Source organism: Haliotis cracherodii, unplaced genomic scaffold (genome assembly GCF_022045235.1).
Source record: "Haliotis cracherodii isolate W230 unplaced genomic scaffold, xgHalCrac1.p SCAF_6, whole genome shotgun sequence".
In the NCBI taxonomy this organism is placed as follows: Eukaryota; Metazoa; Mollusca; class Gastropoda; order Lepetellida; family Haliotidae; genus Haliotis; species Haliotis cracherodii.
This window is the reverse complement of record NW_027266319.1, coordinates 51,977,750-52,214,465: the sequence shown is the minus strand read 5'-3', so window position 1 is coordinate 52,214,465 and position 236,716 is coordinate 51,977,750. Positions and strand designations below refer to the sequence as shown.

Genomic DNA, 236,716 nt, shown 5'->3' with positions numbered 1-236,716 from the left:
GTTTGTAACATGATACTTGCTATGTTTTATCAAACGACATGCAATCTTATGTTATTGATTTCAGATGGCGGGGTTGCTGCAGAAACAAAAAATATTGAATTTAAAATTACGAAAGGCATCACTTCTAGAGTGTCGGTGTTTTCCCAGCATTGGAAGGCTTTAAGCACAGCGTGTTGTAACGTCGTTGCCATGGTGTCTCGCGCATGTGGGTACATAGGTACTTTGTATGCATAGACACCGGGTTATTTCCACACAAAAACAATGTATCAAATTGAAATATCAGTTTCAGACGTTAAACTCATGCGGTGGTAATAGATATATAACGTTTCCTTGGCGCCATCAGGAAACAACACATGTATGGCGTTCGTGCTATAAATTGGACTACACTCCCTGTGAGGAATCTGCTCAACAGGGATACGACATAAAGTGTTAACATTTATGATGCGGTAGATTTGGATGGGAGTTCGCCATGGTAGATGTTGAGGAAATGGTAGAATAGGGGTAGGAATTGGTTTATTTTGAATCAATGGTAGAATTGGAGTAAATCATGATAGCTATTGAAGATGTTATGGTGGAATTTGAGGATGTGGTAGATCCTGAAGGTGCTATAGTAGAATTGGAGGGTAGGGTAGATATTAAGGTACTATGGTAGAAATGGAGGATATGGTAGATATTGAAGGTGCTATAGTAGAATTTGAGGGTATGGTAGATATTGAAGGTGCTATTGTAGAAATGGAGGATATGGTAGATATTGCAGGTGCTATAGTAGAAATGGAGAATATGATAGATATTGAAGGTGCTATTGTAGAAATGGAGGATATGGTAGATATTGCAGGTGCTATAGTAGAATTGGAGGGTATGGTAGATATTGAAGGTGCTATGGTAGAATTGGAGGATATGGTAGAAATTGAATGTGCTATGGTAAAATTGGAGGGTAAGGTAACTACTGAAGGTCCTATGGTACAATTGAAGATAGTAGATATTGCAGTGCTATGGTAGAATTGGTGGGTTTGGTAGATCCTGAAGGTGCTATGGTAGAATTGGAGGATATGGTAGATATTGAAGGTGCTGTGGTAGAATTGGAGGATATGGTAGATGTTGAAGGTGTTGTGGTAGAATTGGATGATACGGTAGATATTGAAGGTGCTATGGTAGAATAGGAGGATATGTTAGATATTGAAGGTGCTGTGGTAGAATTTGAGGGTACGGTAGATATTGAAGATGCTATGGTAGAATTGGAGAATATGATAGATATTGGAGGTGCTATGGTAGAATTGGGGGATACGGTAGATATTGCAGGTGCTATAGTAGAATTGTAGGGTATGGTAGATATTGAAGGTGCTATGGTAGAATTGGAGGATATGGTAGAAATTGAATGTGCTATGGTAAAATTGGAGGGTAAGGTAGCTACTGAAGGTGCTATGGTACAATTGAAGATAGTAGATATTGCAGGTGCTATGGTAGAATTGTTGGGTTTGGTAGATCCTGAAGGTGCTATGGTAGAATTGGAGGATATGGTAGATATTGAAGATAATATGGTAGAATTGGAGGATATGGTGGATATTGAAGGTGCTGTGGTAGAATTGGAGGATATGGTAGATGTTGAAGGTGCTGTGGTAGAATTGGATGATACGGTAGATATTGAAGGTGCTATGGTATAATTGGAGAGGATGGTAGATATTATAGGTGCTATGGTAGAATAGGAGGATATGTTAGATATTGAAGGTGCTGTGGTAGAATTGGAGGATACGGTAGATATTGGAGGTGAAGGTGCTGTGGTAGAATTGGAGGTTAATGTAGATATTGAAGGTGCTATGGTAGAATTGGAGGATATGGTAGATATTGAAGGTGCTATGATAGAATTGGAGGATATGGTAGATATTGAAGGTGATATGGTAGAATTGGAAAGTATTGTAGATATTATAGGTGCTTTGGTAAAATTGGAGGATATGGTAGATATTGAAGGTGCTGTGGTAGAATTTCAGGGTACGGTACATATTGAAGATGCTATGGTAGAATTGGAGGATACGGTAGATATTGAAGGTGCTAGAATGGTAGATGTTGAAGATAATATCTTAGAATTGGTGGGTATGGTAGATCCTGAAGGTGCTTTGGTAGAATTGCAGGATATGGTAGATATTGAAGGTGCTATGGAAGAATTGGAGGGTATGGTAGATCCTGAAGGTGCTGTGGTAGAATTGGATGATAGCAGATATTAATGATAGATATTGACTATGCCAATGTGGGGAATGCTTTAACAACTAGGCTACCCGACCGCCCCAGCAGATTAAGCCATGGCAGAATTGGAGTCACTCATGCAGATTTGGAGACAGCCGTGGTAGATAGTACACACACACTGGCACTATCAGGAACTACGAGGAGCTCCCTGGGGAGTGTCGCGATATCTAGAACGTCATGACTCAACGACATGGAGCTGAATTCGAGAACGACATGCTTAACGATAGAGTTTCTGGACGACCATGGCAGGTTACATCACAAGTAATATGGAAATTCCATTTGAATGCGCACATGTGCTTCATAACTGAAGACATATTGAATGATCAACCCTTTCATGTTGTGATGAGGCAACGACAAACGATTTTTACCGACAGTTACCATGGCAAGATTAATATTAATACATTAAAGCATCCAGTCGTCTTTTCTCCTTACAGCTACTGTTAATTCTACTTCTCTGTCTCTCTCTATCTGATTATGATAACAATTGCATCGAAATAAACAAGATTTAGAAACCTCCCAATCAGCGAAGCTAAGTCAACCAAATAGAAATATCAATCCCGTAACCTTGTTACAGAATTCTTCTAATCTGTTCCACGCCAATCATTTTACCAATAAACTAAATCAGGAAATATTCCTTATAAATTCGGTTTTAGTGGGATTCGCTGAAATCCCTCCAACAGCGTATCAAAGGCCACTGTTCTCAGTAATGAGAATTTCCATCCCACACGTTAAACATGTAACTGGCCGCGTGTTGAACAATTGGATTACATTGATTTCATATGGTCCACTGCTGATTGTATTGATTGCTTGTAATTGTACCATTTGAGCCAGCAATCTGTATCAAGCGACGTCGAGATACTTGGAGATGGGAAATTGGTTTCCACTTAATAAATATACACCTTGAAAATATTAAAGTATCGCTTACTATATATTTCCATATCACATAGATAGTTTTGATAACGCATCCTTTTGTTATTTTTCTGATGAAACACATCAGTGTTTTGGTTAGAAGTGACATGCTCACATAGAAATAAAGAAATATATATTTCAGTTGATGACATCTTTTGTCTTTTTTGGCATCCTTTCAACTGCTTCGTCTTGTTTGGGTACGGGTGGCCCAGTCGTCTAAGGCGCCGCAATTGCGCCGCTCGTACACGTCCGAAACCTATGATTTTGGGTTGGAATCCCGGTTCGCCCCGATTATGTTTCTAGGTTTGCCAGCACCATACCCGTCCTCGGGGGTTTCAACAAAGTGGTGAAGTCTGAGAACTGCATCATTTCCTCCCGACAGCAAGGTGGCACGCTGTCATGTAACTGGAATATGGTTAAGAGGGGCGTTACATCCAACTCACTCACTCACCCTTGGTCAGTATGATACCACGGCATAATTGGAATAATTCAAAGTCAGTTACACCGTATCAATCCTGCTCTTTGGACAACGACACGCTGACACTACTAGCCCTGTGTGTGTTGGTCAACGCTGTCTGGTTACGATCACACACTGAGGACAGTGAGGACATTGTGCCTTGCCTCCTCACGGGGGTACAGACAGCTGAGGACATTGTGCCTTGCCTTCTCACGGGGTTACAGACAGCAGAGGACATTGTGCCTTGCCTCTTTACGGGATACAGGCAGATGAGGACATTGTGCCTTGCCTCCTTACGAGGATACAGACAGCTGAGGACATTGTGCCTTGCCTTCTTATGGGGATACAGACAGATGAGGACATTCGCCCTACCTCCTTACGGGGATACAGTCAGCAGAGGACATTGTGCCCTACCTCCTTACGGGGATACAGACAGCCGAGGACATTGTGCATTGCCTCCTTACGGGGATACAGACAGCCGAGGACATTGTGCCTTACCTCCTTACGAGGATACAGACAGCTGAGGACATTGTGCCCTACCTCCTTACGGGGGTACAGACAGCTGAGGACATTGTGCCCTACCTCCTTAGAGGGATACAGACAGCAGAGGACATTGTGCTCTACCTCCTTACGGGGGTACAGACAGCTGAGGACAATGTGCCCTACCTCTTTACGGGGATACAGACAGCTGAGGACGGTGTGCCCTACCTCCTTACAGGGATACAGACAGCTGAGGACATTTGCCCTACCTCCTTAGAGGGATACAGACAGCAGAGGACATTGTGCCCTACCTCCTTACGCGGATACAGACAGCTGAGGACGATGTGTCCCGCCTCCTTACGAGGATACAGACAGCTGAGGACATTGTGCCCTGCCTCCTTACGGGGATACAGACAGCTGAGGACATTGTCCCTTGCCTCCTTAGAAAGGTACAGACAGATTAGGGCATTGTGCCCTGCCTCCTTACAGGGGTACAGACAGATGAGGATATTGTACCTTGTGTCTTTCAGGCAGCGTTTGACAAAGAAATGGGACACGTGCACACAGTCTAGACAGCAGTTCAGACGTGTTCGAGGCAGGGCTGGAAGGAGTCCCTTTGAAGCATTTTGTCCGTCTGCAGTTTTACTATATACCGGTCAACCTCTCCGATCAGAACAATAAAGTGGAACTATCACTCTGTGAGTCCTTTGAACTGTGAAATTGTTGCGGGCTACTCAATTAGGCTTATCGGGGGTGATTAGTTTTAGACAGTGACTCAGGGAAAGGAAAAGATTGCTTCCGTTCTTGACTTATTCCCAGAGAAGCAGTTGCCGGAAATTTCGGCGGGTTTATTTTAAGATACGTCAAGGTCACAGAAATGGTGGTCATGTGCCATTTTAGATAATATGTTTTTGTGTCTTTTGACGGTGTGTCCGAATTCGGGAAGACCTGGAGCTCAAATCTGTATTAGGCGTTTTAATTAATGACACGAGTGAAGTTGTGACATTGTCTGTGTCATCATAGTCTCGTGGATTGCTGCATCATACAGGGGGAGGTTGTTTGTTTGTCGTTTAACGCCACATTCACCAATATTCCAGCTATATGTCTGGACCAGATAATCCAGTGAGTGATATCATGAGCACCGAACCACGCAATCAACCAAGTCAGCGAACCTGACCACCCGATCCCGTTAGTCGCCTCTTACGACAAGCATAGTCACCTTTTACGGCAAGCATGGGTTGCTGAAGACCTATTCTACCCCGGATCTTTACGGGTCTCATACAGATGGAGACAAGAAAGACCAAGTGGATTTTGAATGACTTGAATTGAACTGATTTTAGAACAAAAAACATCACGTCTTTCAGAGTTTAATTTAATATTTCTTCCATATCGTGACTTTTAAAGGTTATACATAACAGTTACATTTAAACTAGAAGCCTGTCAACACCAGACATTAAAATATCTAGATTTATCACAGATTGATATGTAAAACTAGCATGTTCCATGAAAATACATCACTATACATTACACGGCATTATATTTGTTTGTTTGTTGTTTAACGCCGCACTCAGCAATATTCCAGCGAGATGACGGCGGTCTGTAAATAATGGAGTCTGGACCAGACAATCCAGTGATTGACTTCATGTGCATCGATCCACGCAATTGGGTAAGCGAGCCTGACCACCTAATCTCGTTAATCGCCTCTTACAAGCATTGTCGCCTTTTAGGGCAAGCATGGATTGCTGAAGACCTATTCTATCCCGGATCTTCGCGGGTCGACAATGCATTATACAAAAAAAGGTATAGATCGCCAGCAACCAAAGTTAGGCCACCATATTAAGGGCAGTGGGGACTTACGATACTTGTGTTACCTGCGCGATAGCAATGTTACAACTAAATGACGGCGGTCTGTAAATAATCGAGTATAGACCTGACAATCCAGTGATTGTCATCATGAGCATCGATCGACGCAATTGGGATACAATGACATGCATCAACCAAGTCAGCGAGCCTGACCACCCCATCCCGTTAGTCGCCTTTTACGACAAGCATAATCGACATTACGGGAAGCATGGTCACGTCTTACGACGTCGATTTATGAGTGAAATAATCTGAAAGCAACGTTAAGCCTCATCTCACCACGTCATACGTTTCTGAAACCTCAGACCACTAGCCCACCCCAGGCGCTTTAAATGTAACTGTTCAATCGTTCTTGTGCACGTTAGTTAAGCGTCACTATCATGTGTCCGTGTCACGTGATCATCATGGCTTCATCTGTATTTACTGATGTAAAAGGTCATAAAACAGAAACGTATCTCCCGTCAAACACACGACAGGAATACCTACACGCATTCGAACTTCAAACGGATCGACATCAAAAGTAGTATGTGTGCTGACCAGATGCACAACACTAGTTACACGTTCCTGTCTTTGATAGATAATTGGAGTTTATGGGCATGTCAGCGTCCCTTTGATGTAAAACACGGCGTTTTCGGTATATCTTTACCCCTACATCGATCAGCTGTCTTATTGTATCTGGATGTATTTGTGCTAGACAAATCTAAACATTCTATCCCTTGAAGTCATTTAAGGGAAACTTGCGGGCCAACCTTTTTTCGAGTAAGGGGTAGATTTATTTATTTTGAATGTTTTTGATTTTACTTTTAAAAGGCTTGTCCTAGTAGAACGTAACAAATGTTATATTTGGGATAACCCTTTTTTAGTTAAGTACAAATTCTAGAGTTAAGTGGGATTCGAACCCACACCCTCAGATTTGGGCACCTAATCGCCAGCGCACAAAGTCAGCGTTCCAACCAACTCAGCCACGAAGCTATATATTATAATAGCATGTCACCATGCAATGATTCACGTCACATACAATGATTCACGTCACATGCAATGATTCACGTCACATGCAAAGATTCACGTCACATGCGATGATTTACGTCACGAAGGGTCATAAGAAAAAAGTCAATATATATTTCAATATGTTTATCGATTATAACCATGTTTTGTTTTTGTTGTTTAACGCCGCAGCAATATCCCAGCTTTTTGACTACGGTATGTAAATAATAAAGGACCAGACAATCCAGTGACTGATATCGAGAGCGACGATCCACGTCGTCGGGGAACAATGACGTTCCAGTCACCGAGCCCGACCACCAGATCCAGTAAGTCGAGTATCGAGTATCACGACCAGTTGATGTAGCTGGAAACCAATTCTAACCCGTGGGTTGTTAATGAAAGAGAACACGTGGGACACTGACTCGTAAGGGTGAAACAAACTAAACTGTCGGAAACAATAGAAAATATCACTACAGTCCATCAGTACAGTACAGTTATACAATCACTCATCGCTACATCATCCCTCATCTCATCAGGACAGTATCTTCAAATTATCACTTGTCTCTCATCATCACTTCATTATCAGTACATCGTCACTACAACATCATCATTTAATCATCACTACATCATCAGTTCATCATCAGTTCATCATCACTATATCATCACTATATCATCACTACATCATCACTACATCATCACTACACTTCCTCACTCATCACTGCATCATCACCACATCATCAGTACATCATCACTACATCATCACCACATCATCACTACATCATCACTACATCATCACTACAACATTTTACTTCCTCACGCATCACTACATCATCACCACATCATCACCACATCATCACTACATCACCGCTATATCATCACTACATCATCACCACATCATCAGTACATCATCAGTACATCATTACCACATCATTACCACATCATCAGTACATCATCACTACATAATTACACTTCCTCACGCATCACCACATCATCACTGCATCATCACCACATCATCACTACATCATTGCCACGTCATCACTTCATCATCAGTACATTACCACATCATCACTACATCATCACCACATCATCACTACATCATTACCACATCATTACCACATCATCACTACATCATTACACTTCCCCACTCATCACCACATCATCAGTACATCATCGCCACATCATCAGTACATCATCAGTACATCATTACCACATCATCACTACATCATCACTACATCATTACCACATCCTCACTTCATCATCACTACATCATTACCACATCATCAGTACATCATCGCTACATCATCAGTACATCATGAGTACATCATTACCACATCATCACTACATCATCACTACATCATCACCACATCATCACTTCATCATCAGTACATCATCACTTCATCATCACCACATCATCAGTACATCATCGCCACATCATTAGTACATCATCAGTACATCATTACCACATCATCACTACATCATCACTACATCATCACTACATCATCACTTCATCGTCACTACATCATCACTTCATCATCACCACATCATCAGTACATCATCGCCACATCATCACTACATCATCACTTCATCATCACTTCATCATCACTTCATCATCACCACATCATCAGTACATCATCGCCACATCATCAGTACATCATCAGTACATCATTACCACATCATCACTACATCATCACTACATCATCACTACATCATTACCACATCATTACCACATCATCACTACATCATCACTACAGCATTACACTTCCTACATCATCACTATATCATCACCCAGTCATCACCCAGTCATCACCACATCACCTCTACATCATTACACTTCCTCACTCATCACTACATCATCGCTATATCATCAGTACATCATCGGTACATCATCACTACATCATCACTATATCATCACTACATCATTACCACATCATCACTACATCACTACATCACTACATCATCACTACATCATTACACTTCCTCACTCATCACTACATCATCACTACATCATCGCCACATCATCACCACATCATCACTACATCATCACTACATCACTACATCATTACACTTCCTAACTCATCACTACATCATCAGCAGTACATCATCACTACATAATCACTACATCATCATCACTACATCATCACTACATCATCGCCACATCATCACCACATTAGCAGTACATCATCACTACATAATCACTTCATCATCATCACTACATCATCACTACATCATTACTACATAATCACCCAATCATCACCACATCATCACTACATCATTACACTTCCTCACTCATCACTGCATCATCACCACATCATCACTGCATCATCACCACATCATCACTACATCATCACTCATCATCAGTTCATCATCACTACACCATCACAGAATCAGACTCAAACATAGCATGTATCAACAGAGAGCTAAGAATCAAATGCTGACATTTGTTTTGTTAAAGTTATTCTTGTCATCCTTTTTATAGCAATAAATTTCTAGATTGAATATATGTTTTTAAATAGTTTTAAAAGTATCTAATTTCGGTTTGGTTCCTTTAATTCCACTTACATGAATATGCCTTTTTCACAATAAAACTATATGCTTGATTAAAGTTAGACCCAAACCAAATAAGATATTTTGTCAATTTAATTGTTTGTGAAAGATAATTATTTAGCCAAAGTTTATTCCCAAATTGTTAGTTTCATTACATTCCCAAAAAACATGGCTGATGTCTTCATTGACAGCATTACAAAAGCTACAAACACTGTTGTCTACATGATTCATTGTTAATAGTCCTTCTTCGTGTAGATAATTTCATGTAGAAATCTGTACTGAAAATCTAAAAGTGTTACATCCTATAAACCGTAAATATCGTTTTCCAATTAAAATCACAGTGAAAAATTGATTGCCGTTTATCACAAACTTAACACTTTCATTTGATATCAATTTATCATAAAGGTTTCTAGTACCTTTAATAGGCTTCATCAGATCACTTAAACAACTGTTTATATACAAATTCTGTAAAATTATTTTTCTAGTTTCAGGATTGTTGTTTTCCATGATTCTGGTATATAGAAGATTAGATACCTATAGTCTCGGATATTTTAGTTTCAGTTCTTGAAATGACATCAATCCGTTTTCATTGCATATATCTTTAATTGAGTAAATTCCAATATTAGCCCATTGCTTAATGTAGTATCTTGCCTGTTTGAAGTTGTGATTAAGCCATAATGGTTGGGACAAACCTTCTTCTATATTATCAACATTGATATATATTTCTTTACAAAAGTTGTTCCAAGCTTTCAATATTAATAAACTTTCCAGTGGAGTTTTTTAAAAAAAGATTGCTTGTCAACGTTAGCACCCAAAGAGTGTATATCTTTATTTTGGATATTACAAGGGCTACTATATGTTGGTTTTTTTTACAATATAATCTGAGCGAAGAGAGTTTTAGTGCGTCAATAAAGGCTCTAATGTTAACCATGCATAATCCACCTTCCTCATATTTTCTTGTCAAAGTGGTCCTTTTGATTCGGTCTTTTTTATTATTCCAGATAAAATTGTACAATATTTTGTCAAGTGATACGACAAAGTCCTCAGGAGGGTTAGGTAGTGTCGAAAATATATGAACTAGTTTTGACAATGCTGAAGTTTTTATGACTGTATCATTTCCTATTAGCGTTAGATTTCTTTTTCTCCAATTTGCAAGCAATCTCTTTATTTCTTCTAGCTTCCTTTTTGTATTGATTACCAAGAGTTCACTTAAGTTTGGATTAAACATAATTCCTAATACTTCAAATTCCTTATTGTGCCATTCTATTTGTGATTCTTGACATAAACGATCATTGCTACCCCATTTTGGGCCTATCCATATTGCTTTTGTCTTGTCTACATTAATTTTTAAGCCAGACATTTTGTAGAATTTATTTAGTGTTTCTATAGCTAGAAATAGGCTTTCATCTTTGCCATTTATAAATAATTCAGTATCATCAGCATACTGCCCAAGTTTGTATTCTTTGTCATTGACTGTAATCCCTTCATTTTTACTATTATTTCTAATCATACATCCCAGATTCCAGCTACTAGGAGGATAATATATGGCGACAATAGGTCTCCTTGTCGACAGCCTCTTTCGTTTATAGAAAATTCTGATATATGCCCCTTTTGTATTATGCTTGATGCGGTATCGTTAGTAAGTATATTTATCCACCTTATCATTTCTGGTCCAAATCCATATTTCTGTAAAACTTTATTTATAAATTATTTTGATACTGTATCAAATGCCTTTTCAAAATCGATGAGCAGAAGTCATTCTCGTTTATTTTGTCTTTTTGATTCAAAGATAATATCATATAACAACCTTGTGTTTCTGAAATAGATCTTCCTGGAATAAATCCTGTTTGATTATTTAAATTTCACTTATCACTTCATCATTTCTACATTATCACTCACCAACACCATCATTTAACACTATATCCCCGATACATTATCACTCAGCACAACATCATCACTTATCACTATATCCCCGATACATTATCACGTATGAATCCTGTAAGTTATATGCTATAATCCCACAGCGGTAGTTGTTCACGGTGGAGCACGATATGCCTCTATCACGCCAAGGCTTTCAGGATGACTAGCTGAGTTATGCATAATACATGAACTATCAATTACTCTTATCATTTCACCAGATACTCATTATAATGCATTTCCCGTCTACCTTATCATTTCCTACAATAATTTCAATATTAATATTTAATGTTATTTCTAAAAAGGACATAAAAACAACAGGGAATACTTTATTCAGTGGGAGAGTTTTACATCCCTCATAGCAAATTGAAAAAGGCGAAAAATCACAAAGACACAAAGAATGGACTTCGCTCATTAAACCAACGTGGGACATCGAACCCATGTCCTCGGTTTGCCTTGTATTATCTTACTATAACTATGCAGAGGGATATTGATATTGTTCCGGTTTGCAGGTTACGTTCGTCGATTGTTCATTAGCAGCTAAGACAATACCGCAGTTCTATGCCGGATACTTTACGTTCAGCCAATGTATGGACAGCAGTGCGCCAGGGTAGCAAAGTCTTCACAAGGGCACACTGTGTTTATATTTCACCCACAATTCCATGTTCAGATTTCACCCACAATACCGTGTTCATAGTTCACCCACAATACCGTGTTCACAGTTCACCCACAATAACGTGTTCATAGTTCACCACAATACCGTGTTCATAGTTCACCACAACAACGTGTTCATAGTTCACTCACAACTCCATGTTCGTAGTTCACCCACAATACCGTGTTCATAGTTCACCCACAATACCGTGTTCATAGTTCACCCACAATACCGTGTTCACAGTACACCCACAATAACGTGTTCATAGTTCACCACAATACCGTGTTCATAGTTCACCACAATAACGTGTTCATAGTTCACTCACAACTCCATGTTCGTAGTTCACCCACAATACTGTGTTCATAGTTCACCCACAATAACGTGTTCGTAGTTCACCCACAATATTGTGTTCATATTTCACCCCGAATACCGTATTCATATTTCACCCACAACTCCGTGTTCGTAGTTCACCCACAATACCCGTGTTCATAGTTCACTCACAATACCCGTGTTCGTAGTTCACCCACAATTCCGTGTTCATAGATCACCCACAATACCGTGTTCATAGTTCACCCACAATATTGTGTTCATATTTCACCCCGAATACCGTATTCATATTTCACCCACAATACCATGTCCATATTTCACCCACAATACCGTGTTCATAGTTCACCCACAGTACCGTGTTCATAGTTCACCAACGATACCGTGTTCATAGTTCACCCACAATACCGTGTTCACAGTTCACCCACAATACAGTGTTCACAGTTCACCAACAATACCGTGTTCATAGTTCACCACAATACCGTGTTCATAGTTCACCCACAATACCGTGTTCATAGTTCACCCACAATACCGTGTTCATAGTTCACCCACAATACCGTGTTCATAGTTCACCACAGTACCGTGTTCATATTTCACCCACAATACCTTGTTCCTAGTTCACCCACAATACCGTGTTCATAGTTCACCCACAATACCGTGTTCATAGTTCACCACAATATTCCAGTTCATTGTCGAGTATTTCAGTGCATATTTGTCTTTCATCCTCGGGGGGGGAATTCCACCAAATCACTTTTGTGGACGCGTGTCTGTCTTCGACTCAACCCCATTTTTTAAAGCACTGCAAACACTTCCCCGTGTTTTAACTGATACAAAACTTTCTTTCAACAAAGTCCGTTAGTTTTACATTAATCCTCTATTAGGAAACATCAAAACGCTGGAGAAGACTCTCAGTCTGGCGCTTGAAGACCACGCACCGTACACTTCCGAAGCATCGGGGACACCGGATTATAACAGTCGATAAAGTGTTAGCGGGATATATTTACAGCCCCTTATTTACGGAGGCGCCGTATGTGTCTCCTTGTTAAGATCCAAAATTCTGAAATCGTAAGCTGATATTGTAGAATTCCTTCAGGCGACACAGGATGAGCGGAAAGGTAGAGAAAGGAGATGGGAAAGAAATAAGAAGCAGATTAGAAAAAAAGTAGAAAGAGGAAAGTGAGATAGCTGTCAGAAAGAGAGAAGGTGAGAGGAGGGTATGAGAAGGAGGGAAAGAAAGTCCTGGGTAAAGTTTTTGAGAATGAGAGTAAAAGAGAGTGAAAGAAAGAAAGAGAGATGTACACAGAAAAGGAAAATCGAATCGAGGGAAAGAGATGAGGTAGAAAATAAAATAAGAAAAAGTAGGGAAAGAAAGGCGTTACGGTCAGAGGAAGTCTACACGATGCGGCATGTGTGACAAGTGTGGACATGTATGACTTGTGTGGATGTGCGTGACAAGTGTGGACATGTGTGACGGGTGTGGACATGTGTGACGGGTGTGTGATAAGTGTGGAAGGTGTGGACATGTATGACTTGTGTGGATGTGCGTGACAAGTGTGGACATGTGTGATGGGTGTGGACATGTGTGACGGGTGTGTGATAAGTGTGAAGGGCGTGGACATGTGTGACGGGTGTGTGATAAGTGTGGAGGGTGTGGACATGTGTGACGGGTGTGTGATAAGTGTGGTGTGTGTTGACATGTGTGACGGGTGTGGACATGTGTGACGGGTGGGGGATAGGTGTGGAGGGTGTGGACACGTGTGACGAGTGTGTGATAAGTGTGGAAGGTGTGGACATGTGTGACGGGTGGGGGATAAGTGTGGAGGGTGTGGACACGTGTGACGGGTGGGGGATAAGTGTGGAAGGTGTGGACATGTCTGACGTGTGGGGGATAAGTGTGGAGGGTGTTGACATGTGTGACGGGTGGGGGATAAGTGTGGAGGGTGTGGACACGTGTGACGGGTGGGGGATAAGTGTGGAGGGTGTTGACATGAGTGACGGGTGGGGGATAAGTGTTGAGGGTGTGGACATGTGTGACGGGTGTGGGATAAGTGTGGAGGGTGTGGACATGTGTGACGGGTGGGGGATAAGTGTGGAGGGTGTTGACATGTGTGACGGGTGTAGGATAAGTGTGGAGGGTGTGGACACGTGTGACGGGTGGGGGATAAGTGTGGAGGGTGTGGACATGTGTGACGGGTGGGGGATAAGTATGGAGGGTGTGGACATGTGTGACGGGTGTGTGATAAGTGTGGAGGGTGTGGACATGTGTGACGGGTGGGGGATAAGTGTGGAGGGTGTTGACACGTGTGACGGGTGTGGGATAAGTGTGGAGGGTGTTGACATGTGTGACGGGTGTAGGATAAGTGTGGAGGGTGTGGACATGTGTGACGGGTGGGGGATAAGTGTGGAGGGTGTTGACATGTGTGACGGGTGTAGGATAAGTGTGGAGGGTGTGGACACGTGTGACGGGTGTGTGATAAGTGTGGAGTGTGTTGACATGTGTGAAGGGTGTGGACATGTGTGACGGGTGGGGGATAAGTGTGGAGGGTGTTGACATGTGTGACGGGTGGGGGATAAGTGTGGAGGGTGTGGACATGTGTGACGGATGTGTGACTGGTCTTAACATGTGTGACCAGTGTCGGAGAATCATTGTTTGCATTGAAGAAGTGACAGAAAATTGTTTTTGTTCCTGACTAAAGAAACTGGTCCCCAACTAATACAAATCGGCAATTTCTAATGTTGGGACCCTAAACAGAGCGGCGGTGTAGATAAATGGTCAGAGAATTTACTGTCACAGAGAGGGTCCTGGTTCGATTCTTCATGTGGGTCAAATCTGTGAACCCCATCCTGGTGTCGACATCAGTAAACAGTTGGATTCGAGGCCCTTTAGACGACAAAATTCTTCGTCATGTCACTGTAATTGATACCATTACCAGTGGGAGATTTACCATGTTAAATATTTAATATCTCTACAAAAGCCAAGAAAATACGTGTGTATCAATACGCTTCGTTAAAATTGAATTAAGCGCATGTATTTTTGCACTGTCATATCTACATTCATTTGTGTTTGTAACAGAACAGATATTTAATATTTCTACAAAAAGACTATAAATATAACCGTGTTTATCAATCACCGTGTTTATCACACACCCGTCACACGTGTCCACACTTGCAACACACATCCCCACTTTCACACGCCTGTCAACAGGCGTCACACACAAATACACATCCATCACATTGGTCCACACTTATCACACACCCGTCACACGTGTCCACACTTGTAACACACGTCCCCACTTTCACACGCCTGTCAACAGGCGTCACGCATATACACATCCATCACATTGGTCCACACTTATCACACACCCGTCACACGTGTCCACACTTGTAACACACGTCCCCACTTTCACACGCCTGTCAACAGGCGTCACGCATATACACATCCATCACATTGGTCCACACTTATCACACACCCGTCACACGTGTCCACACTTGTAACACACGTCCCCACTTTCACACGCCTGTCAACAGGCGTCACGCATATACACATCCATCACATTGGTCCACACTTATCACACACCCGTCACACGTGTCCACACTTGTAACACACGTCCCCACTTTCACACGCCTGTCAACAGGCGTCACACACATATACACATCCATCACATTGGTCCACACTTATCACACACCCGTCACATGTGTCCACACTTGTAACACACGTCCCCACTTTCACACGCCTGTCAACAGGCGTCACACACATATACACATCCATCACATTGGTCCACACTTATCACACACCCGTCACACGTGTCCACACTTGTAACACACGTCCCCACTTTCACACGCCTGTCAACAGGCGTCACACACATATACACATCCATCACACTGGTCCACACTTATCACACACCCGTCACACGTGTCCACACTTGTAACACACGTCCCCACTTTCACACGCCTGTCAACAGGCGTCACACACATATACACATCCATCACACTGGTCCACACTTATCACACACCCGTCACATGTGTCCACACTTGTAACACATCCGTCACACTTGTCCATACTTGTCACACATGTACACACCCATGACACTAGTCCAAATTTTTCACACACCCGTCACACATGTCCACACCCGTCACTAAGGGTGAAACGATACACCGATATTCCGATGCATCGCGATACTTGACCCACGATACGATATACGATAAACGTGGGCCCATTTATCGATACGCCACGATACGGAACGCAAATCTCAAGTACAGCGTTTCCTCGCTATTGTGCCTTTCAATAAACCGCAAACTTGGTTATAGCGCGCGGTAACGCATGGCTCCCAAAAACGTACTTACATTTTTAATAAGCTCAGGTTTTACACCGACAGATGTTTTTCCCCCATCTCATTAAACATTATCAGCTGATCATCGCAAGCACATAACAATGGAAATACAAGTCAGCAAGTCCGAACTGAAGTACGCAATTCAATACCATTATTATACTATCTTGTTATTAAAACGTGTTCATTATATATCTGGACTTGTGTTTGTAGTATATTTTATTAATTTAACTCAAAATTTCATTTAATATTGTTTTCATTAAGTTAGGTGAAATCGTGTGTGAAGAGATACAGCAACCACGGTCAGATTACCGCTTTTGACGCATTGAAACGAACTTTAGTTGCTAGAGAATGGATACATATATGAAAAAGGCCCTACTTTGACTCGTCAAAAGTCATATTTGTGGCAATTTGGCTAATATATGTCAACATAACGTTTTCGCAATCGAAATACATGTAGCACGGGAAGTCCCTAGGGTGACTGGTCAAATTGTTCCATACGTAAAAATATCCTGCAACAGCAATCACCAGTACCAAAATGCTACACTTGTGGTTCTTATAATTTTAAATATATATATAGTAAAAGCTGCAACTAAGGTAACACGATATTGAATATATTATTCCTGATAAAACAAAAAATTCAGATACAATTTCTTCGACCATTGCATCAAAATTCTTTGACGTTGTATCACTGGTGGAGCACATTAATTTTTTTCTGGTGTTTGAACTTTGAATTGTTTTTAAGGACAGTTAGAGAAAGTTCCACTTCGAAGCTGAACAACTTCAGTAGTCTTGTTATTATAAAATAATTTTGACTGTTCCAAAATCATGAAAGGTTCAAACTTGACATGCTTTAAAGTCTTGTTTTTTTATCATTGCGTATCGATACATATCGTATCGTGACCAGAATATCGAGATGCGTATCGTATCGTGACCTTCCTGTATCGTTGCAGCCCTACCCGTCACATATGTCCACTTTTGTCACACATGTCACAAACAACTAAGCTTGTCACATAATCGTAGGAGACATGGAAACATTCACGCATTCTGTCATTTTGGCTTCATGTCAAAGACTTCATACATGTGTGTAAAACCTCGTTAAAGGTTAAAACGGACGTTCTCACCAAAACATAAATATTGCTGAAATGGTTTTGGTTTTGTATAGAAAAATAACCAACTACCGCAAAAAATTATTTGTAAAGTGATCATTTGGATCTTGCCGACTATTTGAGTTACCTGTATATTAACACCTGCTGAAAGGAAATAATTATTCCGTTTTTAAAAATATATGCCCCAAAAAAGATTGTCCTGTCGCCGACATTGTCGTCTGTTCAAGACTTGCCCCAAAACAAGTGCTTATGTAAACTGACAATACGTATCTCGAAAAAAAAACATTTATATGATTCACAATTGTTTATTTGTTCACATTCAGCAATATTCCAGCAATATGACGGCGGCCTGTAAATGATCGAGCCTAAACAAGACCATCTATCGATGGTTACTGTTCAAAGCGGAATTGAAACACTCATAAGCATGAGAACTGGAATACTCAAATGGATGTTATGCAAATTTCCAGCTATATATGTGTATATGCGCTGCGTGAAGTTGATTGTGTGAAGGTGCCGCAATTCGCTTTGCAGAGTTGTATCCCTTTAGCATTCCAGAAACCTATAATTGTGGGTTCGAATCCCGGTTCGCCCCGATTATGTTTGTAGGTTTGTCAGCACCATGCCCGTGCTCGTGGGTTTCACCGAAGTGGAAAATGTCTGAAACCTGCATCACTTCGGGCTTTCCTCCCACTTTAAGCTTACATGCCGTGACATAACTGGAAATAGTGTTCAAATCGGCGTTAAAGCAAAGTAACTCACTCAATTGTGTGGATCGATGCTCATGACGTCAGTCAATGGGTTGTCTGGTCCAGACTCGATTATTTACAGACGGCCGTCATATAGCTGAAATACTGCTGAATGCGGCGTAAAACAACAAACAAACACTCACCCACTCACTCACTCTCAGATCCAACCCGTGAAGATCCGGGTAGAATAGGTCTTCAGCGACTCATCCTTGCCGTAATAGGTGACTATGCTTGTCGTAAGAGGCAACTAACGGGATCGGGTGATCAGGCTCTCTGACTTTGTTGATGCATGTCATCGTATCCCAAATGCGTGGGTCGATGCTAGTGATGTAAATCACTGGATTGTCTGGTCTAGCCAGACTCGATTATCTACAGACCGCCGTCATATAACTGGGATATTGCTGTCTGCGGCGTTAAACAACAAACAAACAAACAAACAAACTCTCAGATCATCAATAAAAATGTTGCAAAACTCGGAAATGTTTTTGCACCTTTAAACATGGACAAATTGCATTCCCACGCTTCTCTCCTAACAAATCGTTGTTGCTGAATTGGGAAAGCTGTTGTTCTTTGTTGTCTGTAAAATAAATTTATTTTGAACATGGGGACTTTTTTATTGGCACTGGGCAATTGTTTTGTAGCACATCAGTTCACTCTAAGTGCAAGTTAAACACAAACACTTCACACATTCACATTCATTACTGTTTTGAAAGCGGTATTATCAACATATTTACCGCGGAGTATTTCCTTCGGAAATACAAGATTACCGGGGCAACTTTCAATTAAATAACGATGGTGATTGATTCCTGCTGATGTGTTGAGTATGTGTTGTCGTTGTTAATGATGATGATGATGATGATGATGATGATGATGATGAACGACGGTGGTTGTGGACAAGTGTTAATATGCCGATGGTGTTGGTGTTAGATAAATATATATTATCATATAATGGATAGGTTGCTCGGCAGGATATAAAGCCAACGGATAAAAACAATATCCGTTGGGGTCATATGCGGATAGAGATGCAAATATCAAAGGTCAAGTAGGGACTACTTTCAGTGTTTATAAACAAACATGGCGTTGCCCTCGTCATTCGGCGATCGAGTCAGAATTAACCATCGGGAATCTGGATAAACTACAGGGATAATTGCTATCATTATCAAAAGAACAGTCTAATATACTGAAAATCAGTGTCTAACTGTGACGTAGCTAAGGCATTTTATAAGTTTTGGCAATTATGGAGATATAAATTTCGACATAATTTTGCGAGGGCACGAGGCCAAGCCAAGCCGGATCAGTAGCCATATCTGGGCTTGTAGACCTCTGCGGCTTGAAACCTTCTCCACAAATAAAAATAGTTGGATTTGGCCGAAATATGTTTGCATCGTTACCTTCGTTTCGTTTTGTCGCTGTGTGTACATCTGACTACACTTCTTAACGTTATGACAGGACAGACCGACTGTCAACGTCTGACCGTGGCCGTGACGTCTCATAGACTAGGGTTAGAGTAGCTTCCCTTTGACAAAGGGCAGTTACTCTACTGGACAGACTGATGGATTGCCGCGAAAGACAATTTAAAAACAACTGTTGTTTTCCGTATATGTTGCTTCGCCACTGTATTAGAAACAGATTGTAACAGTTGGAACTATATTGGCTACTGTCACTGTCACATCACTTACTCTGTGACGTAATGAATATTAATGCGCGCATTCCAGGAAAACTCGCAATATTTCGGTAATGTTTGTGAGAGAGGGAAAGCGATTTTAAAGCACAGAATTAAAGAGTGACATTATATGATAAAGAGGTTATCACGCTTGTGTGTTTGGGGATGGCTCGCTAAATACAATGTTTATTCCTAATGCAGGATATTTACCATCCCCGAACACACTCGCGTGATAACTTCTATATAATCATAGATTCTGATGGTGGCGATGATGATGATGATGATTATGCTGCTGCTGATGATGATGATGATGATGATGAACGACAATGGATGTGGACAAGTGTTAATATGCCGATGATGTTGGTGTTAGATAAATATATAATAATGATAGATTCTAATGAAGGCGATGAAGATGATTGATGAGGATTGTTAAAGATGATGACAGACGGACGTCAATAATCTAAGTTACCCTAACTAAATCATAGAAACTTATAGTTTTCCCCTTTTCCAAAACAAAATCCCTGTCGCGACAAATAAGCCCGAACATATCTCCAAAAAATCCCTGTCGCGACAAATAAGCCCGAACATATCTCCAAAGAAAAGTCCGTTCGCCTCTGATCACATCTAACAATAGCGGAATGGACGTGACTTGTAGACAAAGTTGATTTTCTCCACAACTCTAATCCTCTTTGGCAGCTGTTATTAAGATACAGCGGACGCTGATAAATCACGCGAAAATGAAAATAATACACACGTTCGATGAATTCGAAAGCCCTCTTTTTCCAAGCAGCCATCAAAGAGTATTCGAACAATAAAAACGCCATCTTCCGCAGAATCACGTCGGGCATTTCGCTAGACACGGAAGGATTCAAACAAAAATATCATCATTACAGAGCTGATATAATCTTCATACGTGCACTACAACTATATTATCGGGTCTTTCTTTTATTCGCTTGTATTAAAAAAATGTAGTAATCACTAAACAGCGCACGGGATGGCGGGGAGGCAACACGCAAGCCTGTTCATATCATTGATCAGCTGGTGATGTACTTGAGAAATATCGGACTAAGTCCTAATAGGGTGTAGGTTCCCCTGTCGACCGTTATGCAAAAGTGTGGCGCAATTCATTAGGGCAAGATGTTTTTTTATTCCTTTTTTTATCGAATTTCATTCTTTTCTCTGCCGGTTTAATCATTACTTGGAACATTGTGCTGAGTACTGAAATCATTTTTACGCAATTAATATGTGTGCAATTAAAGTAAAGTGAAGTAATGTTTTTAATATATTTTTCAGCTTTGACGAGAAATGATTGATATAAGACTGAGTGTTCATGCAGCGTACTTAAATGATAACACTTATATTGCGCTAGCCTCGGTACAATCTGTGCATGCTCAAAGCGCTGATATCAATGATTCAGTGTGCACTCGATTTTCATTCTCAGCTCTCTGGATAAGTCACATTATCATCTCATTCTACCGGGTACCCATTTTTACTGCTGTGTGTGTGTGTGTGTGGGGGGGGGGAAGCATATTTGAAGTCACTTGCCCGAGGAGACACCACATGTGCATGTGAAACTGGGTTTAATGTCATGTTCAAGATTAATCCACTTATGTAGCGCCGTTCATGCACGTGTAGGGGCGGTCGGGTAGCCTAGTGGTTAAAGCGTTCGCTCGTCACGCCGAAGACCCGGGTTCGATTCCCGACATGGGTACAATGTGTGAAGCCCATTTCTGGTGTCCCCCGCCGTGATATTACTGGAATATTGCTAAAAGCGGCGTAAAACCAAACTCACTCACTCACTCATGCACGTGTATGTGTGTGTGTGTGTGTGTGTGTGTGTGTGTGTGTGTGTGTGTTCTTTACTAGTCCCTACATCTACATTCCTAGCCCACTGAGACACCATGCCCTAGCCCACGCTCACACACAGTGTACCGATCAGTCCTTATACTTATCCCCTAATTCAGAACGGCCAGCCGACCCGTGAAGATCCGGGGTCGATTAAGTGTTCAGCAACCTATGCTTGCCGTAAGAAGCGACTAACGACATCGGATGGTCAATCTCGTTAACTTGGTTCAGGCATGTCATCGTATCCCAATTACGATCGATGCTCATGATGTCAATCACTGGATGTCTGGTCCAACCTCGATTATTTACAGGCCGCCGTCATATAGATGGCATATTGCCGAGTTCGGCGTTAAACAACAACAACAAACAAACTGTTCATGGTACCCCCGTACATGATGTGCATGACAATTTATCTCTTCCGATCGGTGACTCAACAGGAACAGGTTGCGCCTGACCTTGACCTCGCGTGGATGAACTCTCGGGCACTCGGGCACGTGCAATGCCAGTTCTCGAGTCAGTTATTGCTGTATACTACTAAAAATAACTTAAATAACACTTTGACTACAGTTAATCTGTCATCGTGTATCATATGAAATAATATCGGGTGTTTCTTAACTTCTGCTGTGTAGTATTGTAGTATGGTCCTTCGACACACGCACAGCAGCTGTTCTCGTATGCGAAATGATTGTAAACGATTAGCTGTCTTCTTCTGCTCAGAAAATAATCACAGATTTGTTAGTTTCACAGAAATCGTCTACGGAAGTAATAGAAATGCCAAACTCTAAATTATGAAAAATACATCAAGTTGCGTCTGAGGCGTTGAAATATCAAGCCATTTTTTTAAAGGCGCCTGATTTCCAGCGCTTATGTTATAGTCGTCGCTACTGGAAATAGAATCTCGAAATATCGCGATGATTAAGTAATTACTGAAGATATCTCAATGATAATGTTTATTGCTAAGATAATGGACAATTCTTGAAAAGCGCACTTTACAATTTATGTCATAACGGTATGTAATATTCCTAATCGGTCGAATGGCTTGTTTTTAACGTTATAGGTACAAGCACACATGTTGCTATCTTCGTTCATTATTCATTGCGGTATTTCGTGATTCTACTTCAAGCGGCGAGGATCAGTTTGTGGTGTGTGCGTGCGCACCCAAGTAACTAAGATCGGAGTAGACGGTTACCATGACCACGGGGGCTGACGCCAAGGTCCTTAAGTTGTTACGTCTGTTGTTAATCTGTAACCAGTGAAATGCACCTGCAAATCGTGCAATTTTTACTTATTTGCAAGAAACTGTGACATGCCCGTGCAATTCATGCGTCTTCTTAGCCACTCTGCACGAACTGCTCGTGGTGCTCGAGACAGAGCATACGTCTATATCGTCTGAGCAGAGAACACAGTTCTTCAATAGATCGCGAAAACACGCATGACTGTGGAAACATACTTTGATATGCCCCGTTGAGATAGAAAAAATGTATAATGCTATTTGCCAAAAGACCAAACGGAAGAATGGGACGCACAAGATTATTCACCAAGATAGGGTTTTATTTTTTTACGAGGCATCTGTCACCATTAAATTGTGTTTGATACATCCGTTGTTATTACCTTCTCACGATTGTCAACGCCACGATAGTTTTTTTCTTCAGACTCATGGCAACAAACTGTTTCACCGACCTATAATATTGATGTGAAGAAAGAAAGTATTTCGAGAAATGTCTCGACATGTATTTTTGTGAAGAGGTCGCTATTTTTGTCTGTGAACGCTTCTCATTTGTCTCCCTTAAACACTTCCACCCGTGCCTCGCTGCGTGTGCACTGCCGCCGCTGTCAATCACTGGATTGTCTTGTGCAAACTCGTTTAATTACAGACCATCGCCATGTAGGTGGAATACTGCTGAGTGTTTGTTATTTTATAACAACACACAAACGAAAAACTGTCGCCGCTACCGTGCATCCTTTGTATTAATATCCGTCGTAGCAATTGCAAAAAAATGTTTCACTGTGATGAGATTAGATAATTTACGGAATGGTTTAAAGAAAACTACTTGTTTTTACATGTTTGTTTGTTTGTTGTTTAACGCTGCACTCTGCAATATTCCAGCTATATGACGGCGGTCTGTAAATAATCGAGCCTGGACCAGACAATCTAGTGATTGACATCATAAGCATCGATCCACTCAATTGGGATACGATGACATACATCAACCAAGTCAGCGAGCTTGACCTTCCGATCCCGTTAGTCGCCTCTTACGACAAGCATCGTCACCTTTACGGCAAGCATGGGGGTTGAAGACCTATTCTATCCCGGATCTTCACTGGTCGCCTGGTGTTCTGACTTAAGGTGATAAAACATGGACTGGTCGGTACACTGTCTGTGGGTGGTGGGTGAGTTGGGTTTAACGCCGCTTTTAACAGTATTCCAGTTATATCACGGCGTTTAATTTCAGCTTAATGTGGGAGGAAAAGCCCGAAGTGATGCAGGTCTCAGACGTACGCTGTCTGTGAGCTTTTACTAGGGCAAGATGTCTCAGTGGGCTAAGACTATAGATATCTGTATGTAGTAAAGAACACGCACGCACGCACGCGCTTGCATCACAGCGCTTCATAAGTGGATTAAACCCAATTTCACATGCACATGTGGTGTCTCCTCGGACAAGTGACTTCAAATATGCTTCTGCCCCCCCCCCCCCCCCCCAGTAAAAATGGGTACCCGGTAGGATGTGATAGAGATGTGACTTAACCTTCTAGCTCCTGACAATCGCCTTGTGTCTGGATGACCGATTCTACCCTTCTACTCATCCTTCCAGGCAATGATGACCCTTCAGCGGTGCTGAATTAAACCACCGGCAAAAGAAAGTATACATCGATCCATGTTTCAGGGTGGCTCGAATGAAACGAACAAGAAATCGTTATTCGATGGCGATGTATTTATACCGATATCATAATTATGTTTGGGAACTTAAGTTTGCAGTATTTCGGCGACGTTTGGGTCACGTACATGTATGTAATTGTTTTGTCGAATCTAATTTTCAAGTTTAACTTTCTTTTGCCCGCCAGTTAAGTTTTCAAGCAGACAATTATCAGAACGAAACACGGAAGGTTCCAACGCGGCGCCAAATCAATATTGAAATGGTAATCTTTCTGTGTAATATGCAGACATATTGTGTAAAAATGCAAACAGCATGTTTATCGAAAGCAAAATGGATATTTCTTGAAAAGTGCGCTTTATAAGCATAACATACATGCTGCCATCTTCGTTAAATCATAATCGCTCTATTCAAGATTCTGTTTGAAGTAGCGACGACTACAACATAAGCGCTGGAAATAATCGCCTTAAAAATGGACTTGATATTTCAACGCCACAGACGCAACTTGATGTGGTTTTGTTAATTTAGAGTTTGACTTTTCTATGTCATCGTATCCCAATTGCGTGGATCAATGCTCATGATGTCAATCACTGGATTGTCTGGTTCAGACTCGATTATTTTCAGACTGCCGTCATAACGCTGGAATACTGCTGAGTGTAGCGTTAAACAACAAACAAAAACAAACTTCCGAAGACGATTTCTGTGAAACAAACAAATCTGTGATTATTTTTTCTTGCAGTGGAAGACTAATCGTTTAAAATCATTTCGCAGAAGAGGGCAGCTGCAATTGTGTATCGAATCGACGTGGCGCGATGACGAATACACATAGAGCATGAACTGCACGTGCACAACATCACACTCCACCGGAGTCCCCTTTTCAGTGGAAATGGACTCTTCCGTGCACGAGGAACGCCTGCTGTCGAGAAACATTGGGGGGCGGTCGGGTAGCCTAGTGGTTAAAGCATTCGCTCGTCACGCCGAAGACCCGGGTTCGATTCCCGGCATGGGTACAATGTGTGAAGCCCATTTCTGGTGTCCCCCGCCGTGGTATTGCTGGAATATTGCTAAAAGTGGCGTAAAACCATATAAACTCACTCACTTGAGAAACATTGCGAAAACATCGGTCCTCCTTGGGATGGTCCATCTGTGAGTGAGAATGGGTTCACGCCAATTTTAGCTCTATACCTGCAATATCACGGCGGAGCATATCAGAAGCAGGTTTCGCATATTGTACCGATGTGGGAATCGAACCTGGACATGACAAGCGAATGCTGGTGACTGACCTTTTTCATCAGTATTCACTGGTATAATGTTCATCTGCATTGCATATCTTCAGCAACCCATGCTTACCGTGGCATGGTATCTCAGTGGGCTAACATTATGAAATCGGCCTCAGCTTGGAGTGGTACAAGCGCGCACGTGCACACACACACACACACACACACACACACACACACACACACACACGTGCATGAGTGAGTGAGTGAGTTTGGTTTTACGCCGCTTTTAGCAATATTCCAGTAATATCACGGCGGGGGACACCAGAAATGGGCTTCACACATTGTACGTGTCTATTTAAGTGCAGTAATCTTACACTCGACGTTTCACCTCACCTCACCTCACCTCACCTCACCTCACCGCACCGCACCGCACCGCACCGCACCTCAAGACTCGATTATTCAAAAACCGCAGTCGAACAGCTGGAATTTTGCCGAGTTCAGCGTTTAACAACAAACAAAAATAAGCTGTATGGGACAAAATATGGTATTTTACAGGCGCTTCGGCATATAACGTTTGTCGTTAAGGTACCATTGTCGTCTCGGGTGGCATAAAAGGGAATCAGAGAAACAAATGAATGTTTGTTTGTTTGTTTGTTCAACGTCGCATTCAGCAATATTCCAGCTATACGACGGCGGTCTTTAAATATTCGAGTCTCGACCAGACAATCCAGTGATTGATGTCATGAGCCATGCGTTGGAACCTCGCGTCAGGAGTGTTTTGTTCTGATAATTGAAAACCTAACTGATGGGCAAAAGAAAGTTTAATCTTGAAAATTGGATTTGAGAAAACAATTATAAACGTCGTCCAAACGTCGTCCAAACGTCGTCCAAACGTCGCCGTAACTCTGCAAAGGCAGGTTTCCAAACACTACCATGATACACGAATCAAATACATCATACATCATACATCACCACTGAATAACCATTTCGTTTTCGTTTCGTTTTCTTTCATTTTAGCCAACCTAAAACATTGAACGAGTTTAACGCCGCACTCAGCAATATTCTAGCTATTTGACGGCGGTCTGTAAATAATCCAGTCTGGACCAGACAATCCAGTGGTGGATGTCATGAGCTGATCCACGCAATTGGAATCGATGACATGCATCAACCAAGTCAGCGAGCCTGACCACCCGATCCCGTTAGTCGCCTCTTACGACAAGCAAAGTCGGCTTTCACTGGAACAATTGACTAAGTATGTGTAGGTGTACCAGCTGTGAAGGATTCATCTCGGCTGCAACGCGGCTGACAGGGTCATTGTTCGTCGACATCATATGGAAATCGGAAGCCTACAGAACTAAGGGTGTTGGTGAAGTTTAACGCCCCTTTTAGCAATATTCTAGCTTTATCACAGCAGGGACACCAGAAATGGATTTCACACATTGTCTTCATGTGGAGAATTCACCCCGGGCCTTCGGCGTGACGAGTGAACACTTTAACCACCAGGCTACCGCAACGCCTCCCTAAAGGACTAAATCGTTTGTACATAGTGCATGGAAAAAGACCAGTAAAACAATAGTCTTCTGAGGAGGCATTAACACAGTGCCAGCCTGCGTGTGTTGTCATGGTAGTCTGGAAACCAGGAATGGGCTTCTCCCATGAAGATGATGATGATGATGATGATGATAATACAGTGCCAGCCTGCGCGTGTTGTCATGGCAATCTGTAAACCAGGAATGGGCTTCTCCCATCACGATGATGATGATGATGATGATGATAATACAGTGCCAGCCTGCGCGTGTTGTCATAGCAAACTGTAAACCAGGAATGGGCTTCTCCCATCACGATGATGATGATGATGATGATGATGATAATACAGTGCCAGCCTGCGTGTGTTGTCATGGCAATCTGTAGACGAGGAATGGGCTTCTCCCATGATGATGATGATGATGATGATGATAATACAGTGCCAGCCTGCGCGTGTTGTCATGGCAATCTGTAGACGAGGAATGGGCTTCTCCCATGATGATGATGATGATGATGATGATGATGACGATAATACAGTGCCAGCCTGCGCGTGTTGTCATGGTAATCTGTAAACGAGGAATGGGCTTCAACCATGATGATGATGATTATTATTATTTAATCTATAAACCTGTACGAACATATTTTCGAGATAACGTAACGAAATGTGTATATCATGGCTGGACCAGACCATCCAGTGACTGATATATATCGTGTCATAAAGTCCACGATGACACTCTATCAACCAAATCACCCAGCCTGATCCATTGTGTCATCTCTTACTGGAACCACAGATTGCTGCTACCTATGCAATGCTTTGTTTGAGTGAGTGGGTGAACTCTGTGAGTTAACGCGGCGGATATTAGATAACAACATCAATGGCTATTTGTGTTGCCAAATACGTTTATCTCATCGTGTGACCTGACAAAGTTCATATTTCATGAGAGTCGCAGAAGAAATTACATATCTTCTAATTATAATGTATTTTACTACTTATCGGCACGATTTCCTCTGAAAACGACAGTGTCATTAGGCATTCGTCACCACTCGCCCCTTTCCGTGACCTGTATTCGGCTTGTCTCGGAATAACACGATTTTGTCACGAATGTGTCATTAGGCAGACTGAAAGTAGGCCCGGCATAAACTGTTATTTCACTATACTGAGATATCGATTTTATATTTTGAGATAAATTCAGTACATCCCTTAAAACTTAAACACCATTTTATGTCGTTATTGGACGACGCATACATTGCTATTACTATCCAATATTTTCTGATCGAAACGACAAACCAGCTCACTGTTAAGTTGAGACCCTTGAGCCGCAACCCATCAAATAAATATTTTTTTAAGCATTTTCGGGAACAAATTTTATTCCCCCCAAAATCAAAAATTAAATGAGAGTCCTCTTATATTACTCCAAACATATTCCGCCCTATTATCCCCGGAAGATGTATTCTGTGCAGACAGCCTCTGGTCGCCACCCACAGCGACGGGTCGGAGACAGACAGTCCTTCAGTCAATGGCGCCTCTTCAAACACTTCATCACAAGTTGTTTCAGAAACAGTTTCACTCTACTGGATCTTCCAGACTGAGTCAACAGACGGGATCGGGTAGTCAGGCTCGCTGACTTGGTTGATGCATGTCAACATATCCCAATAGCGTAGATCCATGATCATATCAATCACTGGATTGTCTGGTCCAAACTCGGGTATTTACAGCTCGCCGTCATATAGCTGAAATATTGTTGAGCGCTGCGTTAGACAACAAACAACAGTCATCTTGGTTCGACACGTCACGGTCTTTTGAAATTACCTTTACAAAGACATAGCGTACCAATCACTTTTAAACTACTCACCTACATAACTTCAAAGAAACGTTCAGGATGTACATCCCATTATTATTGATAGAATAAGTATGGCGGGTGAGGAAATGTTTACAGTGATATATTGCAGATTGATTGACGTTTCTGGTAATGAGCATGTGTTTGGTGGCTTAAATGTGTCGGCATCAATGTTTTCTTGTGGTTGTAGATTATACGTCCGCGTTTGTTACTCCCGCCGACCGACGTGCACGGTATGACACATCTTGCTGCCAGTGAACGACAAACAACGTTTGTTTGTTGTTTAACGCCGTACTCAGCAATATTACAGCTATATGACGGCGGTCTGTAAATAATGGAGTCTGGGCCAAACAATCCAGCGATTGATATTATGAGCATCGATCCCCGCAATTTGGATTCGATGACATGCATCAACCAAGTCAGCGAGCCTGACCACCCGATCCCGTTAGTCGCCTCTTACGACAAGCATAGTCGCCTTTTACGACAAAAATGGGTTGCTGAAGACCTATTCTACCCCAGATCTTCACGGGTTCTGAGGATAGTGAGTGAATCTTGTTGTAAGGCTGACTATTGACCTCTTTCGATCTCCCATGCACTGCTAAATATAACCGCTCGCAGTCAACTTACTGCTGATCCACATCAAAACAACTCAAAATGGATTATTCTTGAAAAGCGCACTGTGCAGTTTTTAGTCATTACTGTAAGTAACATTCCTGTATGGATCGATGCTCTAATATTAATCACTGGATTGTCTGGTCCAGACTCGGTTATTTACAGACCGCCGTCATATAGCTGGAATATTGCTGAGTGCGGCGTAAAACAACAAACCAACCAACCAACCTTATCGCCGGAATGCCTTGTTTTCCCGTCTTCATTAATTAGTTAATTAATAATGGCGATGTTTAGTGACGGGGACTATATAGACATTTGCCGCTTTGGTGAAAGCCACGAGCACGGGGATGGTGCCGACAAAAAGAAAGCAGGGCTAATCTCTCACCGTTGAAGATATAGATCGATTCCTACTCAGATATCGGAATATGGTGTGCATGCACAAGACGCCCATACGTACTGCATGGCCATTGACGTTTATGTAACCCATGCGACCCAACCCAACCCAACGCACACCTCACCACCCACCCAATCATCCACCCCCTCACTCATTCACTCCTTTCGTCAAGGACTTTTGCCATTCACCATTTTATGGTGTGTTCAAGTCATAATGAACACTGTCACACAATCTACCAGTTGGTTCTAGTGAGTGCATGGAAGCGAACCAACCAAGTCGGAGACCTCTATATCACTATCTAGCGCATTCGTCACCACTCGCCCCTTTCCGTAACCTGCAAGAAGACTCGTGCCCCTATCGATGACTGTTACGTGCGAAAATACGACAAACCAATCAGAATGCGCGTATGATTTCAAGTTCTTCGTCAAAGAATCCCTAAGAAATAATTTTTGATTTTACATGTCTTGCATCTAAAAATATATCCAAGGCACAGTTAAATGTGTTCAATCATACTGTATAATTCTGCACTTCCCGATGTGCTTTAAGTTGAATCTGAAAATATATAATAATTATATGGGGAAATATATGTGAACCATTACGCAACGAGTTGACGATTGTTTTAGGTATGCCCGTATGTATGTATCTAAGGGACGTGTGCAAACCTCGCAAACAATGTCACTGCGCATGATAAGTTTGTGCACTATTTTACTTGATTTGGCGTTTTGTTTTAAACACATAAAGCAACCCAATCGTGTTTTAATTGCGAGATGTTGGGCGTCACAAACGAATTTATCAATCAGGAATAGTGTTACGTTCATTAAAATCTTACTACAGTAGACGGATCTTTCTGTATACACGAGATCTGGAATGTTCCGAAAGGTAAGTGTGAACGTTAAGCTATATTAATGTTCTCTAGGTCTTTTTCCCCTATGAAACGTTTAACGTTGAACTACAAACAGGATCGAGATTGAGTCTCGAGATTTCCAACTTCCGAAATACTGAAATATGTGATTTATTTCAAGCAGCCTCATCCTGTGACTGACATAGTAGGAATACTCTCGCGTCCGCTGTGTTGAGATAACAGATAACAGCCTTGTGTTGAGACAACAGATAAAAGCCTTGTGTTGAGACAACAGATAACAGCCGTGTGCGTAAAGCGTTAAACTTTGCTCTTCCGACCGAAAACGTGTTTGATTCCCCTTGCGTGAAGCCCGTTACTGGTGGTCCTTTCACACCTGTCCATCTCTCGTGTTACACCTGTCCATCTCTTGTGTTACACCTTTCCATCTCTCGTGTTACACCTGTCCATCTCTCGTGTTACACCTGTCCATCTCTTGTGTTACACATGTCCATCTCTAGTGTTACACCTGTCCATCTCTAGTGTTACACCTGTCCATCTCTTGTGTTACACATGTCCATCTCTCGTGTTACACCTGTCCATCTCTAGTGTTACACCTGTCCATCTCTAGTGTTACAACTGTCCATCTCTTGTGTTACACATGTCCATCTCTTGTGTTACACCTGTCCATCTCTAGTGTAACACCTGTCCATCTCTCGTGTTACACCTGTCCATCTCTCGTGTTACACCTTTCCATCTCTAGTGTTACACCTGTCCATCTCTAGTGTAACACATGTCCATCTCTTGTGTTACACCTGTCCATCTCTAGTGTTACACATGTCCATCTCTTGTGTTACACCTGTCCATCTCTCGTGTTACACCTTTCCATCTCTAGTGTTACACCTGTCCATCTCTAGTGTAACACATGTCCATCTCTTGTGTTACACCTGTCCATCTCTTGTGTTACACCTGTCCATCTCTAGTGTTACACATGTCCATCTCTTGTGTTACACATGTCCATCTCTTGTGTTACACATGTCCATCTCTAGTGTTACACCTGTCCATCTCTAGTGTAACACATGTCCATCTCTAGTGTTACACCTGTCCATCTCTAGTGTAACACATGTCCATCTCTTGTGTCACACCTGTCCATCTCTAGTGTTACACATGTCCATCTCTTGTGTTACACATGTCCATCTCTAGTGTTACACATGTCCATCTCTCGTGTTACACCTGTCCATCTCTAGTGTTACAACTGTCCATCTCTAGTGTTCCACATGTCCATCTCTCGTGTTACACCTGTCCATCTCTCGTGTTACACCTGTCCATCTCTCGTGTTACACATGTCCATCTCTAGTGTTACACCTGTCTATCTCTAGTGTTACACATGTCCATCTCTCGTGTTACACCTGTCCATCTCTAGTGTTACAACTGTCCATCTCTAGTGTTCCACATGTCCATCTCTCGTGTTACACCTGTCCATCTCTCGTGTTACACCTGTCCATCTCTCGTGTTACACATGTCCATCTCTAGTGTTACACCTGTCTATCTCTAGTGTCACACCTGTCCATCTCTCGTGTTACACCTGTCCATCTCTCGTGTTACACTTTTCCATCTCTCGTGTTACACATGTCCATCTCTCGTGTTACACCTGTCCATCTCTTGTGTTACACATGTCCATCTCTCGTGTTACACATGTCCATCTCTTGTGTTACACATGTCCATCTCTCGTGTTACACATGTCCATCTCTTGTGTTACACTTTTCCATCTCTTGTGTTACACATGTCCATCTCTCGTGTTACACCTGTCCATCTCTCGTGTTACACCTGTCCATCTCTCGTGTTACACATGTCCATCTCTCGTGTTCAACCTGTCCATCTCTTGTGTTACACCTGTCCATCTTCCGTGTTACACCTGTCCATCTCTCGTGTTACACCTGTCCATCCCTCGTGTTACACATGTCCATCTGTCGTGTTACACCTGTCCATCTCTTGTGTTATACCTGTCCATCTCTCGTGTCACACCTGTCCATCTGTCGTGTTCCACCTGTCCATCTGTCGTGTTACACCTGTCCGTCTCTCGTGCCACACCTGTCTATCTGTAGGGACCACACATCTCCATCTCCCCGTGAGTAAAATAGGCCCCAATCATTCCACTAATGTACAAGTGCGAACTGGCTGATTGTATTCCTCATCCCCGATGGCAGTGATCATGCCACAGGCAACTGATCTGCCTCTCCCAGATACAATTATGCTTGTCGTAAGAATAGGTCTTCGGCAACCCATGCTTGTCGTAAAAGGATTATTACAATTTGCTGCAAGTATTACAATTTACCTTTTTATTACAATTTACGTCGTAACAAGGCGACTGACGGGATCGGGTGCGCATAGTCAGGCTCGTTGACATGGTAAGAGGCGACTATGCCTTTTGTTAGAGACGACTAACGGGATCTGGTGGTCAGTCTCGCTGACTTGGTTGATGCACATCATCGTAACCAAATTGCGTAGATTGATGCTCATGATGTCAACCACTGGTTTGTCTGGTCCAGACTCGATTATTTACAGACCGCGGTCATATAGCTGGAATATTGTTGAGTGCGGCGTAAAACACCAAACAACAATCATTTACGATTTTCAGAATCTTCAAATGATTTCAAGCTGATTTCGGCGACAGCTATAACAACTAGATGAAGTTAAGTGGTATGTTTTTATTCACAGTGATGTCAAGTTAATAATAAACAAGTCTCCCCTGAAGATAACAATCCTTTGACCGTAACAAACAATACAGAGTCTTTTCGCACATCTCGTTAACCTGAGCACACACTCCCAAGTTCACCTCCCTCACTGACTCAGGTAACCGAGATAGCACCCCCTGGAGTGCGTCAGAGCTCCCATAGGCCCCGGGGGTCAAGTGGGACCGATAAGAGGGAGGGGCGTCCAACGGCAGGGTCAAGCGGAGCTGATAAGGAACCCCGGTGGTACATATTTCGGCGTGGGGTAGGGTTATAGCATGTAGATAAGATGCCTGGGCTGGTCACTCACTGGAGGCTGAAGGGGAAGAGGAGAGAAAAGATGGATGAAGCAAGTTAAACACGACAGCTGGGGCGCGGCCATTTAAGGTGGAAGGGGGTATTATAGACTAACATTTAGTCTCTGTGGAATAGAGCTAGCTTGAGCTGGCTAGACTTGCTTTTGTATGCATTTCTAGTTTATTTTTTTTCATAAAATAAATATATTCCACGATCATGGTGCAGGACTAGGGGTATTATTGTTAGAGAGAGACTATTGTTTTAGGTCACTGTTCCAAGTTATATGGTTTTTTTCATCATATGATGCAAAAAAGCTGAGAAAAGCAGTCGTCTAAGGCCAGAAACCTATGATTGTGAGTTCGAGTCCCAGTTCGCCCCGATTATGTTTCTAGGTTTGTCAGCACCATACCCGTGCTCGTGGGTTTCACCGAAGTGGTAAACGCCTGAGACCTGCATCACTTCGGGCTTTCCTCCCACATTAAGCTGACACGCCATGATAGAACTGGAATACTGTTAAAAGCGGCGTTAAACCCAACTCACTCACTCATCTTCCCGAGGCAAGGGAGTTATCTTACTGTAAAGTCCAGTTTACACCCTTGCCGAACCAGGATGGATTTTCTGGGCTCGATCGTAGCGAGATGCATCAGATCACGTGAGCACATTGATTAAAAACATGAAAAGATTTGGAAAATATCTTTCAACGCCCAGTTGACGGTACACGTGCTCTGCAAATCATGCAGGTGACCGATATCTGCACGGCAGTTTGGCGATTTCGTTTGGCGATTTTGATTGGGCTATACATAGACTCGTTTGTTCAGCAAATATAACTCCATAATCGCATCCTAGTTCAGCAAGGGTGGAAACTAGACTATTTTTTAGCGAGTTAACGCCCTTGCCGCGGGAAGATTGTAGTAATTAAGCTGTGCTCAACTTTCTTCCAACAAAGTACAGAAATTACTGGTGACAAACTGATTACTCTTATTGTTGGTCATGTCTACATATAACTGACGAAGAAGCATGTCACTAAAATGTCAAATAAAAGTGTATTTTATTATATCAATGTGATAAAAAATCTCCCTTTTTGAAGCTTTATATTATTTAACAAACTGACATCAAAATATTTAAATAATGCTATTTAATGGCAAATTATATTGTATCAAGCACTATATATAACAGTATTAACAAATGGCCACCACTATTGGGGTAAATACGAAATAATTCGGGATAATATGGGATTATGCGAAATACTGCGAGATAATATGATAACAATACGAGGTGATACAAGATAATTCGAGAATAATTGTGGTGCTTCTTCCTTTTCCTCTTGGAGGCAAGGGTGGCCCAGTCGCCTAAGGCGCCGCGATTCGCTGTGCAGAGTTGCGTCCCTTGGGCGCGACGGAAACCTATGATAGTGGGTTCGAGTCCCGGTTCGCTCCGATTATGTTTCTAGGTTTGTCAGCACCATGCCCGTGCTCGTAGGTTTCACCGAAGTGGTAAACGTCTGAGACCTGCATCACTTCGGGCTTTCCTCCCACATTAAGCTGACACGCCGCGATATAACTGGAATACTGATAATGCGGCGCAAAACCCGACCCACTCACTCACTCCATTTCCTCTTTCGACACAAAGAAATAACAAAACATTATTCAACACATCGTGTTTTCTTCGTTTATTAGGTAAACAGACAAGATATTATATAATAGTTGTTAGAAAATATAAAGTAAGTAGTTAGAGTTGTTTAACAGAGATGTGAATTTACAGAAATTGGGTTTGACATGGTAATATTCAGGTAAATACTTAGCCCTTAATGTTGCATAAAATGGGCATATGGGAAGCAAGTACAAGTGATATTCATCTTCAATCATTTAGGGCGCACAAGTGACAAATGCGTTCTTCTCTTTTAATATCCGTGTAACGTCCAGTTTCAATAAATATATCATGTGAACAACATCGAAATCTCGCTAAGGAAACCCGGAATTGTTTTACACTTAAACAAGGTAAATAGTGTTCGGGATATGAATCATTTTTTACCATTTTGTATTCAATACATTTGTTTGATTCAGATACTGGTTGAGACCAATTTTGTAAATATATATCTTCTAGTCTTTGGGTTAATGATCTAATGAAATAAGAACGACATTGTAGATTTGGTTCACACCATACATAGCCATAACCAACGAAAAACAGCAAGTCTTTTACGTCTATTACCCAGTTTCGTTTTCCATTTTTATCAAAGAGTACCATCATATTATAACATTTTTTCGGGAACCTATAAGATGGCATATTCAATAATCTTAACAAATATTTAATAACCTTTAAATATTAATATATATACATTGGAAATATGAAACAATCACCATGTACCATAACACTTTGTGTATTAACCTTAACACCAAGGAATTTCTTGCAGGCATATAAATGTACTTTTTCTATTTGTTCAAGCTTACTGAGTCCCCATCTCTGCTCCATATAGCAATATCGGACTTATCTTTAAATCAAATATCTTGAAGAAAGACTTGTAACTATCCCCAAGAGTATAGATTTGTTTTAACACACTAATTAATATTATATACCTTTTTGAGCTTGCATAGATGCTTGCTCTGCGTGCGTAGACCAACTAAGATGATTTGTAAAACATACACCTAAATATTTTGTAGAAAGAGGTAGTTTCTAGGCGTTCCAATCATAGGTGGGAATATTATTCCTAGATGCATGCTTTTTATTTACACTTTTGAGGATAGGCCAAAATCTTTTAGAATCGTATATGCTTTTTTCCAAACACTGTTGCTTTTGTTTATAAAATGTATCTCTCTTTTGTCTTCATGTAGCATTATACTTATTTCTAATGCAATTGTACTCATCTAGCGAAATGGTGTCTTTGTTTTCTAAACTTATTTAGAAGTTTTCATCTTTCCCTTTTCAATCGCTCACACTCAGCGTCAAACCATTTATTAACAATAACATCTGATTTTACACTACGGATTTGTCCTTTCATATCGGCACCAGCCATATATTCTACACTGCTATCAATATTGTTAAACGCTATTTCGTCAGATTTATTGAGTATTTTTGGACACTAACTGTTAAAAAGTTTTGTCGAAAGAGCTCTTGTTTGTAATAATCCCATCTTTGAAACAAACACAGATCAAATTTCAACGTAAATAATCTAGAACTATCTACTCCAAAAAGTAGATATACACAGTAGTCCGTGTTTAGACAGGCAGAGAAGTGAAAGAGAGAGAGGGGAGTGAAAGAGAGAGAAGTGAAAGAGAGAGAGAGGAGTGAAAGAGAGAGAGAGACAGAGAGGGGTGAAATAAGTGAAAGTGAGAGGGCCGCGGAGAGGAGTGAAAGAGAGAGGGGGTGAAAGAGAGAGAGGCAGAGAAGTGAAAGAGTGAGAGAGAGGAGGGAAAGAGAGACACAGAGAGGACTGAAAGAGAGAATGAAAGAGGAAGAGACAGAGAGAGGACATAAAGAGAAACAGAGGAATGAAAGAGAGAGAAGAGTGAAGGAGAGAGAGACAGAGAGATGGAGGAGTGAAAGAGAGAGTAGTGGTGAAAGAGAGAGGGAGGGGTGAACGGGCGAGACAGAGATGGCGGAGTGAAAGAGAGAGAGAGACAGAGAGAGAGAGGAGTGAAAGAGAGACAGAGGGAGACAGAGAGAGGGGGGAGTGAAAGAAAGAGAGAGAGAGACAGAGATAGAGAGAATAGTGAAAGAGAGACAGAGGGAGACAGAGAGACGGAGGAGTGAAAGAGAGAGAGAGAGGAGTGAAAGAGAGACAGAGGGAGACAGAGAGAGGGGGAGTGAAAGAAAGAGAGAGAGAGACAGAGATAGAGAGAATAGTGAAAGAGAGACAGGGGGAGACAGAGAGATGGAGGAGTGAAAGAGAGAGAGAGAGGAGTGAAAGAGACAGAGGGAGACAGAGAGAGGGGGAGTGAAAGAAAGAGAGAGAGACAGAGATAGAGAGAATAGTGAAAGAGAGACAGAGGGAGACAGAGAGATGGAGGAGTGAAAGAAAGAGAGAGAGAGACGGAGAGAGAGGAGAAAGAGAGACAGAGGGAGACAGAGAGAGGGAGGAGTGAAAGAAAGGGAGAGAGAGAGAGACACACAGAGAGAGGAGTGAAAGAGAGACAGGGAGACAGAGAGATGGGGGAGTGAAAGAGAGAGGGAGGGATGAACGGGCGAGACAGAAGGAGACAGAGAGATGGAGGAGTGAAAGAGAGAGGGAGGGGTGAACGGGCGAGACAGAGGGAGACAGAGAGATGGAGGAGTGAAAGAGAGTGAGAAAGCGATCCAAGGATACATAACAGGGACAATGGGGGCAAAGATCTGTTTCCCGTAGTTAGCCCTCTGGTACACTGACAGTTTAACGTGCACTATATCGCCTCTACACGATTATGTACGTTAATCTAGAGATAAGTAAAGTTTGAATAATGAAACACATGTCCGAATGAATTTGAATACTTTGTCAAGTTATTTATCGACTCATAAAACAAGAATCAGTTTTATCTAAGGGCATTTACATGCTTCGCTAATTAATATCCCGTCGATTCGTCATGCTTTGGAGCATAAATCATGGCGAGATACAAGCTTTGTCAATATTCCGTATAGCCAGTTTCAGATGATGGGTGTTACTGATTTTATATAACGCAACATGGCCATATATGATGGATTTTACTGATATTATATAGCGCGACATAAAACATATTTACTGCTTGACTAAGTATTCCGTCATCGGTGATATAGCACGGATACAGCCCTCAGTATAAGGACATCTTCAGGCGACGTCGTTGTCAGGTGAAGCCAAACATCGCTTATAACGTACACAGATATGGCTCAGAAATTATTTTAGTGAATGATCACAGGATTATTTCATATTAGTCGGGTGATGCTTAACCTCTTTTGAGTTGTATATTATAAAATCTATATAATCTATATATAATCCCTGTGGATCAATTATCCCATTTTCAGACAAATAACAAGTTAACAAATTAATGTTCTGAAACTGGCCTCCATCAACTTCATACACATCGACTGCACCGAATCGAAATTAAGAAAAAAAAACGTTTTCACAAAATATATCCTTTTGTATTGGTAATAACAAACCCGGATCCATTTAAAACATGGCCTAGAATTCGCACAAACTTAGTCGGCTATTCCAGAAACTTGGTTACAATGCATTAGAGCTGGGACGAACCCATCTTTACTACCCCGGGTACCCACCCCGGGTACCTACCCGCCCTATTACCCGACCCTACCCGGGTACCCACTGTAGCTCTCAGGTGATGTCTCAAAATGTCTGATTGGGAACGTGTTTAGATTGCCCTTGCAAAACGTATGTAGATACATGTATCAAACAATCTGGTCATTCATACACTCAAGTTATATCTTTATTCAACTCTATGAAAAATCAGAAGGAATGGGTGCACAGTCAGAAAGAAACATTTGTAACTTGTAGTGTAACCATAGAGTTCTAGATAATTTTTGTCATTAAACAATATAACACGTGACTAACCAAGGGCCCGGGTAGTCCTGTGGGTACCCGGGTCCTACTCAGTACCCACGTGCACCCGAACCGTGTACCCGAGTTACCTGTCCCAGCCCTCCATTGTATCACCGTGATAAAGCTCGAATACTGTTCAAAACGACGTTACACCAAAATCACTCACTCACTCACTCACTCACACAACATGTTTATCCGTACATACGTATTCCTCCTCTCAATACGGACAACTCACGCTATCAGGTACCGGATATCTCGAACAGTTCAACTTCACTCTTCAAAAAAAGAAACGCAAAGGTAGATTTTTAGTAAATATATTGTACCTAATACAGTCGATATATTTAATTTAATATCACAGATACAAATATGAAACTTTGGAGCTCGATAGTCACATGTTGTCGTTGTACAAAGGCATTGAAAACTGTTCATTGTCATGTCACATAAGGCCACAAGGTTGCGCTGAACTCAGTATCTCGTGTGACCGCCCCGGGCAGCAATCACGGCTCTGCATCTCCTTGGCACTGACTGGATACGTGTACGAATTCTGTCCTGCGGAATTCTGCTTGTAATGCGTTGGCCAGTTGTGGGAGTGTCCGCGGCGTGTTCTGACGATGACGTACACGAGAGGTGTTCGATTGGGTTGATATCTGGAGATCTCGACGCCAAGGGCAAGTCGTTGATGTTGGCATTATGAAGGTAGTCTACGTACCGTGACACGAGCTGTGTTTGGTGTAGCGTTGTCCTGTTGAAACAGCTCCCTCTGGCTGTCAATGATTGGAAGAAGGTGAGGTTGAAGAATTTGATTCATGTAGCGATTTGCTGTCAAATCTCCCTGAACCACAACCAAGTCAGATCTCGTGGTGTAAGATAAGGCCCCCCCACACCATGACACTACCGCCACCGAATTTGTCGAATTCACGTACACAATCTGGGTCAAAACGCTCATTTCGACGACGATAAACACATTGTCTTCCATCTCGCCGGTAAAGAAGAAATCGTGATTCATCGCTAAACCACACTCGTCTCCAGATTCTCAAATTCCAAGGCTGTAAGGTATGGCATCAATGCTAGCGTCACTGTCGATGGATCTGTTGGAAAACATGGACGACAACTGGTCTTCCGGGTCGGATTCCAGCCTCGCGAAGATGGTTCCTGACAGCCTGGTCCGATATCCTCCTCAAACCAGGGATGCGTCCTGCAGTCTCCGTAGCTGTGGCATTGCGATGACGTAGGCGGGACAGTCGAATGTGGCGATCCTTTGCAGGGGTGGTAACTCTTGGTCGGCCGGTTCTCGGACGGTCTGCAGTGGAATTGAACTGTGTGTATCGGTCCCAAAGGCGGCAAATGGTGCTGTGGTGGACGTTGAAGTGGCGTGCAACAGAAGACTGCGATTCCCCTCTTTAGATACGTCCTATGGCGATGTTTCGATCGGCAGCGCTGGGTCTCGGCATTTTCGACCTTGAAAAATGTTGACAATTGAATGACAAATTATTGGCTTATGCTTGCCTTTTTATAGCGACTACCATGAGTTACGAATTCCAAAGGTTGCACGTACATTTTGTTTTACTGTTTCCTCCATGACATTTTCGAACAAATGTGAAAACAATGCTGTTTAAGACATTGCAAATCGACAATGACTGCGTTTTGAGGCACCGTTTGTCGAATATCAGGCCACCAACATTTTCAAATAACATATATCCAATTTATATACCGGATTTTTTGTGTAGTCAGGTTCAATGAACAACATACAGCCTGTGCGGTTGTTTTTTTTAAAGAGTGTATTTCTACCGCATGATTCAGGTTTATCTATCTCGAAACAACGGTTAACTCGAAATGCTCCATGTTACCATGACAATACTGGACAATTTATGTAGCTAACTCGATCAACAGACTTGACAGATAACTCGAAGTCCAAGGTTGAATATAAGTCGTGTTAACCGTGGGCCGAAGTGTGACAATTTGACTTTGGGTTTAAGTTTTTAAACTTTTGTTCCAGAAAATACAACTTTTAAAAAATGGTGTGAAAAAAATGTGATAAGAAATACACGTCGGCTCTTCCTATCAGAGAAGACATGAAGCAGCGACCAACTATAGCCCGATCACGCAGGCTCCTTATTACTCATCACATACAGAGTAACTAATTTTATGAAACAGACTTTAATATTACGTGACCCAAATCCCGATAACACTGTTGCTAAATTGCCAAACAAAATTAACAAACGACAAAGTCAGCTATTATGCCACTGGTGCGCAAGTTAACGATTAAGCGTTTCTAAATACCGACATATTAAGTCAATGGCACAGTTGGGTGTATATTTGACTCTGTTAATCTCGGGCTTGCCAACATTGCTATCCTGGGGCCAACAACGCTGACCTGCGCATTGTCAAAAATTGTGTGAGTGAGCTGCCTTTAACGCCACTTTAAACAGTATTTCAACAAGAGGAACCCTGCCCTTTACCATTGTGAAACCTGCAATTGGTATGGTGCTGACAGAACGAGTGTCAAAATCAGGATGGATGTAGGAGCTGAAACCACGACCAGCGGATCCTGGCACAATAAGGGACGCAACTTGCTGTTCAGAAACGACTCGACAAACTTCCTCTGCCACATTGTAAGTACATGTACAGTAAACCTCGGTTATAACGAACTCAAAGGGACTTCTAATTTTAGTTCGTTATAACCGTAGTTCGTTATGAGCATATATACAGCATAACTACAGCAAAAAGTCGGGACCAAAAAGTAAGTTCGTTATATCCGTCAGTTCGTTATAAGCGTGTTCGTTATAACCGTAGTTGACTGTAGTTTACTCTTGCGGGTTGTTATGTGAAATAAACATGTTTTCATGTAAATAATATGTGAACTCAGTCTGGATCGATCAAAATAACCATTTAAAATGGAACGCTGCAAAATCAGATTTCTATAAGAATCAGCATGGTCGGAAAATAATTTAATGTAGTGGTATGCATAACACCCTATTTCATTGACGCACGCCACCAGTCGTGACGACACGGGTTTGCTTTCCTTGAGTAAGTTAATACAAGAGTGACGCGTTTCTTGAAAGAGGTTCGACCAACAGGATACATATGCGTACATATTAGTGCACAGAGCGAAACCGAATTACCATACTTCATATATTAGAGGCTCGATGTTTATTCTGTTTAATGCTGGCACAGTTGCTCAATCAAACAAATTGTACATTTTGCAGGAAATTAATTATCAATCACCAGCATATCACATTATAAATGTGATAGGGATCATTAAATTCTTAAATGCATCAAATGAAGGACTCGGCATCTAGTAGAGGCCCGGCTTCTATGTTTTGGACAGAGCGGGGAATCATGCATGCGTCAGTTAGAATACGGCGCCTAATAGAGGAAATACGGTAACCTTAACAATTCCGTTTTCAGTATTATCGTCCGGATTAACAAACTCCGGGTTAACGGATCAAAAGTTCGTGGTGATGTAAAGACAACAATAATCGTCCGGAAAGCAGAGTTTCCGGACTAACGAGGTCCTGGCTGGCCAAACACTCACACCGACTGAGACTGTAGCAATCAGATCTAAAGTAACCAGGTTGACGGAGGAGTGTGACGTCAGAGCCTTGTAAGAAGGCGGATATTCAAAATTATAAGCTTCCTGTTCTTCATAAACCAGTGTTGATCAGAGGGCGGGAGTTTCAGACGCAAACTTGACTAATTGCCGGACATACAGGGCTGCTAGCTTCCATAACGCGCACGTGACGAGAGGAGGAACAACATTTTCGTAAACATGTGTCTTCTGCTCGGGAATCTTTAACTGAAACAAATCAAACTCTTTGACTCCGCTTGAGGTCCTCCAGGTTGGTGATGAGCGAAGTGACATTCTTTAATCCACTGCTTTGAAATATGTGAGCATTGTTTTGAAATACTTGCTGGTGTGGTATCATAAATAATACTGTATTGGAGTTAACCCATGTGGATGTTTGGAATTCCGTGCCCACCTTTGTGCCGCCTGCCGAAATGACATCAGGCGAGCAGGAACGCCTACAGTTCAGATAGCCTTCAGACGCGTCATATTGTTTTATGAGCGCTAATTGTGCAGGCCTGTTGTGGATGACCCTCCCCCCTCTTCCTCCACCCCCACCCATCGCTTCCTCCTCCCTCCCGGCATTCTCTGGACGAAGCAGAGGAATTTGGGCAGCTCCGGTAACACGAGACTGTGCACCGTCGCCCTTTCGCTGTTGAGGATGACGACAATCTAGCTGATAACAAGCCCGCTTAATGATCCTTTGTGTTCCTCGTGATTGTCTTCTTGGGAACACCTTCGGGAGGGACACAGGCCGTTAAAATTCCACTCAAAACTCTTGTATTTCGAAATAATTTCGTTGGAACACTTTCAGCTTGGATAGTTGATATTTCATACCTGGATTCCTGTCGAGCAGATTGTGTCCTTTTGGAATTATTTGTGTCGTCTGCGAGTGTTGTAGGCGGGCGACGCCATGAGGTCAACTGTTTTTCTTCTGCTTATCGTCCTACAGATTGGTAAGTGTTAGGTTTCAAGAATTTCAACTGCTCTGAATACGTAAGGCTGGCTTTGGTTGTATATATATATACAGTGTATCAGTTTACTTATGTAACGCACGGTGCAGGGTAACGCGCAGTTACGTGTGCCGCTTTGCATTTCTTACCGGTTTACGTAGAAAGGCTTAATGTCTTGTATCGATATCCTTGATGTAGGTTTAAAGGCGTGTAATGTCTTATTGTAATAAGTATAGGGTCTTCTGTCTATTTTATTCTTACCGTAAATGGGTAGAGAATGTGATTCATGTTTAACAAGTGATTGAGTCAATGCGTAACACTGTATGCATTACTTTAACAATCGATTTCAGTTTTTCCGCGGAATAATGTCAATGTTTAGTGTTTGTTCTTTAATATTTCCTTCCTAGAAGTCGAAATTGAATTAATCAGATGTCGATAAAAACATTGAGATCACAGTTATTACGCATTATAAGCGAATTATGCGATGGTATTTTGAAAACCTGAGTCAATATTAACGCCGTAATATCCTTGATACTGATTTCATTCTACTAATTGATATACCTTTACGGTTCGAATACGTATCGGTCTGTAAACAAATATAATGTTTGATGCAGAAACGTTTTATTTGATGCTGTATGAAAACTTGGCATTTTGAGAAAATGACCCTGTTGTCACAATTAAATCTGTAGTGTGGTGTGTAGTACCTCCACTGAAGGAAAATATCTTCAGGTAAAACTAAACATGTGCGTACCAAATGTTTATTTTTACCTGAAGATAATGATAGTGATTGACCTCTAATGTGATTTTTTAAAATTATTTCTTAATAATATTTTTGGTAAAGCCACGTGTTCTTGTGTCTCATTTCAATATTTCCCACGATGTTCCTTGCACCTGTTTGATTATTGTTATTTTAGATTTATCCCTTTTTCATGCCCCAGTCGCTGTTATAACATGTTTCAATAGTGTTTTAATTTGCGTATTTTTCTCTCGAATCGTTTCTGTGAAATTTGAAGTGAGTGAAAAATTACTGCTCACCACGTGGTTTCTTGCCTTTAGCAATCTGAACAATCCCCCTTGAAGATCCGGGTTAGAATTGGTCTTCAGCAAACCATGCTTGTCTTAGGGGGCAACTAAAGGGATCGGCCGTCAGGCTCGCTGACTTGGTTGATGCATGTCATCGTATCCCAGTATTGATCGATGCTCATGATGTCAATCACTGGATTGTCTGGTCCAGATTTGATTATTTACAAACAAACTGAAAAGTAATCTAGTTATTTACATATTAGGAACTGACCATTTATATTATTAGGGTGGGGACTGGTTTCTTTTTTGGTGTTTTTTTGTAGGCGACAGAATATTTGTCAGACAATGCTTCAAGAAATACACATTTTTGTCTGAAAGAAGGAACCGAAATATTTTTTGGCAACACATTTTTTCAGGACATCCATCGTGTACTTCGTGTAAAACCTAAAGCAAAATAAATATTGTCCAGTACTTTCAACTTTAAAACAACCAGCCTCCCACCCATAATATCACAAGATTGGTCCCTTCTTACTTTAGTATCAGTAGATTTGTGGAATCGTACTACAGCAATGGTACAGTAGTCTAAAAGTACATTTGGGCGGGAGCTGGGATGGGCGGGAAAGCGTTGCGAAAGTCATGCGGATATATCAAGGACTTGCGTTTCCACTGATTAAAAATACATCCTGGTCATGTGTTCACAGCGATGTCCATATTAAATTAACTTGTAAACAAATTATTATCTGTTGTCAAGTTATGTAATTGGTCACAGTAATGCCCTTGAATGTTGATGGGCCGTCTCATACCAGCGAACGTAAAAAGAGATATTTATAACTTTTTAAGTGTCTCTACTTCAGTATGGTTATTTATATTGTGACCACTACACAGAGATATTACTTTTGAAAATCATTTTTTCTTTCCATACAACCATGGCAATTATATTAATTATTGTGATAGCTTAATTTAAAAAGCATAGTTGTAAAATATTTGACGTTTATAAAGATTAAAAATAATAAATTAATTATAAGGGTACTATATTAATTCCTTAAAGTGTGTATTTAATTATGGAACTCACCACACCATAACCGAAGAATAAAAATATCAGCCGAGGTTCTCATAGATAACTTATAAGTAAAATAATATAGCTAAGGAGTGGAGGCGAGAATATCCGCCTGCAGCGGCAGTGTCGTTATTTTGCTATTCTAATCTTAGTCTCAATACAAGCGGTCTCCCTGTACCGTCTCCGCTTTCAAAGCCTAATGATGATATTGTTGCTCAAATTAGAGTTAATGTCCAACGGTCGACGTGGGAAGGGAAATAGGAGGTATGCAGTCTGCATGCTCGATCTGGGCGTGACCCGGATGTGAGGCGTGTATGGTCGCAATAGATAGCTCGTCGAGGCGTAACATCGCATTGTGCGCTGCACGTGAATCCGTGCAAAATGTAAAATTTGACTGTATTTCATTAAATTGACAACAGTGCGTTATGTTGAAAAGATATTTAGAAAGGAAACACGTCATCGAAGAATTATTTTTTAATTAGTCGACAATACCTTTCTTAATAAGACTATTCGCATGTTTTACTGGATGTTCTCACGTAATTCCTGTTGCATGGATTGCACGTGCAGCATACATTATGACTCCTATCAAACGAATTGTCTTGAGTTTATGTTCCACGTGTTCATTTGATCAAATTACGATATCTCATTGGACAAAACCTTTACTTGAACTTTGAGGATATCCGGGTGTTACAATTTACTGCAATATGGCCGTGGAGGTAAATCGTCTTGAAGAACGGGCGACGTTTAAGTTCTGGATTTTGTATTGAGACCAGATAATTTTTTCAGCTGCGGCTACAAAAGCAGACGTGTTTTTCATAAAAACTATGATCCGTTATATGTTTTTTCTTCTAAAAAAACAGGGGGCACGGGTGGCCCAGTCGTCTGAGGCGCCGCGATTCGCTGTGCAGAGTTGCGTCCCTTGGGTACGACAGAAACCTATGATTGTGGGTTTGAATCCCGGTTCGCCCCTAATATGTTTCTAGTTTGTCAGCACCATACCCGTGCTCGTGGGTTTCACCGAAGTGGTAAACGTCTGGGACCTGCATCACTTCGGGCTTTCTCCCACATAAAGCTGACACGCCGTGATATAACTGCAATACTGTTAAATGCGGGGATAAACCCAAATCACTCTCTTACTCTAAAATACACATTGCAAGAAAGTAATTATATTTCTTTTAAGAATTATATATTTGTAAATATATGAAATACCATACTCTGACAGTGTTGTTAAGCGTTGTTAATTAAACAATTAGCAAGAAAAAGAGTCGATAGTAATAATATACAACGATGTGTCGAAGTCTGATATAGCGAAATATTGTATAAAACGAACAATCATTTTAGTCCCTAAGCAGCCACTTTAACGGTAGTGTCCGCGTGCATAGCGATACCAAATCATTATAATCTCAATGATAACAATGATAATAATGATGTGAAACCTGAACACGAACAGCCCCGGAACACATATAGACCTATCACCGACTTCAGTGAGTGAGTGAGTCAGTGAGTATGGTTTTACGCTTCTTTTAGCAATATCACGGTGGGGGATACCAGAAATGGGCTTCACACATTGTACCCATGTCGGGAATCGAACCCGGGCCTTAAGCGTGACGAGCGAACGCTTTAACCACCAGGCTACCCGACCGCCCCTCGACCTATCCGAAGTTCGAGACAACGGGAATTCCGATTTGAAATGATGGTGCCGCTACGTACGCCTTGTGCCAGCATCACGAAGGTCAATCTTCTTAAACGATATATCGAATTAATATATTTTGAGATATATTTCAAAATCAAACAATTATTTTTTATTTCGGGACTACAAAGTTCAAGAAATCAATCTTAAACTGGGGATATGTCGAAAATTCAATATTCGGTCATCGCCAACCCGTTAAACCACACAGCCATTATCCAAGTGCTCAGATAAACAAAGGCCCCTGCACCGACAAAAAAGAGAGCATTCGTCACCACTCGCCCTTTTCCGTCGCCTGCAAGAAGATTCGTCCCCCTGTGGATGAATGTTATGTGCGAAAATACGACAAACCAATCAGACTGCGCGTATGACTTCAAGTATTTCAGGAATTATTTTTTTAATTTACATATGTCTTGCATCTAAAAATATACTCAACATCCAGTTAAATGTGTTCAAACATGCTGTATAATACCGTAAGTCCAGATGTGTTTTAAATAGCATCTGAAAAAAAATATATACATGGGGGAAATATACATGCATCATTACGCAACGAGTTGACAATTTTTTTAGCTATGCGCGTTTGCGCTCAGACGGAACCTAGTTGCAAAAAATGGCCGCGACGAGAGGAGTCGCTATTCGGCTTGTCGCGTAATAACACGAGTTAGTCACGATTGAAAAAAAAAATTAAAATAATTTTAGCCATGACAGTCCCGTGGATGTCTGATTCATTAGCGTCCCATAGGGTGTGTCTATGATGTCACTGTTGATGATATCACGTTTGACAGCTTGCTAGTGATGGCATTGTTTAAAATGTCAACATGGATGGAATTGGGGAAAACAAACATATGCAATTTGACCTCCAGCGCCCTCTGACCCCTCGTGTGGAAACCTCTTGTCTGTCAATGCTGTGGCCAAACAATTCATTATAGTGGGAGCGGCTGTGTTGACTGTCGATATAAGTGCACTCCAATTAACAGTTTAAAGTGTATTGAAGTTCGCAGTTTCATGGGCGTTTGTATCAAAACAAATTGACCAGGGAATATGGGGAAATGTTTATGTATTGAACGAAATCTGCATTTTGTTTAGTAAATAATATGCAGCTCACACGTACGGAAGCCTTTTAGGGATATCTTTGTTTTAATTTTTGCCTTGAAATTTCAAGTTAGTTTCTTGAAAGTTTAGGATGTTATGTTGATATTTCAAGATACATACAAAGTTGAAATTTTAAGTGAGTGAGTGAGTGAGGTTTTACGCCGCTTTTATCAATATTCCAGCAATATCACCGCGGGGGACACCAGAAATGGGCTTCACACATTGTACCCATGTCGGGAATCGAACCCGGGTCTTCCGCGTGACGAGCTAACGCTTTAACCACTAGGCTACCCGACCGCTTTGAAATTTTAAGATACGTAATAATTTCAATTTCGTTAAAATTTCAAGTTAATGTCTTGAAATTTCAACTTAATATCTTGAAATTTCAACTTATTATCTTGCAATGTCAAGATCATTATCTTAAAATTTCAACTTATGTATCTTGAATTTAAACATAGCATCTTGTAATTTCAACTAAGTATTTTGAAATTTCAAGATACTAAGTTGAAATTTCAAGATACTAAGTTGAAATTTCAAGATACTAAGTTGAAATTTCAAGTTATATTTTCAAAATGTCAACTTATTAACTTAAAAATTCAAGATCGTTATCTTGAAATTTCAACTTAGTATGTATATCTTGAAACTTCAACTTAGTATCTTGAAATTTCAAGAAAATGATAAAAAAAATAAGAATGGCCCTAAAAGGCTTCCGTCCACATGGCCACATTGGGATATGCTTATTTCTGCTTAATTAGACCGGACACTGGTGCCTCAGTCGTCCACGTTACACACAACCCATAGACTTCTATAGTAACCTTATATTCAACAACCATTACATGTACATGTAGGCACACTCTAGCCTTAAGGCTGCAATAAAAACACACATTTTGGCTAGCTTAGCCAGCTCCTTTTCCGAGTACAGGAAGCTAAACACACCAATGCTAGTTCCGCACCAAATGTCACCTACTTGAAAATATCTGTTCCCACATTCAGCACACGTCATCTTGTTAAAAAAAGACAGCGCCAAATTTTGAAACACATGGTCAGTTTTAATTATTGGATGGATGTACATTAAAATAACATAAAGAGCTTACATAATACCATACAATTACAGCTGCCAGATATCTAAAAGCTCAGGCACAACTGATTCTGATATGGTGTAGTAGAACCCGCAAGGCTCCGCAATTCGCTGGCAGAGTTACGTCCCTTTGGCGTGCAAGCGAACCATCATGAACATTCACCATGTTGGTTGTTCCAGATCAGCCAACACTTACCAATGTTCGTAGGTTTTACCAAAGTGGTGAACGGCTAAGAACTTCATTCCTTCAATCTTTACTCCCACACACCGTGATCTTCCTGGGATACTGTTCAAAGCGGCGGTAAACCAGACTTACTCACTCTAAATGAGGTTTACGCCACCATTTGCAATATTCCACGGCGAGGAACTCAATGAATTGGCTCTCTGCGAGGTAAACATGTGGGAAATCGAATCCGTGTCTTCGACGAGCCAACGCCTTAACCTTTTGGCTACCTGTGTCCTGTTTCTATTGGACTTTTACAGTCAGTTAACTTCCTTGCTTCGAGAAGATGATAAAAGACGGGCGAGCACTCAACCATTAGGCTACTTCATTTCATATATAACGTGCATGTTCTGCCGAGCTAACACGGGGCTGTGGGATGGCCAAGTGGTTAAAGCGTTCGCTCGTTACCCGGAAGGCCCGTGTTCGATTACCCAACATGGGTACAATGTGTGAAGCCCATTTCTGGTGCTCCCTGCCGTTATATTGGTAAAGCCATATCCACTCACTCACTCACTCACTCACTCACTCACTCCGAGCTGACCCATCACCGAAGTAGAGCGTGGAAAGCGACGGCCTACATTCCATATCAGTTGAGGCACATGTGGTCAGTTCAAGACTTCTCAATTTCATGAACATAGTTGCGTCCCTTAGTCGTACCAGGATCCGTTGATTGTGGGCTTGAATAAGATTTATCTAAAAAAGGTTATTGTTGCACGTTGCTTTGAAAGGTATCCACACAACCAAGTCTCGTTAATCCGACATCATTGGTTGCAGATGATTGTGTCGGATTAACGAGTATGTCGGATTAACAAAATTAAGTGATTTGTGATCGAAAATCGGACGTCTTCACGATAGATAATAACCCTGTGTACCTTGTAATAAAATCATTAAAAACGAAATATTTATATTGTTATGTTGTGTATTCATGTTGGAAAATGCAAATAGTATTTAGAAAGATTATTTACACAAGAGGACAACGATGACCTTGACTTATTCTGCAAGCTATTATTACCGTTTCTTGTATACGACTATGTCATTAAATCATGACTGTGTTTTCATCTGTCGCTTTTATATGTATTCGCAACAAATAATATAATTGTACATACAATTGGCGTTTAGAATGTTGTGTGCGTGGCTCACTCGGCAATATTCCAGATGGACCAGATAATCTAGTGATTTTGTACTGCACAAGAATTATAGATTTGAACAATGCCATTGCACAGAGACAGGCATCGTAGTACAATTTTATATCTGAGTTTATTCGGTCTCATTCCTAAATGATTTTGGTCAGTATTTGAGAAAATGTGATCACAAGGAAGACTTATTATCCTACATCCTGAGAACATGCTGAATATATTACTTACAATTCGAAATAGAAGATGGTTCCCTAGGCAGGGGAGTTAACTGACTATAAAAGTCCAGTTTCCACCCTTGCCGAACTAGGCTGCAATTATAATTTAGCTGGACTAACGAGTCTTTGCACAGTCCGATCAAAATCGACATCCGGTTCGTAAACAACATGGATTTCAACGTGCAGATTTCAGTCGACTGCAGGGTTTGCGAAAGATGTGTACCATCAAATGGGCGTCGACAGATACGAGGGGCGCTCAGTAAGTTTTGCAACTTCAATGCAAGACCAAGTCGCAGAATATCTTTTTCACTTTTATTTTGAATATAATCTCCATTCACCTCAATACACTTATTCCATTTGTCCTTCAGGCTTTTAATACCACTTTTATAGAAATCAGCAGATTGGCCCTCTAACCACGCCTCTGTGGCAGCCTTTATGTCCTCGTCATCCTGGAAGCGTCTTCTACGTAGGGCAGATTTCATTTGCTGGAACAGGAAATAGTCACAGGGGGCTAAGTCTGGCCTGTAGGGTGGGTGATTTAACTGTAGGGCCCTGTCTTAGCCCCCAGTGACTATTTTGAAAAATAAAAGTGCAAAAGATATTCTGCCACTTGGTCTGATCTTGAAGTTGCAAAACTTATTGAACGCCCCTCGTATATTTCAAATATGTTCACGTGATTTGATGCACTTCGCGAGGCAAGACCCGTTTTATTACAATTTATATCTTGATCATCAATCGGATCATCTCGACTGGGGGCCGCCATTTTGTTTGCAGCAAATGCAAGTGAGGGGCATAGAATGGGGCATAGAATTGGCATAACTCGTAATAGCCACAGGTGGCGCTACGATCGAGCCAAGAAAATCGAGCCTAGTTCGGCAAGGATGGAAACTGGACTTTTACAGTCAGTTAACGCCCTTGCCTGAGGAAGATGAAATGAAACAATCCAATGAATGTTAAGGCGTTCACTGTCCCTATTTAGCTAAAACTTCCTTGTTTTGATGATACCACTTGAAACGAGACGACTGTAGACATGTTCCAAGGTCAGCGACATGGCGTTATCGCTCATCCGAAATCAGGGCCAAATACCAGGAAATCCACTATGATGCTCCTTCAGCATAAAATCGCGGCGGCATTGCAATATTTTACATCCACTTCACATATATGTTTCAGTGAATGGGGATCTCGTGGACAAGACGACATTACCTAACCTTGACCCCACACAGTCAGGTCAGTATGTGATTGTATGCTGTTTCTTTATAATAGGATGCAAAAAGTGAGTGAGTGAGTTGAGTGTAACGCCGCTTTTAACAGTATTCCGGTTATATCACGGCATGTCAGCTTCATGTGGGATGAAAGCCTAAAGTGAAGCAGGTCTCAGACGTTTACCACTTCGGTGAAACCCACGAGCACGGGTATGGTGCTGACAAACCAAGAAACATGATCAGGGCGAACCGGGATTCGAACCCACAATCATAGGTTTCTGGCGTGTCTAAGGGACGCAACTCTGCACAGCGCCTTAGACGACTGGGCCCCTTGCCCCCTCAGCATCAGAATACATCAATATCGGACAGTGTAATCCATACGAGCATGTTACTGTGTGCGAATGACGAACTTATAACAATACATCATGTATCATGTTGAATCAGGGGTTCAAATGTCGGTCATAGCTAAGGGACGTAACTCTGTACAGAAAATTAGGGCGCCTTAAACTACAGGGCTCCCAGGGTCCTCTTTTTAATTGCGTATTGCCTATGTTGCAGATCCCTGCACAACCAGCCATGAGATCGCCTCAGCTGACCGAGTTGTCAGCAGCGACGTCACCACCGGCAGATGCGACGACAACCTCAACGGCGGCTGGTACAGATTCACCGTCAACGACGTTCCTGCCACATTGCCAACGGTCTGCCTCAGGGTGAGATGCTCTATCCTGCATTATCCATAACAGCTTTTATTTTATGTTTTCATTACTTGTAGATTTACTTAGCTCAACAAAACATAACAACATTGTGTATCGTCAGAATTTATCGTTTGTCAGAATTGCCCAGGGGTCCGTTACACCATGGACCCCCATGGACCCTTAATACGCTCTTATACTTAGGGTCCATGGTTCCACAAGGAGATCGTAGCGCAAAGTCTATCGTAACTCTACTCTGACGTAGACTTAGGACTGGCGTGACGCTACGAACGCTTTGGGGGACGGGACCACGGGGTTGTGCTCTCATACCGTCATATTGCATGAAGGTCCAGTCCCTGTAATATACACTTGGAACAAGTTATCTACCTATTACTATATATTACTCTATTACGTAACCATGTTTTGAAATTATATCTTGTTTTAATTTTCAGCCTGTTTTAGGTTTCGTCACCGCCACCATTTTGTCTAATGTCTACTAAACAAAGATCACTGCCATCAGAGATTGTGCATGATCATGGAAGTATTTGGGCACATGCAGTGAAAAGTATATAGGTCAAGGTCGCCGCTGTCAGTTTCTGGGACAATAATACATAAGTTGTACACCTTCTACTTCCGTGTATCGTGTATCCTAAACTTAACGAGTGAGTGAGTGAGTGAGTGAGTTGGGTTTAACGCCGCTTTTAACAGTATTCCAGTTATATCGCCGCGTGTCAGCTTAATGTGGGAGGAAAGCCCGAAGTGATGCAGGTCTCAGACATTTACCACTTTGGTGAAACCCACGAGCACGGGTATGGTGCTGACAAACCTAGAAACATAATCGGGGCGAACCGGGATTCGATCCCACAATCATAGGTTTCTGGCGTGCCCAAGGGACGCAACTCTGCACAGCGAATCGCGGCGCCTCAGACGACTGGGCCACCCGTGCCCCCCTAACACTTAACGACATGACATGACGGTGGCATGTCTTTCATAGGTCAAGGTCACATTTGTGGTGAGGTCATGGTTGCGTCACTCATTGCAAGTACTATGGCACTTTACTTGTACAATCAGGAGATTTGGCAATTTTGGGATGAATTTGTCTTCATTAAGGTCAAGGTCTGGAAGCACCGTTATCCGACCGGAAGTGTGTGGAGCATATGTTACGATATGACAAGAGTGGTCACGAAAGACTCTGATCTGTTTCAGCCCGGGGCCTGTGGGGGCGCCGTGTCCTTGAGGATTGACCTTGGTGACCAACCTCTCCCGGACGTGGGGAAGGAGGTGGAGGCGTGGTCGTGCGGGGCATACGACATCCTCGGCAAGTTCGACTGCTGCGTTCTCCGACAACCCGCCAAGATAAGAAACTGCAGCAGCTTCTTGACGTACCAGCTACAGAAGCCAGACCGGTGCGACGTGGCCTACTGCGTGGAACGTAAGATTCTTACACTACTTCACCAAAAAGGTTGCCTCGAACGCAAATGTCGCGTTTGTTGGGATGTCTGAATGTACAGTAGTAAAAGTCACAAACAGACGCTCCTCTGACTTTTCATTATGTGAGGCCCATTTCTGGTGTCCCCCGCTAAAAGCGGCGCAAAACCATACTCACTCACTCTTCCACTGAAAGCTCGAAAATCATCCTATTTTAGTCCTTTATCCACGAGTGTTGCGAGTTGGGGGGTGGGGGTATGTAATACTATTGTTGAAAGCGGCGTTAAACCACTCGCTCACCTGGGTGTCAAAAAGTATGTGCTTCACAAAACGGGTGCGACAATGTTAACATCCAAAGGTTCTCAATACTGTGCGACCCGTGAAGATCCGGGGTAGAGTAGGTCTTCAGCAACACATGCTTGCCCTAAAAGCCGACTATGCTTGTCGTAAGAGGCGATAAACGGGATTGGGTGGTCAGGCTCGATGACTTGGTTGATGCATGTCATCGATCCCATTTGCGTGGATGGATGCTCATTATGTCTGTCACTGGATTGTCTGGTCCAAACTCGGATATTTACAGACCGCCGTCACATAGCCGGAATATTGCTGGGTGCGGCGTTAAACAACAAACAAACAAACATACAACACTGTGCGTTTCAGACCCAAGAGAGAGGATTCCCTCGAATATCCTCAGAAAGTATGGAGAAGACGTCTCCCCTCAAAGTGACGCCACAACCACGCCATCGTCATCGACACCATCGACAACTCAAGACTTCATTAACCGTGAGTCGTGTCCCTCTCCTGTTAATTCTATCCAAATCATAATGAGAACTGGAACTTCGCCATCTACATATCGATAAAAGCAATGTGCTTAACGACAGGCTTCAGGCCGATAAGTCCTGTGAAAGTTATTGTGGGAGATTCCAGATGATATTTTTTTTCCAATTATGAGAAATCCTTGAACAAGGGAACAACCATTTGATATAATCGGGGAGTAGGGTGGTGGTGGTTCTTTTGTCTTTTGTAATAGTTTGTACCTGAATTTTTTAATTTTTTTAAAATAATCACCATAATTTGACCTCAAGACCACCAATACAAATGGAAAGCTTAATTAATGAAAAATATTAAATATTTGAAATTAATAAATAGATAATAATAACAATTCGGCCGACCACACCCCAGAATATTAAATGGTTGGTTCCTAATATGTATCAAATATGCAGCATCAATTCTCTCACCTCATGTCTCATTTCTTCCTGTTGATGTATTTCTGTATGTTCTCTCCTGGTGAATAGTACATATATTGTATTACTACGTCTGTTCTATAGTGATACCCTTCCAATTCACGAACATTGTTGTTACCGTAGTTCCTGTGATAAATATCAAAGTTTTCTTGGGTTGAGGAACCGCAACCAGTCTGTGGGGATTCTGGGTTAGAATAAACCATTAACAACCAATACCCATCTTAAAAAGCAGCTTAATGGATCGGGTGATCAGGCTGTGGGACTTGGTTGATTGCGTGTATCCGGACGGTGTTGATTGTTGCTCACAATATCAATCACTGGTTTGTCTGGTCCTGATTCCATTATTTACAGACCGTCTTCATATATATGGATTACGTTGTGTGCGGCGTTAACAAACAAACAAACAAACAAACTAGTAACCAGTCAACAATACCGGTTGAAAAACATGAAGAAAAAACAATTCATGACATACATTGCAGGAACTACGGTACCAGCTTGCATGATATAGCATACGCTATTTACATTGTATTAGACGTGAAATGTGGTTCCGATCATCCGAATTTCTCTTAACAGAATATAGTTATAATACCCTAGACGATCGAGAATGTGTTCAAAGCGGCTAAAACCATGCTTACACACTCATTTTAAACGCTAGCTGTTAATGCCAGTTGTTTTGGGGAGGTGAATCTCTATGCAGTGAAGTTTTGTTACAGCCAACTGGTGCAATGAAGGTATGGTCTGGTGCACGAGGGGAGCGCCACGCTGTATGTCTTACGAGGAATGTTTGGGTGAGGGGAACGTCATCTAAATATATTCATAAACAGAAATTTGTTTTTGTGGTTAACGGTTCCTCTGTAATATGAGATGAGAAAACACTCGGTAACTGAAACACAACGATTTATCCTGGTACTCAGATTGTAAATGTTAACATTGATGTTACGTAGATGTTTATTATTAAAACATATTTTTTTTAAACAAAAACAAAAAACACAAAGTAGTGGAGATATGATAAAGGTGTAGACTATTTCGAAATCTTTGTACGGGCATTGGTCCTATGGTTGAACATTCAGACACAATAGATAATTTCAATAGATTCATTTTCACCCCGAGTCGGCAAATAACGTGGCGGCAAAACAAAATGGCGGCAAGCATCGCGCTTCGCCTCTGTAGGTCTAGAATGTCACGCAGACCCTAGAGAATAAATTAAAAAAGGAGTCCAACTCAAGTTTAGATTGATTTGGCAAGTCTAGATTGCCTCACCTCAAGGAAGTTAAGGAATGTTCTAGGCTCCATTTGGATTTTATTTTTTTTGTTTTCTATTTCTGGGACTAAATGTCAGACCAAAACAGTTGTTTGTTGGCTGCCTTTTTTTACAACATAAATGCGATAAATAGAAGTATGAATGGCTACGCTGCTACAGCATATATAGTAAGAATTGCCGTTTCATTCGCACTTATAAAGATCTGCGGAAAGAAAGGAACTTTTCTTTCTTAAACTGTTTTTGTCGACACAACTGGACACGAAGAACACCTTCGTGACATAGCTATAAAAGTTTAGGTCGGAATAACATTTACCAATCTGGTATATTCGCCATATTTTCTGTATATAATCGCGCCACCCTTTGTCATGAACCCCCCCTTAACTTGATGTGGATTCTACCACTTCGAGGTGAGTGACTCCTCGTATTTCACATCATTACTCCTGTCTATGTATGTTGTATGTAATCCTATGTATGGGAAATCAAGAATCTGCCTTTTCTGCTTCGTGCAGACTATAGTCTACGAATGGTTTCGTTGTCGCACTGCAGTGGAACCTCGTTAAACTGGACACCGTAACCCTGATCAAGGGGGGTGGGGTGCAAGCGGGCACGGAACTGCTCCCCATCGACCCTTTTCAGACACCTTATGTGCCAACCTGTTCACTTCGTGATTTGGTCTTGGGTGGAACCACCCTTTTAAAAATATTGGATTCGACTTGCAAGCTTATCATTTGACCTTACCGCCAGTACATTCTAACTGTCTATGCCAAGCCTTTATACGTATGAAGAAACGCTTGCGGTGCTACGCACTGACCTCAACGTCGTTAGACAATGACGTCAACGTCGAAACGACGTAAACGTATTTCTTTATATCATGGTTAAAACGCTCTGCTAAAATCTTAAAACCTGCTGAATTCGATACATATCGTCCATATTAACGAGGTTTCACCGTATAGAGATGAGTGTATATAGAAACCGTTAGTCTGTATCTGTCTATATCCCTATCAAAGTATTTAAGTATACGTTTCCTTTTCTTTCCCGTATGTATCCTCGTTCTTCCTATCTTGCATTACGTATATGTAACTTATAATATTAACAATATATCTCTATCAACCTCAACTATATTCTGCCATTAGCTATACCCCTCACCACCACCAGTTCGAGCGACATCACGACGGAGACGAGCCAGGGTAATTAGTTTCATATTCTAATCTTACATGCAAGTCCTGTTTTGTAAGATCCAGTCGTCAAAGGCGCCGCAATTTGATGTGGAGAGTTGCGTCCCTTAGTCCTGCAAAGTTCCTATGTTTCCGGGTTTGAATCACATATCATGATCATTGGTTTGTCAGAACCGTACACCGACCTGTGAAGACCCGGGTTAGAATAGGTCTTCAGAAACCCATGCTTGCCGTGTAAGGCGAGTACGCTTGTCGTAAAAGGCCACTAAAGGGATCGGATGGTCAGACTCGCTGACTTGGTTGATGCATGCCATCGTATCCCGTGGATAGATGCTCATGATATCAATGACTGAACTGAGTGGTCCAGACTCTATTATTTACAGACCGCCGTCATAAAACAAAAACAAACCGTCCCCGTGGGTTTCACCAATTTTGTTAACGTCTGTGACCTGTATCACTTCGGGCCATTCCCCCCTCCCCGACCCGTGAAGATTCCGGGGTAGAATAGGTCTTCAGCAACCCATGCTTGCCGTAAAAGATGCCTATCCTTGTCGTAAGAGGCGACGAACGGGATCGGGTGGTCAGGCTTGCTGACTTGGTTGATGCATGTCATCGATCCCAATTGCGTAGATCGATGCTCATGATATTAATCACTGGATTGTCTGGACAAGATTCGATTATTTACAGACCGCCGTCATATAGCTGGAATATTGCTGAATGCGGCGTTAAACAACCAACTAACCAACCCTTTCCATATTTTATAATGTAGTATTATATGCACGGGATGGTGAAAAAGGTTTCATTTTGATTATATTCCTCCTTTAAGTTTTTTTGTTTTCAATTCTTTCACCTGCCCTTACAGCCACGACAGCACCAACTGTAACCACGGAAACCACACCAGAGAGCGATGTCACAAGTACGTCTTCACAAACTTCTCTTTAACAAATTGTTGCATTCTTGCAAAACTACTAACCGAAGAACCACACCAAATAATGATCACTCACGACACAGACACCGGGTGTTTTGAAAGTCACTCACGACACAGTCACCTGGTGTTTTGAAAGTCACTCACGACACAGACACCGGGTGTTTTGAAAGTCACTCACGACACAGACACCGGGTGTTTTGAAAGTCACTCACGACACAGACACCGGGTGTTTTGAAAGTCACTCACGACACAGACACCGGGTGTTTTGAAAGTCACTCACGACACAGACACCGGGTGTTTTGAAAGTCAACTCTGGATATGGTGGAATTATATACAGTGAAATCTTGTAAAGCGGACCCCGATAATCAAGAAACCTCGTTATACCGATAAGTGTATGACGAGTATTACGCATTGACATTGATGCTTAAATCCGGATATTTGTTAAGCCGGACGAATTAACATAATCCCTTAAGTATAATCGGATTAACGGGGTTTCAATGCGTAGGAAACGTAATAACTGCTGAAATTGTGCGTATTCGTAATATGCCCTTAAACAGGCGAAACCTCATCCAAATTACGTCATTTTGCAAAATATTATTCATTTATAAATGCTATCTTAACATCATAATAATCATATCCGAAGTTCTCTCAACCTGATTGTTTACCGACACAGTATTGTTTCACAAACAGTGCATTTTGAGATCCTTGTGGGTTCGAATCCTACATTTACTCCAACTCGGATCAATGGTTTTCGTGCACCATACCATGCTCGTGAGTTTACCATAGTTGCAACCTTAACCTGCATTTTGGGTTTTCCTCCCATCTCACGAAACTGACCGCCACGATATATGTGAAATTCTGTTGAAAGTGGCGTTAAACTCACCCACTCACTCACTTCACAGTATTTTTCGTACACCCTTAGATATCAACTGTTGTTAGATGATTGGTCTGGGCTCTGTGTGAAGAGCTTACTTAGCAAACGTAAGAAGTTCGTCTGGATGACTGTGAACCATGCAACTCCGAACACTCTTTTTTTGCAGCTGAAAAAACAACAGTTGACAGCGACGCCACAACAAGCCCTAATATAGGTAGTTATTATATATTTTATGATGAAACGTTTGTATGAAACTATTTCACTCGAGTGAAAGTGTGCTTTATATCGTAATTGTGCTTCTTGACACTAAGATCGCGAAGAACAGTGGAGAACACACGTTATACACAGAACATATGAACGTATCGACGTCATCGACTGACCTGACACACTGATATATCATTGAGGTCTCTCGACAAGAACAGACAAATATATTTCATAAACATACAATTTTTAAGCTTTCTAATATCAATGTTTCACTGTTATCTAAAACATTTTCTCCGAAATATATTTTACCGTATTTCCTCGTTTAAACAACGGATAATTTTATGCACGGAATTCCCCTCACTATTATCTTTGCGCTTTAACATCGGGGGTAAAGAGTGTCTGAAATAAATATAATCCAGTCGTTTACTCGAGGAAGTACGGCAATCTATGGTTTTATACAAATTCGCTTGAACATAATTATACTCTGTTCAAGGTTTGATGGTGATTTTACTGCAATCTTGATTAAGACTCAACCCCTCTTTTTACAGCTGAGAAAACAACATCTGACAATGACATCACGACATCCCCAAATATAGGTATACAAGTGACATTATAATTGATAAATTGGTAATAATTGTACCGCAATTCCATCTAAGCTTGTATTCCATAATTTTTTGTTGCGAAAGAACTGTGACGACTTAGTGGCAATGTTACTGTTATACCCATACTTTCCGAGGTGTCACGACCACTGCAGAGGGTGCCAAGCCCCTTTAATTACACCGGATGCCGAGCCCTGTTAAGTGGTATTCCGGATGCCGCGCTGCCTTACTTACTTACTTACTTACTTACTTACTTACTTTGGAGATTTAACGTGCGCTTTCCGACTGATGCGTATTTCGAACACGGTGCCTTACGCTGAATGCCATTAAATAGGGCCCCGTCCACAAAGCGATCGTAGCGCCAAGACGAAGGTAACTCCCATACTTTTACATAGACTTACGACAGTCATAGTGCTAATATCGCTTTATGGAACGGGGCCCTGGTACACCGCTGCAAGTATATGTTGAAAATTTTTTTTCGGGTGTTTTTTAAAGAGTGACCAATAAATAAATTATATAGCCTAAGCGTATGAGTATGCATGGTCGTGCATACTACATGTATGTGAAATATCAGTCTAATTTACTTGTTCTTAATTGGATGTCCGGACAAATTTATGAAGTACGTTGGATACCTCGAGTTGGGTTGGCGCCTTCAATGCTGTCAATGCACCAATGCAACATCCGACTGTGGAGATCATTCGTCACCACTCGCATACATTCGGCTTGTCCCGGAATGGGACGAGTTGTCACGAATATGACATAAGTTGGGAACGCACGAAGCGTTGGTGTAACTTTTAACCCACTCCTCCCACTGAACATTTTCAAAACTTCACTACGATGTGTGTTGTTAACCCATTACAAAGATCACAAAAGTAAATGAAACGGACGTAAAATATTCGCAAACCGTTCCCCAGCGATAAATAGTTTCTGAATGCTTCCTGCACCACTCATGCCACTGGCTTCTTTAAAGGGGCACTGATCTAACGCAATTCCCCGGGACTGGTTGTTGCCTTTGTTATTGTTTTTTCCCAGTGAGTACCCGGATGTAGAGCAGAAATCTAGACTAGCTCGCGACCTCTGTTGCGCCATTCGTAAGCGCATTAGTCACTTTTATGGATACCGGTAGTAATAAGAGCGTATGGTCACATTGATCAACAAAATGAAATACAGTTTTCGAGATAATAAGGAAATGTAGGCATCTTTGTGGGTAGCATCGGTAATGGTGACGAAGTTTTGATAAGTCACTTGCTTGGTAATTTTGCGATTTTCGTTTACACTATCTTGACTTGCAACACAAAGTAAATATTTCACCTGAGCATTGCTTTTTTATAGTGTGTATATTTTTTTACTGTCAAAATGTGTAACATATCTATTAAACGTCTAAATATTCAGTTATTTTACAAAGTGACTGAAAAACATTTCCATCTGTATTATTATAATAACGAATTCCAAACATTTTGATGTTTAATGTCATCACCAAGAGACTGAAAATGTTACGTTGAAAAGTACATTTCTATGTTGTTTGGCTTCTAATCCTACATAATAATCTGTTGTGATGTTTGTAGGCCCTTTTGATCGTCTTAATCAATCTGGACAGATTTTTTAGTCAAAATGACTGAAATATTTACACATTTTAAAAATTGCCTGAGAGAATCACATTTTACAAATTGACGGTAATCTATACATGCTTACAAAGGATTGAAGAATTTCCCAACCAAGACGTAGAAAAACAAGAACGAATCGGTTCAAATGAAGGAAAACAAAATGCAAATACCATAATTACAACTTACCAAATTTATGTGTATAAATAGGCAGCTTCCTTATTCGAGGAATGTATCCGTGAATATCCACACAAAGGAATAATATCCCACTCGTCTGCAGCTATACAAAATAACTTATTCGATGTCACGTGTCTCTGTAACTATCAAATATTCTAAAAGATATATATCGTTTCGGGTGTCAAGTCTCAAGGGTCGGCTGAGAAAGGCCACGTGACAACTATTTTCATTACGTCGACGGTTCCTAAAAAATCCATTGAGTTTGATAACAATGAGCAACAAATCAACGTATTATCAGTTAACCCTTTGAACAAATTGTGTGTTGTTTTTACATCGGCACTTCACGCCATGATATGAGTGTATTCCCTTTGTTTTAGTAAACCTAGACATGTAAACACTCACTTTTGACATATCCACTGTGCAAGATTACAGTGATTAATCAATCAACGTATTTTCTGTTAATCCTTTGATGACTAGGAACGATCCGTTGATTTACAAAAAAAAAGTAAATCAACTGATCATTCATCTCTTGCTGGGCTGCCACGTGCATATTACATAACCTCACTTCAAACCTGGATTTAGATTGAATAATTACCCCAGACACAATAAATGCCAAATGGGAACCTTTGTCAGGTAATCTAAGTGGTGCTACCACTAATTGTACCTGTAATAAATTCATTAACTGAGCATCAAGTGAATGACGACAAATACACAAGTGTAGGGTTATACGAGAAAACGTGTATGACAACAAGGGAGTAGTAATCGTATTACACAATCCGAAATCCGAAAATGCTTTCACTGCATGGATACTTTTTTTTAGTATTAAACTATAACCATCTGGGGTATTTCCAAATGACGACTTCCGATGAGCTCCGCCGTTCTTTTTGTCTGTTTGTTTAGGCTGAAGAAATTATTTAACATGCGCCCTTTGTCGAATCTTTATAGATCACAGTTAACCAATCAGTGTTTATGCAAAAATGCGTAAAACAAATATTGCCTCCAGCCTCCAAGTTTATTTAGCTGTCCTTGCAGACGGTAGCCCAGTCTCTGGTCACGCTCAGTTGCGTTGCGTATCATCCGGGTACTCACGGGGGAAAAAACAATAACAAAGGCAACAACCAGTCCGGAGAATGGCGTTAGATCAGTGCCCCTTTAAGTCCTCGGTCAGCACTGACAGGAACCCATTATTGGAACTCGTTTGGGCGCATGGTGATCACGTGACACAACCACCTGGCGGCAAGTCCTGAACCTCATACACATGTTTCAATTATTTCCGTGGCACGGGTGCAGAGTTGCGTCCCCTGCCAGAAACCTATGATTGTGGGTTCGAACCTCGGTTCGCCTTGATTTTGTTTCTGTTTTGTTGGCACCATGCCCGTGCTCGTGGGTTTCACCAAAGTGGTAAACTTCTAAGACCTGCATCACTTCGGACATTGCTCCCACGTTGAGCTGACTCGCTGTGATATAACTGGAATATTGTTCAAAGTGGCATTGTAATAAACTCATTCACTCCAATTTATTTTTGCCTTCAAATTAAAGTACATAATTTCTGTTAAGCATAGAATAACCTGTTATCCGAGAGGCCGTCGTGTTATACCATCTAGCTTCGCACAATCCCGATTTTTAGTTCATCGTACTCCATTGCTGCTCGAGGTTTAACGTATTTAACGGAATAAGCCGAGATGATCTGACTGAACTCCCCCTGTGGCAAAGCTTAACGTCGTTCGTGACCAACCCGTGGCTTTCCGGGACAAGCCGAATGTAGGTTAGGGAAAGGTGCGAGTGTTGACCAATGGTCAGTGGTTTTGACAGTCATGTATTCGGAGTTGGTAGCATAATAAAAGTGTACCGTATTATTCACTTCTTAGAGAAAAGGGTGAGTTAAACTTATTGTCACGTCGGCAGTAAAAAGAACATATGGATATGTCGATACATATCGGTTAAAACAAATTAATAATGGCAACCGGAAGTGGAAGAACGGAGGCCGGAAGCGGTTCGTTAAAATATGATAAAACACTGCAATACCTGTTTGAGTTTGTTGTATACATTAAGCTTAAAGTTGCCGATCAAGTGTGACATCGATTATGTTTATGATTATGACTCTGAAATGTTTATAAAAAACATCGGTAACAACGCTTTCGCTGTTTCTTCAGCTGGCGAAACAACGCTGGGCAGTGACGTCACAACAACACCAAATATAGGTATATGCAAAACTGATATTTTCATGAATATATAATAGATAAATAAAATGTATTGTTTATCTTTTGAAATCTGAATTAAAATCATCAAAATGAAAAGAAATTTTCCAAACATTAGAAAGATTGCAGAAAGTTCGGAGTCTGCTATAAAGCATAATTCTACTTTGACAGTATTTTTCTGACCTGATGTATATATTGAGGTCCTTAACCGACAAATACCTTTGTTTCAGCCGAGAAAACAACATTTGATAGTGATGCCACAACGCCTCCATATATAGGTATAAACATTCACATACTGTTTTTCGTGATAGCTAAATATACCGTTTCCAGTATAATTGACCTCTGAGTAGCGATTAATGGGTATAATTTCTGATTTTTTATGTGGTTATTTTTGTGTGTGGATCCCCAAGATGTAGGGGATACAAATTTGTTCTTTTACTCTTTTAAACAAAGGTAAAAGGACATGTATAGTCAAAAAGCCATCACAATGATATCACGTCTGCTATAGAACCAGATAATTATATAAGTATGTGAAATGTACATGTAAATTCTACAAGTATGTGAGATGTAAATGTAAATTCTATTAGTATGTGAGATGTAAATGTAAATTCTATAAGTATGTGAGATGTAAATGTAAATTCTATAAGTATGTGAGATGTAAAAGTTAAATTCTATAAGTATGTGAGATGTAAATGTAAATTCTATAAGTATGTGAGATGTAAAAGTAAATTCTATAAGTATGTGAGATGTAAATGTAAATTCTATAAGTATGTGAGATGTAAATGTAAATTCTATAAGTATGTGAGATGTAAATGTAAATTCAGTGTGTCATTATACAAATTTCAGTGTAAATTTTAGACGTCGATGTGAAAAAAGGGACGTTGAAATTGGTATCTGTAAAACTGCCATTTAGGAAAGATTGAGGATGAATTTCATGTTTTATTAGTATGTTATAAGTATGAACATCTCAGAGAAAAATATATTCCGATGTTTAACAATAGGCATAAAACAAGATGATAATTATCAGTCTTATACAATCCAACAACTCTGCTGTTCTTTAGCCACATTGTTGAAACATATATTCTCTGTCATATAGCTTATTTATAGATCATGTATATCACGTGACTGAAAAAAATGAAACTGAAAATGTCAACTGTACATTGGGCTATGTGGCATTAACTACCGAATAAAAAATCGGATCTGATAATATCTGAATTGAGAACATGATATTGAACACAAAGTACGAAATGTCTCCCTAAGAAGAAATACCTTTGTTTCAGCTGAGAAAACAACACGTGATAGTGATACTACAACGCCACCAAATATAGGTATAAACATATCTTTATTTTCGTGACAGCTAAATATACCGTTTCAGTTGATTGTCTTCTGATTAGCGATCAATAGGTATAATTTCTGAATTGAGAACAATATTCAACATTAACTACAAAACGTCCCCCTAAGCCAAAATACCTTTGTTTCAGCTGAGAAAACAACACCTGACCGTGACGATACAACAACCCCAAACATAGGTACCTGTTGTTAGAAAGTTTAGGATTTTAATGTTTTTACCCCTAGAATATATTTGAACATGTTTTTAATTGTCTATCTTGTTGACATTTTTAAACTGATGTTTCCCTAGCTAGGTGAGCTGCAGTACCATGGCATTATATTTATTACACTTCAGTTCGTATTCTTTTATGTATAGTATGCTAAAAAATTGATTTTATGTTTGAAGGCACTCCTCCAGAACCATAAATTCAAAGATAAAGTTTATTTTATAAATATCCCTGCTTCGTTTGAAAGACTTTCTCTGAGGAGTTCTTCTGTGCTGAAATGAAATATAACTTTTTGCAATTTTAAAACGCCTTACAGATATATATACTACTAAATTCATCTGGTGCCTTATCTTCCGAGTTTAGTCTGTTACTTTAAACATATAATCGCTGAAAGATACCAGTCGTGGTGGCCATTACGAGTTATGTCCCTTTAATTGACCAATCAGATTCCACCTCTCACAATCACATGCATCTGCTTCAAACAAAATGGCGGCGCACAGTCAAGACGATCTGCCATTCCTGCAGTCAGATCAAAATCTCCATGTTGAAATTCATGCAGATTACGAACCGTATGTCTAGTTCGTCGCGCTATTTTGATTGGACTATGCATAGGCTCGTTTGTACAGCCAGAATGTAACTCCAGAATTCTAGCCTAGTTCCGGCAAGGTTCGACACTGGACGTATACAGTCAGTTAACTCCATTGCCTCGAGAAGATGTGGGCCACATTGCTACCATAACTTCGTTTTAGCAGTATTCCCAAGAAACGTCACTAATAATAGTCACCAAAACAGGAACAAGAAAAGTCCCGTGCTAAGTCAGTGATAAAGGGAGAAAGGTGATGACGTCACTTCCGAAACTTCCAAACGAGAAATGATATACATGTCATAGTATCCTAACAACGTAGAGTGATGCTAATGTCAATACAATGCATTATAAGCAGACCGCCGTCATATAGCTTGAATATTGCTGAGTGCAGGTCAAACAACAAACAAGGCAAACAAATGAAATACATGAAACTGGATATCCGAGGATAAGTGACTTGATAGTTTCTCAGTGTGTTAAAGGGGCACTAGACTCGAGCAAGCTTATTTCCAGTTTGTTCAAACACAATTATGTTTGATTGATGAATATTTAACAGTTCATGAGTACTTAGGTCTAGATACAATCTCAAAATAGGCAAATCGTTTTGTGCCTTAATTAAAAGGCCATACTTAATAGATTATTTGGACTGTTGGGTGTTCTTTTAGCAACAACATATCTTCTTGTGAAAAACACAGACGTTAATAGTTCTTACCGAAGATTATCGTGTACCTTATTAACAGACAGTGCAATTTTACATCTCCCATGAATATGTGGTTCACATAGATTGGCGTATTTTTTGCTTTGAGTTTTTTACTTCCACTTTTCATTTTATACTTTTTTTAATTTAGTATCTAAGTATGGACATACGACCTTCAGAATACGGTGTCCTAGTCGTCAAGACACCGCAAAATTTGATGTCAGTTGCGTCCCCTATGCCTGTATCACTGTGTTTTGTTCCTCCAATGTGACATTGAATAAAAGGGAACTAGCCAATAATGTATTTGCCTTTGGTAATGTATTTGTTCCGCGTATCAAAATCACTGGTAGCACGCTGTTAGGAGTTCGAATGTGTCATGGAAAAGAGATCGTCAGAACGAGTACTGCGGTGATAATGAATAGTCTTGTAAGATGAACCATCATGTTATTGACTGTCCTGACAATCTCCTTACAGCTGGAACCACGACTGATTCTGGCGTAACAAATACAGGTATTGTTCTCCCTGACCATCGAGAGTTCGGAGTTAGCCGGTTCATATTTTTGTTCATGCATGGTATTATACAGTCAAAGCACACCAAGCATGTCACTGCATAAATATATACACATCATGTCATGTGCACACCTCTCATTGGTGTTTATGTAAGTAAGATTTTCAAATGATTATTATTATTATTATTATTATTATTTAGATATTAAAATAAAAAAAAGCAGCTAAAAGAGTTTGGGTGATCCTGGTACATTAATATTATTATTATTGTTGTTGTTGTTGTTATACGCATGTTAAAAGTCATGGCTATGTGCAACAGATGGGTTATTAGTCGTGTCTTAAACTTGTATTTGGAAGATGACGTCCTCATTGATAGAGGCAGAGAGCTCAAGTATGGGCAGGTGTTTTCGTCGTTATGGACAAGAAGCAGAATCTCAAATTGAGTCCGTTGTTTGACAGACAGATAGTGGATGTTTTTTTTTATGACTTATGTCAGAAGATTAACATGGGAAGGGAAGGGAAGGGAAGGGAACTCTTCAGGGTCGCGCGATTAATGAACGGAGCTGCAGGTTTCCATAAGTTTTTTTCTATTTAACCATATGAACATACTTTCAAGAGATTTACTTTTGTTTCTATATCTGTTTAGACCACGAAATCTATTGTTGTAATAGTAATTAAAAAGGGTAAACTCTTATTGTAAGCCAAGATAGGTTCGTCAGTGATATGTGTTATTTTATGATATTTTTTTCAAATACAGTTAATACACTGTTAACCTCTATCGACTCTACTTTACCGCTACAGAAGCTGAAGAAACAACGACGTCGTCTTCGCCGTCACCAGATACGACGGTGTTACGGGGTCTTTTTCCGTTTACCGCAACACTTTCCCCAAATGATGACTCGGTCACTACAGAGGAGTCTACAGCTCCTGGTCCCTCTCCTACAGCGTCAGTGACGACAAGTGGTGACTACTGGACGACAGGCAGCACTGGCGGAATGTCTGGTCATCCTAATAATGTTCCAAGAACTGATGCCACATCCACTGAAGGTGATGCCAGCAGCACTGCCAGGACGACCGAAGCCGCTCCGGTTCAGACATCGGGTTCTTCTTCCACCTTTTCTTCCTCGAGTACAGCTGCAGCTGCAGGGGGTCACGTGGACAGATCCACCAATCAGGAAACGACATCCAGTATCAGCTCTACATCAGCGGCTTCTTCGTCCTCAACTATGGCGTCTACAACTTCATCATCTTCAGCCACACAGTCAACGTCACCCGTTCATTCGACAGAAGGTTCTTCCTCTGGATCTCCCGGTTCTTCCTCCACCGAGTCCGCAGTCTTCACCACTGAGGCTGGATCTACCAAAGCAACCAGCGCATCCCCTCCAGGTTCATTTGACGGGCGGATTGTGCTCGAGTTTGCAACTGACGTAAGTAGCATCATCTCCCAGAGGGATTACCCCTAATTGGGACAAAGGTTAGAATAGGTCCCAACCCACCACCACCCCCACCCCCCCACCCCTGCTGGTCCTATGATGACCCCGTGTTTTCAGGCTCTGCGACGTGGCTGACCACCATCCTCCCGTGAGGATTCTGAGTTAGAATTGGTCTTTAGCAAAGCATGCTTGTTGCAAGGGGCGACTAACGGGATCGGGTGGTCAGGCTCGTTGACTTGGTTGATGCTTGTCATCGTATCCTAATTAGGGGTCACGGGTGGCCCAGTCGTCTAAGGCGTCGCAATTCGCTGTGCAGAGTTGCAAACCTATGATTGTAGGTTCGAATCCCGGTTTGCCCCGATTATGTTTCTAGGTTTGTCAGCACCATACCCGTGCTCGTGGGTTTCACCGAAGTGGTTAACGTCTAAAACCTGCATCACTTCGGGCTTTCCTCCCACATTAAGCTGACACGCCGTGATATAACTGGAATACTGTTAAAAGCGGCGTTAAACCCAACTCACTCACACTATTTTATGGATGGCAACGTCTTTATTCTAATGTGATGCGCTATTTCGGTATAGATCCTTATATTGTTGTCCAACAAGAGTGAATGACTCACTCACTCACCCGTATCCCAATTACGTACATCGATGCTCACTATGTCAATCACTGAATTGTCTGGTCCAGACTCGATTAAACAACAAACAGTGGAGGATCGAACTGCCCGGTTTTTTGTCCGATTTTGGACCTCTGTACCAATGCTGTGCAATTCTGTGAGTAAGCAGTTTCCACCATGTTAAACACACGATACATCGTTCCAAGTTGATTGCGTAACCAATGGTTTTGGGGATATGTTTTACCATAAGATAGCATGTTATTGAAACATATAAGGTCAACGCCTGAGAAAAAGCAGTCCTGATTTTCCTTTGGGCGTGAAATACATATGGATGGATCGCTGAAAATGGCATGGCACCATGGGTCCGCGAATGCCTACCGACAGCACTCGTAACTCATACAGTTTGCATAGAACGGTGTTTGTTGCCTGACGCCCACAGCAGTACCCTCGCCTTGCAACGGCGGTTCGTAAGCAAACCAGACAATCAAGTGATGGCAAAAAGACAAATAAAAACATATGCTTTGAAATATATACTTGAATATGAAACTCAACTTCAAAAATCATGTCTGGTGAACTGAAATAAGAGAGTGTTATTGCAATGAGGTGAGGTGAAATGGGAATTTAAGTAGGGGGGGGGGGGGGGCGTGTGTGTCTGCTTGTACTAGTCCCGGGTAATGCCGATTTATGGTGCTAGCCCCTTAGACATCATGCCTCAGTTTAACATGAATACCCACTGAGACACAGTATACTGACTCCGAGCCGACAACTTTTTATTTTAGCCCCTTAATGCCGATCGCCAGGCAGGGAAACAACAAGTACTATTTTCTAACGTCTTTTGGTATGACGGAGCCAGGGATCGAACCCCCGGCCTTACGCCCTCCGGGCAGACGCTCACGGAGGCGGTCTTATTGAAATGAACAGTGGTTCCAACTCCATGAAAGCATTTTTGTTTAACTCTCTTCCAGACTAACGTAAATTATACTGCGAGTGTCAAGCAGTGCATGTCGGAGCTACTGAACACCTATGACGAGACGGGACGTAAGACTGCACACACCTTCAATGCCGGCGATGTCAACGTGATGACAGTGGATACGTCCTCGACGACAGCGACCATAGTCCTGAGAGTTGTTTTCGACGAATCAGTGGGGAGAGGTGTGTATAGAGGCTAAATCCTGAGGTGAGGTGAGGTGAGGTGAAATTGGGTTTAACGTCGCGTCCAAGATTATTGCACTTATATAGCGACGTGCATGCACGTGTGTGTGTGTGTGTGTGGCTGCTTGTACTAGTCCGGACTGATGCCGACTTATAGTGCTAGCTCACTGAGATACCATGCCGCAGTTTAACATGAATACCCCATTCAGACACAGTATACTGACTCCGAGCCGACCAGTCCTTGTTTTAACCCCGTAATGCCGAGCGCCAAAAAACAGGGTAACAACAAGTACCATCTTTTAACTTTTGGTATGACGCGGCCGGGGATCGAACCCCGGACCTTCTGCTCTCCGGGCGGACGCTCTACCACTTGACCACGGAGCTATATCCTCCGTATATATGAGTCCGGTCATTTGATGTTCGGTCAATAATAATATTATTATTGTGGTCATGAGTGATGCCACTTGATCCAAAACACTGTAATACATTTTAAAAGAAATCTGTAAACTGGAACCCAATTTTTGCTTCTTGCATCTTGCTTCTTGCTTCTAACTCTGGTGCCCCGTGCTGACCATGGGAACAATGTGCCCCCATCACCATATTACTGGTCTTCAGGGGTGAGAAAACTGGAAACCGGTTGGGATTTCGGGTTAGAAGCGGTCCCTAGCAACCTATACTGGTCGTTCTTGGCGACTTGGATTGCGTGATCAGGTTGGATGGCTTGGTCGTGTCATTGAACCCGGCGGGGATCGTTGCTCACAATACCCCTGGATTGTCTGATCCAGAGTCGATTATTTACATGCTGCCATTATATAACTGTAATATTGTTGAGTGCACCGTCATAAAGCAAACAAACAAACACTTCGTTACACTGTATCCGCTTCACGATGTTGCAGTTGTAATGGCAGCTGGGGATCTCATCAACATGCTGAAATATCTTCAGAAAGAGAACAGACTGAACACCCAACAGTGTACGCGTCATGTAAGTATACAGTATGTCCAAAATAAAGTGTATCCACATCTATGACCTCGAATTTCAAGGACAACTGCACGAGCTACAGTTTAATCAACTTTGGTCTAATGCAGAAATACAAACAAGAGTGAGTGTGAGTGATTTTGATTTTACGCCGCTTTTAGCAATATTCCAGCAATATCACGGCGGGGGACTCCAGAAATGGGCTTCACACCTAGTACCCATGTCGGGAATCGAACCCGGGTCTTCGGCGTGACGAGCGAACGCTTTAACCACTAGGCTACCCGACCGCCCCTACAAACAAGAGGAATCTGCCTAGAATGTATAATGGCCAGTATTGTTAGGACCGACATTTGGTATTCTGGACCCTGGCTTTTGTATCGAGATTAGATTTTTTCAGCTGCAGCTGCAAAACCAGAAAATTATTATTTAAAACTATTAAAATAAAAAAAATAATCTTGGAACAATGTCATTTTTGTGTCCGGCAAGTTATTTTTTTTCAACAATTTTCTGAGACATTTATGTTCAGATAAGATACCCTAGAATATCAAATAGTCAGTCAACCCGAGAAGATCCGGGGTATAATAGGTCCTCAGCAACCCATGCTTGCCGTAAAAAGCGACTATGCTTGTCGTAAGAGGCGACTGACGGGATCGGGTGGTCAGGCTCGCTGACTTGGTTAATGCATGTCATCGTATCCCAATTGCGTGGATCGATGCACATGTTGTCAATCACTAGATAGTCTGGTCCAGACTCGATTATTTACAGTCATATAGCTGGAATATTGCTGAGTGCGGCGTTAAACAACAAACAAACAAATGGTCAGCCTCCATCTATTATTTACAGGACGCAGAGAACTAACAATGAACCAATTTCGTTTATGCCTGCATGTTTCATTTCTAACTGTTGACTGTATTGGTTTTGCTGCGTAACGAGATGTCTCTGGTTCCAGTTGGGGACGATGAGGGACTTCTACAGATATGGAGAACAGCCAACCACGCCACCTCCAAAGTCTAGGCGCAGCTACTCGCTGTTCTATGACAAGCTACCTCTATTCATCGCCATCATTGTCATGGTAACGGTGTGCTTCCTCATCCTGATCTTCGGCATCGTTTACCTCCGCTTCTTCCACCACCATAGGAAGTGGGACAGGACTAAGGACATGGTGAGCTCTCTCTCTCTCTCTCTCTCTCCCTCTCTCTCTGTGCCCCTCTCTCTCTCTCTCTCTCTCTCTCCCTCTCTCTCTCTGTGCCCCTCTCTCTCTCTCCCTCTCTCTCTCTCTCTCTCTGTGCCCCCCCTCTCTCTCTCTCTCTGTGCCCCCCTCTCTCTCTCTCTCTCTCTCTCTGTGCCTCTCTCTCTCCCTCTCTCTCTGTGTGTATGTCTCTCTCTCTCTGTCTCTATCTCTCTCTCTCTCTCTCACTCTCTTTCTCTCTCTCTCTCTCTCTCTCTCTCTCTCTCTGTAATGTTACAATAGAGTGTAGGTTTTACACTTTGTGAGACTTAGTGACTTTTTTGTATAATCAGATATGTTAAAACCAAATATATGATTTGTATTCACCCACTTGCATAACATCATCATTTAACTGACCTATGCATCGCCATTAAGACAAAACAATTTTATTTATTTTTTATTGTATGTATGGGCAGTAGGAATGTGGGTTGTGTTCCAAGGTTCGGCGGGCGGCCTGGATTCGATTCACAAAACAGGCACGGCCCATCATGCTTTGTGCTCCCTTGGTGACCGGGGAGGATATTGTTAAAGTGAGTGAGTTGTGTTTAACGCCGCTTTTAACATTAGTCCAGTTATATCGCGGCGTGTCAGCTCAATGTGGGAGGAAAGCCCGAAGTGATGCAGGTCTCAGACGTTAACCACTTCGGTGAAACCCACGAGCACGGGTATGGTGCTGACAAACCTAGAAACAAAATTGGGGCGAACCGGGATTCGAACCCACAATCATAGGTTTCTGGCGTGCCCAAGGGACGCAACTCTGCACAGCGAAAGCCGCGCCTTAGACGCCTGGGCCACCCGTGCCCCCGGATATTGTTAAAAACGCTGTATAGAGATGAGTACCTCCAGTAATATCCAGAGATTTGTATCCGAGTCGTTTAAACAATGTCTAAAGGTAGAGTTATCTCCCCTAGGAGCGGGCCAAGTTGAAGGACACCAAGGAGCATCAAGGGCTAGAGAACCCAGTACCTGACTCTGAAATGATGAAAGACGAGGCGGTGTTGACCGAGACGTCACTCACCGTCAATGGCTCCCACCCCCAGCATTCCGTCCCCCTCGACGATGACAAGGGTTGGGTCATACCGATAGATCAAGCACCAGAGACTCAGTTCCAGGTAGCACTGAAATCAGAAGATACGCAGTTATAGGAATTAGTGCAGTGAGAAATCCAGCATTCAGGGCGAAAACAGTTGACTTTCTACACAATCTGATCAAACATTTACTCAAAAACGATACCTCTGAGGAAGATCTGAGGACACTTTTGATCAGCCAATCAGTGACGAGGCTTCTAAATTCTCTGTACGAAAGAGCGAAACATTCAGACAAGCATGTCGGACTTCTCTATCTCGTAAACAAATAAAAATGGGGAATTCCGAATGCAAAAATATTAAACTATTAAATTCTTATCGGTATTTTACATATACAGTCGTTTCTGAGCGTCATGGCATCTACGTAGAAAAAGTGCACTATCGGTGACATGGGGCAGTCTTCCTCTGCTAAGATGATAATTTCCGAATCGAGTTGCTAACGAAATGAAACCGAAACTCGTTTTAGAAAGCTGACATCTGATTGGCTCAAGACCTCATGCGTCTTTCATTTAGACTGCGCTGTCTAAGATCTCTTAGAGTACACCTGACGCGACATTCTAAGGAGATATTGACGTAGAGGGGTTTCGTGTTAGAGAAAACGATCTGATTTTAATGAGATTGCTGTCAACACTTCTGCACAGTGTCAGTGGAGGGATTTATATGTGTGTGTCCTAAATTGAAACCCCTATTTAGCTTAAAATAACTGAAATGTGTCATATTAATATGATTTTTAATTTTTTTAAAACAATGCAAAATTGGTCCATGACGTCATCCGTACACAACATTACTGTACTAAGAGATTAGTGTGGTTTGATGCACAAACCAGAGACCATATACCAATATATGGTCTCTGCACAAACGAACATGCTAGTTTGTTATATGAAACGACGCTCATGAACGCATCATTTGTGACGTCATAGATCCATGACTCGACATTTGACTCGCACCATTTGTCTCATGCAAGATTCGCGTGTAAAGTTTGGAAATCACGTGCAGCCATCGCGATAGGAATAAAGACACCGTGGAACACTTAACTGATTGAATGTTAGTTTTGTCATTAATTGGTACAGAGAAACATCTTCTCAATATGTTTCTTGTGAGTATTGTATAAGTAACAATAAATATATATTTTGCTCTCCCAAGGTTGACACAATACAATTTGTATTACTATATGATTTTTACAAAACGGAAACACACTCTTCTAAATATAATCTCGATGTCGTAAGGAAACAGCAGGCTGCAGATGCTTATTGTGGAATTCACAAATCAACTTAATGTCTTCATTGTAATATTTATGTATAATCGAAGTCACGGGCAGAAATGCCGTTCATCGCAGCATTATGTATATATTCACCATTCGTTTCATTTTAAATTATCATATATTAAATGCCTAGCGATGTTTGAAAGAATATGGACTGTTTTATAAATAAAAAGATATATAGATATATAGATATATATTATATTTAAGCTTGTTGGTATGCATGCTCCAAAAAGAGATATCTCTGGTCATTCTGACATTCAATATCATAATCATTCTTGTCTGCACTATAGCACTAGTTAAAGTATATAGCATCCTGTAACATATTAATGTGTATTTCGTTTGTAACATGTCACACGTGAGCTATTGAGACTGCTGTAAATAAAGTAGTGCATTCATTCCTTGGGCTTTTCGTTGTTTATTTGCCGCACTCAGAAATGTTCCAGCTATATATTTGTTACCCTGTCTGGCGCTCGGCATTAAGGGACTAAAACAAGGACTGGTCGGCTCGGAGTCAGTATACTGTGTCTGAGTGGGGTATTCATGTTAAACTGCGCCATGGTATCCCAGTGAGCTAGCACTATAAATCGGCATCAGTCCGGACTAGTACAAGCAGCCACACAAACACACACACGTACATGCACGTCGCTATATAAGTGCAATAATCTTGGACGCGACGTTAAACCCGATTTCACCTCACCTCCAGCTATATATGACGGCGGTCTGTAATCGAGACTGGACAGGTTAATCCAGGGATTGATATCATGAGCATCGATCCTCGCAATTGGGAATCGATTACATGCAGGCTAAATTCTGACCCGGTCTATTTTCGTTGTCATTGTGTTGCATGAGTTGTGATTGAAATTTACTGACAAAAACATCATGGTTACATAGGTACCGTATTTTCTTGAGTATAGTGCGCACTTTTTGTCTAAAAACACAGCTGTGTAGAAGGGGGTGCGCATTATACACGAATTAATGAGTTTTGATGTTTTTTCCCCCAGGGAAAGACATTACCGCGAGCACGTAACACCGGAAATACCATGTCAACAAATCCGTACAGAAGTACGCAATTTAGTCATGTAATTACACTGTCTGCCTATAAAAAGTGTTTTTTGTATATCTTCTTGACATGACACGTGAAACAGATCAGTAGCGGGTATAACCGCCACGTGCCCGGACGACGCATTCCACCCTACGTCTCATGCCTCAAGTCAGACGATGGATCTGTTGGTGGGTCAACAACAACCACTCCTGATGCAATGCTGCTTCCAATTGGCGTAAATCTGGTACAAGAGGATCTCGTGCCTGTAATTGCCGCCCCAGAATATCCCAAACATGTTCAAGCGGGTTCAAATCTCGGGTCATTGCTGGCCAGGGTAGAGTCGTTATTGCATTGGCCCTCATGTAATCCACGACTGCATGCGAACGATGAGGCCTGGCATTGTTATCCATGTACTGAGGTCGAGTAGCAAGAGGGTGGTTGTCAAAATGAGGAACGACGACTGGCCTCAAAACGTCCCGGATGTATTGAGCCCCTGTTAAGCTGCCCCGTATGGTGACTAAATCCAACCTGCAATCAAATACACACCCAAACCATTACCGAGCCCCCGCCGTATGCAACAGTCGGTTTAATGTTCCTGGGGGTGTAGTCTGTGTTCCGGTGCCTCCAAACTCTCCTTCTTCCATCAGTGACGTGGAGCAGATAGCGACTTTCGTCTGACCAATGGATCCGTCTCCAAGTTCTCAGATTCCAGCTCTATCGCGCAATACACCATGCTAAACGAGCAGCTTTTTGGTTATCTCTCAACAAGGGACGCTTTATGACTCGTCCAGCCCTCAGTCCTGCTGCTTTCAGTCGGTTCTTGAAGGTTCTGGTGCTGAAACGTCGATTGGGCAACCACAGCTGTTTCAAACGAGTATTTGTTAAAAAGGGTTCACGGCGTATGAGACGAAGAAGGTCCCCTCTTTGCGATGTGTCGTCAAGGGAGGTCTTGCGGATCTGGGACGGTCCTGTACATCACCGGTCTGAGCATGTTTCTCGACTAAACGGCTTACGACAGTGTGATTATACCCCTAATTCCGACCAATGGCATTACAAGACATTCCTGCGTTATGCATGCCGATTATTTGCCATCTTGTGGCGTTTGATAATCGCCTTCGTGCCATGGTCACACAATGTCATGGAATAACTGTTTAAAACCGAAAGTTTTTTTTAAAGCAATGTTAGCGTTTGGATATGCTGCTTTTAGAGATAGTCGAGGGTAGTATGCTGCACGGGCATACCATGCATGGCACGTGAGCTTTCGTCAAGTTTCTGTCAGGGGCATAGTTTCTGTACTTGTATTGAGATTTGTTATCAATCTTGTGTGTTTTATAGTGAGTTTGATATTCACCTGAAGTGTTTTACTGTGCGGCTTTTAATAAGTAAAGTGTTCGTCTCCAGGACATGAAATATTAACCCACTCACTCTCGTTGTTGAGTTCACATAATTCTCGTAAATGACTGAGTATGGTTTCATGCCACTTATAGCAATATTCCAGCAAAGCCAGACAGGTGAAACCAGACAATGAACTCATGAGGGGGGTCGAACACGGCCTTCGGGGTGATTAGCAAATGCATTAATCACTAGGCTACCACACCGACCCTAATTATGTAATGGACTACAGGAATCTTCATACGATCTACATTCATAAGAGTGCACAACCAGCAAAACAGGTGAGGTGAAATGGGGTTTAACGTCGCGTCCAAGATTATTGCACATATATAGCGACGTGCATGCACGTGTGTGTGTGTGGCTGCTTGTACTAGTCCGGACTGATGCTGATTTACAGTGCTAGCACACTGAGATACCATGCCGCAGTTTAACATGAATACCCCATTCAGACACAGTATACTGACTCCGAGCCGACCAGTCCTTGTTTTAGCCCCTTAATGCCGAGCGCCAGACAGGGTAACAACAAGTACCATCTTTTAACGTCTTTTTGGTATTACGCGGCTAGGAATTGAACCCCGGACCTCCCACTCTCCAGGCGGACGCTCTACCTCTAGGCCACGGAGGCGGTCTCCAGCAAAACAGACTTGGATACCAAGACTCACAGGTTCACTTGAACCTGAATGGGAAATTAAGCTCGGATTCTTTACAGGGCTGTTGGCAGTAAATGCTTGCTCAGGAACAAAACCCATTAAGTCTGGTCCAGACATTTCTCAGTCAGGCGTTGCCAGGAAGCCATCGAGCAATACCCAAAGGCTGGAAGACCCAATACTGAAATTATGGGCCATGTCCTATGCTGTTGCGGGACCAGTCATTTGTCATATGTGTGTGGTTGTGTTTCAACACCCAACTCAATATTCCTAGTCTGTCATACAGACCCTGCAACAAATATATCCAATGCAGCCATGCAAGTCTGTAACAGTTGGCAAGTCTAGACAATATTCCAGCATCTTGTAAATAATTATATTGTCAGCAAAGACCAATACAGTTGGGGTATGATGATACTTTCTCAATCAAGTCATCAAGCCTTGCCATCTGATCCACTCTGTTGCCTCACAACACAATCATAGGTCGCTGCCCATCAATTCTAAAAATTTAACCCTGATCCCTTAACCCATCTTCCTGAAGCAAGGGAGTTAACAGACTATATAAGTCCAGTTTCCACCCTTGCCGAACTAGGCTGGAATTTCTGGGTGCAGCCACCCGTGACTATTATGAGTTATGTCTCTTCTATTGACCAATCATCTATCATATCTCTTGCATTTGCTTCAAACAAAATGGCGGCACCCTCTAAAGACGATCCCAGAGATAATCAAGATCTATCTTGTAACAAAACAGGTATTACCCTGCGCAATGCATCAAATCACCTGAACACATTGATAAAAAAACATGAAAAGATTTGAAAAATATCTGTCGACTCCCAGTTGACGGTACACATGTTTTGCAAATCCTGCAGTCGATTGAAATCTGCATGTTGAAATCCATGTTGTTTATGAATCGGATGTCCAGTTCATTTCAAAAATTTTGATTGGGCTATGCATAGACTCGTTAGTCCAGCCAAAATGTAACTCGGTGATTCCAGCCTAGTTCGTCAAAGGTAAAAACTGGACTTATAAAGTCAGTTTACTCCCTTGCTCCAGAAAGACGCTCTTCACCATACACCAGCAATCAAGCCAACGAGTCTGAGTATCTGAGCACCTGTTCTGTTTAGTTGCCTCTGGTGACAAACAATCTGTCTGGAACCACCACCAGATCCAGTACATAGTACCTGCATGCTCTCCCCTGCTGTAGGCTGGGATTCAAAACCTGTTGTAAGGAGGCAGACATGGAAGATGGTGTCACAAACGCTACCACAGAAAGCACAACCATTTTCAGCTATTGCTTGTTTATTTACAAGAATATGAAACATGTCTATGAGGTCAGTGATGTCACAATGATTGACTAGATCTACAACATGAATTGATTTTGTAAATAAAATGCACAATTATTCATTACAGCTTTCATAGCACCTGAAACAACTTAATGGAAATGACTTTATCACAAAAAACAAAACTGAAACGACAGAAATTAATAATGGTCATAATTTGAACCGAGAACACTATCTCAGACAGCAACCAGAAAATCAGTGACTTTGTACTTCCTGTGAAAGTGAAAGTGAAAGAATTGAGGAAAAGAACAGTTTACTTTTACTCAGATACTGAAACATTATCACCATAATAACAAGATTGCAGTTAATAGTTTTGAAAAAAAAGTGGGGTGGCACTACTAAAGTCATATTGTGATTGAGTGAGGTATTAAATGCAGTTTTCTGTAGTATATCAGATATTTCAGTTTTTCATGTAATGTTTGAAGAGAGCCCGAAGAGATGAGTGAGTGAGTGAGTTGGGTTTAACGCTGCTTTTAACAATATTCCAGTTATATAATGGCGTGTCAGCTTAATGTGGGAGTGAGTGAGTGAATATTGCTTAACGCCGCATCAGCAATTTTGCAGCTATTCGCGGCGAGCAGCTTAATGTGGGAGGAAAGCCCGAAGTGATGCAGGTCTCAGACCTTTACCACTTCGGTGAAACCCACGAGCACGGGTATGGTGCTGACAAACCTAGAAACATAATCGGGGCGAACCGGGATTCGAACCCACAATCATAGGTTTCTAGCGTGGCCAAGGGACTGGGCCACCCGTGCCCCTCCGAAGAGATGAAAGTCTTCGATGTTTACTACTAAAGTTAACCTAACGATACAGGTATGACGCTGAGAATTCAAGAATCATGATCTGTGTGACTCTGGAACTGAACCCGTAATCCTGAATCTAAGGGAGGCAACTCTAAACTGCTAATTGTGGTCCTTCAAACCACTGAGTGGGGGCCACCCCTGCCCCCTGATGAATACCGAGTGACAGCCCTGCTGGTGCAATGTGCACAACTGTATGTCGGGCATCTGGCATTAGATTAATAAAATGCATTCACAAAAAAGATCCACAATCTAATAAAAACTTTTTTATCGAACTCTGTCCAAATATTTGTAAAAAAAATCACCAAAAACAAGGAACAGAAGTGATTGTAAAATATTCAGCTGTCCTTTGATACCAATTCAACACAATATCTTTTGGCAATGTTCACCAATTACACCTGTCAACCTCACAACATCCACCATGAGTGCTTCCACACAGGGCCAAACTACAACCACCACACAAAACACAGAAATATCTCCCCTGGTTTAACAAAATCTTGTTTGTCAAAATATAATCAAACAAACAAATTATTGTCATCATTCTGGATAATGGCACTTTCCCAAAGTTTCAGTACAAAACACAGGCCTCGATTTAAATATTTGTTAAAAGACACACACTGTATGTGTGGTAGTTGAAATAAAATAAGTATAAAACAAGTTTGTTAAAAGTATTTTCTTAAAAGTACTTATAGGTTGTGTGGAAAACAACAACAACAAAAAACAACCTGAAAATGTCAAAGGTTCCCCACCCATTATGACCTTTTTAATTTTCACGGGAAAGAAAAGAGAGACAGGTTTCAAAATATTTGTGGATGTGTAAGCCAAGTAATTCAATGCCACAAAATGATTTAATCCAACTTATATACAAATACACTTCCATGTAACATGTACATCTACATCAGGGGATAAACACGGCAGGCCTGCAAGTGGTGTTTTGGTGTCAGGGTTTGAAGAAGATTTGACCAGGAGGGAAGTATTTCCTGTCCTCATCTCCACATCCATCACACAGGTACACACAGTTTCCTTGCCACATACAGACATTCTTGAGCTTTGACTCACAAATTGCTTGACACAGAGATATCCATGAACTTTTACCCACACAGACACATTCCTTGACATATACATGAATTATCCACACATTCACATATATATCATCAAGGATCCACACATTCACATATATATCAAGTATCCACACATATATCATCAAGTATCCACACATTCACATATATATCATCAGGGATCCACACATTCACATTATACATCGTCAAGGATCCACACATTCACATATATATGAATTATCCACACATTCACATATATATCATCATGGATCCACACATTCACATGTATATCATCAAGTATCCACACATTCACATATATATCATCAAGGATCCACACATTCACACATATATCAAGGATCCAAACATTCACATATATATCATCAAGTATCCACACATTCACATATATATCATCAAGTATCCACACATTCACATATATATCAAGGATCCAAATATTCACATATATATCATCAAGTATCCACACATTCACATACATACGAATTATCCACACATTCACATATATATCATTAAGTATCCACACATTCACATACATACGAATTATCCACACATTCACATATACATCATCAAGTATCCACACATTCACATATATATGAATTATCCACACATTCACATATATATCATCAAGTATCCACACATTCACATATATATGAATTATCCACACATTCACATATATATCATCAAGTATCCACACATTCACATACATACGAATTATCCACACATTCACATATATATCATCAAGTATCCACACATTCACATATATATCATCAAGTATCCCCACATTCACATACATATGAATTATCCACACATTCACATATATCATCAAGGATCCACACATTCACATATATCATCAAGTATCCACACATTCACATATATATCATCAAGTATCCACACATTCACATATATATCATCAAGTATCCCCACATTCACATATATATGAATTATCCACACATTCACATATATATCATCAAGTATCCAAACATTCACATATATATGAATTATCCACACATTCACATATATATCATCAAGTATCCACACATTCACATATATATCATCAAGTATCCACACATTCACATATATATCATCAGGTATCCACACATTCACATATATCATCAAGTATCCACACATTCACATATATATCATCAAGTATCCCCACATTCACATATATATGAATTATTCACACATATATCATCAAGGATCCACACATTCACATATATCATCAAGTATCCACACATTCACATATATATCATCAAGTATCCACACATTCACATATATATGAATTATCCACACATTCACATATATATCATCAAGTATCCACACATTCACATATATATCATCAAGTATCCACACATTCACATATATATGAATTATTCACACATTCACATATATATCATCAAGTATCCACACATTCACATATATATGAATTATCCACACATTCACATATATATCATCATATATCCACACATTCACATACATACGAATTATCCACACATTCACATATATATCATCAAGTATCCACACATTCACATACATACGAATTATCCACACATTCACATATATCATCAAGGATCCACACATTCACACATATATATCAAGTATCCACACATATATATCATCAAGTATCCACACATTCACATATATATCATCAAGGATCCACACAACTTGTAATATTTGTTATTAATCTCACATGGATCTAATACTGTTACATTTCTGATGAATGTTTGCCTCTCTCCAAAACAAACTACGAAGGAAGCAGACCACAAACTAGGTACCCCCCTCCCCCCACCAACCCCACCCCCCAAACTATTTTCATTTCAAATGTATCCACAGATAACGTTTGGTAGAGAACACTTATCACTGGCTTTGTGTATGAGCCCCTGTACAGTCATATGAATTGTTTGGTTCCTGCATATTTGGTCCGACTGGGAAGACATCTTGGCATAAAAATGTCTGAAGGCTCCTGTCTGTACAGAGCGCTGACAACCCTCTTGTGGTATGAAATGTCTATTAAGAAGGTATTCAGGACATAATTCAACTTCAAATCCAAACTTTCATGACACAGGAACATGTTCTATAGGTTTGCGTCTGTCAATCAATATATACTCACCGCCAAAAGAAACGCAAACTATAGAAACATATGGAGAAGTACTTTAAGAAGAGATATTTCAAATGTGTACCAATTAATGACAAAACTAACAATCAGTCAAGTGTTACCACAGAGTGTCTTTATTCTTATCATGATACGCTGCATGTGATTTCCAAACTTTACACGCTCATCCTGCATTAGACAAATGGTGATCTCGAGTCATGGATCTATGACATCACATGTGATGCACTCAATTCTTCATATATTAACCAACATGTATGGTAATAGCGTTTCATTTGTCGGTGAGTGTAGTTAAAAATCCTGCTACGCACATCAAATGTTACACAACATGTGAAGCAGGGCTTTTAACTAATCAACGTGGAGTATTAACCCAAAATCATTAAGAGCATTAAAGCTATGGACAGTATTGTTGATAATGAGGGTGGGAAGGTCAGCATCTGTGTTGGGTGCCTATCAATGAGGTCTTAACCTTCAGGTGTTGCTTTGTTTACTATCAGTGTCGTTATTGCCATAGAATCGTGCCATATTATTTCTTACATGACCACAACACCATGGGGGTTACATGAACAACCTTGTCTTATCCTGTGATAATCACAGTTATACCATCACCATAACCAACAGCTGCTACCATGTGACCTACACATTGTGTGATTAACGAGATTGCACAGGTTTTGTTTCGCTACTTAGGCCTTATATATGTTTATAATTACCATATTCGACGTAATAAGCGCCCAGGGCATCTCAAAATTAGAAATAGGGAGTTCTCATTAGAATATTATTTTGGTGAAAAACAACAGGATTAAAAGATCGTAAATTTCGTGGTTTATGCCGACAGCCTGAAATGTTTATAAACAACAGATATATTTTTCCAGGATTTAATTTCCCACAATTAAGGATGCATATAACACACGTATTATACACGAATAAATAAGTCTTGTGTACAAAAGGGGTGCTAATTGGGATTGTTCACAAGCCAATATATTAGCAAATATCGCTGTGGGCACTTATTAGAGTGGTGTGCTTATTACGTCGAATACGGTAGTTTATGAGACCGACCAAATCAAAACCTGATCATAAAAAATATTTTTTTGTCAATATTTTGTATTTGCTGATTCTGTATTCTTATAAAAAAATTCAAAAAAAATTAATCAATTATCTTTTAGTAAATGCCAAAACATGTTTGTTTTTTCACTGGTAGCAGTACCAACCAGGAAATTCTTTTCAACCATGTACACTGAATTTTTTAAACCATTAAGTGAAACTAAATGCTGATGGAGATGACTCCTTGCCCTTCACCTGTTGTTAACCAGGCACAAAAGTGATGGGTGAGTTTCCTCGGGGTTGAACTTTGACCGGCAGTTCAACAAGAGGTCGCTGAGCGTGTTTAGCTTTCACTAGCTCCTCTGCGATGTTGATGTCGATGTTTCCTGTAGTGTCGTACAGATCCACGTGTAGACAGCCACTCCACGATCTGGAAAAAATCCCAACAATAGAACACCAAGGCTGTGTAGCTCACCTGAATTATGAATCATTAATATTACTCCACCAGATTCTGTTAGTATTTGTAGGGATCGTTAATACAAAGTTACTCATTCATGCGCCATCTTGAAGTTTGTCCATTTTTCCAAGGCCGCAGACCCCTTCTTAAATTACTGACTTGGTACAACAAAACAATTAGCTAAGTTGACTCAAGTTTTTGTGGATATACCTCTGTGACATCATGTACCGGTCACAACAAAAGATTTCACTCTATACGCAATTCTTTCTATGTGAGGCTTAGATGTTAGATGTAACGATATGTTGAGAACCAATAGCAAAAAAGTTGACATCAGACAGATAGAGGACAATGGACAACACTCTACGACAAAAGTTCACATGGCTTTCATCCAGCTGAGCAAAAAAAGAATGTTATTAATGGGTGAACGAGTGGGACCTAACATCACTTTGAAAAAGTATTTTGTTATTAACAGCTGGCAGATGGAAGTCAAAAGTGGCGCAGCTCGTTGGCATTTACACTTTTGATGAAATGAGTGACCATGGGGATGGTGAAGGACGATGATGAAGGCAAACATGGGACCCGAACCCTGGGTGGATTGTGAAGTTTTTTATTACAGATAAAACTCATGATGGGTACGAAAACTCACTTCATCCTGATCAGGGCTACCAATGTCTTCCCATCAACAAGGTCGCGGAAACAGGTCCTGCAACAACAAATGACAACTGAAGCTGGAAGTTATTGTCACACAGGCTGAAGGGATTGTTATTACAGGTATACAGTACAGGGTTTCAGATGGCCGTCGGTCACAGGTCATTGACCGATAAAATTTCAATTTGACCGATGGTTTGTTTCAGTTGTCGGACTTTTGTCCGATAGAAATGCTAAGCAAGGGGTCACACATGTCATAATTTCATGATTAAAAAGTAAATAGTAAGGAGTATTCCCACTTATGGTAACGATTTTAATGACCAATGAAATGCTCTCATAAACTTCGGTGTCAATCGAGAGAATGACCAGTACACATATAGTCCTGTTTTCGATCAGAGCTTTCAGCATCATATATGACTTTAATATTATTCATGACAATGCAATTATCGTCGGATCACAGGTTTTCAGACATCTGATGATCACACGTTTTCTATCAGGAACATTTACACTATGATGAGAGGTGTGGAGTCACACAGAAATTGTAAATACCCAGATGATGGCTTGTTTTTAAGATGAAGTTGTCCTATATGAGTGAATGAGATGTTTTACGGGTAGCCGGGTGACTGAAACTATGCCCCAATTTTTTAAAAGTACTGATTTTACTTCATACGCCATCTTTGTTTATTTGACTTATTGACATTTCTTAGGTCCAAGTCTTTGACCTGTATGCAGCCTCTTGTGTCAAAATCACTGCAGTAGGCAGTACTACAGATCGGAATACACAAATATACCCAAGCTTGGCGATGTGCAACACTGAAGCCAGCCTGTGTCTATTCTACACTGCCTGAAAACAGTTCCGTTTTACACCTTGGAGTCTTCACTCCCTAAACCTTTCCACATACAGTAGAACATGGATATAAGGCCCGGAGGACCGGAGAAATCAGTTCGTAATATACCTTTCCGCTCGGAAACGTCTGCCATCTTGGCTAAAGCAAAACACAATACACATACACATTAATACACGTTTCCTCCCACATCTACCAGTGATTAAAGTTAAAAAGTACCCAATGATGCAACTTCAAAACATTTGGATCCAATGGTAGGATCAATGTTTGTTTTACAGAGAAGATTGGTCAAAATTACATGGACAGGTAAGATTTACATAATGCAAGTTTAACAAGGTCAAATTGTCACCAGTGATTCGCCGCGATTGTGTTGATTGGCCGCTGATTGCTTACAGCCAATAGTCAGTGACAGTTGACACAGAGTGAGATTTCTCAGTTTGCTATACACGTCACTAATTAGTGGTATTTTGGCTTATCGGGGATCAGATATCAGTTCTCTGTATCCATTAGTTCGCTTTAGAGAGTTCGTTATGTACGTAAATTTTATATGATAATATATAGGCGATAAATCGGGGATTTTTTAACAGTTGTTGTATCCGTTTGTTCACTCTGTTTGTGTTCTGTCGTGTTCTACTGTATTGTAGAACAGTCACCTCGTGCGAAGGATCTATGCCAAGTTAAGGTGCATTTGTTTGTTTCAGATAGGTAGTTGGGGTCCACGTTTGTGGTATCCTGCATGACACCAACCCCTTCTGTGTCACTGATATGAATTCATTACTATCAATAAGGTCTGCTTATAGCATGTGGGACATGGGAACTAACATGATTGGTGGAAAAAACTGTACTGTTCCCCTATCTCACCTGTACTCAACACTACATAATGTCCTGACTCACCTGTACTCAACACGACACAATGTCCCGACACACCTGTACTCAACACTACACAATGTCCTGACTCACCTGTACTCAACACAATGTCCTGACTCACCTGTACTCAACACTACACAATGTCCTGACACACCTGTACTCAACACTACACAATGTCCTGACACACCTGTACTCAACACAATGTCCTGACTCACCTGTACTCAACACTACACAATGTCCTGACACACCTGTACTCAACACTACACAATGTCCTGACACACCTGTACTCAACACTACACAATGTCCTGACACACCTGTACTCAACACTACACAATGTCCTGACACACCTGTACTCAACACTACACAATGTCCTGACACACCTGTACTCAACACTACACAATGTCCTGACACACCTGTACTCAACACTACACAATGTCCGGACACACCTGTACTTAACACTACACAATGTCCTGACACACCTGTACTCAACACTACACAATGTCCAGACTCACCTGGATTCCTCCGTCCACTGTCCCTCCTGTCCTGCTGGGTCTGTGTCGACCAGGAGGCACTCGATGGCCTGGGGGGTGAGGTGGAGGTACTGGTCCTCCAGAGTTTGGATGTCGCGTTCCCTCACCCACTCCGTATGGCCGAAGTCAACGAAGAACACCTGCACAAACACCAACACTAAACTTAACAACTCTTTCCACCAAGGGGCGGTCGGGTAGCCTAGTGGTTAAAGCGTTCGCTCGTCACGCCGAAGACCCGGGTTCGATTCCCGACATGGGTACAATGTGTGAAGCCCATTTCTGGTGTCCCCCACCGTGAAATTGCTGGAATATTGATAAAAGCGCGTAAAACCATACTCACTCACTCACTTTCTACCAATAACCTCATCTCAGTGGTAATGTGAGGTGAATAGGGTTTAACAGTCATGATTATTGTGCTTATATAGCAATGAGCATGTGTGTGTGTGTGTGTGTGTGTGTGTGTGTGTGTGTGTGTCTGCTTGTACTAGATGCTTCGGCTGACAAATGGTGGCTTCATAGCAAACCATGCTGCAGATTACCATGGATACCCCATGAAACACAGCGTACTGACACCGAGTCTCACGCCATGATTTAACTGGAATACTGTTAAAAGATCAAAGCTCGCTCACGAAAAATTGACAACTAATTGGATCGGGTGGTCAGGCTCACTGACTGGGTAGATGCATGCCATATCCCAATGGTGTGGATCGATGCTCATGATATCAATCACTGGATTGCCTGGTCCAGATTGATTATTTACACACTGGAGTGAGGACGGGGGACACCAGAAATGGGCTTCACACATTGTACCCATGTCGGGAATCGAACCCGGGTCTTCGGCGTGACGAGCGAACGCTTTAACCACTAGGCTACCCGACCGCCCGCTACACACTGGAATATTGGTGAGCGCGGCATTAAAGAACAAAGAAAGCTAACAGCAAGGACAATGAATACCATAGCATGTACTACACAAAATAAGAACATATGATTCTTTCATGTTACTATAGTTAACCACAGTAATATGAATAATATACTATTAATAATTAGAAAAGTTCGACTCTTCCTGCTTGGCGTGCGATCCACGGTCCACGACATACATAAGCATGGTCAGCTGTGTCTATACTGTCTATTTTCACTGTTTACATTCGCAGTGTTTTGCCTTTAATGATAAGCTTGTCATAAAATTTGGTCAATTTGAGTCAACCAACTTGACACGGTACCGACACAGAAACACCAGCTCTAGCACAGTTAAATTGTTTATTGGACTCTTAGTCAGGTAATTTATGTGCATCGACTGATGTGACAATAGACCCCAGGAAGTTCAGACAAATGAAATGCCACAGCACTATTGCTCAGTTGGATATGTTTTCCACAGATTTAGAAAGTTCAGCCATTTTACAAAGTTGGTGTCAGCATTGATATTCAAATACATATTTCTGCATAAATATTTTGAGGACAATACACTTACATTAAAATCCTTGATTGGCACCAAATATGACGTCATCATGTGAAGAGTGAGTGAGTGAGTATAGTTTTACGCCGCTTTTAGCAATATTCCAGCAATATCACAGCGGGGGACACCACAAATGGGCTTCACACGTTGTACCCATGTCGGGATTCAAACCTGGGTCTTCGGCGTGACAAGCGAATGCCTTAACCAGTAGGCTACCCGACCGCCCCTTATCATGTAAAGAATGATGCCTATTTCAGCATCCTCAGTCTGGCAAGAATATGGAGTCAAATATGCATAAAATATGCAATTTATGAACATTGCCAAAATACAAACTTCAAAGTCTAAATAATTGCAAGAAATGGAACAATTGTCTTTTCAGGTGAACATGCTCATGATGGACGTCAGTCAATGGACAAACACATGAACCACAGATGTCTCACCTTATCAACGCAAACCTTTTTTTTTATTAATTTCATGATTTACAGTATACATTAGTAGCACAATTATTTGCAATATCCAAAAGGAACAAACCTCTACTTTTTCATCTTCCGGTGAGGTGTCGGTGACCTTTGCCCGGTACCAGCCGATCACATCTCCATTGTTAAACTTGGCTGCAACGGCCTGGCCTGGCGCCAGAAGCGTGATGTCCCGGTCATTGAATGATTTGTTCATGTAATTGGCACTGGATCATGAAAGAAATGATTCAGGGTGCATTTCTTAAAACAGTGATCAATGGACACTTCAAAGTATGGATGTCAATAGTTTTTGGGTTTTTTATCCACTCCATTGTACAAAATTGACAGATAAGTGTTCAGTTGTAATATCAATATAGTGATAGTGATAAGAAACCAATATCTCAGATATACACGAATCACAAACCTATTTAGTTTAGAAGCTCATTGTCCTGTCATATCATCTTTCTCACAGACTTTCATACCTGAGACTTAAAGTTAACCTGACTTGATGCTTTAATGCTATCTGGTACAGGATCTGATTGATGCAAACAATCTAAGTGTTTACCTGGAATCTAAGTTCTTACCTGGAATTTCACAAATTGTTGAGAATCCAACCCTGATCTTTACACCATGTCCCTCACAACACTACACCATGTCCCTCACAACACTACACTATGTCCATCACAACACTACACCATGTCCATCACAACACTACACTACACTATGTCCCTCACAACACTACACCATGTCCCTCACAACCCTACACAATGTCCCTCACAACACTACACCATGTCCCTCACAACACTACACCATGTCCCTCACAACACTACACCATGTCCCTCACAACACTACACCATGTCCCTCACAACCCTACACAATGTCCCTCACAACACTACACCATGTCCCTCACAATACTACACTATATCCCTCACAACACTACACCATGTCCATCACACCACTACACCATGTCCCTCACAACACTACACCATGTCCCTCACAACACTACACCATGTCCCTCACAACACTACACCATGTCCCTCACAACACTACACCATGTCCATCACAACACTACACCATGTCCATCACAACACTACACCATGTCCATCACAACACTACGCCATGTCCCTCACAACACTACACCATGTCCCTCACAACACTACACCATGTCCCTCACAACACTACACCATGTCACTCACAACACTACACCATGTCCATCACAACACTACACCATGTCACTCACAACACTACGCCATGTCCCTCACAACACTACACCATGTCACTCACAACACTACACCATGTCCCTCACAACACTACACCATGTCACTCACAACACTACGCCATGTCCCTCACAACACTACACTATGTCCCTCACAACACTACACTATGTCCCTCACAACACTACACCATGTCCATCACAACACTACACCATGTCCATCACAACACTACACCATGTCCATCACAACACTACACCATGTCACTCACAACACTACACCATGTCCCTCACAACACTACACCATGTCCCTCACAACACTACACCATGTCCCTCACAACACTACACCATGTCCATCACAACACTACACCATGTCACTCACAACACTACACCATGTCACTCACAACACTACATCATGTCCCTCACAACACTACACTATGTCCCTCACAACACTACAGTATGTCCATCACAACACTACACCATGTCCATCACAACACTACACCATGTCCCTCACAACACTACACCATGTCCCTCACAACACTACACCATGTCCCTCACAACACTACACCATGTCCATCACAACACTACACTATGTCCATCACAACACTACACCATGTCACTCACAACACTACACTATGTCCCTCACAACACTATACTATGTCCCTCACAACACTACACCATGTCCCTCACAACACTCACTGGACAAAATATCATCCATTCCAAACAATCCAAAACTTGGAAATATGACCATTCCAAAATTTGTCAAGGTCATATTTCTAAGCTTGGATTTGTTTTGATATGTTTGGATACAACATGTCACAATCATATCTGTTAAACGTTGTACAACGTTTGACCTTATGTGAGATAAGTAATGACATGAAAGTAAATAATTAAGAGTATTTTGGCACTATTTACCACGAAAAGACCAAATCATGAGCAAATTTAACTGATGTTACTTGACCAGTAGATGACACCTGTCAACTCAAAGTGCCCCTGGTCCTCCACCCACCATGTGTAATACTTTAGCACACTTGATTGTTTTATTTGCGGTTATATCACTGTTAGGCTGAGTGATGAGAGAATACATTTTGTTGTTTTTGTTAACGATCGTTTCCATTTTCAACGTGGTAACCTTAAAAGTGACTAACTTTTTTATCATGATGAAATGAAACATATTAAAATAATCAGAGGGATCGACGATCGCATTTTTTGCATAAATGTCATGCTCGCATTAATTTCATGATTTACTGAAGATAGATTTGAACATTTCTGAGCAACGATCGTGTTTGGGTAAGGGAAGTAATCTCGTCTCCGCTTGCAATTGGATTCAATCGGGCGAGCAGTACCAAGATCGCAGCTTGACTGTTCGGTTGACTGTTGTTCACGCTCCGCTAATCACGGAGCCTCATTTGTCTGTATTCTGCTTATGAGCCGGGATGCCCATGAAATACGGGTGTCAAAAACAATATAGTTACCATATGTATGGTCAATTAGCCAGTTCAAGAGACAATACCCTGGTTCTACCACCTTTAGGTGTAATTACGTCGCATGCCCCTGGTTCACGGTTCGTCCGATCTCCCGTCATAAAACCACATTTATTTACCTCAGACAGCGCCGACTTCCTGTGTACATGTACGTACATGGCAATAAAAGGTTTGACAGTTGTTTGATGGAATCAGTCAATAATTATTGACACAGTGATGTAATTAAAATTTGATTTTTCTATTGTTCAGCTGTATTTTTGATCAGTTTTATGTGTATAAAAAATCTTCTCTAGTATTCATATACCAAACCTAAAAACAATATATAAGAACAATTGTGTTTTTGAAACGTAACTTTTCTATTAAAACAACCATGCAAGTAAGATTTCAGCCATACAATTACTTTAGTTACTCCACAGATTACACATCTTATATGCTGCAAACACAGCGAATGTAATGCTACTACGTCAGAGCTGCCTCGGTAATTAAGGGCTGGAATGTTTTTGTGAAGGCAGTTAGAGAAGACGAATGTGGTGAAACTGATACCTCATTGATTTGATAATCGGGACTTGGAAATCACAGTCTGTCATTAAATTGATATTAAAATATATGGTTTTGACTGTAGTACTTCCAGACATGATAATATTATGTTGTAAACGACTTATCTTATGTTATGTAAAACAATTATTGATAACTTCCTGAATTCCAATTGTTCAATGAACAGAATTATTCACAGCTCTGGCGTGAGACAACAATAAATTAGATGTACCAAAGATTGTCCATTTTATGATCTTAGGCACATGTCGGCGCACTTACCTGTGAGCCGTCTAGACGACTGTCTGTTTTGTAATTAAATGGCAGCTGCCATTCAGCCGAATACTTAATCTTGAGACCTATTATTGTCTTGTCGAGTAAAGTGCGGGTATCTCTCTCACCTTAGGGAGAATGCAACTGTAAAAGCCCTCACAATACTACACCATGTCCCTCACAACACTACACTATGTCACCACACCAGTGAGTTTCCTAGGATGCACTTACTTCATGCTTCTGATGAGGTCCTCCAAGGTTTCCTCGTAGTCTTCATCATCAACTGTGACCAAACGGACATGGTAGTTACAGATGAGTGATGTTACAATACAAAACACAGCACACAAAATATTTCGACCAGACATCTGTGTCCTTCCTATATTTATTATGTGATGTGACCTGTAGACACTTTATGATGCTAAGTTGAATTTTGAACAAAACATGAAGCATGAGGTTACAATTGATGGCACTATCAAGACTACTTCGTAAGCAGACAGTAAGTAAACAAGCCATAATAAACAAATATGAAGCGTATCATGCATGGCACACCACACATATAACTGACATTGGAGGTCTGAGCATAGCATCACAATAAATATGATGTACAGGAATATCAACATTTCACGCTCGCTCCTAACCATTTTGTCAACTACATTTGTTACATTTTTTTATTTGAAACTAAATTATCTATCAATTGACAATGATTAAGAAAGAATGTCTTTACATAAATATTAGCTTCCAGGGTGATGTGAATTTCAATGGGGGTTGTTATTGTGATTTGAAACCTCTGATCTACCAATCTGAATTGAGTATTTTTAAAAGTGATGGTAGAATTATGCAAAATTTAATTGTTATAATTCTAAAGACATAGCCCACCTCCTTTTGGTTGTTCTTTTAGCTGTTCAATAGGTTTGCTGCCGAAGGGAAGTGTGAGGTAGAAGTGACGTGGACTGAGGATGCTGGTGACCTCCACAGCAACCATGGACCCCTCGTCTGGCAGCAGTTCTATCTGGTCCTCCTCCAAGACGACCACGGCCTCCTGGTCCTGGGTGATGCCTGGAACAAGCAGAGAGTTGGTCATAGAGTCAAGATGTAGTCAACAAGTTTGTAAAGGAGTGAGTCAAGGAGACAGTGGTTCAAGTAGAGTCAAGGTGATTGTGGTTCAGAGAGTCAAGCAGACAGTGGTTCAAGTAGAGTCAAGGTGACAGTGGTTCAGAGAGTCAAGGAGATGGTGGTTCAGAGAGTCAAGCAGACAGTGTTCAAGGAGAGTCAAAGAGATGGTGGTTCAGAGAGTCAAGGAGATGGTGGTTCAAGGAGATTCAAGGAGACAATGGTTTAGAGAGTCATGGACACAGTGGTTCAAGGAGACAGTGGTTCAGAGAGTCAAGGAGACAGTGTTTCAAGGAGAGTCAAGGAGATGGTGGTTCAAGGAGAGTCAAGGAGATGGTGGTTCAAGGAGAGTCAAGGAGACAATGGTTTAGAGAGTCATAGAAACAGTGGTTGAAGGAGACAGTGGTTCAGAGAGTCAAGTAGGCAGTGGTTCAGAGAGTCAAGTAGGCAGTGGTTCAGAGAGTCAAAGAGACAGTGGTTAAAGGCAAGTCAAGGAGACAGTTGTTCAGAGAGTCAAGGAGACAGTGGTTCAAGGAGAGTCAAGGAGACAGTGGTTCAGAGAGTCAAGTAGGCAGTGGTTCAGAGAGTCAAAGAGACATTGGTTAAAGGCAAGTCAAGGAGACAGTGGTTCAGAGAGTCAAGGAGACAGTGGTTCAAGGAGAGTCAAGGAGACAGTGGTTCAGAGAGTCAAGTAGGCAGTGGTTCAGAGAGTCAAAGAGACAGTGGTTCAAGGACAGTCAAGGAGACAGTGGTTCAGAGAGTCAAAAGCGACTGTGGTTCAAGGAGATTCAAGGAGACAGTGGTTCAGAGAGTCAAGGAGACGGTGGTTCAAGGAGAGTCAAGGAGATGGTGGTTCAAGGAGAGTCAAGGAGATGGTGGTTCAAGGAGAGTTAAGGAGACAATGGTTTAGAGAGTCATGGACACAGTGGTTCAGAGAGTCAAGCAGACAGTGGTTCAGAGAGTCAAGGAGACAGTGGTTCAAGGAGAGCCAAGGAGACAGTGGTTCAAGGAGAGTCAAGGAGACAGTGGATCAGAGAGTCAAGGAGATGGTGGTTCAGAAAGTCAAGGAGACGGTGGTTCAGAAAATCAAGGAGACAGTGGTTCAGAGAGTCAAGGAGATGGTGGTTCAGAGAATCAAGGAGACAGTGGTTCAGAGAGTCAAGGAGACAGTGGTTCAGAAAGTCAAGGAGACGGTGGTTCAGAAAATCAAGGATACAGTGGTTCAGAGAGTCAGGGAGATGGTGGTTCAGAGAATCAAGGAGACAGTGGTTCAGAGAGTCAAGGAGACAGTGGTTCAGAGAGTCAAGGAGATGGTGGTTCAGAAAGTCAAGGAGACGGTGGTTCAGAAAATCAAGGAGACAGTGGTTCAGAGAGTCAAGGAGATGGTGGTTCAGAGAATCAAGGAGACAGTGGTTCAGAGAGTCAAGGAGACAGTGGTTCAGAAAGTCAAGGAGACAGTGGTTCAAGGACAGTCAAGGAGACAGTGGTTCAGAGAGTCAAAAGCGACTGTGGTTCAAGGAGATTCAAGGAGACAGTGGTTCAGAGAGTCAAGGAGACGGTGGTTCAAGGAGAGTCAAGGAGATGGTGGTTCAAGGAGAGTCAAGGAGATGGTGGTTCAAGGAGAGTCATGGACACAGTGGTTCAGAGAGTCAAGGAGACAGTGGTTCAAGAAGAATCAAGGAGACAGTAGTTCAAGGAGAGTCAGGGAGACAGTGGTTCAGGAGAGTCAAGGAGACAACGATGATTGTCACGGCGATTGTGTACTAAAGACATGGTGGTTCAGAAAGTCAAGGAGACGGTGGTTCAGAAAATCAAGGATACAGTGGTTCAGAGAGTCAGGGAGATGGTGGTTCAGAGAATCAAGGAGACAGTGGTTCAGAGAGTCAAGGAGACAGTGGTTCAGAGAGTCAAGGAGATGGTGGTTCAGAGAGTCAAGGAGACAGTGGATCAGAGAGTCAAGGAGATGGTGGTTTAGAAAGTCAAGGAGACAGTGGTTCAGAGAATCAAGGAGACAGTGGTTCAGAGAGTCAAGGAGATGGTGGTTCAGAGAATCAAGGAGACAGTGGTTCAGAGAGTCAATGAGACAGTGGTTCAAGGAGAGTCATGGACACAGTGGTTCAGAGAGTCAAGGAGACAGTGGTTCAAGAAGAATCAAGGAGACAGTGGTTCAAGGAGAGTCAGGGAGACAGTGGTTCAGGAGAGTCAAGGAGACAACGATGATTGTCACGGCGATTGTGTACTAAAGACATGGTGGTTCAGAAAGTCAAGGAGACGGTGGTTCAGAAAATCAAGGATACAGTGGTTCAGAGAGTCAGGGAGATGGTGGTTCAGAGAATCAAGGAGACAGTGGTTCAGAGAGTCAAGGAGACAGTGGTTCAGAGAGTCAAGGAGATGGTGGTTCAGAGAGTCAAGGAGACAGTGGATCAGAGAGTCAAGGAGATGGTGGTTTAGAAAGTCAAGGAGACAGTGGTTCAGAGAATCAAGGAGACAGTGGTTCAGAGAGTCAAGGAGATGGTGGTTCAGAGAATCAAGGAGACAGTGGTTCAGAGAGTCAATGAGACAGTGGTTCAAGGAGAGTCATGGACACAGTGGTTCAGAGAGTCAAGGAGACAGTGGTTCAAGAAGAATAAAGGAGACAGTGGTTCAAGGAGAGTCAGGGAGACAGTGGTTCAGGAGAGTCAAGGAGACAACGATGATTGTCAAGGCGATTGTGTACTAAAGACATGGTGGTTCAGAAAGTCAAGGAGACGGTGGTTCAGAAAATCAAGGATACAGTGGTTCAGAGAGTCAGGGAGATGGTGGTTCAGAGAATCAAGGAGACAGTGGTTCAGAGAGTCAAGGAGACAGTGGTTCAGAGAGTCAAGGAGATGGTGGTTCAGAGAATCAAGGAGATGGTGGTTCAGAGAGTCAAGGAGATGGTGGTTCAGAGAATCAAGGAGACAGTGGTTCAAGGAGAGTCATGGACACAGTGGTTCAGAGAGTCAAGGAGACAGAGGTTCACAGAGTCAAGGAGACTGTGGTTCAGAGAATCAAGGAGACAGTGGTAGAGGAGAGTCAAGGAGACAACGATGATTGTCACGGCGATTGTGTACTAAAGACAATCCCGGGGAAGTGAACAGTGGTAGTAGTCAGTATGGGAGCAGTAGTCAGGATAAGAAGATGCATAAGTGTAGCCATGCATTGGATGAAACAGATCCATATGCTATATGCAACAATCCCAACTGCTTCACGAGAGTGTTGATCCCGTGTGCGGCGATCTGGCGAACATGAACGGCAATCCTGGAAAGTCGAACCTTAGAGGAGTGGTCCTAAGAGCCTTGATCCCCTGATCATTGATCCTTGGAATGGCGATACGTGGTAGAAGCGCCAATCCTTGTGCCAAGTTGAGGACAAACGCGGGTCACTATCCTGGGCCAATGTTGAAACAGTCACAGCTGATTTAGGGGTGACTGTATTCTTAGGCGAAGAGGAGCGTTTGATAATGACAGGAACTTCCTTTTAAGGAGCGGGGACAGAAAATCACTGGGAGGGTCGACCAGTGACTGGCTGAGATGTGTTGTCCGTAGATAGGACCATGGGGACGTCTGAGGAGGCATAGACACCCTGGGGACATACCATTGAACCAGGATGGTAGGGAACCCGTGAAGATCTGGGGTAGAATAGGTCTTGAGCAACTTTTGCTTGCCGTAAAAGGCGACTATGCTTATTGTAAGAGGCAATTAACGGTATCGGGTGGTCGGACTCGCTGATTTGGTTGTTGCATGTCATCGGATCCCAATTGCGTGGATCAATGCTCATGATGTCAATCACTGGATTGTCTGGTCCAGACTTGATTATTTCCAGACCGCCGTCATATAGCTGGAATTTTGGTGAGTGCAGTGTCAAAGAACATACCAACAAAAGATGGTAGGGACGTCGACCGTAAGGAAGCTATCTGAGACATTATCCTCAGCCACTGACAGTGCAGGTAGTTGCTTGTGGTTTGGTGCCAGAAACGGAGGATGGGACAACCAGCTTGGTGTCCCTCTTAGGTTTCGTTGCAGGGGACAGTCTGCGTTCAATGTCTTTGGACTTCGGACGCTTGTCTACGTCTTGCTTCTGGCACTTGCATTAATTGTAACGGATTTATCCGTGTGATGGGAGCATGGGAGATCACCGTCCACAACATAAATTGTGAGGATCCAAGGTGGAGAAAGTTTGTCTGCACTTGAGACATGCCGGGTGATTTTCATGTTCAGTACTCATTGTAATTCCAACTGGTTGATACAATACTGGAGGGAAATCCGAACAAAAACACAACAAACAGTAATCTCTAAGAACCACGTCTCTACAGGGGGTATGTAATAGCCATGGTCACGGTTGATTGACGGTTGAAGCCACAAGCTAGAACCACCAGGAGCAGTGTACCACATTCCGTGCAGTTGTGGACAAGCTTACATAGGTGAAACATGTAGGCCCCTCAAAACCTGAATTAAAGAACATCAAAGCCCAGTCTCCAAAGATGACTCTAAATCAGCTCTCTCAGACCACATCCTTGACAACCCAAGCCACAGCATCCAGTGGGATAAAATCAAAGCCCTCACCACCAACCTCAAAGACATCAAAATCAGAAAACTACAAGAAGCCATCAACATTCCTCATTCCGTCTTGCTTGAGAACGGTATAAGGATCTATACCAAAATTTCACTTTTTACAATATCAAAGAAGCTGTTATCCATAAATTGTGTCTACCTTGTCACCTGTCAACTTCTAAAAAATGCCTATCAAACAATTTGACCCCAATCAGCTTACTTACTTACTTACTTTGGAGATTTAACGTGCGCTTTCCGACTGATGTGTATTTCGCACACGGGCCCGGCCAGGCCATTTAATGTGTTTCCGAAAGGGGTGAAAGTGGTGTGTGCAACCCAAGAGGGGGCTTTAGGGGTTGCTTATATAGAATTTGGGAATTTTGAGATCTGGAATAGATGTCGATGGGGTTGGGGATGAGAACTAAGGGAGCTTGGTATGGTGGATGTTTGTTTGTTTATGTAATTTTGATTTGGTAGATTATAGTGTTTTTAGATGCGTTTTATTAGTTCCGTTTTGATTAAGAATATGCCTAAGGCCTTGAAGTTTTCTAGTTTATTTTGAGGGTTTAGTATTGCTTCTAGAGTGAGAGCCTTGTTTAGATTGAGGGTGGTTTGTAATGCGGTTCGATGTGTTAGGTAGTGTGTGCAGTGGATGAGTGCGTGTTCTGGGGTTTCTAGTTGTTTGCAGTGTGGGCAGTTACCTGTAGTATGTTTTTTTAATTTTTATTTAGGTGGTTATTTAGGTTGGTGTGTCCTGTTTGGAGTTTAGTGATTACTCTGTGGATTTTTTTGATGGATGGAGAATTTTTGGTTTGGTTAGTGGTTTGCTGAGTACTTTTTGAATTTGGCTATTTGAGTTTAGATATAGGGTATGCCATTTTTTGGTGATTTTTTGCTTGTTTACGCTTTTAATTTCTGATTTTGAGATGGGTAAGTTTAAGCTTATTTCTGGGATTTTGAGGGATAGTTTAGCTGCCTTATCAGCGTTTTCATTTAAGAATTGACCTTCACTTTGTGTGAGTTCATTGGAGTATGAACCTGCATAGAGTGAGGGCCGAACTGTATGAACATTGGAGCTTGCGATTTTTTTATAACAATTTCTTTCCTCAAAGGACGTAGGCCAAGATCTAAACACAATTTTATTTAGTATGTGTGACTTCATGTTTACACTGACAGCCAAACAACAACCAGCTATATCGCGGAATAAAATAGATCCCCCAAAAGAGAGGTCACATGAGTGTATGGATGCAGAACTTGCTCTTCAGAAATATCTTCCGCAACACATGTGTTCATATAATATCCCCATTAGATGAGAAAGGTCTGTAATGAACTACCTCAGTAAGTCAGTCACAATGACAGCGCGTCATAATACATAAATTACATCAAGTACAAGACGTCACAATGGCCGACACGATAAACGTGACGGGAGGATTTCCGAAGTTGTTAATGAACCTGTGGCGGTTACAAGTGTTAGTCATAATTGATCAACTGACCAATTATTGAAAGGTGATTAAAGATGCGTCAAAGACACCAAGGTAAATTCGTAGATTGCTGGAGACGGTTTGTACATTAGGATGGGCCGTAGCGAGGAAATTCGTGAACAATCATGCAGTCAAGGTCTCTTACGTTTCTCAATGTATACTGAAATACTGAGACCAAGATAAAATGTTCTAAATGATCAGAAATAATGCTTATGTATGTTTTCGTGCTAGGGAATTCCCAGGGGTTTCCCCAGGAATGTGGAAGTAGTCCGTCAGTGTTTACGTCATTTCAAGAACACGGTCTCGTGAAAAACGTATGAACGTCAAATTGTGTCGTTCATACACTTATGAACGTCAACTTCGCGGTCATGTGACTGACCTCTCGTCCAATGGAAAAGCCATATGTCGTGTAAATGTCAAATTAAAAAATTATTACCGTATATTCCTACGTGGGCGGGTATCCACACGAAGGTTATCTGTTTGCCTGCCTTAGTTAGGTCGTTGGAGCTTTTAAGTAACTGATTTATTAATTTAGGTCGGTTTTTGGTATTTTTGTTTTGGAGGGCTTGCAGTCCACTTAGGGAGTCGGTAAGTATTAGGATTTTTTTGTGTTTTTTTTATTCTTGATTATGGAGGGCTGAGGCCATGCCCATTAGTTCTGCCGTGAATATTGATTGGTTGTTTGGGAGTCGGAGGGATTGTGTGGTTTTAGTTGGTTGTGTGGTATGGACTCCGGCCAATCAGCTATAATCCTGTAGTTTATATAACTGACATCGCCCTTTGTTTATGTCACTGACTTCACCGATAATTGTCGTTACTATACCCTAGTGTGTACATAACAGGCTTCTCCACTCCAGTATAAATACATCTGACATCTACTCTACTGTATAAACACTGCCTCCTACCTGTATATATACTTGTCAACCATACCCTGTATATCGCTTGCTTGATAATGGTGTTAGAACCTGGCTACACCGAAACGTCGCTCTTAGCTCTTAATTGTAATGAAGAAGTTGCTCATCCATAAATTCTTATCCTTACTAAATATTACTTGTAACATTAGTATTAACAACGCGTGTCTGTCTGACGTTGATTAATGAATAATTTGCATACTCATATATGCAAGGGGCCGACATATGGTTCTCAGTAGGAAGTGACAACTTGGAGACGATGGCTTGCGGTATAAACAGTTGTACTTTATACATGTAGATAAATACATACAAAAGACACTTTGTGCCAGGTCAGCACATAGTGGTTGTGGTTGTTGTCTTGGTGCCCCGGAGCACCCAGCCTAACCCTAGCTAGGCTAAGGGTAAGACCTTGCTTTTCTCCTCCTCTCCTTTTTTTCCCCTCTCTGGACCAAGGCTTATGCAGTCAAGTCCCGTTAATCCGACATCGATGGTTGCATATGATTGTGTCGGATTAACGAGTATGTCGGATAAACGAAATTTAGTAGTATCAACGTTCGTGATCGAAAATCGGACAACTACACGATAGATAAGGATTCAAACACGTTATAAAAAATATGAAATATATATTCATATTGTTATGTTAAATTATTGGTGGAATATGTTTTCTAATCATTCAACCTCTAAAGTTTAACACAAAACAACTGTTACGGACTGTTTGACAGATTCAAAATACTTTAAAAAGCATAGTCTTGAATGGAAGTCGCAACTTTGAAACTGGTACCCAAAGCTTAAGAAAGCTGCTTTCTAAGTGGCTAACGTCGACTTCCTGTTGGTCATTTCATTGGTAGGTCATAGTTCGCGAAAGGTTGTTCTGACATGACTTGTAATGGGATGTCCTCGTCGATAGCGAGAACTTGTATCTGATTTTAATAAGATTGAGGTAATCTAAGCATGTGAATTATCCTGTTTTCTTTATTTAAAGCATTAATTGTTTATTGTTAAGCAAGTTTATCGCTGCAGCTTTGTAATATGCAGCTACCAGCCGACTCGCCTCGCATCAAAACACTGGCTGTGTACTCGTGGGCAGATGACCACGGAGTACGCTGATCACTGTGTCGGATTAACGAGACTGATTAATGAGTGATTTCGGTATTTCGCTGCAAATTAGGTGTGTCGGAGTCGGAGTGCGAGACTGTCGGATTAACGGGTCTAAATAGCACTGATTTAATCGGTTCCCATCATTAGTGTCGGATAAAGCCGATTGTCGGATTAACGAGTGTCGGATTAACGAGACTTGACTGTATATAGCCATGGTCACCTGACATTTAGCAAGTAATAAATATAAATATAAACAGTAATTCATTAGCAGGATGGCAGACAGTCGATGTACACAAAGATGGGGATTAACAATTAGGATTAGCATCTTATAAATAACAGCAATTAAGTGTTTCAAGGCATGGCTCCAGGGTAATGAGCCTTTGCAATTAAATGTTCTTCAGACAATGGGTGTTGTAAATCAGTCGCTATGACAGTATTCACAATGTCAAGCTCAAAGGTTTCACACATTTGTATGCAATGTTGTTATCTCGTCAGTGCTGAGGCCACTTTGTCGGCAACATAATTGCGAAAATTTCTCTGGCAGCCAGTTGAGTTGTTTTACCAACAAAAAACTTTATCCTTTCATCATGGACAGACAAATAGGACGGAATGTGATGAAAGCAAACATTACAGGATCTGGTAACTGTAGACTTGGTACAATTTCCGGCAACACATGCGTTTACCATTTTAGCATGATAATCATACAAAATCAACAGTCCATGAAAAATAGAACGGATGCATAGCTGCTTCGCATCACAAGATAGGTTATATAGTAGACACTGCAATAAAATCTATGTACCAGCCATTGAAAATATTTGGTAGCTTTCAACCATGTCCCCAAAAAGGTTTGTTTCAGAGGGTGATTTGGGCACGTGAGATTTTAACACAATCACTTGGACATTTAAATAATGTCGATGAATGTTATGAATTTTTCTCTTGGAAATTGACAAAATCTAAATGTTACTTTAAGTCAAGCTTGATGAGAGAATCTCTATCTAATCTGTCTGTATACAAGAGTAGTTATTGAGCTATCAAAACAATACCATGGAATAGCAATTTGGAACTTTGTAATTCTGTGTCAGGTACACATCAATGTGAGTTAGTGTCAAACTTACTGCAATGGAAAGGAAAAAATATCAACATGAAAAAAATCCCAAAATAGCAAAAGGCACCAATTGACAACCTGGTCTTTGTGTGTGCAAAGTTTATATGTAAGAATACCCATCAGATTCAGAGATATGGTCAGACAAACACACCACTATGAACAGAATCAAGTCAAACTTGTTGCCATGGAAACATTCTAAAAATAGCTTATGATCCCACTTTATCCCCTGATTAATACATCTACCAAGTTTTGTGGATGAATCTTGAATAGTTTTTTCGCTGTGCTCCGAAAGAGTGGAGAGAGTCATGAACAGGCGTGTAATTCCTTGCACCACCACACATTCATACAAAATAATCCCTGTCACTGATTATTTTCAGGCTTAAATTCTGGTGTTTTCACATTGCATTTAATGCAATAATGATAAACGTAGCCTGAAAGCCTCTTCCCCTTAATGGAGCTGTGATTAGTGAAATACAACTCACCTCTATAAGGCCATCACGTTAGCAATATATTAATCATATCAATATATATTGGGACATTTTTAATTCCAATATGGGAATTCTACTGACGTATGCTGCAGAAATGGGGCCAAGTATACCTGTCAGGGATAGATAAATCACTGGAACCTCATTGATTGAATTGAACCATTAGTAGATAGCATCAGCATTAATCCATGCCATGGGGCAAAGTGTCACACATATCTATCTGCCAGGTCAGATATTGGAGGGCTCCACACTAATCTTGGGGACAGATCTGCCCTGGGATTCTGCCCTGAAAATTTCCAATGGGACTTTCTGGTCAGGACATCCCCGAAAGAAAGTGAAGTGAAATCAGTGCTGGAGCAGGCAAATATCAGAGTATGATATTTCTGTTACTGCATTAAATTCATCTTCTTGTCCCCTGTACCATTCCAAGTCTTTTATTCCTTATTATCTCGTACAAGAAGCATGGTCTCTGTCAATCTCATTCAAATCTCCCTGTGTGAAGATCTGACAAGTCATTTATAGGTCACACAGGTGGAGTTTCTACTCAGTGTCAAGGCTTCTAAATTATCGGCACTAGATTTGACGAGTTTAATCAGGTTAATTAACAACTTGAACAGTATTTCATGTTGATGCACGTACCACAACCAGATGTATCTTAAAATAAAATAGTCCTCAAAAGAGAGGTGACATAAGTGTATGTGTGCTCAACGTGCTCAGTAGCATCTTTGTAGTTTGGTTACCACAAATAAATTCAAGTAATATCATCATGAGATGAGGAAGGCCTGTGAAGAACTATCTCAGTATGTCAGTCTCAGTGAGTGCATCGTAATACATTTACATCAAGTACAGAACGTCGAAATGGCCGACACGATAAACGTGATGGGTCAGATCTAAAAATATGTTGTTAATGAACCTGTGGCCATCACAAGGGTATCTCATCATTGATCTTAACTGGCTGATCATTAAAACGTCATAATGAAGAGGTAAATTCATAAATTGCTGTAAACTGTCAGTGTCAGTCTAGACACGTTTCAAGTCGATAGTTTGGATGTGCATTTCTTCATGAGGATGTGTCGTTGCTAGGATAATTGTGCACAAGCATTCAGTCAAATATTTTTCCACTGTATACAGAAACACTCAGTTCAAGATTAAAGTGTCTTAATGATTGGAAATAGGGCTGGGAATTTACTACCTGGGTACCCACCCTACTATTACCCGACCCTACCCGGGTACCCACCCCACTATTACCCCACCCTAGCCGCATACCCACCCCACTATTACCCGACACTACCCGGGTACCCACCCTACTATTACCCGACCCTACCCGGGTACCCACCCTACTATTACCCGACCCTACCTGGGTGCCCACTCCACTATTACTCGACCCTATCCGGGTACCCACCCTACTATTACCCGACCCTACCCGGGTACCCACCCTACTATTACCCGACCCTACCCGGGTACCCACCCCACTTTTACCCGACCCTACCCGGGTACCCACCCCACTATTACCCGACCCTACCCGGGTATCCACCCCACTATTACCCGACCCTACCCGGGTACCCACCATACTATTACCCGACCCTACCCATGTACCCACCCCACTATTGACCGACCCTACCCGGGTACCCACCCCACTATAACCCGACCCTATCCGGGTACCCACCCCACTATTACCCGACCCTACCCGGGTACCCACCCCACTATTACGCGACCCTATCCGGGGACCCACCCCACTATTACCCGACCCTACCCGGGTACCCACCCTACTATTACCCGACCCAACCCGGGTACCCACCCCAGTATTACCCGACCCTACCCGGGTACCCATGCCACTATTACCCGACCCTACCTGGGTACCCACCCCACTACTACCCGACCCTACCCGGGTACCCACCCTACTATTACCCGACCCAACCCGGGTACCCGGTTTTGGTCTCAAGAGATAGGTACAAATGTCCAATTGGGAATAGTTTGACCGAAGCCTGGCAAAATGTATTTAGATACTCAAATAAAACGATCTGGTCATGCCTACACTGAAGTTGACTGAAGCTCTATCTATATTCAAACATATAAAGTCAGAAGGAATGTGTGCATAGTCAGAAAGAAATGCGGACACTAGTCACTTATAGTGCAACTGTGAAAGTTCTAGATAATCTTTGCTATTAACAATATATCACGTGACTAACCACAGGTCCGGGTAGTACTTTGGGCACTCGGGTCCTACAGGACCCACCCGGCCCGAGTACCCAAGTTACCCGTCCCAGCCCTAATTGGAAACAATGCTCATGTACTTTATTCGTGCTGGGGAATTCCAAGCGGTTTCCCTGACGAGATAACAAAGTAGTACATGAGTGTTTGTCATTTCAAAAATCCAGTCTTGTGAAAAACATAAGAATGTCAAAATGTGTGTTTCATACATTTATGAATGTCCGTTTCGAGGTCATGTGACTGATGTCTCATCCAATGGAAAAGCCATAAATCTAGCAAACTTCACATAAAAAATTATGAGTACAAGATCCACTCCATCTGGGCACAATGACATGTATTATTTAAGCCAGTTCCAGACGAAATCAGCGATAATTTATTTTTCTTTAAAAAATTCAATCTCTTGCATATACGTTCTAGATAGAACAGCTTTTCAACATTCTGTATACATAAAGCTTGAACATTTCACCCCTCAAACAGCTGAAACATTTCCTGTCTTCGATGGTTAAGCGTTGATAAGCTCTGGTTTTTGTGACAAATACATCCATGTTATCATTTTGATAAATACCAACTGACAACTGCCCAATGATATGATTAGACTGGTAGCAGGCGAATTATGATTCTTAAATAACTCGGCAATGTAAGAGTGCAACAACTCGCTGTCGAAAAGTTGAATCAAATAAACAAAATAATTCCAAAAATGGTCATTATAAACGGTTATCATAAGACAAAATATTATGCAAATAAGTATGCATACCGTAACTGATAAACATTTATGGTCAGATAATAACATTGTTCATGTAGTCATAATATCACAAGAATATGTAAAATATGTTGAAGTGCAAAATTTGATAGAAAAGCTTGAAAATAATGAAGAATTAGTGTATTGATAGATAAAAATACGCAAATTCCATAATTTTTCTGCAATTCTGTGTCAAGTTACATTTTCTGTAAATCGTTACGTCATCACAGAATTGCAGAATTTGTCTGGGACTGACAAGCCAAAACATAGATCCTGACTGACCTATTCTTCCAGGAATATCCAAGGGATTGTCCACAAAGCAGAAGAAGACAAAAAGGTTATGGCGCCGCTTTTAACAATACTCAAGCAAACTCACAGCAGGGGACAGAAATCTTGTACCCATGCATGTTGGGAATTGATCCCAGGTCTTTGGTCTTTGCCCTGTCCACTAAAGACTACATCATTAAAGTGTTCTTCTCTCACCTGAGGTGTGCTGGACATGTCTGTATGGGCAATATGTTCCGCGCCAACATTTGCCTGGAGTGTTGAAGTACCTGCAGATCCTCCGCTCGTCCCTAGCCTCTGAAAACACAAACTGTCATAGTCACTTCACAAGTTCAATACTGTTCCTTGTCAATCATAAAGGTAAACACAATTACAAACAAAACGAAAAAAAGCAAAATGAAGGACAGTTCATGAAAGCTGTCATGGAGTTAAAGAGACACCTGTCAATCAAGCAACTTGAGTGACCAATCAGAAAGTCTGATTTTGTTTCTTTGTTTGTTGTTTAACGCCTCACTCAGTAATATTCCAGCTATTTGACTGCGGTCTGTAAATAATCGAGTCCGGACCAGACAATCTAGTGATTGATATCATGAGCATCAATCCACGCAATTGGGATCGATGACATGCATCAACCAAGACAGAGAGCTGGAAAGTCTGATGTTGTTGTCAGATAATTTTAACAACTTTTCATTATATATTGTAGAAGAACATACAGGTTAAAACATGTGTTTGTGGAAGCATGTGATGGGCTCTGGCAAAAGGTTAATTAGATACACAGACTTGAACTACTTGCTGACATGTCGAAAACTAAAACCTGGACTGTCCTTGATAATGTCATTTGTGTAATCTTTTGATCCACTTGTTTGTTTGTTTGTTTGTTGTTTAACGACACACTCAGCAATATTCCAGGTGTAAGATGGCGGTCTGTAAATAATCGAGTCTGGACCAGACGATTCTGTCAGTTGCCTCTTACGATAAGCATCATAGGTTAGTTAGTCCCAATCCCGTTAGTCACATTTATGACCCACACTTGTCACAACACACCATAAGCGTTCCCCATTGCTATCTTTCCAGAATGACCCAAACATTAATAAAGCACCCAATATACTGAACACAAATAGTTAGGGCTCATTAATACTTTGGGGGATATTTTTATGAAATTGTGTCTCCAGTTTTCACTTCAAAATATATCCTCAAATATATTCATGATCCCTACCTTTTTTCGTTCAGTATGGATAGATATATTAATAACGAATCATAAAATACTTAGGTAAAGCAGCTTCTGAAATATTTCTCAGGTCTACACAAAATAATGGACATGCTGGATGTTCTCAAAAATAATAATGGGCCACCCAGGAATTCCTCGGCTTCTTTCAGAGAAAAAAACAATGTATGAACAAGAGAATTTATGGATGTCAACTTCTTTATTATGAGGAACACAATGTTTCGGAGTATGTGCTTACTCCTTCATCCTTCTGAGTACGTGCTTACTCCTTCATCCATCTGAGTATGTGCTTACTCCTTCATCCAAACAATGTATGAACAAGAGAATTTATGGATGTCAACTTCTTTATTATGAGGAACACAATGTTTCGGAGTATGTGCTTACTCCTTCATCCTTCGGAGTATGTGCTTACTCCTTCATCCTTCAGAGTATGTGTTTACTCCTTTATCCTTTGGAGTATGTGCTTACTCCTTCATCCTTTGGAGTATGTGTTTACTCCTTCATCCTTCAGAGTATGCGTTTACTCCTTCATCCTTCAGAGTATGTGCTTACTCCTTCATCCTTCAGAGTATGCGTTTACTCCTTCATCCTTCGGAGTATGTGCTTACTCCTTCATCCTTTGGAGTATGTGCTTACTCCTTCATCCTTCAGAGTATGCGTTTACTCCTTCATCCTTCAGAGTATGTGCTTACTCCTTCATCCTTCAGAGTATGCGTTTACTCCTTCATCCTTCAGTGTATGCGTTTACTCCTTCATCCTTCGGAGTATGTGCTTACTCCTTCATCCTTCGGAGTATGTGTTTACTCCTTCATCCTTCGGAGTATGTGCTTACTCCTTCATCCTTTGGAGTATGTGCTTACTCCTTCATCCTTCGGAGTATGTGCTTACTCCTTCATCCTTCGGAGTATGTGCTTACTCCTTCATCCTTTGGAGTATGTGCTTACTCCTTCATCCTTCGGAGTATGTGCTTACTCCTTCATCCTTTGGAGTATGTGCTTACTCCTTCATCCTTCGGAGTATGTGCTTACTCCTTCATCCTTTGAAGTATGTGCTTACTCCTTCATCCTACAGAGTATGTGCTTACTCCTTTATCCTTCAGAGTATGTGCTTACTCCTTCATCCTTTGGAGTATGTGCTTCCTTATGTGTATCACTTCTAAATGCCTTTAAAAGACTTTAAACAATCAGCAATCAGTCGAATTAATAAGACCATGAATTTCAGTGATCAATTCCCATAATTTCCCCAACAATTCCCCTTTATAAGCCCAATAGAATCTGTTTCAGGGGACAATCAAGACTGGTCGATGATGTTTTATATTTACAAATACTTACTTTCTTTTAAATAGGTCAAATTTTAAAAAAAAACATTGATTTTTTATTTCAGATAACCCAGATAACCCAAGTTTACAAAATATTTTACAATTCATCACCAATCTATCGTAGAGAAGACGAAAAACTGCAACTCATTCCATCTGCTCGTACCTTATGTAAACAGTGTTTGTCTAACATGACACAGACACTATCCCAAATGTCTGCCACTATTTGACTATCATTGATATACTATCGAAAACCCATAAACTATATTCACGAGCTCACAGGATGGTGCTCTTGTCTTCCTCATGTGCACATAGAGCCCTAGTGATTGACTGTTACTACGGTTACATCATGACGGCTTGTTAATATCAGTGTCCCTGTTGGGAGAACACCTGTCATATTGATGTCTGATGCTGAGTGGAGCTACTAGCAATTTTACACCAAGGAGACAGGAACATGACATATGCCACTATATATGACATAGGGACATGTATGTGAGTGTCATATCCATATGATTTGTATGTCGGACGGATAACAACGTGACGTGCCAGACAGATGTTGATGAGAAACGGTCCTACGTACTTATACCTTGTCAGCTGATTCTGCTGAAACCTTGACAGGCTGTTGGATAATCTCTGATAATGAACATGTTTTCATGTTGGATAATCAGGACAACTAAAACCATTATAATCTCAAGCTATCAAATATCATGAAAGCTTGTGGAGCTGTGCTCAGCTGGTAGGTTATGTAGTGTGTGAATTCCTTGAAACTGAATGAGTGAGTGATTGAGTATGGTTTTACGCTGCTTTTAGCAATATCACAGCGGGGGACACCAGAAATGGGCTTCAAACATTGTACCCATGTTGGGAATCGAACCCGGGTCTTCGGCGTGACGAGCGAACGCTTTAACCACTAGGCTACCCGACCCCCCAACCCCCCCCGTTGAAACTGAAACCTGTGGTCAGTAATATTCCAGCTTTATCGTGGAAGCTTGTAAATAGTCTCGACTAGATTGGTCTTAGGACTGTATCATATTTTGCCAATCCTAATTTAATGTAACATTTTTTCATGAACACCCTCCCCGACAATTATCAGTCTCTAAATGCTGTTCAAATTAATATTTAGGCCCCACAACTAACTATCTGGGTGCCGTTGTACAAAGTGATCTTAGCGCTGAGGTAATCGTAACTCCCATACCTGAACAATTATAGACTTACGACTGTCGTAGTGCTAATGTTGTTTTGTACAACAGTACCCAGTATGCCAAATTTCAATACACTTTCAACAAGATGGCCGATTAAGAGCAAGTATTTTCCTTCACAGAGGTGCTCATTATTCAAGTATTTGTTAAGTTACTAAATGTCTCATTAACTTTAAACTTCAAACTTTTAAGTCTGTCATGTTTATATATTTTAAAGAATTATCTGAGTCCCTAAATACTGTTCAAATTGATATTTGTATTAATTGGAAGAAAACAGAACTGTGTCACTTTTTGAACGACCAGTCTCTTGTATGTCTGTTGTCTCCTGTTGCAGTCAAGATAAAGTTTTCCAAGTGTGCACCAACTTTGATTTGTATTTCTCAGGACAGCATTTTCACATTGGTGACACCAAGTGAAAAGCTTGAATCCAGTTCCAAACTCACGACATAACCTTGCCGAAAATGGAACCTAAACATGTCTAAGGCCTCACTACTAACTACTTAAAGTATGCCAAATTTCAATACACTTTCAAAAAAGGTGGCCGATTAAGAACAAGTATTTTCCTGCACAGAGGTGCTCATTATTCAAGTATTTGTTAAGTTACCAAATGTCTCATTATCTTTAAACTTCAAACTTTTAAGTCTGTAATTTTTTTATGTTTCAATTGACACAGGGCAAAACTTGTAATTAAGCCCAGGGCTAAAATTTGAAGAATATATTACTCAGTAAGAATGGGCAAAACTTATAATTAAGCCCAGGGCTAAAATACAACAAACTCCAATCAAGTAGAAAATGAAATCATGGTTATCCGATTCAACGGATCACACTGAAAAGGATGTTTTGGCTTTCAAGATGAAAATCAATGTCTTGCTGATAATTATGGATTAGTATAATTCTTTCTCACTGCAATTAGATCTTGGACTCAGATTCAGCCATAGCACAGGAACATTATTAGCTGGTGACATTGTTGATTGTCTGTTATATCCTATCGATGCATTTGGACAATTAAAAATAAGAAAGCTCTGCCACTTATCGAGGTATGAACCAACAGGATGATGTTGCAGGTTTTCACTGTTTTATGATGATACAAGCTGTGTGGTATAGGAACTACCATATTTGACGTAATATGCGCCCAGGGCGCTCTCAAAATTAGAAACAGGGGGCTCTTATTAGAGTATTATTTTACTGAAAGAAACGAGTTAAAAGATAAATTCTGTGGTTTATGCTGACAGCCTGAAATGTTTATGTACGACAGATATATTTTTCAAGAATTTAATTGCCTATAATTAAGTGTGCATATAACATATGAGTGCGTATTATACGCGAATAAATAAGTCTTGTGTACATTGATCAATCGGAAGGGGTGCTAATTAGGATTGTTCACTGGCCAATATATTAGCAAATATCGCCGTGGGCGCTTATTTGAGTGGGGTGCTTATTACATCGAATACGGTATGTGTGTAAAATGTGCATCTGCATGACACCTTGCTTAGCACCTGTCACTCAATGCGTCAAGTGTGCAGCCTGAGGTAAGATTGATGTCAATATCAAATGATGTTTTTTTAGTAATGATTTTCTAAACAAATATAGATTAATGTCACATTTATTGAGTGTGTTCAACTATTACCGTGTTTAACGTAATAAGCGCCCAGGTCGCTCTCAAAATTAGAAATAGGGGTCTCTTATTAAAATATTATTTTGGTGAGAAAAAAAACACAGAGTTGAAAGATCGTAAAAATGAAATGTTTATATATGTATACAACAGATATATTTTCCAGATTTTAATTGTCCATAATTAAGTGAGTGAGTGAGTTTGGTTTTACGCCCCTTTTAGCAATATTCCAGCAATATCATGACGGGGGACACCAGAAATGGGCTTCACACATTGTACCCGGAGGGAATCGAACCCGGGTCTTCGGCGTGACAAGCGAACGCTTTAACCACTAGGCTACCCTACCGCCCCCATAATTAAGGGTGCATATAACACACAAGTGCATATTCTACACGAATGAAAAAGACTTGTGTACATTGATAAAACGGAAGGGGTGCTAATTGGGATTGTTCACTAGCCAATATATTAGCAAATATCGCGCTTATTAGAGCGGGGCACTTATTATGTTGAATATGGTATTCCATTTGTTTAAGTAATATTTGATTAAATCTGATTCAGACAGTTTGAAATGAATAATTAGTTGAATGCCCCTTCTACCATGGCATGTTCACAGATTATTTAACAAACACAATGTGCAAATAATTCAATAGTCCATTGAATTTTTTTATTGAATTTTTTATATTTTTTATTGAAAAGGTCATGTCTCAGAAATGTTTGACATTTACTTCGAAAAACGAACCCCTGATCAGATGGTACACCAAGGAGACTGCATGTCTTCGAAAGGAAAAACTGGTAATACTCAGTACTGTTTTTTGCAATATACATGAAGATAAAGATCACAAGAAACAAACCCGACCAGTGACACTTCCTTGTAGTAACAGTACATCTGAAGCTCTTAGAATGGATCCACCTTATTAACATCAGATCTCTTACTCTGATAGGAATCTTGCCTCTCTGTGTAGATCTGAGGACACCTCCATCAGAGGTCACAATTAGAATTATCCAATCAGTTATATCATCATCAAAGCTTCGAAAGTTTCAGAAAGAGCGAGCGGGGAACCAGGACTGCACGTTTTTATACTCCCTCATTATTTAGCCCATGTGCTTAAAACTGGAAAAATAAAACCACTTTATGCCCATGTGCTTACATTTAGTTGAAAAATATCCCTTACCGGATGTGCTTCAGCACGGTAGGTAGCACCTTTCTATAATATGGCCAATTTGCACCAATATTTCACCTTACAACTGTTAGAGTGAGTGAGTGAGTTGGGTTTAACGCCGCTTTTAACAGTATTCCAGTTATATCGTGGCGTGTCAGCTTAATGTGGGAGGAAAGCCTGAAGTGATGCAGGTCTCAGACGTTTACCACTTCGGTGAAACCCACGAGCACGGGTATGGTGCTGACAAACCTAGAAACATAATCGGGGTGAACTGGGATTCGAACCCACAATCATACGTTTCTGGCGTGCCCAAGGGTCGCAACTCTGCACAGCAAATCGCGGCGCCTTTGACGACTGGGCCACCCGTGCCCCTATCACTGTTAGAGGTTCATACATTTACAAGCCCCAAACATGTGATATTCTGGGTCCTCAGTGTGGCATTTTATATGCATATGACCAATATACATGATTGTGATAGTGGTTTGTTGTTACTTTTTTGACAGCTGTCATTTCCATTTTGAACGTGTTCTTGACTCATAACATTCAAGTTGAAAGAGAAACATGTTAATGTATTGCTCTCCCATTCCATTTGTGAGCATTGTTTTATTAATTTTGAGATAATCATCCTTTCGATAATGTTTTGGTCCCTTTTTTGTTTTTAAGCCCTGGGCTTAAATTTGAATATGTTACACTATTAAAATCTGTATTTAAGCCTGGGACTTAAAAACATGCAGTTCCGGCATTCAGAAACAAAAAAACGACAAGTTCCGACAGTAGAAAGTATATATTCATTGTGGATTGTTCTGTCTTATCTGAGCGGTGTCACATGTACACCCAAATCGGGTAACGATCAAAGAAATATTTGCATTCTGTGAAGGTTTTCATTTGTACAAACTGAAAGTTAAGAATCAAGGTAGTAAAAGAAATGAAGCCAAATCTTGTAGAAAGCTGACAGATGGCTCAGGAACTTACACAGGTTTCATTTAAATTGGGTGGTCAAAGTTCACTCAGGGCTCATCTGATGCTTTTTTGGTTTGGTTTGTTGTTTTACGCCACACTCAGCAATATTCCAGCTATATGACAGCGATATGTAAATAATTGAGTCTGGACGAGACAATCCAGGGATCATCATGAGCATCGATCGGGGCAATTGGGATCTATGACATGCATCAACCAAGTCAGCAAGCCTGACAACCCGTTAGTCGCCTCCTACGACAAGCATAGTCGCCTTTTCAGGCAAGTATGGGTTGCTGAAGACCTATTCTACCCCAAATCTTCACGGGTCTCATCTGATGCTACCTTCTGTGGAAGAGTCATCATATCTTAATCTGGGGGGTCAGAGTAAAAGATCTGATTTCAATGAGACTGAGAATGTGCTAAACTTCCTTTACATGTCAACATAACCATTGAATCTAACAGCAAAGACAAGGAACGGAGTGAGTGAGTGAGTATGGTTTTACGCCACTTTAAGTAATATTCCAGCAATATCATGGCAGGGGACACTAGAAATGGGCTTCACACATTGTATCCACATGGGGATTCGAAAACAGGTCTTCAGCGTGATGAGCGAATGCTTTAACCTCTTACCCTAGTCTACTCTACCACCTGATAAGGAATAGAAGGTTGCAGATAACATAATATTAACATGTCAATACAACGTTTTAAACATCTTCCCGTCGTGAGGCAAGGATGGTAACTGACTATATAAGTACAGTTTCCACACTTGCTGAACTAGGCTCGAATTAAGGAGTTATACTTTGGCTGGACTATCGAGTTTATGCATAGTCTAATCAAAATCTGGAAACGAAAAAATTGACATCCGGTTCATAAACTGCCTAGCAGATTTTGGTCAATTACAGGATCTGCAAAACATGTACTGCCAACTCAGAATCAACGGACATTTCCCACATCTTTTCATGTCTTTAATCAAGGTGCTCATTTGATTTGATTTGATCTGTTTGATATATCTGCAAAGTTGTGTTGAAGGTTTGAGCTGTGCTCCAGAAATCAAATCCACCCGCTGATGAGACTAAGTACATAATGTTTCCATGGAAATCGAGAAAAATTAAAAAGCCAAAAATCTGTATATAGCAAAAGGCACCACTTCAGGATCAGTTTGATATATCTGCCACGTTTTGTTGAAACATATTGAACGGTTTTCGTGTTACGCTCTGGAAACAAAATAATTACAGATAAAAGAGGTATATCCCCCACATTATGTGCCAGGGTATAACAATCTGGACAACAAAAACGCTGTCCCATCCCAGATGATGGAGCTGCAAGTTCAAGTACCAGTTCAACCCCATGTTGAGCTCTCATCGTCTGACATTCTATAACGCCACACTTTCCATATTGTATGGTTTACAGATATTTTGCATGTCAAAAGGGTCCAATTGAAAATAGAAACAAAATTGTGCGGCTCAATATTTTTTAAAATATGATATGTTGCACAAATTTGTTTGGATAACTTGGTCTATTTGTAATGATTTACGCAAATTCTGATTAGAGTGCTTTCTGTTTCATAACTCAACAGTAAGAACTGTGGCTCTGATCTGTAAAAATGGTGTTGGCAGTGGCTAAAGACTATGCATTTGGTCAAGTTTACTTGAAAAAAATATTAGATATTAAATTTCAGTAGTTGTATCTTTTCCTTGAAATTCATCAACAAATATTGAATAGTTGTCAGTTACAGTCAAATATTTTCATCAGGGCTGGGACGAGTCCAAATTAATGACCTAGGTACCTATCCCGTATTACCCAACTCTACCCTGGTACCCGCTGTAGGTCTCAGGGGATGTCTCAAAATATGCAATTTTTTTACCACAGCCCTGGCGAAACGTATTTAGATACATGTATTAAACAATCTTGTCATGCATACACTGAAGTTTACTTAAGTGAGTATATATCTTTATTCAACCATATGAAAAGTCAGAAGGAATGGGTGCCTAGTCAGAAAGAAATGTGAACATAAGTGACTTGTAGTGTAACCATAGGGTTCAAGATCATTTTTTTCATAAAACAATATAGCATGTACCATATACCACGGGTCTATGTATAGTCCTGTGGGTACCCTGATCATACTCAGGGCCAACTCGACCCGGGTACCCGACCCCCCCCCCGTCCCAGCCCTCATGCTAATTGTAATTTCTGATTGTGGCTCCTAGTTCCAGTCGGTTGAATCAGTAAAGTGTATCTCAATACATGTGCTGGGGGTGATTATACAAAAATTACATTTCGGGTGCGTGTTTAGTTCCAAATCCAATTTAGCGGGGTTAAATCTATAGGTAACCTAGCTCTACATTGAAAACACAGTATGTTTATCTCCATTCTACCATGACTAAGTAAAACGCGAACTCTTTGGTGTTAGCAAATATACTGAGTGAAGCGGCATGGGTTGAGTTCAGTGTTTTGAGTGGGTTATCGATCTGAGTTACTGAATCACTAAACAAAATATGGCGCTGTATATACTCAAGCAGTTTGTTTACACCGTAATACTTCACTCGAACATATGACAGGCATTGAAAGCATATAAGCACGGCAACTTGGTAAGCTAACATGAGGCGGGCATCCCTTAAGAAAACAAAGCAAGATTTGCAAGGCTTTCGCTCTACAGCGCACATCACCATTATGACATCATATCGCTCATTGTGACGTAAAATATATGACGTCACAGTCGTACATAGAAAGGCACCAAAATTCCAAGCTCTCTGTTGTCTCCAAAACGTTAATACATTCCCTTTGAAAATTGCTATCGTGTCTTTTGCACGAAATGTATTGCCACTCATCCTTTGAATATTGTTTATATATAGTAACCGCGTCTGTGCATTTTGTAACCTGTAATTGTAGATATGATTATTTAAATATGCCTACCGACAATGACTGAAAAAAGAACTATTATATGAATATAAGCTTCCGCGGTGATGTAGTCGTCAAACCTGCTGTTTCAATCAGAGGGGGTATATCTTATAGCCTCTGATTGACCAATCAGAATCAAGTAAATTCAAAATTCATGGTAGAATATTCAATATCTATAATAGACTGACAGGAGTCTAATGATGATATTTTCTTCACGTCAGCTGATACTAATGACTTTATTGTCTTCATTAGTTTCAAACCAATGCCCTTTACAAACAACAATTGATTACAGTCACACGGCCATGTGATGGCCTGTTTTGCACCGAGATGTCTTTCCTATATTTTGGAAGCATGAAGCTCATCAAGGAAAAGTATTGATCCTTTGACAAGAACAATTCTTCATTCCTTGGTGTTGTGATGATTGAATGTCGATAATTAGCTCTTATGGAAATTTTCAAACATAATGTGTTCCAACGACTAGGTTTCTTCATCGTTAATGTTCTGTAAATGACCATCGATGGGCTGACCTAAGATGTCCACAAAATGAAGGATGGGCTATGATCAAAGCAGACATATATATGATATAAACTGGTACTGAAAACAATTAATAGAAAAATATAAACAGTTAAAAATGTCTGTCAATAGGAGAGCCTAATATTTTTTTTGAAGAAAATAAAAGCAAAAATATTTTTTTGAATAACAATCTTGTATTTTTTGGGTCAGACAATTTCTTCGGAAACATTACTATTTTTTAAGCATTTTTTCCGACTATTATTTTTTTAGACAAAATCCCTTAAAATAATTCTTATTCTGCCTGATGCAAATTACATGGTGACTACAAAAGACTTGTACACAAGAATCAAGTTTTATGACCAACAAGACTGGTTTTCGTAAATACTGCATATAAGTCACCATTTTCAGATAACTTTTAGATAAAAAAAACCCATCTAACATGTCTTGTATGTTTTTCCCACACCCATTCACCAAAGAATCCATATAAGAAGAAGTGTAACAGTCAAACCATAACAATCAGACATGATTACGTGGTCCAAATTGCTTCAAGAGCCCAACACAATGATCTCACAAGTGAAACTTCGGCCCACTACAGCAACTTCCTTGTTGCCCTCCGAGAACACGATACCTCATTAACATGAACTCAATATATCACTGCTGACCTTGGTATTGACTTTGGTATTGACCTTGTGGTCACGAACAGTCTTATTTAATTACTACATCATTTTTTATCCCTGAACAGAATTTAGATCAAGTGGTATATCAGAATAGTTAATTAGGAGATATACATACTGTTGTTAGCGTAGAGCTAAGTTACCGGTAGATTTGACCATGTTAGAGATTAATATGACAGAGACAGGGAGAACGAGAACTCTCAGTGAAGGGTGAACTGATCTCACTGTCAGCCGACCCTAACAGTGGAACACCCTTGTTAATCCTTCCATTGTTCTCCGCCTGGCTTGACATGTTATGACAAATGTTGGGTCATTCATTACCTGTGTGCTATTTGTATTATACGTATACTGTACATTTGACTTCATTCAATTAACCGTATCATTCTTGTTATCTATTACCTGTTGTGTGGTAATCTGCTGCTTAAAATATCAAAACATGCGGGATTCACTCCAGGAATTTTCTGACATGGGCCCTTTATGTGTTTTGTTTGTTTGTTTATTGCTTAACGCTGCACAAAGCTATATTCCAGCTATATGACGGCCGTCTGTACATAATCAAGTCTGGACTGGACAATCCAGTGATTGATATCTTGAGCATCGATCCACACAATTAGGATACAATGACATGCATCAACCAAGTTAGCAAGTCTGACCATCAGATCTTGTTAATCGCCTCTTACGACCAGCATGGGTTGCTGAAGACCTATTCTAACCCGTGTTTTCATGGGTCGGACTGTATGTGAAATTTCAAATATTCCAGAGGTACACCACACTTGCACAAACAGCACAATGTAAAAAATGCTCCATTGTATTTGAAAATGTGGGCCTATTTTTCAAATTCAGAGGCTAAAAGCACAAGGTCCCACAGAATTTATAATCCCTGAACATGTAAGCATAGATACCTCTCATCACTTCAGGGGGCACGGGTGGCCCAGTCGTCTAAGGCGCCGCGATTCGCTGTGCAGAGTTGCATCCCTTGGGCACGCTAGAAACCTATGATTGTGGGTTCGAATCTGGTTCGCCCCGATTGTTTCTAGGTTTGTCAGCACCATACCCGTGCTCGTGGGTTTCACTGAAGTGGTATACGTCTGAGACCTGCATCACTTCGGGCTTTCCTCCCACATTAAGCTGACACGCCGCGATATAACTGGAATACTGTTAAAAGCGGCGTTAAACCCAACTCACTCACTCTCATCACTTCAAAACGATGTAACAATCTACATCGAAATGTCGCTATATGCAATAAAGCAGAATGTTGTTATCCATAGAGTTGTATGTTTTCTTACTAACTCACTAACTTCTAAATGCCAATCAAACAGTAAAAGCTGTATGCCATCCTCGTGTTGATCAGTTTGCACCTTGTGACCCCCTGTGTCTATATGTAACTTGGTAAATAATAACACAGTGAGTCTCCATCACTTGGGGCCCATAACGCTGATCTACATCACTCAACATTACATGTGGGCAATCAATTCCACTAACAGATCCGGGTGGGGGACAACAGCCGTATTACATTCGGAGCTTTCAAGCAATTGTTTCAGTGTAATGCAAAAATAGATACCGGGGATCAACATAACAGGTCAGTAAACACTCAATCGTGGATCAATATTGATCATATCTCTTCACAAAGCACAGTTACATCCAGCCTAAACACTTTAACACGTAATTCAGCGACGCTAAACATTCGCCTGTTATGTTGCATGGTGACAAAAGTGACAAGTTTTAATGGTGAAATATTTATGTTTCGGGTGGAATGTCCTGAACAGAAATAGGTGTATGTTTGTAGATAAATGTGCAGGAGAACTATTAATGTTCAAAAAAATGTTTGTTTGGTGTTTATGAGTGAGTGAGTGAGTGAGTTAGTGAGTGAGTATGGTTTTACGCCACTTTTAGCAATATTCCAGCAATATCACGGCTGGGGACACCAAAAATGGGCTTCACACATTGTACCCATGTCGGGAATCCAACCCGGGTCTTTGGTGTGACGAGCGAACGCTTTAACCACTAGGCTACCCGACCGCCCCTTGTTGTTTATGACTATAGCAATGAAGAGATGATAAAACTTAAGCATCGCAAGTGAAATCCCATGGTGTTCAAAGTTCTGGAAAGACCTTCTTCAGCTGGCTGATCTGATGAGTAACAAATCACGCCTTCAGGGTTATATCGGCACTATGAAATAGAGGTCTCTCAACATGCTTCATTAAGTTTGTGATCCGTGAAGATCCGGGGTAGAATAGGTCTTCAGCAACCCATGCTTGCCGTAAAAGGCGACTATGCTTGTCATAAAGAGGCGACTAACAGGATCGGGTGGTCAGGCTCGCTGACATGGTTGTCATCATATCCCAATTGCGTAGGTCGATGCTCATGATGTCAATCACTGGATCGTCTGGTCCAGACTCGATTAATTACAGACCACCGTCAGCAGTATTGCGGAGTGCAGCTTTTAACAACAAACAGTTTGTTTGTAAATTTATTTATTTTCAAACATCTCACTCAGCAATATTCCAGCTATATGACAGCAGTCTTTAACTCTTTCAACACCGCATGCCGGAACACCGTCCAACACATCACGAGTCCTCTAGACACTGCAGGCTGATAAACAAGCCAGGCCATAGCCTCATCTAAATAACATTATCAACCCAGCTCTTATATCATACATTTATTAAAAATATCACTTTTAACAATGTCTGAAATACATATTTTATTTCAATTTATCATATTTATTACTACACATGTCCTCCAGTTGTCATAATTTGCAGAGTTTGTGGAGTTTCGAATAACATTACATTTATTCATTCAAAATTGCATTCCATTATCAGTGAGAGAGTGAGTGAGTGAGTTGGGTTTAACGCTGCTTTTAACAGTATTCCAGTCATATCAGAGTGTGTCAGCTTAATGTTGGAGGAAAGCCCGAAGTGATGCAGGTCTCAAACGTTTACCACTTCGGTGAAACCCACGAGCACGAGTATGGTGCAGACAAACCTAGAAACATTATCCGGGCGAACCAGGATTACAGGATTGATTGGCTACAATAGGTCTGCTCTTGAATTTGACTAATTACGATTATTAGAAACCAATTTCTATCCAATAAAATCGCATGTTACAGCTACGAAAATACTCCGAACTTTCTCATGTTACTGAGCGGAAAGCCATTGTTATCAGGAAATGGGTGATGACAGATAATCTTTAAAATTCTTTTTAAAATAATTTTCCGATAATGTAAACAATGGAAATTAAAAAGAAACTGGAAATTGATATTACGAAATCTTACAATTACCGAAAATTGTCTAATTTTCACTTCCATGATGCTTAATCTGGACTTTAATAAGTTGTTCGCTAACATTTTTTTATTCAAAACAAACTTAATTAAGTTGTAAATGCATTGTAACAATTTTATGGATAACAACTTCTTTAATACTGTAAAAAGCAAAGTTTCGGTCTGGATCCTTATACCATTGTCAAACAAGACTGAATGTGGGACATAGTACATGTAAGTGCATTACTTAAACAAAGTGAGTGAGTGAGTTGGGTTTAACGCCGCTTTTAACAGTATTCCAGTTATATGTGGGAGGAAAGCCCGAAGTGATGCAGGTCTCAGACGTTTACCACTTCGGTGAAACCCACGAGCACGGGTATGGTGCTGACAAACCTAGAAACATAATCGGGGCAAACCGGGATTCGAACCCACAATCATAGGTTTCTGGCGTGCTCAAGGGCTGCAACTCTGCACAGACGACTGGGCCACCCATGTCCCCAACTTAAACAGAAGTTTCATATTTATAAACAGTATGTTTAGACCTTTCAAATGGTGTATAACATGTAGTTGCAAAGATATTTTGCAAGCAAATAATTCCTTGATAAATGTTGGTTTCATCTATCACCCAGAGTCTCTGGGAACTCACTGCAATAATAAAAGCTTCTGGTTGACTGATGTTGAAAGAGCTAAATAACTGAGTCTTGACCACTCAGACAATCTGGTGACTGACATCCTAATCATCGATTTGGGGGGGGGGGGGGGGGGGCGCTACCTTATCACTGTACTTCTTGATGGGCAGGCTGACCCCCACCTAACAATGTTGTCCGTCACGATGCATTTTGAGCGCATATCTGAAAAAACGTTCACTATTTTTTTAAGAAACTTTGCAGGTCTGTCAAGTACATGCTGAACTAGTACCTTTTGCTATTTACAAATTTTAGAAATTATTATTTTTTACAATTTCCACGACAAGTTCCACCTCGGTTAAAAAAGGTTAGGGTTTGTTTAGATTTAATTATGTCATAAATTCTGCAACAGGGGCGGGGGATATAGCCACACTAGTGGCAAACTCTTGGTGTATTTAGGGTGCCTCTGATCATTGTACTCAATGGTGGGCAGGCTGACCCACATAGTTGTATTTAGGGTGCCTCTGATCATTGTACTCAATGGTGGGCAGGCTGACCCACACAGTTGTATTTAGGGCGCCTCTGATCATTGTACTCAATGGTGGGCAGGCTGACCCACATAGTTGTATTTAGGGCGCCTCTGATCATTGTACTCAATGGTGGGCTACACACATAAAGATATCGGGCGCCTCTGATCATTGTACTCAATGGTGGGCTACACACATGGAGATATAGGGCGCCTCTGATCATTGTACTCAATGGTGGGCTACACACATAAAGATATAGGGCGCCTTATCATGGTGCTCCATCAATCTCCAAGAGTCAAGCATTTCAGTTCTAGGCCTTCACTGTCTTCTGGTCGAGAGAACATCTCTCTGGCTTCTGTCTCTAGAAATAAGTTGAGTTAATTATTTTCTTATTACACATGATTGAGTCCCGGAAACATGACCTGAAATCAATTGAGCCACATACACGTCCATTATCAGCGCTTAACATTCTGGGGAATGCACGTTATTGGGAGAAAATAGGTCCCCAGTTACCTGTGCTAATCATAATTTTCAGGCATGGTTGATTGCACATCATCGTATACTGACGACAACATAGGACGTGGCTCATATCAATGCCCTAAAAAAAAACAAAAAAAAAACTTCCCATTCATGCATTCAGGAGCCTTAAAGGTTATCAAAATACCTTAAGCAAAATGTTTTTGAACACTGTAACTACATGTATATCATTTGGTGATCTATTTTTTAAATTACACATTTACCAAATGAAACCTGCCAAATCACAAAACACATCCTCCTTTTCCAAAAGTCTGTATCCACGATTGAGCCAAGACTAGTTTGGGCATATCTTGGTGTTATTTTTATAAATATTCAAAACAAACCCTTACTGTAATACCAACTTTTTGAGCAAATGCATTCATTTCGGTGTGTGAGGAAAGTTTAGTTGATTTCTGGAAGTACCACAATGAGAGGCAATCAAAATGGTAGAAATACAACCATTCTGTTGACTTACCGTACCACTGCCATCACCATTGGCACATCAAGGTGAACGCATGGCTCTCTTGTGTGTAATCTCAGGTTTAACATTCATGTTGATCACAATTTGTTGTCTGACATCTGGGGAAAACCCAAATGGATCCACACATGCTTACCCAAAATAATTTACTACCAATCTCCAGATAAACAACATTTTGAGGTTTTAGGTATGGAATTCAGAACAAACGACTTTTGTATTCTTATATTTGGGAAGACATGATGGACAGATTACGGAAGAGAATATATGGATGTCAACTTCTTTATTATGAGAAACAGAATGTTTCGGAGTATATGCTTACTCCACTCTACTTTACCACTTTGGTGAAACCCACGAGCACGGGTATGGTGCAGACAAACCTAGAAATATAATCAGGGCGAACCGGGATTCGCACCCACAATCGTAGGTTTCTGGCGTGCCCAAGGGACGCAACTCTGCACAGCGAATCGCGGCATCTCAGATGACTCTGGGCCACCCTTGCCCCCTGGATTGTTAGAATATGATATGCTTAACATGTTAGATGAATTAACGTTGTTGTCCAATGCAATTCCCTATGTTGACGTGTACTATGTGTTCTTGTGGGTTGTTTTTTTCAGGCTAACAATTGACATGCCTTTGAATGTGTTTGTGATGGGTGCTTCCCATGGGGCAGGATACACTCATCTTTTCGCAAACAACGGGTATCATCACTATTTGATAGTGATTCACGAACACTTGTGATATATATTCGGAATTGTACAATTGACGTTTATGATTATGTTTTTTGTGTGTTTCCAATAAAACAACTTTTTCCAATGGGATAACAGCTACTCATTTTTATGTGTTTCCAATGGAATAACAGCTTTTCATTAATAACATCTTTTCCAAAGGGATACCAGCCATTCATTTCTAACATATTTTCAAATGGGATAACAGCTATTCATTTATAACATATTTTCAAATGGGATAACAGCTATACATGTATTACATCTGTTCCAAAGGGATAACAGCTATTCATTTATAACAGCATTTCCAATGAAATAACAGCTTTTCATTAATAACATATTTTCAAATGGGATAACAGCTATTCATTTATTACATCTGTTCCAATGGGATAACAGCTTTTCATTAATAACATCTTTTCCAATGGGATAATAGCTATTCATTTATTACATTTGTTTCAATGGGATAACAGCTATTCATTTATTACATCTTTTCCAATGGGATAACAGCTTTTCATTAATAACATCTTTTCAAATGGGATAATAGCTTTTTATTTATTACATCTGTTCCAATGGGATAACAGCTTATCATTAATAACATGTTTTCAAATGGGATAATAGCTATTCATTTATTACATCTTTTCCAATGGGATAACAGCTATTCATTTATTACATCTTTTCCAAAGGGATAACAGCCATTCATTTATAACATGTTTTCAAAGGGGATAACAGCTTTTCATTAATAACATCTTTTCAAATGGGATAATAGCTAATCATTTATTACATTTGTTCCAATGGGATAACAGCTATTCATTTATTACATCTGTTCCAATGGGATAACAGCTATTCATTTATTACATCTGTTCCAATGAGATAACAGCTGCTCATTTATCACAGCGTTTCCAATGGGATAACAGGTATTCATTTAACAACTTTTCCAATGGAAGATTGGTATTACCATTGGGTAACAACTTTTTGAGAACATGAATGTTAACCATTTATTTCATTCTATGCGTTGAACTCATGCTTTAAATTCACAGAACCAATTCTTTGATTACTCATTTATTTAGTTCATTCGGTGCAACTTTATGTCATACACAATGATAAACACACACAGATAAACACTTTTATCAAAATTTTGCAAACCTATTTCATGAAAAATCTCTAGAAAAAAACATGAGTAATCTGCTTTGATTTAGTCATAATTGTTTAACGCATGAACATACTATATAATTGACATTATGAAAATATCACGAAAATCCGGATGTATTTACATGATTATCTCGATAAAAAACAATCTATCACAAATCAATACTGATATCATCCGTTAAAGGTCAAAGGTTAGTACAAGGTCAAGGACAAATGTCTGGTTCACTATGACCTACAACCTGGTCAAGTCACTTGTGATGACTTCAACTTCTTGTGTGCTATTCACAGTACTATACAATGTCATCTGGGACGAGATGACCTCGATGTCATCGCTCACCATGCTACGCGTTGTAGACTGCGTTAATTCTGCGTTAGACTGGTGGGTTTCCTGCACCTGGCTTTCTTCATTACAGTTATTGTTCTGTCCATTAGAAATCACGCTCACAGCTTTCCGACTCCTTTTACGCGAACTATGAACAATCCTTGAGAAACTGCGAGAAAACCTGGTCATGACTTCATGAATCTGAGCTGTTCTGTATCCATGGACTATGCCGCTGATGAAAGATTTTGTCAGGAATACTGGAATAAAATACACAATGTATCTCTCAGCAACAAGCCTGTCCCTGAAATAACACACATCACAGTAAACACCCAGGTAGACGAAGAATGGCAGATAACACAATACCCACAGAACCATGTCAATAACGGCCGTTATAACCAACGTGTGATATTTCTGAAACTTGGTACTATTTGGGGACAGGAAGCTACGATGTGACTGGATAAGCGTGATCTTCTTCCTCATGTACATCGTGATGAGGATGTTCGACACAAATATCACTATCAACATGAGTGAGAAGAACAGAAGATAATGCCAGGGATGGAAGACAAAGAATCGCAACACGTGGATCTTCCCGTTTGTCTGACTCCATCCCATCTGCGGAAGAAACCCGACAACGAAGGACAAGTTCCACAGCATCACCATCACAGTGATCACATTCTTCTTGTCCATTGGATGTCCTAGGTTCAAGGGTTCTGCAAGCTTCATGCAGCTGTCTATGTTGAGGGACAGAAGAGACAATCCTGAAGCAAAGGATGCTGTGAAAAACAAGCTCTCAGCCAGGAAGAAGTTGACAAGAAGCTTGTCCAGACACATATACATCGCAATTTTGAAGAGCCCGTAAATTCCAATCAAAGAATCACTGACACACAAGCTTCTGATGAACACAAGGGTTGGACTTTTGCCTCCGCTTGTGAACTTGGATGCAATGAGAACTATGAGATTACACATGGTTGTAATGATGGCAGCAGTCAGGATCAAACTCAGTTCAACATTGGGGATTTGGGGAAAGGGTTCTGTTGTATTTTGAGTTGAGTTTAGGGCTGAGTTGACGGTGGTCAGATCGCGAAGCAGTGTCGAGCTGGAACTGTTTCCAGCCAAGGTTGATGTCTGTAGGGTTTCTGGAGAAGTAGTTTTAGCTGTTGCATTAATGACTGGTTCGACTGTAACGTCAGTTGGTGTTTCCCTGGCGTAACAGCTGGTATCGATTCCACATTGCATGTCTTGGAGGAAGGCACAAGGGGATGAACTCAGTATGGATATATCATGTATCGCACTGTTTCATGGACAGAATAAAATGCAATCTCATTGAGACTATTCCCCTAAAGATCCAAGGGGATACATAGACTTCTTCTTACAACTATCATTGCATGCATGAGTCATCACATCTGAACACAACATTAGAACTTTCCCTGCAGTTACATTCAGTATATTCACTTCTTCACAAGATACAGTTTTGTAAAAAAATTAAAATTTGTCAATAACATCTAGGATATCAAACAATAATATTTGGGGGGGAAAAATCCCAAAATGACCTTTATTTACATCATATCCTCATCCTATATCCTCAAATGAATCTTTCCACAATGTTGAATAATGGCACGTACATATCAATGGCAATATGACGATCGACACAGGCACATATATACCAATGTAAAAAAATATTCAATATGCCAATATCACAAACACACATCAATTTCCAGAAAATAGGTTTCATGAGCATGCTATTAGCGAATCCCTGCTCGTACTGACAACAGACAGTCCATCAGCGCCAGAGGAAGGATCTCACCAACAGACATCAGACAGGCATTAAGACACTAATCCAGATTACATCAAATGATCCTACCATTGATTCTCTTAGCCATTACCACAAGGCTTCTGCAACACTTACTCCAATAACACCACACTTACATGCATCATATGCTATGTCCTGCTACAGAGACAACAGCGCACATGCCTCTCATTTGGCCGACATTAGTTTTCCTTACATAAATGATGGGGTTTCTTCAAAATTACATTCCCGAAAAGGATGATGAATATTTGTCTCAAGCTGAAATCTCACGGCAAGGTACAAAAGTTTGTACAGGAAAACTCATTTGGAAAATCGGTCATCGTGGTTTTGGTTGCATGTGTAGGTATTTATTGAACATGGCCTCAGACAAATCGGATTTACTGCAACCTGAAATGGAAGCAAGTGTTGTCAACAATCTACCTATTTACTGACAGAATAATTCCAACTGATATTCTCAAATAGGATCACAAGGGTCATCATGAACTATACCAATATTTTACGAGAAAATAAAAACCCTGATGACCATGTTTTTCTTATTCTAACAAAAGGTGAAAAAAAACAAAAATAATAAATTTAAGAAAAAATTAATCCTTTGTGTTTGATTCATCTAGTTGTCACACTATAGATAATTTACTATTACATCTTGTAAACAGACATTGTAAGTCATCAAAGCCTGTTTCCACTGCCTCAAGCTCCTAACACTGAAGTATGAGTATGGCACCTTCTCCTGTTTTTTCATTGATGTTGAGCTCCATACAATGACGTCTAGTTGTGAACGACTCAAAATAAAGCTTGAGGTACAAGTGAAAATGCTCCTCACAGTGCAGGCTAATGTTACTGAAATACACGATAAAACCTAAGGAATAAAACTTACTGGGACATTTGTGCTTAAGGTCATTTGCACTTATAATATCAATAGGGCTACTCAGTAGAACATCAGCCTCAGAACATATATCCAGCTGTAGACAGCAGTATGTTATTCAACAGAACCAATGACCTAGATCTACACAACCAATGACCTAGATCTCCTCACAGGGAAGTAACGTTCCAAGACAAGGGAGTACTATTCCCTTTCATGAAAAAAAAGTCAAAACCGAGTAACCCATGCCACACAACAGTCTCTTGTAACAAAGTTGGAGTCATATCAAATCCTCCTATTGGCCAGGTGCTGAACTCCAAACATCATCTTTGTGACAATACTGCTGTATAATGACATATACAAGAGATATCATCTACCAGAAACACTTCACAAACAGCTCAATATATCACAACAAATTACATTCATCCTGATGTCCGTGTTAGTTGTTTCATTAGTTTGCGTCCTATGTTAAAATGACTTCTGCATATATTTGCACATCTGGTATCAAGGGATCCTCAGGCTATCATAAATGAACATCCGCTGAATCTATAGTTGATACCTTTCAGTCACCGTCCTCACTGGCCTCCGGGCAATTTTGTTTTGTTCTACTTCAAGCTTGTGAGTCTTTGTTTGTCTTCTTGGGAGGACAGTCACAAAATGTCCTGGGACCACTTAATAAGTATTTAAACATTAATATTGCAAAACTTCAAGCTGGGCAAGAAACATCACAACCGGAGACGACTGTATCGAATATGAATAATTGAAACTGTCAACTCACAATGTACAATCTGTAAGGGTTTCTCTATATTTCAGAAATTCAGCATTCCTTTTATTGTGTTCAAATAGGATCTTGGCACTCATCTGTTAACACTGTGTCACTCAAAGATAATATTTTCTATATTTGGTATAGTCACATCTAAACCACAAGCTTCCTTGAACAAATCCTTGATTGACTTGATCACCAGTGACACATATAACTCAAACGTTATTGCTTTCTAAAGCTGTTCGCATCGTGACATAAGCTTTCCTGATTTACCCAAATCTGTATCCACATTGGTGTTGTGTAGACATAATATACAGAAGAACAGGCAGCATCTGTGATGAAACATAAACAGAGATATATCTCAAATAAGTTGAGAGTGTCGGGCAGTCCCTCCAGCAACACTCACAGAATAGGGCTGTGTTACTCCTGGTTCCTCCAGAACAAAGTCTTCAGAACTTCAGATACACAGCAGAACTTGCCCAGAACAATTGTGAACAGTGACAAAAATCTTCCTCTTTGTTGAGTGTTCAAAGTTTGGCAAATCTTCCTGCAACACTCACCGTATGAGATTATGTCCAGAACAGGGTCAAGAGAACAGAACTTGTTCAGAACAATTGTGAACAGTGACAAAAATCTTCCTCTTTGTTGAGTGTTCAAAGTTTGGCAAATCTTCCTGCAACACTCACCGTATGAGATTATGTCCAGAACAGGGTCAAGAGAACAGAACTTGCTCAGAACAATTGTGAACAGTGACAAAAATCTTCCACTTTGTTGAGTGTTTGGCAAATCTTCCAGCAACACTGAAAGTTTTAGACTGCGTTTCATTAGTATTCACCTTGGACCTCCAGATCTGCACAGATAGAACTCGCCCCAAATGTGAACCACTTGAAACTTACACACGGAACACTCTATTGACAAGCCGTCTCTCCATCATGGCAGAAGTTCTTGACAGTTTGATATTTATAACACTTGAAACAAACACTGTCAGCCTGTTGTGAAACTGGCCCAGTCTGACACATGTTCACTGGCCCAGTGTGTGTTCATCGCAATCCCACCTGTCCGCTTGCGCTAATGACAATACACTGCCTCCGACAATCACACTCTAAACCTGTGTCCCTTTGGCCCTGGACCAATCAATACATGGCCAGGTCTGCCAATCGACAGCCAGATAGCAGTGTCGACAGTTGTGGAGTGTAGAAAGGTGTAATTAGGAAACTGCATGGCAGATGATCAGTGTAGTGTCTCATTAAATGCTTCATGATCACACTGGCTTGTCTCATCACTGTATCCTTTATTGCTAAACACTGACATACTGAGATGACTGTCCCCCACCAGTTGACACTATTCAATGGACACGGAAAGGTAGTGGTAGCTGATGACGGATTAATAAACTAGATATTTCACAGATTATCATTTTATACCTATATATATCAGATAATCAAGATATGTCTTACTAGATTTAGAATTAATACATGGTATCAGAGAAATATTGCCATGTGATTAATAAATAAATGAGAGTATGGTAAACGCTGCTTTAAGCAATATTCCAGCAACATCACGGTTGGGGACACCAGAAATGGGCTTCACATATTGTACCCATGTGGGGAATCTAACCCGGGTCTTTGGAATGACAAGCAAATGCTTTAACCACTAAGCTACCCCACTGCCCCAATTAATAAATAAATATGTTACTGTGAAATTCTGATTCTTTGTTGTATATAATTATATTTTGTACAGAATACCAGGTTCAGGATCAACACCCGACCTTCCGCGGTACCATGAGACTATGGAGGCGGTCGTCTTGTTACGAGAGTTCTTCACACATTGTACCAATGTCGGGAATTGAACCCAGGTCTTCGGCGTGACGAACGAACACTTTAACCACTATGCTATCCATAACCATTCTTTGATTTGTTTATGAAAATGTGTAGACTTGTCAAACATGAAAAGGATGAAAAGCATATGCAATATCTTGAATGGACTGTGCAAGATGTGACGAATCGTCACATGGCGCTGGCCTGTTGCAGAGCAATGTCATTAAAATCAGATCTTCTCACTGACGCTAAACAAAGATCTGAGGACATCCCATTACGGGTCACGTCAGACCGACCTTTCGCAAACTCTGACCGACCAATGGAATTAACGACAAGAAGTCGACATTAGCCAATCAGGATGCAGCTTTCTCATGCTTTATAGCACTAATTCCAAATTGGCAACTACACTTCGAAACATATTTTGACAAATTCTCGTTTAAAAATTTGAAACCTAAACAAAATAACGTTCTAGAATGGCTAATATATAGTCTGGATTGTATAGATTCAATCGTTAAGGCCATAACTATCGTTCGGAATACCCTGTTTTAACGTTTTCGAAGCTGCATGATTAGAAATCACATTCCGACTGTCGCTTTCATGATTTGGTAAGCGATGCTCTGAATGGTCGGATGAAAGGTCGTTCAGACATGACCCCTCAGATCTTTGTTTAGCAGTATCGAGAACTAAGATTGGTCGCAGAGCTATTATGCCATCTTCCTGAGGCAAGAGGTGTTAATTGACTTTAAAAGTCCAGTTTCCACCCTTGCCGAACTAGGCTGGAATTACTGGGCTCGATCGTAGCGTCACCAGTGGCTATTACCAGTTATGTCTCTTGTAAGCCTCTCCTATGGACCAATCAGATTTCACCTCTCGTATCACTTGCATTTGCTTCACACAAAATAGTGGCGCCCGGTCAGGTGAGGTGAGGTGAAATGGGGTTTAACGTCGCGTCCAAGATTATTGCACTTATATAGCGACGTGCATGTATGTGTGTGTGTTTGTGTGGCTGCTTGTACTAGTCCGGACTGATGCCGATTTATAGTGCTAGCTCACTGAGATACCATGCCGCAGTTTAACATGAATACCCCACTCAGACACAGTATACTGACTCCGAGCCGACCAGTCCTTGTTTTAGCCCCTTAATGCCGAGCGCAAGACAGAGTAACAACAAGTACCATCTTTTAACGTCTTTTGATATGACGAACCCCGGACCTTCCGCTCTCCGGGCGGACACTCTGAGCATCTGCATGGAACTCTGGGTAGGAGAGTGGATATTGACATATTATAGCTGGCATTCAAACCAGAAAACACAGCCAATGAGGCGGAGTGAGCGTCTGACTGTGACTGAATAAAAGAGCGTGGCTGAAAAAGTGCGGAGTGAGTGAGTGGAGGAGTGAGTGGAGGAGTATTTGGAGTGAGTGAGTGAATGAGTTTGTCCTAGATCCTCGCCTTACTTAGCTCTGACAGCAAGCTAAGGGCAATCAATTAGCAATGAGCAGTACATGACAGCCGAACTAAGAGCAGTGATAAACCCCATCCAAATGAATCCAATTGATGTAATACATACATCCAAGATGACAACTGAAAGCTTCAGACATGTCGTGATGATTGAATGCTGCGTCAGGCAGGAACTCGCCATTAAATGATGTCCCCGGAGTCAACTCCCAAACGTCCTCATTCGTCTGCATGTTTTTTAAGTTTCGTGTCCTGTGTATGACAGCATGGATATTCTTCCACTGACAACAAACATATTATTGACAGAAAATGCTGATTTATCATTACAAAGCTTTTATCAGTCGGAAAAGAATTATCACTGTTTAGTCAATCCCTTTTCAATCAGTAATTTATTGATTACTGACACAACTTACATGACTGATGTTGTGTTTTCTCCTGATGAGTGCTCAGCGGATGGTCATACTTAACAGGAAATTGTTTTTTTCCACTTGACAACAGCGAAAAAGTAAGTGATTGAATTTGTGAGTGGTGAGTTAGGCTGAAGGGTCTATGTACCACAGGGACCTTGCTGTTTTGATTTTTGGTTTGTTTGTTGTGTAACGCCACACTCAGAAATATTCCAGCTATATGACGGAGGTCTGTAAATAATCGAGTCTGGACCAGATAATCCAGTGATTGATAACATAAGCATCGATCCATGCAAACTGGATTGATGGCATGCATCAACTAAGTCAGCGAGTCTGACCACCCGATCCTGTTAGTCGCCTCTTACGACAAGCATAGTCACCTTTTACGGCAAGCATGGGCGGCTGAAGACCAATTCTATCCCAGATCTTCCCGAATCGGAACCTTTCTGTATCTCCCTGTAATCGTCAAGCACCCTGTACCCTGACTTCCTAGTGCATGGCACCAATGCAACTTGGTGAGTCCATTGAAGGGAGACCAATTAAACAAAGATCTGCATTAGTCTGTCCAGTGATAAGTGCCCATCACGTAGACTTATCTGCCATCACAGGTGCTGAGTCATCCTTTTGTTTAACCACATTCTGATACTCATGGGAAAGAGAAAAAAATTATTTTAACCAATGAAAATTTATACATTGACAGTGAGTGAGTGAGTGAGTGAGTGAGTGAGTGAGTGAGTTGGGTTTAATGCCACTTTTAACAGTATTCCAATTTATCACTGCGTGTCAGCTTAATGTGGGAGGAAAGCCCGACGTGATGCAGGTCTCAGACGTTTACCACTTCAGTGAAACCCACGAGCTGACAAACCTAGAAACATAATTGGGGCGAACCGGGATTCCAACTCACAATCATAGGTTTCTGGCGTGCCCAAGGGACGCAACTCTGCACAGTGAATCACAGCGCCTTAGACCACTGGGCTACCTGTACCCCCTATACAATGACAGAGATTTGATGCATTTCAAGGAGAGTGAGTGAGCATTGTTTTACGCCGCTTTTAGTAATATTCCAGCACTATCATGGCGGGGTCTCCAGAAATCTGGGCTCTACACATTGTACCCTTGTGGGGAACCGAACCCGGGTCTTCAGTGTAACAAACAAACACTAGGCTATGTCGAATACGGTATTTCACTTTTTCTTAAACTGCCACTGAATTATTAAAACTGAAATTGGCCTCTTCGTCTGGAACAACTGATGTCCCTATGAACTGTAACATTAACATTTACGGAGCTACAGATAAGCAGCGTATTTGCGTAAAATACCCTCCCAAAAATATTCAAAACCCAATTACTTTCAATTAACTTGCATACAGAAACGCATGCATTAAATGAAAAACTGAAATGTATAAAAAACGCTAATGTTAAAAAACCAATGAAGCTCTTTCAGCATGCGTACAAAGGAGCTTATTTCCTAAACACAATTACTAGCTAATTTCCTTTCTTTCTGAGTTAAGCCTATATCCATTTCGAACAGTTATATACATCTAAACCCTTATTTCATTTTATTTAATTTGTTAAATGTTCACTAATTTTGGGAAAAAAACAATACAATGATAAATAGATGAGTGAAAAATTATTGGTCACCCAATGAAAAATGTAATAACACAATTGAAATAGAAACCCTACAGTAAAAACTCAATTGCCAAAACGTTATCTGGAGCTCTGCATTTATTCAATTAATACAAGTTCAATAGCATCATTTGGCCAATCCTGATGCATGTGATCGAACCATCTGTTCTGCCTGTGGCTGGTCCAGATAAGTCCTTTTCTGTGTGAGGCCATTAGCAGGGGGAGGGCAGCTGCGAGATTGTTGAACAAATGGCACAATGTAAATTTAAACAGAGTTAATTGGCCACGTAATTTCTGAAAGAGAAACCCATTGTCTCCTCTATACAGTTTATTAGCAATGCTATTTGTATGGGTACCTATAATACCAGGCCACCATAATGTTATGGAGGTCGGTCACAAAAAGCACTATGACAAGGTCTGTCCATCTTGCAATCAACCTGAATCCATTGCTCATTTGTTACTGGAATGTCAAGACCATGCCCCAGCTAGGCTAAAACAAGAATTGAAGTTAGATCCGCTATCTGTCGTAGATCTCCTAAAGCCAAGAGATGCAGTAGCAAAGGCCAAACTAACTCTATTTCTGAGAGATGGACAGCTACTCGAACATACATAAACATCTAAAGATAAAAATGAAATAATATCAATATACAAAAATAGAAATCATATCAATATCAAACAGAAATTCTATGAATACCAAAACTTGCAACAGATATGTGTACCCTACTCGCACACATGAGTCCCAAAGAGGGAGAGATCAGCCGAAATTGCTAAGACAGAAGGCGACCCCTTAAAAACTTAAAGGGGCGGTCGAGTAGCCTAGTGGTTAAAGCGTTCACTCGTCACACTGAAGGCCGGGGTTCGATTCCTGACAGGTACACTGTGTGAAACCCATTTCTGGTGTCCCCTGCCGTGATATTGCTGGAATATTGCCAAAAGCGGCATAAAACCATACTCACTCACTCACTAAAAACAACAACAACAACAACAACAACAAAATGAAGGGCCTGGTTTTACCAGGAGGATAAGTGGATCAGATGTTCTTACAACTAAAAATTGTAAATTAACACTACAAGCGATTGAGACTAATATTCGTCAGACATAGATGGAGTTTACTCAGGTATGACTCCTATTTCGTTTTATCTTGTGTTAAGTTTTATAAAGCTTTTGATACGGAAGTTGAATATGTGAGATGTTATGTATTTTACACTCTTAACAATACATAAATGTATATGTATCTTGTATGTCCATTGATTCAATTACTACGCCGTTACTGTCAATAACGATGAATAATACAAGTAATGTTGGTCAGTTATTTCATTTTCTCTGTGTGTCACATATTTCCGAATTATTCAATCTTCATGACAAATGTTTGTTTGTTCGTTGTTTAACATTACACTCAACAATATTCCAGCTCTATGGCAGCGGTCTGTAAATAATCAAATCTGGACCAGACAATCCAATTATTTGTCATCATGAACATCAATCCACGCAATTGGGATACAATGACATGCATCAACCATGTCCACGAGTCTGACCATCTGATCCCGTTAGTTGCCTCTTACTTACGACAAGCATATTCCCTTCTTACAGCAAACATGGGTTGCTGAAGGCTCATCAATCAGCATCCAGGGTTCTAAGTTCTCAGTATGGATGAAAGCCATACATTCAGAGCTTCAGAGCTGCATATCTAAGTTCTGTATCTTGAAACAATTAAATTTAACCGGCATTAACATTTTGAGTGAGTGAGTTGGGTTGAACAGGTTTAAACAGTATTCCAGTTATATCACAGTGTGTCAGCTTAATGTGGGAGGTAATCCCGAAGTGATGCAGGTCTCAGACTTTTGTGAAACCCACGGGTTTGGTAAACGTTCTGAACATTGTTTGTTTGTTGTTTAACGCCACACTCAGCAATATTCCAGCTATATGACGGCAGTCTGTAAATAATCAAATCTGGAACAAACAATCCAGTGATTGATATCATGAGCATCGATCCATGCAATTGGAATATGATGACACGCATCAACCAAGTCAGCAAGCCTGACCACCCAATTCTGTCAGTTGCCTCTTACGACAAGCATCATGGTTGCTGCAGACCTATTCTAACCTGGATCTTCACGGGTTGAGAGAGATTCAGAGGTTGGGATGAAGCTGTTGGTATTCCCACACCAGCTTTCAGCACCACCCTACTCCTTCAAGGTTGACCCTGTTGGTTATACTGTAGGCATCAAGGTCAACTTTGAAGGAGAGAGATTCAGAGGTTGGGATGAAGCTGTTGGTATTCCCACACCAGCTTTCAGCACCACCCTACTCCTTCAAGGTTGACCATGTCAGTTATACTGTAGGCATCAAGGTCAACTTTGAAGGAGAGAGATTCAGAGGTTGGGATGAAGCTGTTGGTATTCCCACACCAGCATTCAGCACCACCCTACTCCTTCAAGGTTGACCCTGTCAGTTATACTGTAGGCATCAAGGTCAACTTTGAAGGAGAGAGATTCAGAGGTTGGGATGAAGCTGTTGGTATTCCCACACCAGCTTTCAGCACAACCCTACCCCTTCAAGGTTGACCCTGTCAGTTATACTGTAGGCGTCAAGGTCAACTTTGAAGGAGAGAGATTCAGAGGTTGGGATGAAGCTGTTGGTATTCCCACACCAGCATTCAGCACCACCCTACTCCTTCAAGGTTGACCCTGTCAGTTATACTGTAGGCATCAAGGTCAACTTTGAAGGAGAGAGATTCAGAGGTTGGGATGAAGCTGTTGGTATTCCCACACCAGCTTTCAGCACAACCCTACTCCTTCAAGGTTGACCCTGTCAGTTATACTGTAGGCGTCAAGGTCAACTTTGAAGGAGAGAGATTCAGAGGTTGGGATGAAGCTGTTGGTATTCCCACACCAGCTTTCAGAACCACCCTACCCCTTCAAGGTTGACCCTGTCAGTTATACTGTAGGCATCAAGGTCAACTTTGAAGGAGAGAGATTCAGAGGTTGGGATGAAGCTGTTGGTATTCCCACACCAGCATTCAGCACCACCCTACTCCTTCAAGGTTGACCCTGTCAGTTATACTGTAGGCATCAAGGTCAACTTTGAAGGAGAGAGATTCAGAGGTTGGGATGAAGCTGTTGGTATTCCCACACCAGCATTCAGCACCACCCTACCCCTTCAAGGTTGACCCTGTCAGTTATACTGTAGGCATCAAGGTCAACTTTGAAGGAGAGAGATTCAGAGGTTGGGATGAAGCTTATAATTGGCCATACTACATCAGCTCTCATCATACTGGCCCCACAGCTGTGATCATAAATAGCTTGAGATGCACATAATGGCAGAAAGGTAATATCTCTTCAGCAGCCATTATGGTTTGGTGATACGCACCGTTTCAATAGAGAATTTGAATAACTGACTATTTAGCCAGATTGGTTAAACGGGTATGGAGTTTTCTCAAATAATAGGCTGGAGTACTTGCTATTTGGACTAACGAGTCTGTGCATAGTCCAATCAATATCAGGTAACGAAATTGACATCTGGGTCATAAACTCCGGCATCAACACATATTTTTTTCTAAATCTTTTCATGTTTTTAATTAAGGTCCTCATGTGATTTGATGCACTTCACAATGTAAGACCTTGACTGTAATTTCGCTTGAAGCAAACGCAAGTGATATGAGAAGTGGAATCTGACTGGTCAATAGGAGAGGCATAGAAGGGATATAACTCGTAATAGCCAGTAGTAGCGCTACGAGCCCAGAAAATCCAGCCTCGTTTGACAAGGGTGGAAACTGGACTTTTATAGTCAGTTAACTCCCTTGCCTCGGGAAGATGGCGGGACCTTAAAATTAAAGGTCTTTTCAAGCCTTATTACATCAAAACATCCTTAACATCTAGTACAAGACAGGTCACGAATGCTTCTCAAATTAATTTAATCTTGAAAACCAACCAAAGCTTCTATCATCAAATGTTCCAAGCCTTTTCTTCAGATTATAATAAGACATCTTAATGCTTGTTTCTCACTTCTAGCTAATTGTCTAAATGATAAATTTTCTAAAGAACATTGTTGGTAGCTTTTGGAAGAAAACAATCGATAGGATTCAACCACCCATCCACTCTCTTACACACACAGCCACTCTTAGCATGACCATACATAATTGGCAAAGTTTTATTCTTGTCTACAAACATCCAATTAGGAACAACTCTGCCCTAAACAACTAAACAAACATTCTACTCTCGCTCATAATGAAGGCTCTCGGTTGTTACTGCTTAAAGTTTCTTCTGCCTTTAACCAACAAGTCACATGCAAACACACAAGAATGGCTAAATTACCGCATTAGTATTGATTATGCAGCCATAATATTTCCATACTTGCATAACGATGTGCGTGCGTGCAACGGAGTATTTAGTTCTCCTGTATTACTGCAAAGGATCATTGACTGGAATAATGATCAATAAGCAAGGATCGCTCTGGGCAGACGATGTTGTCAAACACCAGACATTTACACAGTCCTCGCAAACATGGCATGACAAATTATGTAAAAGTAGTCTGGTGTTTAGACCAACCATAGCTAGACCAGATCTGTTTGTCCAATGTTCTGGAAAAAACAGATTGGACTTTTACTCATTAACTCAACCACTATATGACTTACTTACCAACACTACAACTTCTTGTGTACTCACTCACTCACTCACCCATCCACTATCTTACTTACTTACCAACACTACAACTTCTTGTGCACTCACTCACCCACCCACCCACCCACTCTCTTACTTACTTACCAACACTACAACTTCTTGTGCACTCACTCACTCACCCACCCACCCTCTAACTTACCAACACTACAACTTCTTGAGCACTCACTCACTCACCCATCCACTATCTTACTTACTTACCAACACTACAACTTCTTGTGTACTCACTCACTCACCCACCCACTCTCTTACTTACTTACCAACACTACAACTTCTTGGACACTCACTCACCCATCCACTATCTTACTTATTTACCAATACTACAACTTCTTGAGCACTCACTCACTCACCCACCCACTCTCTTACTTACTTACCAACACTACAACTTCTTGAGCACTCACTCACTCACCCACCCACTCTCTTACTTACCAACACTACAACTTCTTGTGCACTCACTCACTCACCCACCCACTCTCTTACTTACTTACCAACACTACAACTTCTTGAACACTCACTCACTCACCCACCCACTCTCTTACTTACTTACCAACACTACAACTTCTTGAGCACTCACTCACTCACCCACCCACTCTCTTACTTACTTACCAACACTACAACTTCTTGAACACTCACTCACTCACCCACCCACTCTCTTACTTACTTACCAACACTACAACTTCTTGAGCACTCACTCACTCACCCACCCACTCTCTTACTTACCAACACTACAACTTCTTGTGCACTCACTCACTCACCCACCCACTCTCTTACTTACTTACCAACACTACAACTTCTTGAACACTCACTCACTCACCCACCCACTCTCTTACTTACTTACCAACACTACAACTTCTTGAGCACTCACTCACTCACCCACCCACTCTCTTACTTACTTACCAACACTACAACTTCTTGAACACTCACTCACTCACCCACCCACTCTCTTACTTACTTACCAACACTACAACTTCTTGAGCACTCACTCACTCACCCACCCACTCTCTTACTTACTTACCAACACTACAACTTCTTGAGCACTCACTCACCCACCCACCCACTCTCTTACTTACCAACACTACAACTTCTTGAGCACTCACTCACTCACCCACCCACTCTCTTACTTATTTACCAACACTACAACTTCTTGAACACTCACTCACCCACCCACCCACTCTCTTACTTACCAACACTACAACTTCTTGTGCACTCACTCACTCACCCACCCACTCTCTTACTTACTTACCAACACTACAACTTCTTGAGCACTCACTCACTCACCCACCCACTATCTTACTTACTTACCAACACTTCAACTTCTTGTGCACTCACTCACTCACCCACCCACTCTCTTACTTACTTACCAACACTACAACTTCTTGTGCACTCACTCACTCACCCACCCACTCTCTTACTTACTTACCAACACTACAACTTCTTGTGCACTCACTCACTCACCCACCCACTCTCTTACTTACCAACACTACAACTTCTTGTGCACTCACTCACTCACCCACCCACTCTCTTACTTACTTACCAACACTACAACTTCTTGAGAACTCACTCACTCACCCACCCACTCTCTTACTTACTTACCAACACTACAACTTCTTGAGCACTCACTCACTCACCCACCCACCCTCTTACTTACTTACCAACACTACAACTTCTTGAGCACTCACTCACTCACCCACCCACTATCTTACTTACTTACCAACACTACAACTTCTTGTGCACTCACTCACTCACCCACCCACTATCTTACTTACTTACCAACACTACAACTTCTTGTGTACTCACTCACTCACTCACCCACTCTCTTACTTACTTACCAACACTACACCTTCTTGTGTACTCACTCACTCACTCACCCACCCACTCTCTTACTTACTTACCAACACTACAACTTCTTGTGTACTCACCCACCCACTATCTTACTTACCAACACCTTACATAGCACCAAGACTCTTTTGGTCCATGTTAAGGTATGGGACTTATTACTGTTGTAGCACCAAGACTCTTTTAGTCCATGTTTAGGTATGGGAGTTACCATAGTGAGAAAGTCTCTGGAGTTTTGCTACATTAATCGCCTAATGTTGATATATATATTTGATATCAATAGACAATCTCTCCAAATATTAATAGCCTCAATTGTTCTGCTCTGTCTCTCCATAAAATCAACATGAAATTGAAATCAAAGCTTTTTCTTCAATGTCATAAATGACTCTTGGAAGTAAATCAGACTTTTTGCAATACATTTTCCAAGACGTGATTCTCACTAAAGAAACATCAAAACTTCAAAAGTTGAAAGCTTTTACAAACAACAGTGTTTGTAACTACTTGCAAAAAACAGAACAGTCCATTCCTCAAGTTATGCTCCCAAAACATTATTCTGTGAACTTCCATTCCTAAAACATTAATTCCAGACCTTTGCCAGAATCAAGACAACTTCATAGATCCAGCAATTACCAAATCTCAAGGTTGTATAAGTAAAAGTGCAACAGCAACTGGTGTCGAATGCCATGTTTCATAATGACCCCCAAAATGACCTTGACCCCCCAAATGACCTTGACCCATGATAGACATGCCCTCAACACTTCATACGGCAGGACATGTAAAGATAGATCCAAATATTTAGTTTTATACTTGTCGAGGTAACCATACCTCCAGGACCGACAACCATGTTTCACGTCCAGCTTAATGCTGACCTTGACCTTTGACTTATTCTGACCAAAACCTTTCCAAAGCAGGGCCCCATATTACTAAAGGAAGTGTTTGGTTGTTTTTTAGTTGTTTAACGATGCACTCAGCATTATTCCAGCCATCAAAACTTTAAAGCATTTCCACTCCACGGTGCTGCTAAGTACACAATGTCATACAAGACCAATGTCCATCTTATGGTTGTGTCAATAAACGAACTGACTTGATCATGCAGCGGTTTATTTATAGACATTCTCTTTTCCTGGATTCAATTCAAGATTACCGGTACCCAAACAGAATATAATCCATGACATCCTTCCTTATAAGTCATCGAACTAATCAATGCTAATTAGGAGATAAACATACTGTGTTTTCAATGTAGAGCTAGGTTACCTGTAGATTTAACCCCGCTAAATTGAATTTGGAACTGAACGCGGTTAAATCTACAGGTAACCTAGCTCCACATTGAAAACACAGTATGTTTATCTCCATTCTACCATGACTAAATAAAATGCGAACTCTTTAGTGTTAGCAAATATACTGAGTGAAGCGGCATGGGTTGAGTTCAGTGTTTTTTAGTGAGTTATCGATCTAAATTACGGAATCACCGAACAAAATATGGTGCTGTATATACTCTGGTAGTTTGTTTACATCATAATACTTCACTCGAACATATGACAGGCATTGAAAGCATATAAGCACGGCAACTTGGTAAGCTAACAGAGGTGAGCATCCCTAAAGAAAACAAAGCAAGCTTTGCAAGGCTTTCGCTCTACATCGCGCGTCACCATTATGACGTCATATCGCTCATTGTGATGCAAAAGATATGACGTCACAGTCGTATATAGAAAAGCGCCAAAATTTCAAGCTCTCTGTTGTCTCCAAAACGTAAATACATTCCCTTTGTTGATTTCTGTCGTGTTTTTCTGCACGAAATGTATTGCCACACAGCCTTTGAATATTGTAGTAACCGTATCTGTGCATTTTGTAACCTGTAATTGTAGATATAGTTATTTAAATATGCCTACCGACAATGACTGAAAATAGTACTATTCTATGAATATTAGCTTCCGCGGTGATGCGGCGGTCAAACCAGCTGTTTCAATCAGAGGGGGTTTATTGTGATTTAATAGCCTCTGATTGACCAATCAGAATCGAGTAAATTCCAAATTCATGGTAGAATAAATAGCAAATGCGCATAATGTTTCGCATGTACTTCAGCTGTAAACTTCAATATAAGGCCAAGGCTACAACATAAAGCTTGGATCTAAATATTTCCTAACGACACTTCCCGAACAAATATTGACAAAATCGATCTTTCTTAAGGGACAATTCTAGTCAACATAGCAATTTTACAGATTTTAAAACTTTAAGGGATGCTTAATCACAAATGCTTAACCGAAATTAAATTTTAAAAACCCAGATATAGCAAAAGACAAGACAATAAATAATGATTGGCTCAATCGCCACTAAATCCGCCACTGGGGTTAGAACAGCTTCCATTTTGTCAAGCAGTGTAATTTCAACAATCAAGATGGCGCCCTGTCTGCCAGCTTTCGCATCTGACTTTTTAATCACATTACTGGGCTTTTCTGTCTGCCCATCAGTCTGATTTCAATGTCCACAACTTATGCCATGAATTAGTATCAACATAGAACATGTCTTCATTGTCTGCTCAGGAGATTAAAACATTCATAGAAGTGATTTGATTAGATGGGATGTAATCTCTAATCTCCGTGGGTAGCAGGTGGTTTATTGGACCCAAAGAGGATATTAATCATGAAAAGCTAGTGACAGATCTTTTCTTTTTTAATTGTGACGCACGCGCCAGGAGAAAAAGTCCCTTATGGGTGCAAGGATACAATTGTGCCGTGACGTTATAAATATAGAATACCAAACAAGCTCCCGTGTAATATCAATTTCATGAAAGGAGTGAATAGTTGTGGTATCTGAGGGAGTTTCATAAAATTGGTTTCACTTGGGAGCGAGTTTAGTATTTCATTTATTACTTGCATTTATAACGTTTTTAGAATTACACTGTTGTGTGTGAAGAGGCTGACACCTACACGTTCCACGGCATAATATCCAATTGAGTTTTACAGAATGATACTTTAAACACATCAAACTTTGAAACAAAGTAACTTACTACCATACAACAGTCCACCTTTAGAATTTAGGCATCCATTCCATAAAGTTATCGTAGTGCTCAGGTTATCACAACTCACATAGTTTAACATAGATTTACGACAGTCGTCGCGCTACGTACGATCTTCTTGTGGAACTGGGCTCTGAACCACAAAGTTTACAATCACTTAACAATACCCGATGACGTAATTTTGTGGAATTTTGTTGCAAGATCCATTGAATAAACAATGCCATGTGACGTCAGCCTAGCAACAAGGTTGCTGGGGTCATCGAGTGTGCATAAGCTCCTCTCAGTGATTTATCATCTCCACACGCAATGTCGTTGCATATGCCAAGGGATGTTGAGAGCTTTCAATATTTGTTCGTAAAACGTGTTCCGAGAGTACATAAGCACGCGTTTTGGTATTACACAATGTGTAATACAGCTGTATGTTTATTAAATGGGTGATCTCTTCACGGGCAAGTAATAAAGAAAGATGCTTGACGTCAACTTTCTTCCGTAAATATCGCGATGTGTGCAGACTGTGAAAAAGGTACAGTAAACTATGGTTATAACGAACACGCTTATAACGAACTAACGGATATAACGAACTAACTTGTTAGTCCCGACTATTTGATGTAGTTATACTGTATATATGCTTATAACGAATTATGGTTATAACGAACTAAAATTAGTTGTCCCTTTGAGTTCTTTATAGCCGTAGTTTACTGTATGATACTTATCTCTCGTAAGTTTGTAATGTAATAGAAAAATTATTTCAACGCATTTCAGCATACATGTCTATTTTCAAATAATGAGACATTATATCTAAAAACTGCAATTATTACATAAACAGTAATACCGTATTTTCTTGAGTGCGGGCCAATGTATAATGCGCACCCCCCTCTAGCTGATTCAATATTTTGGCAAAAAAGAATTTTGAATATTATGCGCAGAAAAAAAGCCTGAAAATGGGAATTTACAGAAAATGAGTCCAACTGTTTGCAGCGTTGGTACTCGGTAATAAATATGAATTGATGTTGATCAAATGTATTTTTGAGGTCCTACAATACTGTAGTTTTAAAATATATTAAGGAGTCAAAATGTAATTTTTCACCCATGAGGTCCTTGTCTCATGGTTGGTCACAATTGTTATTTTCATAATTCACAATGTCAAGCAAATAAATGTGTGCAATATGTTATTTTTGTAAGATCAACAGAAACAGCAACACTTTTAGACTTGCTCTTGACTGATGTTTGAGTTGTGGCTGACAGCTTCCTGACTCTAGGGAGACATCAATCAGAGCAGACATGTGAAGATCCCGGGTAGAAAAGGTCTTCAGCAACCCATTTTTGCTGTAAAAGGTGACTATGCTTGTTGTAAGAGGCGAATAATGGGATCAGGAGGTCAGGCTCAGTGACTTGGTTAATGCATGTCATCGTATCCCAATTGCATGGATCGATGTTCATGATATCAATCACTGGATTGTGATTCGGGTCACAAGGTCAGGTCACATGATAAGCGGTGTGGTCACATGATAAGCAGTGTGGTCACATGATAAGCGGTGTGGTCACATGATAAGCCTACACCTGCGTGTGGTCACTGGAGCAGAAAACTTTCTTGCGGAATATGACAAGCAGAGCCAAGTAAGCTTGGAGGTTATCTGCTATTGCTTAAAAGAACAACATGCATATAGTTGACAAGTCATCTATATCCCCCGCCCATTTTAACACGTTATGGTCCCAAACCAGGTAACTGACCCAACATTTCTCTTAGCCCATGTTAAAATATATATATAGACATGCAATGTTTGGCAAGGAAATATTTAACAGTTTATTTGTTATACTCCTTAAGTAAACCAATCCTATATTAAAACTTAAATCCAACTTGTTGTCATGGAAACATAAACAATAACAATTTCCAAAAGTGCTATATATCAAAAGGCACCAGTTCAGTATGTGCCTGGTAGCCATGCAAAGTTTTGTAAGAAAGTATTTAACGGTTTTTGAGTTACACTCTGGAAACAAACACCACACTCTGGAAACGAACACCACCCCTGTAGAACCTAAGTCCAACTTATTGCCATGGAAACGTGAAAAATAAAAAATTCTAAAATTCCTAAATAGCAAGAGGCACCAGTCCAGTATGTGTCTGGTAGACATGCAATGTTTTTGATGGAAAGTATTGAATGGGTTTTGAGTTATGCTACGGAAACAAACTCTACCCTATAGAACATAAGTCCAACTTGTTGCAATGGAAACGTAAAAAATAAAAATTTATAAAATTCTTAAATAGCAAAAGGCACCAGTTCAGAAAGAGTCTGATAGACATGCAAAGTTAGTTTCGTAGAGAAATATTTAACGGTTCCTCAGTTATGCTCCGGAAACGATTTCGGGACGCACACACGCACACGCACACACACACGCACACACGCACGGATAGAACCCATTTCTATATCCCCCGCCAACTTCGTTGGGGCGTGGGATAACAAACTTCAGAACAGTCAACGTCCTGTCCCTTTAATTATGTGCACAGCATTGTTTTACTCATGTGGTATCTGGCTACTTAAACTGGACTGGACAAAAATATGGCAGAGATATTTCCAATGTGACTTACCGGTAACATTTTTAACATTTTTTAACTAGTCGGACAAATGACAGTTTTACAGTGCTACCCCGTTGAGATACCATGCCGCAGTTGAACATGGATACCCCACTCAGATACATTATACCGAAGCATTAGACTGGCCAGTCCCTGTTTTATCCCCTTAAAGCGAGTATTGTAAGTTTATGTATGATGTGGGCCGAGGATCAAACAACTGACATTCTGCTGTACCCAGTACACCATTAAGACGGTTCAATGTGAGCTAACAAATGTCACTTCCCTCAATACCCTGATAGCACAATTAGGGTTGGGAGTGTGATAATAGAACACACCAGTGTATAGCCTCACAAACTACTGCAATTCAAGGTATATGCGACATAGAAATGTATTTGTTTTGAAGTGTGCCACAAGGAGGTCATATGGATGTTTTAACTCTGCCTGTGTGTCTGAGTGAGTGAGTCACCTGGGTTTAACACTGGTTTGAACAGTGTACCAGTTATATCACTGCGTGTCAACTTATGTGGGAGGAAAGCCCGAAGCGATGCAGGTCTCAGACAGTTAACACTTAAAACCCACGAGCACAGGGGTGGTGCTTACAAGCCTAGAAACATAATCAGATCAACATGGAATTTGAACCCACAAACACAGCTTCCTGGCATGCCCAAGGGATGCAACTCTACATGCAAAATTGTGGCACCATAAACGACAGGGCTACCCGTGCTCCATGTGCCCTTCAGCATTTAAGTGTGCCAGCAAGAAGAATACTTTGGATTCATCCTCGAACTCATTGAGTGTTAAGATCAGGGGTAGAATAGGTCTTCAGCAACCGATGCTTGCTGTAAAAGGCGACTGTGCTTGTCGTAAGAGGCGACTAATGATATCAGGTGGTCAGGTTCGCTGACTTGGTTGATGCATGTCATCGTATCTCAATTGCGTAGATCGATGCTCATGATGTCAATCACTGGTGTAATTGGTCCAGACTCGATTATTTCCAGACCGCCGTCATATAGCTGGAATATTGTTGAGTGCGGCGTAAAACAACAAACAAAAAAACAAACAAACAAGCAATGAATGTTAGGAAGCAGGTGCAAACAAGAGTTTGCCACTAACGTGGCTATATCCCCCCGCCCCTGTTGCAGAATTTATGACATAATTAAATTGAAACAACCTTTTTCAACCAAGGTGGAACTTGTCATGGACTTTGTACAAAAAAGAAGAGTTTGCCACTAACATGGCTAAGTCTCCTGCCCAGCAAATGAAGTGTATATTATGTCAACAACAGTGAAATTTGATCACACAAACAAATACATTTGAGTGAGTGAGTGAGTGGGTGAGTGAGTGAGTTGGGTTTAACGCCGCTTTTAACAATATTCAAGTTATATCACGGCATGTCAGCTTAATGTGGGAGGAAAGCCCGAAGTGATGCATGTCTCAGACGCTTACCACTTCGGTGAAACCCACGAGCACGGGTATGGTGCTGACAAACCTAGAAACATAATTGGGGCGAACCGGGATTCGCACCCACAATCATAGGTTTCTGGCGTGCCCAAGGGACACAACTCTGCACAGCGAATCACGGTGCCTTAGACGACTGGGCCACCCCTGCCCCCAAATACATTTGAAAATATTCAAAATTTTGTAAGGAGTAAAAGGCAGCAGGGGAGCATCTACTTGATGTAAATGCAAAATATCCTGAAGAAACAAAATATAATGCTAGCAAAACACAATTTCTATGAAGTTCAAGAAAAAAATAAAACCTTCTCCACAAAAACATGATGGAAGTACAAACTGACAAAACCAGTTACTACATTTTCTACTGAATTCATTAGGGTGGGAGAAAGAAAAAACATTACAAGTCACATTTTGACTCGTAATAATATCTTCATGGAATATTTCTTAAGAAACATAAATGGTATTAGTCCGTGATATGTGACTATGGTCATTACCAGTTCAAACCCAAGATGTTGCTTTGGACATAGTAGACTAAATGGAAAATATTAAGATTAAAAAAGTTCAGTTCATTACCACATTGATTAACATGCAAAGAAATGATGATAGTCACTTCAATATACTACACCTATTCCGTCACACCCCACACAAGATGATGTATGTGTATGGAACTGGAAAGACTCCTGTTGAGATGGGCTTATTACAGAAGATCAAGTCTAGTGTACCCCCAAGGGTGTGGGTTGGTTTGCTGATATACTGGGCGAATGTAAACTGCTCCACGAGTTTAGATAGTGCATTGTTGTCACGGGCAGACTGGTCCATATTGAAGTCCCCAGTGATAACAATCCTATACTGATTGAGTTTCGGGCATTTAAAAGAAGAATTCATAAATTTCTAAAAGTTCAACTTGTTGCCATGAAAAAAATTTAAAAAGATTTTTTTCCAAAATTCTTAAATATCAAAAGGCACCAATTGAACATGTACCTTACAGACCTGCAAAGTTTCATGAAAAAATATTGAACGGTTTCTGAGTTATGCTCCGGAAACGAACATGACGGACAGACGGACGGACAGAGCCCGTTTCTATATCCCCTGCCAACTTTGTTGGGCGGGGGAAAAATACAAAAATGATTACTATTTGAACACACTTTTTGCAGATACATACACAAATTATACCTATGGATTCAGAAATTGAAAAGGGTAAATATCAATCTCAATGAAAAGGAAGGAAGAAAAGTGGTAATTATCCCCCACCCAACGAAGTTGGCGGTGGATATAGAAACATAACAAAAGAGAAGAATTAGAACTGTCATCGATCAAATCAGTGTGTTTATTGTAAAACAGACTCATATTTAATTCATAAATTCCTGGAACAGGACTTTATCTAGGATTCTAAATTTAATGCCCATTATTATGTTGTTGAAAATTGGAATATTTTTAAAGTTCTTTCTAGGGCTGTTACGATTCACTCTTGTATTTGGTGAATCGAACCGTATCCATTCATGAATTGAATTCATTATTCGTGGTCAATAGAGTCAAATATTTACATACCTTGTCGCTTAAAATATCCCTAAAAATATATTATATACACAGATTTCTTTAAAGACAACACTCTTGTATTTTTAATTTGACGGTATTTGACTAGTCATTTTTACTTTGGAGCAAATACTGGGACCTGTATAAGTGCAGTATATAGAATGTATAATAAATAAATCATTAACAAACTATGTCAAATAATTTATGTTGTTATCGTTTCACTGAATATAATAAATAATACATCAACTGCTGACTTATGTTATTGTTAATGTGAATAAATATTCGTATTCGTTACCCTATATTCGTGATGCGAGTGGTATTTGCCTCATAGTGTATTCGTTGCACCCCTAGTTCTTACTTTCCTAATTTCTGAGATGTTTTAACATTGAATTCAGTGCAATAACGTAAAACTAATCACTAAAGCGTCTTGCTGTATGTTGGTCCTCTTATCAGTGATACAAATTACCCTTACAAAGCCATAACATCAATTACAACTACCTTTACATGAATTGGGAACTTTTTAATTCCAATTAGGGAATTTTTATTGACATTTGCTTGAGGCTTAGGGCTGTATAGGGCCTGTGACAGGTCTGGATAAACTCCTACAGGAAGACTTAAAGTAATATCTGCCTGTACATGCAACAGCCTCAGATATTAGATAGAAAACTATTCAATGATGACATAGAAGGTATAAATTTTAGTCCTTGTCGGAGATTCCTGATCCTCCTGTGTGGCTGAACGTGGGCTACATGTCAACGAGTACCTGTTCAACAGTTGGGATATTAATTGCACCAGGTAGATGTTATGTGAGAGGAAAGGGATTGTCGTTGTTGAGGCCGAAACAACATTCATCGATCATATATCATACATGCACATTGATTTCTGTTCAAGCTGCTCGTCTACTATGACATGTATAACACTTCCTGGAGTTGACAGCCAGGGATCGTTATCAGGGATCGTTATCGGGGAGTGTTGTGATGTGATGGGAGCGTCGTGATGGGAGCAGGAGACTGGATATTTACAAACGTAAAGTAGATATTAAATCAGTTTTGTGGTGGGCGAGGACAGAGATAGGAGTGGGTGTTGGCACCATAGGGGTGGGTGTTGGCACCATAGGGGTGGGTGTTGGCACCAAAGGGTGGGTGTTGGCACCATAGGGGTGGGTGTTGGCACCATAGGGGTGGGTGTTGGCACCATAGGAGTGGGTGTTGGCACCATAGGGGTGGGTGTTGGCACCAAAGGGGTGGGTGTTGGCACCATAGGGGTGGGTGTTGGCACCATAGGAGTGGGTGTTGGCACCATAGGGGTGGGTGTTGGCACCAAAGGGGTGGGTGTTGGCACCATAGGGGTGGGTGTTGGCACCATAGGGGTGGGTGTTGGCACCATAGGGTGGGTGTTGGCACCATAGGGGTGGGTGTTGGCACCAAAGGGGTGGGTTTTGGCACCATAGGGGTGGGTGTTGGCACCATAGGGGTGGGTGTTGGCACCATAGGGTGGGTGTTGGCACCATAGGGGTGGGTGTTGGCACCAAAGGGGTGGGTGTTGGCACCATAGGGGTGGGTGTGGATGTGATAGGGGTGGATGAAGATGTGATAGGGGTGGGTGAGGATGTGATAGGGTTGGGTGTGGATGTGATAGGGGTGGGTGTGGATGTGATAGTGGTGGGTGTGGATTTGATAGGGGTGGGTGAGGATGTGATAGGGGTGGGTGTGGATGTGATAGGGGTGGGTGTGGATGTGATAGGGGTGGGTGTGGATTTGATAGGGGTGGGTGAGGATGTGATTGGGGTGGGTGTGGATGTGATAGGGGTGGGTGTGGATGTGATAGTGGATGTGATAGGGGTGGGTGTGTATGTGATAGGGGTGGATGAAGATGTGATAGGGGTGGGTGAGGATGTGATAGGGTTGGGTGTGGATGTGATAGGGGTGGGTGTGGATGTGATAGGGGTGGGTGTGGATGTGATAGGGGTGGGTGAGGATGTGATAGGGGTGGGTGTGGATGTGATAGGGGTGGATGAAGATGTGATAGGGGTGGGTGAGGATGTGATAGGGGTGGGTGAGGATGTGATAGGGGTGGGTGTTGATGTGACTGATAGGGGTGGGTGTGGACAACATAGGCAAGAGAGCGGGATTGAGCTTCAAGTCATATTGGTGTACTTACTGTATCCGATGGCAGCAACACCTGCATCATCAATGTCAATGTTGTAACTGTTACGTAGCGACATGAAGTCCTCCACACGGGGATCTTCTCTCCACTCCTCATCCACCGGGTCCTCAGCAGCTTCAAACTCCAACGAATCTGAAACAAAGACCACGTTGGAGATGGGAAACAAACACCACGTGGGAGTTAGGAAACAAAGACCACGTCTGAGATAGGAAACATACACCACGCCTTAGATAGGAAACAAAGACCACGTCTTAGATAGGAAACAAAGACCATGTCTTAGGTAGGAAACAAACACTACGTGGGAGTTAGGAAACAAAGACCACGTGGGACTTCTTTGAGTGGCATTTAGAAGTTGGAATGGTAACTAAGACAAAATTGTTATGGATGAGCAACTTCTTTATTACAATTGGGCAAATTGTAATAAAGAAGTTGCTGATCCATAACAAGTTTGTCTTAGTCAATACATGGAAGTTAGGAAACAAAGACCGCGTCTGGGATAGGAAACATACACCACGCCTGAGATAGGAAACAAACACTATGTGGGAGATAGGAAACAAACTCTACGGGTGAAATAGGAAAGAAACGCTAAGTGGATGATAGGAAACAAACACGTCTGAAATAGGGAAACAAACATGTCTGAGACAGGAAACAAACACTATGTAGGAGAAAGGAAACAAACACTACGTGGGAGATAGGAAACAAACACGTCTGAGATAGGAAACAAACACTATGTGGGAGATAGGAAACAAACACGTCTGAGATAGGAAAGAAACACTACGCGGGAGATAGGAAACAAACATGTCTGAGATAGGAAACAAACACTATGTGGGAGATAGGAAACAAATATGTCTGAGATATGAAACAAACACTATGTGGGAGATAGGAAGCAAACACGTCTGAGATAGGAAACAAACACTACTTGGGAGATAGGAAACAAACACTTCTGAGATAGGAAACAAACACTATGTGGGAGATAGGAAACAAACACTACGCGTGAGATAGGAAAAAAACATGTCTGAGATAGGAAACAAACACTATGTGGGAGGTGGGAGATAGGAAACAAACATGTCTGAGATAGGAAACAAACACTACGTGGGAGATGGGAAACAAACACTACGCGTGAGATAGGAAACAAACATGTCTGAGATAGGAAACAAACACTACGCGGGAGATGGGAAACAAACACTACGTGGGAGATAGGAAACAAACATGTCTGAGATAGGAAACAAACACTACGTGGGAGATAGGAAACAAACACGTCTGAAATAGGAAACAAACACTACGCGGGAGATGGGAAACAAACACTACGTGGGAGATAGGAAACAAACACGTCTGAGATAGGAAACAAACACTACGCGGGAGATAGGAAACAAACAAGTCTGAGATAGGAAACAAACACTACGCGGGAGATAGGAAACAAACACGTCAGATAGGAAACAAACACTACGCGGGAGATAGGAAACAAACACGTCTGAGATAGGAAAGAAACACTACGTGGGAGATAGGAAACAAACACGTCTGAGATAGGAAACAAACACTATGTGGGAGATAGGAAACAAACACTACGTGGGAGACAGGAAACAAACATGTCTGAGATAGGAAACAAACACTACGTGGGAGATAGGAAACAAACATGTCTGAGATAGGAAAGAAACACTACGTGGGAGATAGGAAACAAACACGTCTGAGATAGGAAACAAACACTATGTGGGAGATGGGAAACAAACACTACGTGGGAGATAGGAAACAAACACGTCTGAGATAGGAAACAAACACTACGCGGGAGATAGGAAACAAACCAGTCCGAGATAGGAAACAAACACTACGCGGGAGATAGGAAACAAACACGTCAGATAGGAAACAAACACTAAGCTGGAGATAGGAAACAAACATGTCTGAGATAGGAAAGAAACACTACGTGGGAGATAGGAAACAAACACGTCTGAGATAGGAAACAAACACTATGTGGGAGATAGGAAACAAACACGTCTGAGATAGGAAACAAACACTACGTGGGAGATAGGAAACAAACACTACGTGGGAGATAGGAAACAAACACGTCTGAGATAGGAAACAAACACTACGTGGGAGATGGGAAACAAACACGTCTGAGATAGGAAACAAACACTACGTGGGAGATAGGAAACAAACACGTCTGAGATAGGAAACAAACACGTCTGAGATAGGAAACAAACAGTATGTGGGAGATAGGAAACAAACACGTCTGAGATAGGAAACAAACATGTTTGAGATAGGAAACAAACACTACGTGGGAAATAGGAAACAAACACGTCTGAGATAGGAAACAAACACTACATGGGAGATAGGAAACAAACTAAAGCAAGCCTAAGTCAGGAAACACGAGCTCACGTGGGTCAAAGTTAGGAAACAAGCTCAAGTAGATCTAAATTAGGAAACAAACTTAAGGGATGAGATCGGAAACAAACTTCAGTGGGTCTGGACCCATGCAGTTGGAAGACCAAAAACAATTTTTACCAACAAAATCCCACTGTGAAACAGTTGGTCCCAAATTAGTGGGGTTATCTACTTTATTTGATGAGGGACAAATAATCTGTTATTGATTGGGTTTATGAGGTTATTCTCAATATTACCAACAGCATTTTGTTCTGAAAAAAAATGACAAAATGAGGGTTTTCTGATCACAACTAATGATATTATCTCATTCAAACTAATGTTAGACCTACGTCCCATAAAACTGTACATGAAGGTATGAATAATCCTGAATTATTTGTGACAATATAATCACATGACAACACAATGCTTTGGAAACAATAAATGCAATTGAAAAAATAGTGTAATCTAGGCAGCAAGCAAAAGGGATAATTCACAGGGTGAATTACAGAATATAATTACACTTTGGGTAATATGTAGAGAACGTAATCTGCCACTGGTATCCCTGCCACTGTGGGTAATATATATAAAATGTAATCTATCACTGGTATACCTGCCCCTGTGTGTAATGAATAGAGAATGTAATCTGTCACTGGTATCCCTGCCCCTGTGAGTAATATATAGAGAATGTAATCTGTCACTGGTATCCCTGCCACTGTGGGTAATATATAGAAAATGTAATCTATCACTGGTATCCTTGCCCCTGTGAGTAATATATAGAGAATGTAATCTATCACTGGTATCCCTGCCCCTGTGAGTAATATATAGAGAATGTAATCTGTCACTATTAACCCTGCCACTGTGGGTAATAAATAGAGAATGTAATCTATCACTATTAACCCTGCCACTGTGGGTAATAAATAGAGAATGTAATCTATCACTATTAACCCTGCCACTGTGGGTAATATATAGAGAATGTAATCTATCACTGGTATCCCTGCCCCTGTGGGTACTATATAGAGAATGTAATCTATCACTGGTATCCCTGCCCCTGTGAGTAATATATAGAGAATGTAATCTGTCACTATTAACCCTGCCACTGTGGGTAATAAATAGAGAATGTAATCTGTCACTGGTATCCTTGCCCCTGTGAGTAATATATAGAGAATGTAATCTATCACTATTAACCCTGCCACTGTGGGTAATAAATAGAGAATGTAATCTATCACTATTAACCCTGCCCCTGTGGGTAATATATAGAGAATGTAATCCATCACTATTAACCCTGCCCCTGTGAGTAATATATAGAGAATGTAATCTGTCACTGGTATCCCTGCCCCTGTGGGTAATATATAGAGAATGTAATCTGTCACTGGTATCCTTGCCCCTGTGAGTAATATATAGAGAATGTAATCTATCACTGGTATCCCTGCCCCTGTGGGTAATATATAGAGAATGTAATCTGTCACTGGTATCCTTGCCCCTGTGAGTAATATATAGAGAATGTAATCTATCACTGGTATCCTTGCCCCTGTGAGTAATATATAGAGAATGTAATCTGTCACTGGTATCCTTGCCCCTGTGGGTAATATATAGAGAATGTAATCTATCACTGGTATCCTTGCCCCTGTGAGTAATATATAGAGAATGTAATCTATCACTGGTATCCCTGCCCCTGTGGGTAATATATAGAGAATGTAATCTATCACTGGTATCCTTGCCCCTGTGAGTAATATATAGAGAATGTAATCTATCACTGGTATCCCTGCCCCTGTGGGTAATAAATAGAGAATGTAATCTATCACTGGTAACCCTGCCCCTGTGGGTAATATATAGAGAATGTAATCTATCACTGGTATCCTTGCCCCTGTGAGTAATATATAGAGAATGTAATCTATCACTGGTATCCCTGCCCCTGTGGGTAATAAATAGAGAATGTAATCTATCACTGGTAACCCTGCCCCTGTGGGTAATATATAGAGAATGTAATCTATCACTGGTATCCTTGCCCCTGTGAGTAATATATAGAGAATGTAATCTATCACTGGTATCCCTGCCCCTGTGGGTAATAAATAGAGAATGTAATCTATCACTATTAACCCTGCCACTGTGGGTAATATATAGAGACCTTATTGGTTCACATGACATTGATAAAATATTAATTACCCTGCCTGGGAGGGAAATTAATTTCTGAGCATGAGATAAACTCCCTTATACCCTGCCATGAAGACAGGCTGCACTAGCATTTCTGAGTGAAAGAATACATCCCTTATGCCCCTCTCGAAACAAAAGACCACATGGTTTTTCCGAGTCAATGAGAGTCACGTGACATAGCACAAGTTTAGCTCAGCTCAATCGAACAGCTGTTTTCTATCCATTTCAAATGTTTTAATTCTCTTACAATGGCAGATTAAACATGTTGTTAAGATAAATTCACTGCAGCGGTATCCCGAGGGGTACATGTTGTTTTAGGCATCCCTCGTTAGGTGTTATACCACTTGCATCTGGTTCGATGGTCAAATCTGGATTAAATTTGCTTAAACTAGTGGATGACTGATCGTCATGTGACCTTCACCTTGTTACCAATGACCCATTCAGGGCTTTTGAACTTGTGACCCGTCTTGTATAAATTATGGACACGATATATCAATATTTTCATCCAGATGCCAGTCCCAGGCAAGAAAAAAGCCATTGTCAGTGACTTGTTGATAGTGACCATTATTGTTAACTTTGACCTTTACCTATCTGTATAATTTGATGAATATTTGTTGAAATATCATCCTGAAAGAAATCAATACCAGGTTGTACCTTCTCACCTGGTCATGTGACTTTAGCCTGTGACCTTTGACCTGTGACCTTTGATCTTTTTAAACAAACTGATTTGTCTGGCTATGGACCTTCAAGGTCTTCATTAAACATGACAAGGGACCATATAAACACCAAAATTGGTCATATAATTTATTATCTGTCAAAATGACCGACTGAGGCAAGAAGAAGACCCGAATTCAGATTCATTTGGAAAAAATGTGAAAAGTGAAAAACAGGAGGAAAGGAAAGTGCAGGTATAATGAAACATTCACCTCGAGGAGCTTGGGTGACGATCAGTGAGGCATGGCCTAGACTCATGAGCTCGAGGTTGATGCATATCTCCTCCTCCGAGTTGACCAAGTCCACCAGGAACACCTGCAGGGGGGACGACTGCACCACACACACGCTGCAACACCAGTACACACAGGAACCTCACGAGGTGGTCTTCACGTGATGCTAGGGACAGTTTAAGGTTTTTCCCCGGATCAGATCCGGATTTGAATATAGGCAGGGTTAAAGGCCGGACAAGCTGGAGTCGGCAGTTATGTCAGCGGAGGTTGGCTGTGGCACTGCGGTGCATCATGAAATTCAGAGTATTTGTGGCAATAGGGGCCATGAAACTTTGTGAGTATATACACAATATGTGTCATTAAACTGTCTTTCTGTTGTGAGGGATAGGTTTGTATGGTTAGGACTTCTTCATGCTAAATTTATTGTTTATTTGATATAACTGTAGGGCACGTGCATTGGTGTCACCTATTTTCCTGACATACTGGTAAATACCTTATACACTTAGTACTTTGCTAACATGAATATTTAATGAAATATCAGTAAATGTGTCATTGAATAAGCAGTTTGAGATATTGGGAAAACTATCTTGAGGCTGCTTTATTTTGTATTCAGCTTGAACCGTTTCAACGTTTCAACTTTCAACGTTTCAAAGTACAACGCATGTGATGATATGTGTTCAAGTGTAAGAACCAGGACAAGAGAATGAACGAGTGCAAGATAAACGCCCCTTTTGTTAACCTTACATTAATTCGGAGCAAACAGAGGAAACACAGCAATCTGACAGCAGTGTTCAGGACCCAGCAGTGGATGGGTACCCAGGGTCACATCGTGTGCTCTTTAATCATTACTTTGGGGATGTATTTTAGAAGGGGTAGATGTCATCCGTAATACCGTAACAGGTCGCCCAAACACACCATTTTGACATGTGAAAAGCATGCGTTTTGCCTCTGACCTTATTATATACAGCCATGTCATAGCAGTTTGACAGTTGATCTTTCACTGTCGTGAGACCTGGCCAGGAGAAAGGCTTTTGTGATTATAATATTGTGTTATTTTGAGGGTTAATATGTGGAATGGTTACTTCGTGTTTAATTGTACTTAGTTTGCTTTGCCAAAAAGATTGTCCATCATGGAAATATAGCCTGTTATATATATTTTCAATGTTCTTGACTTCTTGTATTGTAAAACATGATAGTTGTCACCTGGTAGTTACTCATTTTGATGATTTCAGGCCTGAGGGTGATTGCTCCTACTTGTGATCCCTAACTCGGACATTCGACACGGACCTTTAAATGGGACACATGAACATGAGGAAAAAAGGACATTTGAATGCTATGACGGAATTCTATTTTAGTGTGGAATGTTATGTTCATGTTTGGATCCTATACTGCTTGTCTGTGTAAAACAACTCTTAACAATTATCTTTTGTAATATAATGCCATTTAACCTGATGAGAAATATTGCTGACTGTAATAAATGTAATCAACCTAAAGTATTTTTCTTTTTCGTTTGTAATAATGTGTGCTGTATATACTTAGTTCTACTTTTGATTTGTGAAACCCGGTAGGATAAGATGGTTATGTTACTGGGGACCTTCCAGAGCCTCTCAGGTTGCATACTCCCCAGGGAGATGAGAATGAAAATGGAGAGCACACTGATCAATATAATGGTACATTGCATGCGGAGTATGTGTACAGGCCCTTAATATTACAAGTGTCAGAAATGAGCTATCCTATTATCAATCATATAATTGGTAGGTTTCTCAGCAGGATAAAGCTTACGGATAAAAACGATATCCATTGGGGTCATATGCGGATAGAGATGCAAATATCAAAGGTCAAGTAGGGACTACTTTCAGTGTTTATAAACAAACATGGTGTCGCACTCATTCGGCAATTGAGTCAGAATTAACCATCGGGAATCTGGATAAACTACAGAGATAATTGCTATCAGTATCAAAAGAACAGTCTAATGTACTTAAAATCAGTGTCTAACGGTGACGTCGCTAAGGCATTTTATAAGTTTTGGCAACTTTGGAGATATAAATTTCGAAACAAATTTGCGAGGACACTAGGCCTAGCCAAGCGGGATCAGTAGCCATATCTGTGCTTGTAGATTTTCAAGTGTATCATATCTCCTGTGTATTATGATTAATACCTGGACCATTCGCTACCATAGTTTTGATTCGGAAGTGGTGTCACCATCTTTATCTTAGGATTTTTCTTGCTAATGAATGTAATTCCAGTTGCTGGATATTGTAAGCCTCATATCAACCCAAAAGGGCCTAAACCAAAGCCATATAGCTGGAATTTTGCTGAGTGCGGCGTTAAACAACAAATGAACGAATGAAGGGATAGGCATTGCCATGCATCTGTTAGTACGAGAAAAGTAGTGAAAATCCAGAGGGACATTTTGTTTTGTATCAAACTTGTTATTTTACATAATCCAGTAGTCCAAAATGAGCTGCGGACTAGGTTGAATTGACCACCATTGTCTATTCCTGCATATAATGCAGAAGGGCTGCAGAATGTTGACACATGAACACAAAGTGTTAACACATAAACAACAAATAGAAAGCCTATTTCTTCACCTGTTAGAGTCTGGCAGGTGTCCCTCTGTCACAACCAACGACAACCGCTTCTCACCCCCTGCCAGCCGATGGAAGTCCCGAAGACTCTCCTCCGTCCAGTCCCTCTCCACAGGTAGAACGTGAGCCAGCGAGCACCACATCGTCAGCGGCGGGAACATCGAAAACTCCTCCGGCAATGGGAACACTTTACTCCTCGGCAACCACTCCTCATCCCCAAAGTCAACGAAGAAAACATGGATCTTACCAATTCTGTCATTTTCAGGTCTAGAATCTGGATTGTCTATCTCTGCCACCTCTATTATCTGTGCCCTGTAGAAACAGTTGTCCTGTGAGAACTGTGCACAACATAAGCTTCTAAACTGAGGGGAAAAGCTACGGTAAAGTTTGTATAAATTGTTTCGGGACATTCGTTCGAAATGGAGATTCAGATCTTTCATCAGCCTGTCCAAAGTCTTCCCTACATCTTCGGTTATCTTGTGGACGAAGAAGTCGTTCGGGGAGTTGATGTGGGCCGCCATTACCTCATATTCCTCAGTCTGAGCACTGGATAAATCAACAGATAACGGATTCAGACTCAGGTCAGTCACGCCAGAAGAAGTTGTCTCCCCTTCCAAACAGCTTGATGTCAGTGACTTGGTCGGAGACTCATTGCCAGATTTGTCGTTGGTGGGATTAATAGATAGCAGGTCTGAAGGTGAAGATTTTTCCTGAGTTGGTTTGGAATGATTCTTCTTGGAATATTTCCTAGAGTCTGACTTGGATGGAATAGAGAAATCTCCCCCAGGAGACTGCGGCACGGATTTACCTTTTCTTCTCGTTCTCTTACTACCTGCAACATCAGAGCATTTCTGTTGGACAGGGCCTTCTATAGACTCATCTACACCACATTCCTCTGTTTTTGCTGCATCACCAGAGCTGGAATTATGTATTAAATCAAGATTCACAACACTACTGCTCTCTACAATCACATCCGGCTCCTTCTCTTCTGGAACCTTTGCCTCCTGTTCCTTCTTAATCGGTTTCTGTGGCGACGATTGCTTGGACCCTGGAATGGGAAGGTCACCAAAGAGGTTCTGTAACTTAGCGATCTGTTCTGACACAGGGATGGGTCTGGCAAGGTTCTGTTTCACCAGCAGAGCTGCTAGATTGAGCTGACTGAGGAGCACGGCGCCGTCTCGGTCTGTCTGTGGGATGGTGAGCTGCAGTTCCACGAGGTGGGGGAAGGACAGAGTCTGGTAGGGGCTGACGAATGTCGCCTTACAGTTCAGCTGCTGACCACTCACAAACTGGCGGAAACCGTTCACTTCATCTTCCGTCCACACACCCAGCTTGTTTACCGGGCACAGCTGAAACAACATACAGTCAAGTCTCGTTAATCCGACAGTCGTTAATCCAACAATCCGCTTTATCCGACACTTATGATGGGAACCAATTAAATCAGTGCTATTTAGAGCCATTAATCCGACAGTCTCGCACCCCGACTCCGACACAACTAATTTGCAGCGACTTACCGAAATCACTCATTAATCAGTCTCGTTAATCCGACAGTGATCAGCGCACTCCGTGGTCATCTGCCCGCAAATTGTCATACAGTTGTTTTGTGTTGAGCTTTAGAGGTTGCAAGATTAGAAAACATATTCCACTAACAATGTAACATAATACTATGAATATTTCATTTTTATTTTGATATTACGTGACTGTATCGTTATCTATCGTGTATTTGTCCGATTTCTGATTATGAACATTGATATTACTTAATTTCGTTTATCCGACATACTCGTTAATCCGACATAATCATATGCAAACAACCATGTCGGATTAACGGGACTTGACTGTATATGTATTAACATTCTTAAGAAAAGAAGGAAATAAGAAACTGACAACAGGCAATACACTTACCGTATTCAACGTAATAAGCATCTGGGGCGCTCTCAAAATTAGAAATAGGGCACTCTTTTAGAAAATAATTTTGGTGAGAGAAAAAACAGTTGAGAGATTGAAAGATTGTAAATTTTGTAGTTTATGCTGACAGCCTGAAATGATACAAAACAAAAGTATGTGTGTATCACACACGATATATTTTCCAGAAATTAATTGCTCATAATTAAGGGTGAATATAACACACGAGTGCGTATTATACACGAATAAGTCTTGTGCACATTGATCAATCGGAAGGGGTGCTAACTGGGAGTGTCACCAGCCAATATATTAGCAAGCGCCATGGGCGCTTATTAGAGCGGGGCGTTTATTTCGTCGAATACGGTAATAACTTTCATTGAAATAGTCACAGAAATAAGGCTGAAGATGAGGACTACAAGGGTGCCATGATTCGTCCACCTCATATTTCAGTCTGGGACTTTAGCACCTGCTTCGAACCAGTCTAGTAACATCCTGTTTGGTCTAGTAAGCTCAGCTAATAAAGAGCATATGACAACACTTAAATGTTCCAAAAAAGATGCGAAGAGCTAAGTTCAGGCCTGTAGACTCGAATGTTTTTGGCACAGACTGGATTTCGATACATATCGCAACACACACACACGACATCATACTGATGGGGATACTTAACTTTTTGCATGAAATTCCCATTTACCATGTGGTCCAGCTACACACAGTCATGCCAGACCCTAAACAAATGTTGTATTTCAGCCCACCCCAAATTGGTGTACAGTCGTGCCTCGTTTATACGGACACTTGCGTCATTTCACAATTCGTCCGTATAAACGAATTTCCGTATAACTGAAACCAGCTTCTTAATGGAAGAGTTACTTCCCTTCAATTATGCAACTCATGACAAAATTCCTTATACATATTGTTTTTATTAATTTCGGCAATATCGTGTGTGAAGCGATCGGAAGATCGCACAACTCACCGTTATTAACAGCAACCACGGTCAGAATACCGCTATTGACGCCTTGAAACGAACTTTAGTTGACAGAGAATGGATACATATATCATAAATGACATATTTAGACTCGTTAAAAGTCATATTTGTTTTTGTTTGACGATTCTATGTCAACATGAAATTCTCGCGATCACGTGCGCGTGAGCCTTGACGGTGACTGGTCAGACTGGTTCCATGTAAAAAATAATACCCGAGAATAGCGATCAGCTGCTTCGCTTAGGGTTATTATTATTTTAAATATGTTTAGTAAAGGCTGCATATAATTAAGAAAATAATGGAATATATTATTCCTGATAAAAAAAAAAAGTTTCAGATACAATTGTTGTCGATCCTTGCATTAAAAATCCTATAAAGTTATATCATTGGGTGTGTCTTTACCGAATCACCGGTCGATTCCAAGAAAACGTGTGTACAGCTGATTGCTGTTTCCGGCTTAGTTTACGAGAAAATACACAAGGTAATCTTAATCCCTAGATATAAAACAATGCCTCGTAATGTTCTCGTAATACGTAATGAAGTTCAACTTTGACCTCTGACCTCCACAGACGCCATATTTATCGAAGGGGATTACATGTACAATAAACAAGATCGTCTCAAACGTAACTCAGTGTCACTGGTAAATTGACTTCTCACGAATCAAAGATATTACCACCAGCGGAAGTGTACTGTCCGGATAAGTGAGACAATTTTGAGTGCATTTCAGTGTTTTGTGTATGAAAATGACCGTCCGGTTCCGGAAACTGAATTTCCGGATATACGGGTAAATTTATATAGTAATTATTTCGTTTTGAAAGAAAATCGTCCGGGAACCGAGGTTTCCGGATATCTGAAGTCCGTATAAGCGGGGCACGACTGTATCTGGTTCTCTCAGTAATCAGTCCTTGTATTGGACATTGGGTCCAATACCTCTAAAGTTTATTTATCATACTACATCAGTAATCCCTGAGTTATGCGTAATTTGTCACAATTTCTTGGGCTAGAAAAAAGACATCATCGAACAGTGGATTTAAGATTATGTGCACATGTTTCTACCGTATTCGACGTAATAAGCGCCCTGCTCTAATAAGCGCCCACGGCGATAATTGCTCATATATTGGCTAGTGAACAATTCCAATTAGCACCCCTTCCGATTGATCATTGTACACAAGACTTATTTATTCGCTTATAATACGCACTCGTGTGTTATATGCACCCTTAATTATGGGCAATTAAATTCTGAAAAAATATATCTGTCGTATATAAACATTTCAGGCTGTCAACATCAACCACGAAATTTATCTTTCAACTCTGTTTTTTCCACCAAAATTATATTCTAATAAGAGCCCCCTATTTCTAATTTTGAGAGCGCCCTGGGCGCTTATTACGTCGAATACGGTATTACATTTTACAGCAATGCATCATTTATCTATGTGACACTAGCAGCTGTGTTTCAACTTTGATACATTTACTGGACTTGGATGCAACCTGGTTTTGTCTGGAGCAACTTGGTTTTCATGGCAACATGCACCTGGTGCAAGTTGATTCAAGTTCTGTAAATCAAGCACCTTGAGACATGAGTCAATTTTGATTGGGTTTAACGTTGGTTGGTTGGTTGGTTTACGCCGCACACAGCAATATTCCAGCTATATGACGGTGGTCTGTAAATAATCGAGTATGGACCAGACAATCCAGTGATTGATATCATGAGCATCGATCAACGCAATTGGGATCGATGACATGCTTCAACCAAGTCAGCAAGTCTGATCCCGATGCCGTTAGTCGCCTCTTACGATAAGTATAGTCACCTTATTACGACAAGCATGGGTTGCTGAAGACCTATTCGTCACGGGTCGATTGGGTTTAACAATTTAAACAGCCATACTTTTAGCATCCCTCAGGACTCACAGTGTCAATCATTTGCACACATTCCCTATGTGTAAGTGTACAGGACTCAATATTGTGTGTCCAGCGAACCGTGCACCTACCCCAGAGAGAGAGCAGAAGATGGCCTGTGATGGCAGGATGGCCAGGCTGGCTGGCAGCTGCAGCAGCGAGGACGACTTGACACACTCGTAGTTGCCGTAGTCCACGTAGATGACGTTGCAGTCCATGTCGACCTCATTTACTGCAATATAGGAGCACAAGACAAAATTGAGGAGAGGTGAGGTGAGGTGAGGTGAGGTGAGGTGAGGTGAGGATATGAAGACATGCATCAACCAAGTCACAGTGCCTGACCAATCGGCCCTGTTAGGCGCCTCTTACAACAAGCATGGGTTGCTGATGATCAATTCTACCCGGAATTTTCATGGGTCTATATATACTGACTACGACCCAACTAGTCCTTGTTTTATCCCTTCATGCCAAGTGCCAGGCAGGGTAACAACAAGTATCTTTTCACAATTTTTGGTATGATGTGGCCGGAGATGGACTCAACGTCCATCTGCTCTAACAAAATTTAAATATGAACCTCTATCCTTCAATTAATCACTGGATGGTCTGGTCCAGACTCCATTATTTACAGACCGCCATCATATAGCTGAAATATTGCTGAGTGCAGCGTTAAACAACCAACCAACCAACCAACCAACCAACCTCTATCCTTCACCCATTACCCTTACACATGGCTAATGGAAGGAGAGAGATTCAGTTTGTTTGTTTGTTTGTTGTTTATCGCAACACTCAGTATCATTCAAGCTTTATGATGTCAGCCTGTAAATAATCAAGTGAGTGAGTGAGTTGGGTATAACGCCGCTTTTAACAGTATTCCAGTTATATCGCGGTGTGTCAACTTAATGTGGGAGGAAAGCCCGAACTGATGCAGGTCTCAGACGTCTACAACTTCGGTGAAACCCACGAGCACAGGTATGGTGCTGACAAACCTAGAATTGGGGCGAACTGGGATTTGAACCCACAATCATAGGTTCTTGGCGGGCCAAAGGGATGCAACTCTGCACAGTGAATCGCGGCGCCTTAGACGACTGGGCCAACCGTGTCCCCTGTAAATAATCAAGTCTTGACCTGACACTCCAGTGACTGACAACATGAGCATCAACATACGCAATTGGGATTCGATTACATGCATGAAACAAATCACCAAATTGCATTTGTCACCTTTTCGGCAAGCATAGTCGCCTCATACGACAAACACTGTCGCCCCTTACGACAAACACTGTCGCCCCTTACGACAAGCACAGTCTCTGTGATTTACAATTTAGCTTTTGAAACAGTGATTAAATATTTACAGCAATTCACAGGATTTGATATGGATTTTTCAACCTAAATTTATACCCGAGACAGGGACCATCAACCCTCAAATTTACCGGTCCAGGTCATATTGTACTGGTCAATCTACCATGACATTGATGAATGCTTGATTCTGACTGGATTAAAAGAGGTTTCCTTTTCAAATATATTAAGCCTTTTCACAAAACAAAACGCGCGTATAAATACACAGATAGCCTACATATCGATTCATAGAAAATGTCTGCCGATCAATTACCCCCCTATGAACTGTAAAACGTATCTATATTTCCTCTAATACACGCTGGGTCTCTAATACCAGCCAGGTCTCTAATACACGCCGAGTCAAGGGCTCTCGCGAAATTAACAGACGACATAGCATCAAATACAGGAAATACGGTAGTTTGATATAAAATTTTAAGGCGTTGACTAGGCCGCAACCCTGACTGCTTCGATGATGACATTAAAAGATTTAACGAAGGCATATCATTTGCATACAGATGAAATGTTTCTGAAACTGTAAGGGAAAGTTCTATGGTGACCAGAATCAGAACAATTTCAGCTATTTCCTCAGTGAAACAACAGACAATGAAAGTAAAACATAATATTATAAAAATTGTTTGAAAAAACTATATTCATGACAACATGTTGTTTACAAACAGCTTTAGGGATTTTGTTATATAGTTTGTTTACAGGTTATTTTGCTCAAAAAATAACCATAAGGGTTGGCGATATAAGTAAAAAGATATATATTAAAATTCAAGTAGTCACTATATAGTATACAGCTGCCACACTGTGATATAACAGAAATTCTGCTAGAAAACTCACACTGTATTATACACAAAGAAAGGAGTCATGAAAGGATTCATGAAAGGAGTCATGAAAGGAGTCATGAAAGGAGTCATGAAAGGATTCATGAAAGGATTCATGAAAGGAGTCATGTTTCAACACTGAGGAAAAATCAGACATAGTGTGGAAGTTAATTTAAGGTACTGACGTTTACTACAATATCTGAAAAACCATTGGACCTACTCCAGTCAAAGTTTGTATGAGATTATGAAACAGTCATACATAACTGGATATTACATTTAAAGACAATTAGTGCTGAATAAAAAATCTGTCTATTTAGCTATGACTATATTTCATACGCCTAACGCTAACACGGTATTCGTGCGTGCGTGATTCCCGTGCACCCTTACAAGTTGAGTTGATTGGTTCAACTGTGTCATATGGCCCTGTGACGCAGGGGTAGCATTATGCAGAAGGCTGTTTCAATGAATGCTCGTTTCACCCGAGACGAACAGGTCTGGTTGTTGATGCAATATAGTGATAGCTAAATAGACAGATTTTTTATTCATGCACCGATTGTCTTTATATGTAATATCCAGTTATGTATGACTGTTTAATAATCTCATACCAACTTTGACTGGAGGTCCGATAGTTTTTCAGATATTGTAGTAAACGTTGGTACCTTAAATTACCTTCCAGACTATAAATCCTAGAGAAATAAAGTGTACCTCGGACTTCTATAACTTTGGCTCTGTAGTAGAACTTGTCAATTGAGAACTGACTGAGGCATAGCATGCCTGTCTGAGGATCACTGAGAGTTGCCTCCCCTTGCTGCAGTTGGGAAATGTAATGGCTGGAAGGGGAAAGATCGTAAGTCCAATATAATGTATCAGATTTTATTCAAAGGATGGCCAAATACCTGGCTGACTAACAATTTACTATTGGCATTATAAGACGACGGTCTGTAAATAATTGAGTCTGGACCAGACATTCCAGTGAATAAAATCATGAGCATCATTCCACGCAATTGGGATTGATGACATACTTCAACCAAGTCAGCCAGTCTGACCACCCGATCCCATTAGTCGCCTCTTACGACAAGCATAGTCGCCTCTTACTGCAAGAAAGGGTTGCCGGATCTTCACGGGACTCACTAAGTTAATAAAAAAGGCACTACTATATTTAACCCCTGTCAAAGGATCAGAGTGCACTCAAATTTCATTCTCAACCCCCTGGGGAGTACACAAACCAAGCTGCTTTATCAGGTGCTAGAAGGTTTACAGACACATTGCCATCTCATCCTACTGGGTACCCATTCCCTGCTGGGTGAACAGAGGCATAATTGCAACAAAGTCTCGTGCCAAAGGAGACACCACATGTATGTAACCTGTGTTTAGATGAATTGGGCTAGAGTCCTGCAACAGATGGTAATCAAAGGCATTAATCCAGCCTTGGTCTTTCATTCAGACCCTGAAGCACATCCAAAACTGCAAACAAGTCTTGTTTTGTAAGAAAGTATTTAACTTTTTTGAGTTACACTCTGGAAACGAACACCACCCCTGTAGAACCTAAGTCCAACTTATTGCCATGGAAACGTAAAAAATAAAAATTTCTAAAATTCCTAAATAGCAAGAGGCACCAGTCCAGTATGTGTGTGGTAAACATGAAAGTTTTTGTTGGAAAGTATTGAATGGGTTTTGAGTTATGCCCCGGAAACAAACTCTAACCTATAGAACCTAAGTCCAACTTGTTGCAATGGAAACGTAAAAAATAAAAATTTATAAAATTCCTAAATAGCAAAAGACACCAGTTCAGTATGTGCCTAGTAGACATGCAAAGTTTTGTAAGAAAGTATTTAACAGTTTTTGAATTATGCTCCGGAACGAACACCACCCTTAGAGAACCTAAGTCCAACTTGTTGCCATGGAAACATGAAAAATAAAAATTCGTTGGGGCGGGGGATAAAAATAAGTCAACAATAACAACTCTACAGTTTCCTTATTTAATCAATAACACAGCAAAACCTGTGGACAACAATACATTATCAGGGGCATTATTCAGGGCCCACTTGCAAAAAGCGATCTTTGTGCTAAGACTATCGTAAGCTATGTTAAAGTATGGGAGTTACGATCATCTTAGATAGCTTTGTGCAAGTGGGCCCAGCACACCAATGCAACACAAGCCTTGCCCTATCAAGAAACAGTAGTTTGCTAGCGGGCAAGGGGTATTTAGTGTTTTAGGTTTATAAAAACAAGGGGGCACGGGTGGCCCAGTTGTCTAAGGCGCCGCGATTCGCTGTGCAGAGTTGCGTCCCTTGGGCACGCCAGAAACCTATGATTGTGGGTTCGAATCCCGGTTCGCCCAAATTATGTTTCTAGGTTTGTCAGCACCATAGCCGTGCTCGTAGGTTTCACCGAAGTGGTAAACGTCTGAGACCTGCATCACTTCGGGCTTTCCTCTGACTTTAAGCCGTGATATAACTGGAATACTGTTAAAAGCAGTATTAAACCCAACTCACTCACTCACTTTTAAAACAAAGCCCATTTATCTTTTTTAATTGCTTGGTTAGCCATAGAATCACTTGCAGCAATTATTTTTTAAAAAAATGTTTTGATCAAAGCAACTCTTACTTGATATCCATCCTCAGCCTTTCAAGTGCACAGCCATATTGCTGGACATAGAATGACCAGGGCGTCCCTATCTCGCTGACCATGACGGGGATGACCGGTCCGACAGTCAGTGTACAGTGGGAGATTGTCGGGCCAAGGCCGTAGTCAAATGATGCTCCCCCAACAACTGACTTGGATAGTGTGTTGGGGGTGAAGGCACTTGGCGAGCTTTTGTCAAGCTCATTCTCTGGTACATCTGGAGCTGTGAAAAGCATTCATAAATTTAATTGATATATAATAAAAAGATCAAATTTCTACATGGTCTAAACAATATGAATCTTAAAAATATGGATTTTATACATTTTGCCTAATGTACCACTGATGTAAGGGAGGTAACTCAAGCATAGAAATGTCAAGTCTACAGATACATCAATCTCATTAAAATCAGATCTAAGTTCTCGCTGCCGCTAAACAAAGATCTGAGGACATCCCATTACAGGTCACATCAAAACGACCTTTTGCGAACTTTGACCGACCACTGAAACGAATAACAAGAAGTAGATATCAGCCAATGAGAAAGCAGCTCTCTTGAGCTTTACGGCACTCGTTTCAACCTGGCCACTTCCATTTCAGACTACGCTTGAAAAATATGTTCACAATTCTCGATTAAAATTTTGAAAACTGAACAAAAGAACAATCCGGAATGTCTAATATATGGTTATGATTGTATGGCAGTGGTGAGGTGAAATGGGGTTTAACGTCGCGTCCAAGATTATTGCACTTATATAGCTACGTGCATGCACGTGTGTGTGTTTGTGTGTGTGGCTGCTTGTACTAGTCCGGACTGATGCCGATTTATAGTGCTAGCCCACTGAGATACCATGCGGCAGTTTAACATGAATATCCCACTCAGACACAGTATATTGACTCCGAGCCGACCAGTCCTTGTTTTAGCCCCTTAATGCCGAGCGCCAGACAGGGTAACAACAAGTACCATCTTTTAACGTCTTTTGGTATGACGCGGCCGGGGATCGAACCCCGGACCTTCCGCTCTCCGGGCGGACGGTCTACCACAAGACCACGGAGGCGGTCTTGTATGGCAGTGCTTCCCACATACTTTGCAACGCCTCCTCCGTTCAAATGTTTATCCGACAGAAGCGAGAGATAGACGATAATTTTGACGGAATCAGTCGTCCGGGCCGTAACTGTTTCGGAATACCCCGTTTTAACGTTTTCGAGGTTGCATGTTTACAAAACACATTCCAACTGTCACTTTCATGATCTGGTAAGCGACGCTTAGATTGGTCGGATGAAAGGTCGTTCTGACGTGACTCGTAATGGGATGTCCTCAGATCTTTGTTCAGCGATAGCGAGAACTAATATCTGATTTTAAAGAGATTTACAGTTACAAGCATATGCTTACAATATTGTCCAGACAACTTTTTGAGTCACCGAGTAACTTCCCACAAATTATCATTCACAAGGAGTTTTGTTAGTTTTCTTTGGGTATGCAATATGTTGTTTTTACACAAATGAGCAGATATTTTTAAAACTAATTCTGCTTAAAATGCTGTTTCAAGTGACTTCTAATTTGTATCTGTTCATGTGCTGTGCCCAATGTGTAACATGCCGTATAAGAGGGTCTGGATGGGGGGTATTGCAAGTCAGTTGTCATTAGTTTTGGGGCTTAGCCGTTCAAAAGACTCTTAAATTGAGGATTAAATTGTCAAGTTGAATCTAAAATGCATTATCATTTCTGTGCAAATGCGGATCACATGTCTGGCTGTAGCTAAACATTAGGATAGCTGGCTCAGCTTTTTTCATTACAGCAATTATTATAAGATTTTAGCATGCTTACAACCATTAACAGTAAAAATTTAATTTACTCAAAGCAGCTTTGTATGGACATTCAACATAAATCTTTTACAATCTGACTTTAAAAAATTGACTCATCTTATGTTTACAATCATTTTTTTTTGTTTCTATATGCAAAACAGTATACACCATTAGGACCCTAACGCACGTCTAAACAAATTACATCATCAACTTACAGTATGTCCTACCTTCAGCTCTAGGAACTGTTGCCTGATCACCAGCTTGGTCTAAAGACCTCTCATCAGCAACATGTCCCACTTGTGATAACGAATCTGACTGATGAAAATCCCCATCACATGACATCTCCATGGCAACATTGTGGCCACCACCATCACCACATCCAGCCTGTTGTGTGCTGTAACCAACAGAGTTGTCTCCCCTATTCTCAAAGGCTACAGAGTTACCTCCCTTGGTCTGCCCATGTTCCTCATAAGTCGCCCCATCAATTTCCAAAACCGATTCCTCCAGTACCCAAGCATGGGGCTGGGTGGGCAGTAATGAGGTCGGTGAGTTGGACGGAAGGTCAGTGTCAAGGGACCTTTCAGCTGACCTCCTTGGCTCTATGTCATTATCACTTTCTACATCCTTGGAAGGCTTGGAGGCAGAATGAGCATCTTGGTCCCGTGAAGGTCCTTTGGATTCAAACGATGACTTGGCTTTGGACCTAGACTCTTCATGGGCAGCTGTCTCGTCATCGCTGGTTGTGTTTTCTGTGTAGGCAACAATACAGAATCATTGACATCATTCAGTGCAACAATCAAACACAAGCCACGCCCATTCTATCAACAGACAAATAGCAAACAGTAGTCCGTTAGTGGGCGTGGCCGAACTTTTTACAGTTTATAGAAACAAATGCAAAAACAATTGTTTGGACTATTCTTCTCTGTTCGGGGTGGTCGGGTAGCCTAGTGATTTAGGCGTTCGTTTGTCACTCCGAAGACCCGGGTTCGATTCCCGACATGGGTACAATGTGTGAAGCCCATTTCTGGTGTCCTCCGCCGTGATATTGCTGGAATATTGCAAAAAACAGAGTAAAACCATACTCACTCTTCACTGTTCTTGCTACTCTTGGTTAGCCAATTAAATTCCACGGCATCACTTAAGATTTAAGAAATACACATTGAAAGAAAAAGTTATATCACTGTCTTCATTGATAGAACACCTTTCAATTTCCATTTACAGAAAAGAACATTTTCATCTTAACAGTGGCACTTTTGCATTAGTAGTTCATAAACATCCTGGTTAAATGTTGGGTCTTCATTTCTGGTGTCCCCTGCTGTGATATTGCTGGAATATTGTTAAAAGCGACGTAAAACCATACTCATTCATCCACAAACATGCTCCATCATACTCCTCCCTGGGAAGTGGGGTCTTCGCATGCAGCCCCCCCCAACTCACCGATCATGTCCTCCGCAGTGGCTGTGAGCAGTGTGCAGGTGTTGAGGCATCGGTCCAGGTCCTGCATCACGTCAACGTACCGCTCCATGAACAGGTGTGGGTCCGATATCGACAACAGGTGCTCCGCTGACGACTCCGCCTGCAACCCACATCAAAGCTGTCGGGGATGGAAATATAGCTGCCTTCAAGTACCACAGGCCACAGATGACGAAGTTTGGAGTTAGGGTTCTAATAACAAGAGGTGTATGGGGCAGCCTTGTGGAAAAAGCTTTGCTCATCATGCCGAAGACAATGGGTACAATGTGTGAAGCCCATTTCTGGCGTCCCCTGCCGAGATATTGCTGGAACATTGCCAAAAGCACTGTAAAAACATGCTCAGTCATTCTAAGAAGAAGAACTTTTGAACCATCGACATGCCGTGGATCGAACCACTGACCTTCCGCTTTCCTGGCTGTCCTCCCAAATCTCAGACATCCCATTTGTCAGACAGCTTATACCAGGATTAGTCAAGGGTGGTTTAGTAACAGTTACCTGTTTACCTCTGTTTAAAGTGGAACAGACCAAAAAACACACATTTTGAAGAATTCACAGGAGAGGTTTATTATGCGCTTTTAATCATCAAATCATACCAGAAATCACACTTTTTGAAGCATTCATTACTTTATTACAAAGACACTATATACACAAGACACACTGATCACAGTTCAGTACAACGACTGTTTTCAGCTCAGCTTCACCAAATGTCATACAGCATCCAAGAATGGAAGAGGTGTCTTCTTTCCACTGACCTTGCTTCTTCCCTGGCCTGCTTCCTCACAGTACTGACAAACCTGACAGGAGTCTGATCTCTAGGTGGGTGGCAGTGGTCCGAGACATCTTTAAAGAAGTCTCCAACAGTGGAACATTTCCCGCGGTAGGTCTTAATGATACATCTCCAGTGTGTGGTCTTGCCTCTGTTTCGATTCTTAGAGTAAATGAACCCATCAAGGAATACTTTGTTTGAAACTCGTCCCCAGAACAATAATATTGCCTGCTTTCTTTGTTTCAATGGGAGTTCTCCTGTTTCTACTTGTAGTGCTTCTAGTGAAGTGCCTGTTGCTGCGCCTGTGGTCTTTGTAATGTATTCTGTCGACAGAATTTGATGCTGAGTGAAAGGCCTCACAACCATAGTCTATTTTTGATCTGATAAATGATTTGTAGAGGTCCAGCTGAGTGTCCCTCGATGTGCCCCTAGATGTGCCTAATATTGACCGTAATACGTTCAGGTCTTTTTGACATCTGTTTTCTACATATTCTATATGTTGCACGAAGTGAGGTGTTGATCAAGGACAGGCCTCAAAGTTACAACTAAAACAGTCGCCAATGCAGCCTAAATTTCAGTTTGTCTACTATCGAAAATTCAGAGGTAGCCAAATGACTACTTGAAAAATATCTTGTGGCAACTAAATTATATTGCTACACATCTGTAGAAACAAAAATACATAACAGCTGATTTTGGAAAACACGTCTGCTAATAATTGTACTTGCAAATAATTCATCCAAAAGTCGACAATGAACCGAAATACATAAATATTATTGTAATTAGTACTTTATTTTAGTTGACAATCCCCATTGGATAAGCAAGGATATACCTGTATAATCTAGTAACATAATTGCATCATTGTTCGTCAGGTTCGAGTAACAAGTAACAAAAAACAAGTACAGCTTCCACTAATATACAATTCCAGGACATTTATAATAGTTATTTGATAAAATATCATTTCATATTCTTTTGGCTACCTACACAATTGGCTTGACCTCTTGATTTTACCACTGGCTACCTGGGAAAAAATACTTGTAGCCATATGGCTACTTGGTAAAAATTTAAACTTTGAGGCCTGAAAGACCAAGAAATATTGCAGATTTTTCGAATTTGTTTGGTTTTCCTTTTATGGAGACACAGGGTATCATAGCATCATTCCCCCTGCATTTGAACAGAACTCCAACAGTTTTTTCACTTGAAAGGGTAAACCCCCATTTACTGCCCCATTGATCTACTCCGTCCTCAGCTGACTGTTATTTTTTTTTTATTTGTGAAATTTCTTTGTGCTTTACCAATATTGCTCCGTCATCAGCGAACTTAGAAGTTTGGGTAGGACAGTTGACATGGTCAAAAAGATCATTGATCATGATGGTTGGGCTTATAATGCTACCTTGTGGCGGCCATTGTCCAGTGCCATAGGATCAGATTGATTGTTCCCTATTTTAACTGATAGCGACCTGTCTTGCAGGAAGCTGTCTATGAAGTTTGCCATGTTCCCTTCTTCCTTACTGACTTAGACTTACATAATGATAGTGTAATATCGTACGGTATCTCTAGTACATGTGAGATTAGACTCAGGTTATGGAGAAGTTTAAAATAATGTGCTCTTATTCTACCTAACATTGTATTTAACATTGTTTGTTAATCTTCAGTAAAAAAATAAAACACACGCAACACGAAACAGGTCAAACACAACTTATAAACACAATCATAATCTGAGTTGAAGTAGCATACTCTGCCCACAGTTGGAGCAGCTCATTAACTAGTAGGTTAGACCAGGCGGTGACACTGGTCACACTTGACTGGTCTGTCTGACGATTGGGTCATATGACAAATGGGATGTCTGACAATTGGGAGTGAACCCTCCACACAGCTGCTCTATTCACTAGACCATAAAGGCGGTCAGACAACTACAAGACTACCCACCACCCCTATGATGTAAAGATGAACAGGTCTGAGTTTGGGTGCTGGAGAAGGATACAGCAAGGACAAGACTACCCACCACCCCTATGATGTAAAGATGAACAGGTCTGAGTCCTGGTGCTGGAGAAGGATACAGCAAGGACAAGACTACCCACCACCCCTATGATGTAAAGATGAACAGGTCTGAGTCCTGGTGCTGGAGAAGGATACAGCAAGGATAAATCAGCAAGACTACCCACCACCCCTATGATGTAAAGATGAACAGGTCTGAGTCCCGGTGCTGGAGGAGGATACAGCAAGGACAAGACTACCCACCACCCCTATGATGTAAAGATGAACAGGTCTGTGTCCTGGTGCTGGAGGAGGATACAGCAAGGACAAGACTACCCACCACCCCTATGATGTAAAGATGAACAGGTCTGAGTTTGGGTGCTGGAGGAGGATACAGCAAGGACATGACTACCCACCACCCCTATGATGTAAAGATGGACAGGTCTGAGTCCTGGTGCTGGAGGAGGATACAGCAAGGACAAGACTACCCACCACCCCTATGATGTAAAGATGGACAGGTCTGGTCCTGGTGCTGGAGGAGGATACAGCAAGGATAAATCAGCAAGACTACCCACCACCCCTATGATGTAAAGATGAACAGGTCTGAGTCCTGGTGCTGGAGGAGGATACAGCAAGGATAAATCAGCAAAAGGTGTGGAGTTAACTTCAAGAAAATACACAGAGCAGTTTTGTTTGTATCATTCAATCCCTCATTATGTCCTCGAGCTGATTTTGGAAACATTTTTGCTCACCTGGAAGATCACAATATACATTTAGATTCCATGTACAAGCATAAAGATGCTGGGAACCTATTCCTAATCAGAATCCCCTGTAGGAAGTATTAAGATTGCTTTGACAAAAGGTACCAAGCCCTCCCAGGAAAAACAATGACTGCTGCCTGTCGTCTGCTCCTCTGACCTGTGACACACAGTGCAATAGAGACGATCTTATCTCAAAGATGGCGGAGTCCTCCCACACACAATGACGGCTGCCTGTTCTCTCCACCACTCATCTGTGCCAGACAGGGGCTTATCTCTAAAATTGCTGAGTCCTCTCATTCACAATAACTGCTCCCTATCATCTACACCTATGCAATGGTGGACGGTCCTATCTCTAACACTGGGGAGTCCTGCCTCGCACAATGAATGCTCCCTGTCATCTGCACCTGTTCCAGGCACTGTGCAATGGTGGACAGTCCTATCTCTGACACTGGGGAGTCCTGCCACACACAATGACTGCTCCCTGTCATCTGCACAGTACCCCCCCATTTATCATACATGCCGTTTGTCCCACATAGAGGAGGACAGTTGTCTGTGTGGCAAAGCCCGGTTTTATGTGACACACAAATTAGCATCCAGTACGCACAAATGAAGAGAATGAAGAGAATGGATGCAGAAAAAAATATCCTGTGCACAACAATATTCAATGTAGCTACAGTGCATCAAAAGCAGTTATGGGTGTCTGTTATTTCATCCATCAATAATGACCACTGTCCATCATTGATTCATTACAGGCTCTAAAGTAATTATCGAGATGTATTGAACACTACACCATGTCATTACTTTACAGGACCCTCGTATTGCCCTTAAGAGTAATTATTTTATCTTGTAAGTCAAGGTAAAACCCTGCAAAGCCTCGTCCTCTTACCTGACTGTTAGAACAGAAAGCTTCAGGCAGCACAACACACACCAGAATGTGTAGAGCATATTTATATGAGTTTTAATTCATCAATATCAGTGTTCCCGCTGGCTTTTGAAACGTCCAGTCCTGGTGGACTGACAACACTACAAATTACCAGTCCCCCCTAATTTTTGTCAGTCCCAACTTTCCAAAATAAATAAACATATGAAAATTACCTGGCTTTAATTCTTTCGACATTATGCTCGATTGCAAAGACACCATCTCTGAAGCAACCTAGTTAGATCTACTTGTCATTCATACAAAGTTCAGTCACAATTTACTCTTCTTTTTTGGGATATTACTGGACGATGTCGCTACGAAGATATACTTAACCTCAAACCAAAGCAAAATGTTATTTTCTTGTACCAAAAATGGACAATGGGAAATGCTGATGGTAACAAACAAGCTGACATCGATAAAAAATATACTTATTTGAATATCGCCAGTGATTTGCTCAACATAAAAAATTTATTAGGTACTTTATTTGCCAGTCCACAGGGACTGGCAGTCAAATGAATTACCAGTCCAAGTCTAATCTTACCAGTAGAAAATTGGTAAATACCAGTCAACGGTAACACTGCAATATTCCTTCACAGTCTTGTTTACACATCTGCAGTGCTGACATGGCAGATAGTGGCCTTGTTCCCATCAAGCAAAACTATTTTCTAGTTACGTTAACAGCAGGGCTCAATTTAAGGAGCTTGATATAACATGCACCAGGTGTATGTTGACATATAAACCTGTTTGAAACCTGGTACCTAGTCCTGCACCATGATTGTGGAATGTATTTATTTCATGAATTTTTTTTATCTAGATATGTATACAAAAGCAAGTCTAGAAAGCTCTAGCTAGCTCTATTCCACATAGGAAATCAGTATCGGGAAAATTATTTGTTTAATTTTAGAGTCAAGAAGGGTATTGTGTAATATGAGATTTCATAGACTAAATGTTAGTCTACCTGGTTCCATAAATTTATCAAAGTTGAAATGTGCACATAATCTTGAAGTACCTACAGCTTGATCACATCAAGCCCCCCCAAAAGCATGAAAAAATACACATAGCATGGAGATTATTGAAGTTGTACGGTAATTAAAGCTTAAATTGGTTCAACTGATGTAACTACAAGCGTGAGTCAAGGGAAGTTTTTATCAAGCGAATACTTACTTGTGTCCTGCCACAGACAATAACTGCTCCCTGTCGTCTGGCACACTCACCTGTGAGACATACTGTGCGATGGAGGACTGAAGGATGTCCCGCTGTTCCCGGAGTGCCTCCATTTTCTCCCCAACCTTCCTCTGCAGCAGCAGCAGGTGCTTCTGTTTCACCTTTGATCCCATCTTCACTGCAAAGACATCACAAGACACACATATTTTACAAACAATGTAAATTCAAGTTGTGGTGGTCTATAAGAGGTATCGTTGGCAGCGATAGAAATTGGCACTTGTCCTGGTCCTTGCCAAACTGCCCAATAGTTAAAGTATCATAAGACTTGCATCTTCCCGAGGCAAGGGCGTTAACTGACTATAAAAGTCCAGTTTTCACTCTAGGCTGGAATTCCAGAGTTACATATTGGCTGGACTAACCAGTCTATGCCTAGTCCAACCAAATCGCATCTAACGAAGGGTTTGTAAACAACATGGATTTCAACGTGCAGATTTCGGCTGACTGCAGGATTTGCAAAAGATGTGTACTGTCAACTGGGTGTCGACACACTTTTTCCAAAGGTTTTCATGTTTTTAATCAAGGTGCTCAAGTGATCCGACGCGCTTTGCGTAATAAGACCTGTTTGATTACAATACAGATCTTGATTATCGATCAGATCGTCTTGACTAAGGGCCACCATTTTGTTTGAAGCAAATGCAAGTGACATGAAAGGTGGAATCTGAATGGTCGATAGGAGAGGCATAGAAGGGACGTAAGTCGTAATAGCCACTGGTGGTGCTATTGACAAGCCACAAAATTCCAACCTAGTGCTGAAAGGGTGGAAACTGGACTTTTACAGTCAGTTAACGCCATTGCCTCAGGAAGATGAAGGACTTGTAGAAATTATAAGGACTAGTGGACAAGTCCACTAGTTGGGGTCAGGATAAGTCACGCATCCTGATACTATGGGCACAAAACAATTCACATCCTGATACAATACGTTTATTTCACAAATTGACATTCTTTCTTTTTGCAGGTGAATCACAACCCTGAATCATTGTTTGTAAACTTCAGAGACTGAAGCTGAGATGTAGGGCTGAAAATATGGGCTAAAGGGCACTGTGAATGTTATGATATGAATAACCAACCGGGAAATACTTCAGAAAGTGCATAAGCTGGTTGTTGAAGTTTCGTTTAGCATTTTAAATCTGTTATAGTTCATCTGGCATTTTTTGTGTCTTTTTGCGTACCTGTAGATGTTATTTTGAACGACTAGGGTTTTTTTCTAGGCACCCTTAAATTGCTACTTTGTAGGGTTTATTCAGGCCTACCAGAGAAAACCAGCAGAGAGCTACCAAACTATGGAATATGTACACACTGTAAAGGGATATAGCCATACAAGTCACGAACAAGAAACAATCCCCATAATGTTAACATGCACTGTGGTGTGTAAACGTCTGAGATCTGCATCACTTCAGGCTTTCCTCCCACACTAAGCTGACACGCCGTGATATGACTGGAATACTGTTAAAAGCGCCGTTAAACCTCACTCACTCAAAGACACCAAACACAGAAATTCATGCAGCATGTTGGTTGGTTGGTTGGTTTGTTGTTTAATGCCGCACTCAGCAATATTCCAGCTAGGCCTATATGACGGCAGTCTGTAAATAATCAAGTCTGGACCAGACAATCCAGTGATAAATATCATGAGTATCGATCGACGCAATTGGGATTGATGACATGCATCAACAAAGTCAGCGAGCCTGACCACCCGATCCCGTTAGTCGCCTTTTACGACAAGCATAGTCACCTTTTACGGCAAGCATGGGTTGCTGAAGACCTATTCTACCCCGGAATCTTCACGGGTCTCATGCAGCATGTAAACTTTTGTTGTGGTCAACATGATATACTGTGTTGGGTTTCATTGAAAATGTGCCAGTTTCTTTTCTTTTATATGCAAACTTTATGAGAATTATGTCTTGTTTGTATCGTCTATGCAAAGTGTTCAGATATCTCAGAGTTTGGTGGGTCTATGCTGGTTTTCATTGGTAGGCTTCTTCATGATGCTCAAATTCGAGGCGAGAATAGACTGCTGTGGCGAGTGTGTGGTGTTGATATGATGGATATTGTGGACAGTTGCATGAGTTGTCAAGTAGCTACTAAATGCCTCTCAAAGAAGTCATAAACACTGCGTATGACGATTCACGGGAAAGCGAAAAAAAGGCACGTAAAGAAATGGCCTTTCACTGAAAAATAATAATGCTGTTATGCACCTTATTTAACTAATTGCCGAAAAAATCAACATTTCTTTAACTTTCGTTGTTGACAGGTTATATCTGTGATTCCCGCCAGCGTGGTTCAATGACATGTGCACCCGGCATTTGTTGACATGGTGTGTTGCTGAAGCTCCTCACAGTGACAATGAAACCGGAACAAGCTCCACACAGCGATATCCCGTTCGCGGAGCCCCCTATACCGAGAGTGTTACGAAGGTGTCATGCGCTGGGAAGGAGCTTGATACCGGCAGGCCATTCGTGACCCACTCGTGTTATTCCGGGTCAAGCCGAATCTTCTTGCAGGTTGCGGAAAGGGGCAAGTAGTGAATGGACGGTTACGGAAAGGGACGAGGCTCGCAAAAACAACAACGATGACGTAACTTTATTAGCTGCAAACTGGTAACCGCTGTTCTTTTCGTGTAGACAGTTACCGATTTGCTGAGAAATGGAGAGTGTGTGCATCGCTTTTGCAGTAAGGACATGTGCCAGGAATACACGTAGTTATAGGTCCTTGGCTTCAGCCATTCTTCTGTTTAATTCTTGGATTAAAAAAAGAAATAAAAAATGCAATGTTCCCAAACCCATGCCCTGCTGATTTTAAACGATTGGTAACGCTAAAGAAGCATTTGATAGGCAAGCTAAGCAATATGTTGCGAAAAAATGTTAGGTCACTCCCACTAGCAGACCTTTGTCCCGATTGGTATATGGTCTCTGGTTAAACGATGTCAATTGGTGCCCATGCACATGGAGTGAGTGAGTGAGTATGGTTTTTACGCCGCTTTTAGCAATATTCCAGCAATATCACGGCGGGGGACACCAGAAATGGGCTTCACACATTGTACCCATGTCGGGAATCGAACCCGGGTCTTCGGCGTCACGAACGAACGCTTTAACCACTAGGCTACCCGACCGCCCCCCATGTACATGGAGATACCTACTTCTTTTTTGCCGATATGGCTAACCCTCAAATTTTACATGGCTGTTATTAATGTGGAGGTGGCGGTCTTGCTGGGGCTGCCAGTTTTCCCAAACCTGGTTCCTCTTTAAGTCTATAGACACATACTAATAGCAACCCACGTAACAAAGGAAATGGGAGATAATATAGGCTTTAAATCTGCATGCATGCAGGAAATCTGATACAAAGATGAAATGAACATATCGCACAGAAAAAAAACAGTTGTTCAGTTATCTTAATAAAAATATAATAAAAAGGGAGCCCAGTGATTCTCTTCATTTTCAGATACTGCAGTAACCTAGACTTGTCAAACATTATAGACTTGCATGGGCTGTAGTTGATATATTTGTAACAGGGTCTGTAAGACAGACTGTGTGTGGGTAGAATAGGTCTTCAGCAACCCATGCTTGCCGTAAAAGGCGACTAACGGGATCGGGTGGTCAGGCTCGCTGACTTGGTTGAAACATGTCATCGACCCCAATCGCGTGGATCGATGCTCATGATGTCAACCATTGGATTCTCTGGTCCAGACTCGATTATTTTACAGACTGCCGTCATATAGCTGGAATATTGCTGAGTGCGGCGTTAAACAACAAACCAACCAACCAATCAAGTTGATAAAAGAGGAAAAACTCCCAGTGTTATCTAAGATACAAGGGTGATATTTTATTCACCATCCAACATCATTCTGCCAACTTTTTCAGTTTGTAGACAGTATTAAGCAATACTGTCTATAAACTGAAAAAGTGTCGTAAGTGTAAAAAGTACCGCTAACAGCTTCAGTAGCCGAGCCATTAATGATGTCATTTGATCGTCCGATCGTGTTCGGAGTAAGCGTCGGGCGGCGCAGTGACTGGAACCAGTGTACAGCATGACAAGTAATATGAGAGACGGGGCCCAGTTTAAGCGGTATATTGCACACGCTGTGGAGGAGCGCGTGAACCAAGCTCCCATTCGCGAGCTCCACTACCGAGAGTGTAACGAAGGTGTCACGCGCTGGGAAGGAGCTTGCGTTGAACAAGCTATGATACTATTTCCTGTAAGACATATTACTATTATGAATGGATGGTTGGTCTGCTTCTGACGTTGAACATGATATCCCCCAAAATACACGCAACTCTTTCGAAATATCAATTAACAGACATGAGATAGGGATTGTGTGCTCTGAGTCAATAATATAAAGGAATTCAACGTAGAACAAATACTCAGGCCAACAGCTATATCGACTACACCTTAACCGTTTGAATAAATTTTACATACATTTTGGATATTTTAACAGCAGTTTACTACTTGCTATGTTTCCCGATAAAAGGGAATCTACACGGAAACGACAGCAGAAGTTGATCAGTCATGCTACCTTGTCGTTAGAATATTTAGCAGAATAAGTTGAACACAAACTCTTTTCGATTTTCGCATTATTGATGACGATTTCAACAAAACAACCAAGCTCCTCACAGTGATAATCTGTTCGCGGGGCTGTCCATACTAAGTCACGCGCTGGGAAGGAGTTTGCAAAACAACCTGAATCAATAAAGCATGCAGAACGACCTTATTGATGGTGGAATTAGGTACGTAATTATCCAACAAAATTATTTATGGATCATGATTTTCTACATAATGTGAATTATATTCTTTCGAAAATGTCATGATTTGAGGGTGTGAGTAAGTTATGATCATGATGAATATACATTACACACCTTCCTGCCCGGGCGCCGCCCATGTCAGATGGTGCAAAGGCGCTCGTACATTCTTGGACTCTTACGTGCACGTGGCCAAATTTGACCATTGATTATCTCCACGTGAACTTTAACATTTTTTATCATAACATGATGCATGATTCAGTGAAAATAAATGTTTTTAGTGTCCTACCTTTCGGTTTTAACAGGTATATTCTAGTAATTGCAACTGTTGATAAAGTGCACGTGTTATTTTACAATATTATCGCTTTGTCATTTCCTTACAAAGTGCAAACTTAGTACCATCAGTGCTATCGGCTAAAATAGATTCAAATGGTTAGATTGGAAAGCAAATGGCATGCCACATTAACATGTTACTGTCACAAACTGGTGTAACCGATGGTTCAGACGACCAGGAATCTGTGTCAGGATGTGCAACTTGGAAGTTTTAATCCAACATTGGCCCTGGTTATGATATTTAGTATGGTTGTTGTAAGTCACTGAACGTTCAAGAGCAAGTACTGTATTCACATGGTAGAGCGTCCACCCAGAGAGCGGAAGGTCCTAAAGACGTTAAAAGATTGTACTTGTTGTAACTCTGTAATACCAGAGGGGGCACGGGTGGCCCAGTCCTCTAAGGTACTGCGATTCGCTGTGCAGAGTTTTGTCCCTTGGACACGCCAGAAACCTATGATTGTGGGTTCGAATCCAGGTCCGCCCCAATTATGTTTCTAGGTTTGTCAGCACCATACCCGTGCTTGTGGGTTTCACCGAAGTGGTAAACGTCTGAGACCTGCATCACTTCGTGCTTTCCTCCCACATTAAGCTGACACGCCGCGATATAACTGGTATAGTGTTAAAAGCGGCGTTAAACCCAACTCACTCACACTATATCAAATGGTTATCATGGGTATATTGTTCTGGTTTTGATGCATATCAAGAATAATGACAGTTTTACAGTAGTGGTTTGCAGGTAAATTTCGGTTAATCTTTGCATCAAAGTAATGAAGGTAGGCACAGTTGTTCAGAGCTGCAGATAAGCAGCATATTTGTGTAAAATACCCCCCCCCCAAATATTCAGAACCCACTTACTTTCAGTTAACTTGGGTACAGAAAAGCTTGCATCAAAGGAAAAAATCAAATGTATAAAAAATTCTCGCGTAAAGCTAATTTCTGAAACACAATTACGAGCTAATTTACTTTCCGGGTCAAGCCTATTTACTTAGAACAGTTATATACATCATGTACATCTGAAACATTATTTCATATTTCTTTAAATCTTTAAATATTCACTGGTGAGGTGAGGTGAAATGGGGTTTAACGTCGCGTCCAAGATTATTGCACTTATATAGCGATGTGCATGTATGTGTGTGTGTTTGTGTGGCTGCTTGTACTAGTCCAGACTGAAGCCGATTTATAGTGCTAGCTCACTGAGATACCATGCCGCAGTTTAACATGAATACCCCACTCAGACACAGTATACTGACTCCGAGCCGACCAGTCCTTGTTTTTGCCCCTTAATGCCGAGCGCCAGACAGGGTAACAACAAGTACCATCTTTAAACGTCTTTTGGTATGACACGGCCGGGGATCAAACCCCGGACCTTCCTCTCTCTGGGCAGACGCTCTACCATTAGACCACGGAGGCGGTCTAAAATATTTTATATGTATAAAAACCCAATAGTGATGAATAAATGAGTGAAAAAATATTGATTACCCAATGAAAAAAGTAATAACCCAATTCAAATAGAAACCCTAGAGTAACAACTCAATTTCTCAAAAAGTTATCTGGAGCTCTTGTTGTTTACTGATTCACTGGAGTGCACAAAAATAAAGGTTATCATACAAGAAAATCACACACAACAATATTGATGGCAGCATTTAAGAAATACTTAAAATTAGGGATGTGCAGTTTTATCGGTATACTGGTATATTGCAATACAAATTCATCATGATACGTATCGCGATACGTTTTTGGCGTATCAGTTTTTCCCTCATTATTCAAACTGTGACTGACATGTATATGCCATGATGTATAGTCTTACCTTATTAAATCAAAACAAAGACAAAACAAATGCTTCATACTCTATATTTGATTGTAGATAAAAATAATAGTACAATTTATTAAAATTGGTTCATAATTTTGACCAAATTGTTAACATTGCAGCTTTCATATTAATATTTGTCAAAGGGATATGAAAAAAAGCTTTTCTCTTGGTAGAAGTTATTTCCCAATATATTGCAATAATATTGCAATATGTTTTTGAAATATTGCAATATATCGCAATACACTTTTTGGTCCAGTTCCCAACCCTACTTAAAATACCACAGATACAATCAAAGTTGTCAATCTCCTGGTCTACTATTATAGCAGTATACTCGGACCCCATGGTACCGCGGCATTCATCGTATCGCGGCATTTGTGATTTCCGATAGTTCACGCGGGACACGCCTCTTAGCGGCTGTCTATTAATGCAAATCAGTAGCCAGGAAGTGGTCACTTCGTAAACAATTTCAATTTCCTCGGAATGTTCCGTCTGCTGTAAGTAAGGAGTTATTAATCCGTTGATACATATTTCTGGCATCTGTTGTAATATTGCCTTACCCCCATCTATCAATGGCCAACGATATAACCCGCAGTTCCCCAAGTAAACTTTCTCTATCGACCTGAACTAGATCATCTGCATATTCATGGCGACTAATGAGGTAACGGAAGTTACGTAGTCCGCACATTTTTTCCCGCTCTGTGCCCAGAATCTATTGGGAGATCATAAGGGCCATAATGCCAAACTTAGAAATACGTTCTTCACTAGTAACCAAAAGATAAATACATACTTTGGGCATACTAGGAATGCTTTTTATATATTTATTGTTGACATTTAACATTTTTCCATTTTGTGACAAATTATTGTCATCCAATTATTTTTAAACAATCTTAAAATATCATTTCTGATATTTTGATGTTGACTTAAAAAAAATATTTTTCTCTTACTTTTCGGTAAATATGCATTGAATACCTATTGCTGATAACACATTTAGAATTTTACTTGTGCTGTCTTTGCACTTGTCTGGACAAATCACTGATGTCTGGCATGATCATACCAAGTGGTTGGTAGAATTATGTCCTCTTTTTGTCCAATTCGGACCTCCATACACAACTTTTCTCTGTACCGCGATACGATGGAGTTCTCTCCCTTGTCAGACAGAGCGCGAGGCCCGGCTTTTACTCGGAGCTACTAATGTAAATAATGAACTTTTATCAGTAAAATATGCATTGTTTGATAACATGAATGATATCTGATACAGAGAACACGAATAAACATAAAGGTTAGTGAGTGCATTTTGTTCCGTTTAGCGTACATGACAAGTACCGCGATACCCCGAGGTTGCAGGCTATTACTTTTGTTTCTCCTACCCCATCTATGACAGTGAGTGACTTAAAATTTAGTATCATGTCGGCAGTATTTCAGCCATATTGTGACAGCTATGACAGAAAATGTAACTGGTGTTTGATTTTAAGAAGCACCCCCCCCCCCCCCTTGAATTTTCTAAGCAAATACAAGATTTGTACCTACGCTAATCTTACACCTTACATATTCCAGTGGACACATCATTGAAACACACTGAAATTAATGGACTATGCTTGGCGTAAGAGGCGACTAACAGGATCAGGTGGTCAGCCTTGCTGACTTGGTTAATGCATGTTATCGTATTACAATTTTGTGGATCGATGCTCATGATGTCAATCACTGGATTGTCTTGTCCAGACTCGATTATTTACAGACTGCCGTCATACAGCTGGAATGTTGCTGAGTGCGTCGTTAAACAACAAACAAACAAACAAACAAATTCACACCTATTATTGCCTTTTCCAGATAAACTTCTATGATGACACTTCACGATGGTGACATAAAGGCATCTGGAGACAAACAAGCCCTTTTGGAATGATGCTGAGAGATGACAGGATGTCCTCTACTATAAGGCCACGGAAGTGGCTTATTTTGTGTATATTTATAACAATCCCTTTGCTGGGGTATTTGTGGTTTTACCCCTCATGCCATGGCTTCCACACAGCGACCTCCTTCACAACGGACAGCGTGTACTCTGTGTGGCCACAGTTCACAACGGAGACAGTGTTCACTCAGGTACTAGGTTATGAGTGAGTGGGCTGGGTTTAACACTGCTTCATGTATCAGCTTACAAACACAGTGACATAGCGCTGAAGGTGTCGTCATTTTGACTTCAGAAACATCCTGGCAGAAATTGGAATTCACAAATTTATACACCTTGGCTTGGAAATAGTATTGTTATTTTCCTTAAGTATTAATGACAAGAATGCTCTATGTGTGATTTTTTTTTTCTCATTCACAACCAATTATTATTATATGATACTTTTTTTTATTTGATGCTTTTTTTTCAAACATATGGTCAATGTTTATGTTTTGACCAATTAGTAGTCAAGAGAATGCAGAGGTGTATATATAGTGTTCTGTTCCTGGTGTCATGTAAGAAATGGTTTGTTTATGTAAATATGTTTTATATTTTAGGAATATTTTGATGAGCGTTGCTTCCGTATGACAGATATGTCAATAGCGAAGTTGGATTCCTTTGTAAAGGAGTGGGGACAATCTTCAAAGTCTGAATGCAGGTATGGTGCTTGTAACCACAGTGTTATATTTGTTCTTTGGTTCATTAAAACATTATATATCAAGACAACATAGTTATTAACTTGTCTGTCGTGTTTAACGTTATGACTACCGCACCAAATTCACACTTCACTGTACTGAGATTCAGGTGTACTTCCAGACTGGCAGTATTTCACCATGTTGTCAGTTTGAGTTAAAAGGGATACATTTGTATATGCATAGGATTCCATGCAGGCAAATTTGGGAAAATCGTTATCGTGTTCAAAATTATAATTTTTTTAAAGTTATCATTTTCCTAAATTCATAGATATTTTAACATTGAAATGTAACATTGCTTTCAATGTAATAATGTTAAGCTAAGCATAATAAACATTAAAGGGAAATTACACTCCAACTTTGAAAGTATTCTTCGTGGATTCAAAATTTGCTATTATGGACTATAATCTTGACTGGTTTGACTTGTGTCTGGTGCTATTCTTGTTGCGCTGTTGAAGCCTTTTCCCCAATGTTGGTGTCCTTTTATCAGTAAAGTACTATTCACCTAAAAAAAGCCACAACCTTGATTAACTATAACAGCATAAAATTGGAAATATTTCATTCAAAGTTGTTAATTTTTACTGACACTTGCTGCAGAGTATCAGCCTTTGAGCCAATCAGATGAATCCCTGGTTTAGCAGACAAATTCCCACCAGCCGACAGTGAATTACAGTTTCAGTGTCCTTGAACTGCAGTGTCAGTGTCCTTGAACTGAAGTTTAAGTGTCCTTGAACTGCAGTGTCAGTGTCCTTGAACTGAAGTTTCAGTGTCCTTGAACTGCAGTGTCAGTGTCCTTGAACTTCATTATCAGTGTCCTTGAACTGCAGTGTCAGTGTCCTTGAACTTTAGTGTCAAAGGTATTAATTATCTGTACTATGTAAGATGATGATATATTAATAGTGTCCACAAGAATATAACATTTGAATAAGAATTTCATATAGTCACATGCAACCAGGCCAATTTAAGTACTTGTTTCATAGTTTTTTCTTCCCCCAAATACCTGAAGGCAAACAAAAACAAGCCACAAGTACAAATCTCTCTTTGAATATATTTTTAAATATCAAAATTTATTACTTCTTTGTGTTTATTTCAGTATGTTCTTGTGCATAATACAACCTCATCATATCTTGTTTATCTGAAGTGCGTGGGCGAGAAAATACTTGAACTATTGACTATTAATCATGAGTAAGACACAAAACTAGACACTTATTTCCAATTACAGATATCTTTTAGTTTTGATGCGGAAAGGGAGAGAGGGAACGGTGGGGAGGGGCGATTCGGCATTTGGGAAATTGGGGGAAAAGTGAATGCTGGATCTGTGAATTAGGTAATTAAGTTGGTTTAATACATGATGGACAATGTACCAAAAGTATCTGAAGACCAGTGGCGTGTTATTGTTGTTCGTCTCATTTTTCCCCCAGGGATCTATACCAACGCTTTGCAGCTATGTTCTCTGTGTCAAAGAGACAGACGCCACTTATTTTGCCAAATCCATTCAAAGCCAAGGTGAAGAATTGGCTTGGCAACAATGAAGAGCTCTTCCAGCAGGTGTATAAGCAGGTATACTGGGTGTAATAGAGTACACATGAATATTTCATCATCAATACTTCAGGGTAGGAGAGATTAGCTCTATGTCTTGTGAAACATAGGCCATAGCCTTGTGGCCCCTACTCTACACACTGCTTCAATGTCAGGCAATGGTAGGGTTCACACAAAGTTACTGCATGGAGCTAGGCTCATTTGACTTCCTTGAGTGCATCTTCCTGAGGCAAGGGAGTTAACTGACTATAAAAGTCTGGTTTCCACCGTTGCTGAACTAGGCTGGAAATATGGAGTTACATTTTATTTGGACTGTTTGTCTAATCAAAATGGCATGGCGAAATCGACATCCGGTTTGTAAACTACCTTGCACATTTTGGTTGATTGCAGGATTCGCAAAGCATGTGTACCGCCGACTTGACGTCAACAGATATTTTCTAAATCTTTTCATGTTTTTGTGCTCACAGGATTTGATACACTTTGCGAAGTAAGACATGTATTGATCACATCTTCTTGACTGTGTGCCACTATTTTGTTTGAGCCAAATGCAAGTGATATGAAAGGTGGAATCTGATTGGTCAATAGGCGGGACATAGAAGGGACATAATTCGTAATAGCCACTGATGGAGCTACAATTGGGGTCAGAAATTCCAGCCTAGTTCAGCAAGGGTGGAAACTGGACTTTGACTGTCAGTTAACTCTCTTGCCGCGGGAAGACACCTTGCGTTACTCACCACCTCATTTAATTACCAGACTGAAAATAAACCAGTGGACAGGAATATTTACCGACCGCCATCATATAGCTGGAATATTGCTGAGTGCGACCTTAAACAACCAACAAACCTTTTTTTCCAACATACTGAATACCCCAAAGGGGTTTGGCACTGTAAGAAGATCTGGGCCCACTTGCACCAAGCGAACTTAGCGTTAAGATGATCGTAACTCCCATACTTTAACATAGGCTTACAATAGACGTAGCGCTAAGATTGCTTTGTGCAAGTTGGCCCCAGTAAACTGGATCAGGTGTGTAGGCTCAGGGTCTCATCATACCCCAGGATGAGGGATGGTGCTCATATCAATCACGTTGTTTATAAGCATCCATGATATAGCTAGAATGTTGCTGATTACAGCGTAAAACAACAAAGAAAAAATGTGCTTATTTGTTTTCGCAGGAAGTGACTCATGTTTTCAATCGGGTTACACGGGAATACAACATCTTCAACCCACTGAGGGATAAACGGCCCATGAAAACACCCGCTGAGCCGGAGAGACAATAGTAATGTGGTTTTTATATTGTTTGACTTACAGATTTCATTCCTTTCATAAGAGAAAGAAAAAAATAGTTTGATGTCATTCTTGTCTTAATGCCATCCCGAACAGTATTTTTGGGGGGGAATGGAAGTCTTGAAGATTGTTGTTGACATTGCTAAAATTACTGAACAGGAAGACGTAAATATTTGTCAATTTCAATTTTATTTTATTTTTGAGAAACCAACTGTTTGCGTCTTCAAGTCTGTCGAACTATCTGATGATAGCACACAGTTGTGTTCAGACCTACTCTCCGTCCCTGGAGTGAACGTATCCAGACGGTGTGCAGACGCCTGCATGATTTTAGTCTCCATGCTAAAAGAGCATTCACAGGGAGTCCACTGACATCGAAGCGTGCACGTCTTCAATGGACACAGCAACATGTCCTTTGGACCATCCGGGACTGGACGCCAGTACTTTTTACTGACCAGTCCAGGTTTTGTGTGGATCATACAGGTGATTGAGCTTGGGTGTGGAGGCAATGTGGGGATCGGGTTCAGGATGCCGACATCACTGAATATGACCGATATGGCGTCTGTTCACTGATGGTTTGGGACCGAGTCAGCTGGGATGGAAGAACGGATCTGCATGTGCGCCGCCGAGGTACCATGACTGGTCTGAGGTACTGAGGTGAAGTCCTTAACATATGTGTCTGACCCTGTGTCTGACCCTGTGATGGTGCTATACATAGGACATACGTAGGCTTTATTCTGATGGAAGATAGCGCCTGACCTCATCATGCTCATCGTGTCTGTGACTGGCCAGCATGTTCTCCGCATCTTCATACAACAGAACATGTTTTGGACTTGTTGCAGGTTTCCATATCGAACATCCTCTTCAGCCACAAAGTCTACAGGATATTACATAACCTTGATTGAGCAGTGGAAGTCTTAGACACAGGTCTTTTAACAGTATTTCAGTTATATCATGGCGTGTCAGCTTCATGTGGGAGGAAAGCCTGAAGTGATGCACGTCTCAGACGTTAACCACTTTGGTGAAACCAATGGGCACGGGTATGGTGCTGACATACCTAGAAACATAATCGGGGTTAACCGGGATTTGAACCCACAATCATAGGTTTCTGGCGTGCCCAAGTGACGCAACTCTGCACAGCAAATTACAGTGCCTTAGACGATTGGGCCCCATGTCCCCCCCCATCAGCAAATCCAAAGACATAGAGACATAGACATTGTTTCCCAGCCGTTTATCAGGCTAGGGACTCTCACACACAGCCTACTGATGCTATTTCTTTGCATGTTTGGACATTGCATCAGTTAAGCATGGTTTTTATGGGTGTCCCAATGCTGTAAACTGTTAATTTTAATGTCGTCAACTGTTTACCCATGCAATTATACCATTAAATGATTGATGTTATAACTCGTACATTTATGTTTCATTGACAGAGTACTGTCTCATAGTCATGTTTCAGGTTGCCTGTCCTGTGACTTGGGGGTGGGGCGGAGATTTTGAGAATTTGACATCTCTTATATAGATAAATGGAGGGTGTTACTGTATGTTATAGCTATTCAGGCAAGTGCACGTTCTTGGTTACGTTCTAGACAGTGTTATATTTTTGTTTCAGTGTCGAAAGACTGATTGTGAACAGTAGGGAATCCTGTGATTTCTGCAATTATAAAAAGTAAGTACTGAGGGATTATGACAGCAAAAAATGAGGAAACATTATTTTCATTTAAGATTCTTGAAGGTTTTCGCACTGTGTTCAGAGCTACCTCCTCCCCAAGAAACAGTGTTACAGTAGAATGTGAGGAGGGTCAACAAAATTTGATACTCCCCTAACACCAATCTCACTGGGCCACCACCCTTCACATAAATGACCAGTCCCTTGGTACTTTAAGACAAAATAATACTTAGGCTTAAAAAAAATAAAAGAATTGGTTCTCGGGCAATGTTTTTTGAAAATTTAGTGCGGGCAGGCAATGGTTTTTTTGGGTGGAGGGGTAGTTGAAACTAAATGGAACCAAATAAACAGTTGTGTACAATCAACCAGGGAAAGGACCTCCTTACATAAATGTATTCCTTGATGAGTGAAATACTGGAATACAGTATTTGACCACCGTTGGACTGGGAATATTTAAGGATTTTTTTTTTAATTGAAATAATAACGAAACAAGCGGCAAACTTTATGATTATGCGGGTGGTGCTTAAAAACCAAGACTATTATTTTTCGTAGCCTTATTATTTATTTTTGTGTGTGTTTAAACAGTTTGGCAAAATGTTCAAATATTTTGCAAGTTCACCCGATGGAACGGGCACATGGGTTTTAGGTCCGGAAAAGACCTTAGAGCCATGACTGTCATAGGTATATGTCACACAGAAAGTTATGATGATCATGATGCTAGAATCTAGAAACTCCGATTCCAGTGACAATCCACGAAACAATGCCGTTATGTTCCCAGTTTTACAGCTGAGCATGAGACTCACCGCCTGGAGTCCTCCATGTCCTACACAGCGTCCAACACCTTCAAAATGGAGAAGTGGCATGCCCTGTTCATGTTCAAGAAACATCACCCGCTCAACTGGAACAGGGAGGAGTTCATCGACCTCATGAAACTCTCGCAAAAGTGGTAGGTCGTTGACACTAATGACGTTGATGCCCCTACCGTCACGCCATTCGTCACCACTCGTCCCTTTCCGTAACCTACAAGAAAACTCATCCCCCTATCGATGAATGTTATGTGCGAAAATACGACAAACCAATCAGAATGCGCGTATGATTTCAAGTTCTTCGTCAAAGAATCCCTCAGAAATAATTTTTGAATTTACATATGTCTTGCATCTAAAAATATACCAAAGACACAGTTAAATGTGTTCAATCATACTGTATAATTTCGCAAGTCCCGATGTGGATTAAATTGCATTTAAAATAGAGATAATATATGGGGAAATGTAAGTGAACCATTACGCAACGAGTTGACAATTGTTTTAGGTATGCCTGTTTGCGCTAAGACGGAACCCGGTCGCAAAAATGGCCATGAGTGGGGCACGAGTCGCTATTCGGCTTGCCCCGGAATAACACGAGTTGGTCACGAATGCCGTCACGCAGTACCCCTTTCATATAGATCTCCACTACTCAAACATGTTAAAGAAATGAAGCCACATTGTTTTTGAAAGCTAGTTGACAGTTGGTTCAAGAACCTGATGCCCTTTATTTAGATTGGGTGGTCAAATGTTCTAAGGGTTCACCTGACACGACCTGCTCTGGAGGGCTTTTCAGATCTACACACAGCAAAATGATGATTGGAGTCAAAGATCTGATTTTAATGAAATTTCATCCCAAAATAACTTGCCACACTCTATTAGCAGGGCTCGATTCAAGGAACTTGATTTAACTTGCACCTGGTGCATATTGACACAATGGTTAAATTGACACAGTTTGTCCCCTGCCTTGTTGACATCGCTATGTGTATCATGTGCTATCTGGGCGGACAGGTAGCCTAGTGGTTAAAGCGTTCGCTCGTCATGCCGAGGACCCGGGTTCGATTCCCGACATGGGTACAATGTGTGGAGCCCATTTCTGGTGTCCCCCGCCGTGATATTGCTGGAATATTGCTAAAAGCGGCGTAAAACCATACTCACTCACTCACTCACATGTGCTATCCAGCCTTCACCTTCTGCCCTCCAAGCCTCGCTTTCAAACCGGATGTAGCGAAGTGTGAAAAAGGTCAATATGACAGCGATTGTTACTTTGTGAAATGTGAGGCCAAATCAATTTATTTCCTTTTCCTAACAGTCATTTTTTTAAGAGTCAGCCCCCCCTCCAGAATGTGAGATGGTCAGTCCCTAATGCTGTTTGATTGTCCAGGTTCCATGTGGCCCACAAGCGTGACCCTGCTGCTAAGTACCGGGTGATGGTGTGGGACATATTCCCCCACGCAGGGGCCAGCCAGATCCACCCCCATGTACACGGATTCCTCAGTCCACACCTATACCACGGTCAGTAACGTCTGTCCCCACGCAGGGGCCAGACAGATCCCCCCCCCCATGTACACAGATTCCTCAGTCCACACATATACCACGGTCAGTAACGTCTGTCCCCACGCAGGGGCAAGCCAGATCCACCCCCATGTACACAGATTCCTCAGTCCACACATATACCATGGTCAGCAACGTCTGTCCCCAGACAGGTGATCAAGATGACTGCAAGGGAAAACTAATACCAATATGTCAAAAGTGGTTCAGGCGACCTACGGGATCAGGCTCACTGACTTGGTTGATGCATGTCATCATATCCCAATTTCCTAGATAGATGCTCATAACATCAATCACTGGATGGTCTGTCCAGCCTCGATTATTTACAGACTGTCGTCATATAGCTGAAATATTGTTGAGTGCGGCATTAAACAACAACTTTTCAGGCATTTCAGGCTTTCCTCCCCTAATAAGCTGACACTAGTAGATACTGTTTCTGTACTGTACCCAGTAGTGTTGAAAACAACTCACTCACAGCTACACTGTACCATTTCACCGCTCATCAGACGTAACACGCACAGGTAGCCCAGTTTGCTATACAGAGTTGCATTCCCATTGCATGGTAAACATCGAAAAGTGGCACTTGGGGCTTTTAACCCACATAAGCTGACACATGGTAATATGTCTGAAATACTGTTTAAAGCGGAGTTCAACCAAACCCACTCACTGACTAAACTGATCAGGGAAGTTTAAAACATGGTTAACTGTGCGGAGAGTCTCCAGTAATCCCATATATTCCAAATGAGTGTGAACTGAAGGCAGCTTTAAGCTATACTGACCTACTGAAGCTGTGACCCCCTCCTCTTGTATACAGGTGTGGTCGAGGCGTGGAGGGAGGGGGCGGAGGAGTACTACCGCAGGTACAACAACAACTACTTCACCGACCTCGTCTCCGTGTACAGCGCGATGGGGCTGACAGTCACGCATGGGGCAGCTGTGGCAATTGCTAGTATAGTGAGTATAACATCAGCTGATAATGTTTTCTGAGATGGGGGAAAACATCGTGTCATTGGAAAACTTGAGTTTATTGAAAATGTTTGTAAATTTTGGGAGCCATGCTTAACTGCGCACTATAACCGAGTTAGCGCTATATTGAAGGGCGCAATAACGAGGGAACACTGTACATATCTGTTATTAAGGACTTTACCTCAGGACCTGGAGCTCTTAGAACCCCCATGGTAATGACAAACTTCAGGAATCTTGGTCCTGTCAGCATGCACCGCTAGCTGGGCATTGCGTGCTGAGATTTGGCTGCTGGTGGCACCAGCAACCCATGCTTGTCGTAAGAGTTGACTATGCTTGTCGTAAGAGTTGACTATGCTTGTCACAAGAGGCAACTAACAGGACCATCTGGTCAGGCTTGCGTGGACCGATGCTCATGATGTCTGGATATAAAGTCTCTGAAAATGAGGAAGGAATGGTGCTTTACTTTATCCAAGTGTATATCTCAAGTTGTTAAATACGCATACAGTGACACCCCTTGTTTAGGCTTAAAAAAATAACAGAATTGGTTCTCAGGCAATGGCTTTTGAAAATATAGTGCGGGCGGATTGTTGTTTAAACTTCTAAGTTTATGAAACAAATACACATCATCACATCTGGTCATGTTTTATCAGAAATTATATGTTTTCATTGACCAAATTTGCAAACGGCAAAACAAGCACACAACTATTGCCGTCATGACCATAGCATATAACACAAGATGCGCAGTGCATCAGTGCGCATGTAAAGGGAAGTAACTGCATGCTATATTGGATTGTGTTGTTTTTAAGTGTTGTAGCATTTCACTGCTGGGGTCATGTGTGTTCAAGATGCGTAATTTTTTATTTACTTTTGTTTGTTTGAAATTTGAAATAAAAACGAAACATGCGGCTGACTGTGTGATGGTTTGGCAGTGCCTGAGAACCAAGTTTTTTTTTAGCCTTTAACAGTTCTTTTGAAATTTTCTACATCATCAACCTTATTACAAAGGAGCTGAAGATATAAAATTCTTGGGAATAGGGTATATTCGACATGGTCAGTCCCTAAGTACAACATTTATCAGCGAGCATAGGTGGATCCAGAGGGTCCTCCACCAATCTCATTAAAATTAGATCTGAGTTATCGCTGCTGCTAGGCAAAGATCTCAGGACATCCCATTACTGGTCATGTCAGAACGACCTTTCGTGAACTTTGACCGGCCACTGAAATGACTTAAAAGATGTCAGCCTATTAGAAAGAAGCTATCTCGAACTTTACAACACTCGTTTCAACCTGGCGACTTCCATTTCAGATTCCTCTTGAGAGATTTGTTGACACAGTTCTCAATTAAAATTTTGAAAACTGAACAAACAAACATTCCAGACTGTCTAATATATGGTTGAGATTGTATGGCAGTCCTTCCCACGTACTGTGCAACGCCTCCTCCGTTCAAAATATTTATCCCACGGAAGCGAGAAATAGACGATAATTTTGACGGAATCATTCGTAGCTGTAGCCGTAGCTGTCGTTTAGAATACCTTGTGTTAACGTTTTCGAGTTTGCATGATTAGACAACACATTCAGACCATCACTTTCATGATCTGGTAAGCGACGCTTTGATTGGTCGGATGAAAGGTCGTTCTGATGTGACCCATAATGGGATGTCCCGAGATCTGGGGCGGTCGGGTAGCCTAGTCGTTAAAGCGTTTGCTCGTCACGCCGAGGACCCGGGTTCGATTCCCGACATGGGTACAATGTGTGAAGCCCATTTCTGGTGTCCCCCGCCGTGATATTGCTGGAATATTGCTAAAAGCGGCGTGAAACCATACTCACTCACTCACTCCCGAGATCTTTGTTGAACGATAGCGAGAACTAAGATCTGATTTTAATGAGATTGGTCCGCCACCACCCTCACCAAGAGAGAGGATTTGGTTATTTTGGACCCCTCCCTTTAAAAAATGCTGGATCAGCCCTTGGTGACAGGATAACGTTTTGGGAGGCATAATAGAATGTATTATTCCTGATGAAATAATAGTATAAGATACAGTTCTTCCGATCATTGCATCAAAATTCCTTTAAAGTTAACTATTGATGATTTTTAACCAAATTGACCAGTAGATTGGGAGAAACCGCGTGTACAGCTGATTGCTGTTTCTGGCTCTGTTTATGAGAAAATACACAAGGTAATCTTAATCTCTGCATATAAATTAATGCCTAGCAGAACAGGAAATACAATTTAAATGGTAAATCATCATGTCTAGTGATGTTTTATCTCAAATTTGTATTGATAAAGTTTGTTATCACCTGGTCATTTACGTGAATTTTTTTAAGGGAAAAGTATGGAAGACAAACACGTTTTTATTGCTGATGTAGAGATTGTGTATGAGCTGGTGATGATGATGTGCTTCGTTCCGGACAGTCTATATAAATTGGCATTGATTTTGAAGGTTTTTAGAGGTGTGTGTCAAGGGACAGGTTGGCTGTGTGGGGTCGCCTCATAGGCCGGGTCACTTTACAGACTGCAATATATGGTATTATTTTCCTGGCTTGTTGCAGGTACCTAAGAAGGACCATGAAGTCATCATCCTCAGCCCCACACCTGGGGACAGTTTCTTCCAACTCATCTACTACACCCTGAGAGGTCAGTTGGCCAGGCTTGCCAAGAGGGGTTGTGCCCATTCATTGACCTACCGATGCATTGCTATCGGTGGGGTAGCCCAGTGGTTAAAGTGTTTGCTTGTGACCACTGAAGACCCAGGTTTGATTCCCCACATTGGCACAATGTGTGAAGCCCGTTTCTGGTGTCCCCGGTTGTGATATTGCTGGAATATTGCTAAAATCGATGTAAAACATCCTCACTCACTCTTGTCAATGGCCCGATAAGTTAATAATCAGTAATAACCCCATCAATGCTGGCCTGCACTACTGTATATTGAAACTCTCTGTGGTTCTGGCCAAAATGTATTGCCATGCATACTTTGAAGATTGTAGTGACAGTAAATCTAACTATTTAAAACTGCCAACCATCAAGGGCCAGGAAAGAAGTACCTGTTTATAAAAAATTATTTCCATGGTGATGTACACTTTCAATCAGAATGTGCTGTTTTAATCAGAGGTGGTTATTGTGATTTGATACTTCTGATTGACCAATCAGAATATTGTTCCATTCTATGCATTAGAGTACACATTTTGTCTCTGTAACGGTCTTCTTTATGTTGCAGCCTTCATTGATGATATAGACAAGCTCTGCTTCAGTATGGGTATAGGGCTTCCCCCTTTGGTAAGTACACGTGAAGATCTAGGTTAGAATAGGTCTTCAGCAACCCATGCTTGCTGTAAAAGGCTGACCCATGAAGAGCCAGGGTAGAATAGGTCTTCAGCAACCCATGCTTGCTGTAAAAGGCTGACCTGTGAAGAACCGGGATAGAATAGGTCTTCAGCAAACCCATGCTTGCCATAAAAGGCTGATCTGTGAAGAGCTGGGGTAGAATAGGTCTTCAGCAACCCATGCTTGCTGTAAAAGGCTGACCCATGAAGAGCCAGGATAGAATAGGTCTTCAGCAACCCATGCTTGCTGTAAAAGGCTGACCCGTGAAGAGCGGGGTTAGAATAGGTCTTCAGCAACCCATGCTTGCCGTAAAAGGCTGACCTGTGAAGAACCAGGGTGGAATAGGTCTTCAGCAACCAATGCTTGCCGTAAAAGGGTGACCTGTGAAGAGCCGGGATAGAATAGGTCTTCAGCAACCCATGCTTACCGTAAAAGCCTGACCCATGAAGAGCCAGGATAGAATAGGTCTTCAGCAACCCATGCTTGCTGTAAAAGGTTGACCTGTGAAGAACCGGGGTAGAATAGGTCTTCAGCAACCCATGCTTGCTGTAAAAGGTTGACCTGTGAAGAGCCGGGATAGAATAGGTCTTCAGCAACCCATGCTTGCTGTAAAAGGTTGACCTGTGAAGAACCGGGGTAGAATAGGTCTTCAGCAACCCATGCTTGCTGTAAAAGGTTGACCTGTGAAGAACCGGGGTAGAATAGGTCTTCAGCAACCCATGCTTGCTGTAAAAGGTTGACCTGTGAAGAACCGGGGTAGAATAGGTCTTCAGCAACCCATGCTTGCTGTAAAAGACTGACTCGTGAAGAGCTGGGGTAGAATAGGTCTTCAGCAACCCATGCTTGCTGTAAAAGACTGACTCGTGAAGAGCTGGGGTAGAATAGATCTTCAGCAACCCATGCTTGCTGTAAAAGGTTGACCTGTGAAGAACCGGGGTAGAATAGGTCTTCAGCAACCCATGCTTGCTGTAAAAGGCTGACCTGTGAAGAACCGGGGTAGAATAGGTCTTCAGCAACCCATGCTTGCTGTAAAAGGTTGACCTGTGAAGAACCGGGGTAGAATAGGTCTTCAGCAACCCATGCTTGCTGTAAAAGGTTGACCTGTGAAGAACCGGGGTAGAATAGGTCTTCAGCAACCCATGCTTGCCGTTTTAAGTGACAGACAAATGTGAGCCTAGTATGCACAAATGTAGAGAATGGACGCAGAAAAAAATATATGGTGTCCCGAGGGATGCACATTAATAGTCATTATCATACCTTCATGTCAGAAGGAAGAGATCTGATTGGTTCATGTCATCTTGATAAAGTACTATGTATCCCGCCTTGGAGGGAAATATATTTCTCAGTGGGAGGATAAATCCCTTATACCCCGCTTCGAAGCAAAAGGCTCCATGCTATTTCCGAGTCAGTATAAGTCATAGAACAAATTATCCTCAGCTCTATCGAACAGCTGTTTTCTATCAATTTTTTATTTTAATATCATTTATTCATTTGAGGCTCCAAAGTTATCAAAACGTACAGTACACATCACCGTTTTTTATTACTTTACAGCAACCTCATATTGCTTGCAAGGATCCATAAAATTAATTATTTTGGGTCCCCCAAAGCCCACTATAACAACAGGAATTGGGAAATCTTTATTTCCAATTTAGGAATTTTTTATGATATTTACTTCAATTTGAGGCAGAATATGGCCTCTGAGCAGGTCAAGGTAAAACCCCTGTATTTTCTGAGCTTTGTGGTGCAAATCTTTTCATAATATGAACATACTGACTGCCTTTCTTTAGTTTTTTAGGTTTTTATGTCATATTACTGAATGATTGTTGCCATTTCCAGGGTTCTGACTTAGGCAGTATTCCAGCATATGCCCGTATCGTGACACGGGGGGCCGTGGCGGATGTCAGGACAGACATGAGCTCCCTTGAGCTGTTTGCTGTGAGTAGTCTGTCTTGTCTTGGAGCCTAGGGAAGAATAAGGGACAGCATTTATTATAGGCTTGGAGGGGGAGGATCATAAAACATAGTACACATATTTGTTGGAGGGGATGTTAAAACGATTGAAATCTTATAATCTCTCTCTGTCTCTCTCTCTCACTCTCTTATGTGATAATTTTTACATTTAAAGGTTTACATTCAATCCTGATATATGTCTTATCAATGTATAATGTTGTCTCGTCACGATATGGCTGAAATATTGCCGATGTGATGTTAAGTTTGTAATCCCCCACTCACTCACTCACTCACTCACTCACTCACTCACTCACTCGGGGAATGGTTGCAATGGCATGATGGTGGTGGTGGACATGTATATAAGGGGAGGTATGAAATATTCTAATATTATTTCATTTGGTTTTTTTCAGGGTACAAATGTGAATATTGATCCCTATAAGGTGATCAAACTGGTACATGCCTCTGTCCAAAGTCGCCATACTGGCTAGTGGTCATACTCAGTGCATCATGGGATATATGTGGAGTCACCATCCGAGATAGTGCTGACAGTGCATCATGGGATATATGTGGAGTCACTATACAGGATAGTGCTGACAGGTCATCATGGGATATATGTGGTGTTACTATAAAGGATAGTGCTGACAGTGCATCATGGGATATATGTGGATTTACTATCTGAGATAGTGCTGACTGTGCATCATGGGATATATGTGGAGTCACTATACAGGATAGTGCTGACAGGTCATCATGGGATATATGTGGTGTTACTATACAGGATAGTGCTGACAGTGCATGATGGGATATATGTGGAGTCACTATCCGAGATAGTGCTGACAGTGCATGATGGGATATATGTGGAGTCACTATACAGGATAGTGCTGACAGTGCATGATGGGATATATGTGGAGTCACTATACAGGATAGTGCTGACAGTGCATGATGGGATATATGTGGAGTCACTATACAGGATAGTGCTGACAGTGCATGATGGGATATATGTGGAGTCACTATCCGAGATAGTGCTGACAGTGCATGATGGGATATATGTGGAGTCACTATACAGGATAGTGCTGACAGTGCATGATGGGATATATGTGATGTCACTATACAGGATAGTGCTGACAGTGCATGATGGGATATATGTGGAGTCACTATACAGGATAGTGCTGACAGTGCATGATGGGATATATGTGGAGTCACTATCCTTGATAGTGCTGACTGTGCATCATGGGATATATGTGATGTCACTATACAGGATAGTGCTGACAGTGCATGATGGGATATATGTGATGTCACTATACAGGATAGTGCTGACAGTGCATGATGGGATATATGTGGAGTCACTATACAGGATAGTGCTGACAGTGCATCATGGGATATATGTGGAGTCACTATCCTTGATAGTGCTGACTGTGCATCATGGGATATATGTGATGTCACTATACAGGATAGTGCTGACAGGTCATCATGGGATATATGTGGTGTTACTATAAAGGATAGTGCTGACAGTGCATCATGGGATATATGTGGAGTCACTATCCAAGATAGGGGTATCTATCATGGGGTATTTGTTGAGTCACTATCCTTGATAGTGCTCACAGTGCATCATGGGAACATACCTAAACTGGAGAAACATACGTGAAATGTGAACTAAGTGGTCCATGTACATGTCAAGCCATGTTACTGTTACTGTTTAGATGTGAGTGATTGGTTCGTTTGAACTTTATGTCAAGAGTCTTACAATTATGCCGATTTCTTGCAAAAATATTTTTTTATTAATAGGACTTTTTGAGACCTATCTCTATTTTAATGTGAAAATGGGTGATACTTTGAGGTGAAAGTTTCCTTTTTTATGAAATAAGGCAGAGGTGTACTCGTATTTACTCGTTCTGTAAAAGTTTCCTTTTGGTGTGTTTTTGTAATGTGAGAAACAACGTGATGATTTTAGGCTCAGGTGTCCTAGAAGCAGGAGAGAGCAGTTATATTATTTTCACAAGAATAATCTTAACAATGTTTTCTGGTATGGCATTGTAATCACTCCACATCTCTATGAAACAAGATGTGGTTGGTTTGTTGTTTAACGCCGCACTCAGCAATATTCCAGCTATATGACGGCAGTCTGTAAACAATCGAGTCTGGACCAGACAATCCAGTGATTGATATCATGAGCATCGATCCACGCAATTGGGATTGATGGAAACATGATTGACTTACTGTCCTATTTATGACATGTCATGATTAAGAAATTGTGGGAAATATATATACATGTGCAATAACACTAGTATATATAATAATATCATAATGTTCCCTTACAGATACCTTCTAGATATAGATAGTTTTAGTAGTTAAATACTATTAAGTCCCTATTATGAAAAACTATGAACATTATAAATGATTACCCTATATGTCAATAGTAAAGGGAAAGCCTGGTGGTTAAAGCTTTTGCTTGTCTTGCCAAAGACCTGGGTTCGATTCCCCACATGGGTACAAGGTGTGAAGCCGATCTCTGGTGCCCCCCGTGATATTGCTGGAATATTGCTGAAAGCAGCCAACTCATAATGTTTAGCTCTAGTTTCACATAGTTGACAACAATAAGATGCACATAAGCAGCCTTCCCTTCTTTTTGGGGGGCACGGGTTGCCCAGTCGTCTAAGGCGCCGTGATTCGCTGTGCAGAGTTGTGTCCCTTGGGCACGCCAGAAACCTATGATTGTGGGTTCGAATCCCGGATCGCCCCGATTATGTTTCTAGGTTTGTCAGCACCATAGCTGTGCTCGTGGGTTTCACCGAAGTGGTAAACGTCTGAGACCTGCATCACTTCGGGCTTTCCTCCCACATTCACCTGACACGCTGCGATATAACTGGAATATTGTTAAAAGCGGCGTTAAACCCAACTCACTCACTCACTCACTCCCTTCTTTTTGCATTTTGACTGTTAAATTAAGAATTTCTTAGCTATTTTCAGAAAAAGTTCAATGCTCCTTTAAGGACCAGCAGACTTAAATTATCTCAGCTCTGTTTCCCCATCATCATGATCATGCACTGATCCCTGGGAAGTGTGCACTGCATCAGGTGAGCTTCAGTACCTTTGTTAAGATGTGTGTGAAGTGTCTTTGTGTTAAGCTGGTGAGTGGCTAGTATGCATAGGCCGTGAACTGAGCTGCAGTGTTGAACAAGTGAACATTGAACATATCCCATGTATAAGGCGACCCCCCCCCTGTACAAGCCTTCAAATTCAATGCTAATTTATATACCCTGTCTATATATAAAGCGAATCAAAATGAAGCAGGTCACCAGCACATACACAATCCCTACATTTGCAATTAAAAACGTCTTTGTCTTCTTCAGAAAAAAGGGGCGGTCGGGTAGCCTAGTGGTTAAAGCGTTCGCTCGTCACGCTGAAGACCCGGGTTCGATTCCCGACATGGGTACAATGTGTGAAGCCCATTTCTGGTGTCCCCCGCCGTGATATTGCTGGAATATTGCATAAAGCGGCGTAAAACCGTACCCACTCACTCTTCAGAAAAAAATCCATTGTATACCTTCAGCAAAATCAGCAAAACTCAGTGAAACTCAGTGATGAAGCTAAGGTCTGTCTTGGCATATGTACAACTAGCAAAATTGCAGATACAAATGCAATTAAATTAGAAAGCATACTAATACCGTCATAAATAATGAATTAGGTCTACTGTTTACTTTTGGCTGTATCTTTCACATTTATTAAATATCGGTCTTCAAAATATATACACACTGTCATTTTACACGGTCTAGGTAAACATTGATATGTATGGGGATTCTGTGGTGTTATACGGGTATTCCAAATGCTTGGCTAATTGTTAAGCAGCTAATGTGTTTTCTTTTAACTGATTGGCCAATATTCTTTCACGATAACTCTCGCCTCGTGTTGTGACGGAGCTATTTAATCTAATCGTTTCATGCCAAAAATGTCGAAGCAACTGTCAACATGGTCAATTAAGGATTTCTTTTGCGAAGCTGATGTGCCCCAAACTACAGTCGCCTTTGGGGTTGTCTACCATATGAGGGATGGTTGTTGGGTTTATAAATGAGCAGACATAGTCACACTGGGGAAAACAAACTTCAAGACCATTTTGGAAAAATTGTGGCAACAGTTATCACCATGATTAGGAATTGTTAGTGATTAAACAACAGGTTCATGTTAGTTTTTCCGCATATTTTCATGTTATTGTAGATAGGAAAATAAACGTAATATTTAAACTAACTCTACCTGTTCAGATGAGATATGTGTGAAAGTGACAGAGTGTCACGCTGTGTTATGTTTACACAAAAGTGTAACTCTATTTCTGAATTCTACCATGAATTTGGAAATTGCTCGATTCTGATTGGTCAATCATAGGTTGTCAAATCACAATAGACCCCCTCTAATTGAATTAGCCGATTTAATGACCGCTTCACCATGGAAGCTAATATTCATGGAATAGTACGTTTTTGTGGTGTGTTTGTCCGGACCATATCTCTATAACTAATAGGTACTCTTTCTTGAAACTGTGCACACACAAAGACCAGGTTGTCAACTGGTGCCTTTTGCTATTTAAAAATTTATATTTTTTTGCATTTCCATGGCAACAAGTTTGTCTTTGACTCTGTTCATAATGGTGTGCACTTGACATAAAAATACAAAGTTCTGATTCCCAAATCCATGGTAGTGTTTTGATTGCTCAGTAGCTACCCTGGTATACGGACAGCCAGATTAGATGGAAATTCTCTCATCAAGTTGAACTTAAAGTAACAGTCAGATAATTTGTTCTATTGAACTTGTGGGGGTCCGGGGGGATTTGACATCTGTTCTCTACATTAAAGTTAACCAACAATGTTTGAGCATGTTGAGTGTTTTCAGCTCTCCAATCACACGTTTAAGGACTATCTACTCCTGAAGTTGAAAAATTATCTGGAGCACTGTAGGTTGAAATAAGAATAAAAATATATATTTGTGGCTTAACATTAAATGACATGAAGGTTCTTTACTCAGTGCAGTGAGAAGCATAATCTCTGATTCTGTTTTAAGAGCAGCATCTTTTATGATTATTTTTACAGTAACCATGTGGTAACCATGGTAACAGTTACTTCTCCATTGATGTACGTGTATATACTTTTGTCATAGAAAGATTTGTCCTATTTTTGTTTGTTAACTTTGTTTACAAGTTAGTCATATTTTTATTTATATTTTTATTTTATTTTTTACTTTGGGGGGGCTCTGGTTGGTAAAATCTGTAAACTATAAAGCACTGATGGCAAAGAGATGATCTCGTTACAGTCTTATGTTCTACACCAATATGATACCTTTCTGTGCCAACATCTGACAACCAATGCAATAAGTAACTTTCTATAAGCCAGTCATCAGCATTAAGGACTCTAAATTGTTGGTACTGAGCAAAGCATATCAGATTGCTGTATCTCGAAAAAGCAGTTAATCAGTCAGTTCTAAATGTAAATGATAAAGGCCATGCCTTTATCATGTTTATATTGTTGTGGATATTTTATCCACCCTATCATTTCTTCACCCAACAGGGAGTACCTCGGAAGGAACATTTGTGTTACCAGCTATATATATTTATATATATATGTATATGGGTTTCTTCTGTACCAATTATTGTTTAGAAATTGGGTGGTAATAAAGTGAAACCAAATACATTTTAAAAAGTTAACATCTGATCCACTCAAGAACCCAGGCATTTTTTATTTGGATTGTGCAGTGAAAGTTGGCTCAGGGTTCACCGGACTCAACCTTTTCATGGGTATCACACAGGGTAACTCATCAGAGCCAAAGATCTGATTTTATTGAGACTGACCAATGAGCCTACCATGCTTGACTTGTTGCCTGTGTTGTGTGACTGATATCATTGACATTAAACAACAAAGACCTTTCTCACCAACACTGTCACTCCCGTTTTCAGAAAAATGTGACACATATGTCTTCCACTAGTGCATAATTATTTTTCCTGTTTATGTTTTGTACCAGAAAGAACCTCATGTATATCTTTCAGCTAGTGTCTCACTCTCAACATTACTCAAGCGGATCTTCCACGGTGCATATTTCTGTTAGCGAAAGGATTTAATCATTTTTGGAACCAATATTTTTCAATCTTGTTGCAAAGAGACGATTGAAATGATCATTCAGTATGTAAGGGATTGGTCACTTGTAATTCAGGATGGTGGTGCCATGATAGCCACAGAATATTTAAAGAATAATCTTTTAATTACTGATTATCTGTCCCAAGTGTATTATTATTTTCTAAGTGTCTGAGCCATGCCGAAGAACACATTAATTAGAGGGAGAGATCAATCTCATTAAAATCGGATCTTAGTTCTCACTACAACTTGACAAAGATCTAAGGACATCTCATTACGGGTCACGGGTCACGGGTCACGGGTTGTGTCAGACAGAACTTTTGCGAACTTTGACCGACCAATGGAATAACTAACAAAAGTCAGCAATAGCCAATCAGAAGGCAGCTTAATTGAGATTTAAGGGACTAGTTTCATACTGGCGACTACGCTTCGAAACATTTTGACATATGCTCGATTAAAAACTGAACAAAAGAACATTCTGGAATGGCTAATAGATGGTCTATATTGTGTGAATACAGACATAAAGCCTATAATTGTCGTTCGGAATATCCTTGGGTTTTTTTCGAGGTTGCACAATACAAAAATCACATTCCATCTGTCACTTTCAAGATCTGCATGAATAAACCATTGTAACGCCCAGTGAGAATCACTGAAAATAATTACACCGATATCATTGTAGGTAAGGGTAATAACGTCTACAGGGGGCACTGGTGGCCCAGTTGTCTAAGGCGCCGCTATTTGCTGTAATTTGCTGTGCAGAGTTGCATCCCTTGGGCACGCCAGGAACCTATGATTGTGGGTTAGACTCCTGGTTCGCCCTGATTATGTTTCTAGGTTTGTCAGCAGCATACCGATGCTCGTTGGTTTCACCGAAGTTTTACATACTGATGCTCGTGGGTTTCACCGAAGTTTTACGTTTGAGACATGCATCACTTCAGGCTTTCCTTCCACATTAAGCTGACACGCCGTGATATAACTGGAATACTGTTAAAAGCAGCGTTAAACCCAACTCATTCACTCACTCACTAATAAGGTCTACACTATCCCTGAAAAAGTAGGTAAACAGAACAAGGGAAGTAACCCTTTGTTTCATTGATTAATGAATTTTCTTATATTCGCCTCAGGAAATGTTCTTTTGTGTGTGCAACTGGTGGAAAAAAGTAAGGATGAAATTATGCATGCCATCTCCATCAATGAGTGACCAGTTCCTAAGGTACATGTTACTTTATGTGTTGAGTATGTGTTGAGTATGTGTTAACTAGCTGTTCAAGTTTTTTCTGTTTTTGAACAATATCATTCAAAAACAAATCTTGTAATACTTTTAGAAAATGGAATAAAACGCCATAATCATGCCAACCAATTATGTTTCTTTTTTCAAATCTTTGTTTGTTGTTTGTTTGTTTAATGCCGTATTCCAGCAAAATATGACAGCATCTGTAAATAATGGAGTGTGGACCAGACAATGCAGTGATAGATATTGTGAGCAATGATCCTTGACATGGGGATCTGTTGTCGTGCAGTTAACCACATCAAAGAGTCTGACCACAAGATCTTTTTATTCATATTTTACAACCAGCATAGATAGCTGAAAACAGTATTCTCACCCAGATTCCCCACAAAATTGTTGCATGATGACCCAGCTGTCTATGTTGCTGTAATTTGTTTTGTGAATGTGTTGGTCCTGGTTTGAACCCATATTCATCAGATTATGATCTTTGGTCCGTCAACACCATACCCCTGCTTTATAATTTACTCCCTTTTGGTACATGACTACTGTTGAAAACATCACTCATTATTTTCTCTTCATTGCGTTTGGGGTAATGTGGTTGGTGGTTGGGGCCATTGGGATAAAGAAGTCATTAGTGCTGTATTAATAAGGCCACCTCTTCGAACACTGTGACACCCATGAAGATCCGGGGTAGAATAGATCTTCACCTTGCCGTAAAAGACCACTATGCTTGTTTTTAGAGGCGACTAACGGGATCGTGTTGTCAGGCTCGCTGACTTGGTTGAAGCTGCATGTCATTGATCCCAGGGGCGGTCGGGTAGCCTTGTGGTTAAAGCGTTCGCTCGTCACGCGGAAGACCCAGGTTTGATTCCCGACATGGGTACAATGTGTGAAGCCCATTTCTGGTGTCCCCCGCAGTGATATTGCTGGAATATTGCTAAAAGCGGCATAAAACCATACTCACTCACTCACTCACTCATTGATCCAGATTGCCTGATCACTGGATTGTCTGGTCCAGACTCGATTATTTACAGACCGACGTCACATAGCTGGAACATCGAGTGCGGAGTAAAACAACCAACCAACCAACCAACACTATGATCATGTGTATATTGAAGTAGAATTTTCTGGCTGTCCGCAATGTACAGATTTCTTCTAGCCTTAGAGCAGCAATAAAAACGAAAAAAAGTACTTCCTTTTCCAGCTCCTTTTCCGAGTACAGGAAGCTAAACACACCACCCCCAGTTCCGCGCCAAATGTCACCTACTTGAAAATATCCGTGGTCACATCAAAAATAAGTCATCATGTTGAAACACGGTCAGTTTTAATAACTGGATGAATGTACATTAAAATGACATACAAATCTTCCACAATATCATCCAATCACAGCCTGCAGATATCTCTCGATCTGCATTTAAGACTCCCTACCAAAACGGCACAGTCACACCTGGTTCTGATTGGCTGGAGCAGACCCTAGTAGCAAAGAGTTTTCAAGACCAATTGCGCAGCTTCTCTGTCAGCAGCAATTAGGGAAGCTACCGGCAACCTTAAACGTACATCACGAGCTACACACCAGCAGGCCGTTCCCTGGTCGGATGAATTGTCTTTGCCAGTAATTACATACGTTCTCCAGTTAGCCAGTTAATACTCACGCTCAAAACAAACACAACCTGGCCTTCATTCTATCACCGACGGAAACCATGACAACGGCCGTCTAACCAGGATCATCTGCTTCCTTTTATTTAATCGTTTGATTCTGCGCCGACAGTTTAGGACTTTCTTCCCGTCTTTATCACAACAAAAGGCCCCGTCCAGAAATCTTATCCACTATATTTCAGCATCATGTAAATACCGTTAATAACGAACTATAATTGGCCATTATAATCGGGACTGAAAGTGTATAGACTGCAACGTCTGTTTCTTATATAAACAGCTATGAAATAGCGAAAACAAAAGGAATCGGAAGGCACAGATCTTTCAAACTGAAAACGAATCCTAAACTTTTCTTATTGGTACAAATCTTAACACGGCTTTAGAGAGTGAATTGTATGTTTTTAACAGCTAACAGGCACGACTTGGTGGTGAACTACCATAGATCCGCCGTTTGAGTATATAGGCAAAGGTTTGAAACCTAAAAGTCGCCAAGTGTTTGGCCCCATGGCATGCAGCTACACCTGGCTGTTTGACGTTGCCGGAAATGGACGATGACGCCTCGTTCTGACTTCGTCTCCATAACATAGTAACCGTTGTCGTTGCCAACGTCCCCTTCTGTTTTTAACAGATTCACTATCGCTCTTGCTTGCTATCGCTCTGCATTTCATTGACTACAACATGGTTTCGAGGACTTCTACTAACAAGATGTTTACAAGGCTGCATATTCAAGGTATTTAAGAAGACAGTTATTGTATTTTAAAGTGTTAATATGTAGATTTACACTGAAATTGGACGTTGTTCACCAGCAGGATCCTTGAGGATGACTGGCCGCCATTTGCAATTTGTGAAAATTCAGAAATCTGTATCTTGTCAATGTCATTTCTGCGACTGAAATGAGAGCTGTTGGTATTTACATCTGACGGACGATGTTGTTAAATTGCTACATATGTTTTTTTCATATATATAAGACATAACTTTGGTACATTTATATTTGTAAACTTCTCTTTCAAACGTGCGGGCTATTACTTAAAGATGCACTGTGTATCAACACAACGATTAAATGCCCATTTATTTCCTTGGACGCATTCGTGGCCTATACGTGTCCCCAAAAGGTTTCTATTAACCCAAGGGTGTTTATTATCGGAATCTGATTGACTCGCTATCCTTCAGACGGCCCCCAAATCATTTTGCCTCCATTGTTCACGTCATGTATGTAGAGTGCATTTAAATGTGTTGTTTTGGTGATTTTCAGCACGGGAAGATATGATCCGGTATCATGTCACTCCTGCTGCGAGTTTATGGCCGTCGCTGGATGAGGAATCCGACTGTGTATGTATTTTATCTACCTGTTCTTCAGATTCGACCGAATAGCTTGCTTCTTTTGTCCTTGTACCGATGTCCTCTTACGCATACCAGTGACATGTTATCATATTTCCACCGTTATGGTGTGCTGAAAATGAGTCCCAGGGTACCCCTCTCCCATTTACACAATAACAGTCTATCAACTTGTTTCTCGTGGGCTACCGTCTCATAGCATGTGTAACCAGGGGCATTGTACTCTGACTTTCTCTTGCAATTTGTCTTTGAAAACCTCCTTAAAACCTCGCACAATGACCCTCCTTTCTCCCTCCCTCCCCCATCACTGATGTAGCGTCCCCAGGCTGCGTCCCCGACTCCCTCTCCCAATCCTCTGAGTGTTTTCACCCCGTTCTGGGCCCGCCCTGACCACGGCGAGACGCTCCCCGCCCCAGTCACCATCACATACGTCGATTATTACCCTGCCCCTAGTGACGACGACAGTGACTACTGGGTCTATGAGGATGAGGACGACGACAGCTTCGTGGAGGACCGAGAGGTTCATCCTCTGAGGAAGGCACTGAGGAGAGTGGCTGCCTTCTGGAGGAGAATCTTCTCGTAGATTTCTCATCCAGTGTGCTTGTGTGTGTGCGTGCATGTGTATATGTATGTGAGTAAGTGTGCGCGCGCGTGCGAGAGGGCGTGTTTTGCATGTGTGATTGGATGTAAGTGTGTATGTGTGTGAGGGTGCGTTTTGTCTGATTTGGTGTGCGTGTGAGAGGATGAGTTTTGCATGAGTGATTGGGTGGAAGTGTGTTTTAGTATGGTGGATTTTGCATGTGTGATTGCATGGTGGTGTATGCGAGATGTATTTTGCATGATTGTGTGATTGTGTGTGCACATGAGAGGGTGTGTTTTGCATGTGTGATTGTGTGTGCATGTGAGAGGGTGTGTTTTGCATGTGTGATTGTGTGTGCATGTGAGAGGGTTTGTTTTGCATGTGTAATTGTATTCTGCATGTGAGAGTGTGTGTTTTTGCATGTGTGATTGTATTCTGCATGTGAGAGGGTGTGTTTTGCATGTGTGATTGTGTGTGCATGTGAGAGGGTGTGTTTTGCATGTCTAATAAATTGTATTCTGCATGTGAGAGGGTGTGTTTTGCATGTGTAATTGTATTCTGCATGTGAGGGTGTGTTTTGCATGCGTGCTTGTGTGTGCATGTGAGAGGGTGTGTTTTGCATGTGTGATTGTGTGTACATGTGAGAGGGTGTGTTTTGCATGTGTAATTGTATTCTGCATGTGAGAGGTTGTGTTTTGCATGTGTAATTGTATTCTGCATGTGAGGGTGTGTTTTGCATGCGTGCTTGTGTGTGCATGTGAGAGGGTGTGTTTTGCATGTGTGATTGTGTGTACATGTGAGAGGGTGTGTTTTGCATGTGTAATTGTATTCTGCATGTGAGAGGGTGTGTTTTGTATGCGTGATTGTGTATGCATGTGAGAGGGTGTGTTTTGCATGTGTGATTTAGTGTGAGTGTGTATGGGTGATGTAGATGTGTTTTGCGTGCATGTTCGGGTTTAAATGATTTTGTGTGAGAGGATGTTTTTTTGTGCTCGTCTAATAAACTGTTCCCCCTTTTGATCTATTTTGGCTACATCCTTTTGGCTTATTTATGGACTCACTCTTTCGATCTAGTATGTTTTGGCATACCCTTTGGCTGACATTTCCAAGTTTATTTGTCTTCTAACAAGAGGACTGTTCTTCCTTTTTGGCCCCGATTCAGATACTTTCTTTTGGCACTTGCCATTCTATTTCTTGATAATATCTAAATAAATATTAATGAATGGTATACACAAGAGTCTGTTTTCCTTCCTTCCTTGGATCTAATAACGACAAGATGACAGCAACACAGCAGGAGAGGCGGCTGAAACGACTCTGGTCTTAAGATATCTTGAAGTTGTTATACATGGTAAACTAATTAACAAATGAAGAAATTAAGGGGGTCATTTGCCCTATCCCGCTGTGTTGCTGTCTTCTAGCCAAGTGTATTCTACTAGAAGTCTGTGATGGCAAACCCGAAGTTGCCCTAGCTACGAAGTTGATGTCAGAACACTGGTTATTTTACGATCACTTCACTTACTATAAGTTTCACGAAAACGTGAATGATCGAGAATAGTCTCCCTTCGCTGTTTGTGACTGTTTTACCGCTACCGTCTTTAGATATTTAGATATATTTTAAGACTGAAAGAGGTCCCGTGACTCCAAAGTCAATAAGTGGCTGAGTGAGTATCGTTCGCTTCCCCCATGTCGCGGCAGGGAGGCACAAATAATGGACTTCTCACGTTTTATTCATCATGTATGTTCTTTTTGAACATTGAGTGGGAACAGAAGGGACACGTTACTTCTATGTCGACCTGGGAGATTTACAGCGTGTAGCTGTATATTGGACGGAACAACCTAGTAAATTAAATCCCTTTTGGTACGCGGGATTCAGGGGTCCCTTTAGAGGGTATTAGGGATTCAGCAGTGTGGTACGCGGGACCCGAATAAAATCGCATTTGGTACGCAGATTTAACATTTAAATAAAAAATAATGGTGCACGTAAATATTTCCTTTATATATATATATATATATATATATATATATATATATATATATATATATATATATATATATTAGATATTGTTTTAGCAAGTAAACCTCAAGCCACACACTTGTGTCAATGCTTTTGAGATTTGTGTTAAGTAGTTGGTATTCGGGATACAGGGTTGAGCAATGAGACTCAGAGTGAGAAATTAGATGGTTTTCGGGATTCAGGGGAGTGGGGCTTGGCAGTCTCGTTAAACAGCCGGGACCCTGCCTTGGCATTTGGATGAGCGGTAATACAGCTGGAAATAGCATGTAGAGGCGGCGTTAAATTCATAAACGAATCATGTATACAAAAAACAAAGTAATGCCACAGGCAAGTTAATAAGCTTATATCTCCTGTGTATTTGTGGGGAATGGATGGACCGGTCCCTTATCCAGCTTCTTCCCGGCCAATGAGCAAGGGGAGACCACTCCTGTCGGCTTATTAGTGCGAGTTTTGTGGTTCAACAGCTATTACCTGTACGTGTGTGCACAGTCTGGCCATGACTTGCTTAGCCAGCTCCTTTTCCAAGTACAGGAAGCTAAACACACCACCCCCAGTTCCGCGCCAAATGTCACCTACTTGAAAATATCTGTGGTCACATCAAACATAAGTCATCACGTTGAAAAAGACAGTACTAAATATAGAAAAACATGGCCAGTTTTAATAACTGGATGGATGTACATTGCAAAGACATCAAAATCTTACACAATATCATCCAAGCACAGCCTGCAGATATCTCTCGATCTGCATTGAAGACTCCCTACCAAAACGGCACAGTCACACCTGGTTCTGATTGGCTGGAGTAGACCCTAGTAGCAAAGAGTTTTCAAGACCAATTGCGCAGCTTGTCTTTCAGCATCAATTAGTGCAGCTACCGGTAACCTTAAACGTACATAACGAGCTACACACCAGCAGACCGTTCCCAGGTCGGATGAATTGTCTTTGCCAGCAATAACATACGTTCTCCAGTTAGCCAGTTAATACTCACGTTCAAAACAAACACAACCTGGCCTTCATTTTATCACCGACGGAAACCATGACAACGGCCGTCTAACCAGGATCATTTAGCCGTTTGCTTCTGCGCCGACAGTTTAGGACTTTCTTCCAGTCTTTATCACAATCAAAGGCTCCGTCCAGAAAACTTATCCTCTATATTTCAGCATCATGTAAATACTGTTAATAACGAACTATAATTGGCCATTATAATCGGGACTGCAAGTGTATAGACTGCAACGTCTGTTTCTTATATAAACGTCTATGAAATAGCGAAAAAAGAATCGGAAGGCACAGATTTTTCCAACTGAAAACGAATTCTAAACTTTTCTTATTGGTACAAATCTTATCCCGGCTTTAGAGAGTGAATAGTTTCTTTTCAACAGCTAACAGGCACGACTTGGTGGTGAACTACCATATATCCGCCGTTTGAGTATATAGGCAAAGGTTTGAAACCTAAAAGTCGCCAAGTGTTTGGCCCCATGGCATGTAGCTACACCTGGCTCTTTGACGTTGCCGGAAATGGACGATGACGCCTCGTTCTGACTTCGTCTCCATAACATAGTAACCGTTGTCGTTGCCAACGTCCCCTTCTGTTTTTAACAGATTCACTATCGCTCTTGCTTGCTATCGCTCTGCATTTCATTGACTACAACATGGTTTCGAGGACTTCTACTAACAAGATGTTTACAAGGCTGCATATTCAAGGTATTTAAGAAGACAGTTATTGTATTTTAAAGTGTTAATATGTAGATTTACATTGAAATTGGACGTTGTTCACCAGCAGGATCGGTGAGGATGACTGGCCGCCATTTGCAATTTGTGAAAATTCAGAAATCTGTATCTTGTCAATGTCATTTCTGCGACTGAAATGAGAGCTGTTGGTATTTACATCTGACGGACGATGTTGTTAAATTGCTACAGATGTTTTTTTCATATATATGACTTAACTTTGGTACATTTATATTTGTAAACTTCTCTTTCAAACGTGCGGGCTATTACTTAAAGATGCACTGTGTATCAACACAACGATTAAATGCCCGTTTTATTTCCTTGAACGCATTCGTGGCCTATACGTGTCCCCAAAAGGTTTCTATTAACCCAAGGGTGTTTATTATCGGAATCCGATTGACTCGCTATCCTTCAGACGGCCCCCAAATCATTTTGCCTCCATTGTTCACGTCATGTATATGTAAAGTGCATTTAAATGTGTTGTTTTGGTGATTTTCAGCACGGGAAGATATGATCCGGTATCATGTCACTCCTGCTGCGAGTTTATGGCCGTCGCTGGATGAGGAATCCGACTGTGTATGTATTTTATCTACCTGTTCTTCAGATTCGACCGAATAGCTTGCTTCTTTTGTCCTTGTACCGATGTCCTCTTACGCATACCAGTGACATGTTATCATATTTCCACCGTTATGGTATGCTGAAAATGAGTCCCAGGGTACCCCTCTCCCATTTACACAATAACAGTCTATCAACTTGTTTCTCGTGGGCTACCGTCTCATAGCATGTGTAACCAGGGGCATTTCACTCTGACTTTCTCTTGCAATTTGTCTTTGAAAACCTCCTTAAAACCTCGCCCAATGACCCTCCTTTCTCCCTCCCTCCCCCATCACTGATGTAGCGTCCCCAGGCTGCGTCCCCGACTCCCTCTCCCAATCCTCTGAATGTTTTCACCCCGTTCTGGGCCCGCCCTGACCACGGCGAGACGCTCCCCGCCCCAGTCACCATCACATACGTCGATTATTACCCTGCCCCTAGTGACGACGACAGTGACTACTGGGTCTATGAGGATGAGGACGACGACAGCTTCGTGGAGGACCGAGAGGTTCATCCTCTGAGGAAGGCACTGAGGAGAGTGGCTGCCTTCTGGAGGAGAATCTTCTCGTAGATTTCTCATCCAGTGTGCTTGTGTCTGTGCGTGCATGTGTATATGTATGTGTGTATGTGTGTGCGCGCGCGTGCGAGAGGGCGTGTTTTGCATGTGTGATTGGATGTAAGTGTGTATGTGTGTGAGGGTGCGTTTTGTCTGATTTGTTGTGCTTGTGAAAGCATGAGTTTTGCATGAGTGATTGGGTGGAAGTGTGTTTTAGTATGGTGGATTTTGCATGTGTGATTGCATGGTGGTGTATGCGAGATGTGTTTTGCATGATTGTGTGATTGTGTGTGCACATGAGAGGGTGTGTTTTGCATGTGTGATTGTGTGTGCATGTGAGAGGGTGTGTTTTGCATGTGTAATTGTGTGTGCATGTGAGAGGATAGGTTTTGCATGTGTGGTTGTGTGTGCATGTGAGAGGGTTTGTTTTGCATGTGTAATTGTATTCTGCATTTGAGAGTGTGTGTTTTTGCATGTGTTATTGTATTCTGCATGTGAGAGGGTGTGTTTTGCATGTGTGATTGTGTGTGCATGTGAGAGGGTTTGTTTTGCATGTGTGATAAATTGTATTCTGCATGTGAGAGGGTGTGTTTTGCATGTGTAATTGTATTCTGCATGTGAGAGGGTGTGTTTTGCATGCGTGCTTGTGTGTGCATGTGAGAGGGTGTGTTTTGCATGTTTGATTGTGTGTGCATGTGAGAGGGTGTGTTTTGCATGTGTAATTGTATTCTGCATGTGAGAGGGTGTGTTTTGCATGTGTAATTGTATTCTGCATGTGAGAGGGTGTGTTTTGTATGCGTGATTGTGTATGCATGTGAGAGGGTGTGTTTTGCATGTGTGATTTAGTGTGAGTGTGTATGGGTGATGTAGATGTGTTTTGCGTGCATGTTCGGGTTTAAATGATTTTGTGTGAGAGGATGTTTTTTGGTGCTCGTCTAATAAACTGTTCTCCCTTTTGATCTATTTTGGCTACATCCTTTTGGCTTATTTATGGACTCACTCTTTCGATCTAGTATGTTTTGGCATACCCTTTGGCTGACATTTCTAAGTTTATTTGTCTTCTAACAAGAGGACTGTTCTTCCTTTTTGGCCCCGATTCAGATACTTTCTTTTGGCACTTGCCATTCTATTTCTTGATAATATCTAAATAAATATTAATGAATGGTATACACAAGAGTCTGTTTTCCTTCCTTCCTTGGATCTAATAACGACAAGATGACAGCAACACAGCAGGAGAGGCGGCTGAAACGACTCTGGTCTTAAGATATCTTGAAGTTGTTATACATGGTAAACTAATTAACAAATGAAGAAATTAAGGGGGTCATTTGCCCTATCCCGCTGTGTTGCTGTCTTCTAGCCAAGTGTATTCTACTAGAAGTCTGTGATGGCAAACCCGAAGTTGCCCTAGCTACGAAGTTGATGTCAAAACACTGGTTATTTTACGATCACTTCACTTACTATAAGTTTCATGAAAACGTGAATGATCGAGAATAGTCTCCCTTCGCTGTTTGTGACTGTTTTACCGCTACCGTCTTTAGATATTTAGATATATTTTAAGACTGAAAGAGGTCCCGTGACTCCAAAGTCAATAAGTGGCTGAGTGAGTATCGTTCGCTTCCCCCATGTCGCGGCAGGGAGGCACAAATAATGGACTTCTCACGTTTTATTCATCATGTATGTTCTTTTTGAACATTGAGTGGGAACAGAAGGGACACGTTACTTCTATGTCGACCTGGGAGATTTACAGCGTGTAGCTGTATATTGGACGGAACAACCTAGTAAATTAAATCCCTTTTGGTACGCGGGATTCAGGGGTCCCTTTAGAGGGTATTAGGGATTCAGCAGTGTGGTACGCGGGACCCGAATAAAATCGCATTTGGTACGCAGATTTAACATTTAAATAAAAAATAATGGTGCACGTAAATATTTCCTTTATATATATATATATATATATATATATATATATATATATAGTTTTTTTTAGATATTGTTTTAGCAAGTAAACCTCAAGCCACACACTTGTGTCAATGCTTTTGAGATTTGTGTTAAGTAGTTGGTATTCGGGATACAGGGTTGAGCAATGAGACTCAGAGTGAGAAATTAAATGGTTTTCGGGATTCAGGGGAGTGGGGCTTGGCAGTCTCGTTAAACAGCCGGGACCCTGCCTTGGCATTTGGATGAGCGGTAATACAGCTGGAAATAGCATGTAGAGGCGGCGTTAAATTCATAAACGAATCATGTATACAAAAAACAAAGTAATGCCACAGGCAAGTTAATAAGCTTATATCTCCTGTGTATTTGTGGGGAATGGATGGACCGGTCCCTTATCCAGCTTCTTCTGGACCAATGAGCAAGGGGAGACCACTCCTGTCGGCTTATTAGTGCGAGTTTTGTGGTTACACACAACCAAATGTTTTCCCACAGACTTCTATAATAACGTTATATTTAAAAAATAATAATTAAGCATTCAACAGCTATTACCTGTACGTGTGTGCACAGTCTGGCCATGACTTGCTTAGCCAGCTCCTTTTCCAAGTACAGGAAGCTAAACACACCACCCCCAGTTCCGCGCCAAATGTCACCTACTTGAAAATATCTGTGGTCACATCAAACATAAGTCATCATGTTGAAAAAGACAGTACTAAATATAGAAAAACATGGCCAGTTTTAATAACTGGATGGATGTACATTGCAAAGACATAAACATCTTACACAATATCATCCAAGCACAGCCTGCAGATATCTCTCGATCTGCATTGAAGACTCCCTACCAATAGGCACAGTCGCAACTGGTTCTGATTGGCTGGAGTAGAACCTAGTAGACGAACTGCGCAGCTTGTCTTCCAGCAGCAATTAGTGCAGCTACCGGCAACCTTAAACGTACATCACGAGCTACGCACCAGTAGACCGTTCCCAGGTCGGATGAATTGTCTTTGCCAGAAATAAGATACGTTCCCCAGTTAGCCAGTTGATACTCGGGGTCAAAACAAACGCAACCTGGCCTTCATTCTATCACCGACGGAAACCATGACAACGGCTGTCTAACCAGGATCATCTGCTTCCTTTTATTTAGTCGTTTGCTTCTGCGCCGACAGTTTAGGACTTTCTTCCAGTCTTCATCATAACAAATGGCCACGTCCAGTAATCTTATCCTCTATATTTCAGCATCATGTAAATACCGTTAATAACGAACTATAACTGGCCATTATAATCGGGACTGCAAGTGTATAGACTGCAACGTCTGTTTCTTATATAAACGTCTATGAAATAGCGAAAAAAAAGAATCGGAAGGCACAGATCTTTCAAACTGAAAACGAATCCTAAACTTTTCTTATTGGTACAAATCTTATCCCGGCTTTAGAGAGTGAATAGTTTCTTTTAAACAGCTAACAGGTACGACTTGGTGGTGAACTACCATATATCCGCCGTTTGAGTATATAGGCAAAGGTTTGAAACCTAAAAGTCGCCAAGTGTTTGGCCCCATGGCATGCAGCTACACCTGGCTCTTTGACGTTGCCGGAAATGGACGATGACGCCTCGTTCTGACTTCGTCTCCATAACATAGTAACCGTTGTCGTTGCCAACGTCCCCTTCTGTTTTTAACAGATTCACAATCGCTCTTGCTATCGCTCTGCATTTCATTGACTAGAACATGGTTTCGAGGACTTCTACTAACAAGATGTTTACAAGGCTGCATATTCAAGGTATTTAAGAAGACAGTTATTGTATTTTAAAGTGTTAATATGTAGATTTACACTGAAATTGGACGTTGTTCACCAGCAGGATCGGTGAGGATGACTGGCCGCCATTTGCAATTTGTGAAAATTCAGAAATCTGTATCTTGTCAATGTCATTTCTGCGACTGAAATGAGAGCTGTTGGTATTTACATCTGACGGACGATGTTGTTAAATTGCTACAGATGTTTTTTTCATATATATAAGACTTAACTTTGGTACATTTATATTTGTAAACTTCTCTTTCAAACGTGCGGGTTATTACTTAAAGATGCACTGTGTATCAACACAACGATTAAATGCCCGTTTTATTTCCTTGAACGCATTCGTGGCCTATACGTGTCCCCAAAAGGTTTCTATTAACCCAAGGGTGTTTATTATCGGAATCTGATTGACTCGCTATCCTTCAGACGGCCCCCAAATCATTTTGCCTCCATTGTTCACGTCATGTATATGTAAAGTGCATTTAAATGTGTTGTTTTGGTGATTTTCAGCACGGGAAGATATGATTCGGTATCATGTCACTCCTGCTGCGAGTTTATGGCCGTCGCTGGATGAGGAATCCGACTGTGTATGTATTTTATCTACCTGTTCTTCAGATTCGACAGAATAGCTTGCTTCTTTTGTCCTTGTACCGATGTCCTCTTACGCATACCAGTGACATGTTATCATATTTCCACCGTTACGGTGTGCTGAAAATGAGTCCCAGGGTACCCCTCTCCCATTTACACAATAACAGTCTATCAACTTGTTTCTCGTGGGCTACCGTCTCATAGCATGTGTAACCAGGGGCATTGCACTCTGACTTTCTCTTGCAATTTGTCTTTGAAAACCTCCTTAAAACCTCGCCCAATGACCCTCCTTTCTCCCTCCCTCCCCCATCACTGATGTAGCGTCCCCAGGCTGCGTCCCCGACTCCCTCTCCCAATCCTCTGAGTGTTTTCACCCCGTTCTGGGCCCGCCCTGACCACGGCGAGACGCTCCCCGCCCCAGTCACCATCACATACGTCGATTATTACCCTGCCCCTAGTGACGACGACAGTGACTACTGGGTCTATGAGGATGAGGACGACAACAGCTTCGTGGAGGACCGAGAGGTTCATCCTCTGAGGAAGGCACTGAGGAGAGTGGCTGCCTTCTGGAGGAGAATCTTCTCGTAGATTTCTCATCCAGTGTGCTTGTGTGTGTGCGTGCATGTGTATATGTATGTGTGTAAGTGTGTGTGCGCGCGTGCGAGAGGGCGTGTTTTGCATGTGTGATTGGATGTAAGTGTGTATGTGTGTGAGGGTGCGTTTTGTCTGATTTGGTGTGCGTGTGAGAGGATGAGTTTTGCATGAGTGATTGGGTGGAAGTGTGTTTTAGTATGGTGGATTTTGCATGTGTGATTGCATGGTGGTGTATGCGAGATGTGTTTTGCATGATTGTGTGATTGTGTGTGCACATGAGAGGGTGTGTTTTGCATGTGTGATTGTGTGTGCATGTGAGAGGGTGTGTTTTGCATGTGTGATTGTGTGTGCATGTGAGAGGGTTTGTTTTGCATGTGTAATTGTATTCTGCATGTGAGAGTGTGTGTTTTTGCATGTGTTATTGTATTCTGCATGTGAGAGGGTGTGTTTTGCATGTGTGATTGTGTGTGCATGTGAGAGGGTTTGTTTTGCATGTGTAATAAATTGTATTCTGCATGTGAGAGGGTGTGTTTTGCATGTGTAATTGTATTCTGCATGTGAGAGGGTGTGTTTTGCATGCGTGCTTGTGTGTGCATGTGAGAGGGTGTGTTTTGCATGTGTGATTTAGTGTGAGTGTGTATGGGTGATGTAGATGTGTTTTGCGTGCATGTTCGGGTTTAAATGATTTTGTGTGAGAGGATGTTTTTTGGTGCTCGTCTAATAAACTGTTCCCCCTTTTGATCTATTTTGGCTACATCCTTTTGGCTTATTTATGGACTCACTCTTTCGATCTAGTATGTTTTGGCATACCCTTTGGCTGACATTTCCAAGTTTATTTGTCTTCTAACAAGAGGACTGTTCTTCCTTTTTGGCCCCGATTCAGATACTTTCTTTTGGCACTTGCCATTCTATTTCTTGATAATATCTAAATAAATATTAATGAATGGTATACACAAGAGTCTGTTTTCCTTCCTTCCTTGGATCTAATAACGACAAGATGACAGCAACACAGCAGGAGAGGCGGCTGAAACGACTCTGGTCTTAAGATATCTTGAAGTTGTTATACATGGTAAACTAATTAACAAATGAAGAAATTAAGGGGGTCATTTGCCCTATCCCGCTGTGTTGCTGTCTTCTAGCCAAGTGTATTCTACTAGAAGTCTGTGATGGCAAACCCGAAGTTGCCCTAGCTACGAAGTTGATGTCAGAACACTGGTTATTTTACGATCACTTCACTTACTATAAGTTTCACGAAAACGTGAATGATCGAGAATAGTCTCCCTTCGCTGTTTGTGACTGTTTTACCGCTACCGTCTTTAGATATTTAGATATATTTTAAGACTGAAAGAGGTCCCGTGACTCCAAAGTCAATAAGTGGCTGAGTGAGTATCGTTCGCTTCCCCCATGTCGCGGCAGGGAGGCACAAATAATGGACTTCTCACGTTTTATTCATCATGTATGTTCTTTTTGAACATTGAGTGGGAACAGAAGGGACACGTTACTTCTATGTCGACCTGGGAGATTTACAGCGTGTAGCTGTATATTGGACGGAACAACCTAGTAAATTAAATCCCTTTTGGTACGCGGGATTCAGGGGTCCCTTTAGAGGGTATTAGGGATTCAGCAGTGTGGTACGCGGGACCCGAATAAAATCGCATTTGGTACGCAGATTTAACATTTAAATAAAAAATAATGGTGCACGTAAATATTTCCTTTATATATATATATATATATATATATATATATATATATATATATATATATATATATATATATATATTTAGATATTGTTTTAGCAAGTAAACCTCAAGCCACACACTTGTGTCAATGCTTTTGAGATTTGTGTTAAGTAGTTGGTATTCGGGATACAGGGTTGAGCAATGAGACTCAGAGTGAGAAATTAGATGGTTTTCGGGATTCAGGGGAGTGGGGCTTGGCAGTCTCGTTAAACAGCCGGGACCCTGCCTTGGCATTTGGATGAGCGGTAATACAGCTGGAAATAGCATGTAGAGGCGGCGTTAAATTCATAAACGAATCATGTATACAAAAAACAAAGTAATGCCACAGGCAAGTTAATAAGCTTATATCTCCTGTGTATTTGTGGGGAATGGATGGACCGGTCCCTTATCCAGCTTCTTCCCGGCCAATGAGCAAGGGGAGACCACTCCTATCGGCTTATTAGTGCGAGTTTTGTGGTTCAACAGCTATTACCTGTACGTGTGTGCACAGTCTGGCCATGACTTGCTTAGCCAGCTCCTTTTCCAAGTACAGGAAGCTAAACACACCACCCCCAGTTCCGCGCCAAATGTCACCTACTTGAAAATATCTGTGGTCACATCAAACATAAGTCATCACGTTGAAAAAGACAGTACTAAATATAGAAAAACATGGCCAGTTTTAATAACTGGATGGATGTACATTGCAAAGACATCAAAATCTTACACAATATCATCCAAGCACAGCCTGCAGATATCTCTCGATCTGCATTGAAGACTCCCTACCAAAACGGCACAGTCACACCTGGTTCTGATTGGCTGGAGTAGACCCTAGTAGCAAAGAGTTTTCAAGACCAATTGCGCAGCTTGTCTTTCAGCATCAATTAGTGCAGCTACCGGTAACCTTAAACGTACATAACGAGCTACACACCAGCAGACCGTTCCCAGGTCGGATGAATTGTCTTTGCCAGCAATAACATACGTTCTCCAGTTAGCCAGTTAATACTCACGTTCAAAACAAACACAACCTGGCCTTCATTTTATCACCGACGGAAACCATGACAACGGCCGTCTAACCAGGATCATTTAGCCGTTTGCTTCTGCGCCGACAGTTTAGGACTTTCTTCCAGTCTTTATCACAATCAAAGGCTCCGTCCAGAAAACTTATCCTCTATATTTCAGCATCATGTAAATACTGTTAATAACGAACTATAATTGGCCATTATAATCGGGACTGCAAGTGTATAGACTGCAACGTCTGTTTCTTATATAAACGTCTATGAAATAGCGAAAAAAGAATCGGAAGGCACAGATTTTTCCAACTGAAAACGAATTCTAAACTTTTCTTATTGGTACAAATCTTATCCCGGCTTTAGAGAGTGAATAGTTTCTTTTCAACAGCTAACAGGCACGACTTGGTGGTGAACTACCATATATCCGCCGTTTGAGTATATAGGCAAAGGTTTGAAACCTAAAAGTCGCCAAGTGTTTGGCCCCATGGCATGTAGCTACACCTGGCTCTTTGACGTTGCCGGAAATGGACGATGACGCCTCGTTCTGACTTCGTCTCCATAACATAGTAACCGTTGTCGTTGCCAACGTCCCCTTCTGTTTTTAACAGATTCACTATCGCTCTTGCTTGCTATCGCTCTGCATTTCATTGACTACAACATGGTTTCGAGGACTTCTACTAACAAGATGTTTACAAGGCTGCATATTCAAGGTATTTAAGAAGACAGTTATTGTATTTTAAAGTGTTAATATGTAGATTTACATTGAAATTGGACGTTGTTCACCAGCAGGATCGGTGAGGATGACTGGCCGCCATTTGCAATTTGTGAAAATTCAGAAATCTGTATCTTGTCAATGTCATTTCTGCGACTGAAATGAGAGCTGTTGGTATTTACATCTGACGGACGATGTTGTTAAATTGCTACAGATGTTTTTTTCATATATATAACTTAACTTTGGTACATTTATATTTGTAAACTTCTCTTTCAAACGTGCGGGCTATTACTTAAAGATGCACTGTGTATCAACACAACGATTAAATGCCCGTTTTATTTCCTTGAACGCATTCGTGGCCTATACGTGTCCCCAAAAGGTTTCTATTAACCCAAGGGTGTTTATTATCGGAATCCGATTGACTCGCTATCCTTCAGACGGCCCCCAAATCATTTTGCCTCCATTGTTCACGTCATGTATATGTAAAGTGCATTTAAATGTGTTGTTTTGGTGATTTTCAGCACGGGAAGATATGATCCGGTATCATGTCACTCCTGCTGCGAGTTTATGGCCGTCGCTGGATGAGGAATCCGACTGTGTATGTATTTTATCTACCTGTTCTTCAGATTCGACCGAATAGCTTGCTTCTTTTGTCCTTGTACCGATGTCCTCTTACGCATACCAGTGACATGTTATCATATTTCCACCGTTATGGTATGCTGAAAATGAGTCCCAGGGTACCCCTCTCCCATTTACACAATAACAGTCTATCAACTTGTTTCTCGTGGGCTACCGTCTCATAGCATGTGTAACCAGGGGCATTTCACTCTGACTTTCTCTTGCAATTTGTCTTTGAAAACCTCCTTAAAACCTCGCCCAATGACCCTCCTTTCTCCCTCCCTCCCCCATCACTGATGTAGCGTCCCCAGGCTGCGTCCCCGACTCCCTCTCCCAATCCTCTGAATGTTTTCACCCCGTTCTGGGCCCGCCCTGACCACGGCGAGACGCTCCCCGCCCCAGTCACCATCACATACGTCGATTATTACCCTGCCCCTAGTGACGACGACAGTGACTACTGGGTCTATGAGGATGAGGACGACGACAGCTTCGTGGAGGACCGAGAGGTTCATCCTCTGAGGAAGGCACTGAGGAGAGTGGCTGCCTTCTGGAGGAGAATCTTCTCGTAGATTTCACGTTACTTCTATGTCGACCTGGGAGATTTACAGCGTGTAGCTGTATATTGGACGGAACAACCTAGTAAATTAAATCCCTTTTGGTACGCGGGATTCAGGGGTCCCTTTAGAGGGTATTAGGGATTCAGCAGTGTGGTACGCGGGACCCGAATAAAATCGCATTTGGTACGCAGATTTAACATTTAAATAAAAAATAATGGTGCACGTAAATATTTCCTTTATATATATATATATATATATATATATATATATATATATATATATAGTTTTTTTTAGATATTGTTTTAGCAAGTAAACCTCAAGCCACACACTTGTGTCAATGCTTTTGAGATTTGTGTTAAGTAGTTGGTATTCGGGATACAGGGTTGAGCAATGAGACTCAGAGTGAGAAATTAAATGGTTTTCGGGATTCAGGGGAGTGGGGCTTGGCAGTCTCGTTAAACAGCCGGGACCCTGCCTTGGCATTTGGATGAGCGGTAATACAGCTGGAAATAGCATGTAGAGGCGGCGTTAAATTCATAAACGAATCATGTATACAAAAAACAAAGTAATGCCACAGGCAAGTTAATAAGCTTATATCTCCTGTGTATTTGTGGGGAATGGATGGACCGGTCCCTTATCCAGCTTCTTCTCGGCCAATGAGCAAGGGGAGACCACTCCTGTCGGCTTATTAGTGCGAGTTTTGTGGTTACACACAACCAAATGTTTTCCCACAGACTTCTATAATAACGTTATATTTAAAAAATAATAATTAAGCATTCAACAGCTATTACCTGTACGTGTGTGCACAGTCTGGCCATGACTTGCTTAGCCAGCTCCTTTTCCAAGTACAGGAAGCTAAACACACCACCCCCAGTTCCGCGCCAAATGTCACCTACTTGAAAATATCTGTGGTCACATCAAACATAAGTCATCACGTTGAAAAAGACAGTACTAAATATAGAAAAACATGGCCAGTTTTAATAACTGGATGGATGTACATTGCAAAGACATCAAAATCTTCCACAATATCATCCAAGCACAGCCTGCAGATATCTCTCGATCTGCATTGAAGACTCCCTACCAAAACGGCACAGTCACACCTGGTTCTGATTGGCTGGAGTAGACCCTAGTAGCAAAGAGTTTTCAAGACCAATTGCGCAGCTTGTCTTTCAGCATCAATTAGTGCAGCTACCGGTAACCTTAAACGTACATAACGAGCTACACACCAGCAGACCGTTCCCAGGTCGGATGAATTGTCTTTGCCGGCAATAACATACGTTCTCCAGTTAGCCAGTTAATACTCACGTTCAAAACAAACACAACCTGGCCTTCATTTTATCACCGACGGAAACCATGACAACGGCCGTCTAACCAGGATCATTTAGCCGTTTGCTTCTGCGCCGACAGTTTAGGACTTTCTTCCAGTCTTTATCACAATCAAAGGCTCCGTCCAGAAAACTTATCCTCTATATTTCAGCATCATGTAAATACTGTTAATAACGAACTATAATTGGCCATTATAATCGGGACTGCAAGTGTATAGACTGCAACGTCTATACACCGTATATCCGCCGTTTGAGTATATAGGCAAAGGTTTGAAACCTAAAAGTCGCCAAGTGTTTGGCCCCATGGCATGTAGCTACACCTGGCTCTTTGACGTTGCCGGAAATGGACGATGACGCCTCGTTCTGACTTCGTCTCCATAACATAGTAACCGTTGTCGTTGCCAACGTCCCCTTCTGTTTTTAACAGATTCACTATCGCTCTTGCTTGCTATCGCTCTGCATTTCATTGACTACAACATGGTTTCGAGGACTTCTACTAACAAGATGTTTACAAGGCTGCATATTCAAGGTATTTAAGAAGACAGTTATTGTATTTTAAAGTGTTAATATGTAGATTTACATTGAAATTGGACGTTGTTCACCAGCAGGATCGGTGAGGATGACTGGCCGCCATTTGCAATTTGTGAAAATTCAGAAATCTGTATCTTGTCAATGTCATTTCTGCGACTGAAATGAGAGCTGTTGGTATTTACATCTGACGGACGATGTTGTTAAATTGCTACAGATGTTTTTTTCATATATATGACTTAACTTTGGTACATTTATATTTGTAAACTTCTCTTTCAAACGTGCGGGCTATTACTTAAAGATGCACTGTGTATCAACACAACGATTAAATGCCCGTTTTATTTCCTTGAACGCATTCGTGGCCTATACGTGTCCCCAAAAGGTTTCTATTAACCCAAGGGTGTTTATTATCGGAATCCGATTGACTCGCTATCCTTCAGACGGCCCCCAAATCATTTTGCCTCCATTGTTCACGTCATGTATATGTAAAGTGCATTTAAATGTGTTGTTTTGGTGATTTTCAGCACGGGAAGATATGATCCGGTATCATGTCACTCCTGCTGCGAGTTTATGGCCGTCGCTGGATGAGGAATCCGACTGTGTATGTATTTTATCTACCTGTTCTTCAGATTCGACCGAATAGCTTGCTTCTTTTGTCCTTGTACCGATGTCCTCTTACGCATACCAGTGACATGTTATCATATTTCCACCGTTATGGTATGCTGAAAATGAGTCCCAGGGTACCCCTCTCCCATTTACACAATAACAGTCTATCAACTTGTTTCTCGTGGGCTACCGTCTCATAGCATGTGTAACCAGGGGCATTTCACTCTGACTTTCTCTTGCAATTTGTCTTTGAAAACCTCCTTAAAACCTCGCCCAATGACCCTCCTTTCTCCCTCCCTCCCCCATCACTGATGTAGCGTCCCCAGGCTGCGTCCCCGACTCCCTCTCCCAATCCTCTGAATGTTTTCACCCCGTTCTGGGCCCGCCCTGACCACGGCGAGACGCTCCCCGCCCCAGTCACCATCACATACGTCGATTATTACCCTGCCCCTAGTGACGACGACAGTGACTACTGGGTCTATGAGGATGAGGACGACGACAGCTTCGTGGAGGACCGAGAGGTTCATCCTCTGAGGAAGGCACTGAGGAGAGTGGCTGCCTTCTGGAGGAGAATCTTCTCGTAGATTTCTCATCCAGTGTGCTTGTGTGTGTGCGTGCATGTGTATATGTATGTGTGTATGTGTGTGCGCGCGCGTGCGAGAGGGCGTGTTTTGCATGTGTGATTGGATGTAAGTGTGTATGTGTGTGAGGGTGCGTTTTGTCTGATTTGTTGTGCTTGTGAAAGCATGAGTTTTGCATGAGTGATTGGGTGGAAGTGTGTTTTAGTATGGTGGATTTTGCATGTGTGATTGCATGGTGGTGTATGCGAGATGTGTTTTGCATGATTGTGTGATTGTGTGTGCACATGAGAGGGTGTGTTTTGCATGTGTGATTGTGTGTGCATGTGAGAGGGTGTGTTTTGCATGTGTAATTGTGTGTGCATGTGAGAGGATAGGTTTTGCATGTGTGGTTGTGTGTGCATGTGAGAGGGTTTGTTTTGCATGTGTAATTGTATTCTGCATTTGAGAGTGTGTGTTTTTGCATGTGTTATTGTATTCTGCATGTGAGAGGGTGTGTTTTGCATGTGTGATTGTGTGTGCATGTGAGAGGGTTTGTTTTGCATGTGTGATAAATTGTATTCTGCATGTGAGAGGGTGTGTTTTGCATGTGTAATTGTATTCTGCATGTGAGAGGGTGTGTTTTGCATGCGTGCTTGTGTGTGCATGTGAGAGGGTGTGTTTTGCATGTTTGATTGTGTGTGCATGTGAGAGGGTGTGTTTTGCATGTGTAATTGTATTCTGCATGTGAGAGGGTGTGTTTTGCATGTGTTATTGTATTCTGCATGTGAGAGGGTGTGTTTTGTATGCGTGATTGTGTATGCATGTGAGAGGGTGTGTTTTGCATGTGTGATTTAGTGTGAGTGTGTATGGGTGATGTAGATGTGTTTTGCGTGCATGTTCGGGTTTAAATGATTTTGTGTGAGAGGATGTTTTTTGGTGCTCGTCTAATAAACTGTTCCCCCTTTTGATCTATTTTGGCTACATCCTTTTGGCTTATTTATGGACTCACTCTTTCGATCTAGTATGTTTTGGCATACCCTTTGGCTGACATTTCTAAGTTTATTTGTCTTCTAACAAGAGGACTGTTCTTCCTTTTTGGCCCCGATTCAGATACTTTCTTTTGGCACTTGCCATTCTATTTCTTGATAATATCTAAATAAATATTAATGAATGGTATACACAAGAGTCTGTTTTCCTTCCTTCCTTGGATCTAATAACGACAAGATGACAGCAACACAGCAGGAGAGGCGGCTGAAACGACTCTGGTCTTAAGATATCTTGAAGTTGTTATACATGGTAAACTAATTAACAAATGAAGAAATTAAGGGGGTCATTTGCCCTATCCCGCTGTGTTGCTGTCTTCTAGCCAAGTGTATTCTACTAGAAGTCTGTGATGGCAAACCCGAAGTTGCCCTAGCTACGAAGTTGATGTCAAAACACTGGTTATTTCACGATCACTTCACTTACTATAAGTTTCATGAAAACGTGAATGATCGAGAATAGTCTCCCTTCGCTGTTTGTGACTGTTTTACCGCTACCGTCTTTAGATATTTAGATATATTTTAAGACTGAAAGAGGTCCCGTGACTCCAAAGTCAATAAGTGGCTGAGTGAGTATCGTTCGCTTCCCCCATGTCGCGGCAGGGAGGCACAAATAATGGACTTCTCACGTTTTATTCATCATGTATGTTCTTTTTGAACATTGAGTGGGAACAGAAGGGACACGTTACTTCTATGTCGACCTGGGAGATTTACAGCGTGTAGCTGTATATTGGACGGAACAACCTAGTAAATTAAATCCCTTTTGGTACGCGGGATTCAGGGGTCCCTTTAGAGGGTATTAGGGATTCAGCAGTGTGGTACGCGGGACCCGAATAAAATCGCATTTGGTACGCAGATTTAACATTTAAATAAAAAATAATGGTGCACGTAAATATTTCCTTTATATATATATATATATATATATATATATATAGTTTTTTTTAGATATTGTTTTAGCAAGTAAACCTCAAGCCACACACTTGTGTCAATGCTTTTGAGATTTGTGTTAAGTAGTTGGTATTCGGGATACAGGGTTGAGCAATGAGACTCAGAGTGAGAAATTAAATGGTTTTCGGGATTCAGGGGAGTGGGGCTTGGCAGTCTCGTTAAACAGCCGGGACCCTGCCTTGGCATTTGGATGAGCGGTAATACAGCTGGAAATAGCATGTAGAGGCGGCGTTAAATTCATAAACGAATCATGTATACAAAAAACAAAGTAATGCCACAGGCAAGTTAATAAGCTTATATCTCCTGTGTATTTGTGGGGAATGGATGGACCGGTCCCTTATCCAGCTTCTTCTCGGCCAATGAGCAAGGGGAGACCACTCCTGTCGGCTTATTAGTGCGAGTTTTGTGGTTACACACAACCAAATGTTTTCCCACAGACTTCTATAATAACGTTATATTTAAAAAATAATAATTAAGCATTCAACAGCTATTACCTGTACGTGTGTGCACAGTCTGGCCATGACTTGCTTAGCCAGCTCCTTTTCCAAGTACAGGAAGCTAAACACACCACCCCCAGTTCCGCGCCAAATGTCACCTACTTGAAAATATCTGTGGTCACATCAAACATAAGTCATCACGTTGAAAAAGACAGTACTAAATATAGAAAAACATGGCCAGTTTTAATAACTGGATGGATGTACATTGCAAAGACATAAAAATCTTACACAATATCATCCAAGCACAGCCTGCAGATATCTCTCGATCTGCATTGAAGACTCCCTACCAAAACGGCACAGTCACACCTGGTTCTGATTGGCTGGAGTAGACCCTAGTAGCAAAGAGTTTTCAAGACCAATTGCGCAGCTTGTCTTTCAGCATCAATTAGTGCAGCTACCGGTAACCTTAAACGTACATAACGAGCTACACACCAGCAGACCGTTCCCAGGTCGGATGAATTGTCTTTGCCAGCAATAACATACGTTCTCCAGTTAGCCAGTTAATACTCACGTTCAAAACAAACACAACCTGGCCTTCATTTTATCACCGACGGAAACCATGACAACGGCCGTCTAACCAGGATCATTTAGCCGTTTGCTTCTGCGCCGACAGTTTAGGACTTTCTTCCAGTCTTTATCACAATCAAAGGCTCCGTCCAGAAAACTTATCCTCTATATTTCAGCATCATGTAAATACTGTTAATAACGAACTATAATTGGCCATTATAATCGGGACTGCAAGTGTATAGACTGCAACGTCTGTTTCTTATATAAACGTCTATGAAATAGCGAAAAAAGAATCGGAAGGCACAGATTTTTCCAACTGAAAACGAATTCTAAACTTTTCTTATTGGTACAAATCTTATCCCGGCTTTAGAGAGTGAATAGTTTCTTTTCAACAGCTAACAGGCACGACTTGGTGGTGAACTACCATATATCCGCCGTTTGAGTATATAGGCAAAGGTTTGAAACCTAAAAGTCGCCAAGTGTTTGGCCCCATGGCATGTAGCTACACCTGGCTCTTTGACGTTGCCGGAAATGGACGATGACGCCTCGTTCTGACTTCGTCTCCATAACATAGTAACCGTTGTCGTTGCCAACGTCCCCTTCTGTTTTTAACAGATTCACTATCGCTCTTGCTTGCTATCGCTCTGCATTTCATTGACTACAACATGGTTTCGAGGACTTCTACTAACAAGATGTTTACAAGGCTGCATATTCAAGGTATTTAAGAAGACAGTTATTGTATTTTAAAGTGTTAATATGTAGATTTACATTGAAATTGGACGTTGTTCACCAGCAGGATCGGTGAGGATGACTGGCCGCCATTTGCAATTTGTGAAAATTCAGAAATCTGTATCTTGTCAATGTCATTTCTGCGACTGAAATGAGAGCTGTTGGTATTTACATCTGACGGACGATGTTGTTAAATTGCTACAGATGTTTTTTTCATATATATGACTTAACTTTGGTACATTTATATTTGTAAACTTCTCTTTCAAACGTGCGGGCTATTACTTAAAGATGCACTGTGTATCAACACAACGATTAAATGCCCGTTTTATTTCCTTGAACGCATTCGTGGCCTATACGTGTCCCCAAAAGGTTTCTATTAACCCAAGGGTGTTTATTATCGGAATCCGATTGACTAGCTATCCTTCAGACGGCCCCCAAATCATTTTGCCTCCATTGTTCACGTCATGTATATGTAAAGTGCATTTAAATGTGTTGTTTTGGTGATTTTCAGCACGGGAAGATATGATCCGGTATCATGTCACTCCTGCTGCGAGTTTATGGCCGTCGCTGGATGAGGAATCCGACTGTGTATGTATTTTATCTACCTGTTCTTCAGATTCGACCGAATAGCTTGCTTCTTTTGTCCTTGTACCGATGTCCTCTTACGCATACCAGTGACATGTTATCATATTTCCACCGTTATGGTATGCTGAAAATGAGTCCCAGGGTACCCCTCTCCCATTTACACAATAACAGTCTATCAACTTGTTTCTCGTGGGCTACCGTCTCATAGCATGTGTAACCAGGGGCATTTCACTCTGACTTTCTCTTGCAATTTGTCTTTGAAAACCTCCTTAAAACCTCGCCCAATGACCCTCCTTTCTCCCTCCCTCCCCCATCACTGATGTAGCGTCCCCAGGCTGCGTCCCCGACTCCCTCTCCCAATCCTCTGAGTGTTTTCACCCCGTTCTGGGCCCGCCCTGACCACGGCGAGACGCTCCCCGCCCCAGTCACCATCACCTACGTCGATTATTACCCTGCCCCTAGTGACGACGACAGTGACTACTGGGTCTATGAGGATGAGGACGACGACAGCTTCGTGGAGGACCGAGAGGTTCATCCTCTGAGGAAGGCACTGAGGAGAGTTGCTGCCTTCTGGAGGAGAATCTTCTCGTAGATTTCTCATCCAGTGTGCTTGTGTCTGTGCGTGCATGTGTATATGTATGTGTGTATGTGTGTGCGCGCGCGTGCGAGAGGGCGTGTTTTGCATGTGTGATTGGATGTAAGTGTGTATGTGTGTGAGGGTGCGTTTTGTCTGATTTGTTGTGCTTGTGAAAGCATGAGTTTTGCATGAGTGATTGGGTGGAAGTGTGTTTTAGTATGGTGGATTTTGCATGTGTGATTGCATGGTGGTGTATGCGAGATGTGTTTTGCATGATTGTGTGATTGTGTGTGCACATGAGAGGGTGTGTTTTGCATGTGTGATTGTGTGTGCATGTGAGAGGGTGTGTTTTGCATGTGTAATTGTGTGTGCATGTGAGAGGATAGGTTTTGCATGTGTGGTTGTGTGTGCATGTGAGAGGGTTTGTTTTGCATGTGTGATTGTATTCTGCATGTGAGAGTGTGTGTTTTTGCATGTGTTATTGTATTCTGCATGTGAGAGGGTGTGTT

General features: G+C 41.2%; 4 protein-coding genes across 11 annotated transcripts; 2 read left to right on the top strand and 2 right to left on the bottom strand.

Annotated features, from left to right (window-relative positions):
• The first annotated feature begins 43,398 nt into the window (after positions 1 to 43,398).
• LOC139444806 (uncharacterized) lies at positions 43,399 to 76,987 on the top strand. Of its 8 annotated transcripts, XM_071225765.1 has the most exons (20): positions 43,400 to 44,405; positions 53,084 to 53,140; positions 53,674 to 53,825; positions 55,014 to 55,239; positions 55,896 to 56,018; positions 57,193 to 57,267; positions 58,874 to 58,927; positions 59,778 to 59,831; positions 60,884 to 60,931; positions 61,470 to 61,517; positions 65,452 to 65,499; positions 65,727 to 65,774; positions 66,777 to 66,824; positions 66,978 to 67,025; positions 68,807 to 68,842; positions 69,641 to 70,266; positions 71,854 to 72,040; positions 72,937 to 73,022; positions 73,966 to 74,178; positions 75,156 to 76,987. In XM_071225765.1, the coding sequence occupies exons 1-20, from the start codon at positions 44,363 to 44,365 to the stop codon at positions 75,387 to 75,389; spliced, it is 2,454 nt and encodes an 817-aa protein (XP_071081866.1). In that variant the 5' UTR covers positions 43,400 to 44,362; the 3' UTR covers positions 75,390 to 76,987. The 8 variants fall into 8 exon arrangements, with proteins under 8 accessions (XP_071081869.1, XP_071081871.1, XP_071081866.1 ...); XM_071225768.1 differs by lacking the exon at positions 61,470 to 61,517 and having other exon boundaries at positions 43,399 to 44,405; XM_071225769.1 differs by lacking the exon at positions 57,193 to 57,267.
• A 9,189-nt stretch (positions 76,988 to 86,176) lies between these two features.
• LOC139445491 (tudor domain-containing protein 1-like) lies at positions 86,177 to 182,686 on the bottom strand. The gene is made up of 17 exons (XM_071226632.1): positions 182,612 to 182,686; positions 180,410 to 180,537; positions 174,740 to 174,878; positions 173,530 to 174,051; positions 171,488 to 171,728; positions 169,586 to 169,710; positions 166,814 to 166,953; positions 161,948 to 163,293; positions 159,339 to 159,472; positions 153,901 to 154,038; positions 108,977 to 109,075; positions 95,659 to 95,838; positions 95,014 to 95,065; positions 91,361 to 91,511; positions 89,359 to 89,516; positions 87,133 to 87,189; positions 86,177 to 86,459 (listed from the first exon to the last, which is right to left on the bottom strand). The coding sequence occupies exons 2-17, from the start codon at positions 180,530 to 180,532 to the stop codon at positions 86,291 to 86,293; spliced, it is 3,774 nt and encodes a 1,257-aa protein (XP_071082733.1). The 5' UTR covers positions 180,533 to 180,537; positions 182,612 to 182,686; the 3' UTR covers positions 86,177 to 86,290.
• On the bottom strand, positions 127,736 to 129,160 carry LOC139446710 (lysophosphatidic acid receptor 1-B-like). The gene has a single exon (XM_071228004.1). The coding sequence runs from the start codon at positions 129,158 to 129,160 to the stop codon at positions 127,835 to 127,837; it is 1,326 nt and encodes a 441-aa protein (XP_071084105.1). The 3' UTR covers positions 127,736 to 127,834.
• Positions 182,687 to 185,058: 2,372 nt separating the features above from the next.
• On the top strand, positions 185,059 to 210,356 carry LOC139445070 (uncharacterized). Its single transcript, XM_071226150.1, has 13 exons — positions 185,059 to 185,137; positions 189,120 to 189,389; positions 189,792 to 189,892; positions 191,348 to 191,486; positions 192,638 to 192,741; positions 194,356 to 194,412; positions 195,191 to 195,358; positions 196,597 to 196,727; positions 197,578 to 197,717; positions 200,280 to 200,364; positions 200,945 to 201,003; positions 202,888 to 202,986; positions 203,411 to 210,356. Exons 2-13 carry the CDS (start codon positions 189,189 to 189,191, stop codon positions 203,486 to 203,488), a joined length of 1,362 nt encoding a protein of 453 aa, XP_071082251.1. The 5' UTR covers positions 185,059 to 185,137; positions 189,120 to 189,188; the 3' UTR covers positions 203,489 to 210,356.
• Positions 210,357 to 236,716: the final 26,360 nt, after the last annotated feature.

Coding starts and splice junctions, on each gene's coding strand:
- LOC139444806 (XM_071225765.1), top strand. CDS start 44,363: ATGAGGTCAACTGTTTTTCTTCTGCTTATCGTCCTACAGATTG. Junction 59,832..60,883: donor ACCAGAGAGCGATGTCACAA/GTACGTCTTCAC, acceptor CTTTTTTTGCAG/CTGAAAAAACAACAGTTGAC. Junction 67,026..68,806: donor TACAACAACCCCAAACATAG/GTACCTGTTGTT, acceptor ATCTCCTTACAG/CTGGAACCACGACTGATTCT.
- LOC139445491 (XM_071226632.1), bottom strand. CDS start 180,532: ATGGGATCAAAGGTGAAACAGAAGCACCTGCTGCTGCTGCAGAGGAAG. Junction 169,711..171,487: donor AGGCTGAGGATGGATATCAA/GTAAGAGTTGCT, acceptor TTCCCCTTCCAG/CCATTACATTTCCCAACTGC. Junction 87,190..89,358: donor CAGTGGACGGAGGAATCCAG/GTGAGTCTGGAC, acceptor TTGTTGTTGCAG/GACCTGTTTCCGCGACCTTG.
- LOC139445070 (XM_071226150.1), top strand. CDS start 189,189: ATGATGCTGAGAGATGACAGGATGTCCTCTACTATAAGGCCACGGAAG. Junction 195,359..196,596: donor ATGAAACTCTCGCAAAAGTG/GTAGGTCGTTGA, acceptor TTGATTGTCCAG/GTTCCATGTGGCCCACAAGC. Junction 200,365..200,944: donor CATCTACTACACCCTGAGAG/GTCAGTTGGCCA, acceptor TTTATGTTGCAG/CCTTCATTGATGATATAGAC.
- LOC139446710 (XM_071228004.1), bottom strand. CDS start 129,160: ATGCAATGTGGAATCGATACCAGCTGTTACGCCAGGGAAACACCAACT.